Source organism: Myxine glutinosa, chromosome 3 (assembly GCF_964187855.1).
Source record: "Myxine glutinosa chromosome 3, kmMyxGlut1.1, whole genome shotgun sequence".
In the NCBI taxonomy this organism is placed as follows: Eukaryota; Metazoa; Chordata; class Myxini; order Myxiniformes; family Myxinidae; genus Myxine; species Myxine glutinosa.
This window is the reverse complement of record NC_136263.1, coordinates 65,763,392-66,051,749: the sequence shown is the minus strand read 5'-3', so window position 1 is coordinate 66,051,749 and position 288,358 is coordinate 65,763,392. Positions and strand designations below refer to the sequence as shown.

Below are 288,358 nucleotides of genomic sequence, written 5' to 3'. Positions count from 1 at the left end.
TTGGCCCATCAGTGCCTTGATATACCTTGGTATTCTCACTGGTATCTGCTACATCCTCACCTTAAAGGCTCGCAAGCTCAAAATGGCCTTTAATTTGCCAAAGTTTATCAACTTTAGCATGACCATTTGCTTCATGGTTGCCTTGGCCTTCCTTCCAGCTTACAGTAGCACCCAAGGCAGCTTCCAAGACGTCACAGAGATGTTTGCGGTCTTAGCAACAGCGTACACCTTGCTCGGTTGTCTCTTTGTACCGAAGTGTTACGTTGTAATATTCAAAGTACATTGAGAAGTATCACACAGAGCATGAATATCTGTTTTGAAGATATAAAGCAGAAATCTAGTTCAATTCCTTAACGAGCTGCCAAACTCATTCTTGCACTTGATTGGGTGACCAGCTGGATATTTTTGCTGATATACATATGAAGATTTAAGTTTAGCAACAGCACTATCATGTGAACTTCTCAATCCCATTCATTGATTCTTTAAACGAAATAAACTTTTTCGCAATAACAAACTATTGGATGTTTTTTTCTTCGTTTTATCACGGCTGAACCACAATGGAGGCCTAACGAGACATCACAGAACATGATGCACTTATCTTATATTACTGCGAGCCTGAAATAACAGGGGAATCAATTGATCGAGAGTGATGAGGTTTGCAAATCTTTTTTATATACTCGTATATAAATGAAGTTTTGTCTGTCTGTCTGCCAATCTGTCTGTCAATTCATCGATAGAATCGGCCCCATCGCTTGTAACCCCATCATATCCTCTTGGCAAATGGAGATACTAGAAAAAAAACACAAACCTACAGGGTAGAGGGTTCAGGGGAAAGACCCCAATTCTCTCTATGTAAATGTGTATCGCATATCGCCACCCAGTGGTAGCCAGGATTAGAAATCAATCAATCAATCAATCACACACACACACACACACACACACACACACACACACACACACACACACACACACACACACACACACACACACACACACACACACACACACACACACACACACACACACACACTCCATTTTTCCGTTCTCCAACCTATAGCTTTGTCTTTAAAAAACAACGTTTCGGCCAGCAACCCAGCGAGCGCTGAGCCTCCACTAGCCTTCATCAAGAGAAGTTCCCTTGTTCACCTCCTCCTAGATATACCTGGGGGGAGGGGTGGGCCTATTCTATCAACCAATCACAAAGCTGTGTTGCGAGACCTCGTGACCATAGACCCATGCTCGGCTTATGTTGCAAGTGTTTTGTGTGTGTTTGAGCGGTGTATTGTATTTTGTTGTCCGTGTTGCCTGTGTCGGCTATGTCCCACTTTGTCTTTGTCCTCCTCCCAGCATCGGTGTCTCTCTGGTGTATTTATGCACGAGAGGTCCGTATGCCTGTGGTAACGCCACAGTCTCCTCTGTCAATGGTGCCCTCGTTTGACCAGTGTGCCAGGCCTCCAGTATTCGCCTCCTGGCCCGGTTCGGGGATGCCGCCAGCACGTTCACATTGTCCCATAGAGGAACATGGCCCGCCCTTATTCCATGCTTGGCGATAGCAGATCTTTCTGGGTGATTACACTCAAATAGTGGGGCGGCTTAGCCCAAATATTCAAAAGAATTGTGCATTTTGTGATACAAGCACCAAATTTGGCACAAATGTACATTAATATGTTGCGAACATTTTCAGATATTGGGCCACTTGAAATTCCGTAATTTTTTTTTTCAAATTTTTTCAAATTTCGTAATTTCAAATTTTTCGGGTGACACCGTCACAATTTCGGTCTTCGAGGCCGGCCGATAGGCAAAGTGTGACCGGAAGGGACGAGGTTCTCCTGACCACGTGGCCCTCGATCTGGGAAGCGAGAGGCGTTCCATTAGTGGACGCGCCCCTCACGCCCGACTTTTGGGCGGCCCCGGCAGGCCGTTTGTTTTGACGTTCCGTGACAGGCCCCGCACCCCCACCTCCGGGCCGACCGGAAGCTTGTGCTGAGTACATCATACCTGAACAACTCAGTGAGGCAGAACACAGCAGTGCACACCAGGGTGACCCCTTCAGTGCATAAACCAATTAACCTGTCCACTGCAGGGCATATAGAAATGAAGTTATTTTCTGCATATAATAATAATATAAGTTCAGTTCTATATAACAATTTCTGTTATCACCACTACCACTACAACTACCACTACTACAAGCTTTGTCTGGAATTTTGTGGACTAACAGACAAACAGACATACAGACAAGCTGGGATCAAAACATTACCTCCTTCCACCATTGAGTGTAGAGGTAAACATCATGGAAATTATATCATGCCCTAGATTTAATTCATGCTTACCCGTGTATTTGCTTCACTGGTTCACAAGGTCTTTTGCATACATGTAATTCAGACTCTCGTCTTCATTGCTGACCACACAATGTTCGCAACATATTAATGTACATTTGTGCCAAATTTGGTGCTTGTATCACAAAATGCACAATTCTTTTGAATATTTGGGCTAAGCCGCCCCATTATATCGGCCGGCCTCGAAGACCGAAATTGTGACGGTGTCACCCGAAAAATTTGAAATTACGAAATTTGAAAAAAAAAATTACGGAATTTCAAGTGGCCCAATATCTGAAAATGTTCGCAACATATTAATGTACATTTGTGCCAAATTTGGTGCTTGTATCACAAAATGCACAACAGGTTTGCTATGCTGCTACACTAAAAGGCCTTGTGGTGTTCATTAATGCGCTGGCCTAAGGTTCTTCCAGTCTCGCCTATGTATTCTCCACCACAGTCACATGGAATGGTGTATACCACACCTGTGCAATCATTCTTCAGTCTTTTGTCTTTGACGTTGGTCAGTGCACGTCTCAAGGTGTATATAGTTTGGTAGTTAACCCTCACCCCGACCGGTCTCAAAATCCTGCCAATCCTTTGAGATACCCGTGGCACAAATGGTAGCATTACTTTTAATTGTTCCAGATATATATATATATATATATATATATATATATATATATATATATATATATATATATATATATATATATATATATATATATATATATATACATATATACACATATATATATATATATATATATATATATATATATTGTTACAGACACGACTTTGATGTTAAGGTGGGCCGAGCGGAATGGCCGTCGTGTCCGCACAAATTACCCGATTGTACTCGACGTTGACGGAGCCGCGCTACGCTGGATCAATAAAGGAAAAGAAGACACACGGCTGAATTATAATGACAGACACCAATGTTTCGATTCTCAATTATATTCGTACGGAAAGGTTAGATTACAGGGGCTAGAGGTATATCACAGAAAGACAGGCACTTAGACACACTCTTATATTAACCCCGGACAGACGACAGACAAACGGGACAACGGCTGACTCACACGGGGGTTGATGGCAGGAAAGCGGGTATCGATGGCTCAAGGTGCACTCTTGGCTCAAAGCAGGGTACAGTCCGGTCCAAAGATGCGGGGAGGTCACAGCGCTCGGAGGGGACGTTCTTTCTCAGGCGGGTCCTCTTCCTCTCAGCGATCGCAGGCAACGTTCTTTCTCCAGCTGGGGGCGCATCTCACGTCACATCCGGCGCGGGGCCGCGTATATCCGGCGGGGAGTGACACGCCCTCGGCTCGTTAGCGCCGCCCCAGATGGAATCGGTCCGCCCTTCTGATTGGGTGCGGGGGGTTACCAGGCTCCGCCCTTGAGGAGGAGCTGACAGCCAGCCCCTCCGTGGTAACCCCGTGGAGCGCGTGGTCAATGGCGCTAATCGAGCCGGTGTGAGGACGCATCCTCCCCCGCGCCGCCGCCATCTCCTCTGTTGTTGTTGTAATTGTTGGGGAAGAAGATGGAAGGAGGTATGGGAAAGGTCCTAAACTCACTACTGATGCCATATAATCACATTCTGGTGCAACGAAGAGTCAGAATTAATGGAAACGAGTCCTTAACTGACATAGATTAAGAATAACTAGGAAGATGTCCGAAAGTGGTCTACGTGTGGTGCGGTGGACCTGGGCACGACATTTAATGGGGGAATAAGGGGAAGGTCGGCTCTGCTGAGTGTTATTTACATGCAATGGGACTAGGGAATGGGGGATTGGGGAAAGTTGGGGAGTATTGGAGAAATAGGGGAATATTTACAAGCGGATATGGAGGCCAAATTCCATATTCGCAACATTGCACCTTTCTCTACCCTCGGGGCGTCCCGACCCGATAAATTTTTACCTACTTTAGTGTGGCACGCAATGTAGTTCCCTCTACTATTAACTCTACCCTGAGTGCGACAGTTTTACAGATATTCACAAATGAGTAAATATGTCCCCCTGCGACGTTGCACCCTTCTCCTCACAGAAACACACCCACAGGATAACCGAATCCGGAAAGAATTCTCAAACTACACATACAGCCGGTAGGGAGCATTATTTACACGACTACGCTGCTATTTACACTACGATCCAGGACCTGTTTTTGGAGGGACACATGCAGATGTTATGCATAGAGAGAGCGCGCTTGCCAGCATCGATACACCAACCCACGAGTGCTCTGTGGCCGACGGCCTTTAATAACGTGCAGAGCACCCTTCCCGAGCATCAAAAGCACCACCCCACCACCAATCGGTGCAGTCACCATTGTTCATTGGAATAAAAATAAATTCGACAACCCCTAACCCTGCAGGTGTCTCTTGCTCTTCTTGTGGTGCACTTGGTGTTAACTAAAAGTGGTTCACCTGTATGGCATAGGTGCCACGTTGACCCATAGGTCCATCCCCGGGTGGTGCTTGGCCGCAAACGAACTGCGGTCCATTGTGGGTGGCCACAAACATTGCGGTCCATATGGTGTATCGATCCCGGCAGCAAACAGCGAAAGTGCAGGCCCACAACTGCGCAGCCAGCACCTCTCTCTCCTCTCTCTCTACCCCAAAGCCAGATCCTCGGAGGTGGGAGACAAAAGAAGCAGACAAGTGAGTAAGGTGGTAAGGGCGCAAAAGTGCACGCAATGTAAGGTGATGCACACTGGGGGCACATGGGAACCAGGTGAGACAGGTACGTTCCTATCGTACGCCCCCCCCCCCACCAGGTAACCTACATGGCCCCTCCCTTACCCCTTACTGTATCCACAAAACACAACACTACCCATAAACATCTACTTTACAAATCAACAAACATCCCTACTGTCTTCCCCGTTCCTCCCATAAACCAAATTCGTCTTCTCTCCCTCCTAACCAATCAAATTTGCCATTTTCAACTCTCATCAAAATTTGCCATTTTCAACTCAACATCAAAATTTGCCATTACCAATTCATCATCAGTCCCTCCTAGGGAGGGAGAGATGGAATCACCCCAATGTCTCATCCACGTCGTGATGCGTCTCACAAATCCACAGCAATTCTCATTTCTGCAACAAAACCAAGAAAACACAGGTGTGGAGTCATCATCATCACCACAGGTAAGTGGCTGCGTATGGTGCGACAGGTTCATCAATCCTAACTATTTCCTAAATGACTTTAACAACTTTACACTACCCGGGGTCTTCCTCCGGCCAAACCATTGGCCCTCTTACACTATGGGTTCTAAAAACCAATTCCCATTGGCCAAACTGTGGTGCTCTTCAATTTGGGGTCTCACTCCCCCGATTCATCTCCCGGTGCCCTCGCACAATTTCTGGGCTGCGGCGTGTACCTCTCCCAGTGGGTCTACCCACCTGCACACCTCCACCACTGCAGTTGCCTCCGAGCTTACCTGCTCCTTACCCTAACCTAACTACCTGGGGAAGGCCCTCTGGCACTCTCCCCACTCGGTGCCCTCTCTGGCACTGGGCTACCCGGGTCCGTCCTCCGGATCCTCGGGCCCCATCCACAACTCTACCGGCTCCCAGAGCCCACCTGCGGCCTCACCTGGCCGACATCCTCACAGTGGTGGAGTGCTCAACCAACTACACACACTAACAGGCTACACGCCCAGCCATTTCCACAACACTAATGCACCCATTCACAACACCATTCTGCAACCGCACCACAGATGCCAATATCCAACCACAATTTACCTATACCCTCTACCTAACACTTACACTACCCGCCCCGGGTACTCGTGAAAGGGGTCCACTCTTCCCCCATCCACACCTTCGCACCATGCACACCACTCCGTACCACTTACTCCAACTCTCTCCACACACCTGTACCTGCACACCTGTGCTCTCACACCTGGTGCCACCTGCACCCTTCTCTCCCCAAGCGCATTCGCGCTGATCCACAACACTCATTACTCACACACTGTTCCACACACCTGTCCAGTTGCACACCTGTGCAATCACACCTGTTCAATTCTCACACACACGGCATCATCTCAGCTAACTACTCCCTTCTGAAACTTGCGCTTCCCAGTCGTCCCTTCTAAACTATTGCGCTCCCACGTCATTATCATCCACCCTAATCTACCTGCGTCCCCACTACAGGTATCAGTCACTAACTAAACTTAACGTTACCTACTGTCATCTTCTAGGGCCCTATCAATATAACCTAACCCACCCGGGCTAGTTTTCACTGCCATACACCCCATAAACTATTGCTCCTTTGCCCCCACCTGTGAGGGATGGTGGATTTGCCATCCCACCACATCGGGGGTCTCTCACTATCAATTTTGCACGTCAAATTTCAACAAATCAAAAATTTGCCAATCCTACTCATCATCTGCCAATCACTACTGCCAATCCTTTGCCAATCACCAAATTTTGTTTTTCTCCAATTTTGGGTCCAAAACACTAACCTCATCACCCGTCTACTCACTAATACCTCTCGGTGCGCCAATTCCCGTCCAAAGCCCGGCTTCGTAAAGCCAAGCAATGGATGCTGGTTGTTCTGTGCCAGTGGCTGGCTGCATCCTGCCTTCGGTGCAGGGAAGGAGGTTTACCCGGCCAGAGATCCCACGCACCTTCTCGGCACGGAGCCATCCAATGTCCCGATCTCGACCTGCCGGAATTCCTCAACAAAAAGTGGTCGCCATGACGACTCTTTCTATCGGGCCGCCCGCTCCGCCTAGTGGAGCACGGACGTTCAAAGCGAGGCCCAGCACGGATCGCGCACGGCGGTCCTTTTGAACCCGCCGTGGCTCGGATCCCCGCTGGTTCTCGCGGCACGCGAAGCCCGGCACGCACCGAGGGCCCGCTTCGGCTAAAAGTCGACCTGACCTTTAACCCGTGTAACGTCGATGCTTCACCTGCATGCTTACACCCCGCAGCCCGTTCCTTGCTCATACATGCAGCTGTTCCCATTCTCCTTGTACCGTGCCTTACACACCCAGGTACACCCATTCCACTCACAGCCTTGGTCACACACCTGACCACCGAACACTTTGGCACACATTCGTTGGTAGCACACCTCACCAATACACCTCTTCGCGCCCCCTCCTCGGTCACCTCCTCTGTGACAATCACAGGTGTGCCCTCATTCGCACACCCAACCACGTGCCTCACCACCAACTCCAGCGTGCATTCCCACTCACGCTCTACCATTCCAGGTGTGCATCCTTCCATCCCAGGTGTACATCCTCGCTCACCTGTCACAACCAACTCACTCTCCTTGTCACTCTCACTACTCTCACCTCCACTCGTGACAACGCACTCACCCTTACTCCCGACAGCGCACTCTTTCCCCATGCACCTGTCCGTCACACACCTTTCTCGCGCACACTCTCCTGTTACACCCTCTGTAACACTCACCACAGGTGTGCATTCTTCCTTGCCTTTGACAGCGCACTCTTTCCCCATGCACCTGTCCGTCACACACCTTTCTCGCGCACACTCTCCCGTTACACCCTCTGTAACACTCACCACACCGCGCTTCCACGTGCTCCCTCGCACACGCGCTACGACCGACTCACTCTCGCCAGCACCCTCACTCCTTGGCACGCACTTTTTCCTCACACACCCCAGAGTCGGACTTTCTTGCACACCTCCTTTTTCGCACACCAGACCTGTTGCACACTTCACCCACGGCCTCTCACGAACACTCGGGTCCATCTCGACCCCCAAGCTTATTAAATCCCCTGGCGCATCATACGCACGACCATATTGGTCACCACTTACACCGGGTCCTCTTCCTCTTCGCTTCTCCTCCATCACCTGCGAATCCCTCATCCGGTTAATGAGCACATCATCACGATCCGAACACAGACTCTGGACCAATTCTTTTACCTCCTCTTTTATCTCTTTCTTATCCTCTCTCCGTCGCTTTTTAATTTCGCTCACCCCCTCTTCCACTTCTTCTAATTTCTGCTTCACCTCCTTCATCTCCTCGTGCGCCCCTTTAAGTTCTTCCTCCAAGGCTACCTTGACCGTTTCCATGTGCGTCCTCACCTGCCGGTCCTTCGTCTCCATTACCTCTACCACCTCGTCCAACCTCGTTGTCAGTCCCTCTCGTACCATCTGACATTCCCTCTTCGTCGCTATCAAGTCGTTTTTTATGTCGTTTTGTGTCGCTTTTAAACCTCCCAATACCGCAGTGTTCCTTTGAACCTGCTCCGTTAGTCCTTTTTGTCCCTCCGTCAGCTGTTCCACCTCCTGCGTCAGGACCTCTATGCCCCCTTGTAACTTTACAGTCCCCTTTCTCACCTCCTTCTCCATGTGCTCCTTACAATGCCTCACCTCCTCGCGCACTCCTCCGACCTCCTCACTCACTCCTCTTCTGATCTCTTCTCCCATCACTTGCATCTCCTGCCCAGATGCCACCCTCATCTGCTCCATTTCCTCCCTGTGAGCATCCAGTTTGGCTTCTACCCCCATTCTGACCCCCTCTATCTGCTGCCCCATTTGGTTAACTTCCCTTTCCGCTTGGTCCCTCATGTCCCTCAATTTGCCTTCCATGGTGTTTTCTAACCCCTCTAACCCTTTTTGCATCCCTTCCATTTGATTCTCTTGAGCGGCCATTCTGTTTTCTACCCCCGTTAACCCCTCCTGTATTTCCCCTAATCTATCGTCTAATTTCCCAAATTTCATGTCTAATCCCTTAAAATTATTGTCTAATCCCTTAAAATTATTGTCTAATCCCTTAAAATTATTGTCTAATCCCTCACTGGTACCCCTCGCTTCGTCCCTCATTACCCCCATTTGGTTTCCCATTACCCCCAATTGCTCACTCTGAGCATCCATCCGGTTCCCCATTACCCCCATTTGGTTTCCCAACCGCTCACTATCAGCCCTCATTCCCACCATTTGTTCCATAAGGGCCCTCATTTGCAGGAGGAAAAGGTTCGAATCCACCAGGGGCGCTGCCGCGGGCGTGGACGCCGTGGCCACCTCGTGCGTGACAACGCTATTTTGCGACCCTGCCGCCCTCACTGCTTCGCTCTCCTCGCGTCCCTCAATTTGGTCCTGGACCGACCCTGATTCACTCTCCCCTACCGGACCCCAGCCGTCTTGATCCGCCATAGCGCGACTTCCAAAATTCGAGTTTCGTAACACAAATCCAAATTTTGCTGTTATAATTTCGTCGAGCGCAGTAACCGCGGGACCGCGCTCCGGATCGATTTTGTCGAGCGCAGTACGCACTCCGAATCGATTTTCCCTCCCAAAATTTGGGCCTAACTAATTTAGTCCCGGGTCCGAATCTCACTCCTCGACACCAATTGTTACTGTACTAACACAATTGGTGTCCAAAATTTGGGCTAAATAAATTTAGTCCCAGGTTCGAATCCAACTCCTGACAACCAATTGTTACAGACACGACTTTGATGTTAAGGTGGGCCGAGCGGAATGGCCGTCGTGTCCGCACAAATTACCCGATTGTACTCGACGTTGACGGAGCCGCGCTACGCTGGATCAATAAAGGAAAAGAAGACACACGGCTGAATTATAATGACAGACACCAATGTTTCGATTCTCAATTATATTCGTACGGAAAGGTTAGATTACAGGGGCTAGAGGTATATCACAGAAAGACAGGCACTTAGACACACTCTTATATTAACCCCGGACAGACGACAGACAAACGGGACAACGGCTGACTCACACGGGGGTTGATGGCAGGAAAGCGGGTATCGATGGCTCAAGGTGCACTCTTGGCTCAAAGCAGGGTACAGTCCGGTCCAAAGATGCGGGGAGGTCACAGCGCTCGGAGGGGACGTTCTTTCTCAGGCGGGTCCTCTTCCTCTCAGCGATCGCAGGCAACGTTCTTTCTCCAGCTGGGGGCGCATCTCACGTCACATCCGGCGCGGGGCCGCGTATATCCGGCGGGGAGTGATACGCCCTCGGCTCGTTAGCGCCGCCCCAGATGGAATCGGTCCGCCCTTCTGATTGGGTGCGGGGGGTTACCAGGCTCCGCCCTTGAGGAGGAGCTGACAGCCAGCCCCTCCGTGGTAACCCCGTGGAGCGCGTGGTCAATGGCGCTAATCGAGCCGGTGTGAGGACGCATCCTCCCCCGCGCCGCCGCCATCTCCTCTGTTGTTGTTGTAATTGTTGGGGAAGAAGATGGAAGGAGGTATGGGAAAGGTCCTAAACTCACTACTGATGCCATATAATCACATTCTGGTGCAACGAAGAGTCAGAATTAATGGAAACGAGTCCTTAACTGACATAGATTAAGAATAACTAGGAAGATGTCCGAAAGTGGTCTACGTGTGGTGCGGTGGACCTGGGCACGACATTTAATGGGGGAATAAGGGGAAGGTCGGCTCTGCTGAGTGTTATTTACATGCAATGGGACTAGGGAATGGGGGATTGGGGAAAGTTGGGGAGTATTGGAGAAATAGGGGAATATTTACAAGCGGATATGGAGGCCAAATTCCATATTCGCAACAATATATACATATATATATATATATATATATATATATATATATATATATATATATATATATATATATATATATATATATATATATATACATATACATACATATACATATATACATATACATATACATACATACTAGTAAAAGTACCCGGCGTTGCCTGGGTAATAATGTCAATGAGTCATTTCCTGATGGTAATATGAAGAAAGAGGAGGGGAGGAGAGGAGGGAGAGGGAAGGGGAGAGGAGAGGAGGGAGAGAGAGGGGGGGAGGAGAGGAGAGGGAGAGAGAGGGGGGGAGGAGAGGAGAGGGAGAGAGAGGGGGGGAGGAGAGGAGAGAGAGAGAGAGAAGGGGGAGGAGAGGAGAGAGAGAGAGAGAAGGGGGAGGAGAGGAGGGAGAGAGGTGGGGAGGAAAGGATGGAGGGGGAGGAGAAGGAAAGGGGAAGGGGAGGAGGAGTGGGAAGAGGGCACGGAGGTATATAATATGGAGAGCCAATTGGCCACCTCGCAGCATTAGCCGCCGTGAAGCCACTGGAAATAGTCTGGCGGCCATATTGGGAAGCCGATTGTTTTGTAAACAAAGCCTGTCAAAGCAAAGGCGTGGCGCACTGATGATGCAGCTGGAGCGAATTTTAGGACCGCCGACTATTTAATTAATATAGAATACTAATATTTGAACTGATATTCGGGCTCAGAATCCCGTTCTTTAAGGAAATGGTGTTCATTAAGTTTGAAGTTGATTCTAGACGCATTTTTCCTGGGGAATCCAATGGTTTAGAGCTTGTTTGAAAAAAAAGTGCCCAAAATTACCGCTCGGTGTTCTTTATCGTTCTTCTCATGACCCAATCACCCACTAGTAGGAATAAGAATCCTGACATGTTACACCCCTGTTTAACTCCTGTCTTCACCTTGAACCATTCTGTTGTTTCACCTTGGTCGACGACCGCACATTGAAAGTCTTGGTAAAGGGCTTTTACAAGGTTCACTAATTTTCCAGGTATGCTGTATTTCTTCATTATGACCCAGACTTTCTCTGGGCAAGGAGTCGAAAGCTTTCTAGAAATCTATAAAATTGAGGTACATCGTCGTTTGCCATTCTTTGGCTTGTTCTATAATATTCCTCAATATAAAGATCTGATTTGTTGTCATGTTATATGATGTTACTTAATTCAGTCATTATATTGTAACTAAGATGTGTATGTTTCTATTACCGAGATGTTAGAAACCACGCAGATATAATGATAACCAGAGTTTATTCTACACTGACATGGGTCAGCAACACATCAACAGTGAGTCAGTCACATAAATGACATGAAACGCTGTCATGTAGTTAACCCACACAATTCTTGGGTTTCGGAAGTTTTTGCTATTCATAACATACAAGACTTACATGTTGCAATGGAACGTTCAGCAGGACATGGTAATTGTTACATGAATAATGGAGCGGAGATATAGACATCTCATGCAACACATCTTTTACAGTTTAAATATTTACACGAAGTGTTGGTGAACTCGCCATATCAGACAAAGGGCAACTATCCATTAACCATGGAAAATTAAAGATTTGTGTTCACAGATATACCATCAGATAAGATCTGCTTGCCACTGTTCTATGAACTATCTGTGAACACAAATCTTTAATTTTCCATGGTTAATGGTTGACCAAAGTTCACGAGTTTTTGAAAACAATGCAGGACAGTTAATACATGTTTGATCAGTTGTTCTACACAGGCAATTTTGCAGTGAACATAACACCCACAACTTATTCCACATACCTCAAAGCAATTCATCCCATATCAAACAATGATATAAACATGGACATAATGAAAAAGTAATGCCAATTGTACTTAAATACATTGAAAATGCACTTGCATGAACATCATAAATTGCAACCAAAAGTAGGCCTACTGGACCAGGTACTTCATTGCTTTTCAAACAAACGTATCGGTACTCAAGTCACCAAACAAAGTAGAAATACATATTTCTTGAGCTTCCAGCCCGACTTACTCTTCCAGTATTAAAACATAAATCAATAGATATACCTACAGGACTACATCTTCCACAACTAAACACCGATATATATTTATGCACAATTCTGCACAATTCACGCGACTACCATGTAGAGATGAGGTCGCTCTTATATTTCAGCTTGCTCTGGTGTTGCCTCACTGGTGAGCAAACAGGACCAGTTTGCAATATTTTTTCCTGATGCGCTCTTCCTTCATGTCATCATCGAGTGTTCTCACAACATGATGGAAACGTATCTTGCTGTATGATTGTGATACAGAATGTATTAAAGCAAACACATGGTTGCTGTCTGCCTCACAGTCAAACATGTGCCGATCCAAGGAAGCAAATGTAGACGGACCGACCTCAGAAAGGACAGAAGTGGAAATTGCCGCTCTTATCCCACTTTCACGAGGCATTTTGCCATTGGTTACAGCCAGGAGCCTCTTGACACAGCGTTCAGTCGCCTCACAGACACGAACAACACTGTGCGAGGGAACTATGAGGCCACCCCTGTTCTTGGTAACAATCAGGCTGTACATTGGTGTGGTTTGCCATTCTTCGTTGTTACTGGTCAATGCAGAAAGACATTGGCTACACTTCAGAGTCTTCCTCACCATCCTCACCACATAGCCGGCAATATAGCCAACACATGACTCTGTAAAGATGGAAAGTTGCTCAAAATTTGGAATATCCGCATAGTCGTGGTCCTCTTTTGCCGGCGATCTCAGCTCCAGGTCGTATCGTCTGGCCACCAACATGTCGTGACTCTCGTCAGGCACAGCCTGCTTTGCAACGCACTTGAAGGAAGCCGCATTCAGGATTCTGGTTGAGTCCTGTGCAGAACAGTTCCCACTTGCAGACTTGATGTCATGTCGCATCAAGAGGCGCTTATATGCGGCAACAAACTGCCGGGCCGTTGGGTTATTCCCACTTCCACATGCAATGCGGACCGCTCCAAAGAAAAGTTCAATGTGGTCTTGGCTCATTTTGTACGTGAGCAGGTATCGCAGGGGAGATGAGGCAGGTTTGACATATGTGAAATACAAAATTGTGACACTCTCTATGCAGATCATGAAACCTCGATCATGAAATCTCGATACTTCAATCTGAATCAATGAACGAGTCAATCAGACATCAGTCTGACATACTCACATAGCCCTAGTGAATACACAATACAGTTATATTTGAGATCTGTGTCGTATTGCACACCCTGCGCGTGGTCTAACATCATCAAATTCAAACACAGTGTTCAAACTTCATTGAAACTTCATTGAAACTGTAACGTATTATTCTGACTTGTATTTGCATTGTTGTTGTGGTTTATCGGACGCGCTTATTCGTCAGACACGAGTGAATCATCACCGCGTCAATAAACGCGCTTTCCGCTTCCGGCACGATGGAGTCTGCTTGAGTTCGTTACATGGTGTCAGAAGTTCGTTGATATTCACGCCATAAGCCGCCATTCGTCTCCATAAATATGGCATCTCCGAACTTTGATCATCCCTCGATCGACTGGGAGAGTCTGGATCTCTACCAGGAGTTTTGCCGGTTCAGAAATCACGTCAGTTTTGTCTTGTCAGGGCCGCTCGCAGACATAACGAAGCCTCGTCAAGCAGGATGGCTCGGAACGTGGATCGGCGAACAAGGTCGTCAAATCTACCAAACTCTATCTTGGGAGGAAGGAGAGAAAGACGACCCGCAGGAAGTGCTGAACAAATTCCAGAACTATGTGCAGCCCAGAAAGAACAAAAGAGTTGCCAGACACCGACTGAAACAAAGGCGCCAGCGGAGTGGTGAGTCTTTTGATCATTTCATAAAAGATCTGAGGATAATTCTCATGGATTGCGATTACCAAGACCCAGACGACATAATCGTCGATTGCATCATTGATGGCAGCCATGATAAGAGGGTCCAAGAGAAATTACTCGATAGGGGTGAGGAGCTCTCACTAGCTAAAGCTATAGAAATTGGCCAACAGCTAGAGCTCTCGCAGAAACATATGAGAATAGTCCGAGATGAAGATGCTCTCATCTCAGCCCTCAGATCTGAAAACGAACGAACTCAGCACCAGACTCAACGTTGTAAGAGCAAGCCTGATAGGCATACACAAGCCACCGAGCTGTTCAAAGCTGAGAATCGGTTTCGGAATGACGGTCCCTGCAGCAAATGTGGCCAGTCAGTGCACAGGCAAGCCAAGTGTCCAGCAATTAATTCTAGCTGCTCCTACTGCAAGAAGCCTGGTCACTGGTTTGCGGCGTGTCGGAAGAGACCGCGACCTAAAGTCCCTTGATGAGGAGACCAGTCTAGATCATGTAGATCTTCCTCAAGAACTCGTCAAGGAATCTGAAATTTTAAGGATCTCCGCTCTACAACCAAGCATCAATACGGCTACTCATGACAAGTGGGCACAGACCGTCACGTTGCTGGGTCAGCCGACTCGGTTCCGGATTGACACGGGTGCAAGGTGCAACACACTAACACTCAACGACTACCAGTTAGTCCAGCACCTCGCAGGCGATCTACAATCGTCGCATAAAGTTCTTAAAACATACTCGAACCATACTATCCATCCTGTCGGTACCATGACACTCCCTCTCTCTCACAAAAACAAGACCGTTAGAGCCAGTTTTGAGGTCATTGACCTCGATCAGGAGAATGTAATGTCAGGCGCTACCTCGGAAGCCCTAGGCCTCATTGTCAAGCTCGATAAGTTGTCTCTTGTTCAGCCTCTAGTCAATGTGTCTCAGGAAGCAGTAATCTCTGAGTTTCCAGAAGTTGCCAAGACAACTGGAACTCTTCCCGGAACTTATCGGATCAAGCTTGTAGAAGGGTCACAGGGAGTAGTTCACGCTCCTCGCAGACAGCCTGCAGCATTGAGAGAGCAAATAGTTGACAAGCTACAAGAGATGGTCACCGAAGGTCACATCGCGAAGGTAGAACGACCAACTGAGTGGGTGAGTTCCATGGTAGTAGCTCTTCGCAACGGCAAAGTCCGCATCTGTATAGACCCCAAAGACTTAAACAAGTGCACAAAACGTGAGCACTACCCAATGAGAACTGTTCAGGAAGTTTTAGCTCAAATCCCTGGAGCCAAAGTATTTTCTGTGCTTGACGCCCGCAGTGGGTTCATGCAAATTCGCCTTGACGAGCCTTCTTCATTCTTGACCACGTTCAATACACCTGTAGGGAGATACCGCTGGCTGCGTCTCCCTTATGGATTGAGGTGCTCGCCGGAGATATTCCAGCGAATCATGGACCAGATGCTAGAAGGGATAGAATGGGCAACAGCGGTAATGGATGACATTTTAGTTGCTGGTCGTGACATCACCCACCACGACTGTGTACTGAAGCGAGTTATGCAACGAGCTACAAGTTATAACCTGCAACTAAACTTCCGAAAATGCCTCATCCGGCAAACCTCAGTCCCTTATGTAGGCCACCTGCTTACTGCAGAAGGAGTGCTACCAGATCCATTCAAGACGAAGGCAGTTGAGAAAATGCCACGTCCAACAGACAAACAAGGCGTCAAGCGCTTCCTTGGATTCGTTCAGTATTTAGGGAAGTTTATTCCCAACCTAAGTGACACAAGCAAGCCTCTCCGTGATCTCTGCAAGGCGGACGTGGAGTTCTCCTGGCAGTCAGCTCAGGAGCTGTCCTTCAAGAAGCTGAAGCAAGCATGTATTTCGGCCCCGGTCCTTCAGTACTACGATGTAAGTCAGCCAGTTGAAATACAAGCCGATGCCAGCCAAAACGCTGTAGGAGCCTGTTTGCTCCAGAATGGCAACCCTATAGCGTTCACATCACGCAGTATGACCGATACTGAGTGTCGCTACGCTATGATTGAGAAGGAAATGCTCTCAATCGTCCATGCAACAGAAGCATTTCACTACTATATCTTTGGAAAATCAGTAGTGGTATATAATGACCATAAACCCCTTGAGGAAATCTTCAAGAAGCCTCTCCTATCTTCTCCCATGCGTTTACAGCGTATGTTGCTCAAGCTTCAACGGTATGACTTGGAGGTTAACTACTGCCGTGGTTCTGAGATGGTGCTCCCCGACACATTGTCCCGTGCACCTCTACCGGACACCGACTCAGAAGCTGGGAAAGACCTTGAGCCTGTGAACATGTTCCAGTTCCTTGCGATCACGAGTGGGAAATACCTCGAAATCCAGGAAGCTACTCTGAGTCAAATGAGCCTTCTCTGCGGTGTCATTGCAAGTGGATGGCCTGACTCCCGAAAGGAAGTCCCAGCACAGGTCCGTCCGTACTTTGACTCCAGAACGCAATTGGCAGTCTCAGACAGTGTTGTCTACAAAGGCATGCGCCTTGTCATCCCGCCAAGCCTCAGACCCAGAATGCTGAGCTTGATTCATGAATCGCACCTCGGAGTGAACAAGTGTAAGCAGCGTGCTCGCGAGGTCATGTATTGGCCCTCAATGAACTCTGACATCGAAGAAACTGTACGGAATTGTTGCAAGTGTGCAGAGTATCAAAGCGCTCAGCAACGGGAGCCTCTCTTGCCGACTTACACGCCTGATCTTCCATTCATTGAAGTTGGAAGCGACGTTTTTGACTTCGAATCAAAGCAGTATTTGCTCACGGTCGATTATTACTCCAAGTTTGTGGAGGTGGATTGCCTCAAGGACATTACAGCTCGCTCTGTAATCGAAGCTCTCAAGCAGCAGTTTTGTCGACATGGTATTCCAGAGAAGCTGCGAAGCGATTCCGGAAGTCAGTACACGTCAGAGGAATTTTCTCAGTTTTGCAAAGAATATGGCATAACTCACGACATTGTGTCCCCCAAGCACCAACGTGCCAATGGAGAGGCAGAAAGAGCGATCCAGACAGTGAAAAGGCTCTGGAAGAAGTCAGCAGATAAGTACTTAGCCCTGCTAGACTACCACACCACTCCACTTGAAGGAATAAACTTGTCCCCGGCTCAGCTCCTAATGGGAAGACGCCCCAGAAACACACTGCCTTGCAACCGCACTCTTCTCATGCCTGCGCGGTATGACCATCACCTTGTGAGATCACGCCTTGACACACAGAAGGAGAAACAAAAATACTATCATGACAAGCCATCTATGTCAGATTTGCCACCGCTCCAGCCGGGAGACAGTGTTAGGATGTTGCCAAACCCGGAGGCCAGGCATTGGATTCCGGCTGTAGTTGAGGCGCGCCACAACAGCCCCCGGTCATATTTGCTGAGGACCCCAAACAATGTGTACCGGCGTAACAGGCTCCATCTCCGCAGAGTGCCTCATTCAGCCAATGTTGGCCCGGTGGGAAGTCAGCCACTCTCTCGCTTTTACTCTTCCCAGGACATGAGGGACTTCCCTGATCCCACCACTCAACAGGACACCCCAGTGGGGAACTGCTGCAAGTCCCCAAGTCCAAGTGAGCAAGCATCTGAATCCCAAAGTCTCCCAACAGTGTCATCGCCTCGAGCCACTGCATCTCCCAGAAATACCAAGTTCATCACAAGGAGCGGCAGAGCGGTTAACCCTCCCAGACGTCTGGATCTTTAAATTTAAATCAATTGATTCACGTGATCTGAATGTGATGCTGTTTGTTAATGAATTCATTGTAAGTTTTACTTTATAGAGTTATTTGCTTTGCTGGTTTCCTTTAAAGTGGCTTCCTTGAAAGAAAGGAGGATGTAACGTATTATTCTGACTTGTATTTGCATTGTTGTTGTGGTTTATCGGACGCGCTTATTCGTCAGACACGAGTGAATCATCACCGCGTCAATAAACGCGCTTTCCGCTTCCGGCACGATGGAGTCTGCTTGAGTTCGTTACAGAAACTTAATTACCTAGCCCCACCACCGTGACCACGCCAAAAACTGAAAAAGCAGAACACCCGCGATCGCGGTTTGTCACTTACTTGTGAAATGTGCATGTGGAGGCCTTCTCTGAGGTATTTGTGCAGTCAAATGCAACACACTGTGGTATTTTGAAACAGCGCGTTCACAAATAAAACTCCTTACAGTCGGTAAGCATCCAAAATGAATCAGAAATTGTGAGATCAGCTGATTGTGAGATCAAACACGGACGCGGACACAATCGGCTTCCCAATATGGCCGCCAAGCAACTTCCGCTAGCTTCAGCCGACAGCCGTCATTGGCTCTCCAGGTTTATTATATACCTCCGTGGAAGAGGGTGGGTGGAGGGAAGGGGGAGGGAGGGAAGGGTTAGAACATCGCACAAAATTGTTAGTCAATAAAAAAATGGGTACATAAAAACAAAAAGGGAGCTCTCTCTACTGTAACGCCATGGCTTGCAAAAGAAGCCTGAATAAAAACAAAAAGGGAACTCTGTCTACTGTAACGCCATGGCTTGCAAAAGCAGCCTGAATAGCGTTCACCAAGTGGTGGTTGATCACATTCAAAAAGGGTGTTTTTAATATACCTAAACTTTTAACACAGTTGTGACTAATTAATTAAGTACCCTCGCGAAGCGGCTTAAGCACTCCAGCAAGCACTCCAACGAAATGGGTGATAAGGAACGGCTGACAGCTGACTTGGCAAGTGATTGCATGCTGATTGCTTCTGGTTGAAATGGCCGAGGAATTTTAAAAACAGATCGCAGGTACAGTGGAGTGTGTTACACTCATGGGGTGGATTATTTAATGATGGTACACTCGTGGGGCTGGGCTTGCAATGATGAGAAGCTGTGATTGTTAGCCGTTAGGGTGTGTCTTGTGTGAAATACTGGGCCGGCTGTGAAACCAGATTAGCTCATTTCTTTCTTCCTTCCCTTTCGACTTAATTTTTTTATTTTGTTAAAAAAGAAAGATCTTTCTTATCGACCTTCTCCCTCCCACTGGAGCTCTACATAATTGAATAGTGAAAGAACCTCTGGGAGAAAAAGAAAGAAGAGGAGGTGAGCCGTGAGAGGAAGAGTGTCAATTCCAAGAGTGCGTCGGGACAGGGGAAGGAAGGCAAAAATGAACGCAGGGCGCCCGGTCCAAGTTTTGACGAGAAACTTGGCCTGTGTGAGCCTTTTGAGGACTTGATTAATCTCTCTGAGTACTTCGGCAGATAAGACCGAAAAATAGGGCATATCGTTCATTTTTTCAGGAAAGCACCAAATTTGGCACAGATGTAGTATGGACCTATACAATTGTTTTCCTGAGGGGCGACCCAAAAATTCAGAACCCCTGGTGGCCTCCATATAATATTGAATTTCAACATGACCGCCCTCTGTGACCTATTTCCCTCAATAACTTCTATACTATGAGCGATAACACCACAGTTCCAGTGTCTTACCCCATGTTTTCATGGTCTCTGAATCCAATGGGATCAATTGCATAAAGATTGGCATCCATCATCTTTAATTTCAAGATGGCCGCCATGGTGTTGTCATTTTCCTTGAATCTCTCATAGTATTTTAGGTAAAATTTCAATTCCAAGTGATACACATTGTTTTATTGGTCTCTGATAACAAGGGAATGGTATTAATTAATCAAAGTTACACACAGTTGCAGTTTTAACTTAAAATATTGTGGGCACTTGAAAGGTGGAGGCTCTCGCACAGACGCGTAGTACTACAAGCACTGTCCATCGCAGTCACACAGTGATGTGCAGGGCAGATTTGCCCTGGAGCATTTACAGTTGCCTTTACAGGCCGACTTACAATGGCAGCTTGTAAGCTCTGAACATGCCTCCTGTATCAGTGATATTGTGGTCCAAATTGGTGTCCAAGAAGTCCCTGTTTTCATCCAGCCCCAATCAGCTGGTGATGGAAGTTCTGGGTAGGGCACAAGTGCCTGACTCCATACGTGTCCAGCCTGAAAACATGCACGTTTTAGGTGTTGTTCGAAGGCGTCTGCTGTTGGGGGAATGTGATCAATTGTTCTTGCCTTCTTCGTGAACAAGTGTCGGCGCATGTCATTCACTGTCTTTATCTCGGTAGTCCGGTCATATAGGATGGCAACATATCTTTCTATGCTCTGTAGTTCTATAGTAATAGCGTCCACTGATGGCCTATAAGCGAGAGCATGAAAGGTCTGCGTGATGCTGGGGTATGCCTCCCAAGCCTTCCAGGCTGTCTTTTTCCCAATTTGGGCAAAAAATGACACGGTGTCGCAGCCAGTGAAGGCATGAAATAATGGCAAGGACTCGGACTTCCTGCGGCCAAGGCCGGTGGCAATTTTATGGATGGCAAGGCAGCGGTAGCTTTTACCAGTGCCAATGGCAATCCAGAGTTCCTCCACACCATGTGACTGGTAGGTAAAGTAGTGTGCTATTGCCAAGACCACAATACAAGACCAAGACCACTCATAGTATAGAAGTTATTGAGGGAAATAGGTCACAGAGGGCGGTCATGTTGAAATTCAATATGGCGGCCACCAGGCGTTCTGAAATTTTGGGCGCCCTCAGGAAAACAATTGTATAGGTCCATACTACATCTGTGCCAAATTTGGTGCTTTCCTGAAAAAAATGAACAAAGCTTCCTCTTAACTGCTCTGCTAGAGGGCTGCCTGTTGGAGGCACAGTCGGTGCCGGAGAGATTGGGGTGGAGAAGGTTTTTTTTGGTGCACGTGGGATCCTGGGGAAAAGTGGGACAGGGGGCAGAAGCGTTTGCTCCTCGTCAAGTATTGTCTGAGCCGACCGGAGGCAACGTGCGGCTTCATGGTTTTGCAGAAACTGCTCTGGGCAAGTCGTCCGTGGAGTTTGAGGACACCCACTGAGAAAGAGAAGAGAGGAGGTGAGGCGCCATCCTCGGGACACGTGTCTGGGGCAAGGCAGCCGGAACGCCACCTGAAACAGGCCTGAATTTCCCCCCTCCTCTCCCGGTTTTATTTTACCCATTATTTTCTTTTATATCCTGGCAAATATTCCTTTGTTATTTTGCTTTCTCCTCCCTCCCCTTTGGGATTAGCTAGGGATACCGGGTGGATCGTTTAATTGTCTTGTCCGTATTTTCTTGGCCGTATTTTCTTGGCGCCTGTCTGTCCTTCTTTAATTACTTGATCTTTGCCACAGGATTTATTTTCCTTTAGATTTATCTATTCCTTGGTGATATACCCTGTGTTTTTCTTGATCTTGACTAATGGATTTGCATTTAATCCACTGTTTTGAATTTGCCTTGCATTTCTGGATTGGCATACTGTGTGTTGAAGAGTGGGGGGTGGGGGGGGGGGGGCGGTGAAATTGCGTCAGCATTTGGATGGGAATTTCGCACAGTCACTTCTCACCGCTCATTCGGCGCAACCCACCAACGCGGAACGTATTGGCCTCCCGAGCACATCAATTAGGATCTCCGGAGCAATAGGCAGTACCCAGAGCCCTTCACGCAGGGGCCAGGTCATAACAGGGTGACACCTTATCCCATGGAAGTATGAATTAAGTAAAAAAATATTAAGTTAAATAAAAAAAACTAACCTCAGACTGAGAATGACAGCCTCTCTTAAATAAATGCATATATACACTGAGTTATAAAATCGCAAGATATGGTAAATTTTGTCAAATTCACTCCAGATTTGGACATTTATTTAGTCTACAGCATCCAATCCTCATATCCAAATCAGATTTTGATTATATGCTTCAATTATGTAATGATAATTGATCGTGTCTTCAAGGCACGATCATATGTGTTCATTTGTTCATATGTGTTCTGTACCATCCTCCAAATAGTGATAACTCCATTTACATTTCACTGTCTGACAACATGGACCAACTTCTATCCACTCATCCCAACTCTCTCTTCCTCATATGTGGCGACTTCAACTGTCATCATGCCAGCTGGCTGGGTGTGGGTTCATCTCTCACCAGCCATGGCACCTCAGCAAAGCACTTCTGCGACTCACTGGGATTGACACAATCTGTCAATTTCCTGACCCGGATCTCAGCCAATGGTGTATCTTCTCTTCTAGACTTGTTTATGACAAACTTCCCTGCTAATGTCTGCTGCTCTTCTTCTGCCCCAATCGGTTCTTCTGATCATGTGCTTGTTAAAGTGGACATCTCTCTGGCCATTCTCAGAGAGCCTCCTCAGCGTCGCCGAGTCTGGCATTTCACTCAGGCCGACTGGCACGGTCTTCAAGCAGCCATCAATCACCTGGACTGGTCTCCCATCTCCACTGCCTCTGACATCAATTCTTCCTGGGAATTCTTCCAAAGCAAACTGCTCTCTCTCTCATGCACAGATTTATCCCACCTCATCTTCAGTTGTCTTACCCTTCCTCCCGTCCATGGTACACTGAATCTTGTGGTGAGGCAGTTGCCCTGAAACAACTTGCATTTGCCTCTTGGAAGGCGAATCCAACTGAAGGCAATCTCAGTTCCTTCCACCAAGCTCGGAACAAGTGTGTGTCTACCCTCAGGAGTACCAGGAAGCACTATCTCTCCACACTCAAGAATGAACTCTCAAACCTGTCTCCTTCCTCCAAATCCTGGTGGCGTCTGGTCAAATCCGTTTCTGGTGTTTGTTCCCCCTCCATCCCCTCCCTTACCTCAAATGGCTACACATTTGACACCGCACGTGACAAAGCCGAATGCCTCAACTCTGTGTTTGCCTCAAAATCTTGTGTCCCAAACCCATCTCTCTCTGTTTCCACCTTACCCAGTCGAACCCAACTGCTCCTGGACTCTGTGTCCTTCTCTCCTGACAAGGTGGAGGAGTTTTTGTCAAACCTCGACTCTGATTCTGCAACTGGACCAGACGGCATCAGCCCACGGGTCCTAAAATCCTGCTCTGCCGCTCTATCTCACCCTTTCTCTGTTATTTTCACCCTCTCTTTTGCTCAAGGTCATCTGCCAGCATCCTGGAAATCAGCAAACATTACTGCTTTACACAAAAAAGGTGCAAAAACAGATCCTTGCAACTACAGACCAATCAGCCTGCTCCCAATTATCAGCAAAGTCATGGAATCCAACATTGCTTCGGATATCAAATCCTTCCTCTTCTACAATGGCTTGATCTCCGATCATCAATTTGGATTCAGACCAGGTCATTCTACTCTGGACATGCTGCTTCTGCTGTCTCAACAATGGATGGAGGTCCTCAATGCCAAACAGGAAATCAGAGCCGTCTCCCTTGACATATCACGTGCCTTCGATACGGTCTGGCACCCAGCTCTGCTCACCAAACCCTCCTCCTATGGTATGCATGGAAATCTCAATGCATGGCTTGTGGACTTCCTCTCTGGTCGTAGACAACGTGTGGCCCTGAATGGATTTCTCTCATCTCCCCTTCCTGTTCAGGCTTGAGTTCCCCAAGGCAGTGTTCTGGGCCCTGTGCTTTTTCTGGTCTTTAGCAATGATCTCTCCGACTCTCTGGAAAATCCTCTCTATCTCTTTGCTGATGACTCCACTCTCTGCCGCTCCATTCCTCTTCCCTCAGATCAGCAGTCTGCAGCCTCCTCACTCTCTGAAGACCTGGACAAAATCACAGACTGGTCAAACAAGTGGAACATGTCTTTCAAGCCTGACAAATCTCACACTCTTACTATGTCTCTCCGAAAAGATCGACTGGACAACCCTCCCATCTACTTTCTCAATAATCCTCTCCAAGAAGTTCTGTCGCTCAAGCTTTTGGGTCTCACTATCTGCCATGATATTTCTTGGGAAAACCACATTTCCAAGCTGGCCTCCAAAGCCAGTCGCCGACTGGGCATCCTCCGTCGTGCAAAGTCCTTCCTCGGCACACCTGAGCTCCTCACCACATACAAGGCTTTCATCCGCAGCTCAATGGAATAATGTTCTCCCCTATGGGCCGGTGCTCCTGCCTCACAACTAGCTCGGCTTCACGCTGTTGAAACCAAAGCTTTCAGAATCATTGGAATCTCCCGTGATGAAGCTATCTCCGAGGGCCTTTCACTCACTCACAACAGACAGGTAGGTGGTCTTTCTGTCTTCTACCGACTCCTCTCCGGCCTTGCTCCCCCAGCTCTCTCTGTGCTTTGTCCCCCAAATATTCCTACAGGTCGCACAAGATCTGCCAGCATCCCTCTGATGGTTAAACTGCCGAAATCTCGGCTCTCTGCTCACCTTCACTCTTTCATTCCTCTTTTATCCCACCTCTGGAACAAACTCCCGCACTCCCTTCAATCCCACTCCTCCCTCCAGGTCTTTAAAACAGCTGTCCACCAACATCTCTTATCTTACCCCATCCAAAACCTTGATCTTTTCTACCCCCACTAATTCACCCCAGATCCACCTTGTTTGAAATTCCAACTTCTTTCCTGGAAGTCCTGGCAGTGTCCATATGTTTTATACCTCTCCCACCCCTCCCTTCCCATGCCTCCCCCCCCAAAGCCCTCTCCCTCCCACAGATCTCTCGATGTCCCTGCTCTCAGATGTTGTGTTTGTGTTCTTCCCCCTCTTGCCCCATCTTGACTACCGCTCCCCATGTTATATGTTTTATGTGTCGGTTTGTCTTTCTGTGTGATTAATGTTAGCTCTTTCACGAGCCTCGGTCTTGTGTACAAAAAAAAAAAAAAGAAAAAAAAAAGGCAAGGCACGTTTGAGTAGGCTGAAACAAAATGGCGGCTTAAGAACCCAGCAAGTGGCAGTGGGCTGATCAAGATGGCGGGCCACCATATTGGTACACCACAACATCGGGATATTTTCTTATGAGCACCTCGTTAATCATCTTCAAAAAGGGTGTTATAGCACACCCAAACACTGAGCTTTCATCATTGCAATCTGATGGAGGTCCAGGTGTATGCATGCAAAGTTTGAGGCCGCTAGGTTTCATGGCTTTGGAGTTATGGAGGAGACGGACAAACGGATAGATGGACCGGCGGATACTGCCTTTTATTTTATTTACATATGTATATATATATATATATATATATATATATATATATATATATATATATATATATATATATATATATATATACATATATATACATATATATATATATACATATATATACATATATATATATACATATATATACATATATATATATATACATATATATACATATATATATATATACATATATATATATATATATATATATATATATATATATATATATATATATATATATATATATATATATATATATTGTTGCGGATATGGGATTTGCATCCATCCATATCCGCTTGTAAATATTCCCCTATTTCCTCAATACTTCCCAACTATCCCCAATCCCCCATTCCCTAGTCCCATTTTCTGTAAACAACACTCTGTAGACCCGACCTCCCCCTATTTCCCCCATTAAATGTCGTGCCCAGGTTCACCGCATCTCATGTAAGACAACTATAGGACATCTTGCTAGTTATTCTTAGTCTATGTCAGTTAAGGACTCGTTTCCATTAATTCTGACCCTTCGTTGCACCAGAATGTGATTGTATGGCACCGTTAGGAAGTTTAGGACCTCCCAATACCTCCCCGCAGCTCTTCCTCACGGTTCAGCAACAACAACAACAACAACAACAGCAACGGCGGCGGCGTGCACAGGGAGTGCGCGTCCTCACTCCGGCTTGGTTGGTAGGGGGTGTTGGGAGGGCATGAGGCCTTCCCAACGAGCCGCCATCGAACATGTGCTCGACGGGGTTACCAAATAGGGGCTCCCTGTCAGCTCCTCGTCAAGGGCGGAGCCCGGTAACCCCCGCACCCAATGGAAGTGGCGGACCGGTCCCATCTGGGGCGGAGCCAACCAGCCGAGGGCGTGTCACTCCCCGCTGAGCATGCGCAGGAAGAGGGAGGTGACGTCAGATGCGCGCTGAGCTTGGAGAAAGAAAGACGCCACCTCCGAGCGCTGTGAGGCCTCCCTGCATCTCTTGGACCATGCTTGATCCTGTCCCCGAGCCAAGGTGCACCTTGTGCTATCGAACTACCTGTCCTTCCCTGCCATCAATCCCTGTGTAAGTCAGCCTTGTTCCGTTTGTCTGTGGTCTGTCTGGGATAAGATAAGACTGTAATTAAGTGCCTATCTCTTCTGTGTCTTTACCTCACTACCTTGTAATCTACCCCTTTTCTCCACCACTGTAATTATATCCTCCTCCGGAGGTCTTGAGAACTGTACCCCTTGCGTCGTTTCATCTATCCCAGTCGTTGTGTCCTTTCCATCATTGATTTAGCATAGCACGATTTGGTCAACGTCTGGGTGGAATCGGGGTCTAGTCGGGGAATAACTGTTAGGTCACGGTAATACACCACCGCTCGGTCAAAATAACATCTAAACTACGTCCGCAACAATTGGTGTCAGGAGTGGGATCCGAGGCCCGAACCAAATTTAAAAAAAAAAAAAACATCTAGAAAAAAATTTGGTCAAAATTATAAAGTCACCGAAATTTGATTTTGTTTTACAAAAAAACCCCCGAATTTTGAAAGTCGCGCTATGGCAGATCAAGACGGCTGGGTTCCGGTAGAGGAGAGTGAGGCAGGGTCGATCCAGGACCAAATTGAGGGACATGAGGAGAGCGAAGCAGTGAGGGCGGCAGGTTCGCAAAATGGCGTCCTCGCGCACGAGGTTACAGGCGCGCAAAATGGCGCCTCGCACATGGCTACGGCGACCGCGCCCGCGACCGTAGCAGCGCCGTTGGTGGATGTGAACCTTTTTTTTATACAAATGAAGGCCCTTATGGACAAGAATAGCGAAGAAATGGAAAGCAGAATGATGGGGGTAATGGGGAACCGGATGGATGCTCAGAGTGAGCAAATGAGGGCTGATAGTGAGCGATTGGGGGGCAGAATGGGGGGCGAAATGGGGGAACGGTTAGAACAAAGGATGGGGTCCAACAGCGAGAAATTGAGGGATGACATGGGAAACCAGATCGGGGGTTTAAGGAATGACATGGGGGCCCAGATCGGAGGGTTAGGGAGTAGAATAGAGGGATTAGACAATAGATTAGGGGAAATACAGGAGGGGTTAATGGGGGTAGAAAACAGAATGGCCACTCAAGAGAATCAAATGGAAGGGATGAAAAAGGGGTTAGAGGGGTTAGAAAACAGTATGGAAGGCAAATTGAGGGACATGAGGGACCAAGCAGAAAGGGAAGTTAAAAAAATGGGGCAGCAGATAGAGGGGGTCAGAATGGGGGTAGAAACTAAATTGGATGCTCACAGGGAGGAAATGGAGCAGATGAGGGTGGCATCTGGGCAGGAGATGCAAGTGATGGGAGAGGAGATCAGAAGAGGTGTAAGTGAGGAGGTCGGAGGAGTGTGCCAGGAGGTGAGGCACTGTAAGGAGCGCATGGAGAAGGAGGTGAGAAAGGGGACTGTAAAATTGCAAGGTGGTATAGAGGAGTTGACGCTGGGAGTAGAACAACTGACAGTGGGACAAAAGGAGTTGGGGGACCAGGTAAAGAAGAACACAGCGGTAATAGAGGGTTTAAAATCGACACAGAAGGAGATGAAAAAGGACGTAGGGGTAATTAAAAAAGAGTGTCAGACGGTACATGAGGACCTGACGAGGAAAATGAACAAGGTGGTAGAGGTGATGGAGGTTAAAGAGCGGGAGGTGCGGGAGCACATAGAAAAAAATAAGGTGGAGTTAGAGGAAGAACTTAAGGGGGTGCACGAGGAGATGAAGGAGGTGAAGCAGAAATTAGAAGAAGTGGAAGAAGGGGTGAGCGAAATTAAGAAGCGACGGAGAGAGGATAAGAAAGAGATAAAGGAGGAAGTAAAAGAATTGGTCCAAAGTCATTGTTCGGATCGTGATGATGTGCTCATTAACCGGATGAGGGATTCGCAGGTGATGGAGGAGAAGCGAAGAGAAAGAGGACCCGGTGTAAGTGGTGACCAATATGGTCGTGCGTATGATGCGCCAGGTGATTTAATAAGCTTGGGGGTCGAGATGGACCCGGATGTTCGTGAGAGGCCAAGAGTGAGGTGTATGGCTGGTCCGGAGGGTATGGAACGAGGGTGCGAGCGAGAGGGTCCGGTGATGGGAGAGGTGCGAGGTGTGAGTGAGCAAGGTTGTGGTGGTATGGAATGGGTAGCGGGTTGCGGAAGTGTGACCCTTGCATCGATACCAACAGGGGTAGTTTTTAGAGGGACAGGGGAGGCACGAGAGCCCCTTGGGGGTAATGTACTGTGGGGGCCCGGTCGGTTCGGCCCCGCGCTGACCCCACAAGGGGCGACGCACGGGGTCCGGCAGGCGGGCAACGACTCGCATACGAGGTGGTCCCACAAGGTCCCACTCGCGCCGTATGATGGCAAGAGTGATAATAATAATAATAATAATTCATTTATTTTGTATAGCGCTTTTCCAGAAGCCCAAAGGCGCTTTGACAGAGTGGCAAACATAATGCATAACAATACATGAAAACAACAATTTCAAAAAAGACAAGAATCAATAGGGAAATATTTAAAGCAAAAGGAGGGAGAAGGAGAAGAGATAGTCAGGGGTTAAATGCTGTGGGTTGAATGTTGAATGCAGTGTTGAACAGGTGGGTCTTTAGTGATGTTTTGAATGTGGTGAGTGAGGAGGAGTCTCTGATGGTGTGAGGTAGTGAGTTCCAGAGGGTGGGCACAGCGATGGAGAAGGCCCTGTCCCCCCAGGATCTGAATTTGGTCCGGATGGAGGGGGTCAGGAGGTTTGTACCAGCAGAGCGGAGGTTGCGGGTGGGAGTGTGTCTGGAGAGGAGGTCAGCCAGGTAGGATGGGGCCAGGTTATGGAGGGCTTTGTATGTCAAGAGGAGGATTTTGTACTGGATTCTCTGGGGGATGGGGAGCCAGTGAAGCTTGTAAAGGACGGGGGTGATGTGGTCACGGGTCCGGGAATGGGTGAGTAGACGGGCAGCGGAGTTCTGAATGTATTGGAGTTTATTGGTGATTTTTGAGGGTGAACCATAGAGGAGGCTATTGCAGTAGTCCAGACGGGAGGTGATGAAGGCGTGGATGAGGGTTTCTGCAGCCGTGGAGGAGAGGGATGAGCGGAGACGGGCAATGTTTTTCAGGTGAAAGAAGGCTGACTTTGTGATCTGTTTAGTGTATTTGTCGAAGGAAAGGGTTTGGTCAAAGATGACGCCAAGATTCCGGATGTGAGGGGAGGTGGATACTGGGATACCGTCGATGTTGAGGGCAAAGTTATGGGTGGATTTTGTGAGCGTTTTTGGGCCAATGATGATTATTTCAGATTTATCACAGTTAAGCTTGAGGAAGTTGATTTGAAGCCAGGATTTTATTTCAGTGATGCAGTTTGTCAGGATAGAGTGGGTGTCGGTGGAGACGAACTTGGTGGAGATGAAAAGCTGGATGTCATCGGCGAAGCAGTGGAATTGGAGACCATGACGGCGGATTAAGTGACCGAGCGGGGACAGGTAAAGGATGAAGAGGAGGGGGCCAAGAACTGAACCTTGGGGGACACCTTGGGGGAGGGGAGCAGTGGGGGATTTGCAGTTATTGATGGAGATGAACTGGCATCTGTCATAGAGGTATGATTTAATCCAAGAGAGGGCAGTGCCGGTAACGTTAAAGGTGGATTCAAGTCGGGTGAGGAGGATAGTGTGATCGATGGTGTCAAAGGCAGCGCTGAGGTCGAGGAGGACGAGAATGTTGAGGTTGCCAGCGTCAGAGGAGAGGAGAAGGTCGTTGGTGATTTTGAGGAGAGCAGTTTCAGTACTGTGGTTGGACCGGAATCCGGATTGGAATGTTTCATACAGGTTATTGGCAGAGAGATGATGTTTGAGTTGAGTGGCTACAGCGCGTTCCAAAACTTTTGACAGAAAGGGTAGGTTGGAGATGGGTCTGAAGTTGTTTAGGGTGTCAGGGTTTAGACCAGGTTTTTTTAGAATGGGGGTAACAGCAGCAATTTTGAGGGAAGGTGGGACGATGCCTGTAGACAGGGAGGAGTTTATTGTTGCAATGATAAGTGGAGAGAGAGCAGGGAGGGAGGCTTTGACAAAGCTGGAGGGGATGGGGTCAAGAGTGCAGGTGGCAGTTTTCATTCCTATGAGGAGTTCAGAGAGGTCAGTAGGGGAGATTGGGGAGAACCGAGACAGGGGATGGCAGGACAAGGGGGGGCAGGTGGTTGGAGGGGGAGCGGGTGCGGCGGTGGTCAAGCTGTTGTAGATGTTGTCAATTTTGCGTTGGAAGAAAAAGAGGAAGGAGATGCAGTTGTCTACTGTGAATGACTGGGTGGTGGTGTTCAGGGGGCGGAGGAGTTTGTTTATTGTCGAGAAGAGTGCTTTTGGGTTTCCGGAGCCAGAGTGGATAATTTGAGAGTAGTAGGCAGAGCGGGCGCGGGAGAGGGCATCTTTGTAGTGTTGTAGGTGGTCCTTGTAGGCTTGGGAGTGAACTGTGAGACCCGTTTTATTGCGGAGTCTTTCAAGTTGGCGAGCACGAGTTTTCATCAGGTGGAGTTCAGGGGTAAACCAGGGAGCAGAATGGGTGAAAGAAACTGTTTTGGTTTTTACAGGCGCAAGCTGGTCAAGGCAGGAGGAGAGAGTGTGGTTGTAGTAGTCAGTGAGGTCAGAAGGGGTGTGGAGGTCAATGAAGGGAGAAGTGGACATTTTTTCAGAGAGGGTGGATGAGAATGAGGTAGGTGAAAGAGCGTTTAGCTTACGGAAGTTGATTGTGCGATAATGCCTTGGTGTTGGGGCGGGGATGTTGATGGTCAGAGTGATGGCTAAGTGGTCAGAGAGGGTGAGGTCAGAGCCATAGAGATGGTGCAAATTTAATCCAGTGGAGCAGACAAGGTCCAAAATGTGACCACGGATATGGGTAGGAAAGTCGACATGTTGAGTGAGGTTAAAGCAGGTGAGTAAATCAGTGAAGTCAGTGGTTATTGTGGAGTCAGTGGAGTCCATGTGGATATTGAAATCACCAAGGAGGAGGATTGAGGGGGAGAGGGAACATAGCTGGGTCAGAAAGTAGGAGAAGTCAGACAGGAATGATGGGTGTGGTTTGGGAGGGCGGTAGACGACAGCCATGACTGACTGCGTGCGACCAGAGAGTTTTAAAGCCAGGTGTTCAAATGATGGAGCAGATGAGATGGAGATGAGGTTGGTCTTGATGTCTTGACGGTGGATAACGGCAATTCCACCACCTCGGCCCTCCGAGCGTGGTTTATTGACGTAGGAATATCCATTGGGTGTGGTGAGGTTAAGTGTGTAGTAGTCCAGAGGTTGTTGCCAGGTTTCGGTGAGACAGAGAAAGTCCAGTTTGTTATCCAGGATGTATTCGTTCAGGATGAGGCATTTGTTGTTGAGGGACCGGGTGTTGAACAGGGTGAGCTTGATGTTGTTTTGAACAGCAGGGATGAATTCAGGTGATTTAGCCAGGGTTCGTAGGCAGGAGGTGCGATCGTGTGCGTTGCTGTGACCAGGTGCGCTGGGACGAAGAGTGAGAGTGCGCTGAGCCGACCAGAGGACGGGGATGGAGTGACCTGATTGCAAATAAACAAACTTACGACCGGAGCCACGGTGAATGTACCTGGGTCGTCGGAGGAGTCCATTTGATTTGATGGCAGAGATGCATGATGGGGTGGAGCGGGTATTGAGCAGAAGAAGCCTTGCGGCGGAGTACCTCAGAGCCATGCCAGGCAGGAGCGAAGGGACGAGTACGAGGCCAAGGTCGAGGAGGCAAAGCGGCAAACGCAGCGGCAAACGACTGCAGCCGCTAATCAAGACCACAGCGGCAAACAGCCACCGCCGCAAACAACGGGAGCGGGCCTGAGGAAACAGTGGAGGAGCCGGGCAGGCGAAGCCAGGAGCAGAGCCGGGACCGAGCAGAGGGCAGACCCAACGGTCAAAAATCCGCCACGACCACCAGAAAAGCAAACTATGTACAATGGCCCAGTCGGAGAAGCGGCGAACAAGTAACACCAGCGTCCTCTCCAGACCGGACCGGAAGCGGAAGTCGAAGCTTGTCGAAGTCGAACAAGTAACGAAGCTACGCGCGTACCTGGCGCAGTTTGACTGTGTGTGTAAGGGCAACGGTTGGGGTGAGGACGAAGGTGGAGTACACCTGGTGGCCGCATTGCGCGGCGCGGCGGCGGAGGTGCTGACGGCATTACCACCGGGTGCTCTCACCCTGCCAGCCCTCCGCGACGCCCTAATTAATCGATTCGGCATTGAACAGCAGAGCGAGCTTGTTAAAGCTCAGCTCGCGCTGCGAAAACGCAAGCCCCAGGAAGCCATCGGGGAACTTGCCCACGACATTCGCCGCGCAGTGGGGATCGCACATGCTAACATGGCAGCGGATTCCCGGGAAAGCCTGGCGCTGGACCATTTTATCCAGGCCCTCCCGGATATTGAGCTCCGGCAACAGCTCGCCATGTGGCGCCCGCAGACTCTGAGCCAGGCGGCTGACGCTGCAGCCCGTTGGGAAGCAGCGAGGCCCCTGGCCCGGGGAAGCGAGCGTCACGCAATGGCGGTCCGCCAGGTGGGACCCCCGATGGAGGGCGGACCCCTTAGGGGGCCTGCCCCCGACGTGAGTCCTGACCTGGCGGGCATGGTCCGGAGGCTGGTGGACCAGCGCCTGGCGGGACCTGGACCATGGCAGGCGGCCCCGGAGGTGGCCCGCGGTGGACCACGAGCGGGTAATCCAATTCGGACCTTCAGGGGGGGAAATTTGGAATTCCGGAGACAAGCACCTTATCAGGTGAGGTGCTATACTTGCAACCGTCTGGGTCACCTGGCGCGGCACTGTCGAGCCATGCCCGGGGTATGGCCCGGGGATGATCCCCGGCGGTTGAGGTCCTTAACTCCGCCCAGGGGGGAGCGGGTTAGCCGACCCCAGACACCCCCCCGCCAGACCCCGGGAAACTAGAAGGCCTTACACCGGCGAGCAGGCGCCCCCGTGGATTGCCTCGGTTTTAGATGCCGAGGCGGGACCCAGTGCCTCTGAATAAGGGGGGCTTATTAGTGCCAGAGGACTGGGGGATTGATGAGTGATGGGCCCGGTGGGTAAGGGTGGCATCCCTGCCACCCTTCCCATGATGGTGGGGGCAAATGCGCTATAGATTATGGGGTGTATGGCAGTGAAAACTAGCCCGGGTGGGTTAGGATATTGTGTGTAGGGATCTAGCGAAGATGACATTAGGTAACGTTAAGGTTAGTTAGTGACAAGGATACCTGTAGAGGGGACGCAGGTAGATTAGAGTGGATGATAATGACGAGGGAGCGCAATAGTTTAAAGGGACGACTGGGAAGCGCAAGTTTCAGAGGGGAGTAGTTAGATGAGATGATGCTGTGTGAGAACTGGACAGGTGTGTGGAGCAGTGTATGAGTAGTGAGTGTTGTGGATCAGCACGAATGCGCTTGGGGGAGAGAAGGGTGCAGGCGGCACCAAGTATGAGAGCACAGGTGTGCAAGTACAGGTGTGTGGAATATATGGAGCAGAGAATGAGTGGTGTGGAGAGAGTTGGAGTAAGTGGGACGGAGTGGTGTGCGTGGTGCGAAGGTGTGGATGGGGGAAGAGTGGACCCCTTTTCACGAGTACCCGGGGAGGGTAGTTTAAAGAATAGTTAGAAGGTATAGGTAAATTGTGGTTGGATATTGGCATTTGTGGTGCGGTTGCAGAATGGTATTGTGGATGGGTGCATTGGTGTGGTGAAATTGGCTGGTCGTGTAGCCTGTTAGTGTGTGTAGTTGGTTTGGGCACTCCACCACTGTGAGGATGTCGGCCAGGTGAGGCCGCAGGTGGGCTCTGGGAGCCGTTAGTGTCAGTGGGTGCCTGAGGATCCCGGGTGTGGATCGGGCAGCCCGTGCCAGAGAGGGCACTGAGGGGGTGAGAGTGCGAGAGGGCCTTCCCCAGTTAGTTAGGTTAGGGTGAGGAGCAGGTGAGCTCGGTAGGCAACAACAGTGGTGGAGGTGTGCAGGTGGGCGGACCAGCTGGGAGAGCTACACGCCCCAGCCCAGAAATTGTGCAAGGGCACCGGGAGATGAATCGGGGGAGTGAGACCCCAAATTGAGAAGCACCACAGTTTGGTCAATGGGAATTGGTTTTTAGAACCCATAGTGTAAGTTGGCCAATGGATTGGCAGGGAAAGACCCCGGGTAATGTAAAGTTGTTAAAGTCATTTAGGAAATAGTTAGGATTGATGAACCTGTCGCACCATACGCAGCCACTTACGTGAGGTGGTGATGATGACTCCACACCTGTGTTCCTTTGTTCTGTGTTGCAGGAAATGAGAATTGCTGTTTGGATTTGTGAGACGCATCACGACGTGGATGAGACATTGGGGTGATTCCATCTCTCCCTCCTTAGGTGGGACTGATGATGAATTGGTGATGGCAAATTTTGATGTTGAGTTGGAGATGGCAGATTTTGATGAGAGTTGGAAATGGCAAATTTGATTGGTTAGGAGGGAGAGAAGACGAATTTGGTTTATGGGAGGAACGGGGAAGACAGTAGGGACGTTTGTTGATGTGTAAAGTAGATGTTTATGGGTAGTGTTGTGTTTTGTGGATACAGTAAGGGGTAAGGGAGGGGCAATGTAGGTTACCTGGTGGGGGGGGGGGCGTACGGTAGGAACGTACCTGTCTCACCTGGTTCCCATGTGCCCCCAGTGTGCATTACCTTGAATTGCGTGCACTTTTGCGCCCTTACCACCTTATTCACTTGTCTTCTTTTGTCTCCCACCTCCGAGGATCTGGCTTTGGGGCAGAGAGAGAGGAGAGAGAGGTGCTGGCTCCGCAGTTGTGGGCCTGTACTTCCGCTGCTTGCTGCCTGGATCGATACACCATATGGACCGCAATTTTTGTGGCCGCCCACAATGGACCGCAGTTCTTTTGCGGTCAAGCACCACCCGTGGATGGACCTGGGTCAACGTGGCACCTATGCCATACAGGTGAACCACTTTTAGTTGGCCCCCTGACGGCCACAATTAAGAAATGGACGCGGTTGGCGCCTTTCTTTATTTCTAAAGAAGCCAGAAGGCCAAGTGCACTCCAAGAAGGCAAGACCAGCGGCAGAACATCGGCCGGCTGCGACACCACCGGTGACCATGGACACTTGATTGTGCCTTTTTTATTGAACACTTTATTGGTGCACCGGATGGTGCTGACTGTGCGTAATGGGGTGGTGCTTTTGGTGCTTGGACGGGGTGCTCTGCACATTATTAAAGGCCGTAGGGCCACAGAGCACTCGTGGGTTGGTGTATCGATGCTGGCATGCGTGCTCTCCCTATGCATAACATCTGCATGTGTTCCTCAAAGAACAGGTCCTGGATCGTAGTGTAAATATCAGTGTAGTCTTGTATAAATGATGCTCCCTACCGGCTGTATGTTTAGTTTGAGGATGCTTTCCGCGATTCGGTTATCCTGTGGGTGTGTTTCTGTTAGGAGAAGGGTGCAACGTCGCAGGGGGACATATTTACTCATTTGTGAACATCTGTAAAACTGTCGCACTCAGGGTTGAGTTAATAGTAGAGGGAACTACATCTGAGTGCCACACTAAAGTAGGTAAAAATTTATCGGGTCGGGACGCCCCGAGGTAGAGAAGGGTGCAATGTTGCGGATATGGGATTTGCATCCATCCATATCCGCTTGTAAATATTCCCCTATTTCCTCAATACTTCCCAACTATCCCCAATCCCCCATTCCCTAGTCCCATTTTCTGTAAACAACACTCTGTAGACCCGACCTCCCCCTATTTCCCCCATTAAATGTCGTGCCCAGGTTCACCGCATCTCATGTAAGACAACTATAGGACATCTTGCTAGTTATTCTTAGTCTATGTCAGTTAAGGACTCGTTTCCATTAATTCTGACCCTTCGTTGCACCAGAATGTGATTGTATGGCACTGTTAGGAAGTTTAGGATCTCCCAATACCTCCCCGCAGCTCTTCCTCACGGTTCAGCAACAACAACAACAACAACAGCGGCGGCGTGCACAGGGAGTGCGCGTCCTCACTCCGGCTTGGTTGGTAGGGGGTGTTGGGAGGGCATGAGGCCTTCCCAACGAGCCGCCATCGAACATGTGCTCGACGGGGTTACCAAATAGAGGCTCCCTGTCAGCTCCTCGTCAAGGGCGGAGCCCGGTAACCCCCGCACCCAATGGAAGCGGCGGACCGGTCCCATCTGGGGCGGAGCCAACCAGCCGAGGGCGTGTCACTCCCCGCTGAGCATGCGCAGGAAGAGGGAGGTGACGTCAGATGCGCGCTGAGCTTGGAGAAAGAAAGACGCCACCTCCGAGCGCTGTGAGGCCTCCCTGCATCTCTTGGACCGTGCTTGATCCTGTCCCCGAGCCAAGGTGCACCTTGTGCTATCGAACTACCTGTCCTTCCCTGCCATCAATCCCTGTGTAAGTCAGCCTTGTTCCGTTTGTCTGTGGTCTGTCTGGGATAAGATAAGACTGTAATTAAGTGCCTATCTCTTCTGTGTCTTTACCTCACTACCTTGTAATCTACCCCTTTTCTCCACCACTGTAATTATATCCTCCTCTGGAGGTCTTGAGAACTGTACCCCTTGCGTCGTTTCATCTATCCCAGTCGTTGTGTCCTTTCCATCATTGATTTAGCATAGCGCGATTTGGTCAACGTCTGGGTGGAATCGGGGTCTAGTCGGGGAATAACTGTTAGGTCGCGGTAATACACCACCGCTCGGTCAAAATAACATCTAAACCGCGTCCGCAACAATATATATATATATATATATATTGTTACGGATCTCAGACGTCAGCTCTCCCCTTATCAAGAGGGGGTTAATCCCCTTGTCTTTTATCTGGCCGACGTGACCCTGGGGGTTATAACGTTCCTTCCGGTCAGTGGTAAATAGGGTTGTTGGTCGAGTTTTAGTCCTATTACATAAGTACTACCACCGATCGTGAAGCAAGGGAATAACTCCCGCTCAAATCAAGGATATCAGGTGGAAACGCCGAGCGGATAGCGATCTGCGATCCGAGCTGTTAACAATGGCTAGACCCGATTGTAGCAGTTCCTAATCGTGCCACGTTTACCCAATGGAGAAAAGACGAGGACGATCGGATTGAGAGGAAATCAGGAAAATAGGAAGAACAGATTGATTTATTAATTATGTACAAAGAGGAAGAGGAAATGAAAGAATGTACAAGAAAGAAAGAGGAAGGAAAAGTACACAGGGCAGCCTTAGACAGCCTTACTCTATTCCCTGGACACGGGCCCGATCGCTCTCAGATTCGGTCTCAGACTCCAGACTCATACGGGGATGCAGATGGTAGGGTGGAAGGTCTGGCGATGGTGTCCAGGCTCCAGTCCGGTTCCGGTCCAGCAGACGAAACCCGGCAGGCAGCTCTCCACGTAGTGTAACGCGAGCGTACAATTATAATGACGGGGGAAGGTAAGCTTGGCCTATCGGGGTACGCAATTTGTGTACCGGCGCTTTTCTACTGGCGCTACCGGTCTTACTCGCCCCAAGCGCCCCCTCCCCAATGTCCTGCACACTGCGGTTCTTGGCAATGCGTACCGCGCGCTCGCCCTTAGTACAGCGGGTTGCCACAGCGCATCCTTTGTAATACCAATGCTTGGCTTCAGTCTTCGGTAATGAGCGCTGCTCCGTAAGTTCTTATCACGAGCCAACCTCCCAACAAGTCCTTCCAACCACGATAAGTCTTCTGTGCACAGTCCTGCTCAACGAGCGCCGCTGCATAAGTCCTTTTACCAAGCGCGATTCCTTGCAGTCCTCTCGAAGGGCTTTGAGTGCGTGCTTTTAGAACCAAGCCAGCGAACACTCTGGAAGCCCAAAACCACGCCTGTCAGGCGATCCCACTCCAGGCATGGTTGGCTGGTTATGGCTTACTGGCCCCGCCTTGATGGCTGGTTGATGTGGCCGCACCTTCATCTTGGCACTCTGCCCCCTTTTCGGGCCTTACCTCGTGGGTTTCTGGGCTGGTTTGGGCGGAAGCCCAGCGAGGTGGCGATCGCTGCTGGCAACCTAAAGGACGAGGGCGAGTACAGACTGGCAAGCGCTTAATGGCGTCGCTTGGAAGGGAGGCTGCCAAAATGAACGGAAGGGCCTACTCTTATTTGATTGACGCAACGCATATGCAACTATTGGAAAATGGCCTTATCTAAACACAGACTATGAAATAACTGACGTCCTATGGTGACCTACGTGTTGCTTGTGGCCTATCTATGGGGTGCAACCTTTAACCTTTAATGATGTTATACATGTGGGTTCTCAAAACCGCAACACTGCACCCCTCCTTTTGCCAGGCATCTCCCCGAGCCAAAACCTGGGTCAGGACTACTTTTACATCTCCATGTGACACTTAGGTGTGGTTTCCCTCTACATTTAACCTCACCCTGAGTGCGACAGTTTTAACACTAGATATGTCCCACCTGCTGCGTTGTGTCCTACCGAACTGACTCACGCCCACAATTAACCGAATTACGGAATTATTCTCAAACTACACATTTAAGCCGGTGGGGAGCATCATTTACAAGACACTAATTAATTATTTACAAAACTATAACCCAGGACCTGTCTTTTGTGGGAAAAAGAAAAAGGAATTTTGAAAAGAGGAAATACCAATTGCAACGCACTGCACCGATACACCATACACCCATATGTACCACAATAAATGCACCATAATAAAAAAAATGCATGAAAAGCACCATCACCCAACATGCACAAAAACAAACATTTTTTTAAAATCCGTGATGTCTTGTGCTTGGCTTGCTTGTCCGATGGATCTTGGCTTGATCTTCTTACTTGCTGTTCTTCGGTGTGCCCTCGTAAAAGTTGACCATCTTTGTTCGGGCACACCAAAGGTTAATTAATAAAAAGGGCACAAACCGCGTCCGCTTTTTTAGTTGGCCAGCAGGGCCAGCGTAGGTGGTCCGCCTGCATGGCATTGATGCCACTTAAAACACAGTGGTCCATAAGCAAGATGCTGCTGGCAGCAATGGTCTGTCCCAGCAAAGGTGCCAGGCCACAGAACATGTGGTCCATATGGTGTATCAGTGCAGGCAGGCAGGCAGGCAGAAGGGTGCAGGCAGCAAGAGTGCGACCGCACAATTCAGGACACCTGCACACTCCCCTCGCACAAAAGACCATGGTCCATGATTGGGGAAGGAAGACAAAGCAGAGGTTAGCGGGGGAAAAGGGCGCAACTGTACACATCAAAACAAGGCAATGCGACATGAAGGGCACGGGAGAGCGAGCTGAGAAAGCTCGTCCCTACTCGTTCGTCACCCCCCATGTCAGCCTACACTACCCTTGCCCTTCCCCGTATTTACACAATTTACAATTCATCTCTACTGTCTCGTCCCCAATATCTCCCCGAAACCAAATTCGTCTGCCAATCCCCCCCAAGAAGGAAGGGATGGAATTAACACAATGTCTCACCCACGTCAAGATGCGTCTTACATTCCAGGTACTTGCAAAATCCTGGTGTGGAGTCCTATCACCTCGGTGAGTGGATGCGGATGATGCGAAGGGATTTTCCTCCTAACTATCCTTCTAATATGACGTCCTTCTAAATTCTAAATATCCTTCTAAATTAACTCTCTTTACACTACCCGGGTCTTGCCCTGCCAATCCATTGGCCACTTTACACTTTGCGGTTCTAAAAACCAATTCCCATCGACCATACTGTGGTGCTCTCCCAATTTGGGGTCTCACTCTCCCCATTTTTCAATCTATGCCCTCGCACAATTTCGGGGCTGGGTCGTGTGGCTCTCCCAGCACGTCTACTTACCTGCGCACCTCCGCCACTGAACGTCGCCACCCGAACTTGCCTAGCTCCTCACACTACACTAACCGGGGAAGGCCCTCCCTGGCACTTACCCCCTCTATGCCCACCTCGGCATCGGGCAACCCGGGTCCGTCCCATGGATCCTCGGGCCCCACTGAACTCTACACAACTCTACCTGGCTCCCAGAGCCTACCTGCGGCATCACCTGGCCGACAGACTACCAGTGGCGGAGTGCTCAATAACCACATGCACTAACAGGCTCACACGCCCAGCCATTCCACTTCACTTATGCACCCGTCTAAGCACTTCATTGCTACTACACGCACCACAGATGTCAATATCCAACAATTTACCTACTCCCTCTACCTAACTTTAAACTACCCGCCCCGGGTACTCATGAAGGGGTCCATCTTCCCCCCATTCACTCCTTCGCACCATGCACTCCACCCCACTCATTCCACACACCATCTACTCCACACCATTTATTCCATACCACTCATTGTTCTCACTTGCACACTCTTGTGCTCTCATTGCTGTCCTGTGCTTGCACCCCATGCAAGGCAATCACTCAATACACAATTACACACATCCTCGATTCTCCACTCATACACTTTCACACACACACATCATTCACGAGCATTGCCTCATTTCATCACCAGCACTACCAAGACTCATTCCAATTCCTCATTTCAAACCCATGCACATGGTGGTTCCCACAATTACACACACACAGCATCATCTGACAATCTCCTTTCCTCTAATACTGGTGCACTCCCCGTCATCCCTTTACACTAAGCACATCCCCCGTCATTATCAACCACCTAATCTCTCTACGTCCCCACTACATGTACAATGTCACTACCTAACTCTCACGTCACCTATGGTCATTTTTCTAAATTCCTAGCAATATCCTAGCTCGCCCTGGCTAGTTTACACTGCCAAACCCCATAATCCTATAGCTCCCCTGCCCAATAGGGTGCGGGATGGTAGAGCTACCATCCCTCTACATCACTATCGCCATTTGTCCACTATGCTCAAGCCTCTCGGGGTGGAATACATTTTTACAGCTCGGCTTCGAAAAGCCGAGCAATGTATGCGGATGGTCAGTCTCCTGTTGGTTGGGTCCGTCCGGCATTTTCGCTTCTGGGAAGGAGGCATACTCGGGCCGAGGTTCCAGGGTCCATCTTTGCGCGGAGCCCTTCGGTCTCCGGCCCGATGACCCAACCTCCCCCGGTCGGAGCACCACGCCCGCCAGGGGGCGAAGGTCCGACCTGGCCTTTCTCCCCCGGAATCGTGCCGGTCGCCGCTACGACGGGGCACCGACCATACAGGGCGGAGCCCGGGATGAATCGTGCACGGCGCTCCTTGCAAGAGCGCCGCGGCAATGATCCCCACTGGCCCCCGCAGCACACAAAGAACACCACGCCCCGAGAGCTCGCGTCGGCTGTACGTCTACCTAACCGCCGCCCCGGGCAGCGTCGATGCTCGAGTCGCATTCTCCCATCCACACACGACTCTTCCCATACTCACGCATCGAGGCGTCTCCATACACTTCGTTATTGCACTTTCTCTCCGTGCACTCTCTTTACTTACCCACTCTCGTGCACATTCTTGCACACTCATTCTATTTGCACCCTCCATTATCACACACTCCTCTGTTACACACCTTTCTTCCACACACTCCTTTACCACACAACCAGGCACACACGCGCTTTCCACACACTCTGTTGTGCACTCTTCTCACGCACATTCTTGCGCACACCCTGGTGCACTCTCCTCCATTACATACTCCGTAACACTCACGGGTGTGCACTCTTGCAGCCACCCAATCAGCGCACACGTACCCACAGGTGTGCACTCTCCGGCTGCACACCCAATCATGCGCTCTGGTGTGCATCCCCGCACACTCTCCACAACCAACTCTGGTGTGCATTCCTGCACACTCTCTCCATCCATCTCACTCTCTGTGTAGCACTTCGTTACACACTCCGTTTCACACTCCTCCCACTCAGATTCCATCATACACTCGCGCTTCGGCGCCGCACACGCGCGCCATTTCCTTTCATACAACGCACCACGGACCTTCCACAAGCGCCCGGGTGATGCCGGGATCCCAAGCGTGTGAAAAACCCTTTCGCGCCAAACCTTTTCGCGCCATATACAGCCCGGCTTACCTTCGGAATCCTTTTCTCCACACGCACCAACTGCAAACTTTCATTGGGGTTAGGAAGTGCGGCATCATGATGCGAACACAGACTTTGTACAATTTCCATCTCTTCCTCCCGTGATTGCTTTTCTAAGTCCGCCGTTTCCTTAACCCCAATTTCCACTATAATTATTTCATTCTATTTTTCCTCGACGACCGCTGGCGCTAATAAAATTTTCCCCCTCCACTTCGGCGGTCGTCGGCTTTCCCATACCCCGTGTCGCGATTTCTACGCCGGTCCACCCGGCTGTGCTTTGCTCAGGCTCGCTTTCCCCACGCTTCTCAAGTCGCGCTACCCTGTCGCATACCATTGTGCCTTTCCCGCCCGACCTGTGGTCAATGTCCTTCCCATATTCTTTTATGTGTCCCATTCTGTTTTCAAACCCCGCCAACCCCTCGTTTATTTCTCTGGCTTGGCCATTCACGTCCTTCAACTGGCCCCCCAAATTGCTTCCGAATCCCCCCAATTTGCTTCCTAATCCCCCCAATTTGCTGTCTAATCCCCCAAATTTGCTTTCAAATCCCCCCAATTTGCTGGCTGTCTAATCCCTCAAATTTGCTGTCTAATCCCCCAATCTGATTTCCCAATTTATTCATTTCCCTGCTGGATTTGTCAGCCATCTTTCCATATACCCCATCATTTGCGCCATAAATAATTGGAAGTCCCCTGGCCCCGTGGGCTTGGCACTCGCCGCCATGTGCGAGGCGCCGCCATTTTGCTCCTTTGCCACCCCTACCACTGCATCCTCATTAATTTCCTCCTCCATCTCTCCCAATTGTCCCACTTCATCCCGGAGGTCCTGGATTGCCTCTAACCCTTCCTCCTCTTCTACCCCCACCGGCATCCGATCGCCTTGGCTATCCATGGCACGATTTAATTTGGTTTTCGAATAAAATTTCGGCCGCTCGTAATTTTGACCAAATTTTGTCCAGAAAAAAAAAAATTGGTTCGGGTTCAAATCCCACTCCCAGACACCAATTGTTACGGATCTCCGACGTCGGCTCTCCCCTTATCAAGAAGGGGTTAATCCCCTTGTCTTTTATCTGGCCGACGCGACCCTGGGGGTTATAACGTTCCTTCCGGTCGGTGGTAAATAGGGTTGTTGGTCGAGTTTTAGTCCTATTACCTAAGTACTACCACCGACTGTGAAGCAAGGGAATAACTCCCGCTCGAATCACGGATATCAGGTGGAAACGCCGAGCGGATAGCGATCCGCGATCCGAGCTGTTAACAATGGCTAGACCCGATTGTAGCGGTTCCTAATCGTGCCACGTTTACCCAATGGAGAAAAGACTAGGATGATCGGATTGAGAGGAAACCAGGAAAATAGGAAGAACAGATTGATTTATTAATTATGTACAAAGAAGAAGAGGAAACGAAAGAATGTACAAGAAAGAAAGAGGAAGGAAAAGTACACAGGGCAGCCTTAGACAGTCTTACTCTATTCCCTGGACATGGGCCCGATCACTCTCAGATTCGGTCTCAGACTCCAGACTCACACGGGGATGCAGATGGTAGGGTGGAAGGTCCGGCGATGGTGTCCAGGCTCCAGTCCGGCTCCGGTCCAGCAGACGAAACCCGGCAGGCAGCTCTCCACGTAGTGTAACGCGAGCGGACAATTATAATGATGGGGGAAGGTAAGCTTGGGCTATCGGCATACGTAATTTGTGTACCGGCGCTTTTGTACTGGCGCTACCGGTCTTACTCGCCCCAAGCACCCCCTCCCCAATGTCCTGCATGCTGCGGTTCTTGGCAATGCGAGCCGCGCGCTCGCCCTTAGTAGAGCGGGTTGCCACAGCGCGTCCTTTGTAATACCAATGCTTGGCTTCAGTCTTCGGTAATGAGCGCTGCTCCGTAAATTCTTATCACAAGCCAACCTCCCAACAAGTCCTTCCAACCATGATAAGTCTTCTGTGCACAGTCCTGTTCAACGAGCGCTGCTGCACAAGTCCTTTTACCAAGCGCGATTCCTTGCAGTCCTTTATAATCACATCGGCCCTTCCAAGTCCTTCAAATCGCAGCAGTCCTCCTTGCACAGTCCTCTCTGGTAAGTCCTTTGCACAACGATAAGTCTTCTGTGCACAGTCCTGTTCAACGAGCGCCGCTGCATAAGTCCTTTTACCAAGCGTGATTCCTTGCAGTCCTCTCGACGGGCTTTGCGTGCGCGCTTTTATAACCAAGCCAGCGAACGCTCTGGAAGCCCAAAACCACGCCTCTCAGGCGTTCCCACTCCAGACCTGGTTGGCTGGTTATGGCTTACTGGCCCCACCTTGATGGCTGGTTGACGTGGCCGCACCTTCATCCTGGCGCTCCGCCCCCTTTTCGGGCCTTACCTCGTGGGTTTCTGGACTGGTTTGGGCAGAAGCCTAGCGAGGTGGCGAACGCTGCTTGCAACCTAAAGGACAAGGGTGAGTACAGACTGGCTAGCGCTTAATGGCTTCGCTTGGAAGGGAGGCTGCCAAAATGAACAGAAGGGCCTACTCTTATGTGATTGATGCAACGCAGATGCAACTATTGGAAAATGGCCTTATCTAAACACAGACTATGAAATAACTGACGTCCTATGGTGACCTACGTGTTGCTTGTGGCCTATCTATGGGGTGCAACCTTTATAACGATGTTATATGTGTGGGTTCTCAAAACCGCAACAATGTGTGTGTGTGTGTGTGTGTGTGTGTGTGTGTGTGTGTGTGTGTGTGTGTGTGTGTGTGTGTGTGTGTGTGTGTGTGTGTGTGTGTGTGTGTGTGTGTGTGTGTGTGTGTGTGTGTGTGTGTACAGTGCCCGCCATAAGTATTGGAAAGGTGAAGTAAAATTTGTTATTATTGCTCTATATACTTTAGAAATTTGGATTTGAGATCAAAAGATTAATATGAGGCAAGAGGACAGAAGGTCAGCTTTTATTTATTGGTATATATCCATATATACCAATACTTATATATATATATATATATATATATATATATATATATATATATATATATATATATATATACAGTATATATATATATATAATATATTATATATATATATATATATATATATATATATATATATATACATATATATATATATATATATATATGTATATATATATATATGTATATATATATATATATATATATATATATATATACATATATATATATATGTATATGTATATATATATATAATATATATATATATATATATATATGTATATGTATATATATATAATATATATATATATATATATATAATATATATATATATATATATATATATATATATATATAATATATATATATATATATATATATATATATATATATATAATATATATATATATATATATATATATATATATTATATATATAATATATATATATATATATATATTATATATATATATATATAATATATATATATATATATATATATATATATATATATATATATATATATATATATATATATATGTATATATATATATAACTGTGAGAAATAGTAGAAACTCCAAAGTATGAGCAGGGAGTCTCATTTGCATTAAATGAATAATCGGGAGATTAAATCAGATGCGGACGTAGCTTCAGGACCGTCGATCTTTAATTTTCGAGAAGCTTTCGACCAACAAAGCTCTTCTTCTTAGTCGTCCCCAAGTTCAGCGGAAGTCTTCCGTTGATCTTCATTTCAACAATATTGATAGATAAAGGTGATATAATATAACAAATATCATGAAACATTTACATTTTGTTGTCCATTGTATAATTTAAATAAACATAAATGCAAATTTCGTATGTGGAAAAAGTAAGTACACCCCATGAAATGTTTTTTAAAATCTTTATAACATATGTGGACATATCAATATTTGATCTTCATTTAAACAGTATCTATAGATAAAGGTGATATAATTGAACAAAAAACAATGAAAAATTGACTTTTCAATAATTTATTCAACAAAAAATTGAGATGTTTGAGGGGTTTCTTGCATGCACAGTTCGTTTCAAATCCCCCCACAACATCTCGATGGGATTTAGATCCAGGCTTTGACTTGGCCATTCCAGAAACCTCCATTTCTTTCTTTCCAGCCATTCCTTGGTGGATTTACTGGTATGTTTAAGGTCATTGTCATGTTGCAAGGTTCACCTTCGGTTGAGCTTCAACTTTCCAACAGATGGCCTCACATTATGCTCAAGCACCCTCTGGTACAATGAAGAATTCATAGTGGATTCTATGATGGTGAGCTGCCCAGGCCCTGATGCAGCAATGCTGCCCCCAACCATAATATTTCCACCACCATGCTTTACAGTTGGTATCAGGTTCTTGTGGTGAAATGCTGTCTTTGGTTTTCGCCAAACATGTCTTCTGGTACTATGGCCAAATAGCTCTACCTTTAACTCATCTGTCCAGAGCACATTGTTCCAGCAGTGCTGGTCTTTGCCTCGGTGTTCATTGGCAAACTTTAGTCTTGCCCTGATGTTCTTTCTGGACAGAAAAGGTTTCCTCCTGGCACACCTCCCATGTAGATCAAATTTGTGCAGCCTCTTTCTCATGGTAGACTCGTGCACTTTGACATCAACAGTGGCAAGAGCTACCTGTAGGTCCCGTAATGACAATCTGGGGTTCTTCGAGACTTCTTTCAGCATCTTGCGGTCTGCTCTTGGGCTGAACTTGCTGGGGCGGCCTGGCCTGAACAAGTTGGCAGTTGTTTGGAATCTTCTCCACTTGTAGATGGTCTTCTGGACAGTCGAATGATTGATTTCAAATTGTTTGGAGATCTTTTTAAATCCCTTCCCAGACTGGTAGGCATCTATAACCTTCTTTCTGAAGGCCTCAGAGAGCTCTTTTGATCTAGGCATGGTGACGCCGCACACGTCAACAACAAAGAGCAAACCAAACTAAATGTCTGAGGTTTAAATAAGACAGGTTCCTCCAAGATCCACTCTAACGATGTTCTAATCATTTGCACCTGAGCTGGTGCACCTGATTCTTAATATTTGAAGTAGTGATAAATGTAGGGGTGTACTTACTTTTTCCACATTCAAAATTTGCATTTTTTAAATTTAAATTATACAATGGACTACAAAATGTAAATGTTTCATGATATTTGTTATATTATATCAGCTTTATCTATCAATATTGTTGAAATGAAGATCAAATAGCTGTATGTTGAAATATGTTGAAAAAGTCAAAACTTTACATGGGGTGTACTTACTTTTTCACGTGTACTAACAACTCGGGTTCCCTACATGCGTCGCAAGTCCCGGAAGGGTGACACCCTATCACGTGAAGATACGAATTAAGTCGACAGTGCCCATGTCTAAGACTGGAGAGAACCACCTGGTCTCTGCGGGACATCTGAGGTAGCCGAAAGAGGGGTGGGGGGGGGGGGGTCACGGCTGGATTTACCCTGTAACAGAACCTATCCTTCGTGGTGGTATCCCACTGGGATTGCCATTTTTTGACGATCTTGTCCCTGGCCACATTCTCAATTTCAGACGGACCCAAAGGGATTTGGGTGACACATTCGGATGTGATCGCACACTTGGCTGCAACATCGCAGGCCTCGTTCCCTCCGATGCCCACATGAGCGGGGATCCAGCACCACATGAGCGGGGATCCAGCACCACATGAGCGGGGATCCAGCACCACATCAGCGGGGATCCAGCACCACATCAGCGGGGATCCAGCACCACATAAGCGTGGATCCAGCACCACATGAGCCACAGATTGACCACAGATCCTCTCCATCTGGCCATGTTGATCAGGTGCAGTACTTCGAGACCCAGGTCAAATCTGCATCCCTCCTGAAGAGACTCTCATGCCTTCAGTGCAGAGAGGGAATTCATTTATAATGTTTAATAACAATAGTTATAAATCATAATAAGGCATTACCTATAATATCATTATGAATCAGCATTTGAATTCCCGACGTGCGGATGGCACTGATTAAGGGGGCGGGGATATGGAGGTGTCCCGAGGCGGGGCCACCAGGTGTTCAAAAGGTGGAGCGCGCGCGTTACTTCCCGCGGTTTCGCGGCTCACACAGTCCGGGACTGACCACGTGTCCGATCCGGTTCCGGATGGTGTTCCCACGCGGACTCGCTCTCAGTCCGGTACTCTTTGGACTCCGGATCGTTCTCGCCGTCAGCGTTGTCTGCCCGTTCGTCGCCGAGGAGCGTCCGACAGATTCCCAGTCGGGGCTGAGCTCTCCAGGCAGTTCATGGAGCGTGCCGGGACAGGTCGTGCTGGGCGGATTATTCCCCCTGCACGACTCGGCTCCGGACCGAAGATCGCTCCGAGATGGGCGGCCCGAACAGCTCATCTGCACCTCGTACGTCACCTGCACCTTCGCTTTCCAGAACCAACTATAACTTAACGATGAGACCATTGATTGTTTGTAGTAAACCCTCGTGTCATTACATATAATAATGGATGGTTCACGTTTGTCCGTTTATTGTGAGACGGAATAGGTTTGTCCACATTTCGTGTCCAGAATGAGGCTGTCTGGGGTATCGTCCATCCTTGTATGCCACTTGTCCTGATGACGTTCAGCTGTCTCACAAACCTGCAGTTACCTTTGCATCTATTGATATGTATTTTTTAATTTCTAATGGTATTACTTACTAGATTATCACTCGGTGGAGCACGTACCTCCGCCAGGCTGAATTTTTTTTTTTTTTTTTTTTGGATACAGGATCGAGGCTCGTGAAAGAGCTCACGTCTAACGCACAAAAAAAAACCACACAAAACATATAATAGGGTAGACAAGATGGAGAGAGAAGGGGAAGCACACTAACACAACATTTGAGAGCAGGGACATCGGGAGATCTGTGGGAGGGAGAGGAGGGAGGAGGCGTGGGAAGGGGGGGAGGGGTGGGATAAGTATAAAACACAAGGGCACTGCAAGGACTTCCAGGAAGGAAGTTGGTATTTCAATCAAGTTGGTTGGTAGTTTACGGTTTGTATCCCACTGATAGGCCGGATCTGGATTCAGATCTTCACCAAAATTGAATCGATTCGTCCTTGTCAAACAACCAACCTGTCCACCAAGTTTCGTCCGAATTCGTCCACAACTTTTCGAGATATCGTGCTATATATGGGTTTCAGCCCTATCACCCACTGGTGAAGAAGGATCTTTAAACATTCTCAGATCGAGATCCGGATCTTCACCAAAATCTAATAATTTCGTCCGTGTTACATACCCAACCCCTGAACCAAATTTCATCCGAATTTGTCCACAGCTTTTTGAGATATCCTGTTCACAGACAGATAAACGTGAAAACATAACCTCCATCTACCTTTGTTGGCGAAATACTGTTCTCCCCTCTGGGCCGGTGCTCGTGCCTCACACCGAGCTCGGCTTCACGCTGCAGAAACCAAAGCTTTCAGAATCATTGGAATCTCCCGCGATGAAGCTAACTCCGAGGGTCTTTCACTCTCTCACCGCAGGCAGGTTGGTGGTCTTTCTGTTTTCTACCGACTCATCTCCGGCCTAGCTCCCCCAGCTCTGTTTGTGTTCTATCCCCCAAATATTCCCACAGGTTGCACAAGAAAGATCTGCCAGCAACCCTCTTATGGTTAAACTACCAAAATCAAGACTCTCTGCTCACCTTCACTCTTTCATTCCTTTTTCCCGCCTCTGGAACAAACTCCCCCACTCCCTTCAATCCCACTCCCTCCCTCCAGGTCTTTAAACATCTGTTCACCACCATCTCTTATCTTCTCCATCCAAAACCTTGATCTTTCCTACCCCTGTTAATACACCCCAGATCCACCTCTTTCAATCTCCAAATTCAGTCCTGAAATTCCGAGTAGTGTCAATTTGTTTTATACCATGTACCCCTTGCCACGAGCCCCCTAGCCCTCTCCCTCCCACAGATCTCCTGATGTCCCTGTTCTCTACTGTTGTGCTTGTGTGCTTCCCTCTCTCTCCATATTGTCTCCCCCTCCCTTTATTGTTTTATGTGTCCGTTTATGTTTTTTTGTGTTTTATGTGCTAATGTGTGTTTAATGTGCTAGCTCTTACACCAGCCTCGATCTTGTACAGTGCATTCAGAAAGTATTCAGACCCCTTCACTTTTTTCACATTTTGTTATGTTGCAGCCTTATGCTGAAATCGTTTAAATTCATTTTTTCCCCTCATCAATCTACACTCAATACCCCACAATGACAAAGAGAAAACAGGATTTTAGAAAGATTTGCAAATTTATTAAAAAGAAAAAACTGAAATATCACATTGACATAAGTATTCATACCCTTTGCTATGACACTTGAAATTTAGCTCAGGTGCCTCCCGTTTCTCTTGATCATCTTTGAGATGTTTCTACACCTTGATTGGAGTCCACCTGTGGTAAATTCAATTGATTAGACATGATTTGTAAAGGCAGACACCTGTCTATATAAGGTCTCACAGCTGACAATGCATATCAGAGTAAAAACCAAGCCATGAGGTCGAAGGAACTGCCTGCAGAGCTCAGAGACAGGATTGTGTCGAGGCACTGTACAAGGTCTCACATTTGGGGAAGCCTCCAAAAAGATTCTGCTGCATTGAAGGTTCCCAAGAGCACAGTGGCCTCCATAATTCTTAAATGGAAGAAGTTTGGAACAATCAGGACTCTTCCTAGAGCTGGCCGCCCGGCCAAACTGAGCAATCGGGGGAGAAGGGCCTTGGTAATAGAGGTGACCAAGAACCCGATGGTCACTCTGGCTGAGCTCCAGAGATCCTGTGTGGAGATGGGAGAAACTTCCAGAAGGACAACCATCACAGCAACACTCCACCGATCTGGGCTTCATGGCAGAGTGGCCAGACGGAAGCCTCTCCTCAGTGAAAGACACATGAAAGTCTGCTTGGAGTTTGCAAAAAAGCACCTAAAGGACTCTCAGACTGTGAGAAACAAGATTCTGTGGGCTTTCATGTCTTTCACGGAATACTTTCTGAATGCACTGTGTACAAAAAAAATAAAAATAAAAGGTAACTACAACCAACATCTATATTATAAAGGTAGATTCGAATGTCATTTTGACGTCACAAGTTTGAAAAATAAATGATCAAATTGTTTTAATCAACTACGTGACGTAGCTCAAAATCATAGTGGGGACTGGGGAATATGCCTGACTAATTTTAAAACTTTTAGATATACAGTCCGACATTATCTTGCACATGCAGCAAACTTACCTGTGAACTGCCTCGCCTGACTTTTATTCCCGATTTCACTATAAACTGTCGAATTTGTTCTTCGCAGGTGGGGTGTTGCATCACAAGGTACACCGTCACTCAGATGGATGTTAAACTGGGTGTCCAATTGGTTAGCATTGCCTGGTAGACTTGAAATATCCCATGGTGTCTTTGGCGAAAGGTAGACAAGTTATCGGGGCTGATAGGATAACTTAGAGGTATGTGCACTCACCTTTGAGATGTCCAGCCAGTGTTCCCCTGCAAAAAATGTAATATAGAAATTATATGAAAAATAAAATGTAAATTCTAAAGGACTTTCGGACCCCGGGTCCGAAATGACTCCCGGGGCCCGTCCCCACATTTTTAGTTTTAGAGGTTTCCTCCTATCTTTCACCGTTCAGGAGATTAGCGCGCCCAGACAAACAAACAAACAAACAAACAAAAACTTTCTTTTATACATATATAGATAGAAGATGAGCAAGGCGCCTTCTTCCATTGTACCCGTTTGCATTGATTATGTGATTCTGGGAGGGAAGCAACCATTCCTTCACTGAATCCCCCACACCCTAATCCGACATCTTGAGTACACCCTCGGCCTCAAGCACATCGGAACAGTCTGCAATAGAGGATCCCCTGATAATAATGATGTAGTCGTAGTAGTAGTTGTTTTTTATACAAACTGTGGCTGCTGATTGCATCATTTTCTGGAAGTGCTGCTGTGCCGTTGATCCAGTGCCCCTGTCACCAGTAAGCTGATACTCATTTTGCCAACCTCAGAAGGATGACAGGCTGAGTCAACCCACCTGGTGTTATTTATTGGCATGACGGGGCTCAAACTGAAGACCCTCTATCGGGGATGCCTCTTCGTGGTGGTTGTACCCCCCAACGCAAGTCTGGGGCCAAATCTTCCCCATTCTTCCCTGCTGCCCGGATTTGTCAGGGCAGCGCGGGGTCAGAGAGCCGATCGGTCCCCATGGACCGGCCCATTCCCTCTTGTCTGTCTCTTTCCCTTTCTCTCTCCCCCTCTAACTCGGTCGTAGCCATGACTTCCTGAAGGCGGTGTACAACATCCTGGATGTGGGGGATCTCTGGATGGCTCCTGTGAGATCGATCGGCTGTCTCTCCTTGCCACAGGCTTTTTCAATAGAACTGTCCGAGTCTAAACAACAACAACAAGAACAACAACTCAAGAACCTAAGACGTTATGCCTGCGCCACCTTAACTGTTAAGCCAACAACAGGCTTCAATGTAGTAGTAGCAAGACTGCTAATAAGTTGTACAGCTGATACAGTTCAGAAACAAAATATCGCAGATTTATTATTCATTTCAAGTTCAGAATGTTCAGGACCTTGAACAGGTGTCGAGGTGTAGTTGAGTTTTCGTTCAACAAGTTTGGAACGAATTTTCACTCTTGCAAAGAAACTCTCATTTTGTACTTTAAACACTGAAAGTACGGTAAGTGATAAAAAATTTTAAAACGTATTTTTTATTGTGGTATTTTTTCCCATTATTAGATTGAGCAAATCATATCGTGTATATTCGAACAATGTTAAAATCTGGAGACTTGCTAGAAGTGTCATCCCGAAGGAATCGGCTGAATCGAATAGGTCACAATCTTTACCATCCAATTTCACCTTTTTTCCTAATCGGCACGAGTTTTTATTAATGGCTGGGTGTTTCTGCTAAACATGGACATGGTCCGTATAGAAATCATAACTTGGAGAGGACACTTAGGTCATCAAGTCCAACATTAAGTCCAGAAAGAACCGCGTGTGAGAATCACGATTACTTCTTGTTCCAGGGTGATACTTGAAGGTTTCCAGTGGGCAATGACCATGCTGTTTGCAATAAGGGAGATCAATATGAACACCAACATCCTGCCTAATGCCACACTGGGCTATGAAGTCCATGACACCTGCTTCTCAATCCCGCGGACAATCACCATCGGTCTGGGGTTCATGCAGAGCAAGGTCGACCATGTAGCTGGAGCCAAGTCTCAATATTGTCCACATGCAGTGATTGGTCCATACGCTTCAAAAGTTACCGACGTTCTGAGTATGGCATTGGGCCTTTTCTTAATACCGCAGGTGGGAACTTATACCATGTGTCAAACTGTTTTGTTTTTTCCTCTTGCACATTGACTGTGGATGAACAATTTTAAACATAGGTTGGTGAGAATATTCTGCATGAATGTGATAGCAGTGTGTTTGTCTTTCCTGTTTCCTTTCCACAACAAAATATATACAGTGCTTTCAGAAAGTATTCACACCCCTTGACGTTTTTCACATTTTGTTGTGTTAGAGCCTGAATTTAAAATGGATTAAATTGAGATTTGTTCTCACTGATCTACACGTAATAACCCATAATGTCAAAGTGGGATTAAAAAAAATTTATTCCTCCAAAATAATTAAAAATGAAAAGCTGAACTGTCTTGAATCAATAAGTATTCAACCCCTTTGCTAATATAACATTCAAAATTGAGATCACGTGCAACTCATTTCATTTGACCATCCCTGATATATCTCTACAACCTGACTGGAATCTACCTGTGGTCAATTCAATTGATTGGACATCATTTAAAAGAAACACACCTTTCTATATGAGGTCCCACAGTTGCCAGTGCATGTCAGAGCAGAAATTCCACCATGAAGTCTAAGGAACTGCCCGTAGAACTCCGAGATAGAATTGTGAGGCTGCAGAGAGCTGGGGAAAGGTATAAAACAATTTCTAGAGTTGAAAGTTCCCAAGGCACAGTGAGCTCCATCAGGAAATGGAAAGAATATGGAACTACCCAGACTCCTCCTTAAGCTGGTTGTCTGACCAAACTGAGCAACCGGGCAAGAAAGACCATGGTGAGGTAGGTGACCAAGAGCCCAATGACCACCCTGACAGAACTACAGAACTCCTTGGCTGAGATGGGAGAAACTGCAGGAAGAACAACAGTCTCTGTAGCACTTCACATATCTCGGCTTTATGGGAGAGTGGCCAGATGGAACCCACACCTGAGAAAAAGGCACATGACAGCATGCCTGGAGTTTGTAAAAATGAATGTGAAAGACTTTGAGACCATGAGGCAAAATATTCTGTGGTCTGTTGAGATGAAAATTGAACTTTGGCCTGAATGCAAAGCGCTATGTCTTGCAGAATCCGAGCACAGCTCATCACCCATCGAACACCATCCCTACCGTGAAGCATGGTGGTGGCAACATCATGATATTGGAATGCTTTTCTGTGGCAGGGACTGGGAGACTTGTAAGGATAGAGGGAACAATGAATGGAACCAAATACAGGCAAATCCTTGAGGATAATTTGCATCAGAGTGCAAAAGACCTCAGAGTGCAGCGAAGATTTATGTTCCAACAGGACAATGACCCCAAGCAAACAGCCAAAGCAACACTGGAACGGCTTCAGAACAAGAATGTGAAAGTCCTTGAGTGGCCCGGGCCAAAGCCAAAACTTGCATCCGATTGAGAATCCGTGGAAAGACTTGGAAGATTACTGTTCACTGATGCTCTTCATCCAACTTGACAGAGCTTGAGCAAATCTGCAAGGAAGAATGTGAGAACTCCCCAAATCCAGATGTGCGAAGATGATAGACATACTCAAGAAGACTCGAAGTTGTAACCGCTGCCAAAGGTGATTCTACGAAGTATTGTCTCAGGGAGTTGTCAGGGACAACAGATCCCAACATTCCTACACAACCTGCTGAGGGACAAATGGCTTGCACAGCTCCTAATGAGGAACTGATGTTGTGAGCCCCTTGAAAAGTGGAGGTTCAGAGTGACCAAACCCTGACAGCCCTGATACCAGAGTGGTAAGGAAACAAAATGGAGCAACCCAGCAGTGGGGCCAGAGCACAATACAGGGAAATGGTACAACTCCTTTGGATGAATAGAAAGTTTGGCAAAGTGATCTCAGGAGAGATGGGAGAAAGAATGATGATAGCAGCAATGGCAATAAGGGTGTGGGTAGGGCATTGAGAATTGACAGGAGGAAAGCTTAAGTGATGAGGTAAAAATAAATTCACAAGAAATTAACTACAATTGAAAATTGTCCTGTAGGGTTCAGCTACAATAATAAAAAAAGAAACCTTGGAATAAAGATGCAACATGGTAAGGGATTGAGGTCTTCACATAGCACTTCCCATTAGCTGGGGTTGGAAGCCTAAGAGAATGTGTGCGAATTGCCCTTTATTGCCAAAATCTGGCTCACTAGGCCTGAAGCTTTTTGGGTTCATGCTGAAACGGAGACGAAACATCTCGAGCAGCTAAAGGAACCAAAGCCACATTTATGATGGAAATGCAGCAAGGCTTTGCCTATTGTGATGAAATATGATGTAATGTCTCGAGCTGAGTGAAGAGACGATCCGAGCGAAGGGACGACCTTGAGAGAGCTTATATAAACTGTGTCCATTCGGCGCGCTATCGGGTGGCATTATGTATCCCAGTGCTGTAGACTACTGAGATTTAACAGGTACGTTATTGCTTGCTTGCAGGAAACTAGAAGAAGATGTATGCATGATTGCTTTCTTTGTAGAACTAATAATCTGTATTATTTGTGTTGTAGGATGAGTAGAGATATAGTTCAATAAAACCTCATTTCTTGAAAGTTTCTGAATTTTATTTCACAACACCTATCACCACAAAACTGCTCAAGGTCCAACATATATGGAACACCTGAAAAGGTTCCGCTGATATCGAAAACCTCACAATGTGGACTTGACATGTAAACCTAAAAAAAGAAGTGATATTCTGGGGCCTGAGAGGGCCCCATTCTACCTTCTTATAACCAATTGGAGATTAATCTGGACCCCAATGCTCAGCCCATCCAAAGAAAGCTCTGCAATGAAGGAAGTGCTTGACATAAACTACTCGTGAAGGAGTTTGAAATTTGAAGATAACATAATAGTGTCTCTGCTCTGCATCAATGTTACCTTGTGTTACAGGTGAGCTTCGGTGCAGGATGTAACTGCTTCAGTGACAAGAAACGTTTCCCTTCCTTTGTGCATACTTATCACAGCTACGCCACCTTTCCACTGACCTACTCAAACCTTATCCGCCATTTTCATTGGACATTCATTGGTATTATGGCTGTGGAGGACATTTACAACTGGGACCTCATGGCAAATTTACGGACTGAACTAGAGAGCCATGGATATTGTGTTGCATTCATGGAAGTTCTTCCTCAGCACTATGGACCCAAAGAACTGGACAGCTTTGGTGAGCAAAGACATTACATTACCTCTGCCAATTAAGGTGGATGGAGGTTATGATTTCACCCCTGTCTGTCTGTTTGTCTGTCTGTCTGTTTGTGAAAATATATCTCAAAAAGTTGTGGACGGATTCGGATGAAATTTGGCAGAGAGGTAGCATATGTGACACGGACGAAATGATTAGATTTTGGTGAAGATCCGGATTCGGATCCGGCTAGTAGAAGTTTTTAAGTGAATCTTCACCATTGGGAGATAGGGCTAAAACCGATACAAAGCAGGATATCTCAAAAAGTTATGGATGGATTTGGACGAAACTGGGTGGACCAATTTGGTGCATGACAAGGACTAATTGATTCGATTCTGGTGAAGATCTGAATATGGATTGAAAAAAACTAGCCGTGTCTACCTGTCGCTTTGCTGTCCGGTTTATTCAAAAGAGAGCATGTTGAACTTCACAAACATATTGCATATCTATCTGAGGATGTGAAATGAAGTGAAACATGTGAAAAATGGATCTCTAGTTGTTGTTGTTGTTGTTGTTGTGGTAATTTGCTGAGGACTGAGGTTATGCTTTCACCAGTGTCTATCTGTTTGTCTGTTTGTGAACAGGATATCTAAAAAGGTTAGGGTTGGATTCGGCCAAAATTAGGTTGGTTGTGTGACATAGACGAAATTATTAAATTTTGGTGAAGATCCGGAGTCGTATCTGGATCTGAGAATTTTTAAAGCGATTCCTCACCATTGAGAGATGGGACAAAAACAATATATAGCACAATATCTCAATTTTTTTAAAATATGGATTCGGATGAAACTTGGTGCGCAGATTGTATGTGTGTGACAAAGGTGTATCGATATGAATGTCCACACACAAAGAACAATTTTGAATATTTAATTCTCTGGAGAAGATTCACTTCGAATACAACAAGGCAAAGACCAGCACTTCTGGAACAATGTGCTCTGGGTAGATGAGTCAAAGGTAGAGCTATTTGGCCACAGTACCAGAAGACATGTTTGGAGAAAACCAAAGACAGCATTTGACCACAAGAACCTGATACCAACTGTAAAGCATGGTGGTGGAAATATTATGGTTTGGGGCAGCTTTGCTGCATCAGGGCCTGGGCAGCTCACCATCATATAATCCACTATGAATTCTTCATTGCACCAGAGGGTGCTTGAGGATAATGTGAGGCCATCTGTCGGAAAGTTGAAGCTCAACCGAAGGTGGACCTTGCAACATGACAATGACCCTAAACATACCAGTAAATCCACCAAGGAATGGCTGAAAAGAAAGAAATGGAGGGTTCTGGAATGGCCAAGTCAAAGCCCGGATCTAAATCCCATCGAGATGTTGTGGGGGGATTTGAAACGAGCTTTGTATGCAAGAAACCCCTCAAACATCGCACAGCTGAAAGAATTCTGCATGGACGAGTGGGCAAAAAATTCTCCCAGTTGATGTCAGAGACTGGAAGACAGTTATAAGAAACGCCTATTTGAGGTTGTTTCTGCCAAAGGGGGCAATACCACCTATTAGAGCCAAGGGTGTACTTACTTTTTCCAAATGCGAAATTTGCATTTTTTAAATTTAAATTATACAATGGACTACAAAATGTAAATGTTTCATGATATTTGTTATATTATATCACCTTTATCTCGCAAATAGCTCTACCTTTGACTCATCTGTCCAGAGCACATTGTTCCAGAAGTGCTGGACTTTGCCTCGGTGTTCATTGCCAAACTTTAGTCTTGCCCTGATGTTCTTTCTGGACAGCAACGGTTTCCTCCTGGCACACCTCCCATGTAGATCAAATTTGTGCAGCCTCTTTCTAATGGTAGACTCGTGCACTTTGACATCAACAATGGCAAGAGCTACCTGTAGGTCCCGTGATGACATTCTGGGGTTCTTAGAGACTTCTTTCAGCATCTTGCGGTCTGCTCTCCCGCTGAACTTGCTGGGGCGGCCTGGCCTGAACAAGTTGGCAATTGTTTGGAATCTTCTCCACTTGTTGATGATCTTCCGGACAGTTGAATGAGTGATTTTAAATTGTTTGGAGATGTTTTTAAATCCCTTCCCAGACTCGTAGGCATCTATAACCTTCTTTCTGAAGGCCTCAGATAGCTCTTTTGATCTAGGCATGGTGACGCCACACACTTCAACAACAAAGAGCAAACCAAACGAAATGTCTGAGGTTTAAATAAGGCAGGTTCCTCCAAGATCCTCTCTAACGATGTTCTAATCATTTGCACCAGAGCTGGTGCACCTGATTCTAATTTTAGGTATTTGAAGTATTGATAAATGTAGGGGTGTACTTACTTTTTCCACAGGCGAAATTTGCATTTATGTTTATTTAAATTCTACAATGGACTACAAAATGTAAATGTTTCATGGTATTTGTTATATTATATCACCTTTGTCTGTCAATATTGTTGAAATGAAGATCAAATAGCTGTATGTTGAAATATGTTGAAAAAGTCAAAACTTTACATGGGGTGTACTTACTTTTTCACGTGACTGTATATACAGGGTGTCCCAACACCTTAGCCCCCCCCCCCCCTGCCCAGCCCAACGTCGGAGAGGTAGGGAGAAACTACGAATTGGGGGAAAAAGCTTTATTATTCGACATCTCATGTGCACAGTTTCAAAGCTTTGCTTCAATATTTGGTGTGCCCACCGCCCGCCGACCAAACTGCCTCCAAACGCGCGGGGTAGGATTCCAAGAGAGACACAAACAAGTCACGATCGAACTCCATTTCTTTGAGGACGTTAGTCAAAGCAGTGAGAAGCTCTTCCCTGGTGTTCTGGAGGCATTGTTCAACTCTGTCCTTGAGTATCGCCCCCAAATGTTCACAGGCGTTGAGGTCAGGCGATGCTCCCGGCCACTCATCGTTTCCAAAAAAATCGACCTTGTTCGCCTTCAGAAGATTCTGGGTCGCCAGTGCGCTCATGCACGGGGCTCGGTCGTGCAGAAACGTGGTCTCCTTGATGCTGAGGACATTTTCTGGGTTCCGTAAAAACGGAATAACATGGCGGGTCAGCACAACGTCTCGGAGGTATTTGCCGTCCCATGATTGTCCTTGCTCTTTGATGACCCACATCAGCCTTTTCGCTGTGAACATCAAGAAGATGCCAACGCACCGTGCTGTCTTCGATTTCTCTCGAATCTTGAGTTCTTGTGGAATGTCATCATTGTGAAGAGCCCAAATTCTGTCATTCTGGAAGTTGGGACGTCGAGCCTCATAAATGAAAAATTCATCAGAAGGGGCCAGGAAAAGAAAATCATCAGAGGTCCATTCGCTCAAAAACTCATAAAACCACATTCGATCCTCGACGTTCTTCTCCGTCAGCTTCGGTGCTGGAATTTGGTGAAAAGCCTTTGCGCCAATGGACTGAAGGAACCTGTGGATACTTGATAAGCTCTTCTCCTTCCCTCGAACCCGTTCAATCTCCTTTTGGAGCCCTCAAATTCTTTTCTTCTCCTTGGTAAGCGACTCAATGATGATATCCCTGCTTTCCTGAGACAAACATTGTGCTGTCTGTTCGGGCCGGCTGTCCATCTCGCAATCGAAGGGATCACGGTTCCAATTGCATTTGACGAAGTCCTCAGACCTGTTCAGGTACTTGGCAACCAAGGATCAGGATATGGTTCCAGGCGTCTGATCCCTGGCGACTCGGAATGCGATAGCCATGATGCGGCATATCCACCTTTTCTTCTCGGAATCACCCGACCACGACATCACTTCACAAAATCTGCAACAGAACAAGAAAGGCTCATTAGATCATTATGAAATTTGGTATTTGAGATGTCAAATGAATGATCCATCACAATATATGCCCGCCATTGTACAGTGGCGACCCAGTAGAGCTGGGCAGGGGGGGGGGGAGGGGCAAGGTGTTGTATATATATTGTTGCGGTTTTGAGAACCCACACAGATAACATCATTAAAGGTTAACGGTTGCACCCCATAGATAGGCCACAAGCAACACGTAGGTCACCTTAGGACATCAGTTATTTCATAGTATGTGTTTAGATAAGGCCATTCCCAATAGTTGCATCTGCGTTGCGTCAAACAAATAAGAGTAGGCCCCTCGTCTATTTTGCAGCCTCCCTCCAAGCGACGCCATTAAGCGCTATCCAGTCTGCACCCCATGGCCCCTCCCAACTTGTTACGCTCCTTTGCCAGCAGCCTTCGCTGCCCTTGGGCTCGCTCAACCCAGCCAAAAGCCATGAGGTGAGTCCCGAAAAGGGGGCGGAGCGCCAGGATCGAGGTGCGGCCCACGTCAACCAGCCATCAGGGCGGAGCCGGTAAGCCAACAACAGCCAACCAGGGCTGAGGTGAGGTCGCCTGACCGGGCGTGGTTTGGGCTTCGAGAGCGTTCGCTGGCTTGGTTTATAAAAGCGCGCACGCAAAGCCCTTCGACAGGACTCGCTGGGGAAGGTTGAGAGGACTCGAGAGTATATGCGCTTTACCAAGAGAAGGACTGTGCAGAGAGGACTGCCTGAGCGAGCACGCATTAAAGAGGACTTGTTGGAAGGTTGGCTTAAAGAGGACTTGTTGGAAGGTTGGCTTATTGAGGACTTATGAGAAGGACTCGCTGGGGAAGGTTGGGAGGACTCGAGTGTATAACCGTTTTACCAAGAGAAGGCTGATGGTGAGGACTGCCTGAGCGAGCGAGCTTAAAGAGGACTTGTTGGAAGGTTGGCTTATTGAGGACTTATGAGAAGGACTCGCTGGGGGAAAGTTGACATTCATAAAGGACTCGTTGGAGAGCGCGCTAAAGAACTCGCATTATGAGCTTTGATTGAGGCGGCTGCTTTGGGAGGACGTGTGCGAAAAGTGCTACGTATAACCGCCAGTATACCAACCTTTCCCCGTCATGATAATTGTCTGCTACGCGCTTACGCTACGAGGAGAGCTGTCTGCCGTCCACCTTCATCACCTGGTATGGTTCGAGGACCGGAGCTGGACCAGAGCCTGAACGCCATCGCCGGACCTTCCACCCTACCTTCGTCAAACCCCGTGTGAGTGACCCTGAGAGTGAGTGAGAGTGATCAGGCCCGAGTCCAGGGAATAAGTTAAGACTGTGGTTAAGACTGCCTTGTGTACTTTTTCTTCTTCTTTCTTTGTACATTCTTTCTTTTCCTCTTCTTGTACAAATTGTGAATAAATTCCTTGTTCCTCCTAGTTTTCATCTTAATCCGATCGTATCAGTCTTTTCTCATTTGGGTAAGCGTGGCAAGATTAGGAACCGCTATAATCGGGTCTAGTCCTTGTTAACGGCCCGAATCGCGGCATGCTTCACTCGGCGTGTCCACTAAACGCCGTGGTTCGGGCGGGAGTTATTTCCTTGCTTCACGGTCGGTGTTAGTAATTAGATAATATGACTAATTCGACCAACAACCCTAATTAATACCGACCAGAAGGAACGTGATAACTTCAGGATCGCGTCGGCCAGATAAAGGACAAGGGGATTAACCCCCTCTTGATAAGGGGAGAGCCGACGTTTCTGAGATCCGCAACAATATTGTTGCGGTTTTGAGAACCCACACATAAAACATCATTAAAGGTTAAAGGTAGTAGCCCATAGCTAGGCCACAAGCAACACGTAAGTCACCATAGGACGTCAGTTATTTCATAGTCTGTGTTTAGATAAGGCCATTTTCCAATAGTTGCATCTGTGTTGCGTCAATGAAATAAGAGTAGGCCCTTCCGTTCATTTTGGCAGCCTCCCTTCCAAGCGACGCCATTAATCGCACTCCAGTCTGTGCCCCATGGCCCTTCCCAATTTGTTACGCGCCTTTGTCAGCAGCGTTCGCAACCTCGCTGGGCTTCCGCTCAAACCAGCCCAGAAACCCATGAGGTAAGGCCCGAAAAGGGGGCGGAGCGCCAGGATGAAGGTGCGGCCACGTCAACCAGCCGTCAGCGCGGGGCCGGTAAGCCAACACCAGCCAACCAGGGCTGAGGTGAGGTCGCCTGACAGGGCGTGGATTTGGGCTTCAAGAGCGTTCGCTGGCTTATGTTATAAAAGCATGCATGCAAAGCTCATTAAAGAGGACTGCAAGGAATCGCGCTTGGTGAGAGGACTCTCGTAGGAAGCTTGTGCTAAGAGGACTGCGCACAAAAGGACTTGTCATGATTACAAAGGACTGTGCGTAGAGAACTCGCTGGCACTGATTACAAATGACTTGTTGGAAGGTTGGCTTATGAGAAGGACTGACGCAACTGCACCCGTGGAAGGAGGTTGACCTTCAGGTCTGAACAGGGAGAGAGAGGCGCTTGAACTGGGACGTGCGCTTTACGAAAGAACTGAAGCCAGAGATTGGCATTGGAAGGAATTGCGTTTTACGAGAGGGCTGACCGGGCGAGCGCGCGGCACGCATTGCTAAGAATTGCAGCATGCAGGACATTGGGGAGGGGGCGCTTGGGGCGAGTAAGACCGGTAACGCCAGTACAAAAGTGTTGGTACACAAATTACGTATGCCGATAGCCCAAGCTTACCTTCCCCCGTCATTATAATTGTCCGCTCGCGTTACACTATGTGGAGAGCTGCCTGCCGGGTTTCGTCTGCTGGACCGGAGCCGGACTGGAGCCTGGACACCATCGCCGGACCTTCCACCCTACCATCTGCATCCCCGTGTGAGTCTGAAGTCTGAGACCGAATCTGAGAGCGATCGGGTCCGTGTCCAGGGAATAGAATAAGAATGTTTAAGACTGCCCTGTGTACTTTTCCTTCCTCTTTCTTTCTTGTACATTCTTTCTTTTCCTCTTCTTATTTGTACATAATTAATAAACCAATCTGTTCTTCCTATTTTTCTGGTTGCCTCTCAATCCGATCGTATCAGTCTTTTCTCAATTGGGTAAGCGTGGCACGATTAGGAACCGCCATAATCGGGTCTAGTCTTGTTAACAGCTCGGATCGCGGATCGCTATCCACTCGGCGTTAACACCTGATATCCGTGATTCGAGCAGGAGTTATTCCCTTGCTTTACGGTCGGTGGTAGTAATTAGGTAATATAGTCTAGTAGGAAGACTAGGTTCCCCTGCACCCCCCGGAGATATACTTCTAATCAGTGTTTCTAGATTGGAAAAAATGTGTAGAAAATGACTAGCTATGGCCCCAAGCTGAAAATATGTCCCACATACCATTTGTATGCAAATTACTGCTGCCATTATCAAAAAAACGATTTTTGACATATCTCAGCCAATATTGCAGATAATTGAAAAATGAAGGTGTCTAGACCCATGTTTTGAAGGGCATAGATCATGATAGAACTATTCATAACATGATTACATGTGTCTATGGTATACTAGTATGCATATTAATGCTGTAATTACAAAATAATCAGTTTTACAAATGATAAGGATACGTTAATACTGCAGATAACTTAACATGGTACATAAGGGGTCTAAACCCAGGTATTTTCAAGGTTAAATGTCAACAAGATGCTCCTGAGTCTTGCATAGGGGCGGGACATTGGCAGTAACATTGGTACCACTCAACTTTTCTTCCCACCATTGACTTTGTATTGCGAGAGATTTTCACTTGCTTATTTAAAGGTTTCTCACCCAGCCCACGTAAAATCTACCAACTCCTGCTGTTAACTCCCAAACATATTTTTTTATGTTATCCAATCACAGTGCAGAAATGACAGACTAGAGATCCAAATTAGTGCTGCTATAGCTGCCATTTTACATTTCCATCCATGTAACATGCGCGCTCGCGCGCTCGTATCAATTGGTAATGTCGCGCGCTCGTATCAATTGGTAACGTTGATGTTATTGAATACCTCAGTTGAAAGTTCAGTCTTCCATTCCATCTGTGTGTTGTTCTTGGTATTCATCCTCCAATCTAGCCAGGTAAGATGCTAACTATAATGTTACTCACACTCTTGACTTCAGTTTCTGCATGAAATCATAAACAGGCAGAATAACAGCTGAGCCAGCTAGCACCATGTTAGCTAACGTTAAAGCTAGCCTCATCTATGTACAGTATGTTCCTAATGTCGGTGTAACTTAAACTTTTGTTAATGCCAAACATGAGACATATCTGTTGACTTCTGTATATGAATTGAACCAGAAAGAGGCACGACAGCTGAGCTAGCTACAGTAACTTAGCACAATGTTTCATTGGCCTAGATAGCTAACGTTAGTGTGGAAGAATTTAGATGTTTTAGCTATTAGCACTTTTGATGCCACTAAACATGGTTTAGTCAGCTAAAAAGTACCCTAGTGTAGAACATGACTCAGAACCTCTGTTACCTCACTGAAAACTCAGAGCCTCCTTTCACAGGCACTTTTAACATCATTCGTGATTTCTTATTTGTCATTTAACAGTGATGGTAGACATCGAAAGCAAGCATGCCCAAAAGAAAACGGAGTGTAGAACCTGCAGCCCAAAGCTCTCCTCCTACATGCATCCTTCATGTACCATCCATGTCTGATCATGGGGATTTCACGCCCCTCCGTAAAATTAAAGGATCTGCTTCAGAAAAACTGCAACTGCTTCAAAAGATCCGGGATAGACGTCTCAACCAACCGCATGACTCCCCATGTCGTATGCAATCAGTATGTGATCAGATCCCGGCAACTCTTCCTGATGACCTAGAAAGAGTAGGATATCACAGCAAGTGTTATAAGCACTTTGTCCGCCACTTTCATCGTCTGGGAGATGATACAGAACCAGGGCCATCAACCTCATCATGGCATCACTCTCCTCGTAAACCAGGAGGTTCTGCTGAACCCATCTTCCCGCCAGAGTGTATATTTTGTGAGAAAGTTGAGACCAAAGATGCTCATCGCAATACTGAGAGGCCTACAACCTTCCCATCCTTTAAAAACAAAGAAAATGCATGGGAGCAAATCGAAACACGGGCTGAGAAAATGGGTCTCTATCGACTCCATCGAAAGGTGAAAAACAAAGACCTCTTTGCATGTGAGGCCAAACACCATCCGTCATGTTTTAAAGCTTTCCGCACAGCATTCTACAACTATGAGCGTGCGATTCACAGAGCCGAAGCACCAAAGGAGCAGGCTTGCATGTCAGCCGCCCATGAAAAGGCATTCAACTCAGTACTGGAACACATTCAAACCCAGGTCATCCAGCAGAATAAAGTTCTACAGCTTTCTTCCTTGCGCTTGCTCTATGTCGAGGAACTGAAACTGAATGGATATGAGAACTCAAATTATCGGTCAGAGAAACTACTGAAACGCCTACAGAATGACCCAATCAAGGAGCATATCCACTTCACGAAGGTTGATCATGACAAATGTGATGTCATTTCTTTCTGGCTTTTGCACAGCTCAAACATAACAGTTTCCAATCCAGGATGGAATGGCGCTGCTGCATACCCTTGCCAACCTTCCCCCAACATGTGGTGAGATATGCTTGCAGGTGCTTGATCAGATGGTGGCCAAGCAGCACTTTCTGTTCTCCACTGACAGTTACCATCCTGAGTCAATCAAAGCGCAGGAAAGGCTGAGGCGGGGCAGCTCAGAGAAGATCATTCTGGCTGGACCAGCAACCAGGAAGCCATATGACTTCAAAATGTTCCTTGCAAATGACGACAACAAAAAGCAGATGTGCCAGCTTCTGCTGAAAGTGTGGAGTGGACAAGAGGCAGCTACCAGGCTGGAGAGAACAGAGATGGCTGTGCTGATCGTGGAGGGGAAGGCCCACCAACTTGCCTCAACGAATGGCAAGGTAAAATTGAAAGCCCTTCGTGAATGGCGATTCAATTTGTAATTTTTCCTGAAAAAAAGGTGATTACCTGTGATGTTTGTCTAGATCTGAAACTGGCAGTGACTGGTGATTGAAATGCGGTGCCTTTTTGTGTTTCAGGTCGAGGTACGTGAACTCCCCACGATCTACAGCAACCAGGAAGAGACTGATACCAGGGTGGTTCTGTACCTCCATCATGCTGCTACCATCGGATACAAGAACGCTGTAGTCAGAACACCGGACACAGACATCCTCCTGATCCTGCTCCACCATGCCCACAACATCAAGCTGACGGTGTACCTGGATACAGGGTCAGGGAAGCATCGCCAACTTGTCAACGTCTCTGAGCTGGCAGAATCCCTGGGAGAGGACTACTGTGCCACTCTCCTGGGGTACTATGTGTTCAGCGGAGAAGACTGCACCAGTGCCTTCAAAGGGAAGGGAAAAGTTGGGCCCTTGAAAAAGCTGGAGAAGAATCCCAGGTTTCACAGGGCATTCGGTGAACTGGGTGACAACTGGGATGCCAACCCTGAGGTGGAGAGGCAGTTAGAAAAATTCACCTGTGTGATGTACGGCCAGAGTCGCGAGTCATCAGTGGACATTGTCCGTGCCAAGCTGCTACGAAAAATGGTGGGAGAGGACAAGACCCTCACATCCAAGTCCAAGGTTGATCTGGCTCGCCTTCCTCCATGCCAGTCTGCCCTGAAGCCGCACATCCAGCGTGTGAACCACCGCGTAGCATTGTACAAAAGAGCCGATCAACCTATCATCGAAAAGCCAAAACCTTATGAGGAGCAAGGATGGATAAGGACTGATGAAGGACTGTTGAAACCAATGTGGTCCAGTGGTCCCATCCTACCAACCTCACTGGTGGATCTTCTGAACACAGGAGAGCACGAAGAGGAGGAGGAAGAGGAAGGAGAAGAAGAGTTTGACTCTGACGATTTCGATGAAAATGATGATGACTGACTCAGTGTAGAATCACTAATGCTAATGATGTTTATCTAAAACAAGCAAGAGAAGAGTGGTCACATTGAGTGCTAGGACTATTTTGACAGTTGTAATATTTAGAAAAATAAAACTTTGTGTTAACGTCTGTGTAGACGGACCTTAATATGAGTCTATTATTTCGTAAAACTGTGATTATTTTGTAAATAAAGCACTAATTAGCATACTAGTATACCATAGACACATGTAATCATGTTATGAATAGTTCTATCATGATCTATGCCCTTCAAAACATGGGTCTAGACACCTTCATTTTTCAATTATCTGCAATATTGGCTGAGATATGTCAAAAATCGTTTTTTTGATAATGGCAGCAGTAATTTGCATAAAAATGGTATGTGGGACATTTTTCCAGCTTGGGGCCATAGCTAGTCATTTTCTACACATTTTTTGCAATCTAGAAACACTGATTAGAAGTATATCTCCGGGGGGTGCAGGGGGACCTAGTCTTCCTACTAGACTAATAGGACTAAAACTCGACCAACAACCCTATTTACCACCGACCGGAAGGAACGTTATAACCCCCAGGATCGCGTCGGCCAGATAAGAGACAAGGGGATTAACCCCCTCTTGATAAGGGGAGAGCCGACGTTTGAGATCCATAACAAGTGGTCGTCAGGAGTTGGGATTTGGAACCTGGGACTAAATTTTTTAGACCAAATTTTGGACACCAATTGTGCATTTGGCCATAACAATTGGTGTCTGGGAGTGGGATTTGGGACCCGAAGCAAATTTTTTTATCTGTTGGATAAATTTGGTCAAAATTACAAGCGACCCAAATTTAGCATTAACATCTAAATTTTAAATCGTGCCATGGATAGCTAAGGCGATCGGATGCCGGTGGGGTAAATGAGGAGGTGGAGGAGGAAGGGTTAGAGTCATCAACCCAGGACCCCCGGGAAGAAGTGGGACAAGGAGGAGAAATGGGAGAGGAAATTAATGAGGGTGCAGCAGAAGAGGGTGCAGGCGAACAAAATGGCGGCGCCTCACACATGGCGACGAGGGCCGCGCCCGCTGCGCAAATGGGAGGGATGAATATGCAGGACCTCACTGCGCAGCTGCAGGCCGCCATACAAATGGGGTTCGAAACCCAATTTGGGGGATTGCGAAATGATATGGGAAACCAAATTGGGGGATTGCGAAATGATATGGGAAACCAAATTGGGGGATTGAGAGACTGGTTAAGTAATTTGGAAAATAGAATGGGGGAGCAATTGGGAAGTCAAATTGGGGGGTTAGAAAGCAAATTGGGGGGATCAGAAAGCAAATTAGGGGGCAAATTGGAGGACGTGAATGGCCAAGCCCGAGAAATAAATGAGGGGTTAGCGAGGGAGGAAGCCAGGTGTGAAATAAAAGCATTGTGGAAGGACATAGACCGCAGCTCGAGCGGGAAAGGTACAATGGTAAGCGATGGGGTAGCGTGGCTTGAGGAGCGCGGGTTAAGCGGGGTTAAGCGAGGTTGAGCAAAGCACAGCCGGGTGGACCGGGGTAGAAATCGCGACCCGGGGTATGGGGAAGCCGATGACCACCAAAGTAGAAGGGAAAATTTTATTCGTGCCAGCGGTCGTCGAGGAAAAAGGAAATGAATTAATAATAGTTGAAATTGGGGTTAAGAAGATGGCGGACTTAGAAGAGCAATCGCGGGAGGAAAAGATGGAATATGTGCAAAGTCCGTGTTCGCATCATGATGCCGTACTTCCTAACCCAAATGAAAGTTTGCAGCTGCGTGTGGAGAAAAGGATCCCGAAGGTAAGCCGGGCTGTATATGGCGCGAAAAGGTTTGGCGAGAAAGGATTTTTCACGCGCTTGGGATCCCGACATCACCCGGGCGCTCGTAGGAGGTCCGTGGTGCGCTGTATGAAAGAGAATGGCACGCGTGTGCGAACGGCGTCGGAGTGTGAGTATGAAACCGAGAGCGAGGGAGAATGCACAACGGAGGGTATGTGTGAGAGTGAGTGTGATACAGAGAGTGAGATGGATGGAGAGGGTGTGCGAGGATGCACACCGGGGATGGATGAGGAGCGTGTGCGGGGATGCACACCAGAGCCCGTGATTGGGTGTGCAGCAGGAGATTGCACACCCGTGGGTAGGTGTGCGCTGAGTGGGTGGATGCAAGAGTGCACACCCGTGGTGGTTACGGAGTACGTAACGAGGGAGAGTGCACGGGAGGAGTGCGTGGAAGAAAGGTGTGTAACAGAGGAGTGTGCGATAACGGAGTGTATGGGATGTGCGAGTGAGAAAAGGGTCGCGTGTGAAGGTGAGAATGTGACTCGAGCATCGACGCTGACCGGGGCAGCGCTTAGGCCGAAGTATAGCCGACGCGAGCTCTTGGGGCTTGGTGTTCTTTGTGTGCTGCTGGGGCCGGCGGGGATCGTTGCTGCGGCGCTCTTGCAAGGAGCGCCGTGCACGATTCGGGCCGTGTCCCGCCCTGTATGGTCGGTGCCGCGCCGTAGCGGCGACCGGCACGATTCCGGGGGAGAAAGGCCGGGTCGGACCTTCGCGCCCTGGCAGGCGCGGTGTTCCGACTGGGGAGGTTGGGTCATCGGGCCGGAGACCGCAAGGCTCCGTGCCGAGATGGACCCTGGAACCTCGGCCCGAGTATGCCTCCTCCCCAGAATGGAAAATGCCGGACGGACCCAACCTACAGGAGACTGACCATCTGCACGCATTGCTCGATTTTTCTAAGCCGAGCAGTAAAAATACTTTCCCGCATGAGAGACTCATAGTTCAGAGGACTGGACAGTTAGTAATGGCAGTAGTGATGGCGAATGATAGTTTTACCATTCACCTCGCATCCATTTGTGCAAAGGAGCAGTAGTTTTATGGGGATTGGCAGTATAAGCTCGCCGAGGGCGGGTTAGGATAATCGTTAGGGACCTAGAAATGACTTTAGGAGACTTGAGGTTTAAGTAGTGACATTTGTACATGTAGAGGGGACGTAGAGAGATTAGATGGATGATAATGACGAGGGAGTGCTTCGTATAAGGGATGACGGGAAGCACTAGTATTAGAAGGGAGTAGATAGCTAGATGGTGCTGTGTGTATGAGCTTGAGGTTTAGGCGGAAATGAGACATTGTGAATGGAAGTCCTTGTAGTGCTGGTGAGCAAATGAGGCAATGCTCGAGAGGGATGTGTGTGTGTGCGAAAGTGTATGAGTGGAGTATTGAGGTTGTGTGTCATTGTGTTGAGTGATTGACTTGCATGGTGTGCAAGTGGAGAATGGTTGTGTGGAATAAATGGTGTGGAGTGAGTGGTGTGGAATGAGTAGTGTGGAGTGCATGGTGCGAAGGAGTGAATGGGGGAAGGATGGACCCTTTCACGAATACCTGGGGAGGGTAGTTTAAAAGTAGGTAGAGTGAGTAGGTAAATTGGTTGGATATTGACATCTGTGGTGCGTGTAGTAGCAATGAAGTGCTTAGAGGGGTGCATAAGTGTGTGGAATGGCTGAGCGTGTGAGCCTGTTAGTGCGTGTGGTTATTGAGCACTCCGCCACTGGTAGTCTGTCAGCCAGGTGAGGCCGCAGGTAGGCTCTGGTAGCCAGGTAGTGTTGTGTAGAGTTCAGCAGGACCCGAGGATCCCCGGAGAGGACCCGGGTAGCGCAATGCCAGAGAGGACATCGAGGGGGTAAGTGCCAGGGAGGGCCTTCCCCAGGTAGATTAGGGTGAGGAGGCAGGCAAGCTCGGGTGGCGACGTTCAGTGGCGGAGGTGCGCAGGTAAGTAGACCTGCTGGGAGAGCCACACGACCCAGCCCCGAAATTGTGCGAGGGCACAGATTGAAAAATGGGGGGAGTGAGACCCCAAATTGGGAGAGCACCACAGTATGGGCAATGGGAATTGGTTTTTAGAACCACATAGTGTAAGATGGCCAATGGATTGGCAGGGCGAGACCCCAGGTAGAGTAAAGACTTAATGTCAATTAGAGTATAGTTAGGAGAAAATCTCTTTGCACCATCCGCATCCACTCACCGAGGTGATAGGACTCCACACCAGGTTTTGGCAAATGATTTGGGAATGTAAGACGCATCTTGACGTGGGTGAGAAATTGTATGTAATATTCCATCCCTTCCTTCTTGGGAGGGATTGGGAACGAATTTGGAATCAGAGGGGATGGGAAAGACAAAACGTCGTGACGAATTTGTAAATTGTATAAATACGGGGAAGGGCAAGGGTAGTGTAGGCTGACATGGGGGGTGACGTACGAGTAGGGACAAGCTTTCTCAGCTCGCTCTCCAGCGCCCCTCATGTCGCATGACCTTGTATTGATGTGTACCCTTGCGCTCTTGCACCCCGCTAACCTCTGCTTTGTCTTCCTCCCCCACTCATAGACCTATGGTATTTTGTGCGAGGGGAGTGTGCAGGTGCCCTGAGCGGTGCGGCCGCACTCTTGCTGCCTGCAACCTGCTGCCTGCCTGCCTGCATTGATACACCATATGGACCACATGTTCTGTGGCCTGGCACCTTTGCTGGGACAGACCATTGCTGCCAGCAGCATCTTACTTGTGGACCACTGTGTTTTAAGTGGCATCAATGCCATGCAGGCGGACCACCTACGCTGGCCCTGCTGGCCAAATAAAAAAGCGGACGTAGTTTGTGCCCTTTTTATTAATTAACCTTTGGTGTGCCCGAACAAAGATGGTAAACTTTTACGAGGGCACACCGAAGAACAGCAAGTAAGAAGATCAAGCCAAGATCCATCGGACAAGCAAGCCAAGCACAAGACGTCATCATTTATTAATTTTTGAAATATTTTTGTGCATTTTTTTTGGTGCTGGTGCTTTTTGTGCATTTTGTTTATTTGTGGTACATATGGGTGTATGGTGTATCGGTGCAGTGCATTGCAATTGGCATTTCCTCTTCTCAAAATCTCTCTTCTTTTTCCCACAAAAGACAGGTCCTGGGTTGTAGTTGTAAATAATTAATTAGTAGTGTCTTGTAAATAACATGCTCCCCACCGGCTTTATGTTTAGTTTGCAAATAATTCTGTAATCCGGTTAATTGTGGGCGTGAGTCAGTTAGGTAGGAGACAACGCAGCAGGTGGGACATCCCTAGTGTTAAAACTGTCGCACTCAGGGTGAGGTTAAAAGTAGAGGGTAACCACACCTAAGTGTCACATGTAGTTGTAAAAGTAGTCCTGACCCAGGTTTTGGCTCGGGACTAGCCTGGCAAAAGGAGGGGTGCAGTGTTGTGGTTTGGAGAACCCACACATATAACATCATTAAAGTTTAAAGGTAGCACCCCAGAGGTAGGCCACAAGCAACACGTAGTTCACCATAGGACATCAGTTATTTCATAGTCTGTGTTTAGATAAGGCCATTTTCCAATAGTTGCATCTGCGTTGCGTCAATCAAATAAGAGTAGGCCCTTCCGTTCATTTTGGCAGCCTCCCTTCCAAGCGACGCCATTGAGCGCGCTCCAGTCTGTGCCCCATGGCACTTCCCAATTTGTTACGCGCCTTTGTCAGCAGCGATCGCAACCTCGCTGGGCTTCTGCTCAAACCAGCCCAGAAACCCACGAGGTAAGGCCCAAAAAGGGGGCGGAGCGCCAGGATGAAGGTGCGGCCACGTCAACCAACCGTCAGCGCGGGGCCGGTAAGCCAACACCAGCCAACCAGGGCTGAGGTGAGGTCACCTGACAGGGCGTGGTTTTGGGCTTCGAGAGCGTTCGCTGGCTTATGTTATAAAAGCGCGCACGCAAAGCTCATTAAAGAGGACTGCAAGGAATCGCGCTTGGTGAGAGGACTCTCGTAGGAGGCTTGTGCTAAGAGGACTGTGCACAAAAGGACTTGTCGTGATTACAAAGGACTGTGCGGAGAGAACTCGTTGGCGCTGATTACAAAGGATGTGTTGTAAGGTTGGCTTATGAGAAGGACTGACGCAACTGCACCCGTGGAAGGAGGTTGACCTTCAGGTCTGAGCGGGGAGAGAGGCGCTTGACCTGGGACATGCGCTTTATGAAAGAACTGAAGCCAGAGATAGGCATTGGAAGGAATTGCGCTTTACGAGAGGGCTGACCAGGCGAGCGCGCGGCACGCATTGCTAAGAACCGCAGCGTGCAGGACATTGGGGAGGGGGCGCTTGGGGCGGGTAAGACCAGTAGCGCCAGTACAAAAGCGCCGGTACACAAATTACGTATGCCGATAGCCCAAGCTTACCTTCCCCCGTCATTATAATTGTCCGCTCGCGTTACACTACGTGGAGAGCTGCCTGCCGGGTTTCATCTGCTGCACCGGAGCCGGACTGGAGCCTGGACACCATCGCCGGACCTTCCACCCTACCATCTGCATCCCCGTGTGAGTCTGAAGTCTGAGACCGAATCTGAGAGCGATCGGGCCCATGTCCAGGGAATAGAATAAGACTGTTTAAGACTGCCCTGTGTACTTTTCCTTCCTCTTTCTTTCTTGTGCATTCTTTCGTTTCCTCTTCTACTTGTACAAAGTGTAATAAATTGCCCTGTTATTTCTGGTTTCTCCTTCATCCGATCGTCCTAGTCTTTTCTCCATTGGGTAAACGCGGCTCGATTCGGAACCGCTATAATCGGGTTAGCCATTGTTAACAGCTCGGATCGCGGATCGCTATCCGCTCGGCGCTTCCACCTGATATCCGTGATTCGAGTGTGAGTTATTCCCTCGTTTCCAATCGGCGTTAGTACTTAGGTAGTAGTGAATCCCTAGGCCTTAAAACCCTACCTAACGCTGCCCGGGAAGGACATTATAACTTCCAGGATTGCGTCGGCCAGATCAAAGACAAGGGGATTAACCCCTTCTTCATAAGGGGAGAGCCGACGTCGGAGATCCGCAACGATATACAGACTTGGCATTTAATATGGAATATTTTTTTTGTGGGGGTGAACTTACTTTTCAAGATGTCTTAGAACCAAAAGTTCATTGGAATTATGTTGAAATTATTCTAGATTTTGTTAATGTGACCTTTAAAAGAAACAAAAACCACATTTGACATTTCGAAACAAATAAATTGATCCTTGAAAGTGATGTAAACTGATATCGAACTCAATTCATGGACAGTACTGTGTTAAACTTCTGTACGTTTTCCAGAAGTATCTCTTTATTTTGGACATTAGGCAAAAATTTTTTTAACAAAAGCAAAAGTTAAATTACGACTGGGATTACGGACAGTAAAATTACAGTTCAGTACTTCGTGTAACCCCCACGAGCATTCAGGAGAGCACGTACACGTTGAGGCATGCTGTCCACGAGATTTGCCAAGGTTTGGACAGGAATCGCTTGCCATGCAGTGACAATAGCCTGCTGCAATTCTAGCACAGAGGTCGGCTGCTGGTCCAAGTGGTCGATTTGACGCATTAATTCTGCCCACAAGTTCTCTTTCGGATTCATATCCAGGGACATGGCAGGTCACTCCATATCCTCTACACCACTGTCAGCAAGAAAGTGTTGGATCATGTGAGCACGATGAGGCCATGCATTGTCATCTTGGAAGACAAAGTTTCCTCGAAAGGCTGCACGAGCAAATGGAAGCAATGTTTCTTCCAGAATGGCCCTGCACTTGAACTGGTTCAGGTTTCCATTCAGAACAACCAGGTCAGTTTTGCCCCCTGCATGAAAAGCAGCCCAAACGGTCACCCCACCACCTCCAGTTTGGCCTCTTGGCACTATACAATCTTTGTTGTAGGATTCATGCACTTGTCTGTGCACTCGGACGCGGCCATCTGGACGATAGACCAGAAATCTAGACTCGTCACTGAAGATCACGTGATTCCAGTGTCCTGGCTACCATTGACGGTGCTATCTGGCCCACTGCAATCGGCACTGGCGGTGTTGTCTGGTCAGGCGTGGCTTTCTCAGGGGACGCCTGGCACGATAGCCTGGTTGAACCAGTCGTTGGTTGACTCGCCTTCTCGATACAGGCACATTTGTCAGTTGCTGCCACTCAGCCCGAAGCCGATTAGCTGACTTGGTACGGCCATTGCGGACTAACCGGTGCAGCTGGCGATCAACCCTCCTTGTGGTTCTGCGGGGACGTCCTGGCCTCGGTATTGGAGTGGGGACACCCCTCTGAGCATTTCGTTTCAGGATCTTTGACACCTGACCATGAGTGATGCCATACTGCCGAGCAACAGCACGCTGCTTCATGCCGTAATTTCGTAAAGCCACCACTCCATGACAAACAGCATTGTCAAGTTGACGGACCATCTCCAGAGGAAGCGGCAATAACTTTTGTATATATATATATATATATATATATATATATATATATATATATATATATATATATATATATATATATATATATATATATATGTATATATATATATATATATATGTTGGAACCCATCTGTGGATCGGTCCCATCGGCGGATGGGTCTGACCCATTTGCGGATCCGCAGATGGGCGACCCATCTGTGGATCCGCAAACGGGTCAGACCCATCGCTGAGGGCCTCATAGAATCACATAGGGCCTCATAGAATCACACTGAGGGCCTCATAGAATCACATGATGCGTTATTGTGTTTATATAATTGACAATGCCCCGATTACGAAGCCACACCTTCATCTTTAGCTTCGGGGTGATTAAGGCATGCCAGAAATTGCTATATAAACAATGGAGAGCTGAGTCTGCCAGTGCCACCAGCGAAGTAGACCAGCGTTTTTAAATGGAGCGACATTATCTTATTTTTATCTTATCGACAAACGGTTATCGACAAACCACATGTCACGGACTGCTTTATAAACATTTATGACATCAATTGCTTATTTTTAGGTTCAAATAAACATACTCATCCACCATTGATGCATACACATTCCTTCAAGGTGAACAACACATCCGCAGATGGCGCAGACCCATCGGCCGATGGGTCTGCATTGTCATTTCTCGTGCATCCACAGATGGGTCGCCCATCTGCGGATCCGCAAACAGGTCAGACCCATCGGCCGATGGGACCGATCCACAGATGGGTTCCAACATATATATATATATATATATATGTATATATATATATATATATATATATATATATATATATATATATATATATATATATATATATATATATATATATATATATATATATATATATATATATATATCCAGACTTGGCATTTAATATGGAATATTTTTTTTTTCTTAATAATAATAATAATAATAATAATTCATTTATTTTGTATAGCGCTTTTCAAGAAGCCCAAAGGCGCTTAAAACAACCAGGTGTGGGTTTATTTTCTGAACTCAGTATATCAATCTGGTGAGTTTCTTTTACCCTTCGGTGATGTCTTTGTTGAAAGAACCAGGTCACTGATTGTCTTTCGCAGCAAGAAGTCAATAACAGGATTATATCACAGGTGGCGTGACAAAATGTAAGGACAGGTACATTTGACGATTGGCTTCACAATCGGGTATATAAGGGTTGTTGCGTTCTGTATTAGTGTAAAACAACTGCTGCACGTCTACAAAATTTATTGCCGCTTCCTCTGGAGATGGTCCGTCAACTTGACAATGCTGTTTGTCATGGAGTGGTGGCTTTACGAAATTCTGGCATGAAACAGCGTGCTATTGCTCGGCAGTATGGCATCACTCAAGGTCAGGTGTCAAAGATCCTGAAACAAAATGCTCAGAGGGGTGTCTCTACTCCAATACCAAGGACAGGACGTCCACGCAGAACCACAAGGAGAGATGATCGCCAGCTGCACCGGTTAGTCTGCAATGGCCGTACCAAGTCAGCTAATCGGCTTAGGGCTGAGTGGCAGCAACTGACAAATGTGCCTGTATCCAGAAGGCTAGTCAACCAACGACTGGTTCCAGCAGGCTATCGTGCCAGGTGTCCCCTGAGAAAGCCACGCCTGACCAGACAACACAGCCAGCGCCGATTGCATTGGGCCAGAGAGCACCGTCAATGGCAGCCAGGACACTGGAATCACGTGACCTTCAGTGACGAGTCTAGATTTCTGGTCTATCATCAAGATGGCCGCGTCCGAGTGTGCAGACAAGTGCATGAAGCCCCAAACAAAGATTGTATAGTGCCAAGAGTCCAAGCTGGAGGTGGTGGGGTGACCGTTTGGGCTGCTTTTCATGCAGGGGGCAAAACTGACCTGGTTTTTTTTTTTTTTTTTTTTTTTTTTTGTATACAAGATCGAGGCTCGTGAAAGAGCGAACATTAATCACACAGAAAGACAAACAGACACATAAAACAAATAACATCGGGAGCGGTAGACAAGATGGGGAGAGAGGGGGAAGGACACAAACACAACATTTGAGAGCAGGGACCGAGAGACATGGAGACATCGAGAGATCTGTGGGAGGGAGAGGGCTTTGGGGGGGGGGCATGTGAAGGGGGGGGAGGCATGTGAAGGGGGGGGGGGGGTGGGAGAGGTATAAACATATGGACACTGCCAGGATTTCCAGGAAAGAAGTTGGAATTTCAAACAAGGTGGATCTGGGGTGAATTAGTGGGGGTAGAAAAGATCAAGGTTATGGATGGGGGAAGATAAGAGATGGTGGTGAACAGCTGTTTTAAAGACCTGGAGGGAGGAGAGGGATTGAGGGGAGTGTGGGAGTTTGTTCCACAGGCGGGAGAAAAGAGGAATGAAAGAGTGAAGGTGAGCAGAGAGCCGAGATTTCGGCAGTTTAACCATCAGAGGGTTGCTGGCAGATCTTGTGCGACCTGTAGGAATATTTGGGGGACAGAGCACAGAGAGAGCTGGGGGAGCAAGGCCGGAGAGGAGTCAGTAGAAGACAGAAAGGCCACCTACCTGCCTGCGGTGAGTGAGTGAAAGGCCCTCAGAGATAGCTTCATCACGGGAGATTCCAATGATTTTGAAAGCTTTGGATTCAACAGCGTGAAGCCGAGCCAGGTGTGAGGCAGGAGCACCAGCCCATAGGGGAGAACAGTATTCCATTGAGCTGCGAATGAAAGCCTTGTATGTGGTGAGGAGCTCAGGTGTGCCGAGGAAGGACTTCGCACGACGGAGGATGCCCAGTCGGCGACTGGCTTTGGAGGCCAGCTTGGAAATGTGGTTTTCCCAAGAAAGATCATGGCAGATAGTGAGACCCAAAAAGCTTGAGTGACAGAACTTCTTGGAGAGGATTGTTGAGAAAGTAGATGGGAGGGTTGTCCAGTCGATCTTTTCGGAGAGTCATAGTAAGAGAGTGAGATTTGTCAGGATTGAAAGACATGTTCCACTTGTTTGACCAGTCTGTGATTTTGTCCAGGTCTTCAGAGAGTGAGGAGGCTGCAGACTGCCGATCTGAGGGAAGAGGAATGGAGCGGCAGAGAGTGGAGTCATCAGCAAAGAGATAGAGAGGATTTTCCAGAGAGTCAGAGAGATCATTGATAAAGACCAGAAAAAGCACAGGGCCCAGCACACTTCCTTGGGGAACTCCAGCCTGAACAGGAAGGGGAGATGAGAGAAATCCATTCAGGGCCACACGTTGACTACGACCAGAGAGGAAGTCCGCAAGCCATGCATGGAGATTTCCATGGATACCATAGGAGGAGAGTTTGGTGAGCAGAGCTGGGTGCCAGACCGTATCAAAGGCCCTTGATATGTCAAGGGAGACAGCTCTGATTTCCTGTTTGGCATTGAGGACCTCCATCCATTGTTGAGACAGCAGAAGCAGCATGTCCAGAGTAGAGTGACCTGGTCTGAAACCAAATTGATGATCAGAGATCAAGCCATTGGAGAAGTGGAAAGATTTCATATCCGAAGCAATGATGGATTCCATGACTTTGCTGATAATTGGGAGCAGGCTGATTGGTCTGTAGTTGCAAGGATCTGTTTTTGCACCTTTTTTGTGTAAAGCGGTAATGTTAGCTGATTTCCAGGATGCTGGCAGATGACCTTGAGCAAAAGATAGGGTGAAAAGAACAGAGAGAGGGTGAGATAGAGCGGCAGAGCAGGATTTTAGGACCCGTGGGCTGATGCCGTCTGGTCCAGTTGCAGAATCAGAGTCGAGGTTTGACAAAAACTCCTCCACCTTGTCAGGAGAGAAGGACACAGAGTCCAGGAGCAGTTGGGTTCGACTGGGAAAGGTGGGAACAGAGAGAGATGGGTTTGGGACTAAGGATTTTGAGGCGAACACAGAGTTGAGGCATTCGGCTTTGTCACGTGCGATGTCAACTGTGTGGCCATTTGAGGTAAGGGAGGGGATGGAGGGGGAACAAACACCAGAAACGGATTTGACCAGACGCCACCAGGATTTGGAGGAAGGAGACAGGTTTGAGAGTTCATTCTTGAGTGAGGAGAGATAGTGCTTCCTGGCACTCCTGAGGGTAGACACACACTTGTTCCGAGCTTGGTGGAAGGAACTGAGATTTCCTTCAGTTGGATTAGCCTTCCAAGAGGCAAAGGCAAGTTGTTTCAGGGCAACTGCCTCACCACAAGATTCAGTGTACCATGGACGGGAGGAAGGGTAAGACAATTGAAGGCGAGATGGGATAAATCTGTGCATGAGAGAGATCAGTTTGCTTTGGAAGAATTCCCAGGAAGAATTGATGTCAGAGGCAGTGGAGATGGGAGACCAATCCAGACGATTGATGGCTGCTTGAAGACCGTCCCAGTCGGCCTGAGTGAAATGCCAGACTCGTCGACGCTGAGGAGGCTCTCTGAGAATGGCCAGAGAGATGTCCACTTTGACAAGCACATGATCAGAAGAACCGATTGGAGCAGAAGAAGAGCAGCAGACATTAGCAGGGAAGTTTGTCATAACCAAGTCTAGAAGAGAAGATACTCCATTGGCTGAGATCCGGGTCGGGAAATTGACAGATTGTGTCAATCCCAGTGAGTCACAGAAGTCCTTTGCTGAGGTGCCATGACTAGTGAGAGAGGAACCCACACCCATCCAGGTGGCATGATGACAGTTGAAGTCACCACATATGAGGAAGAGAGAGTTGGGATGAGTGGATAGAAGTTGGTCCATGTTGTCAGACATTGAAATGTAGATGGAGTCATCACTGTTTGGGGGACGGTACAGAACACATATGAACAAAAGGTGGGAGCGGAGAGGAAGCCGTAACCAGAGGTACTCCTGCGGGTGAGGAGGAAAGAGAGCAGTGCAAGGAGAGTGAGGAAGAGAGTTTTTGACAAAGATAGCCACCCCACCACCAGGCCGAGGCTCAGGTCTATCATACCGGAGGAGGGAGTAACCAGGAAGAGATATTAAGGAATCAGAGACATCTTGAAGGAGGAAAGTCTCTGTTAAGCAGATCAAGTCTGGATTGTCAGAAGCAACCTGTATGGAGAGATCAGTCAGGTTTGAGCGAAGGCCCCGGATGTTTGAGGTCCATACCGTTAATGAAGAGAGAGGGGGAGCATCGGGTACAGGACAGGGGAGGGGAGGAGTAGGGTAAGATGAAGGATGAGAGGGGGAGGTAGGGAGAGCAGTTGATAGTGTTTCAGATGTTGCAGAAGAGTTCCAAGAAAGGGAAGGATGAGGAGGATGAAAGGTTTGATGGTGAAGGGATGCGGCACAGTGAGGGGTTGTTTGAGGGGGGGCCGAGGAAAGTAGAAGGTTTGGGGGGGTGGAGGTATGAGATAGAAGGGAGACGAAGTGGGGAGGAGGCAGCTTGGAGGAGGAGGGGGGAGGAGAGAGAATTGGAGAGGAATGGTATGGGGGGAGAATTGAAAGGGAGGGATTGGGGGGGAGTTTTGAAGGGGAGGAGTGAGGGGGGAGTTTAGGAGGGGAGGGGCAAGGGGGGAGTTTTGGAGGGAAGGGGAAAGGGGGGAGATCAGGAGTGGAGGGGCAAGGGGGGGGGATTAGGAGGGGAGGGGCAAAGGGGAAGTTTAGGAGGGGAAGGGCAAGGGGGGAGTTCAGGAGTGGAGGGGCAAGGGGGGAGTTTAAGAGTGGAGGGGCAAGGGGGAAGTTTCGGAGTGTAGGTGCAAGGGGGGGGATTTGGATGGGAGGGGCAAGAGGGAGTTTAGAAAGTGGATGATTAATGAAAGACGAACATTGATAACAAATTGGGTTTGTTGTGATTTTCAAGTTAGCAATCCGATTCAGAACGATGGAGGAGGGATGGAATGAATGTGAATTTAGACCATGTAGTGAGGGAGACGTATAAGATATTGAATTTCTTTTTTTTGAAGTGGAATGAGTTGGAGAGGAAATTGAGAAAAGCCTTTTAAATAGGAAGAAAAACAGCGTGTTGTAATATACCACTGAATAAAAAACAGAAGGGGAAAGGTTAAACATATTTAAATAATATTTAAACAGAACTATGAACAATCTTATATGCACAAAAATACCAACGGGGGGAGAGCCGAGAGGGACACCACGAGTCACGTGAACAGGGCAAACGGTGGATGGCAAGGAGATAATGGGGGTGGGGCGAACAGCACACCTGGACAGAAAATACAGGATGAGACAACAGTACACGTGGAGAAAATAAAATAAATGTTTTTGGTTTTTTTGTTTTTTTTGGGGGGGGGGGGGGGTGGGGATTTAGAACGTTAGACAGTATTATGTTCGGGGTAGAAGGGAAAAAACCAAGAGCCAAGCAAAACACGCTTGAGTTAATAAAACACCGACGGGGGTACAACTACAAGGCCACACACGAGGAGCAGAACACGATTAATTAAATACGAGTTACAGGAAATTCAAACCAAAACTAACTATAATCAAACAATATCGCATGGACGATAAAATAACGAGTTGAAATTTGACAATCTATCTGGGGAAATGGGGGAGAAACACGTGGTCGAAGAACGAACGAACGAATAAGAATGAATAAACGAATGAGCACAGAGAAGGTAATGTCTTTTTTTTTTGTTTTTTTGAGTTGAGATTTACATAAGGAAGTAGGCTTTGGGGTGGAAAGACTGCGAAAACAGAGAACGAAAGTTATTGGATCACAAACGACAGGCGCTGAGAGAAAAACAAAGCCTCAAGGTTGTACAGTGTACACTGTACAAGACCTCAAGACGACACGAATTAACACGATTTTCAATACAGGTATGAAAGATTTGCACCGAAAATCTTTGACGGGACAATATACGTACATACACCATAAAAGAAATACAGTTATAACGAAAATACAAATTGGAACAATTACTTAACTTCGAATGGCCAATTACTTATGAATGGAAACCTGAACCAGTTCAAGCACAGGGCCATTCTGGAAGAAACATTGCTTCCATTTGTTCTTGCAGCCTTTCGAGGAAACTTTGCCTTCCAAGATGACAATGCATGGCCTCATCGTGCTCGCGTGATCCAACACTTTCTTGCTGACCGTGGTGTAGAGCATATGGAGTGGCCTGCCATGTCCCCGGATATGAATCCGATAGAGAACTTGTCGGCAGAATTAACGCGTCAAATCGACAACTTGGACCAGCAGCCTGCCTCTGTGCGTGAATTGCAGCAGGCTATTGTAACTGCATGGCAAGCGATTCCTGTCCAAACCTGGGCAAATCTCATGAACAGCATGCCTCAACGTGTACGTGCTCTCCTGAATGCTCGTGGGGGTTACACAAAGTACTGAACTGTAATTTTACTGTCCGTAATCCCAGTCGTAATTTAACTTTTGTTTTTGTTAAAAAATTTTTTGGCTAATGTGCAAAATAAAGAGATACTTCTGGAAAACGCACAGAAGTTTAACACAGTACTGTCCGTGAATTGAGTTCGATATCAGTTTACATCACTTTCAAGGATCAATTTATTTGCTTCGAAATGTCAAATGTGGTTTTTGTTTCTTTTCAAGGTCACATTAACAAAATCTAGAATAATTTCAACATAATTCCAATGCACTTTTGGTTCTAAGTCATCTTGAAAAGTAAGGTCACCCCCACAAAAATAAGATTCCATATTAAATGCCAAGTCTGTATATATATATATATATATATATATATATATATATATATATATATATATATATATATATATATATATATATATATATATATACTGTATATATATATATATATATATATATACTGTATATATATATATATATATATATATATATATATATATATATATATATATATATATATATATATATATATATATATATATATATTGTTACGGACACGGTTTTTGGATGTTATTTTACCGAGCGGTGGTGTATTTAACCGCGTCCGAACAGTTACTCCCCGATTAGAACCCGATTCCAACCGAACGTTGACTAATCGCGCTACAGATATTCAATTGGGAAACCTCTAAGCGACCGAAAGAGAAGAAGAGAGAAGAAAGACAGAGTTTGGAGGAAGAACAGATTTATTATACACACACAAGCAATATTTTAGAGCGACCAATATTATTTACAGCAATAGATGGAAAAGAGCAGTCACACAGTGCATTGTTAACTTATTCTATTTCATTTACTTAATCCCCAAGACAAACGAGTAGGACAGGACGTTCACACTCACACGGTGGATATTGCAGGCAGGTAATGGCTCGAGGTTGATTGCTTGAGAGGAAGGCAAGGTCGGAGGCAGCAGCTTTCAACCCCTCGCGGTTTTGGCGGGAAAACCTCCGTCGCGTATCCGCGGCCGTCACGCGCTGGCTCGGCACACCTGCTCCTCTTCCTGGGGTGGAGCCGTCTCCCTCCGTTCAGCGCGTCTCTCCAACGACAGGGGATATTGCAGGCAGGTAGGTAGGGCTTGCGGTGGATTGCGCTCCTCTTCCAGGTCATCCCCCAGCGTATCTCTCAAGGCCTCTCCTTGGTGCAGCCTCGTTGCTCCTCTCCAGCTCATCTCCAGTCATCTCGCAAAGCAGTCCCTTACAGTCGCTTTTATCACCTCCGGCGGAATTAAGCCGCCGGCTCCGAGGGCACGCCTACCGGGTCACTCACCGCGGTGTTGATTGGCTGTTAGGGCCGGTTCACTCCTGCCCTCTTCTGACGAGGTGGAGACACGCCTTTCTTCTCCAACCTTACCTCGTGGCCAATGGTGGTTGAAGAGAAAAACCGACCAAAATGCGGAAGGCAAATGGAAGGGAGGTTTTTTGGGGAAATTGGAAGGGCCTACGCTTATTTTGTTTGATACAATGCAAAGTCAATCTAGTGGAAAACACATACTTAGCCTACATGGAATAAGGAAATACACTATTTAAAAGATATATCGTGACCTGCGTGTATGTTCTATGAAATTAATTAGGAGGACGGCTGCGACCATTATTTACATTACCAGGATGTTACCATACCAAAACCATACTCTTCACATCCGTTACCCTTCCTCCAAAATTGTTACACTCCTCAAAACCCGTTACACTTCTCAAAACCCGTTACACTTCTCAAAATCGTTACACTGCACCCTCCTTTCTTCAGGCACGTCCTCGGGCCTACTAGACTTAACTGAGTGTGACATGTAGGTGTAATTCCCTCTACAATTAACCTGACCCTGAGTGTGACAATTTTAAAACACAAATAAGTATGTCCCCCTATTGCATTGCATCCTGTCTAACAGACTCAAGCCCACAGCTAACCGAATTACGGAATTATTCTGAAACTATACATTTACGGTGGGGAGCATTATTTACAATGACGTGATTTCTTATTTACAACGCAACCCAGGACCTGTGTGTTTTTTCTTTTCTTTTTAGGGAACAAGAGAAAGAAATTCCTGTTGGGAGGGAGGAGACAGCACGCATTGCATCGATGCACCAGTACCAATACCACCAAAGCACCCAAAAGCACCACAAGCACCACAAAGCACCACTCGGTGCGCAGTCACCATGGTTCATAATAAACACAACCAAACAACTGGTGGTGGTCTTCCCCTTGTCTGCTGGGCCGATGTTCTTCCTGACGTCTTCTGGCTTCATGCGGCCTATTTGGACATAATAAAAAGCACAACTTGTGTTCGTTTTTTATTATTATTTAGGGCCTCAGGGGCCAACTAAGGGTGGTCCACCTGTTTGGCATAGGTGCCACCTTACCGAGGTCCGCAAGCAAGATTCCCTGGCCACTATGGCCGGTCTCCAACAGAGGTGCTCTGCCCCAGAACCTGGGGTCCATCAAGTGGTACTTGGCCGCCGAACAGCGGTCCATAAAGTGGTACATCAACGCAATGCGTGCTGGTTCTGGGAATCTCGGGCGCACAATGGCCACCTCACGCACGCTCCCCTCGGCACCCAATGGCGCACAGGTCATGTGGGAGACAAAAGAAAGACAATTGAGCGAGGGGTAAGGTCACAAGGGTACACGTCAAACAAGGCAATGCAAGGTGAAATGCGTACGGAGGGCGAAGTGAGAAAGCTCGTCCCTACCGTACGTCACCCCCCTGTCACCTACACTACCCTTGCTCTTACCCCATATTTACAAAATCTACCCATTTACAAATTCGTCACTACTGTCACGTCTTCCCCATATTTCCCTTATACCAAATTCGTCACCACAATCCCTCTACTTCAAAATTTGCCATCATCAAATTCATCATCAATCCTCATAAGGAGGCAGAGATGGAACATCAAAGCACAATGTCACACCCACGTCATGATGCGTCTCACAATCCAAACATTTGCATCATAAAAAATAATCAAAACATGGCATGGTGTGGAGTACCTGTCACCTCAGGTGAGTGGATGCAGATGGTGCGAGGAGATCCTTCATCCTAACTATCCTCTAAATGACTTTAACACACTTTACACTACCCGGGGTCTTTCCCTGCCAATTCATTGGCCAACTTACACTATGGGTTCTAATAACCAATTCCCATTGGCCAAACTGTGGTGCTCCTCAATTTGGGGTCTCACTCCCCCGATTCATCTCCCGGTGCTCTAGCACAATTTCTGGGCTGCGACGTGTACCTCTCCCAACAGGTCTACCCACCTGCACACCTCCACCACTGTAGTTGCCACCCGAGCTTACCTAGCTCCTCACCCTAACCTAACTACCTGGGGACAGCCCCTCTCCTGGCTCTGTCACCCCATGGTGCCCTCTGGCACTGGGCTACCCGGGTCCGTCCTCCGGATCCTCGGGCCCCATCCACAACAACTACTACCGGCTCCCAGAGCCCACCTGCGGCCTCACCTGGCCGACATCCTTACAGTGGTGGAGTGCCCAAACCAACTACACACACTAACAGGCTACACGCCCAGCCATTTCCACAACACCACCGCACCCATCCACATACCATTCTGTCACCCGCACCACAGATGCCAATATCCAACCACAATTTACCTGTACCCTCTACCTAACACTTCACTACCCGCCCCGGGTATCCGTGATGGGGGTCCACTCTTCCCCCATTCACACCTTCGCACCATCCACTCCACTCCACAATTTCCACCATACCCACTCCACGACCATCCATTGGCCAATACTCCATACCATTTATTCCATACACCTGTCCTCCATTCACCTGTCGTTGCACACCTGTGCAATCTCACCTGGTGCCACCTGCACCCTCCTTTCTTCCTGGACCATTTGGTCAACACAACACGCAATCACCACTACTCCCTCATACACTGCTCCACACACCTGTTCAGTTGCACACCTGTGCAATCACACCTGTTCCATTCTCACCTGTTCAATCCTCACACACACGGCATCATCTCAGCTAACTACTCCCCTCTGAAACTTGCGCTTCCCAGTCGTCCCTTTAAACTATTGCGCTCCCACGTCATTATAATCCACACTAATCTACCTGCGTCCCCACTACAGGTATCAGTCACTAACTAACCTTAACGTCACCTAATGTCATCTTCTAGGGCCCTATCAATATAACCTAACCCACCCGGGCTAGTTTTCACTGCCATAAACCCCATAAGCTATTGCTCCTTTGCCCCCACGTCTGTGAGGGATGGTGGATTTGCCATCCCACCACATCGGGGGTCTCTCACTATAAATTTTGCTCGTCCAAATGCCAACCAATTCAAAAAATTTTCATTTACTGCCAATTCTACTCACTTTTCGAAATTTCGTATCAATTCACTATCACGATCACCATCATCACAGTCCGCTATATCCTAGCCTCGGTGCGTCATGACATCATTAAACTCGGCTTCGTAAAGCCGAGCAATGAATTCGGGTGGTTTGGTTGCCTGCAGGTTGAATCCGTCCGGCTTTCGGTTCAAGGGAGGTGGTTTGGTTGGACCGAGGCTCCACGCACCATCTCGGCGCGGCACCTTGCGGTCCCGGGCCCGATGGCTCAATCTCCCCCGGTCGGAACCCCGTCCCCACGAGGGGGCACCGTTCCGCCTCCTCCCACTCGCCCTCGAACCGGACCGGTCGCCTCGCCCGGCAAAGCCCGGACTCGACCGTGCGGGGCGGGGCCAAGCCCGAATCGGCAACGACGCTTCGAAGAGAAGCGACGCAGCATCGACCCGCGCCGGGCCTCGCACCCAACAAAGCACCCCCCCTCGCACCGAGCGCTCGCATCGGCTATCCGTCGCCCTAACCGCTAACCTGGTTACCGTCGATGCTTTACTAAGTTTACTTGCATGCTTACAAGCATACGCTACCCCTTTCACCCTCACAAAACCTGGCGTTCCAACGCCGTTCGTACATTCCACCAACGCTCTCCCTGTTACACACCATACCTCTCGCGCACACTCTCCCGTTACACCCTCTGTAACACTCACCACAGACGTACACTTTCTCGTTACATCCTCTGTAACACTCACCACAGGTGTACACTCTCTCGTTACTTCCTCCGTAACACTCACCACAGGTGTACACTCTCGTTACTTCCTCCGTAACACTCACCACAGGTGTACACTCTCTCGTTACTTCCTTCGTAACACTCACCACAGGTGTACACTCTCTCGTTACTTCCTCTGTAACACTCACCACAGACGTACACTTTCTCGTTACATCCTCTGTAACACTCACCACAGGTGTACACTCTCTCGTTACTTCCTCCGTAACACTCACCACAGGTGTACACTCTCTCGTTACTTCCTCCGTAACACTCACCACAGACGTACACTTCCTCGTTACATCCTCTGTAACACTCACCACAGGTGTACACTCTCTCGTTACTTCCTCCGTAACACTCACCACAGGTGTACACTCTCTCGTTACTTCCTCCGTAACACTCACCACACCGCGCTTCCATGTACCCCCTCGCACACGCGCTTCAACCGGCTCACTCCTGACGGCACACTCACTCCTCGGCGTGCACTTTTTCCTCACACACCCCATGGTCGGACATTCTCGCACACCTCTTTTTTCGCACACCTGACCTGTCACACACTTCACCAACGGCCTTTCACGAACACCCGGATCCAAACCAATCCCCAAGCCGACTGAAGCTTTCCTCACATCATATACATTGCCACTCACCTCCGTACTTCGTCTCCGCCCCTCCTTTGCCACCTGCAAACTCTTTATTTGGTTAGTGAGCATCACATCATGATTTGAACACAGACCTTGTACATAATCCATTTCTCCCTGCAATTCCCGGGCTACCTCCGTCATCTCTTCAATTTTAATTATTCCCGCTACTGCTTTTTCTTTATTAACCTCGGCGACCGCTGGCTCTAACAAAACACCCTCCTCTACCTCAGCGGTCGCCGGCTTTTCTAAACCCCGTGTCGCGATTTCTACCCCCGTCATTGTACCCGTGCTTTCCTCCGCTTCGCTCAACCAGCGCTTTTCGACCCGCTTTACCTCGTCGTGCACCGATGTGCCTCTCCCGCCTCCCATGCCATCTACGAACTCCCCCATTTTTTTTATGCTGTCGTTTATTTGCTCCCGATATCCCTCCGGGTTGTCCTTTGCTTCCTTCCTCCTTTTTTTCATGTCGATTCCCTGGGTAGCCATCATTGCATCCAATCCCCTACTGTCACCCTTCATAGATGCCATGAAATGCGTCATAAATAGGCAAAAGTCCATTGGCACTGCGGGCTCGACTGCCGCGACTAAATTTGGTGCCGCAACAACCATGTGCGCGAGGACGCCATCTTGTGCACCTGATACCCCCTCAACCACACCTTCTTTACTCTCCTCCACCATTTTCCCCACTTACATTTCCCCGAGGTCCTGGGTCGATTCTACCCCGTCTATTTCCCCCACCGACATCCGATCGCCTTGATTGTCCATGGCGCGATCTCAAAATTCGGGTTTTATAAAACAACACAATTTCGGCAGCTCGTAATTTTGACCAAAAATTTTTTTTAAACTTTGGGCCTAACAAATTTAGTCCCAGGTTCGAATCCAACTCCTCGACACCAATTGTTACGGACTAACACAATTGGTGTCCAAAATTTGGGCTAAATAAATTTAGTCCCAGGTTCGAATCCCACCTCCTGACAACCAATTGTTACGGACACGGTTTTTGGATGTTATTTTACCGAGCGGTGGTGTATTTAACCGCGTCCGAACAGTTACTCCCCGATTAGAACCCGATTCCAACCGAACGTTGACTAATCGCGCTACAGATATTCAATTGGGAAACCTCTAAAGCGACCGAAAGAGAAGAAGAGAGAAGAAAGACAGAGTTTGGAGGAAGAACAGATTTATTATACACACACAAGCAATATTTTAGAGCGACCAATATTATTTACAGCAATAGATGGAAAAGAGCAGTCACACAGTGCATTGTTAACTTATTCTATTTCATTTACTTAATCCCCAAGACAAACGAGTAGGACAGGACGTTCACACTCACACGGTGGATATTGCAGGCAGGTAATGGCTCGAGGTTGATTGCTTGAGAGGAAGGCAAGGTCGGAGGCAGCAGCTTTCAACCCCTCGCGGTTTTGGCGGGAAAACCTCCGTCGCGTATCCGCGGCCGTCACGCGCTGGCTCGGCACACCTGCTCCTCTTCCTGGGGTGGAGCCGTCTCCCTCCGTTCAGCGCGTCTCTCCAACGACAGGGGATATTGCAGGCAGGTAGGTAGGGCTTGCGGTGGATTGCGCTCCTCTTCCAGGTCATCCCCCAGCGTATCTCTCAAGGCCTCTCCTTGGTGCAGCCTCGTTGCTCCTCTCCAGCTCATCTCCAGTCATCTCGCAAAGCAGTCCCTTACAGTCGCTTTTATCACCTCCGGCGGAATTAAGCCGCCGGCTCCGAGGGCACGCCTACCGGGTCACTCACCGCGGTGTTGATTGGCTGTTAGGGCCGGTTCACTCCTGCCCTCTTCTGACGAGGTGGAGACACGCCTTTCTTCTCCAACCTTACCTCGTGGCCAATGGTGGTTGAAGAGAAAAACCGACCAAAATGCGGAAGGCAAATGGAAGGGAGGTTTTTTGGGGAAATTGGAAGGGCCTACGCTTATTTTGTTTGATACAATGCAAAGTCAATCTAGTGGAAAACACATACTTAGCCTACATGGAATAAGGAAATACACTATTTAAAAGATATATCGTGACCTGCGTGTATGTTCTATGAAATTAATTAGGAGGACGGCTGCGACCATTATTTACATTACCAGGATGTTACCATACCAAAACCATACTCTTCACATCCGTTACCCTTCCTCCAAAATTGTTACACTCCTCAAAACCCGTTACACTTCTCAAAACCCGTTACACTTCTCAAAATCGTTACAATATATATACTATATATATGTATATTGTTACGGACTTCGCCTTAATGATTGTTGTTATGAGTAATGAGTATTGTTGCTGGTTCGAAGTATTCTAAATATTATGCTTATTGTGACTTAAGGGAAAGGGTTGTTGTGAGTAAAAGATTTAAAAGCGCTCCTGGTAAAATGTGGCCGGAAATCCGGATCGAGACCGGAAGAGGTGGAGCGAAGAAAAGGAAGTGGGAGGAGATCGGAAAAAGAGGTGGTGGTGGAGGCTCCGGGCCGAGCGCTCGACGTACAGTGTGAGGGAACCTTGCGTCCTTGAAAGGAAGTTCGGTCGATAAGAAATATCGCCGGAGTGCGGGGAGCCTGTGTCGCCGGGTACTCTCATTGAGGTCCCGGAGGATCCAGGCCTTGAGAACCCGGGTTGGAGTGAAAGCCGTCCGCCATTTTGGCCATGCGAGCACCCTGCAGGGAACAGGCTTTCGTCGTGTCGGCTGAGCATTATTCCCTGGCTGGATTGCCGGGAACGGCTGTGCCAGAAAGGGACACGTGAGAATTATACGGAGGCTCGCGGGTTGAACCGCAACATGTACGTCGGAGCGCAGCTTTGTGAGGTTCCTCGCCACCGCTGTGCTGCTGGGGGCTGAGCCCGTGACCTCGGGGTCGTCTCGCTCGTCCACGCCTCAATTGACCACCGGGCCTCGACTCCCTGATCGCGGGAGCGCACAGAGACATTGGGACTTCGCCTTGGAGGGGAGCAGAGACATTGGGGGAGGTGCCGTGAGTGGGGTTAAGGGGGCTTGACAAGGATATTATCGTAAGATTTGAAAGTAGGGGTGATTGCCCCATTGCTGTATGGCTCTTTGTGTGTGATTTATAATATTGACTGGTTTGCTTTTAACTTGGTGTGGTTGCATCATTGGTTCGGCTGTTTCATTTGCTGGTTCCATTGAGGGACGTTATTTGCTGGGTTTCAACCAGGGATAACACATCTTTCTGCCGGGGACCCTCTCGGGGTTCGGAGGTCCACCGAGACCAGAGGTAAGGGGGGGGGGGGCGTAACAATATATATATATATATATATATATTGTAACGGATTTGAGAAGTGTAACGGATTTGAGAAGTGTAACAATTTTGAGAAAGTGTAACGAATGTGAAAAGTATGGTTTTGTTGTGTGTAACACCCTCGTAATGTAAAGAATGGTCGCAGCTCGTCCTCTTAGTTAATTCCATAAACCTACACACAGGACACGATATATCCTTTTAAATAGTTAGTCCCTTATTCTCTGTGTAGGCTAAGGATGTGTTTCCCACTAGTTTGACTCTTCATTGCACCGAATTAAATAAGAGTAGGCCCTCCGACGCCCCATGGCAGCTTCCAAGTGCCAGGTTTGCACTTTGCTGCATTTTCATCTGCCGTCCACTTTGCAGCAGTTGATTCCATTACGCACGAGGTAACGCCGAAGAAGAAAGGCGGGTCTCCACCTCGTCATAGAGGGGAGGAGTAAGTCGGCCCCGCTCATCCAACCCAGAACGAGGGGTTTGGCTTGAGGGGGCGGAGAGAGAACGTTTGGGGAAGGTTCGAAAAGGGTGAAGGGCGGGGCCTATATAACCCGCTGCGGGATGCTCCCAAAAAGGAGATAAGGAGAGAAGGGATGAGTTCTGGGTCCAGGAGATGCGCTGGAGACGAGCAGGTGTGACCGAGCCGCCGTGAGACGTGCCGCGCTGCAGGAGAAACGGACCGGGGCAACGCAAGGAGCGCACGAGGCAGCAGTACAGAGAAAGGAACTTCGCCCGCGCAGTTTGGGACCAAAGCTCGGCTTCTGGACGGCGGTGCCTTCTGGCCCGACCGTGCCCAGCACCCGCTGAACCTTCCTTGCCTCTGAAAGCCACCCATCTCCAAGCCATTCCTTCCTGCCTGCATTTCCCCGTGTAAGTGTGATCGTCCGTCTGTCTTTAATGTTGTCCTGGGGTTTATTAATTAAGCTTGAATAGGTAAGCTAATGATTTCACTGTGTGTCTACTCCTTCCATTTTCTGTATATAACCGACTGCTCTCGTTGCTTTGGCTTGTGAAAATACTTAATAAATCCTGTTATTCCTCCGTACTTCTTCTTCTTCTTCATTCTCGTTCGGTCGCTTTAGAGGTTTCCATATTGAGTAGCTGCGGCGCGATACGGCCAAAGTTTGGGGTGAATCGGGTTTTAGTCAGGGAAGCACTGTTCGGTCGCGGAGCCTCCGCTCGGCAAACATACCATCTTTAACCGCGTACCGTAACAATATATATATATATATATATATATATATATATATATATATATATATATATATATATGTATATATATATATATGTAGGAAGTCCATTTAGACTTCCATATGTGACAAGGAAGAATTGATTCGATTTTGTTGAAGATCCGAATTCCGGATACGAGAGTAAGTTATTCTTCACTATTAAGAGATGGGGCCAAAAACAATATATAGCACGATACTTCAAAACTTTGTGGATGACTTGTAACAAAACTAGGTGGATGAATTGGTTCGGTGACAAGAACAATTTTATGAGATTTTGGTTAAAGGTCTGGATGCAGATCCGGCCTATCAGTGGGATATAAAACGTAAACTGTTCAGCCTGGTGGAGATATGTACTCTACGAGTGCCGTTCTTTGCTTGTGTACTCCTTCTGTGCACTATTATATATTTTTCTATTGATGAGAGAATTGTTACTATATATAATTTTGTGTTCTCCTTTCATGTCTATCACATTTTATTCCGCTGCGCTCGCAAAGTGAAAAGCAGGGTTAGGCATTTGTTGGTGTACGTGTGGCATGTCTGAATTTTTAAAATTCATTTTCTCAGCAACCGTTGGTCCGATTGACACGAAATTGTACCATCGGAGCTCCTCCACCTGGTATAATTTTTTTATTCATAATTATGACGTCATAGGTCACGTGGAATGGACGCCGTCTTGGAAATACGTTACACCTCTATATCTCCCAAACCTCTCAATGGAAAAAGTTGAAACGAGGCTCATTGTGTGAAGAACTCCCTATGGGGAATAAGATATGTTTAAATTTATATGAGAGAATATAAATTATATTAGAGAATATAAATGTATGATTTAATCGCTCACGTGGTCTGGCAGCCATATGGGATCGCAATAAATAAATAAATAAATAAAACATTCAAAAACAGAAGAGTTGCCTCACACCAACTTGACTGCGCAGGTTAAGTATTCTGTGAATAACATCTATTTCTATAGGATTCCTGGTCTCATACCTTTGGAACAGCTACATTACAGTTCCAAGTCCTGCTTCTTTTTCCATCCCGGAAAAATGGGCTTTGAAAACGGGCATTTTTATGAATAAACAGACACTAATTTTTGTTCCAAGCAAATTGATTTCGTATTCCAACCAAGTAAATCAATTACTAGCTTTCCAATGGTATCATTTTTTAAATTTTATTCTACGATAGCAAGACCCCTTTGGAATAAAGCATCATGGACAGACGCGTCACCTTTTAGTAATAGCTTGTGCAACTCCCCATTCCCCCCCCCGCCCTTCCCATGCCCCATCCCCCCTAGCCCTCTCCCTCCCACAGATCTCCCGATGTCCCTGTTCTCTACTGTTGTACTTGTGTGCTTCCCTCTCTCTCCCCATCTTGTCTCCCGCTCCCTTTATCATATGTTTTATGTCTCAGTTTGTTTTTATGTGATTAATGTTAGCTCATACACGAGCCTCGATCTTGTATAAAAATAAAAGGGTAATCACAGTTCGAGATACAAATAGAAAAGCAACGCAACATTCTGGCAGTGACTTCTCCTATCAGATGCATGGGCTCAGAAATTTCTTGGAAAGTCTAGACTCTAGATGACATCACGTATCTCTGAAGGCCACAAGACGAGCTTTAATATTTACACTGAATGATTCATATAAAGTCATTTTCAAAGTCATAACAATATCGAAGTTGAAATATTTTTAAAACGCATTTTCTATCACTCTACTATATTTCTGTTGTCCTTTTGCAGGACAAATTCTCTTGGAAACGAAAGCTCGAGTGATTATACTTCTGTGGCATTATAAGGATGTAATCCCTTTTGGTGAGATGTATTTGAGGCACAATCTGACCCTCAGGACATGGCTGGGTTTCATTGACACTCCCTTCATTAAAATGCCCCGCTATGCATCGGTCTACCAGGGGGCTCTGGGATTTGAGATGAAAACAGGTTTTGTGCCAGATCTGAAAGAGTTCTTGAGCAGCCTTTTACCGAGGCAACTACCATTGACCGAAATAATGGCTACGGTGCATCAATTCAATGGAAGTCTACTGGAGAGGTTGGAAACCCCAAGTGCGGTGCAATAATAATGTGGCAATAATAGCGATACACCTGATGATGCTTTTGCTGATTAAAAAAATTGTTTTTCCTGAACAGCAAACATGACTTGAAAGGAAATAATCAGGAATGTGATCTCCATGGCTCGAGTGCAATTACTCACACCATTCCATCTCTGGAGGTCACCGCATGTCTTGCCTCCAGTAACAAATCTCATTCTCTTGATCAATTGCCCACCCTGAAGGCAATTACAAGTGAGCTCGGTGCAGAAGGAGGTCAACCTTTAACGGACAGTAAGATTATTCCTCAATCATTAACTCAAAGGAACTTCTCACATGGAAAGATTCTCACCACGGAAAAGGACTCGCAGCGACTCCTTCCACTAGATGCCTGGGCTGAGATCTTCAATTGTACATGGGGTGCCATCGGTGAGGATCGAGCCCCTTGTACTGGGGCCGAAAGCCTGCGAGAGACCACCAACTCGTTCACAGACGTGTCTCGATTCCAATATGGATTCACAACGTACCTGGCTGTCTACACGGTAGCCTATGCCCTACGAGACATGCGTGCTTGTAGTCATGGACAGGGACCTTTTGAAAATGGTTCCTGTGCTTTGCCTTATGGATTTGAGCCCTGGCAGGTACATCACATACAGCATCTGGATTTTCCTTGTATAACTAATGCATCGTCTCCAATCTGCTTAAATAATCCAAACGACTATTGTACGATTCGACGTTCTTTATCAAATGTGCTGGCTGTAAAAATAATAATCATGCTTAATTCATAGGTGAGTTGTGATGAGTACATTGGTGTATACTCCTTTTATGTGTCTTGCTGTGAAAGCCTGGACATTTGCAAAAAACAAATCAGTACAGGATGAAGATGGTGGGAGTGGGTGATAGAAAGTTGAGTAAGGTCCGCAAACTTAGGCCACTGGTGTGTGTGTGTGTGTGTGTGTGTGTGTGTGTGTGTGTGTGTGTGTGTGTGTGTGTGTGTGTGTGTGTGTGTGTGCAAACTTGAAGCCTCCATCCTGAATATGTTTGAAACTGCCATCTTTCAGTGAAGACGTGTACTCACGTGCATATGTTTGTATGTGATATACAGTGCCTTCAGAAAGTATTCACACCTCTTGACTTTTTCACATTTTGTTGTGTTACAGCGTGAATTTCAAATGGGTTAAATTGATGTTTTTTTGTCATTGATCCACAAATAATACCCCGTAATGTCAAAGTGTAATTTTACTTTTAGAAATTTATCTATAATAATTAAACGTACAATACAGAAATATCTAATTTAGAGAATTATTCAACTCCTTCAACCCGCTGAGTCAATACTTCGTAGAAGTGCCTTTGGCAGCGATTTGAGCTTCGAGCCTTCTTGGGTATGTCTATCAGCTTTGCACATCTGTATTTGGGCAGTTTCTCCCATTCTTGTACATTTGCTCAAGCTCTGTCAAGTTGGATGGGGTTGGCATCGGTTCAAAACGAGTCAAAACAGAAATCTTCGTCTTTCCACAGATTCTCAATGGGATTCAAGTCTGGGCTTTGGCCGGGCCACTCAAGGACTTTCACGTTTTTGTTCTGAAGCCTACCGAGTGTTTCTTTGGCTGTATGCTTGGGTTATTGTCCTGTTGGAACGAAAATCTTTGCTGCAGTCTGAGGTCTTTTGTACTCTGAAGCAGACTTTCCTCAAAGATTTGCCTGTATTTGGCTCCATTCATTATTCCCTCCATCCTTACAAGTCTCCCAGTCCCTGCCACTGAAAAGCATCTCCATAGCATGATGCTGCTACCAGCATACTTCATGGTCGGGATGGTGTTAAATGGGTGATCAGCTGTGCCCCGTTTCCGCCAGACATAGTGCTTTGTATTCAGGCCAAAGTGGCCAATTTTGTCTCACACCACATAATATTTTGCCTCATGCTCAGAGTCTTTCAGATGCATTTTTGCAAACTCTAGGTGTGCTGTCATGGGCCTTTTTCTCAGAAGTGACTTCCATCTGGCCACTCTCCCATAAAGCATATATTTGTGAAGTGTTGCAGAGACTGTTGTCCTTCCGGCAAGATCTCCCACCGCAGCCAAAGAATGCTGTAGTTCTGTCAGTGATTATTGGGTTCTTGTTCACCTCCCTAACAAAGGTGCTTGCTCTGTTGCTCAATTTGTTCAGACCGCCAGTACCAGGAAGAGTTTGTGTAGTTCCATATTCTCTCCATTTTCTAACGATGGAGCTCACCGTGCTATTGGGAACTTTCAACACTCTATAAATTGTTTTATACCCTTCCCTAGATCTATGCCTCCTCACAATTCTATCTCAGAGTTATACGGCCAGTTCCTTGGACTTCCTGGTAGAGTTTCTGCTCTGACATGCACTGTCAGCTGTGGGACCTTATAGAGAAAGGTGTGTTTCTTTCTAAACCATGTCCAATCAATTGAATTGGTCACAGGTGGGCTCCAATCAGGTTGTAGAGACATCTCAAGGATGATCAAAGGAGGATGCACCTGAGCTCAATTTGGAGTATCATTGCAAAGGGGTTGAATACTTATTGACTCTAGGCGTTTCAGCTCTTCATTTTTCATTAACCTGTTAAAATTTCTCGATAAAAAATTCCACGTTGACATTGCGGGGTATTGTGTTGATCGGTGACAAAACATTTAAATTTAATCCAATTTAAATTCGGGCTGTAACACAACAAAATGTGAAAAAGTCAAGGGGTGTGAATACTTTCTGAAGGTAATGCAATTACATATTCAATGTTACATGCCATTTCCTGTAATTGGTCGAATTTCCATTGTACTGTACTCACAAAAGTTTTCTGTCATACCAAGCACAATAGTAATGAGTCGATTTGCCTCTTGCCTGCAGCTTCTGTTGTACATTAGAAATGTGAGGTTTACAAACAGCTTGGGAGAAGAGCAGTGGTTCGATGAGAATGGAGACCCTCCACCCAGATACGAACTTGTGAATGTGAAAATAGACAACAGGACTTCTGTGCTCAATGTGGTAGGGTCGTTTGACTTAAACAAAGGCCTACAAGTGGACCTTCCCCAAGTGTGGTGGAACAGCGAGTGTCAGGAGGTGTGAAAGTTATTTTATTTTATATTTTTGGTTGTCCATTCTGGTTGTCCATTGTTCTGTTTATTTCACTGTTTGTACATTTATTAAAAGCTTTCTTGTTCCATATCAGCCTTCCTTTCACTCTGGTGAATAAGTGAACTTGAAACCTCTATCATGAATGTGTCTGAACCTATAACCATCATTCAGTGACAACAACATTTTGATTGTCTTTTAGCCTCTGTTGGACTTAGTCTGTAACGAGGGCTTATGGATTGGGTTTCGGCCGTCCGTCTGTCTGTGAGTGCGTCTGCAAACATATATCGGACATGTATGGACCAATTTCGTTCATCCTTTACACAAAGACAATACATGATGGTACACATATGCACATCATTTGTTTTCCAGATCAGGTCCAAGATGGCCGAATGGTGGCCATTTCTTTAGTTAAACGTGTCCCCAACCATTTCTCGGACATGCGTCGTCTGATTTTGTTCAAACTTGGCAAAAGCACAGTACAATATGGCATACATGTGCATCTCACCTTATTTTACAATTCATCAAAGATGGCCGACCGGTAGGCTGGCGGCCATTTTAGTTGTAAAAATCCCAATATTGAACATGTCCTCAACAATTGATTGGACATGCATGGACCGATTTTGTTAAAATTTGACGGTCGGATATCAGGTGGAAACGACATTTTATATCTTTTTTTCCTTATTCAGTGTCCTTTCATTATTGCACAAATAAGCATTTCACCCTTTCGTTGAGGTGGACTTTCATGCGTCAGTGTTACGGATTCGTCACTTCCGTTGTTGTGGTTTTCATCCACTGTAAACATTTTTGATTCCATGTACTATTATTGTTGTCGTTTAAGGGAGATAGAGATTACTATTTTCAAAAGGTAAAAAAGTTAATGTTTTAAATGAAACCAGAACCGGACGACGACGAAGAGGAGGAGGAGGAAAAAAAGGCGGAGCGAGTGAGTCGGACAAGAAGCCTAGCTGCTTCGAGGTCTGGAGCGAACAATTGACGAACGAGGGTCAAGAGTGAACTTTGGGTTTCCCGGGAAAGGGATTCCTGCGACAGAGTTGTCATCGCTGTGACAGATAAACCTGCGTGACAGGTTTTGCGGTTGATTCCGGAGAGAATCATGAGAGTGCCGTTACGCCACGAGAACGGGCCGTCGGCCATTTTTACCTCGCGCAGGACTTGCGCTTCACTCAAGGTTTTTCATCTTGCTTCAACCATTTTCACCACATTCAGACATTAATCTGGTGTGTGTGTGTAACGTGGCTTTTGAGTGGGAAATCTACGGTTCGCCGATTTGGAGCCGTGGAACCTCCATACCCGAGGGTGTGATTTCCCGGTCGCCTTGAGGGCGCCTTTGCGCAGCTTTGGCAGCGGGACTGTGACTGTCATCCGAACGGGATTCTGGTCTCGATACGACATCGTTCTGACGATCGCTGGAGCGGATCGACTTTGGCTTGATGCCAGAATAGAGACATTGGGGAATGTTCTTCTTTTCGCTCACTTGGAGCACAGTGAATTATATTGTACGAACCTATAGGAAATATATATTGGTTATACAATTGATTACTATTGTTGTTGTACTGTTATTCTTGTGTGATCTTAATACAATACTGGTTGGTTGGTAACAATTGGTGTGGTTTCACCATTGCTCTTTGACATACAGAATAACACATCTTTCTGCCGTGACTCCTCTCGGGGCCCGGAGGTACACCGTGACCGGGGTTTGGGGAGGAGCACGTAACAGAAATTGGGGGCTCGTCCAGGATAGAATTCCCTAACATTCCCAAACTTCCCAAATTTGGAATTTTTCTAACATTCCCAAATTTTTCAAAAAAAAAAAAATTACAATTTTTTGTGTGAAGGTTAACAGGTGTTAACTGATAGTCACCATAGTGTTTGACCCAGAAAAGTTTGCGGCGTCCCCTAATGAGGCACAGTTCCAAGCGTTAAAAAGATCGGAACTCTTGATATTGGCCAAATATTTTAACTTGGAGGTCCGAGTTAATATGAAGAAAGCAGAGATGCAGACATTGGTGGTAGAATCTCTGGTGGGACAAGGAACATGGAAAGAGGTAGCCTTGGATTGGTTACCCGAGGAAAAAGAAAATGTGGAGCTCCGGAAAATGGAGATGCAATTGCAGAGCCAGAAAAGGTTAAAAGCAGCGGAAAGGAGAGCTAAAAAAGAACACGAGGAGAGAAGAGCAGAGGAAAGGAGAGCTGAAAAGGAACTCGAGGAAAGAAAAGCGGAACAGGAACGAGAACTCGAGGAGAGAAGAGCAGAGGAAAGGAGAGCTGAAGAAGAAAGAAGAGCAGAGGAAAGAGCAGAGGAAAGGAGAGCCGAAAGGGAGTTAAAGGAATGTGACATGGAGTATCAGAAGGAACTTAAACTCAAGGAGCTGGAATTAATGGGAGAACGGAGAGAAGTAGTATCCATGCCGGTTAGTTCAACAACTAGTCAGAACACTTGGGATGTTGGTAGGCATGTGAGGCTGGTTCCACCCTTCAATGAAAAGGAGGTAGCCAAGTTTTTTTTACACTTTGAGAAAGTGGCTCAAATGCTAAAATGGCCTGTGGGGACCTGGACTATGTTAGTGCAAAGTGTTTTGGTGCGTAAAGCTCAAGATATCTATTCGGCTTTACCGATTGACCAATGTGCAGATTATGAGATAGTGAAGAAAACAATTCTCAAAGCCTATGAATTGGTCCCTGAAGCTTACCGGCAAAAATTCAGGAATGCCAGGAAGAGGAAGAGTGAGACCCATGTGGAGTTTGCCAGAATGAAGGAAACCATGTTTGATAGGTGGTGTGACTCGAAGGAGATTGGGAAAGACTTAAACCTGTTACGACAATTTATCTTGGTGGAGGAATTCAAACAGTGTGTCCACGCGGACATTAAAGTACATCTGGATGAAAAGAAAATACCAGAGTTGTATGAGGCAGCAACCGTGGCAGATGACTATGCCTTGACACACAGGATGGGGTTCCACAAACCTAACTTCCTACCTAGAGTTAGCCAGGGGAGTTATGGTAAATCAGGGGCGGAGAACAAATATTCATGGAGGCGGCCGAGAGATGACTATGGGGACAAATCTGATACCACGAATTTTAGGGATCAGAAGACTACAGTTCCAAGACAGACTTATCTTCCGGGGGGCCCGAGGCAGACCACGAGTTTTTCCTCCGGGCCTACTTGCGCCTTTTGCAAGAAACCTGGGCATTTGATGTCCCAATGTTACGCCCTGAAAAGGAAAAATCAGGAGCGGAGTCAGACTAGTACAACTCCGAATGCATTGGCCAATGCGAGAAATCGTCCTTGGAGGACAGTGCCTTGTGAAGGTTCCCATGCCAAAGTTACGGCATCACAGAACGACCTTGTTCAAGAGGGTTACAAACCTTTTATCTCAGAGGGGTTTGTGTCACTGGATGGAGACTTAACGAACCAGAGACCTGTTAGGGTATTGAGGGACACAGGAGCACATCAATCTTTGATGCTTGAGGGCATTTTGCCATTGTCAGAGAAGACGGCAACTGGTGTTAGTGTTCTTTTACAGGGGGTTGGTGGCTGTGTTAAAGCTCCACTTCATGCCATCCATTTGAAGTCTGATTTGGTGTCAGGACCGGTCACCGTAGGTTTACAAGCCACTCTTCCTGTAGAGGGCATCTCTTTCATTATCGGGAATGATTTGGCCAGTGGTCGAGTTTCGGGTAATCCAATGTTGGTGGAAAAGCCCAGTATGGAAAATAACACCGCACAGTTAGGGCAGGACCCTGGTGTTGGGCTAGCGGCTAGGGTGCCGGCTTAGGATCCTAGGATCCTGGGTTCGAATCCCGGTCGATCGCTGAATTAACGCCAGGGGGGTTGACTCAGCCTGTCATCCTTCCGAGGTCGGCTAATTGAGTACCAGTTCACTGGTAATTCCCTGTTTGTCGTTAAAGGCGGCAAAAAGGGTTGGCGTCAGGAAGGGCATCCGGCCGTAAAACATTGCTTCAAAAAGGGGACCAAAAAACAACAACAACCATGGTTCCCGAAAAAGGCCAACCCCCGCTTTGCGGGGAAAAATGGCCTCTAAAGGTGGTTTTTTTTTTTTTTTTTTAAAGTTAGGGCAGGAGATTCCGGGTATCTTTCCGTCCTGTGCAGTGACACGTGCTATGGGTAGGAAGCGCTCTGAAGAGAAGGAGAAGGTACTGACGTCACGCTTTGCACAGTCACTTCTTGTCGAGTACCCTGAAACTAAGTGTCAGCACACACAAGTCATGGATGGAGGCAATGTTGGCAAGCTCTTTGTAGGTGGACTGAACTTTGACACAAGTGAAGATGTTCTGGACTCTATCTTTGGCAAATATGGACCACTCTTGGAAGTGCTGCTGATAAAAGACAGGGAGACGCAAAAGTCGAGAGGGTTTGGCTTTGTCACGTTTGAAAACACAAAGGACGCCAAAGATGCAGAAAAGGATTTGAATGGCAAGGATTTGGATGGCCGGACCATAACAGTAGAGAAGGCAGGCCATGGGCGTCGAGGGGGCTACAGAGGAGGAAAACGTGGAGGTAGTTTCAGGGGTGGCTATGACTCCTGGGGTGGGAGTAGTAGTTTTGGTGGCGGCCGCAGTCGTGATTACTACGGAGGCTCCCAGCAGCAGCAGCGCAGTTTTGGCAACTCTCGACGGGATGACTATTACGGTGGTAGCCGAGATGGGGACCGCTACTCACGTGACTACAGCACCCGACTCTACAACCGTGATTATGATTTTTATGATCAAGAGAAGAGTTGGAAGCACTGAGTGCTCAGGAGCACCCGAGCCAAGATTCCTACACGGATTAACCCGTGAACTCCACGTTCCCAAATGCGTCCATGCAGTGAATACTACAAGGTCTCACCACCCAACCACCATGAAACCTGGCTCTCAGCTCGGCCTCCTTCAAAAAGTGCTATAGATTTGCTTTGCTTTGGATTCACTGATCACAACCTCTTAACCTTCATTCAAAAAATGAAAAATAAAAATCAGAGGTTGATGAGATGGAGTTTGGCTTTGCAGGAATTCAACTTGGAAATTGAGCATGTAAAGGGCAGGGACAATGTCGTTGCTGGTGCTTTGTCCAGAGTGAACTAACTTTGGAAATTTTTGTAGGTTGTTTGAAGTTTTGTTGCTTTATTTTGGGGAATATTAATTATTGTGACTCACGTGAATTGATCATTTGGGTGTGAGTTTTACTTTTGTTTGTTAAAAGAGTTTTTGCCTGCAAAGAAAGTTTTCACTATGTTCAAACTTTCTTTCTTGAGGGGGGGAAGTGTTACGGATTCGTCATTTCTGTTGTTGTGGTTTTCATCCACTGTAAACATTTTAAAATCCATGTACTATTATTGCTGTCATTTAAGGGAGATAGAGATTACTATTTTCAAAAGGTAAAAAAGTTAATGTTTTAAATGAAACCGGAACCGGACGACGACGAAGAGGAAGAGGAGGAAAAACAGGCGGAGCGAGTGAGTCGGACAAGAAGCCTAGCTGCTTCGAGGTCTGGAGCGAACGATTGGCGAACGAGGGTCACGAGTGAACTTTGGGTTTCCTGGGAAAGGGATTCCTGCGATAGAGTTGTCATTGCTGTGACAGATAAACCTGCGTGACAGGTTTTGCGGTTGATTCCGGAGAGAATCATCAGAGTGCCGTTACGCCATGAGAACGGGCCATCGGCCATTTTTACCTCGCGCAGGACTTGCGCTTCGCTCAAGGTTTTTCATCTCGCTTCAACCATTTTCACCACATTCGGACGTTAATCTGGTGTGCATGTGTAACGTGGCTTTTGAGTGGGAAATCTGCGGTTCGCCGATTTGGAGCCGTGGAACCTCCATACCCGAGAGTGTGATTTCCCGGTCGCCTTGAGGGCGCCTTTGTGCAGCTTTGGCAGCGGGACTGTGACTGTCATCCGAACAGGATTCTGGTCTCGATACGACATCGTTCTGACGATCGCTGGAGCGGATCGACTTTGGCTTGATGCTGGAATAGAGACATTGGGGAATGTTCTTCTTTTTGCTCACTTGGAGCACAGTGGGTTATATTGTACGAAACTGATGGTACCATCATAGGAAATATATATTGGTTGTACGTACAATTGATTACTGTTGTTGTTGTACTGTTATTCTTGTGTGATCTTAATACAATACTGGTTGGTTGGTAACAATTGGTGTGGTTTCACCATTGATCTTTGACATACAGAATAATACATCTTTCTGCCGTGACTCCTCTCGGGGCTCGGAGGTACACCGTGACCAGGGTTTGGGGAGGAGCACATAACAGTCAGTATAAACCAGAAACCAGACAGATTCTGTGGTGTTTGTTCTCGAGCTGGTTAATTGATGTTCCAAGATGTCCCACAGACTTTGCCATCAGATTTGAACAATGAATAATTGGAGGCATTTGCTCTACCTTTGCTCTACTTGTATTCTGTGTTAATCTGATCGATGAATTACAATTATCAGCCTCTCAAGGGTTCTCCATATTTGTTGGTTCATGTGAGTAACTGGAGTATTGTGTTAAAAACGACAATTGTTCACATCAAAATTCTTATTCCATCTGTCCTTGTATGCATCTTTGGTGTGAAGCATCCGACAATCACTGTGTGCAAACATAAAGATGTCTTTATTACCCTCGCCAGGGGAGAGGGTATTGCATTTGGTCCATTTTTGTCTGTCTGTCTGTTTGTTTGTCCACACAGAACAAACTTGCCACTTACGAGTATGCTTTTCTCTGCAACCGGCGGTCCGAATTGCCAATAAATTTTCACCATAGGAGCTCATTCTCCTGTAGAATATTTAATGATAATTATGATGTCATTGATCACGTGATATGGGCACCATCTTGAAAATGCCGAAAAACATTGCACCTCTATCTCCACAACCGGTCCACGGAAAAAATCGAAACATGGCTCATTGTCAAGCTGTACGCCCCATGGGGAACAACAAATATTGATGATGATGTCATTGGTGCCTTCATTATGGCATCATAATTGGACAAGTAGAACGCTTGATCTGATAAGTTTGAAATTTATTCGGCATGATATACACAAAAATTGTATCAAAATAAAGACCAATTACTGTACTGTCATCCCAAGATGGAAGCAGGACATTAACAATATACTGAACAGCAATAGAACGACACTTCATAAAAAGAGTTCCTGAACATTTCCCATAGAAATATCAATGCATTTAGTTTTGATATCTCGTTATTTACATTAGTCTGTATCTAAATTTAATCATAACTACTGACAGTGGTGCACACGTGGATAAAAACAGGTCACCAAAACGCAGGCCAAAAAACGACCATGGTACAAAGTCGTGCATGATTCCCATGGAAATCAAAATGCACGTGCGTCTCCTTGTGACTTTCCCTATAAAAGGCACCCCAAAACGTGTGTTCATCATTCGTGTTTCGATGCCAGCACCATGCCCAGACCTACGAGGGTTCAGAGAGACCAGGCTATTGGAAGATTGCATGCTGGACAGACTGCACGAATGGTTGCCAATGCTTTCCATGTCAACGTGAGAACCATCTACAGGTTACAGGAACGATACCAGGCCACCAACAGCACCGATGACCGCCCACGCAGTGGCAGACCGAGGGTAACAACACCGCGACGGGATCGACAGATTGTGCGTCATCACATCCAAGATCGCTTTACCAGAGCTACAGAAACTGCAAGACAAACAGTTGGAACCCACCAGAGACACATTAGTGGTGATACAGTCCGTCGACGTTTGAAGAACAGGGATGTCCGTTGTCACAGGCCGTATCGTGGCCCCATTCTTTCAGCTCGACACTGCCGTGACCGACTACAGTGGGCCACACAGCATCAAAATTGGCGTTACCAGCAGCGGGGAACCATTCTTTTCTCAGACGAAAGCCGATACTGTGTTTCCACGGCAGATGGCAGAGTGAGAGTTTGGCGTAGACGTGGGGAACGCTACTCAGATGACTGTGTGATGGAAAGAGACTCGTGGGGTGGTCCAAACATCATGGTATGGGGTGCTCTTGCTCTCAATCACAAAATCGGTCCTTTGGTGTTCCAGAATATTGGTCCAAGAAGAGGCAATGGTGTCACAGCTGCTCGCTACATCGATCAAGTCCTCAGACCTCACGTTGTGCCACATTTTGGACGTCACAGAAATCATGTCTTCCAGCAGGACAACGCCCGTGCCCACACTGCCAGAGCAACAAGGGACTTCCTGCAACAGAATGGCATCCAAACCATGCACTGGCCTGCGCTCAGCCCCGCTTTAAACCCGATAGAGCACTTGTGGGACGAGGTTCAAAGAAGACTGAATGACGTTCGACCAAGGCCGACAACTGCAGCTCAACTCAGTCAGGCGTTTCTCAGAGTGTGGGCCCAAGTGACAAATGTCTTCATCAACCGATTAATCCACTCCATGTACAAACGATGTATGGCTGTCATCAACGCTCACGGGGGTCACACAAGATACTGATTTTGACCTCCCTTGTTCTCACCTGGTCTTGTGTTTTTCTTATTCAGAACATTTCACATTATTGTTTGAACTGTGGTGACCATACCTGTAATGTTTCATGTTGATCCTAAATCTCAATTCGTGTTGATCATGACTTGAAAATAAAGACTCCAAAATATTGATCCTGACTGACGTTTCTTTTGCTGTTCAGTATACATATGCACACATGCACACCTGCATACACACACACACATACATATTATATATATATATATATATATATATATATATATATATATATATATATATATATATATATATATATATATATATATATATATATATATATATATATATATATATATATATATATATATATATATAACCAGGATTATAACTAACTAATTGACATATGTGGGAAAATTACACACCCAGACCAGGAATCGAACCCAGAGGAACGCCAGAGGAGCTGGGTTAGGTTCCTGGCATGGGTTGTAATTTTCCCACATATGTCAATAATGTATGTATGTATTGTTATGTCGGTGGGGTAGAGATACTTTAGACCAGGTAGATTTGTGTAGGTAACATGCTCCGACTCCTGTGAAGAAGAAGAACCACCACCATGTAATAAGTAGAGGACCTGTTTAGCCCGGATGTCGGATTAAGGTGTATCTTCGTGCCCATTACGAGGAATGGGGCGTGTTACCTAGTTATAGGGATTATGTTAACTACTTCCCTGTTCGTCGTTCCCTATGTGATTGATCCTTTGTCCCTTATGGCACCGCAATAGACACAAGTGAGAATGGCAATTAAACCACACTAAATAATAAAACCAACCGGAAGCCAGTTCTGAGCACTGCCGATGGGTTGGCAACCAGCTACACCAAGACTAAGCTACATCACCAAGAAGGCCGAAGACATGCCCCGATGAGCAGTGATTGGCCAGAGCGGAACAGGAAGGCACTCACTGATTGGTGGAGAGCTGGACAATGTAGTGGTGGCCTGCGGGGATTGGTGGAGAGGGACAGATGCCGTCATGAGACAGTCAATAAAAGAACTGTCTGACTGGCATTTTCACTCTTGCTCCATGGTTGTTCTTGCACTCTGGTCTTCTTCTGCTGTTCTCCTGATCATCTTGTGCCTGCTCGCGTTCTGGATGATGGTGGACGGCTGTGCGCTGACGATTCTCCTCCCTTGTGTTCACGTTCGGGACCTCGCGAGCGATTGCACATGGACTAGGGCGGCTTGACTGGAACACCATGAGGCCGGGGTGAGCAAGACGCCTGGCGAGGCCTAGCAGCACGCGAGCGAGGCGAACTGAGGCCTACTTCCCACCAAGGCATGAACCGCGTCTGGATTCGCGCACAGGAACGGGGGCCTGAGACGGGTCTTGACGAGGTGCCGGGACAGCCAATTGAGCAAAGTGCATGATAACCCCACATATTTATTTTCATTTACTCTTCCCTTCGTCTGTGTTTAAGTCTGGTGTGGGGGACGTCTCATTTAGGAATCTAGTTTACCGTCGCGTTTCTTGTTATCGGCATTCCGTTTTAATAAACCTGTTTATTTTTGTACATTTTAAATCTTTTTTTTCGTTTGAGTTATTTTCTTTGCAGGCTTTTGGGACTGCCGGCGGACAACAGGTAAGACCCTTCGTGTTCCCCTCCCCTTTCTTCCTCCGGCGCATATATAAAATCTGTATTTGATCAGTCGCCTCAGAGTTAAAAGCTTGCTTTGGCTCTCCGTGATCCCTGTGGTGTTCACCTTGGGAAACACGAGACTGTATGTATATATTTATGTTCAATCCAATATGACAGCTGAACCATAAATAAATATGTATGTATATATTTATGTTCAATCCAATATGACAGCTGAACCATAAATAAGTATGTATGTACAGTGCATTCAGAAAGTATTCAGACCCCTTCACTTTTTTCACATTTTGTTATGTTGCAGCCTTATGCTGAAATCGTTTAAATTCATTTTTTCCCTCATCAATCTACACTCAATACCCCATAATGACAAAGAGAAAACAGGATTTTAGAAAGTTTTGCAAATTTATTAAAAATAAAAAACTGAAATATCACATTGACATAAGTATTCAGACCCTTTGCTATGACACTTGAAATTTAGCTCAGGTGCCTCCCATTTCTCTTGATCCTCTTTGAGATGTTTCTACACCTTGATTGGAGTCCACCTATGGTAAATTCAATTGATTGGACATGATTTGGACAGGCACACACCTGTCTATATAAGGTCTCACAGCTGACAATGCATATCAGAGCAAAAACCAAGCCATGAGGTCGAAGGAACTGCCTGCAGAGCTCAGAGACAGGATTGTGTCGAGGCACAGATCTGGGGAAGCCTACAAAAAAAATTCTGCTGCATTGAAGGTTCCCAAGAGCACAGTGGCCTCCATAATTCTTAAATGGAGGAAGTTTGGAACAACCAGGACTCTTCCTAGAGCTGGCCGCCTGGCCAAACTGAGCAATTAGGGGAAGAAGAGCCTTGGTAAGAGAGGTGACCAAGAACCCGATGGTCGCTCTGGCTGAGCTCCAGAGATCCTGTGTGGAGATGGGAGAAACTTCCAGAAGGACAACCAAAACTGCAACACTCCACCGATCTGGGCTTTATGGCAGAGTGGCCAGACGGAAGCCTCTCCTCAGTGAAAGACACATGAAAGCCCGCTTGGAGTTTGCAAAAAAGCACCTAAAGGACTCTCAGATTGAGAAACAAGATTCTGTGGGCTTTCATGTGTCTTTCACTGAGGAGAGGCTTCCGTCTGGCCACTCTGCCATAAAGCCCAGATCGGTGGAGTGTTGCAGTTTTGGTTGTCCTTCTGGAAGTTTCTCCCATCTCCACACAGGTTCTCGGTAGCTCAGCCAGAGCGACCATCGGGTTCTTGGTCACCTCTCTTACCAAGGCTCTTCTTCCCCCAATTGCTCAGTTTGGCCGGGTGGCCAGCTCTAGGAAGAGTCCTGGTTGTTCCAAACTTCCTCCATTTAAGAATTATGGAGGCCACTGTGCTCTTGGGAGCCTTCAATGCAGCAGAGATTTTTTTTGTAGGCTTCCCCAGATCTGTGCCTCGACACAATCCTGTCTCTGAGCTCTGCAGGCAGTTCCTTCGACCTCATGGCTTGGTTTTTGCTCTGATATGCATTGTCAGCTGTGAGACCTTGTATAGACAGGTGTGTGCCTTTCCAAATCATGTCCAATCAATTGAATTTTCCACAGGTGGACTCCAATCAAGGTGTAGAAACATCTCGAAGATGATCAAGAGAAATGTGAGGCACCTGAGCGAAATTTCAAGTGTCATAGCAAAGGGTCTGAATACTTATGTAAATGTGATATTTCAGTTTTTTATTTTAAATAAATTTGCAAAACTTTCTAAAATCCTGTTTTCTCTTTGTCATTATGGGGTGTTGAGTGTAGATTGATGAGGGAAAAAATGAATTTGAACGATTTCAGTATAAGGCTGCAACATAACAAAATGTAAAAAACGTGAAGGGGTCTGAATACTTTCTGAATGCACTGTATGTATGTATGTCTGTATGTATGTATGGGGCCGGGGTGAGCTATTAGCTATGTATGTATACATACATATTTATTTATGGTTCAGCTGTCATATTGGATTGAACATAAATCGACTTCGTCAATAATCCACATAAACACAGCAGCTAATAAACACCACACAAACACGTCCTAGCGAGGGTCTGCCATCTCTGATTACTCTTTCTTGTTCACGGTATTGCTTCTCCATGCTTCTGTCTAAACTCTTTCCTCTTTGGTCTGACACCATAGATACCTCGCTCCATCTGCAGCAAACCCTGCATGCCAGGAACCAGAATCGTCTCGTTACGAAGCCAACCTTCCTGTTGCTTTGAGTGTGTTCCGTGCACATCGGGTGAAGTCTCAAACATCACAGGTGAGTAGCTACATCCAGTGCACAAAACTCCTACACTTCCTCTGTTGGATGGGTGCACACAATATTATGAGAATTGAAAAAAAAAAAACCCCCAATTGGAAATCTTGTTTTCCTAATGGTGAGATTTTGTAATTTGCATATTAAGAAACTGTTTCTGTTTGACTTCACCCACTTAGTTGTCTTCCAAACTATTTTGGTGCTCCAGACTCTCAGAAATGCTATCCATGTCCAGAAGGCTTATGGTCCAATGACAAACAGGACACCTGCATTCCCATGCATCAGGAGTTCCTGTCCTTTACTGAGCCTTTGGCAATCATCATGCTCACATTTGCCCTAATGGGAATGCTGATGACCATGGCTTTCATAGGCCTGCTTTATTGGACCCACTTGCGGCGTGATGTGTGGATGGGAAATCCTGCATTGAGTGGCACCCTTCTAGTCTTGCTTGCTTCCTGCTTTGTCATCACGATCCTATATGTGGGGAAACCGACAGACGCAATCTGCTTGGTGCGGGAACCACTGACGATTGCTTTCCTCGCCTTGTTTCTGGCCTGCCTGCTTGCTCTAGTTACGACTCAGGGTGAGATAACCGTATGTCAAGGGCATTTACATCGCACATCTGTCGTTGTCTTCATGTGATTGAACAAAGAGGTTGTGAAGTGTTCTATACTACTGGGGTTTCATTGGAATTATCGATAACATGTGCTCCCAGTTACAAACAGCTGTGATCAAATAAATGAGAGTTAATGGCTACATCTGCCATCTTTGATTGCCAAAGAATTTATACCTTGATAGCTTGTCCAGTGCGTAGCACGAGACTGGGTTTTGCAATCACTTCTGTGTGTCTGTCTGTGTATGTCTGTCTGTCTCTGTCTGTCTCTGTCTGTGTGCCTATGTGTGTGTGTGTGTGTGTGTGTGTGTGTGTGTGTGTGTGTGTGTGTGTGTGCGTGCGTGTGTGTGTGTGTGTGTCTATGTGTATATGTGTCTGTCTGGGCCGTAACGTTTTTACAATTTGAGCTATTGTCATAAAATTTTTACCCAAGCTTTATTATGATAATTATCGTGAAGACAAATTAATAATTTTGTCAAAAGGTCAAAAGGTTGAAGGTCAGAATCACCTAAAATCATCAATTTTCATCCAATTGACCTGAAATTTGAATTTATCATATGAGTTTTTTTCATAAAATTTCAACAAAGCTTTATTATGAGAATAGGGAGAAGGCAAATTCATAATTTGGTTTAAAGGTCAAAGGTCATCATCATATAGATTCGTTTGTACGTTTGTAATTTTCACTCTATTGACCTGAAATTTAAAGAATTTGCATATCGGGTTACTGAATTGGTTCACTAATCAAAAGGTAGGAGTCTATTGTTTTGTTTTGTTTTAGATCAAAAGGTCAAAGGTCAAGGTTGCATAAAATCTTATTTTCATCCAATTGACCTGAAATTTTAAGAATTTGCATATTGGGTCACATAATCGGTTCACAAAACAAAAAAAAAGCTCAAAAGGTCAAGACTGCATAACATTATCAATTTCCATTTTGAGTTTTTTAAAAACTGTTTTAGTTATTTTTGAGCATCAAAAGGTCAAGGCTGCGTAACATTATCAATTTCCATTTTGTGTTTTTTAAAAACCGTTTTAGTTATTTTTGAGCATCAAAAGGTCAAGGCTGCGTAACATTATCAATTTCCATTTTGTGTTTTTTTAAAACTGTTTTAGTTATTTTTGAGCATCAGTCAAGGCTGCGTAACATTATCAATTTCCATTTTGTGTTCTTTAAAACTGTTTTAGTTATTTTGAGCATCAAAAGGTCAAGGCTGCATAACATTATCAATTTCCATTTTGTGTTTTTTTAAACTGTTTTAGTTATTTTGAGCATCAAAAGGTCAAGGCTGCATAACATCATCAATTTCCATTTTGTGTTTTTTTAAACTGTTTTAGTTATTTTGAGCATCAAAAGGTCAAGGCTGCGTAACATTATCAATTTCCATTTTTTTTTTAAACTGTTTTAGTTATTTTTGAGCATCAAAAGGTCAAGGCTGCGTAACATTATCAATTTCCATTTTGTGTTTAAAAAAAAACTGTTTTAGTTATTTTTGAGCATCAAAAGGTCAAGGCTGCATAACATTATCAATTTCCATTTTGTGTTTTTTTTAACTGTTTTAGTTATTTTGAGCATCAAAAGGTCAAGGCTGCATAACATCATCAATTTCCATTTTGTGTTTTTTAAAACTGTTTTAGTTATTTTGAGCATCAAAAGGTCAAGGCTGCATAACATCATCAATTTCTATTTTGTGTTTTTTAAAAACTGTTTTAGTTATTTTGACCATCAAAAGGTCAAGGCTGCGTAACATTATCAATTTCCATTTTGTGTTTTTAAAAAACTTTTAGTTATTTTGAGCATCAAAAGGTCAAGGCTGCGTAACATCATCAATTTCCATTTTGTGTTTTTTAAAACTGTTTTAGTTATTTTTCACCATCAAAAGGTCAATGCTGCATAACATCATCAATTTCCATTTTGTGTTTTTTAAAACTGTTTTAGTTATTTTGACCATCCAAAGGTCAAGGCTGCGTAACATCATCAATTTCCATTTTGTGTTTTTTTTAATTGTTTTAGTTATTTTGACCATCAAAAGGTCAAGGCTGCATAACATCATCAATTTCCATTTTGTGTTTTTTTAAAATTGTTTTAGTTATTTTGACCATCAAAAGGTCAAGGCTGCATAACATCATCAATTTCCATATTGTGTTTTTTTTAAACTTTTAGTTATTTTGACCATCAAAAGGTCAAGGCTGCATAACATCATCAATTTCCATTTTGTGTTTCTTAAAAAACTGTTTTAGTTATTTTGAGCATCAAAAGGTCAAGGCTGCATAACATCATCAATTTCCATTTTGTGTTTTAAAAAACTTTTCGTTATTTTGAGCATCAAAAGGTCAAGGCTGCATAACATCATCAATTTCCATTTTGTGTTTTTTAAAACTTTTAGTTATTTTGAGCATTAAAAGGTCAAGGCTGCATAACATCATCAATTTCCATTTTGTGTGTTTTTAAAATTGTTTTAGTTATTTTGAGCATTAAAAGGTCAAGGCTGCATAACATCATCAATTTCATTTTGTGTTTTTTTAAAACTTTGTTATTTTGAGCATCAAAAGGTCAAGGCTGCATAATATCATCAATTTCCATATTGTGTTTTTTTTTAACTTTTAGTTATTTTGACCATCAAAAGGTCAAGGCTGCATAACCATCAATTTCCATATTGTGTTTTTTTAAACTGTTTTAGTTATTTTGAGCATCAAAAGGTCAAGGCTACATAACATCATCCATTTCCATTTTTTGTTTTTTAAAACTGTTTTAGTTCTTTTGAGCATCAAAAGGTCAAGGCTGCATAACATCATCAATTTCCATTTTGTGTTTAAAAAAAAACTGTTTTAGTTCTTTTGAGCATGCGGAAGAAAAATAAGACGTCTGAATACAAACGGACGTGGACAGGCTTTGCATTTTCAGATGCTTTCTAGTTATTATTTGATATGTTTACTCACTTTTCCATTGTTTTAATATAACCCCTGAAAACTATGTTACACTCTTCGCCATAAAAACAGAACACTTTAATGTTGTTGAAAGGACTTAGTTTTCCGACATCATGGGACACAGATGAGGTACAAACCTCTGACAGAGATAAATGCTGAATAATCAAATGTCCAATTTAATGTGACCCAATCACTCAATGCTGCGTTGTTGTGAATGTTTTTGCAATGGGATCCAATGTAGAAGTAACAGTCTTAATATCAGGTATGCCCACCTCTAGCAGCAATCACTGCATCACCATCATCACATCGACTGTGTGGGCATTTGAACCTGAGCCTGGGGAATGGAATTCCACACCCGACTCAGCTCCTGTTCCAGCTCATCGAGGGTCTTTCACTGGCTTAGCCAGCTTCGAGTGCATTGATCAATGATATCCCAGAGATGTTCAAATGGATTTAAATCTGGCAATATGGCAGGCAGGGAGTCATAATATTAACATTGTCATTGACAAGAATGTTTCTTGTTCAAATGGCCTTGTGATCAGGAGCAGTATTATGCATAAATATGATTCCTGGACCATGTTGTTGAAGGGAAGGCAATAGTAAGGGAAACATATGAAAATCTGTTAACTAAATTGTTACCAAAAAATTTCTTCACCAATATGTTTGTAAAGGTGTGTAATAACATGTGTTAAAATGTTGAAGGTCAACTCCCGTGGGAAACCCAGAAAAAAAGCTGTTGAATTCGGGTACCGAAAAATTATTTTCGAGAATTTTTATTTTTTTAAATCGGCCCTTAAGTAACTTATGAGGGGTCAAATAAGGGTTTTTCATGATTCTGAGTTGATTGTTAACATTTATATTTCACCACAGACACTCCTTTGTGGAAAAATAATTTCTAAATATATCTCATTTTCTACTTTGCAGGACATGGGGTCTAGCAATATGGATGAAGACGTTACTCCACCTGTGCTCAATTGCTTCATCTGTGCACGCTCGGATACACCAGCTGAAAGGCTCATACAGGCAACTCCAAAGGGATACTCAACTTTATTGAAACAAGCAGAAACTGTCGAAAATGTTACTGTTGTGGAACGTATGAAGGAGGCTCAAAAGGAAGGAAAACTGAGGTACCACCAGAAGTGTAAAAATGATCTGTACAACAACTTTGTTGCAACCACCAAGAAGTCAGCTCAAGCATCAAAGGCAGAGAAAGAGTCATCAAAGTTGAAGAGAAGACGCACTACTTGTGAGTTCAGTTCATCAACTGGCTGCAGTTCTAGAAGATCACAGTCAGTTGACCTCCTGTATAAGGATGTATGCATTCTTTGCAACCAACCAGCCCAGCTCTACAAAAATAATCCAGCACAAGCTAGAAAGAAATACAGAGGGCCAGATAATTTGACTGCAGATACACTGAAGGCAAGCTTGCTGAAGACAGCACGGAGTCACGGGGATGACTGGGGCACTGAAGTCACTGGACGCCTGGAAGGGATCAACGACTTGGTAGCAGAAGAAACACTGTACCATTTGCGATGCAAACTTATGTTTGCGAGAGGTGACAGTTTGTCCAAGACTGATGAGGAAGGAAAAAGGAAGAGAGGACAGAGGAGTATTGATGAGGAGCGAGAGGCAGTTTTTATTGAATTCTGCGAATGGTTAGACTCAGAATTAGAGCATGGGGTAATGAACATGGACCAAGTCCATGAAAAGCTGCAGGAGTTTGATCAGTCACCAGAGAAGAGCCTTTCTTATTCAAAGCATTGGCTAAAGATAAAACTTCTAGAGAAATACGAAGACACCTTGTATTTCACAACACAGGAAAGAAGGGCAGATGTACTCTGTCTCAAAGATGGCACCGACAATATTCTGCGAGGGCATCATGCTAATCTTGACCATGGAGATGAGAAGACTCAGATCATAAAGACGGCACTCAAGTTCATATCCAATGATATTGCCTTGATTGATTTAGGTCCAAAGTCATACCCCACCACACACAGTATGACTGACATCGATAGTCAGCTGACACTTGTTCCTGCAAGCCTTCAGATGTTCTTGAGACCGATTGTCAAGACAGACGAAAGAGTTGCCGTTTGGGGGCAGAATTTTATTAAGGCCTGTCGACCTCGGTCTGGAGTATTGCCACACCAAATGGGGCTTGCCATACAACTTGATCATAGATTTGGATCAAAATGGATGCTCAACAAGTTCCACCGGCTGGGATACACTGAGTCTTACACGGAGACACAAAACTACAAATACTGCTTCCTTAATAGTAGGAGTGGAGATGATGTTCCAGATACTTCTGGCACTCTTGACACCATTGTGGAGGAAACCGATGAACAGATCAATGATGAGGTTGCGGTTGATGCTGCGCTTGAGGATCAATCAGTGATGACAGCCAAAGTGCCAGCCAGTGAAAGTGAATTGTCAAGTAATGATCAGGTGGTCTTTATGGAGGTTGGGGAAACAAACAATGCAGTCACTCAGTTTGTTGGAGACAATATAGATTTAAACATTGTCTCTATTCACGGAAACACTCCCTTTCACTCAATGGGTTGGATCGAAGTCACCTCTCCGGCACCACCTTTGCCAGATCCACAGACAACAGCAGCTTTCCCCCGGGTGAAGTTGAAGGCACTCGACAAAGCTAAGATCCTGAGAGGAACTGAAGTAAAGATTATTCCATTTACGAACAGGAAACATATAGGAACGAACGCGATCATGTTTCTCCCCCTCGCTGAGCTTTCCTCCTCCCTGGCTCATGATCAGCCACTCCTCACTCCAGGTGACACACTCTGGGCAGCGGGGTGGGTGATCAAAGCCAACGATCCTGAGTTCCCACACTCCAACTGGAATGGCTGGGTGAAGAGAATCCATGCTAATGATGCAAAGCAGAGCACACAGATCGAGTTCCTCCCAGTTATTGAAGGAGACCCTAATGACCTCAACACCATCTTCACCACTCTGAAAGAGTGCATACGGCGCGCTGGTCGCTATAGGTCGCTATATTCGGTACAACATGTTCTCAAGGAAGGCAGCGGCAGGAGTGATCAAACCAGAGACTCTACCTCCAACAGAGGGTGCAGCTGCACAACATTCACTCCGTGCCTACCTGCAGACCCGGGACTGGATCCTTCTACAGAGCATGTCTCTGAACCCCAGTGACTATGGATGGACAATAGGTGTGCATGGGTATGAGCCAGTTCCAACACTGGACCCCACGGCTCCTGAGGAGCTATTGCAGTTCAAGAGCTGTAATTGTCATGGAGATTGCAGCAACCGGCGATGCAGCTGCAAGAAGAATGGGGTCACGTGCATCTCGGCCTGTGGAGTCTGTAATGGCATTACATGCAGAAACTGCAGTCATGATGTTGTTGAGTCTGAAGAAGACATAGACAATGACTATTGAAACTTCTGACATTGTGAATGAGAAATAACTCTTGAGTATTATATATGTATGTGAAATAAAAGCTACTTTGTGTGTAAATGTAAAAGTGAAAATATAAATGTTAACAATCAACTCAGAATCATGAAAAACCCTTATTTGACCCCTCATAAGTTACTTAAGGGCCGATTTAAAAAAAAAAAATTTTTCTCGAAAATAATTTTTCGGTACCCGAATTCAACAGCTTTTTTTCTGGGTTTCCCACGGGAGTTGAACTTCAACATTTTAACACATGTTATTACACACCTTTACAAACATATTGGTGAAGAAATTTTTTGGTAACAATTTAGTTAACAGATTTGTGAAATATCTCATAAAATGCCCTTACAACAACAGATGCTGCTGTAAGATCTCAATAATGTATCCATCTGTCTTCAGGTTGCTATGGATATGGATCAAGTTGGTACAATAGGTTTCAGAAATAGCAAGCCGCAACATGGCACTTACACGTCCACGGTTTGCCACTTCCTGGATGCCAGACTGGGGCATATCGCTCTTTTCTTCGTGTGTGTGTGTGTGTGTGTGTGTGTGTGTGTGTGTGTGTGTGTGTGTGTGTGTGTGTGTGTGTGTGTGTGTGTGTGTGTGTGTGTGTGTGTGTGTGTGTGTGTGTGTGTGTGTGTGTGTGTGTGTGTGTGTGTGTGTGTGTGTGTCCTTCGTGCTTTTCAAGGAGAAACCTGGATTAGTCACTTATCATAAACTTTCCCATTGCTTCTTTGTCAATCGGATGTGCTGATTTGACCACTGTAAGCATGCTTGGATGTGTCACGATGCAAATATTGGATGGAGCATGGATCACTGCATCACGGAGTGCCTTAAGACAGCCTTAAGACACACTTATCCTATGAGGTCCAGGGAGTGTGTTTGCAGTACTCCAGCATGTTTGAAACTGATTGCGTAGATGGGTTGTGTAAATGTATTGGTCCTCAGCAGGAGTTGTTATTCTGGGATGTCCACTTCTTCGTATATCTCTGTTGATCCAGTGACTTGATAATGTCTTCTGAAGTCATAACAGTTCCTTTCTTCACGTTAGTCTTGCAACATGGCTAATGGCAGACCCTTCTTGAAGGTGTCCAAATATTTGAATAGTTTCATTTTCTAACAGACGATGGCATTGCAATGGATTGTTAAAGAATGTTATCAGTGTTTTTTTGGATGATCAAAACGCTCATTTATTGGAAAGTCTATTTCAAATTTGCTCAGAATGCCTCGTGTCACCTCTAAAAACCTAATGGTACATACATTGCATGTGCTGAACATTTATTGCATGAGGCAATTACGTTATGCTGTAACCCCAACACAAAATAACCCCAGAGCTAGTGCAGAAGAAGCTCTGCTGAATGGTAATGAATCAGCGGAGCAGATGGTATACACCCTGAGTTTTGAATGAAACAGCAGAAACCATCACCATTCCCCTAGCTATGGTCTTCCAGAAGTCTCTTATTGAAGAGGTTGTGGTGCTGCGCACACACGACTCGATTGCCAGAGAGGTAGGCCACAACGCGTTGGTATAACAAAAAGTCTTTATTCAAAGCTCGCACTTCAGCATTGGGCGGGCTCGAGCTTAGAGCCCGCATATATGTCTAGAGGCCACGCCTAGTCCCCGGGCATGGCCGATCGGTCGAAAGGCGGGGCATGTGCTTTCGTTCCCCGCCTGGACGCTCGCGCCACCCACTGGTGCGCGGAATTATTGCCCCTTGTGCCCGCCACATGCGCCCCCCCAGAATTCCCGCGCACCTGAAGGGTGAGTTTGCGGGGAAGCCGGATGACCCGGCCGAAACGCCCCCTGGCGATGGGTGCAGGGCTGGGGGGTAGCGGGACGGCGGGGCTGGGGGGTGCCGGGGGTCCGACAGCCGGGGGGTGGCCTCGACACGGAGGCAGAGCTGCTTGCGGGGGGTGGTCCGGATCGAGGTGGGAGGGCTTGAGGTGGTCCACGGAGATGCGATCCAGGGCACCGCCGATGTCGATGGTGAAAAATTTGTCCCCGGTCTTCAGCACGCGGAAGGGCCCGTCGTACGGGGGCCGTCACGGTGCCCAGTGGGCGTCGTGCCGGACGAAGATGTACTTCGCCGTGCGAAGCTCCGGGGTGACATGGGAAGGCGGGCAACCGTGGTGTGCCGTCGGCACCGGGGCGAACCTCCGGGCGGTCTCCTGAAGGGCGGAGCGCTGTTGCGCCGCGGACCAAGGAGCCGTGGAGTCGGGATAAATTCACCCAGTACCCGCAGTGGTTGCCCGAAGACCAGCTCCGCCGAGGACGCGAATAGGTCGTCCTTGGGCGCCGTCCTGAGGCCCAGCAGGACCCAGGGGAGTCTGTCGACCCAGCCGCCGTCGCGGAGGCTGGCCCGGGGCGCGGCCTTCATTGAGCGATGAAAGTGCTCGCACAGGCCATTGGCCTGGGGGTGGTAGGCCGTGGTGCGGTGTAGTTTCACCCGAGCCCTTGCGCCACCGTGGTCCAGAGCTCCGAGGTGAACTGGGGGCCGCGGTCGGACGAGATGTCCGAGGGGGCACCGAACCGGGCAACCCAAGTGGCGATGAAGGCTTGCGCCACATCAGCCGCAGACGTCGCCGCCAATGGGACGGCCTCCGGCCACCGTGTGGTGCGGTCCACCATGGTGAGGAGGGGGGTGAACCCCCGCGAGGGGGCAGAGGTCCCACCAAGTCGACGTGCACGTGGTCGAACCGACGCTCGGGCACCGCAAACGGGGCCAACGGGGCCTGGGTGTGGCGGTGGACCTTTGCATGCTGACACGCGAGGCACGTCCTGGCCCAGTCACGGACGTCCTTCCGGAGGCCATGCCAGACGAACTTCGCCGCGACGAGCTTCTGGGATGCCTTCGTGCCTGGGTGGGACAGGCTGTGGATGGCGTCGAAAACTGGGCGCCGCCAGCCACCGGGCACGATGGGGTGAGGCCGGCCGAGGGAGACGTCGCATAGGAGGGCCACGCCGGCAGCGTCGAACGGCACCTCAGTGACGCGGAGGCCCGTGACGGCGGTCCGCAAGGCCTGGACGCCGGGGTCGGCGGTCTGGTCCTCTGCCATCCGGGTATAGTCGACCCCGAGGTGGACCGCATGCACGACGGACCGGGAAAGGCAATCCGCCACCAAGTTGGCTTTACCCGCCACGTGACGGATGTCCGTCGTGTACTCGGACACGGCAGAGAGGTGACGCTGCTGCCGTGCGGACCATGGCTCGGCGACCTTGGCCATCGTGAACACAAGGGGCTTGTGGTCGATGAAAGCCATGAACGGGCGGCCCTCCAGCAGATGGTGGAAGTGTCGGACCGCCAGGTGGAGCCCGAGCAGCTCGCGGTCAAAGGTGCTATAGCGGCGTTTGTGCGGGCGAAGCTGCCGGCTAAAAAACGCCAGCGGTTGCCAAGCACCACGCACCCACTGCTCGTGCACCGCGCCCACCGCGTAGTCCGACGCGTCGGTGGTGAGGGCGATCGGTGCATCGGGTGCCAGGTGCGCCAGCATGGTGACGTCGGCCAGGGCCAGCTTTGCGCCCACAAACGCCGCGGCCATCATCTCCGACCAGGCGATGTCACCTTTGCCCGGCTTGCCCCGGAGGGCCTCGTGCAAGGGGCGGAGGAGCTGGGCGACGTGGGGCACGAAGCGGTGGTAAAAATTTACCATGCCCAGGAACTCCTGGAGCCCCTTGATCGTGCAGGGCCGTGGGAAATCCCTGACCGCCTCCACCTTGGCGGGTAAAGCGACGGCGCCGTGCCTGGTGATGCGGTGCCCCAAGAAGTCGATGGTGGCGACGCTGAAACGGCACTTGGCGGGGTTGATGATTAAGCCATGCTGGCCCAGGCGTTCGAAAAGCGTGCGGAGGTGGAGCAGGTGCTCCTCCCGGGACGCGCTCGCGACTAGGATGTCGTCCAGGTAGACAAAGAGGAAAGGTAAGTCGCGCAAGACACTGTCCATAAGCCGTTGGAATGCCTGGGCCGCATTCTTCAACCCGAAAGGCATTCTCAGGAACTCGAAGAGGCCGAAAGGGGTGATGACGGCCATCTTCGGGACATCGTCCGGTTGGACGGGGACCTGGTGGTAGCCCCGGATGAGGTCCACCTTGGAAAACACGGTCGCGTTTGCCAACCGGGCGGAAAAGTCCTGGATATGCGGGACCGGGTAGCGGTCGGGGGTGGTGGCATCATTGAGCCGGCGGTAGTCCCCGCATGGCCGCCATCCCTCCGCCGGGCTTTGGCACAATGTGCAGAGGAGAAGCCCAAGCGCTGTTGGAGCGCCGTACGATCCCCAGCCGCTCCAGCATGGCGAACTCCGCTTTCGCCACGGCGAGCTTCGTGGGTTCGAGTCGGCGTGCCCGGGCATAGACCGGCGGCCTGACCGTGGGTATATCGTGCTCCACCCCATGTTTAACGGCCACCGCTGAGAAGGTGGGCCACGTGAGGGCCGGGAAACTGGCGAGGAGGTGGGTAAAGTCGTCCACTGCCGGAAGTGTGCAAACTAAACTCGCCGGGGACGGAACCTTCCAGCAAGCCGCTTGGCAAGCCGCTCGGTGAGCTGCTCAGTGAGCCGCTTAACGAGCCGTTCAGCGAACAAGCAAGCGAGCTGAAGGTTTCGGCCTGGATGAGCCGTCTGCGCTTCACGTCGACCAACAGCCCATTCGTGCATAGGAAGTCCGCACCGAGCAGTGCCATTGGCATGCTGGCGGTCACGAACGACCATTGAAAGCGCTGCCCTCCGAACCGCAGTGAGAGGCAACGCTTGCCGAATGTGTGGATGGGTGTACCGTTGGCAGCATGCAAAGCGGGGCCCCGGCTCGCGGTTTGCTTGTCGGACGTGGAGGCGGGGAGGACACTTACCTGCGCTCCTGTGTCGCAAAGAAAACGGTGCCCGGACAAGGTGTCCGTGATGAAAAGGAGGCTGCCAGAATGGCCGACGCTCATGGCCGCAAGTGAGCGCCGATCGTTTCCCGACCCGTCAAAAGAGCACGGCGGGCGACACGTTTTAGCCTGGCGGCCGAACCTGGCATGGTAGTAGCACCAGGTTTGCGGCGGTAACGGCCGCGGCGGCCGTGCCGGCGGTAGTGGACGGGCGTAGCAGTGGCCACGAGGGAAACCGGGGGCGCTGGAGCCTCCGCATCGGGATCCACTACGGCAGCACCGTACACTGACCGCGTGTCGCAGGCCGCGAAATATTTGTCGGCCTCTACGGCCAGGGCGTGGGGTTCCTTTATTTTGGAACCGGCCAGTGCGAGGCGTACCTGTGCACTGTGCAGGTAGCTGGCGTAGGAAAACCTCCCGGAATAAGAAATCCGGGGGCTGGTCTCCAAGCAGGGACAGCATGGAATCCATCCGGACGGATGGTCGTGTGTCGCCGAGGGCGGGAAGGCCCAGGAGGCGGTCGGCCGTTCGATCTCCGTGAGCCCGAACATGGCGATGAGGAGACGTTTGAGCGCCTCATACTTGTTATTGCCCGGTGGGCGCCGAAGGATGGACACGACTCGGGCGGCAGTGCCGGGCCCGAGGGCGGCGACCACGTGGTAGTACCGGGTCTCGTCCACCGTTATGCCTCGGGGTTGTAATTGAGCTTTGGCCTGCAAAAACCAAACGTCGGTTTGCGCTTCCCCAAACTCCGGGAGTTTGACTGCGATGGCGTTCGTAGCCATGGCGCGTTCGGTGGTCAGCAATGGCTGAACCAATCGGGGTCACCAGTGTGGTGCTGCGCACACACGACTCGATTGCCAGAGAGGTAGGCCACAACGCGTTGGTATAACAAAGAGTCTTTATTCAAAGCTTGTACTTCAGCACTGGGCGGGCTCGAGCTTAGAGCCCGCATATATGTCCCGAGGCCACGCCCAGTCCCCGGGCGTGGCCGATCGGTCGAAAGGCGGGGCATGTGCTTTCGTTCCCCGCCTGGACGCTCGCGCCACCCACTGGTGCGTGGAATTATTGCCCATTGTCCCCACCACAAGGTGATACTACTCATGTGGAAGAGGAGAAACTTAACTGCCATTCACAAAACGCGCAGCAAAAAATCACCAGGGAACAACCAATCGATCAGTCTCACGTCCATTGTGAGTACGGCTCTTGAGCCAATCATGAGACATGTCATCATGGACCACATGATCGACTTAGAACTCTTCAAGGATGCCGAACATAGCTTCGCAAAGGACCACTCTTGTGCCACACCATTTTCTCTGAGAGCTGGAAGATGTATGGCAATGCTGGAAAAGGGCAAGGCAGTTTCTTGACTTATGCATGGCCTTTCAACCCCACAAAAGGTTTATGAAGATTTTTTTGCTGCAGGAATCCGAGACCCTCTCCTGAAATAGATTAAAGCTTTCTTGTTTAATCGAGTGCAGCATGCAGTCGTAAACAACTCGATGTCAGTCTGGACAAAAGTACAAAGTACAATCCTGCAAGGCAGCATGCTCTGGCCTACTCAGCTTTTCCTGTTGTTTATCAATGATCTACTTACCAGGATCATCAACAAAGTACAGATCTATTTCGATGGTACTAAAATCGGACTCATGGAAATATCTCTCAGGTACCTTTCCAAGTATATTTCGCTTCTTTCAGAAGCTTTGTGAGCCATTTTAGGTAACAATCCTTATCTCGCTCATGCAATATACTTTATAGTGTCCCGGAGATCGCTACTTCCTGGGGTTTCTGTGCATCCACAACGACCATTCTGGGGTGCATTATGTCATTTCAAAAGTCCCTTATTGGAGAAGGTACAGAGAAAGGCAACCAAATTAGTCCCTACCATATGTCTCCGCTATCAAGAGAGACTGAGGCCAATTAATCTAAAGTCTCTAAGTTACAGACGCAGGCGAGGTTACATGATACGGGTTTTCTGGATCTTAAAGGGACTGGACTGTATCAACCCCCACTACCTCTTCACTCCTGCAATTACCAACTCCACCAGAAGTCATCCCATGAAGGTGTTTCCCAGGAAAACACAATTCTTGAATTATAAATTTAAATCACTCAGAAAAGGAAGACATCAAACCCAAAGATAAACAAGAAAGAGCAATCAGATTGCAGACCCTCACCAGGATGTGCTTTGGTGGTTTTAAGGCTTTTAGGTTAAAACAAATATGGCGGCCACACCACGTGACCGATGACGTCATCATTAATTATTTTTTCTCCACCAATTTATCCCTAGATGACGCTCAAGAAACTTCATCTTTATCGGATGAAGTTTTGTACTTGTCGAATTGTGACGTCATAATAAAGGCACCTATGACATCATCATTAACATATGTAATTATTTAATTCTCCATGGAGAGTTCTTTACAATGACCAATGTCTAAATTTTTTCTATGCAGCACTTTCGGAGATATAGAGGTGCAAAATTTCGGGATTTCCAAGATGGCGCCCGTACCACGTGACCTATGACGTCATAATTATCATTAAAACATTCTACAGGAGGAGGTGCCCCCATGGTGAAAATTTCGTCGATCAGACCAATGGTTGCAGAGAAAGGCATATTTATTCTGTGTGGACAAACAAACAAACAAACGGACTCCAATGCCATACCCTCTCTGGTGAAGTTAATGATGAACAGAGACATTCTACACAAGTGCAGGGAGTCATGGGTGGTGTGGTTATGTTTAACTTAACTGTGTGGCAATTCCAGCACACACACCTGTATGGTTTTACCTGGGTGTTTGATTCCACTGGATGACGGGATCACGGCTCAAAATACACAAGAAATAGATTTTAAAAACAACAGGTTTAATAAATAATGGGGATTGGGGCACAGGAATCAAATGGCAGTACAAATACAAAGACAACCGGTGCATTTAATGGGGCTTTACCAGTGAAGTGCAATTCATAGAGCTATGCTTAGCATGGCCAGACTCAGTCAGGAACCCAGGATGCATGGAGAAATGGACAAACGTGTAGCGTGTGGTCTTTCAGAAACACCAGGAGTTGTGCGCAGGCTAGTCTTGATACGCCAAAGTGGTGGCATGGTTTCGGACCCCTCTCCCACTCCAGTCTCACCCTTGGATCTCCACTTGGCGAGAGTTTCCACAGCTGGCTCTCTGTGGCTGTGTGGCTCACTCTTTGTGGGTCCTGCACTGTGTGTACCTATGGATGTGGTCCCCCAGGCCGAATTTCCATGGCGTGATCTAGCACATGCACTCTCGCAGCGCTGAACTAGCACACAATGCTATTCCATTTGTAAAACCCACATGAGAGGATCCTGGGGGTTCTCCCTGTTGAGGTCGAATGAAAGGACAACATGTGTGATTTTTGAATTACTTCTCTGCCATCCATTCGTTCATACTGTTGAACTCTCCTCATATATTTACCTTTTGTGCATTATACCTCAATAGTGAGGGATCATCCACATCTCTCTATGTACCCGATGATGATGTGCTCAACAGGTTTGATTATCCTCCTTCTCATGGACTCTGTATTTTTGTAAAGGCCTCCTTGCCACTTGGTCGTGTCATCGAGAGGGAACTATACAAGCTCTTGTCCCTCCACCTCTCTTTACTATATTCCACTAAGTACATTTCTGGTGTTGTCAAAAGAGTGTTCCAGCGACTTGGCTACTTGTAACAGGTTTACCGATACTTCCCACTTGAGGCCTCACTCCACCTGTGCAAGACCACCATATGTCCAGTCATGAAATACTGTAGTCACAACTGGGTGAGTGCTCCAACCCATCTTCGTTTCTGTTTCTTCTTGACAGAATTCAAGGACAAGTTGGTAACCTGGTAGGCCATGATCTGGCGTAATCTCAGGAACCTCTCTCGCTGCGATGCTCTGTGGCCTCTTTGTCTCTTCTACAGATACTACAAATGAAGATGCTCAAAGGCTCTTTCACTACGTGCCCCTCCTTTACATGCTTTCATGTGCCCAACATGTTTCTCCCAATCTGCGATGAACTTTCCTGGGAAAACTACATTTCCAAGATGGCCTCCAAAGCCAGTCGCCGACTGGGCATCCTCCGTCGTGCGAAGTCCTTCCTTGGCACACCTGAGCTCCTCACCACATACAAGGCTTTCATCCGCAGCTCAATAAAATATATTGTTCTCCCCTCTGGACCGGTGCTCCTGCCTCACACCTAGCTCGTCTTCACGCTGTTGAAGCCAAAGCTTTCAGAATCAATGGAATCTCCCGCGATGAAGCTAACTCCGAGGGCCTTTCACTTACTCACCGCAGGCAGGTTGGTGGTCTTTCCATCTTCTACCGACTCCTCTCCGGCCTTGCTCCCCCAGCTCTCTGTGCTCTGTCCCCCAAATATTCCTACAGGTCGCACAAGATCTGCCTGCAACCCTCTTATGGTTAAACTGCCAAAATCAAGACTCTCTGCTCACCTTCACTCCTTCATTCCCCTTTTCTCCTCCCTCTGGAACAAACTCCCCCACTCTCTTCAATCCATCTCCTTCTTCCAGGTCTTTAAAACAGCTGTTTACCACCATCTCTTATCTTCCCCCATCCAAAACCTTGATCTTTTCTGCCCCCGCTAATTTCACCCCAGATCCACTTTTTTGAAATACCGACTTCTTTCCTTGAAGTCCTAGCAGTGTCCATGTGTTTTATACCTCACTTCCCATACATCTCCCCCCCCCCCCCCAAGCCCTCTAACTGCCCTCTCCCTTTGAACAGATCTGATGTCCGTGTTCTCTACTGTTGTGTCCGTGTGCTTCCCTCTCTCTCTCCATCTTGTCTCCCCCTCCCCTTATTGTTTTACGTGTCCGTTTATGTTTTTGTGTTTTATGTGCTAATATGTATTTGATGTTCGAGCTCTTAAACGACCTCGATCCTGTATACAAAAAAACAAACAACAGCCTCTGCACACTCCCACAGCATGTGTATCTCAGGTTAACGCAATACGATATTCCTCCAGTTCTTTTCCCAAAGTACGCACTGCCAAACTCTGAAATTCCCTACCTGCATCCTGTTTCCCAGCAACATCCAACCTTTCCAATTTAAGAGAGATGGGAATAGGTATATCTCCTCTCCCAGTAATTCCCCTTCACGCAATTTATTTTTGTTGATCCCACCTTTGAGTGACCTCCATGGGCTTGCAATGGGTGAACTCCCCACAAAAAAGTGTGCAGCTTCAATACACCTGAAGTTGAACTTTCCCCACGATATACCAAAAATATATAAACAAATCTAATAATAAGCACCTAAAAAACCTTTATTTGCTGCTTAGCTGGATCTGAAAGAAGTACCCAAATAGCTACCAAGGCCCAGGTAGTTTGATAACTGATTACAGTAACATTATATAGCTTGAGAGGAAAAGCTGGAATCACTTGTAACCTTTACAAAGATGAGATAGGTAGTGGCTTTCAGCATTCAAATTCTGGTCGGCTTGAGTGCGAGTGGTAATTGTGCTGAGCTAATCACAGTGGAAAGTTGCTGATAAATTGCTTTCGCCATCATAAAGCTCTTTCAATCAGTTTGTTTTGTGCTCTTAACGTCTGGATTTTGAACTTCTCAGTGAATGCAGAAGTTCAACCCAATTTGCTTTGTTTACCTTTACAGACAGAAGAACCTCGACTCCACTTACCATATGTTATGTATCTCTCACACTGCTTGAGATTATGCTTTGTGTTGCCTGGGCCTGGCTGGGAAAGCCTCATGTCATGAGGAACTTGAAGGCCCAAGTCAGTGTGATGCTTGTGTGTTCGAGAGCGGCCAGCTTTGTGGCCTGCTCACTGGTCCTGCTTACTTTCATGGCCTGTCTGTGCCTTGGCATGTGTATCAAGATCAACCACAACCAACAATTTAATGATTTCACGTTTATCTCCTTTGGTCTCATGTTTTATCTTGTTGCAAGTTTGGCTTTCATTTCTGCTTATGCAAGCACGCAGGGGAAGTTTGCTGTTGCTACAGAAATAGTGGCCATTTTAGCAATGTCTTATGGCTTCTTGGGTAGTATCTTTATGCCCAAGTTTTACATGGTGTTTCACAAGAAAAGGTAAAAAGGAATTGCATTAAATAGATTTGCAAAGGCTTTCCTGGTCCTGCCCAAAAAAATTAATGATTAACTGGTAAAGGAAGTGATGTGGGTAATCAATAAATTCCAAAGTAACAATTTTATTTCAAACCTGTCCAACAACTGAAGATCTGCTGGGTTGTGCCCACAGACTGGTGGGTATTATGGTGTGTGCAGTTTGAGGATTACATGCTGAGATACCTGCTGAGAGTCTTGCATTAGATGATTAGAAAATTATAGTATCCGGATCCGATCCAGATCTTCACCAAAATCTAATCAATTTGTCCTTGTCACACCCCCCAACCTGTCCACCAAATTTCGTCTGAATCGGTCAATAGTTTTTTGAGATATCCTGCTCACAGAAAGACAGACAAACACGGGTGAATACATAACCACCAACCACCTTTGGTAGCAGAGGCAAAATGAAAACTGAAAGAACTTTAAAACCTTCAAGTTATTACTACTGCGACTGCGTGAACATCTGAAGCGGAATGGAAGTGTTTCTCTGACAGAATTTATAGCTTATCTGGAATTGGATTTCCCGATACACCGTCTGTCATCGTGCACCATCTGTCCGTCTGTATCCTATTTAGACTTCTCTGGCCAAACCTCTGGGCTGATCTGGCTGAACTTTGGCAGCAAGGTTCTGCTCCTGACTGGTAACGGGGATTGTAAAGCTCGTTCTGGTCACATGGCTTCATGTTGGTCAAAATGGCGGATTTAATAAATTCCTTCAAAAATCTTCTTCTGCAGACCCACCAGTCAGGATGCTAAATTTGGATTACAATATTAGACCAGGGTAGGGATGTTTAATTGAGGAAGTCTTGCTGATCACGTGACCAGAAGTGTGTTAAAATGGCTGGCGTATTCAACTTTTGGGAAAACTGTAAAAGGTCCTTCAAAAATCTTCTTCTCCAGACCCACCAGTCAGAATGCTACCTAATTTAAACATTAGGCCAGGACCCAGCTAAGCTACACGTCCAGTGGTCCTATTTTTAAGATTCCTCTGTCTCTCTCCCTGGTTATTCTCGCCCCTCCCCTGTCCTAAAGGTGGCATTTCTGTCTATGTAAGGAACTCCCTTCATTTGTATCCATTACCCATACTAACCCTCCGAGCCCAATTAACTATCTGTGGCTCCATATACCTCCACAACCACATAATATTCCTCTGTGTGAGGTACCTTCCACTCAACAATGACTCCAACTATATAAAAGTATTGGAAGTAATTTTTGAAACAAAGAAAAACTGGGTTTAAAATGCAAATAACAAATGATACTGTCGAATCCCATCTTACATGTAAAAATCAAATGCTCCATTGTACACTGAAGTGGTGAAAGAGTCACAAGGAATAACAAGGAAATTAGACACAGGAAGAGGCCATTTGGTCAATGATGCCTGCGCACTGCACGACACCATCACCGGATTAAACAAGAAGAAAAAGAAGTAAAATGTCATCGTCCCCAGCCTCGGTAATTTTGCTCGACGGAGTTAAAGGCCATCAGTCGGCCATCTTTGGCTGAATTACAAAATAAAAAAATCTTCTGCATATGTATACTCATGTATTGTCTTTGCGCCAAGTTTGAACAAAATCGGTCCATGTATGTTGGAGAAATGGTTGGCACACGTTTAAGTAACCTAATGGTCACCAGTCGGCCATCTTGGATCTGGTCTCCAAAAAATATTACGTGCATATGCAATCCATCATTCATTATCTGTTTGCCAAGTTTGAACAAGGCCAGTAAATGCATATCCAAGAAATGGTTGAGGACATGGTCAATATCGGGTTTTTGACAACTACAATGGCCACCAGTCTACCAGTAGACCATCTTTAATCAGATCACAAATAAAGTGAGGCGCATTTGTATGCCATCATGTACAGTGTTTGTGCAAAATTTGAACAAAATTGCATCATGCATGTTGAATAAATGTTTGGGGACACATTTAAGTAACAAAATGGCCGCAAGGCGGCCATCTTGGATCTGATATGTAAAATAAATGACGTGCATATGACAGCCAACATTCTTTATCTGTGTGCCAAATTTGAACAACATCAGCCAATGCATACCCGGGAAATGGTTGGGGATGTATTCAATATCGAGTTTTTCACAAATAAATGGCTGCCATTCTACCAGTCGGCCATCTTTGATCAATCGCAAAATAAAGTGATGTGCACGTGTATGCCATCATGTAATGTGCTTGTGCCAAGTTTGAACAAAATCTGACCATGCATGTTCAAGAAATGGTTGGGACACGTTTAAGTAACAAAATGGCCGCCAGGCGGCTCATGGAAGAGCTATAACACTGAATGAATCAAGTTACAATAGAACAAAAGGAAAAAAGAAAGAGGGGGAAAACACCAAGCTTGAAGGACAAAATAGAGGGAAAGGGAGACCTGGACAAACAAGGGATGTGGGGAGGAAAGAGGGGTAGGAGAGGACGCATGTGGTGAACAACATGGATGTGGAAACAAACTTTCTGGAAGGAAAAACTGGAAATTTGGAAGGAGGTGGGCTTGGAGGTGAAGGAAGGGTGGAGGGGGATGGGAGGGGGAGGGGTATGCGGGGCACCAGGGGTGGAAGCAATCATTGTTTTGGATGTGGGACGATCAGAGATGGTGGTGAACAGCTGTCTTTAAGGCCTGGAGGGAAGAATGAGATTGAAGAGAGTGAGGGAGTTTGTTCCAGAGGCGGTAAAAAAGAGGAATGAAAGAGTGAAGGTGAGCAGAGAGTCTTGATTTTGGCAGTTTAACCATAAGCGGGTTGCAGGCAGATCTTGTGCGACCTGTAGGAATATTTGGGGGACGGAGCCCAGAGAGAGCTGGGGGGGGGGGGGGGGGGCAAGGCCAGAGAGGAGTCGGTAGAAGACAGAGAGGGCACCGACCTGTCTGTGATTGAGAAGTGATGGGCCTATAGACCCAGCTTCATTGCTGCAGGTTCCAATGACATTGAAGGCCTCGGTTTTCATGGTGTCAAGGTGAGCAAGGTATGCAAGGTATGAGGCAGGAGTACCAGTCTAGAAAGAAGAGCATGATATATCATCGTATATCCTCGACTATAAAAGTATAAGTGGTCATTTTTAATGTGTTTTTTTTCGGGTTATAAACAAGGCGTACAATGTGATTGTATTGTTTTGTGCCATAATATACACCACACTACAATTGTGGAGGCACAATTGTAGAGTGGTGTATATTATGGTTCCTAAGAAGGCAGCAGATTGCAGCAGATTACATCTCAACTTTGTTTCAGGACCAGCTGTGAGCAAAACTGAGGATCCTTGTAACGAGTCCTGCTGACAATAGAATTGATCAAGAAAGGCAGGCCAAACTTTCAAAAAGTGATGGTCAACACCTCATTATGTTGTCTACATGATAGAGGATGCTCCAGTAGAGACCTTGTGATGATCTAGCTGAATGGATGGGTGTTAACATTTCTTCATTAACAATAAGGTGCCACATTAACACAAAGTGATCTCAGTAGACGTGTAGCTGACATCTCCATAAATTGCATCATTCTATCAACACAAAATCATTTAAAATGAGTTCATCGGAAAATCCTAAACAAATGTTATCTGTTTAGAAATTCTGTGAACGCTTAAACCCATTAACAGAAAGGAGGTTCACAGGTAAATGAGTACTGTATAGTGTATTAGTAAAGGGTGATTAATGAAACCTTAAACGGCTCTTAACGTCTATTCTTATGCAAACAGCTCTTCATGAAAGATGAGAAATGACGTCATATTCGGTCATCTCGCCAGGCACGGAAATTCCCTGCTCGCACTCTGTACAGGGTGGGTGGAATGTGGGTGGAGACAGAGGTCAGAGAAGAGACTGCGGACTTCCACAGGACTCACACTAGTCCGTGTGCTTCATATACCGAGTCCATGGAGCTGCGCTCACGATGCCTCGTCTTATTCGGCGTTCTTATCTACACTCACCTGTCAGCTGGTACTTTCTCACCTTGCTCCTTATACCTATCACTCACCTGCCAGCTGGTAATATTTATCTCCTTGCCTCTCACCTGTCTGCAACTACTCATTATCATCTCCCTTCGTCCCTCTCATTCACCTGCAAGCTGTTAATCTTTCTCATCTTCCTTCTCCATTGTAACTCACCTGTAAGCTGTTAATCTTTCTCATGTTCCTTCTCCATTGTAACTCACCTGTAAGCTGTTAATCTTTCTCATCTTCCTTCTCCATTGTAACTCACTTGTAAGCTGTTAATCTTTCTCATCTTCCTTCTCCATTGTAACTCACCTGTAAGCTGTTAATCTTTCTTATCTTCCTTCTCCATTGTAACTCACCTGTAAGCTGTTAATCTTTCGCATCTTCCTTCTCCATTGTAACTCACCTGTAAGCTGTTAATCTTTCTCATCTTCCTTCTCCATTGTAACTCACATGTAAGCTGTTAATCTTTCTCATCTTCCTTCTCCATTGTAACTCACCTGTAAGCTGTTAATCTTTCTCATCTTCCTTCTCCATTGTAACTCACCTGTAAGCTGTTAATCTTTCTCATCTTCCTTCTCCATTGTAACTCACCTGTAAGCTGTTAATCTTTCTCATCTTCCTTCTCCATTGTAACTCACCTGTAAGCTGTTAATCTTTCTCATCTTCCTTCTCCATTGTAACTCACCTGTAAGTTGTTAATCTTTCTCATCTTCCTTCTCCATTGTAACTCACCTGTAAGCTGTTAATATTTCTCATCTTCCTTCTCCATTGTAACTCACCTATAAGTTGTTAATCTTTCTCATCTTCCTTCTCCATTGTAACTCACCTGTAAGCTGTTAATCTTTATCATGTTCCTTCTCCATTGTAACTCACCTGTAAGCTGTTAATCTTTATCATCTTCCTTCTCCATTGTCACTCACCTGTAAGCTGTTAATCTTTCTCATCTTCCTTCTCCATTGTAACTCACCGGTAAGCTGTTAATCTTTCTCATCTTCCTTCTCCATTGTAACTCACCTGTAAGCTGTTCATCTTTATCATCTTCCTTCTCCATTGTAACTCACCTGTAAGCTGTTAATCTTTCTCATCTTCCTTCTCCATTGTAACTCACCTGTAAGCTGTTGATCCTTCTCATCTTCCTTCTCCATTGTAACTCATCTGTAAGCTGTTAATCTTTCTCATCTTCCTTCTTCATTGTAACTCACATGTAAGCTGTTAATCTTTCTCATCTTCCTTCTTCATTGTAACTCACCTGTAAGCTGTTAATCTTTCTCATCTTCCTTCTCCACTGTAACTCACCTGTAAGCTGTTAATCTTTCTCATCTTCCTTCTTCATTGTAACTCACCTGTAAGCTGTTAATCTTTCTCATCTTCCTTCTTCATTGTAACTCACCTGTAAGCTGTTAATCTTTCTCATCTTCCTTCTCCATTGACCATTGCAACTCACCTGTAAGCTGTTAATCTTTCTCATCTTCCTTCTCCATTGACCATTGCAACTCACCTGTAAGCTGTTAATCTTTCTCATCTTCCTTCTCCATTGTAACTCACCTGTAAGCTGTTAATCTTTCTCATCTTCCTTCTCCATTGACCATTGCAACTCACCTGTAAGCTGTTAATCTTTCTCATCTTCCTTCTCCATTGCAACTCACCTGTAAGCTGTTAATCTTTCTCATCTTCCTTCTCCAATATAACTGATCTGTAAGCTGTTAATCTTTCTCATCTTCCTTCTCCAATATAACTGATCTGTCAGCTATGAATCTTTTTTGCCTTATCTCTGGAATTTGAAAGTGATGTGAGCATTTTTAGGACCAGAAAATACCACCCGTCGCTTCACTGACAGGAATACCAAGGGAGGAAGGTGAGAGAGAAAGATGGGAGAGAGAGGTGGGAAAAAAAGATGGGAAAGAGAGAGAGAGGGTGAGGGTGAGGGGGTGGAAGGTGGAGATAAAGATGGGAGAGAGAAGAGAAGAGGTGGGATGGGGAGGAGCTAGGAAGGAGGGGAGCTAGGAAGGAGGGGAGCTAGGAAGGAGAGGAGCTAGAAGGAGGGGAGCTAGAAAGGAGGGGAGCTAGAAAGGAGGGGAGCTAGAAAGGAGGGGAGCTAGAAAGGAGGGGAGCTAGAAAGGAGGGGAGCTAGAAAGGAGGGGAGCTAGAAAGGAGGGGAGCTAGAAAGGAGGGGAGAGATGGGTGAGAGAGGAGGAGTGAGAAAGGAGGGGAGAGATGGGTGAGAGAGGAGGAGTGAGAAAGAAGGGGGAGGGGAGAATTATGAGGAGGGGAAGACAGTGAGGATGAGCCCCATCCAGATGACATCGTTTAAGAAACAAATCCGCATCCAGGAATAAGTGAATAACATCCCAATTTCCCTCATGTATTTCTGACGATGAAAATAGGGAAACCTAAGTTTTGGTTGTTTAAAAAAGATATTTTTTAAAGGGGGCTCAGATGAAGGGGGCCGACCCTTATTATTGCCCTTGGGCCCATTCTGGGTCTCGGGGGAACTGCCTGCTCTATACCAACACCAGATTAAATAAATCCACAATCCCGGATGTAGCCGCATCAAGCGTCTATCACACCGTTTATAAGCTTATTATCTTCTCCTTATTTCCCAATTACCTCGCTCCCTTTACCCTGTTTCCCAACCATCTTTCCAAATGAATTCACCACTCGACTCAAGTGGCGAACAAATAGCGCAATGTGATTAGTTGTCATGCAAGCAATCAATATGCCACACCTGCAAAATGACTTTTTGTATACAAAGTTAAGGCTCATGGAAGAGCTAGAACACCGAATGGATTAGGATGCAACAGAACAAAAGAACAATAGAAAGAGGGGGAAAACACCAACAGCAAGGTTGAAGAACAAAATAGAGGGAGAGGGAGATGCAGGGCCGGCGCCAGACTATTTTGCGCCCTAGGCAAGGCCAGCTACTTGCATCCCCTCCCCCCCCCCCTAATTTTTTTTTTGCCAACTTCGATTATTAAAAAGATGTTTTGTAGAAAAAATAAAAAGCAGAAAACTTGAAACTGCTAAATTTATTTTAAATTGCAAGAATAAGTACCGTAAGATGCCAACAGCACCAATATTAAAGGCGCAAACTCCATAAATATGGCAGTGGCCCTGTTACCCCACGCTTTGGGGCAAATGGGCTTTCACTCAAAAAAATATGACACCACATGTGGTTTGCAATGCAAAATAAAGAAAGTGGTCCCTTTATGAGTGTGTGAATGGATATTACAGATAAACAAAACAGTTTTTGGTTTGAGCAATAAGTTTTAGATATGCAAAATCAAAATTTAAAATCATCAATCTTTGATTATCTTTCGCAAATACAAAATAAAATATTTTGGCACACAAATCATTTTGAACTAAAGGGCACTCGGTATAATGCAAACCTCAGCCATTGGCAACACAACATTCAAACCTTTTACTTCACACACCTTTAAGTATATATTAAAGCGCGGCGTTACGCGCGCTGCTTGCGAGCAAGGAGGAAGCGGACAAGCGGTAACTTATAAGCGTCTTTATTTCAGGAGCTCACTGTAACACTGGCCCGCTCCGGGCTGCGCACCCGGTGTATATCATGAGGCCACACCTACCCCTCGGGCGTGGCCACCGCCCACTTGGTGCGCGGAATGATGTCACCACGCCAGTGGGCTTTTGTGTCCGCCACACGCGCCCCCCCAGAATTCCTGCGCACCTGGAGGGCCAGTTTGCGGGGCAGACGAATGACCCGGCCGAAGCGCCCCCTGGCGATCGGCGGCGTCCGGGGTGCAGGGATGCCAGGTGGGATGCCCCTGGCTGCCCCTGGGATGGGTGCAGGACCGGGGGGCGGCGTGGCGGCGGGGCTGGGCGGTGCCGGGGGTCCGCCCGCAGGGGGGCAGCCCCGACGGGGGGGGTCGGGCCACTGGCGGTGGATGGTCCACGTCGAGGTGGGCCGGCTTGAGGCGGTCTACCGAAACACGGTCAGGAGTACCGCCGATGTCCAGGGTGAAGTGCTTCGCCCCGGTCTCCAGCACGCGGAAAGGCCCGTCGTACGGGGGCCGCAGTGGTGTCCGGTGGGCATCGTGGCAGACGAAGACGTACTCCGCCGTGCGAAGCTCCGGGGCGACGTGCATCGGTGGGTGCCCGTGGCATGCCGTTGGCACCGGGGCGAACCTCTGGGCGGTCTCTTGCAGAGCGGAGCGCTGCTGTGCCGCGGACCATGGTGCCGTGGAGTCGGGGAGCAACTCGCCCGGCACCCGCAGCGGTTGTCCGAAGACCAACTCCGCCGCGGATGCGCGCAGGTCCTCCTTGGGCGCCGTCCGGAGGCCCAGCAGGACCCAGGGGAGCCTGTCGACCCAGCCGCCGTCACGGAGGGTGGCACGGAGCGCGGCCTTCAATGAGTGGTGAAATCGCTCACACAGGCCATTAGCCTGGGGGTGGTAGGCCGTGGTTCGGTGCAGGCAGACCCCGAGCCCCTGCGCGACCGCCCCCCAGAGCTCCGAGGTGAACTGGGGGCCGCGGTCGGACGAGATGTCTGAGGGGGCACCGAACCGGGCGACCCAGGTGGCGATGAAAGCCTGCGCGACATCGGCCGCCATTGTCGACGCCAAGGGCACAGCCTCCGGCCACCGGGTGGTGCGGTCCACCATGGTGAGGACGTAGGTGAAACCCCGCGAGGGGGGCAGAGGTCCCACCAGGTCCACGTGGACGTGGTCAAACCGGCGTTCCGGCACCGTGAACGGGGCCAACGGGGCCTGGGTGTGCCGGTGCACCTTGGCGCGCTGGCACGCGAGGCACGTCCTGGCCCAGCCGCGGACGGCCTTCCGGAGGCCATGCCAGACGAACTTGTCGGCGATCAGCCTTTGGGAGGCCCTCGCGCCCGGGTGGGACAGGCCGTGGATGGCGTCAAACACCTGGCGCTGCCAGCCCGTGGGCACGATGGGGTGAGGACGCCCGAGGGAGACGTCGCACAAGAGGGCCGCGCCCGCGCCGTCGAACGGCACCTCGGTGACGCGGAGGCCCGTGACGGCGGTCCGCAAGGCCTGGACGTCGGGGTCAGCGGCCTGGTCCGCTGCCATCCGGGCATAGTCGATGCCGAGGTGGACTGCGTGGGCGACGGCCCGGGAAAGGCAATCCACCACAGGGTTGCCCTTCCCCGCGACGTGCTGGATGTCCGTCGTGTACTCGGACACGGCCGAGAGGTGATGCTGCTGCCGGGCCGACCACGGCTCGGTGACCTTGCCCATCGCGAAGATCAGCGGCTTGTGGTCGACGAAGGCAGTGAACGCACAGCCCTCGAGCAGATGGCGGAAGTGCCTGACCGCCAAGTGAAGCCCGAGCAACTCGCGGTCGAAGGTACTGTAACGGCGTTCGGGCGGGTGAAGCTGCCGGCTAAAGAACGCCAGTGGTTGCCAAGCTCCACGCACCCATTGCTCGTGCACCGCGCCCACCGCGTAGTCCGAGGCATCGGTGGTGAGGGCGATCGGTGCATCGGGCGCCGGGTGCGCGAGCATGGTGGCGTTAGCCAAGGCGAGCTTCGCGCCCGTGAACGCCGTGTCCATCTGCTCGGTCCAGGTAACGTCACCTTTGCCCGGCTTACCTCGGAGAGCTTCGTGCAGGGGGCGCAGGAGCTGGGCGATACGGGGCAGGAACCGATGGTAAAAGTTCACCATGCCCAGGAACTCCTGCAGCCCTCTGATCGTGCGGGGGCGCGGAAACCCCTTCACCGCCTCCACCTTGGCCGGCAGGGGGACGGCTCCGTGCCTGGTGACACGGTGCCCCAGAAAATCGATTATGGCGGCGCCGAACCGGCACTTTGCGGGGTTCACAATCAGGCCATGCTGGCCCAGGCGTTCGAAGAGCGTGCGGAGGTGGCGTAGGTGCTCTTCGCGGGACGCGCTGGCGACGAGGATATCGTCCAGGTAGACGTAGACAAAATCCAAGTCGCGCAGGATGCTGTCCATCAGTCGCTGGAACGCCTGAGCCACATTCTTCAGACCGAAGGGCATGCGCAGGAACTCGAAGAGTCCGAATGGCATGATGACCACCGTCTTCGGGACGTCCTCCGGCCTGACGGGGACCTGATGGTAGCCGCGTATGAGGTCCACCTTCGAGAAGAAGGACCTGCCCGCCAAACGGGCAGAAAAGTCCTGAATGTGGGGGACGGGGTAGCGGTCGGGAGTCGTGGCGTCATTGAGACGGCGATAGTCCCCGCACGGTCGCCATCCCCCGCCGGGCTTCGGCACGATGTGCAGCGGCGACGCCCAAGCGCTCTCTGAGCGCCGAACGATGCCGAGTCGCTCCAGGGTAGCGAACCCTGCTTTTGCCACCGCCAGCTTCGTCGGCTCGAGGCGGCGTGCCCGGGCGTAGACCGGTGGCCCGACGGTGGGGATGTGATGGGCCACCCCGTGCTTGACGGCCCCCGCCGAGAAGGTGGGCCGCGTGAGGGCCGGGAAGCCGGCAAGGAGGCGGGTGAATGCGTCCGCTGCCGGAAGCGTACAGACCAACGTGGCCGGAACCGAACCGTTCGGCAAGCCGCTTGGCAAGCTGCTCGTTGAGCTGGGCAACGCACAAGCGAGCGAGCTGAACGTCTCGGCCTGGACAAGACGTCTGCGCTTGACGTCGACCAGGAGCCCATTAGCGCACAGGAAGTCCGCGCCAAGCAGTGCCATGGGCACGTCGGCGGTGACGAACGTCCATCGGAAAACCTGCCCTCCGAACCGCAGAGAGAGGCAGCGTTTTCCGTACATACGGATGGGTGTCCCGTTCGCGGCAAGCAGCGCGGGGCCCCCACCCGCGGCGTGCTTGTCTGACGTGCCGGCGGGAACGACACTCACCTGCGCTCCCGTGTCGCACAGGTAACGGCGCCCGGAGAAGGTGTCCGTTATGAACAGCAGGCTGCTCAAACGGCCAGCGCTCATCGCCACTATTGAGCGCCGGCCCGGGCGTTTTCCGACCTGTTGAAGGAGCATGGCGGATGACACTGCCGAGCTTCGTGGCCGAACTTGGCGTGGAACCAGCACCAGGTGGTGGAGCTGGAGGAGTGCGGCTGGCTCTGCCAGGCCGGTGGAGTTGGCGGGTTTCCCCGCGGTGGCGGTTTTCGCCGCGGTGGTGGGCGGGGCGTGGCGGCGGTCACGAGGTGCGTATCAGCATGCTGCGTATGCTGTATAAGCTGATGCTGTGGAACAGCAGCATCAGCAGCATCAGCAGCATCAGCCTCGAGGGCCGTGACGGCCACGCCGACTCTCGCCCGCGTGTCCGAAGCGGCGGAGTACCTGTCCGCCTCGGCTGCCAATGCTCGGGGTTCCGTCAGCCCGGTCCCGGCCAACGCGAGGCGAACCTGCGCTGGAAGTTGGTGACGGAAAAGCGCCCGGAATAGAGAACCGGGGGCTTCGTCGCCCAACAGTGACAGCATATGGTCCATTCGGACCGACGGGCGCGTGTCACCGAGCTCGGGGAGATCCAGGAGGCGGTCGGCCCATGCGTCGTCCGTGAGGCCGAACGTGGCTAGGAGTAGCCGCTTGAGTGCCTCGTACTTGTGGCCGTCCGGTGGGTGGCGAAGGACGGACACAACTCGAGCGGCCGTGCCGGGCCCGAGGGAGGCGACGACGTGGCAATAGCGCGTGTCATCGCCGGTGAGGTGCCGAAGCCGAAATTGGGCTTCGGCCTGGACGAACCAGACTTCGGCCTGAGCCTCCCAAAATTCGGGAAGTTTGATGAGGTTGGCCATGGCAATGGCGTCGCGTGTGGAAGGATCGCTCCGGCAGATCCAACGTCGAGGGGGTCACCAGTAAAGCGCGGCGTTACGCGCGCTGCTTGCGAGCAAGGAGGAAGCGGACAAGCGGTAACTTATAAGCGTCTTTATTTCAGGAGCTCACTGTAACACTGGCCCGCTCCGGGCTGCGCGCCCGGTGTATATCATGAGGCCACGCCTACCCCTCGGGCGTGGCCACCGCCCACTTGGTGCGCGGAATGATGTCACCACGCCAGTGGGCTTTTGTGTCCGCCACAATATACCATTTAAGGATACTTGGCGTAACCAACCCGTCATGTCACCACAATATTTCGCTTACAGTCAGACAGAGAAACAAACAAAAAAACAGACAAACAGAGTTAAAAATGTCTCATAAAAGTTTCCATTTCAGACACATCAACATCGCACTTTGCGTGCCTTTTCCTTTGCAAATTTTGTCACAAATTCAACCAGATCAAGTGCTGATGCCTGGGCATGTTCAATTGATATAGTTGCCAAGCCAACTCGTCTCTTTTCCAACATTGTGGAGTGTATGTAAGTTTTTATAACTTTGAGCTTTGAGAAACTACGTTCACCACTTGCCACTGATACTGGAAGTGTGAGAAGGATCCTTAAAGCAACGGAAACATTAGGCACATTATCCAGGAGTTTTTGTTGTAGTATGAAGAGAAGTACTTCTTGTGGCAGCATAAACTTTGGAAGTCTTCGAGCTATTGCTACAAGTTCAGTAATGCGCCCCTCTGATGTCTGCGCCCTAGGCGGCTGCCTAGTTGGCCTAATGGTAGCGCCGGCCCTGGGGAGATGGAGACTTGGACAAACAAGAGATGTTGTGAGGAAAGAGGGGTAGGAGATGATGCACGGGGGGATAAGATGGATATGGAAGCAAACTCTCAGGAAGGAAAAACTGAAAATTTGGAAGGAGGTAGACTTGGGGGTGAGGGGAGGGAGGAGCGGTTGGGGTTTAATGGGGGTCGAAAAAATCATGGTTTTGGAAGGGAGGGATAATCTGAGATGGTGGTAACCAGCTGTTTGAAGACCTGGAGAGAAAATGAGATTGAAGAGAATGTGTAAGGTGTTTCCACAGGCAGGAAGAAAGAGGAACGACTGAGTGGAGGTGAGTAGTGATCCTGGATTTTGGGAGTTTCACCAGAAGGGGGTTGATGGTGGACCATGTACACCCTGTGGCAACGTTGTGGGTGGAAGGGGAGGGTGGGGAGGAGGGAGGGGGACGAAGCACAGAAAGGAGGCGATAAAAGACAGAGACCACCGACTTCTCTGCGATGGGGAAGTGAGAGGCCCATGGACTCAGCTTTATTGCAGGAGATCAATAATGATCTTGATTCCAATGATCTTGAAGGGCTTGGTCTTCAAAGTATCAATCTGAGCAAGGTATGAGGCAGGAGAGATTCTTGCAGATGTGACGCATTTGCGTACATTACAATGCTCTACGAACAAGCTGTCTTTGAGACATTCATTATGGAATTGATAGATAAATTTTTCAAATCAAAAAGTGCTGTTAGTTTGTTTGAGGAATGGAAGTGAAGTTCTACCGACTCCTCTCCGGCCTTGCTCCCCCAGCTCTGTCTGTGCTCTGTCCCCCAAATATTCCTTCAGGATGCACAAGATCTGCCAGAAACCCTCTTCTGGTGAAACTGCCAAAATCAAGACTCTCTGCTCACCTTCATTCTTTCGTTGGTCTTTTTTCCCATCTCTGGAACAAACGCCCACTCTCTCTTCAATCCCACTCCTCCCTCCAGGTCTTCAAAACAGCTGCTCACCACCATCTCTTATATTCCCCCATCCAAAACCTTGATCTTTTCTACCTCCGTTAATACACCCCAAATCCACCTCTTTCAATCTCCAACTTCATTCCTGAAATTCCTAGTAATGTCCACTTGTTCTATACCATGTACCTTAGGGTCCCGAGCCCACCACCCTAACCATTAGGCCACCACCAGGGTTCACAGGATGGCAGAGTTCACAGGAAACAGATTAGCTGAGCAAGCTTTAACTCCGAAGGCGTTCAGTTCAAATATGGCAGAGTTCATACACGCGGGGAGGGAGGAGGTTAAGGAGGAGGAGGGTGAGGATGCTGAAACTCACTTACCTCACGGATCCCGACCACAGCCTTCATTCCTGTTGAAATTCATTAGGCCACCACTCAATACTTACTACTTACCGATATGTCTTCTAATATTATCATCATTATCACACTATTTTGTTTAAATAATTGACACAATGGCATTTCGGCACTGAAGAGGTGGCCATATCGAAGACATCCAAACTCTTGTTAAATTCACGGTGATGAAGGCGTAAAATGCATGGAAAATCCAAAAATATATTGTTTTAATTCTTCCTAACACTTGTCTCATCCATCGTCGCATGAGAACTGTTTGGCGATGGGTGTCATTTGATCTGGGAGGAAAAACGAATGTACACAGTGTTGTTTGTAAGAAATCAGATCCGGACCACAGGGGTACAACAAACGGGCTAGAATAAGCATGGGCGCCATTTTGTTTCCATCGATCATTCATTGAATGAGCACACGGTAGTCGATATCTCATCGTTCTTTTTGAAATGATAGGATGCTGGGCCATTGAATGATCCTATTGATCAGAGAAAGGTTTCAAAATGTACAGATTCCCAACAGAAAATAAAATTTGTCTACTGAGATATGGAACCGACGACTTTGGGGTCGTTTCAGTGTCAGGTAAGTTTAGTCCCATGTGTGTACATTTATGTGTAGTGCTGCATTCGTATTGTAGTTGACAGTTGGATATAACTCATAACCAGACATAAATAAGAATGGAAACATCTATATATAGTTTATAACATATCAAGAACATCCGGGCAAAGTTGCGTATAAGTAAACACATCAGTTGTGTGTCTGTCGCACATAAGCTTGTTTATTCGAAATCGGTGTAAGTGTTGCAGTTAACATTGGTTAACAACATGCCATGGCCCATCATGACATGGAAATGAGAGATATAATGGGAATGGAAAATAATGAAGGATTACTCTATACGTGCTCATTCAGGTTTTCAGTGGCAGAATACTGTACTTGTATTAAAATAAATGAAGAGTTGGAAAAAATAACATCTTCACTTATGGCGTATCTCCATTTCAACGCAGCCCTCTTTATTCCTTCTTTGTTCTTTCTAAACCTCTTCTTTCCAGTTCCCTTTGATTGCAAAAAAAACTTTTCCCATACATACCTTCTCAAGGGGCTGGCAGTATGGCCTACAGGTCCATATATTCGTCTTTTGGCTGTTTAGCCTGATGTTGAATGCTGACCCAGCTACAAACCGTCACCATGGTGTTTATCAGTTATGGTGATTCATCAATGTGTGTTCCATCCCTCACATGGACGTTAAACCCAACAAGCTGCAAGGCCAGGCTAGGTCCCAAATGCATGTCAATCAACGCGACTCCAGGAGGCACGTTCTAAGCCTCACCAAAGCTGCCATGCACGGCTCGGTTCTCACTCCCATCAAAGTCGTTGTACTTGGCGTGGTCCTTGATCCCACATAAACTCGGTCTCTCTCGTCCTCAATGGGTGGGATTTTGCAAGAGGCAACACTGGGTCAACAAATCTCATCAAGCTGCAGGGCCAGGCCACGTTACAAACACATGTCGATTGGCGTGATACTGTGCGCCTCGTGTGTATCTCATCCCATCGAAGCTGACGTGATTGGCTCGGTCTTCACTGCTCTCGAAACGGATGTTTTTGACGAGTCCCTCAGGCCTCTCTGTCCCAGGCGAGAGGGAGGTGGGAAATCACGCTGCCTCCCCCTCTTCACTATAGTGTGTGTGTGTGTGTGTGTGTGTGTGTGTGTGTGTGTGTGTGTGTGTGTGTGTGTGTGTGTGTGTGTGTGTGTGTTAGAGAGAGAGAGAGAGACTTGACTTTACACCACATGTAAAGTTTTGACTTTTTCAACATATTTCAACATACAGCTATTTGATCTTCATTTCAACAATATTGATAGATAAAGGTGTTAAAATATAACAAATATCATGAAACATTTACATTTTGTAGTCCATTGTATAATTAAAATAAACATAAATGCAAATTTCGCATGTGGAAAAAGTAAGTACACCCCTACATTTATCACTACTTCAAATACCTAAAATTAGAATCAGGTGCACCAGCTCAGGTGCAAATGATAAGAACATCGTTAGAGAGAATCTTGGAGGACCCTGTCTTATTTAAACTCAGACATTTAGTTTGGTTTGCTATTTGTTGTTGAAGTGTGCGGCGTCACCATGCCGAGATCAAAAGAGCTCTCTGAGACTTCAGAAAAAGGTTATAGATGCCTACGAGTCTGGGAAGGGATTTAAAAAGATCTCCAAACAATTTGAAATCAATCATTCGACTGTCCCGAAGATCATCTACAAGTGGAGAAGATTCCAAACAACTGCCAACTTGTTCAGGCCAGGCCGCCCCAGCAAGTTCAGCCAGAGAACAGACCGCAAGATGCTGAAAGAAGTCTCTAAGAACCCCAGAATGTCATCACGGCACCTACAGGTAGCTCTTGCCACTGTTTTTGTCAAAGTGCATGAGTCTACCATTAGAAAGAGGCTGCACAAATTTGATCGACATGGGAGCTGTGCCAGGAGGAAACCTTTGCTGTCCAGAAAGAACATCAGGGCAAGCCTAAAGTTTGCCAATGAACACCTAGGCAAAGACCAGCACTTCTGGAACAATGTGCTCTGGACAGATGAGTCAAAGGTAGAGCTATTTGGCCACAGTACCAGAAGACATGTTTGGCGAAAACCAAAGACAGCATTTGACCACAAGAACCTGATACCAACTCTAAAGCATGGTGGTGGAAATATTATGGTTTGGGGCAGCTTTGCTGCATCAGGGCCTGGGCAGCTCACCATCATAGAATCCACGATGAATTCTTCAATGTACCAGAGGGTGCTTGAGGATAATGTGAGGCCATTTGTCGGAGAAGTTGAAGCTCATCCGAAGGTGGACCTTGCAACATGCCAATGACCCTAAACATACCAGTAAATCCACCAAGGAATGCCTGAAAAGAAAGAAATGGAGGGTTCTGGAATGGCCAAGTCAAAGACCGGATCTAAATCCCATCGTGATGTTGTGGGGGGATTTGAAACGAGCTGTGCAGGCAAGAAATCCCTCAAACATCGCACAGCTGAAATAATTCTGCATGGAGGAGTGGGCAAAAATTTCTCCCAGTCGATGTCAGAGACTGGTAGACAGTTATAAGAAACACCTACTTGAGGTTGTTTCTGCCAAAGGGGGAAATATCACCTATTAGAGCCAAGGGTGTACTTACTTTTTCCACATGCGAAATTTGCATTTATGTTTATTTAAATCATACAATGGACTTCAAAATGTAAATGTTTCATGATATTTGTTATATTATATTACCTTTGTCTATCAATATTGTTGAAATGAAGATCAAATAACTGTATGTTGAAATATGTTGAAAAAGTCAAAACTTTACATGGGGTGTACTTACTTTTTCACGTGACTGTATAAGTCCAGCATACATTGTATCCCATAAAGGCTCAGAGGGGGGACCGGGAGGCAAGAGTCCTTTCCACCGGGTAACCCCAGCTAGAGGTGGGTCCCCAAGAAGTAGTTTCACACAAGGCCTATAAATGCTCTTGCTGCTCATTGCATGGAAGGGGGGATGACCCTGTACTCATGGGGGACAGATCATTTGGGGTAAAAGACACAATTAATTTTGGAACTGTGGGCTCAACCTCTGCGTCCTGGGTCCAATGTAGGCCTAGCTGGTGGCCTCTTTGGATCACCACGCTTAGTATGTTCCCGATTAACCTCCTGGACCGAACACCTGTTAGGTCCGCCAGCTCGTTCGCAGGTATCCATCCATGTCCAGAGTCATGCCGGAGATGACACACTTTTAAAATGTTGGCCACAATAAAATGTTGGCAGAAATCGCGACTCCTCGGGATATCGGGGAAAAGTGGATTGAAAAATAAAGGCTCATGCGCAAACATGTTAATGCCATACGAGTCTGTTTGACGACTTATCGAAATGCCCTGCCAGGCATTCAAGAGGCTCTGATAAAAGACTGGAAGCAGAGATGCATCAACGTGTTGTAGGTTGGTCAAAAACAGTTCCTGACCGTAACCGAGCCTCCCAGCTCGTTGAAGAATAGAGCAGGCCAAGGGCTTGCCTGGTGAGTGTTCTGCATAAAGCTAGTGTTGGATGGAGCGGAGCCGGAAGGCCAACAGGTGGCATTTCATGTCAACAAGACCATGACCACCCTCGGCCGAGGGACAACATATGGTGCTGGGTCGAAGCCAGTGGTAGCCTCCCCAAAAAAAATCCACCAGTTTTCTCTGAATAGCTTGAAGCAAAACCTCTGGTGGTTGCAGGCAGATGAAACGGTGCCACAAAAGGGTAGTGACGAGGTTGTTGACAACCAGCACACGACCTTTATAGGAAAGGTGGGGTAGAGCTCTTTTCCATCGGCTCAAACGCTTAGCCATCTGGTCAATGATCCTCTCCCAATTGTTTTGGACATACTGAGGAGGACCGAGGAAGACGCCCAAATACTTGATGCCATCGCTTGCCCACACTAGCTCTGCAGGAAGAAGGGGTGGTGGTAATAAGGGTGGCACAGGTAAGTCATTGTTGGGAAAAGGGAACGATAGAGCCTTGCTTTTCCCCCAATTGCATCTTAATGATGAGGCAAGGTTGAAGTCCAACAAACACTTTGCCAAGGCGTCACTGTCACATTTTCTTTTTATGATGACACAGGTCGTCGGCATAAGCAGACAGGGTCAAAGGTGGGTGTCCTGGAGAAAGAACAAGTCCAGGGATATCTTTTCTGAGAGCGATTAAGAGAGGTTCCAAGGCGAGGGCAAATAATAGACCTGAAAGTGGACAACCTTGCCTTACCCCTCTCTGAACCTTTATGGGTGGGCAAAATTCGTTGTTAACTTTGATCAAGCTGGAGATGTTTGAATATAACAAAGATATGTAGGCTCTAAAATTAGCACCGAGCCTGCAAGCTTGTAACACATGACACAAAAACTTATGATCAATGCTATCAAAGGCCTTTGCAAGGTCAAGAAACACCAATCCAAAATCCTCTTTGACACATTTACCGGTTAACAAATCTCTGATTAGGAATATGTTGTCGTAGATGGATCTGCCATGGATGCTGCAACTTTGATCAGGTGACACCAGATCACCAATAACTGTCTTCAACCGGTTCGCAAGGACCTTGGAAAACAGTTTGTAATCCGTGCACAACAAAGAGATCGGACGCCAGTTTGACAGGTGTCGGAGATCGCCAGTATTGGGTAGCAGGCAGAGTACTGCTCTTCTAAAACGCAGCGGTAATTCTCTGGATAAAAGAGACGCATCCAGAACGTTGAGCAGCTCTGGGCCCAAAATGTCCCAGAATGCCAAAAAAAATTCGGCGGGTAGGCCATCGATGCCTGGGGCCTTTCCCGACTCCATCTCAGCAAGTGCACCGGTTAATTCTGGGAGGGTAATTGGAGCATCCAGTTCCAAACGTTGGGCCTCAGTCACAGGAGGAAGATGAGAGGTCAAAACATTCATCGTTTCATGAGAAACCGTTTTGGCTTTGAAAAGTTCAGAAAAGAAATCGATTATATTTAATCTTATATCACTTGGATTAGTGAGGATGTTCCCCCCTGGGTCCAAAACCGAAGATATAAGTCGTGCTGGTTTCTCTACAGTTTCTAGATGAAAAAAAGACTTAGTTGGGGTATCTGAAACCTTGATATTCTGTATTCTTAGCCTAACCTGTGTGACCGCTGCTTTTTCATGGATCAAATCCCTTAATTGGGCCTTCTTCTCGAGTAGCAACCGATAGTTCACTGCGTTGCTCTCATTGGCCAGCTTGCCCTCTAACCTTAAGATATCTGCTTCTAAGCAAGCCATCGTGATATGTTTTACATTGGTACAGTGTGAATTAAATTGTTGGTAAAATACTCGAATCTGGGCCTTTAGGTTGTCCCACCATAGACTAATTGAGGAGAAAGAAGATTTTTTTGAGCTCATTTCAGTCCAGAAATCACGAAAGGAATCTGTAAATAAACGATCTTCTAACAGTTTAATGTTAAACTTCCAGTAACTATTTTTGCATGTGGGTCGAGGAAAAGAAAGATCTAAGGTTGCCATATGGTAGTCTGAAAACAATGAAAGAAAACAACCTGAAGAGATCGCGACGTTCCTAAAGGGTACATTAATGTACCAGCGGTCGAGTCTAGCCGACGACACCCGACCATTGGCACATCGACACCAGGTATACTGGGCTACGTTGGGGTGATGCAATCGCCAAACATCAAGTCGACCGGCCGTCTTAAAGAAACGGGATAGATCCGCATGGGACTCGGGGTGAGGTTCTGCAGAATTTCTGTCCTTCGAAGGATCAAAGGTGCAATTAAAGTCACCACCGATGCACACACATTGGTCAAGATCAACTGATTTCAGGTGATTTATCATGGAGGTGAAAAAAGACTTTCGATCCCTGCTCTCACTGGGTGCGTACACATTGAAAATGGTGCAGCGGAAGTTTTGATGTACAAGCTGAAGGGAAATAAGCCAGCCTTTTATGACTTCATGAAAATAGCAAGACTCGAAAGCTAGACCTGGCTTTAGAAAAAAACCAACCCCAGCAGATGAGGCTGACAGATTGCTAAAATAGCATTGTCCTTTAAAAGTTTGGCACCAGTCATGGTCCACGTTAGGTGTGATGTGGGTCTCTTGCAGTAAAATAACATTTGCCTTTTTACGATCAAACAAGTTTTTAACTTGGGCCTGATGGAGGTGACTTGCACCCCCACCATTCATATTTAAGGTCGCAAAGGAAATATTTTGCATTCCGTGTTAATGAAATTGACCTGTGCTTGGGAACACTCTGTACCTGCTCGAGTAACAAACTTTCTTAATCTGTGGAATTGGGATCGTCAGGTCAAAATCCTCATGTACTTTGATTATTGACTTTGCGGTGCAAATGAATGCTGCCAAGTCAGGGAAATAGTCTTTAATTACGATGTCACGGTGACGATACGTTTCGTTAAAGGGGCTGTCACACCTTGACGATTTAGCCAGCGTATGCCGACGTATCAAAATTTATCTAAAACGCTGGCGTTCGCTGAACTATCGATGTTTTTTTCCAGTTTTGGGCATATAATAGCGTATTCATAACGAGTTGGACGTATGCATAACGTATTAGTAACGTACACAGAACGTTTCGATAACTTATAGATAACTTATACCAACGAATGCTTAGCGTGTTGTCGGCGTTCACAACTTTTGCCCAACGATAGTCTAACTTATGCATAGCGCGCGGCAGCATATCGCCGACGATCACGTGGCGTAGCCTATTAAAAGGCTGGCGCTCGACGATTCAAATCATAACCGCACTAGACATCGAAGTGTCAACAAAAAAGAACATTTTTTATTTGTTGAATTGTACATGTATATTGCAAAGTGCATAATTGAAAAAAAAGCTTTTTATACGATGTTCATTTAAAGAGGATTCTTACTGTCTCTGAGGTCCTTTATTGCCTGAACAATGCAGTAATACAAATATCTAAATCATCCTATCTTGCCACGGAACTGCGCCAGCTGGGGAGTTAACCCAGTGCTTGAGGAGATTCCTCTGTTTCTTTCCGTCCTTGGAGGCAGTGTTGGGGCCAGTTGCTGTCTGTGTATCCTCCAAGTGTTGTCCCTCTCGCCATGCTCCTGGAACAAGGTCGCGGTTCTCATTCTCCGCCCGGTCAAGCTGCTGGTTCTGTAGTCCTGGGTACCTGGAATTTGAATTTGATTTTATTTACTTATAAAGCGCACCTATAATAAAAACATATATTCTAATGCGCTGTACAATAAAAAGTAATATAATGATACATATAACATTTAAGGTAAATCATATAATGTTTGTAAGCATAGGCTAAAAGTTAAATTGCATTGTATACTGTATAATATATGCTATGTAAACATGAATTACCTGGTCCTCATGAGGTTGTGCAGGATCAAGCATGCTTTGACAATGAGCTTGACAGTGGAGGGGTGATGCTGCATGCTGCATGGATGCTGCTCGTCCTCATTACGGAGTTCCACCATGAGCTGGTCATACATGCCAAACTGCCGTCGCCTCCCGATCCATGGTCTCACCCAGTTCCTTCTCCGTTCACCTCTTCTTCTCCTGGCTCTATTGGCACGCAACTGGTACAGTGTCAAATCGATGAGGTCATGTTGATGTTGGAGGACAGCTAGTAGGTATTCTCGTCTCAGCCTTGCCGGATCCTCCATCTCTCGGATGACATGGACATCTGCGCACCATGGAGTCTGGATCACTGACGGGTTCCTCCTGTGAACCCCATTTATACCAATTCCCCTAAACGCTGCCAATACGCCATTATATGGTAGCTGTAAGTTAGAAACACGTTCAGTAAGTTCTGTGGTTGTCCGGAAGACGTCAAATACGTCTACATACGTCAATATGCGTTGGAGATACGTTACACATAGGTTCAAAGCACGTTACCCATAGGTTAGAAATAAGTTTTGGGTACGCTAGATATTATCTCGACGTATTTCGACTTACAAGTAACGTGTGTTGACATGTGTCAACGATCGCCTAACGTGCCTACAACGTATGGCCAGCATATGCGGAACGTGTGAGACATACGCTGGCATACGTCGAGAAATTTTGTGCAACTACGACGTATGCCAGCGTGCTTCAGCGTGCTCTTAACGTATACAAAACTTACCCATAACGTATTCGACGTGTGCCAGCGTATTCGCCAAATTTTTCATATGTCGGCATACGCTGGCTAAAACGTCAAGGTGTGACAGCCCGAGTTGAGGGGATACCTGTGAGTGACCTGTCACCGATTGTGACAGCTCGGTTGCCTCAATGTCATCCTCAGACTCAGACACATCAGATAACATGTCGTCAGGTTCTGGGGGTATTACCTGCTGTCCCGCGATCCTATCCGGTGGCACCTTCACAAGTTTCCCAAGGTGTTCCCGTGAGCACTCGTTAACACTGGTGGATATTTTTTGTATCTGGGATTGGAGCTTCGGTTTGAGATCCCAGCAAACTTAGATTTACTGGCCCCGTTTGTAAAGTGGGAACGTTTATTGAATCCTTAGTCTGCTCGGTATTTAAAGGGGAACAAGCGGAAAACCATTCCCCAGCTCGGAACTGGTAGTAATTTTACTGGAGGTTTCGCACTCGGAAACTTCCAGGTGAGAGGTACAAATTATATTTTTAGGCTCATTTACATAATGAGACTCGTTAGTATCGTTGGCAACGGTATTCATATACTCAGTTAGTGAGGGAATGTCGGAGGGACACTCGAACACTTGTGCACCGGGAATGGTGCCGCCCATGACTGCCTTCTTTGCAGCACCAGCGAAATTGCTTAGCACTGGTGCTCTTCGCTTTTTAGAATACACTATGGATTCTTCATTCATGGGTTCGGGAAAGGGGGCAATGCTAGTTGTGTCAGTCACATCGGTGGGTGTCATCACATTGGAATCGGAGAGCACCGGTGTGTCAGACAACTCAGTCGGGGTGTCAAAAGGTACGGTCGGGATGTCAGAAGGTACGGTCCGGGTGTCAGAAGGTACGGTCGGGGGGTCAGAAGGTACGGTCGGGATGTCAGAAGGTACGGTCGGGGTGTCAGAAGGTACGGTCGGGGTATCAGAAGGTATGGTCGGGGTGTCCGAAGGTGCGGTCGGGGTGTCAGAGCGTACGGTCCGGGTGACAGAAGGTACGGTAGGGGTGACGGGAGATACGGTCCGGGTGTCAGAGAGCACGGTCTGGGTGTCAGAAGGCGCGGTGGAAGGATTGGCATTTTTACAATCTCTTTCGTTATGTCCCGATTCACCACACTTTGGACAAGAGGTCTTAGGACAAAACCTTTTAACGTGTCCGAATTCTCCACAATTAAAGCATGTTAAGGAGGCTGAGGAAGCATACATGTGGTATTCCCGATCGTCCAATGATACTTTGAAGGATATATTTAAACCCGTATTGGCTCCGCGATCCGGTAGAATCATGTACACTTGCCTCCTAAAGCTCATTACGTGTTTGACACGATCGCTGCAACACCCGAGTGGAATCATTGAGATTCGTGAAACAATTTTGCCACAACGAGACAGAACGAATAGGACTTTCTCGCCTGGCATGAACGGTGGAACGTTGGATATTGTTATCTTGGTCGCCGGCGTATCCATAGGGGATACCGTAATATAATGACCCCCTTTTATGGTTAGACCGGTACGAACGACGTCATGAACGAACTTTTCTTCTGACACGAAGACGACAAATTTCTGGTTCATTCGTGATTCCGCTCAAACATTACCGTCTCCTATGATGGATCCCACGGCAAGGATAATGTCCTCAATAGGAGCTCCTTCAGGCGGAACACATGGGAATGCATGCTTACGTGTTAAATTTTCGAACGCCTCGTAACGAGAGCGTGTATTCGCCATACCAGCGAATTTCCCCCCCCCCCCCCCTCCCCCCACTTGTCCGAACCGGACAAGAAGGTATCAAACCTAAATAATCGAACTAAAGTAAATAATAAACGCACATTATAAGCACAAAAATGGCTTACAAAGTACCGTCAAAGCCAGTAGGCCGCACCCCAAAATGGGCCCGCTCTCAATCCTCTCTCTCTCGAAGACAAAGGTGTGGAACGGATGAAAACAAAATGCCAAAGCACACAGGATGGAAAAGCAGAGGGAGGGGGGGGGGGGCAGGGGAGGGCAGGAGAGGAGGAAATCTCACAACGGACTCACCACAACACAGAGCAGTTGCTCACAGCCGCCTTGACGCCACGCTCAACACAAAACGGCCTGCAGGGGGCGAGAGAGAGAGAGAGAGAGAGAGAGAGAGAGAGAATGTGTGTGTGTGTGTGTGTGTGTGTGTGTGTGAGAGAGAGAGAGATAGTGTGTGTGTGTGTCTGTTTGTGTGTGTGTGTGTGTGTGTGTGTTTGAGAGAGAGAGAATGTGTGTGTGTGTTTTTTTTTAAAGAAAGAGAAGAGAGAGAGAGAGAGAGAGAGAGAGAGAGAGAGAGAGAGAGAGAAAGAGAAAGAGAAAGAGAAAGAGTAAGAGTAAGTGTGTGTGTGTGTGTAAGAAAGAGAGATAGAAAGAGAGAGAGAGAGTGTGTGTGTGTCAACCAGCCAAAAGGCAGGGGATATCCTATATCAGATCCTTCGTTATTATAGTTAATATTGTCGTGTTCCTGGCGATTAAAATCTTTACCAGGAAAAAGATTAGCCGAGCAAGCTTTAACTCCGAAGGTGTTTAGTTCAAATATGGCAGTGTTCATACATGCCTGGAGGGAGGAGGGTAAGGAGGAGGAGGGTGAGGATGAGGAGGGTGAGGATGCTGAAACTCACTTACCTCATGGATCCCGACGGCAGCCTTCAATCCTGTGGAAATTAACTCAAGCGGGAATGGGTTTAAAATGTAAAAATAAAATAACTGGTTTATTTAACGGAACCCGATAACAAGGAAATGCGCCAGTTACTAAATAATGTTCCTAAAATGGAGCGCTCCTACACCAGACTTGCACACAGACACAGGAAGGAATAAACTGGAAAAATAATGGTGTGGGATTATCGTGCACTTAGCTGCAAGCGACTTGAACCTTGTCCAAAATCGTCCAGGCCCCCCGTCCCCACGCGGGGAGAAGGCCGCAGTCTACTCGGTTCCATGCGCCGCTAGGCCTCACCGGTGTCTCGCCCAACCCGGCCTCGTCACGCTCCAGGGACAAGCAGCGCTCATCCACCCGTCGTTTCTGACTGGAAAAACTGCCGCTCTCCGTCTATAAAACTTAGAACGTCTCCCGGTGGCGTCTCCGATCGCTGCCTGGGGCCCGCTGTCCTGGTATCGTTTTCTTGCGAGGTCCGAAATGTGGGCCGCCTGTCGGCCTTTTACCGCCCGTCGTCCGACGTCATCGATCCTCCCTTCCAATCAGTCTGGCGCCTCTCGACCTCTAGAATGTTCTTCTGGCGTCAGTCCCTCACCATTGGCCAAGCGCTTTGCGTTCTCCTTCTTCGCGTTCTCGGCACTCTGCTTCCCCCTCGGCCTTCCTTCCACCAATCAGCGGCCAGCTTCTTGCCCCTGGCTTGACCAATCACGAGTCCTTCCCTACTCTGCTAATCGGCGGCCTTCGTCCTACCTCGTGTCTTCCTATTGGTGGTGTCTTGTCCAATCGCTGCCCCTCTGGGTGTGTCCATTGCCTGTCTGCTCGATGTTCCATCACCATGCCGGCGCAATGCATGGGTGCGGAATTTAATTAGTATGTGTGTATGTAGCTATTGGGCCTTTCCTGCTCTACATATCTAGTGCATTGCCATACGGGACAAAGGATAGATCACCAGGTCTCACACACAGGGGAATTAGCATAATCCCTACTCTATTTAACACAAGGCCATCCTCGTAGGATACACTTCCGCGAACAAACCGCCTAAACAAACTTATTACATGTGGGGTTCCTTATCACGACAATCGGAACATGATAACTGCACAGATCTACCTGATATATATACCACTCCACCCCAAAATTCATAACAATATTGACTGACAATTGGTCTTAACAGAATAAATGAAAGTTGAATACATTTGAGAGAAGATAAGATGTGTGTGGGGGGTTTAAAAGAAAGAATTTTAAACTTCATTTCCTTATACCCTCTCGTGCGACGTTGTGGACGTTACATTGGGGATAAATAAAGTTTTCCTAAATTCATGGAATGAGTGGTCCTGCATTAGTGAAACCCATCACATATTCGTCCTTTTGTATTTTTCTTTCGGCCGGTGTGACACATTCCTAACCAGGCATAGGTGGGTTGACTTTTCTGATGCCTTTGGAAGAGAAATTATATTTTCCACTCTAAATTTTTTGAAAAATGAAAAACGATTACAATCCCTCTTGTACATTTTTCCCTCAAAGTTCGACATAAATAATTTACTCACTGATCTGTTGATTATTATAGCCATGTGTTGTCAATATTTACCTTTACGAGGAATGTCTAGCTCTGTCCAACTGGTTAAGTATTTTCGATAACAGCTAGTTACTGTTGACGATGTTTTTGGGTGTGTGTGTGTGTGTGTGTGAGTGTGTTTGTGTGGGTGCGTGTGTGTATGTGTGTGTATGTGTGTGTGTGTGTGTGTGTGTGTGTGTGTGTGTGTGTGTGTGTGTGTGTGTGTGTGCGCGCGTGCTCTAATAAGGCTCTTTATTGTGAATGGACCTTTATTTTCGGTCTGTTTCTTATTAAGCTTTCTTTTGTATGGGTCTGGATGGTTTGTTTAGTTCTTTGTTTTGTACAGCTTTTGTACATTTCCATGTTTTTTTCTGGGTTTTCGTTTTTTTAAATATGTTTTTAATTTTTGTCTTCTTGTCAACTGGACATACATGTATTGCATCTCCTCTCTCTGCTGGGGAACATGGGTCGTACTTTATGATAGAGCACATGCTTGTCATGATGATGACACGGACAGCATGGACTCAAAATAAGAAAACTGCCTCTGGGGCTAGTTTTGCAGTCCATGATGATAGTTTGTAATTTTATTTATTTATTAACAGTCATGTTGCTTGTAATATATTGTCAAAGTGAATAATTTTTTTTGCTGTTATGTCCTGATGGGATTCTAATTCCTCCAGTATGTGGATGTCAGCAATGTTCCATGCACTGTACACAAACTAAATGTGCATATTACAAGCGAGGAACTCTTGGTATGGTATTAGGATGGCTGCCCTTGGAAAACTGTTGAATCACTAGGGCATGTGCTTGTGGGAAAATGAATTTTACTCGTACAAATGAAGAAATTGTTTGGTTTTCTGTGTGTGATTTTGAACCTAAATAAGTACATGGTGAGTAAATACTGTTGTTGATGTGTGAATTTTGTTTAAATTGCAAACTGGCTTACAATGTATGAGGACTGCACATCTCATCAAGGCCTGAACACTTTATCCACATGCTTTTCTATTACTTCGGTCATATCAGCCAATCGGCCCAGATGCACCAAGCTGGATTGAGGGCCTATTTGCACCTTTACCTAGCTTGATTTTCTTCGTCCGAGGTCGAACGAGCACTCCAGATTCCTCCACCCACTGAGCCACTCAATGGTGACTTAGAGCAGTTGATTGTGCTCAATGGGGGTGGGGTTTGTCCATGAACGCTAATGTCTCGCCATGTCTATCCTTTGTAGGGCTCATGAGCCCATACGGCTTATTGATTGTGGTGAGCAACTCGAAAAATTCAAAAGAGACCCAGTTCATTTGTGTATTCAAGGAAGAGTCGAGGGTGTACTGTGAGCATGCAAACATTTTATATACAAACTTGTTCACTGATGCCGAAATATGCGTCTCGTGTTTCGTATGTACGGAAAACTACAGGCAGTTCCTGGTTTACCAACAACCGGTTTGCGACCATCCGTTCTTACGAACATGATACTTTATAATCATGTTTCCGTCTTTCGAACGTTCGATCCATTCATACGAATGGCTTTTTGAACATACCCATGAGCTCAGTGCTAAATGCAGGAAATCGAACCTAGAGTGTTAATTATCCAGTCACACCATAATTATACCTCATTCACATGGGCTAACACTCTTCTGCCATTTCACACGTCATCCTCTCCACGGGTTTCCTTGCCACACAACATAAAGCATTCTCCCCACGGGGTTCTTTACCTGCACAAGAGACACCGATGCTCACTCTGCTTCACCATAAACCACTCCAGCTTGTTATCCCTCATCATCCCTTATACTACACACATTCAATGTACCCAAATGTATTCATTTTTTATTTTAAAAGTACATTTAATAACATTTTAATGTAAATAAAATAGGGTTTTTTGAACATATAGGAAATCGGAAGCTCAAATGTGAGAAAACAAACAATGCATGGGCAGCACGCTGAACAGCGGAATGCAGGGATTCATTGATGTCCCATGATGCATCTGGCGTTTTTGGCTGCATCATACTGTACTGTACAGTATTTGTACACGTTGACATCCCCCAGCTGTTTTGCTGGTGTCGATTGATTGCCCAAAACAGATTTGCATGTACATGTTTTTAGGCTTTATTATTATTAGGCTTCCAGTGAGGATCCCACTGGAAGCCTATTGTTCTTGTAAGGATTATTATTATTCTCATACATTTTGTGGAGACGATTCTGAGAAAACCGTTATAGCTTGCTCAATGAAACTTTAGCTCGTTATAGATGGCTCGTTAGAGATACCAATGTAACTTAGTGCATCATGAATTTTGTTTTTGCAGTTTTGACCTATATTGGCTGCCATTGCCTATGATATAAACTTTAAACATCTTCTTTTGCAGAACCGCTGAACGGATCAATGTAAAATTTTACAAATATGATCACCTCGCCATGGGGATAAAATTTAGCGAAAGAAGTAGTCATCAGTCATGTGGTTTGGCAGCCATATTGGATTTAAAAAAAACTTTAAACATCTACTTCCCCGAAACCGCTTATCTGATCTATACAAAATTTTAAACACATGTTTACATTGCGATGGGGGAAAATATTTGCAAACTATGACATCATCAGTCATGTGGTTTGACCTTCATCTTGAATTTAAGCAAAAAAAAAAAAAAAATCCCCCAGAGTACCTCTTAATGGATTAATGTAAAATGTCATACATATAATCAACTACTGATGTAGGAAAAATATTTGTAAACTATGACGTCATCAGTCGCGTGCTATGGCGGCCATCTTGGATTTAAGGGAAACCATTAAACATCTTTTTTTTCCAGAACTGCTGAATGGATCAATGTGAAATTTTGTATGGATGATTAACTCCCTATTAGGAACAACGTTTCTGAACTGTGGCATAATCAGTCACGTAGTATGGCGGCCATCTTGGATTTAAGGGAAAATAGATTGAAAATCCATATCTCCAGAACCACTGAATGGATCAATCCGAAACTTCATACGTATGATTGACTAAACATGAGGATTTTTTTTTTTGCAAACGATGGCATCATCAGTCACATGGTATGAGGTTGTCTTGGATTTAAGGGGAAAAAATTGAAAATCTATATCTCCATAACCACTTAACCGATCCAAACCAAAATTTACAGATATGATCGACTACCCATGAGGAAAATTTGTTGAAAATGATGATGTCATCAGTGACATGGTATGGCGGCCATTTTGCCTCGTAGCCTATCATCACTGCTTGCAGTTGTAGTTATTATTATTACTATATTACAGTATGTATTTATTGCATCACTTTATTCATTTTTTTTTAGGTGCATGTAATAACGTGTTTATGTTATAAATAGGGTTTCATTTGCGTTTGGGAGCCAATTAATCACTTATTACGTGTATTTAAAGGGGATGTATTGTTCCTGTTTACGAACGTCAGGCATACGAACAAATTTTCAAGAACACATTGTGCTTGGAAACCGGGGGACTGCTTGTATTCCTTAACAGGCTGCTAAGAACACCACAGTAGATGGACTAGGAGAAGCACAGGCCAGAAATACCAGCTACGGCTGGTATTTGCGCAGGCCCATGCAGGCACTGTGATGCTCTTTATAGAGTAAACGGCTCTGCAACCCGGCTGGGGTGGATGGGGTGAGGGTAGAGGGTTGGTGAGGGGGGATGGGTGGAGAGGAGGAGTGCGAGAGCACGCCACACCAATGGGTTGCCCTGTTCTTGAACAGGAGAGAGGTGGAAGAAGCGATTTAAGCAGGTCCTGCAGCTTGGCTCAACGTGCCGCACATACTGGATTTGATTCACACTACGCTCTAACGTGACCTTTGGACAACCGGACTGGTGCCTCCACCGTGGAAATGCAGCCCTTATATGGGCACCCAAGATGTCCCACCTTGTGACGTCACCCAACCCTGTCTGTCCTGCACCAATTGGTGGTTTGGCCTAAAGTCATTGGCAAATTCCTCCCTTGAGCATCACGACTTTCTGAATGTTCGAGGCTCAGGCCTTGGCGCCAAAACGAATGCCTCTTTGGCATTGCAAGGACCGATTCCTCCATAAAGCACATCTAGGACTGATTACAAAGGATAGAGGGTTTCAAGGGAGAAGCGGTTTTTGACCCAAATATTAGGAAGTGAAGACGACAACTTGTTATACAAATATTGATGTATAATCCTTTATCACAACTACATTTCCTCACTATTGTGCTAATAAATTTACTAAGGGAATAACTATTTCTAAGTTATACAATCTTAACCCCGAGAAGCCATTTCCATATCAATACCTTTTTCATTTTTGACATTTTCCTTTTTTTAATAGTAATTCTAAATTTTATATGTCTTCCCATTTCTTTTAGAACTGCTGATAAGAGGTAATTCTTATCGTGATATACAACCACAAGCTATACAACAACCACTGGATCACTTTGACTTCAACTGTGACAAGACAATTCCACAGGTGTGGTGTCCAATCAAGCTTGTTTTTATCCCACATTCAATAACAATCTCCTGTGAGCTCTCCTTCCTCACACTTTCTCTCTTTTGAATCTCAAACCTGCTTTTCTCTAACCCCTTCCAACATTTTCATCTCTGATTCATCTTCCTTCCTCGTAATGTTGTTTGAGGGTTTGTCAAGCACTGTGCTTCATTCCTCAATTATAAGAATGAAACAGTGTTTCAGCATTATTGTTGTTTGGAAGAGGTAGAAAATTCTGAAATCAACTTTGTAGATATACATAAATGAGTACATGTTGCAACAGGTCAAATTGATAGCAGACCAACAAAACTTGCACGAATTTCATCCAATGCATATGGTAGCATATTGATAAGGTAGCAGGGTAACTGCTTTTCAGATACCTCTGGGAGTGACACCCCTGCCCTATGTGAGTCCCGGTCATATCTGGCTCTGGCTGATAGTACATGGTATTAAACTTGTCCAGGGTAACGGATCCCGAGTGCCTTGTGGGGGAAGCCTCTTCAGGCTAAGGCTATGAGAAGGACACTCAGATATCAAACCACACCTGCAGGTCAGCCTGGGCAGCGCTACATCGTGGATAAATGTGCCCATGAAAATCAGTGGTGGCACCGATTTAGGCATCACTGCACAGCATCTGCAGGCAGCTGTGTCCACTTTGGACATCACGAAAGCCGTCATCATACCGACGAATTGGCCAGTCTGCTGTGCCTATGTGCATCAGACTTCACATTGCATTTACTGCACCTGCAGCCAACGATGCTCAAAGGAATAGAGAGTGGGAGAGGGATAGCACACACCTCCATCACTTTAATCGCTTCTCTGTGCAGGTTTTCCCCTTCATTGGTTCCTGCTCACCTGCTCAACACCCATCTTTACCGAAGTCCTGCTGCGAGGGAGGAGTGATGTGGAGGATAGGCAGAGGATGCTGCTGGGTGTCCCTAGTCACGAGTCCACACAGATGGCGGTCCAAGTGTGATGGTCGTTTTGTCATTGACCAGGAGCAACAGTGACATTCGTATCCTGCTTGAGCGTCAGAGCAGCCCTCTCCAGGGGTAGCACTGTTCTCTCCACATGGAGGAGATAGAAGGCAACGTCTCAAGCCTGCTACAAAGCTCAACACTCAACAGCTTAAATGCAGCAATGTGCAATCATAGCTTCAGCATCATCGCAATGCCACTGGAGAACAATTGGATCTACCTACTACCAATGCTGGAGTGGGATCGGCTATTTTAAAAGACATCACCTTCAGGGCAGCTTCTGACATTCTCCGTTTCGTTAAACATATTTACAAAGACTAGTTTGATGAGACATATTAAGACTAGACTAGTTTGACGCCGACATCCCCTCCCCCCAGATCAACAGCTTACTTAACTCCATGTATGCGGCTCTTTGCTGGATTGACAACAGAGGCTTAGTGAGCAAACGCTCTTCTCACCTGCACCTTAGGAGACTCGCTCAGTCAAGACTACATTCCATAAAAGACAGCTGGTGGGCAGCAAGAGTGGAATAAATTAATGAGGCAGCCGACACAAAGAATTTCAAGCACTTCTATGCTGGTTTAGAGGCAGTCTATGGACCGTCCTCTTGCGGTTATAACCTCACTCCGTACCTCAGATGGCCAGTACCTCATCACAAATCCAAACAAGAACCTGGAGTGCTATGCTGAACACTTTAATGGTGTCCTCAATTGCCGCTCCTTCATCTCGGATGCGGCCATTGACTCTCTTCCCCAACGGCTTATAGTAGAAGATCCCTCCCACTTTCCAACTAAAATAGAGACCACCAGAGCTATCAAGGAGATGTCTTTCTGGAAAGGCCCCTGGTGATGATGGTATCCCCTCCGAGGCTTTTAGGTTTGGTGGTACCAACCTCCTCACCCAAATGACCCAACTCTACAATGTCATCTGAATTGAGAAGTCAGTACCCCAGGTCTTCAAAGATGCCACGATTCTTCCCCTGTACAAATGCAAAGGTGATAGGTCGTGTGTCATCAACTACCGTGGCGTGACCCTACTATCTATTGCCGGGAAAATACTTGCCTGCATCATTCTTAATCGCATGTCACCAACAATTGTCAACAGCATCACCCCAGGAAGGCAATGCGGCTTCCTTGCTGGACGTGGCATGACCGATATAATGTTCCCCATTCGTCAACTTCAGGAAACATTACAATCTATACAGGGTCTTCGGTGACCTTACGAAAGTGTTTGATCTGGTCAGTAGAGAAGGCCTGTGGAAGCTACTGTACAAGGTTGGCTGTCCCATTAAGTTGATCAACTTCATCAAATCCTTCCACGATGGTGTGGTTGCTCGTGTGAGGGACAGTGGATGCACTTCTGAGTCATTTCCTTTTACCAATGGCACAAAGCAAGGCTGTGTCCTAGCTCCACTACCATTTAGCATTGTGATTTCCTCTATGCTTCATGATATTTTTAAAAATTGCACCCATGGAATGATGGTCCAGGCATGTGCATCACTCCCTTAGGTAGCTGAAAAACAGCTAACCTGCTACCATATCAATATATACAACAATGATAAAGTGAAATACAATCTTGTTTAGTGTTTTATTTTCTTTGTCTCCGTCTCTGTCTCCATCTCCGTCTCCGTCTCCGTCTCTGTCTCTATCACTATCACGGTATTGCGTTGACATTTTATATTGCATACCAATTTTGTGAGTTGTCAGTATCTTTTTCACTGTGCATTTGCAGAGATTTTGGGTGAACACTAACTTCTGGAATCAACGATGTGGACCTGTATTTTTATACATTGGGGGAGAATCCAAAGTCAGTCACCTAAATGCCCTCTATGGTAAGTTCTTTTTTTCCTCCTGTAGGGGTTTTAATGGGGTTGGGAGGAACTTGATTGTTTTGTGCATTTTCGTAAAGACGGAGTCTATAAACAAGACGGCATTTAACAATGCAGAGCCTAGAATAGAGAGAACGTAGAGAGAAGAGTAAATCAGAGAACATCCTGGAGTCTACAATCTGTCATCCTGATGTCTTGCAGGCAGGGCGAGGCATCAATGCATGTGCCGTTCCTTTGGTGGATGTTAAATCAGGCATCCCATCTGCCAGCATTAGTTGGTGGACATTAAAGATCCATCGATGTCCTTTGCGAAGAACCCTGAAGAGTAATTAAGCTAGCACTGCCACCAAGAACAAATTCCAAATCCCTGTCCTAACCTACAAGAGGGTATTGCATCAGTAACAAAGCCGTGCCAACATCCATTGCTGCTACTCATAGCCAAGCGCTGCATATGGGGAAGATCGAAGAAGATCATCATACTGAAACCGAAGGATAAGGAATGCTTCAGGGCGAGGCTCAATGTACATTTTTTAAAAATCCCTTAGGACAGTGGTTCGCAATTCTTTTTTAGTCTCAGTGATTTCTTTCACAAAAGGCACTGAATTAAAATTTTATATTCGATTAAAACACGTTTTTATAATTCAGAGACTTCACTTACACGACCGGTCAAAAGTTTTGGAACACCTCAATTTTTCCAGTTTTTATTGAAATTTACGCAGTTTAATGTCTCAATGTACTCTGAAATTAAGCATATAACAAATAAACGATTGGAGATAAAAAAGAAATCATATAATTATTTTGTTTAACAAAATTTAATTTAAATTTTTGACTCAGCAAAGTAGCCACCTTTTGCAGATACAACCGCCGAACACACTTGTGGCATTCTTTCTACAATGGAAATCAAATATTGTTCGGGAAGTTCTTCCCAACACTGTTGCAAAAGTTCCCACAAATGTGTTGCACTTGTAGGTTGCTTTGCTTTCACCCTTCTGTCCAGTTCATCCCAAACCAGCTCGATGGGGTTTAAGTCTGGAGACTGTGCTGGCCATTCCATGATTTGAAGCCGACCGTCTTGTTCTTTTCCTCGAAGGTAGTTTTGACATAGCCTGGAGGTGTGTTTAGGGTCATTATCTTGCTGTTGGGTGAACCCCTGACCAACTAGGCGTATACCAGAGGGTATTGCATGGCGCTGCAAAATGCTGTGGTAGCCCTTTTGGTTCAGGGTGCCAGTCACTCTGTGCAAGTCACCGACTCTGGATCCAGCAAAAGAGCCCCAGACCATCACGCTTCCTCCTGTATGTTTGACAGTTGGTGTCACACACTGAGGAACCATCCTTTCGCCTACTCGACGGCGTACAAAAACCCTGCGTGATGAACCAAAGATTTCAAATTTTGATTAATCGGTCCATAAGACCTTCTTCCAGTCTTCAGTCGTCCACTGGTGGTGCTTCATGGCCCAAGCAAGCCTCTTTTTCTTATTTTGCCATCTTAGCAATGGCTTTCTTACTGCCACTCGACCTGTCAAACCTGCAGCTCGAAGTCTTCTCTTCACAGTTGAAACTGAGACTTGCTTACATCGACCAGTGTTAAGCTGTGCTTGAAGCTGTTGTCCTGTGAGCCACCTATCACGCAAGCTGTTGACTCTCAGAACCTTGTCTTCTGATTCTGTCGTGGCTTTGGGTCTGCCAGACCTCTTCCTGTCAGAGTTTCCTCCAGTTTCCAATATACTACTTCCTGCAGTGCAATATTGTCCAAATAATGCTTCAGATGGTATAATAACAGTCTGTTCCAATACTGCTTTTATACAGACAGGGGGTTTGTAATCAAGTAATCAGCAGAGGTTGGGACACCTGTAGGAATTGTTTGCATCAACTTTCAAGGCTTAATTTACTTACATTGCTGCAGAACAGCTGAAAAATTGTTAACCCATTACTTGTTCCCGGAAGAAGGCCTTATTTTTTTTTACAATATAACTGCAATTTGCATTATTTTCCCGTTTTTGCTAACCTAAACTTTTTTTTTAACCTCGAGCAGTTTACTGCTTACCTTTGTACCATTTCAGGTTATTCACTGGACATTAAACTGCATAAATTTCAATAAAAACTGGAAAAATTGAGATGTTCTAAAACTTTTGACTGGTAGTGTAAATTGATCAGCCTATTTAGTCAGTGCCAGGATGAAGGCCTCCAGAGCAACCTCGTCCGTTCTGTTCTATCAATGTAATTTTCGGTCATTGAATATTCCAGTAAATTTTTCGATTTAATCTCCCTATCTGACCTTTGCTTCTTTCAATTTTTTGGATTTAGTCTAGACTTAATCTCTCTACATCTGTCTCCTTCAGGGCCTTCTCAAGGTTGCCAGTTTTTAATTATTGGTGTCCACTGGTTATTCGTTTTTGCTAAGTTTCCAGCCTAGTTCCATTTCATGTTTGGGTTGTGACCAGAATGTAAAGGAATGTTTTCTGTATGATCCTATAATTTTTCTTCTTGCGCCTTTTGGTTATGCCGAGACAGTATCTTTCCATGGCTCTTTACGTGGTGATCAATGTTTGCTCCATCTCCATTGTTAGAGACCATGTTTTGGTGCCCGAAGTCATTACTGGAAGAGTACAGTGATTGTAATCATCTTTCTATATTTACAGGACCGAGGCTCATGGAAGAGCAATGTAGAACTGACAGTGAGGCAAACATCATGGCCATGAATGAAGAAGAAGAGTAGAGGTAGGAGGCAAGGAAACACTGAAACTAGCAAGGAAGATGGTTGCGTTAGGAAAGGTTAATGAATGTAATATAAATCACGAGTCAAAATTGGGGATGACAAAAGATGGCGGCGCAATGCTTGTTTGATGGCCTAGATATTGAGGGAAGAGTGAGACAGAATAACCTCTGGAAGGTGGTTACATAGATGGGAGACGATAGGATTAAACAGTAGAGGCGAGCAGTCAGCTTGAATTTTGGAAATTTAACCATAAGGGTGTTCCTGGAAGAATGTGTGCATCCTGGAGGTTTCACGGTTTCACCATCATGTCTAAAAGGCAAAAAAAAAAACAAAAAAAAAAAACATCGAACTCGAGGCAGGAATACCACCTGATAAGAGACAGTAGAAAAACAGAAACACCACCGAACTGCCTGTGATGTGGAAGCAATAGAGCTTGTGCTTCAGCCTTGTCGTTGGGCATTCTGATAATGTTGAGAGCTTTTGATTCCATATAATCCAGCAAGGACTTATGAGATTATTGGGCAACAGTTTATAAGGAAGAGCAGTACTCCTTTGAGCTACACAAAAGCCTGGTAAACTGAGTAACTTTAATTTTCCAAGGAAAAAGTTGGATCGTCGGAGGATGTGCAGTCTGTTGTTGTTAACTGTTGTTGTTTTGTCTTGGGGTCAGGTGGTCAAGTAGAACTGGCGAGGAAGATGGGTGCCATGGTGGTTGTGTCGGAACATCGTTTTTACGGAAAGAGCAAGAATCCTGAGGGCACCACTGATTCAGACCTCAAGTTCCTTACCGTGAAGCAGTCGTGAGTTCAGATACTCTTTCTGTTTTAATACAATTCCTTATCAATCTGGATTTCTCTTGGTGTTACCATCATGTCTAAAGGCACAAAAATAAGCGGAGACCACCATTCTGGCAGACAAGGACTATATCCTGGGAAATTGCTGGGCATTGTGATTGAGAATACATTATAGTAAAGAATAAATATCAGGTGCATCAGTGGATTGCAACATTGAGGAGAAATGACAAGGCATCATCCATGATTGAAACTTATTGTTGTAGCATTATTGGAATGCCATTTAGCAAGTTACCCTTCGAGGTCTGATTTTTGGATAGCTACCCTTATATATATATATATATATATATATATATATATATATATATATATATATATATATATATATATATATATATATATATATATATATATATATATTGTTATGGAACCGGAGTACGGCACTCCCCTTAGGGGGGGGGGGGGGGGGGTTAATCCCCCCTTCTATTTTCACTGGCCGTCTCCGCTCCTGACGCTACCCAGCTACCTCCGGAAAGGCAGGTGCACAGCCCCGTTTGTACCGCGGACAGATGTTAATTGCCGAGCGGTTTTTAGCAACCGTGGCACGAACTATTAACAAGGACTAGACCCGATTCTTGAACGTTGGCCAAATCGTGCCACAGGTATTCAATTGGGAAATCACTAAAGCGACACGGATGTGAAGAAGAAGCAGAACAAAGGTAGGAAATACAAATATGATTTATTTACGAATTACTATTTACACAATCAAGGAAACCAAGGAAGAAGGAAGAATAAGAAAATAATTGCAGAAAGAGGGACGGCCCAGAAGGACACAGTGCAACGCTAGCTTACCTATGGCAGTCTTACTTACAAACCCAGGACAGAACAAACAAAGACAGACTCACACGAATGGGGAATTCTCAGGCAGGAATGGCGGGAAGGATGCGAAGGTGGGACCACAGGGCACCACAAGCGGGTCCGCTCCGGGCGGGAAGCGAAGAGCCGGCAGTTCCTCGTATTCGGCCTTACACCGCACACCGGCAGGGTCACTCGCTGCCCCGTCAGGGCTTCACGCAGCTGGTTGAAACGGGGCTGGTTGAAGCGGCTCTCTGCAGAAATCTCTCTTGTGCAGAACTCAGCTGGGTCACGCATCTGCCGTCTCTCTCACGCATCTGCCGACTCTCTCACGCATCTGCCGACTCTTTCACGCATCTGCCGACCCTTCAAAAGGCTTGCGCGCGCGCTTTTATTGCCCTGGGGCGATCAAGCTGCCGGCCTCCAGGACACGCCCATCGGTGAGCTCGCCTCGGCCTTGATTGGTCGCGAGGGCTCACCGATCCCGCCCCTAGAGGAGGCGTTGGCAAGGCCACGCCTTGTTCCTGGCGCTGGGCTGACTCCTCCCACCTTCTGCTCCGAGATGACCTCGTGCTCAATGGAGTCTTGTGGCGAAAAACACGGTCCCAAAGCAGCAGCGACGAATGCAGAAAACCGCACGCAGAAAACCACCCAATGCAGTTGGCAATGGCTGACAAAAGGGGAATTGGAAGGGAATCTACCTTATTTGAATTCGGTGCAATGGAGTGTCAATTAATGGAAGACAAAGCCTTAAACTAATACACATAATAAGGCGATAACTACTGAACAGGGAGATCTATGATTTTCTCCGTGATTGTATGTGGAATAACTAAGGGGACGACCTTTGACCTTTATACACAACCCGGAGGGTGATATTTTACAACAATTCATTACACTACAACAATACAAAAAAAACACAACACAATTCTCAAATCCACAACACTGCACCCTCCTCCTCTTAGGCACATCCCGGGCCTATTAAACTTTTACCTTTAGTGTGGCACGTAGGTGTAGTTCCCTCTACATTTAACCTGACCCTGAGTGTGACAGTTTTAAAACACAAATAAATATGTCCCGCTGCTGCATTGCACCCTATCTAACAGATTTACGCCCACAGCTAACCGAATTGCGGAATTGTCTTCAAACTACAACATGAACGATGGGGGAGCATTCTTTTTCAGTTAACGCTGGTATTTACAAAACTAACCCCAGGACCTGTGATTGTTCTTTTGGGGGGGGGGGGGGGGGGGGGACAGCCTGCTCTGCATCGCCGCACCATAAAGCACCAAAAACGCACCAAAACACCATACCAGTGCACAGTCATTGCAGTTCAAACAAAAATAACCAAACAAACCCTGCTGGTGGTCTTGCTCTTTGGCTCCCTCTGCTGGCTAATGCTCTTCCAGATGTTGTCAACTTGTTCTTCTTACTGGCGGCCTATTTGGACATAATAAAAAGGCACACAATGCGTCCATTTTTAATTTATTTATGGCCCACGGGGCCGACTATAAGTGGTTCACCTGTGTGGCATAGGTGCCATGCTACCAAGGTCTGCCAGCAAGATCTCGGGCCATCATGGCCGGTTACAGCAGAGGGGCCATGCCCCAACCCGTGGGGTCCATGAGTGGTGCTCAGCCACAGACATGTGGTCCATAAGTGGTGCATCGATGCAGGCAGCTGTGGTTGCGAGAGTTCTGGCACACAATGGCGGACTCCCGCACGCTCCCCTCGGCGCCCAGTGGCGCACAGTCCTCGGGTGGGAGACGGGGGGGGGGGGGGGTGGGGTGGGGGGGTGGGTAGAAGACAGTTGAGTGAGGGGTAAGGTCACAAGGGTACACATCAAAACAAGGCGATGCAAGACGAGGTGCGTACGGAGAGCGAAGTGAGTAAGCTCGTCCCTACCGTACGTTACCTACTCTACCCTTGCCCTTACCCCATATGTACACAAAAATCTACACATTTACAAATTCGTCACTACCGTCACGTCTTCCCAATATCTCCCCTATACCAAATTCGTCCCCACAATCACTCTAACCAAAATTTGCCATCCCCAATTCATCATCAATCCTCATAAGGAGGGAGAGATGGAACATCACACAATGTCACACCCACGTCATGATGCGTCTCACAATCCAAATAATAATCCAAATAAATGCACAACAAAAATAATAAAAAACATGGCATGGTGTGGAGTTACGTCATCTCCTCAGGTGAGTGGATGTCGATGGTGCAAGGAGATTTCAAACCTAACTACTTCCTAAATGACATTAACACACCTTACACTACCCAGGGTCTTTCCCTGCAAAACCATTGGCCAACTTACTCTATGCGGTTTTAAGAACCAATTTCCCATTGACCAAACTGTGGTGCTTCATCAATTTGGGGTCTCACTCCCCCGATTCAACTTCCTGTGCCTTTGCACAATTTCCGGGCTGAGTCGTGTAGCTCTCCCAGCAGGTCTACCCACCTGCACACCTCCACCACTGTAGTTGCCTCCGAGCTTACCTGCTCCTCACCCTACCTATCTAACTGGGGAAGGCCCTCTGGTGCTCTCCCCACTCAGTGCCCTCTCTGGCACTGGGCTACCCGGGTCCGTCCTCCGGGTCCTCGGGCCCCAACCACAACTCTAACGGCTCCCAGAGCCCACCTGTGGCCTCACCTGGCCGACATCCTAACAGTGGCGGAGTGCCCATTTAACTACACACACTAACAGGCCACACGCCCAGCCATTTCCACGTCACTAATGCACCTATCCAAACACCATTCTTCCACACGCACCACAGATGCCAATATCCAACCACAATTTACCTGTACCCTCTACCTAACTCTTAAACTACCCTCCCTGGGTATTCGTGATGGGGTCCATCCTCCCCATACACACCTTCGCACCATCCACTCCACTCCACAGTTTCCACCATACTCACTCCACACCATACATTCCATACTCCATGTATTCCATACAACCATTCTCCATTCACCTGTATTTGCACACCTGTGCCATCACTCTTGGTGCTACCTGCACCCTCCTTCCTCCCAGGACCATTTGGTCAACCCAACACACAATCACCACGACTCAGTCATACACTGATCCATACACTTTCGATCCTCAAACACTCGGCATCATCTGATCTAACTACTCCCCTCTGAAACTCGGGCTTCCCAGTCGCCCCTCTACATTATTGCGCTCCCTCATCATTAATCATCCAACTACCCTCTCTATGTCCCCACTACCTGTCCAATGTTGCTACTTACCTTACCGTTACCTATGGTCATCTCTAGGTCCTTACACATTTTATCCTAACCCTCCCGGGCTAGTTTTCACTGCCAAACCCCATAAAACTATAGCTCCTTTGCCCCCTTATTGTGAGGGATGGCAGAGTTGCCATCCCACCACATCGGGTATCTTCTACTATCATTATCAATTTTGTCATAAAATTTCAATCACAAATTTTGCTTTTCCATCCACAAATTTCCTATCCCTACCAAATGTCCTTTAACTCGCCCTCGGTGCCTCTTCACATGCTCAGAACTTGGCTTCGCCAAGTCGAGCAATGAACGCGGGTGGTTCGTTGCTGGCGGTTGGATCCGTCCGGCATTCGGTGCAGGGAAGGGGGTTCACTCAGGCCGAGATCCCAAGGTCCACCTCGGCACGGAGCCTTTCGGTCTCCCGCCTGATGACCTGATTTCGCCCTGCCGGAACGCCGCAACCACAAGGGGTCGCCATCCCGACCCTTCTTACCGGGCACTTGAGTTAGTCCACCGGGCACTTGAGTTCCACCTAGCGGAGCACGGACGCGGCCATTCAGAGCACGGCCCGGCGTGGATCCCGTACGGCGGTTCCTTTGAAACCGCCGCGGTTACGATCCCCACTTGTTCCCGCTGCACACGAAGCCTGGCACGAACCGAGGGCTCGCTTCGGCTATAAGTCGATCTAACCGCTATCCCGTTTAACGTCGATGTTTCACCTGCAGGCTCACACGCATACGCGACCCCTTTCATCCTCACCGAGCTCGGTGCTCCAACGCTGCCCGTACACCCCGCGTACTTCGTTATTGCACTTGTTCTTGTTCCGCTCACCGACTTCGTCACACACCTGACTACCGCACACCTTAGCACACACTCGTCATTCACACACCTCACCAACACACCTCTTCGCGCCCCCTCCTCGGTCACATCCCCGGTGACAACCACGGGTGTGCACTCACTTGCACACCCAATCACGTGCTTTACTACTAACTCAAGTGTGCATTCCCACACGCGCTCGACCATTCCAGGTGTGCATCCTTCCATTCCAGGTGTACATTCTTGCTCACCTGCCACAACCAACTCACGCTCCGTGTCACTCTCACTACTTTCACCACCACACCCGGTCGCGCATTCACCCTCACTCTTGACAGCGCACTCTGTTATCATGCACTCCTCTGTTACACACCTTTTTTGTGCATCCTCCTGCGCGCACACTCTCCCGTTACACCCTCCGTAACACTCACCACAGGTGTGCATTCTTCCGTTACATCCCCTGTAACACTCCCCATCACGCGCTTCCATGTGCCCCCCGACACACGCGCTACGACCAACTCACTCTTGACAGCACACTCACTCCTCGGCGCGCACTTTTTCCTCACACACCCCATAGTCGGACATCCTCGCACACCTCCTCCTTCACACTCTATACCTGTCGCACACTTTACCAGCGGCCTCTCACGAACACCCGGGTCTACACCAACACCCAAGCCGACTGCATCTCCCCTCACACCATATACATTCCCGAGTATATCGCCACTCACCTTGGCACCTGGTCTCCGCTTCTCCTCCGCCACCTGCAAACTCTTTATTTGGGTACTGAGCACATCATCATTTTTTGAACACAGACCTTGCACATATTCCATGACTTCCTCCTTTATCTCCCTCTTAGTTTCCCTCCGTCTCTTCTTAATTTCACTCACCCCCTCTTCCACATCCTCGAAAATCTCCTTTACCTCCCTCATTTCCCAGTGCGCCTCCTCAATTTCGTCCTCTAAGGCCACCTTGACCGTTTCTATATGCGTCCTCACCTCCCGGTCCTTCGTCTCCATTGCCTCTGTCACCTCGTCCAAATGCTTTGTCAACCCCTCACGTACCATCTTACATTTCCTCTTCGTCGCTATAAGTTCCTTCTTGATGTCTTTCTGCGTCGCCTTTAACCCCCCGATTATCGCAGTGTTCTTCTCCACTTGATCCACTAATTCCCTCTGTCCCACCATCAGCTGTTCCACTCCCCTCGTTAGATCTTCCATTCCCCCTGTAACCTAGCCGTACTAGTTCTCACCTCTTTCTCCATATGCTCCTCACCTCGCTTTACCTCCTCGCGTACCCCCGCGAACTCCTCGCTCACACCTCGTCTGATCTCCTCCCCCATTTCTCCCATCTCTTTGGTAGATGCTACCCTCATCTGCTCTAAATCATTCCTCTGAGCATCCAATTTACCTTCCAACCCGATTTTCACCTCCCCTATCTGGTTCCCCATCTGTTTGATTTCCCGGGCGGATTGCTCCCCTATTTCCCGCAATTTGTCTTCCATCTTGTCTTCTAGCCCCGTTAACCCATTCTTCACCCCTTTTATCCCGTTGTCTAACCCCTCAAATGTATTGTCCAACCCCTCAAATTTATTGTCTAACCCCTCAAATTTATTGTCTAAACCCTCGATTTTATTTCCCATATTACTTAACCCGTCTCTGATTTCCACCCTTGATTTGTCCCCCTGCAGGTTGAGGGACGCCTGCATTTGTGCCATAAATTGCTCCATGAGGGCCTGCATCTGGACCGCCCCCATTGGCGCAGCGGGCACGGCTACCGCGCGCTCGTGCGAGGAGCCATTTTGTGCGCCTGAAACCTCGTGCGCGAGGGCACCATCTTGCGCGCCTGATACCCCCGCAACAACTTCACCATTGCTCTCTTCCTCCATTTCCTCCCTGTGGTCCTGGGTTACCCCTAACCCCTCTTCTAATTCCCACACCGGCATCCCGTCGCCTTGACCATCCATGGCACGATTTTTAAATTTAGGATGTTAAAAATAAATTCTCGGGCCACTCAAAATTTTGAGCGCGCTATTCGCGCTTCAGGTCCGAATCCATCCCACTTCTGACACCAATTGTTACGGAACCGGAGTACGGCACTCCCCTTAGGGGGGGGGGTTTAATCCCCCCTTCTATTTTCACTGGCCGTCTCTGCTCCTGACGCTACCCAGCTACCTCCGGAAAGGCAGGTGCGCAGCCCCGTTCGTACCGCGGACAGATGTTAATTGCCGAGCGGTTTTTAGCAACCGCGGCACGAACTATTAACAAGGACTAGACCCGATTCTTGAACGTTGGCCAAATCATGCCATAGGTATTCAATTGGGAAATCACTAAAGCGACACGGATGTGAAGAAGAAGCAGAACAAAGGTAGGAAATACAAATATGGTTTATTTACGAATTACTATTTACACAATCAAAGAAACCAAGGAAGAAGTAAGAATAAGAAAAGAATTGCAGAAAGAGGGACGGACCAGAAGGACACAGTGCAACGCTAGCATACCTATGGCAGTCTTACTTACAAACCCAGGACAGAACAAACAAAGACAGACTCACACGAATGGGGAATTCTCAGGCAGGAATGGTGGGAAGGATGCGAAGGTGGGACCACAGGGCACCACAAGCGGGTCCGCTCCGGGCGGGAAGCGAAGAGCCGGCAGTTCCTTGTATTCGGCTTTACACCGCACACCGGCAGGGTCACTCGCTGCCCCGTCAGGGCTTCACGCGGCTGGTTGAAACGGGGCTGGTTGAAGCGGCTCTCTGCAGAAATCTCTCTTGTGCAGAACTCAGCTGGGTCACGCATCTGCTGTCTCTCTCACGCATCTGCCGACTCTCTCACGCATCTGCCGACTCTCTCACGCATCTGCCGACCCTTCAAAAGGCTTGCGCGCGCACTTTTATTGCCCTGGGGCGATCAAGCCGCCGGCCTCCATGACACGCCCATTGGTGAGCTCGCCTCGGCCTTGATTGGTCGCGAGGGCTCACCGATCCCGCCCCTAGAGGAGGCGTTGGCAAGGCCACGCCTTGTTCCTGGCGCTGGGCTGACTCCTCGGACCTTCTGCTCCGAGATGACCTCGTGCTCAATGGAGTCTTGCGGCGAAAAAGCAGCAGCGGCGAATGCAGAAAACCGTACGCAGAAAACCGCCCAATGCAGTTGGCAATGGCTGACAAAAGGGGAATTGGAAGGGAATCTACCTTATTTGAATTCGGTGCAATGGAGTGTCAATTAATGGAAGACAAAGCCTTAAACTAATACACATAATAAGGCGATAACTACTGAACAGGGAGATCTATGATTTTCTACGTGATTGTATGTGGAATAACTAAGGGGACGACCTTTGACCTTTATACACAACCCGGAGGGTGATATTTTACAACAATTCATTACACTACAACAATACAAAAAAAACACAACACAATTCTCAAATCCACAACAATATATTATATATATGTATATGCAGCTAAGTGCTGAAAAGGGATTTCTTTTTATTTTCTTAGCTGTCTTTGTGTTGGTGAATGAATCGAAGGTCCACCACGTTTGAAGAAGAAGAGTAACAAAATTTATTGAAAAATCAAGCACGATCGTGGAGATTCTTAGAGGAAAGAGAAGGACTCAACGAAGCCTTCAGGATCCCCAAACATCGGACTCCACCATGCCAAGAGTAGAGTTTAAATACAAAAACCGAATCAGATTATTCCCCAGCGAGACAAAGGCAGTTTCAAAGGAATGAAGGGTTTGAAATGGCCCCATCCTGTCCTTATCGGCCCGAATTGTTAATGAAGACCAGACTCAAGTCTTATCCCCTATCCTATCGGCCCGAATTGCTAATGAAGCCCTGGCTCCAGACTTTATCACAAGAAGAGCTGTTCTCAGCTGATCCTGGATAATTATTTTGTTTTCAATACAAAGTGAAACTAACTACTAAAGCAAATCGCCATCATTAATGGCACAATCCCCCACAATTCCCTCCTTTTGGCTCTATTGAGACAATGTATCAAAGAGACAATTTAGGGTCAGCAGGTCGGCATTTCTTCATACTCCGTAGTCCTGGCTCTGTATGCCTGTGAGCGCCCAAGGAAATCTCCAGCTCACCCTTGGCCCAGCGTAGGAATCTTGCCTTCGACAAACCCAATCGTTGGACTGAGAACGCAAGATTTAGGAAAACCGAGACAAAGCTACACCTGCAATGCTTAATCTAACGGTGGTTAATTGTCACCAATCAGCCCCTCGTGGCAGGCCTCTGTCTTCTTTGCATCTCCACGTCGTGGTCGTACATGTTGTAATTGTAACGGCTCTCCAAAGGCAGTCAGACCCGAAGCTAAGTCAACGGGTATTAGACTCACACCGAGAGCTTGCAATACATATAGCGAAACAGGAGTCGACAAGGCCTGCACCGCAGGGGATTTTGTAAAAAAATCATCACAATCATCATATTCCTCAATATCACATTCATTTGGGACAAGGGAAAACATACGTGGGGAATTAGCCGATACTAATTGGGAGAGGTTTGGGGAAGAGCAATCATTGCTATCTAACGACACGTCGTCCATGTACTCGTTCGGATCGGCGGAAAGAACCATAGTCTTTGCCAGCGCTTTCTTCGACGTCCATCCTGAAAAGTATTTCTTTACACACCTAAGCACAAAGGCTTTTATTAGTGCCCCCAAAATTACTACCCCAATTACCACGGCAAGTGCGGTCAACAACCATTTAACAATCGTGCCTGTCCATCCTTTGAACCAATCTGCAATCCATCCGACATTCCAAATCGCTCTCTTGCTTTGCCTATTCAGAGGCCTTGAATCTAAATTGAATTTAGAGGCCTTGAATCTAAATTGAATTTCGAGGCCTTGAATCTTGAATCTAAATCTAAATCTAAATTTCATGCATGACCAGCACTGAGTCTTGTTCTAAATTGTTGCCACCTCTCTTGCTACCTTCCAATATGTGTTCTCATCATTTCTCACTTGAGCTTCGTCTCGGGGGTATGGTTTGAGTATGATTTCGAAGTTTGCTTTTAATCAGCCATCCCTCATTCCCGATTTCCACCATCCTTTACACCTCAGCTTCATGAACATGCCTTCTTCCAAGTGTGTGTGTCTGTAGCCTTAAATCGGGTGACCCCCATTTGTATCCCAGCTGTTCTTCCACCTGGAGAGTGGCTACCCCCCAATATGATTGTGCCTGAATTTTTTTTTTAAATACCTGTTTGAACCTACTTCCATTCAATGACACTTCCCAAGTCACGGTTCTCCACATACTATGTAGGTCGCTTATGATTGTTTCATGAAAATATGGTAGTGATATTTCCTGCCCCATTACTATGGTGAGATTTCGTGTTTCCCAGATACCCCCTTGTGCGCTACCAATAGATGGTCCGTCGCCCCTGACGCATGTCACCATTGCTATCAGAAGCATAATTCCTGTGGCTGACAACGTCATTACTGTGTTGTGGTGTCTGATGCTAGGATGGTCAACTTACAATGCGTTGCGTGGATCCAGGAGGGTTTATCTTTGCAGAAGTCTGCGGTAGTCAACAATACCTGGAATGGCCCCGCTCACCTTGGTCCCAGGGCGTTCTTGCGGGTGAAGTGCTTCACAAGCACCTGGTCTTCAGTTGGTCTTCAGCTTCTTCACAAGCACCTGGTCTCAATCAATTCCATGAAATTGTTGCATCCAACAGAAACCATTATTCCAACGATTATTTTAAACAAACAAATTTTCTCTAATCCACCCGGCCCCTGCCCGGGTCCCACTTTCAGCATATCATGCACCTGTTCCCTGCACCTGTTTCGGCCTCTGGCCCAATATTGTCTTACATTGTGTAGGGATCCATGGCGTTTCTCACCAATCGGAAAATGAGTTGTTCCAAAAATTGTAATTAAGTCCAATCCTGGGTCTCTCCACTTCAATCCTCCAGAGTTGCCCAATATCTACTATGAATCCCAATATCTATCTATAGATATTATCCCAATAATTATATAATAGTAACCCAATATTCCAATATCCAAAAAATATCAATATCCCAATATCTACTATGACCTAGAATGGCACTTGGTGGTTGGCCACATCACTCAATGGTGAAGAATCAATTAAATAATTCTCAGATCCAAATCCAATCGTCTGTCCCTGCAAAACACTTGCCACATTCCCAGCCAAAAGCCTGTTCAAAAAACCCTATCCTGTGTCCAATCACCTCCCTTTTTTAATTTCTTTATTTCATTGCAAATAAAACAAATAAAAAATATCAAAAACAAAAATAGTTCTAATATGTATTACTGTCGTCAAGACTCAGTGTGGGTGGAGGTGCCCTCTGTTGACAATGTGATGTATGTATCAGGTGGTTTTACCTCCATATCTCACTGCAGTGTGCGGTCAACAGCACCTGTTTGGTGACCACCTGGTAGCCCAGCCCACCTTGGTTGGAGGCGGTGCTTCCTCCTGAAACTCCTGATCAGAACCAAGTTACCTGTAAATGGACACTTTTGATAGTTTTCATTAGTGTTGCACATAAAGGCAACACGTTATCATTCAGGTGGTAAACATTTACCCAGCATGCCTATGGACTGTTGGTTGCACCACCACCAGCTGCCAACCACCATGACGTCCCTTTTGTTATTACCCAGCAGCCACGATGCCTCCAAACCTCCAAAAAAAAAAAGAACCAGACCAAGCGCTGTCCCCATCGAACGGCGACACCACAACCACAACCCTAATGACATCATTGCCAACAACCAGGCCACAACATAAAACAGAGATCCACAATATCCTGGCCGATTAACATCTCCACACTCGCCACCCGGCGTTCTCCACAATGACATTGCACACCACAACACCATAACACAACTGCCTGGCGCAATCAGCACCACCACCCTTTAAGGTCAAATTCCATCCACTACTCACACCACCGGATCTTCTTTCAGACTCGTCCTCACCCCTCCTTTTGTTCCAAAAAGGTGACCCAAAATGCCCAGTTCAATCAAACAGATAGACAGACAAACAGAGAGGTTCCATATTACAAAATGCAAATATTTGATAAAAATAATTTCATATTTCCCCCAATTCACTCATAGTCGAAAATTAATAACGACCATCGACACCTAGATTTACACAGGAATTCCTGCTACCACAAGCCACCGATATCTATCGAAATGCGAAACGCTTGCTCCCATCTCACCATTTCACAGCCCTTCTTGGGGGGCAGCCCAACCTCTACTTGGTGCGCACCTCCTGCACCTCACACCTCACACATCACTCCAACACGGCCCCCAAATGCCACATGACCAAAAAACCTCAACCTCCGACACTGTCCACAACGCAAGCTGCTGCGCCCCGCAACAGCACCTCACAAAGCACCTCACAACTGGAAGATGGGTCATGGCTCTTTCTACACAGTGAAGTTAAAGCAGAATATCGCAAAGCATAATTTGAATAAAAGATTGAAGCAAATTACAAGCAAGCATAATCCCCACAAAGCACCTCCTGTTGTATTAAAGCACGGCTCTCCCATTCAAAACCACATTTCCAGCGAAGATCACATCACCATATTTCACACCTTACCTCCCTGGAACAGCCGGTGGTCCTCCTAGAGATGCATTCCGATGTTAAATCGCTTCAGCACCTGAGCGCTCAATTTTGGCCCTCCATGGAATTGCACCATGGACTTCACAATCGGACAGACAGACAGGGGTAAAACGATAACCACAATTACCTTCCCCCAAGCAGGAGACCAGAGCATTCCCATTCCATCTGCGTTCTGCTCAAGTCCGGTCACAACCCTCTGAGATGTTTTACTCACAGACAGACAGACAGACAGACAACAGAAGCGAGCCACAAGCCCCAGAACCCAACCAGACTCAAACTCACTTCCAAAGGACACCACTTCTCCAGACTGGCACAGTCTCATCCACAGTCTCTTTGCCAGCTCATTTATTAAACGAAAAGCAAACAAAAATCGTTTGCCAACAAAGGGCAAATTCTGCCAACCTCATGCAGAAATCAGCACCCCACCTCTCCAATTACCTTCTGACATTGGAAGGGATCCAATGTAATGACATCATCTTCCTTTGAACTCGGAGCACACTGACGTCATCTTACATTTCCCCCCGTCCCATATGCACTGGACTATAGGAATTAAAATCATTTTTACCCTACTTGTCAACCCACGGAAATATTAGCAATTAGATAATCATTTTAGGAAATACAGAAAAATCAATGCAGCAAAAATCAGCGCAACTTAAAAATTGATATCCAAAATCAACATAAAACCAGGCAGTTTCTCACCAGCCCAGGCACCGTCCTCGTTCGCTCTCCCTCCGTGAAATCTGCAAACCAACTTCTATCGGGGGGCCTCACAAAGCATTCTGTCATTTTCAAAATCACACAGGTGCCAGTCGCATTTCAATCATGTCGACAGCTCACACAACCAACCTCTATTTACAGGCACAGGTACCAACTCCATTACATCTGACAACAATTCCAGCCAGCCAATCAAACCACAGGTCAATCAAACCACAGGCATATGGGACGGGGGAAACAACTCCCTTGCAGGTATACCTGAAGGTATACCTTGCAGGTATTTCACACCTTTTATGGCACGTCACGTGCACCTCCCACGCGACCCTATACCACTTCATTTATTTCATTCATCTCATCATCTAATCGGCAGCCATCGTTGTGAATTTTAACCCTTCTCATTACACAAGGCTGCAAAGCAAGTCTCCATAATCCCGATTCATATGAAATCCACATTAATCAGATTCTCTGCACCTGTACCAGGCCTCCGCACACGGTTTCTTAAATGAAAACAACATAAATGTTTTGGGACTCTTAGTTATTTCCGTCCTTCCCGACTCGAAATCTTCTTCTTCCACAAAGAAATCAACTCCATTTCAAACAAATAAATTTTATTTATTCAACCCCAGTCTCGTTTACTTCCATCTCCTCCGCACCCCAGACCGAGTGCAGTGCACCTTTCGCACACCTGTATGTGCATGTTTCCCCAATCTGCCAATCTTCTGCTCCTCTCGAATGTCCCAACCAATCCACCTGAACAGTGAGCGAGCCCTTGCCGGCATTCTCCATGCTTTGTTCCACCACGGCACAATGCCAGCTTGCATGTCTCCTCCTAGCGTGGCGGCTCCACGCGCCGTACAATCTCTCCACTCTGATCCCTTCATTTTGGCTGTACATGAAGGTGCAGCCATTCGACGGCTCGTTGCATCATTTACCCGAACGCTGGTTGGTTACTGGTCGCTCCGATTCCCAAAGCTTATTATATCATACTTAATTATACTAATCATATTAATCATATTAATCATATTTCCGCTCCGACCACTCGATCATTTCCGATTTAAACATACATTAACGAATTTGCAGCCCTTTATCCAACGCATTCCGTGATCCCCCGCGGGCTCACGCAGTCACAATTTGCATGTACGGTGCATGACGTCACACGGCACACATGACTCGAAGCTCGCTCAGCTCCCGCCAGAATGCGCAATGCCGGTGAATGACATTTATTTAATTATCCCAATTGATGATCGCTCGCCCCGGAGTTTTAGCCTGCCCCCAAATTTTTTTTTTGTCCCAGTTCAAGCCCCTGAACACACAGTTAAGTCCCATATCTGCCTCTCCCTTAACCAATCGTTAACTCTCAGAAGTCATTTTCAATGTGGAGTCTCCAACCCATGTGACGCCTCCAGCCAATCATTTTCACATCACAAAGATGGACGTTTGGGTGTCCCATTTCCTATAATTAGTTGGTATCTTTCACGAAGTTGGTATCCCATCCCTCGGATAGACGTTAAAATCGGCATATCCGGCACGGATTCCCCCACGTCAAGCAGGCGAATCACAATCATTTGGCCGGCCGATACGCCGCATCCTGGAGCACACCACAACCTATGTTCTCCATCCAAAATGCAATCCAATGGACACCACATGACCTAACATCGTCATTTTCAAACTCCATGCCACGGTGCTGTGAGATGACAATACACAATACAATACAAGAAGTCCTTGATCAATCATACATGATAATCAGACATGATGACAATATGATGATACACGATACATGACACACATCTCACAGGAAGACTAAATACACACGTCCATAAGTCGGCCAAGCATACACGTCAATGACACACATCATTGCAAGCACACACCCATCCACACCAGGTGTGCAGCACATCTTCCCTACCATCTCTTTCATTTGACATCATTTTAACATCACATCATCTCTCCATTTAACCAAGAATTCAATTCAAATTCAAATTCAAAATCGCCAATCAGCCTGACGCAAGCAATTCAAAGCGATGACGTCATGCCGTCTTCAATTCAGAGCGCACGTTCGCGCTTCCACATAATATACTTTGGCCCAAGTTCCAAGTGAATTTAGCTCATCTACATACCACGTACGTTCGCAGGCGAATGATAGCTCCAATTTGACATGTTCCCATCCAAAAGGGGTAACGCATCAGCGGCACTGCCACGCCCTTAGCCAACGATGTCATATATACTCCGTACCCATCAATGGTACATGCTACCATACCATCATATACCAATATGCTATAGCATTTATTTATTTATCAGAAAACCATTCGCACTCTGGTTAAGTCCGGCCGTAACCTTATCCTTCCAGACTCCCGTGTCTTTCGTTCCACACAAAACATTCATACCACGTGACCATTGGCACCTCGTACCGCTCGCACTTTCACACACCACACACACCCAGCAGTGTCAACACTCGCATTACTCGCACACAGTCGCACTCGCAAAACTCACAGCACAACGACACATGCCCCTTCAACTCAGCAGCGCGCCTCACCAACCCGCCGCAAACAGTGTGTTCGGGCCAACAATCCTCATCCATTCGTTCCTCCCACACCAAAAAAATCCATTCATGCTGGGGAGGGGTGTTAGGGATGTGAATGGGGTATGGAATGGGGGGTGGGGGTGGGTGGCGGGGATCCTTCCTACCTGTGCTTCTACCTGGCCCCCTGCTGTGTACCCACCTTTTCTCTTCAGGATCACCTGTCCTGTTGTTCTCTTGGATTCTGTTTTCCTGTGCTTTTATCTCAATGGAGCTTCAGCTCTATTTGACCCTGGTCTCTGACTTGACCTTGTAGTTGCCACTACTATTCCTGCTAGGCTAGCCTGTTTCGCCACTGCCTGCCTCTTCATCCTCTTTCCACCACCCATATACCTTCCAATAGTCGGATGGGAAATGTCTCTTCTCTTTCTCCAGCTTGTCTAGAGCTTCCTGACTTGACCTTGTAGTTGCCACTACTCTTCCTGCCAAGCCTACCTGGTACCTGCGCTTTGTTCTTCTTTCTGGCCATTTCCCTTGGGTCTCTCCATTAGCTCAGCCTATGCTTTCCCTGGTAATGCATACCCCATCATGTCTCTAGGCTGTCCATCCTGGGATGTTCATGGTCTACAGGTGTCGTCCCGCGTCCACCTGGCCTCACGCTCCCCCCTTCCTGCTAACTCACCCTGCCCTTGGTAAATCAATAAACTCGTTACTCTGGGTCAATGGTCCATACTTACAATTTGTCTGTGGCCCAAGCTCAGACGATGAAGGAGGAACGGACCAAAACCAGGGAGGAAGCGGAGTACGTAATTTTGGATAATTTTCAGCACAAGGGCTCACTTTAATCAAATCGGTTGCCGGCCGGCCTCTCCTCTCGATCTCTCCAGGGTCCATCCTCCTCTCCGACTCCAAGATGGAACCCCACTCCTGGTACCAATTGTTGGTGAATGAATCGAAGGTCCACCAAGTTTGAAGAAGAAGAGCAACAAAATTTATTGAAAAACCAAGCACAATCGTGGAGATACTTAGAGGAAAGAGAAGGACTCAACGAAGCCTTCAGGATCCCCAAACATCTGACTCCACCATGCTAAGAGTAGAGTTTAAATACAAAAACAGAATCAGATTATTCCCCAGCGAGACAAAGGCAGTTTCAAAGGAATAAAGGGTTTGAAATGGCCCCATCCTGTCCTTATCGGCCCAAATTGCTAATGAAGCCCTGGCTCCAGACTTTATCACAAGAAGAGCTGTTCTCAGCTGATCCTGGATAATTATTTCGTTTTCAATACAAAGTGAAACTAACTACTAAAGCAAACGCCATCATTAATGGCACAATCCCCCACATTTGTGTCCGTCTGGTGGTACCTCACTGTAGAATTTTACCTCAGTATTTCTTTCCATTATTTTTATTCATTGCTTTATTTTTTAATTAAATCCTTATTGTTGAATTTTTATTTGTCGTGTTTCTTTGTTCGTGGGTTCGGGAATAAACCCGTGTTTCTTTATGTCAGATAAACGTCTTGCAGCCTTCCATCTTGCGTGCGCGAAACCCACCATATTGTTGTGGATATGAGGACTGTATATTTTTTGATTGTGTGCTGTACTATTGTGATTATTGTTTATTCTGTGCCTCCTGCCTCCGGAGCTGTGTAAAGACCAAAAGGGCGTCCCATAGTCCACAAGCATACACGTCAGCCAAGTAATAGAATATACCTGTTGATAGTTATCTCTTATTCTGTGTTTTAGGGTAAGGCTGTGTCTCCCATTAATTGAAGTACTCCATTGCACCAGTGAAAGAGATAGATTCCCTTCCATTCCCATCACCAATTACCTCCGATCCAATTGCCGCCATTGGCCACGAGGCAGGGTTGGGGAAGAAAGGCGTGTCTCCACCTCGTCATAGAGGGGGAGGAGTGAACCAGCCCCGCTCGACCAACCATGAGCCAGGGGTTTGGCTACAGAGGGCGGAGGAAGAGCGGTCGGGGAGGTTCGCAAAGGTTGAGGGGCGGGGGCCTATATAACCCAAGGCAGGGGTGTGGCCAAAGGAGATGAGTTTTTACCGGCAGACACAAGGGAGCCCAAGCCGTGGAGAGGAGTCAGAGAGATTCGCTTTTACAAGAGACTGGAAGAGTTGAGCTTCTACCAGAGACAAGACGGTTGAGCTTTTACAGAGAAGAGAGAACCCGTCACACCAAGGCTCCACCAAGCTCCGTGTTGGCTCCACCAAGCTCCGTGTTGGCTCCACCAAGCTCCGTGTTGGCTCCACCAAGCGTGCACCTCCAGCCGTCCACCTTCTGCCATTCCTGGCATTCCCCGCGTGAGTCAGTGTTCTGTTTGTTCTGTCCTGGGTTAATTAAGACTGTTAGATAAGCTAGTATTTTCCCTGTGTCACCTGCGTCTTATGTGCTTGTAAATAAACGTGACTGCTTTCTTTTTGCTTATGTGTGTAAATAGTAAATAAATTTAGTAGTATTTCCAACCTTTTTGTCTTCGTTTTCCTCTTTGCATTGCGTCGTTTTCGTCTTTTCCCTCATTGAGCAGCTGGGGTGCGATACGGCCAAAGTCTGGGTGAATCGGGTGAGTTTTGTTAGGTCGCGGTCTTACACCACCGCTCGGTCTATAACATCTAACCGCGATCTGTAACAATATATTTGGGTGCCGCCTCAGGAGTTAAAGCTGGTTCGGTTATCCGTCATCGCCGGTGACGCAACAACATATGTATTGTTATGAATTTTGGGGTAGTGACATATATAGATTCAGGTAGATCTGCATAGGTATCGTGCTCCGGTTGTCGTGATAGGGAATCCCACATGTAATAAGTTCTGTCTAGCCCGGATGTTGGATTAAGTGTGTATTTGTGGTCATACAAGGATGGCCTTGTGATAAGTAGAATAGGGATTATGCTAATTCCCCTGTGTAAGAAACTTGTGATCATTCCATTCTCCCATATGGCAACACACATAGACACTAGTTAGGAATCCATCCCCATTAGCGCACAAACTAATACAATTCTCCTCTCACAATAAAACTTACTGGAAGAACAGGCAGGAAGCACCCGCGCATTGCGCCCGCATGGCGATGAAATATTGAGCAAGGTAGGCTGAGGCCATGCCCACTTCATGACGGATTGGTCAAAGGGTTTGATGGGGAGATCACACCACTGGTATGGAGGGCCAATCGGCACGCAGCTGAAGCCCAGAGACAAGAAGGAACCAACTGATTGGCCAAGGGGGATCAATAAAAGTGGAGAGAAGCCGACATTTTGTCTTCTCGTTTTGGATGCCATAGCGAATGGTCATGGACTGACATAATCTCTCTCCCCCTTTTGTGCTCTCGGGTTGGACTGCTCGTTTGTGCTTAGACCTTCTGCCTGCCCTGGATTTTCCTTACGTTTTGTTAAATTGTCGTGCCTTCGGACTTTGGTGGAGAGACGGTTGAGCGAGCACGAAGAGTTGGGTTCTCAGTACAAGCGACTGGCGTACCAGCACGGCTTGCCACTGCAGCGAGGAGAAGCAGGGGCGAGGGAGACGTCCGGTGAGGCCTAGCAGCGCGGAGCGAGAGGTTCTCGCCAGCGGAGGCCTGCTTCGTGCCAATGACCAGGCAGTTCCCGCCAACACTAGTGCCGTGTCCGGACTGCATGCTCGAGTTTGGCGACATTGACGAGGACACACCGCAGCCAGACAAGATAAGTCCCCACGATAAAACACAACAGTTCTTTTAATTTATATCCTCTCTTGTCTGTTTTGGAAGTCTGGTGTGTGGGATCCCAAATTAGATTTTCGTTACTTCGTCGCGTTTCTTTGTCCCTGCATTCCGTTTAATAAATATTATTTTTTGTACATTCTAATTCCGTTTTCGTTTGAGTTAAATTTCCACAGGGTTGAAGACTGCGCGCGGGACCGTCAGGTAAAAGCTCCCCACTTCTTCTTCCTCTCTCTTTCTCCCACACTTGTATAGTGAGTCCGTATTTGAACTGAACGCCTCTAAGTAAGCTCAATTGGTCATCCGTGGTGTGCTCCGTTTTAATAGAGCCGTCCACAGGACAGTATGTACATATATATATATATATATATATATATATATATATATATATATATATATATATATATATATATATATATATATACATATATTACATATATACATATATTACATATATACATATATACATATATATATACCTTGGTTTAAGCAGGTTTAAGCAATTAGATCACTCTGTCTGTCTGTCAGTCTATCTCTTTGATCGATGAACTACTTGATTTAAATCGAATTTTATATTTTGAACAATGTAGAAGATGAACACATGTAGTTTAGCTGTACTTTGGCTCTGAATTTGGCAAATTGTATGGTGCCTCATCCTGAGGGAGCATGCACGCAGCGCAGTAAAGCAATTTATTCAGTCTGTTTGTCTCTCTGTCTGACAGGCAAACAAAATTGGAAATAATTCCAAACAGGAAACTTACTGTTTCAGAGAAGTAATGAACAACAGGCAGGCAGAACTAATTTAACATGTTAAATTAGGTGGTGTATAAGAGGGTGCATCAATGGCAGTGAGCTTCCGATTCAAAGGTACAGTCTTTAAAACTTTTAAATTTGACTTCAATTGAATTATATATTTGAACACTATAGAACACAAATCGCCTTGTTTTCACTTCCAAAAACCCTAAGTTTAACAGTACTTGGACAAAACATTATGCCGTCTTGGGTTTTTTCCCGTCTCTCAACCCCTCTTGTCTCCCGCTCCCTTCATTGTATGTTTTATGAATATGGGTCTGTGCCTATTCTCGTGTGTAATTTGTTAGCTCTTACATGAGTCTTGACTCTGTTTCCAAAAAAAAAAAAAAAAAAATTTTTTTTTTGCTGCGCACCGCAAGGGCAGTGTAACAGCGAGTTCAGACAAAATGGTGGCGCCCAGTGATGCAATGACAGAGCTAACCAAAATATCTGTTTGTGTAGTGCATCTTTTTCTTCAAGATCGTTCCAAAATCTTCAGTTTCTCCAACAATAGTTGGCAGCCGGTTCAGCTCTGGACTATTCGGTTTGTCGCGTTGGCTTCGTATGGTTGCCATTTTGCCTGTTATTCACAGCTTACAAACAAACCTAGCATAGATCATGCTCAGAAACGCAAAGCAAGATTTGACAATATCTCTCCCCTGTCCTTTTATCAAGACTGTATGGGGTAAGGAATTCTATGAACTCTTGAGTGAAGCATATATTTTTTCAACTTCATAACTTACGTACTCTTCCCATCTCTTCCTTGAATATTATCCCCAACCCCATAGCCTACAAGACTTGTTGCTGCTTCAGAAACACATTATTCAAACCTACAGGTTGAGCAGTAACAACCCATGGGTTACATTTGGAGTATCTTATGCTGGGTCTCTCTCTGCTTGGCTACGACAGAAGGTAATTCTGCACATTTCAACTCTTCTTTTTGTTATATGTTATTTATTTGAAAAGCAACTTCCATAATACTTCCTCTCCCATTGTCTCCCCTCCTCCATTCTCTTATAAACATCCTCCTTCTTTCTCTCACCCTCCTCATCATTTTCCTCATCCTCTGAATTATTACTGTCCTCTTCGCAGTTCCCTTCACATATATTTGCAGCCGTGGCCTCCTCAGCTCCCGTCAAAGCCCAACTTACCTATGATCAATATCAGGTAAAAAGACTTCCAAACTAATTTCTCACTCAGTCAAAAATCATCTTCCACTTGATCTGCTGTACTGAATCTCTCCCATCTCTACCACTTCAACAATTCTCTTACCTAATAATAAATAACCCCTACACCCGACTACAATTCTAGCCTAACTGAGATTGATTGCTGTAGTAAAAAAAAAAAAAATGTATATACGTATATATACAGTCACGTGAAAAAGTAAGTACACCCCATGTAAAGTTTTGACTTTTTCAACATATTTCAACATACAGCTATTTGATCTTCATTTCAACAATATTGATAGATAAAGGTGATATAATATAACAAATATCATGAAACATTTACATTTTGTAGTCCATTGTATAATTCAAATAAACATAAATGCAAATTTCACATGTGGAAAAAGTAAGTCCACCCTTGGCTCTAATCGGTGGTATTGCCCCCTTTGGCAGAAACAACCTCAAGGAGGCCTTTCTTATAACTGTCTACCAGTCTCTGACATCGACTGGGAGAAATTTTTGCCCACTCCTCCATGCAGAATTCTTTCAGCTACGTGGTGTTTGAGGGGTTTCTTGCATGCACAACTCGTTTCAAATCCCCCCACAACATCTCGATGGGATTTAGATCCGGGCTTTGACTTGACCATTCCAGAACCCTCCATTTCTTTCTTTTCAGCCATTCCTTGGTGGATTTACTGGTATGTTTAGGGTCATTGTCATGTTGCAAGGTCCACCTTCGGTTGAGCTTCCACTTTCCGATTGATGGCCTCACATTATCCTCAAGCACCCTCTGGTACAATGAAGAATTCATAGTGGATTCTATGATGGTGAGCTGCCCAGGCCCTGATGCAGCAAAGCTGCCCCAAACCATAATATTTCCACCACCATGCTTTTCAGTTGGTATCAGGGTCTTGTGGTCAAATGCTGTCTTTGGTTTTCGCCAAACACGTCTTCTGGTACTGTGGGCAAATAGCTCTACCTTTGACTCATCTGTCCAGAGCACATTGTTCCTGAAGTGCTGGTCGTTGCCTAGGTGTTCATTGGCAAACTTTAGTCTTGCCCTGATGTTCTTTCTGGACAGCAAAGGTTTCCTCCTGGCACACCTCCCATGTAGATCAAATTTGTGCAGCCTCTATCTAATGGTAGTGTAGAATAATAAATTTAACTTCTTTTCTACTTCAGAAACTTCCAGAAACTTCCAGAAACTTCGTTATAGCAAAATCAATGTTTTATTCACTTTTGAGAGATTTGCTGTATTTCACTAAATGCACGAATTAGATATTAATGACGTTGTTCTGCCGGTCGTGGCTGCAGCTCCTTTCTCTTGGTCTTCATTGAACCTCGTTCAGTTGTTGACCAGTCTCCAGTTGTTCACTCCTCTTCATTCACTCTCCCCGTCCACTCTGCTTCTTACTCGCAACTTTCTCTTGGTTTTAAAGCCCCAAACTCCTTTGATGTTGCGGAGTATGCAGGGTCACCCCCGAGGTTAAATCCCCTTGGGACATGAGAGCCTGCAAGCGTCTCTGGTTCTCTTGTTCAAAACCCTTATTTGGCTCTTGCTTGGCCAGCTAGTACTTCTTTCTGTTCAAGAGGTCAAATACTCTGACCTGCTGAGGAAGAATTTGCAGCCTGTGCGCAGTGAACTGAACATAGGCTATTTTTCTACACAGATGGCGGTCCACGAGCATTACACATTTTGTCTGAAATTAACTCTCCCACCCACCTGTTAACTCTAGTTCTATGCTCTTTACTCATTCGTAAAGTAAAACATATACCACTTTACACACGATCACATTGAGATATGTATTCTAGCAATACTGTCAATATGAATATTTATTCCCTGACAGTAGACTCGTGCACTTTGACATCAACAGTGTCAAGAGCTACCTGTAGGTCCCGTGATGACATTCTGGGGTTCTTAGAGACTTCTTTCAGCATCTTGTGGTCTGCTCTCGGGCTGAACTTGCTGGGGCGGCCTGGCCTGAACAAGTTGGCAGTTGTTTGGAATCTTCTCCACTTGTAGATGATCTTCCGGACAGTTGAATGATTGATTTCAAATTGTTTGGAGATCTTTTTACATCCCTTCCCAGACTCGTAGGCATCAATAACCTTCTTTCTGAAGGCCTCAGGGAGCTCTTTTGATCTAGGCATGGTGACGTCGCACACTTCAACAACAAAGAGCAAACCAAACTAAATGTCTGAGGTTTAAATAAGACAGGTTCCTCCAAGATCCTCTCTAACGATGTTCTAATCATTTGCACCTGAGCTGGTGCACCTGATTCTAATTTAGGTATTTGAAGTAGTGATAAATGTAGGGGTGTTCTTACTTTTTCCACATGCGAAATTTGCATTTGTTTATTTAAATTATACAATGGACTACAAAATGTAAATATTTCATGATATTTGTTATATTATATCACCTTTATCTATCAATATTGTTGAAATGAAGATCAAATAGCTGTATGCTGAAATATGTTGAAAAAGTCAACACTTTACATGGGGTGTACTTACTTTTTCATGTGACTGTCTATATATATATATATATATATATATATATATATATATATATATATATATATATATATATATATATATATACTGTATATGTAATATACAGTGCATTCAGAAAGTATTCGGACCCCTTCACTTTTTTCACATTTTGTTATGTTGCAGCCTTATGCTGAAATCGTTTAAATTCATTTTTTCCCCTCATCAATCTACACTCAATACCCCATAATGACAAAGAGAAAACAGGATTTTAGAAAGTTTTGCAAATTTATTAAAAAGAAAAAACTGAAATATCACATTGACGTAAGTATTCATACCCTTTGCTATGACACTTTAAATTTTGCTCAGGTACATCCCATTTCTCTTGATCATCTTTGAGATGTTTCTACACCTTGATTGGAGTCCACCTTTGGTAAATTCAATTGATTGGACATGATTTGGAAAGGCACATACCTGTGTATATAAGGTCTCACAGCTGACAATGCATATCAGAGCAAAAACAAAGCCATGAGGTCGAAGGAACTGCCTGCAGAGCCCAGAGACAGGATTGTGTCGAGGCACCGATCTGGGGAAGCCTCCAAAAAAAATTCTGCTCTGTTGAAGGTTCCCAAGAGCACAGTGGCCTCCATAATTCTTAAATGGAAGAAGTTTGGAACAACCAGGACTCTTCCTCGAGCTGGCCGCCCGGCAAAACTGAGCAATCGGGGGAGAAGGGCCTTGGTAAAAGAGGTGACCAAGAACCCGATGGTCACTCTGGCTGAGCTCCAGAGAACCTGTGTGGAGATGGGAGAAACTTCCAGAAGGAAAACCATCACTGCAACACTCCACCGATCTGGACTTCATGGCAGAGTGGCCAGACGGAAGCCTCTCCTCAGTGAAAGACACATGAAAGCCCACTTGGAGTTTGCAAAAAAAGCACCTCAAGGACTCTCACACTGTGAGAAACAAGATTCTGTGGTCTGATGAAACCAAGATTGAACTGTTTGGCCTCAATTCTAAGCGTCATGTCTGGAGGAAACCAGGCACCGCTCATCACCTGCCCAATACCATCCCAACGGTGAAGCATGGTGGTGGCAGCATCATGCTGTGGGGTGTTTTTCAGCAGCAGGGACTGGAGGACTGGTCAGGGTTGAGGGAACAATGAACGGAGCAAAGTACAGAGATATCCTTAATGAAAACCTGAAACAGAACGCTCAGGACCTCAGACTGGGCCGAAGGTTCACCTTCCAACAGGACAATTACCTTAACCACACAGCCAAGACAATGCAGGAGTGGCTTAGGGACAACTCTGTGAAGATCCTTGAGTTGCCCAGCCAGAGCCCTGACTTGAACCCAATCCAACATCTCTGGAGAGACCTGAAAATGGCTGTCCACTGACGGTCCCCATCCAACCTGACAGAGCTTGAGAGGATCTGCAGAGAAGAATGGCAGAAAATCCCCAAATCCAGGTGTGCAAAGCTTGTCGCATCATACCCAAGAAGACTCGAGGCTGTAATCGCTGCCAAAGGTGCTTCAACTAAGTACTGAGTTAAGGGTCTGAATACTTATGTCAATGTGATATTTCAGTTTTTTCTTTTTAATAAATTTGCAAATCTTTCTAAAATCCTGTTTTCTCTTTGTCTATATGGAGTATTGAGTGTAGATTGATGAGGGAAAAAATGAATTTAAATGATTTCAGCATAAGGCTGCAACATAACAAAATGTGGAAAAAGTGAAGGGGTCTGAATACTCTCTGAATGCACTGTATATGAGGGGCAGTCAATAAGTAACCTTAAAATATTTTTTACAACTTGTTCATTGCATGTACAGTACATGTGTAACAACTGTTATTTTCTCCATTGCGTTCAACATAATCTCCATTGTGTTCAATGCATTTTTTCCAGCGCTTTACTAATGCCTGGATTCTTTTAGGAAAAAAATAATAATCTTTTGGCTGCTTGTGTAGCCATTCCTGCACCGCCTTTTGGACCCATTCGTCGGATCTGAAAGTGGTTCCACCAAGGGCTTCGATGAAGTTGAATGGGCTCACTCTTTGCTTTTCCTCTTCGTTTCTGGCTGAAAATAGTGGACCCAGGTTTCATCCCTAGTCACAACACGCTGTAAGAAAGCGTCTCCTTCTGTTTCGTAACGTCGCAGAAGTTCTTCACATGCGTCCACTCGCCGTTCTTCCTGTTTGGGTGTGAGTTGTCTAGGCACCCACCTTGCAGACACTTTGCGGAACCCCAGCATGTTATGAATGATATGGTGTGCTGAACCATTGCTAATGTTCAATTCGGAGACCACTTCATCCAGTGTAATGCGACGGTTTTTCCTTAGCACACGCTCAACTCCTACAACCATTTCTTGTGTGTCGGCTATGTGAGGCCAGCCCGGGCGCGTCTGCCACACTGGACACTCCACTTTTAAACTTCCTGTCCCAGTCGTACACCTGCTGCAGCAATAAACATGCTTCACCATATTGCATCTTCATTCTGCGATAGATTTCACTGGGATTCACACCCTCACTTCTCAAGAAACGGCTGACAGAACCTTGCTCCTCCCTGGTGCATGCTTCTAAGGGAGCCGCCATCCTGGAACTGCTCTACTGACATCATGCGCTCAATGTTGCCAGATCTAAAACAGGAAAAACATGACTCTTACCCATAGATATAACATACTGTATGTCGTCTACAACTACACACATTACATTCTCGAATTTATATCGCCATTTTAAGGTTACGTATTGACTGGCTCTCGTATTGCGATGTGTGTATATATATATATATGACAATTACATGTGTATGTGTATGTGTATATATATATATATATATATATATATATATATATATATATAATATATATATGATGACAATTACATATAGATATATATATATATAATTATATAATTTTTCTGCCGCTGTGTTGGTAATATAATTTGCATAGGAAGTCTCTGACTGCAGAGGATGGTTCTTAAAAGGATTCAGCAGGATACGTACCCAGTTAGAGGTTACAAGTGTACAGCATAAAGCAATTATGCTCTTCCAGCTTGTGCCATCTTCATATAAACATGAGAACACGTGCACGTCTACCCATGAGAACAGAATTAACACATCACTGATGACAATTACACCAACAACACAAAAAGATGGGTGGCAACTAACTGTCTGTGTGCACACAACATGTTTCTGCAATAGACATTTCAACAGCATAATCACCGTTTTAGACCTTGCCATGGTCCCCATATTTATACATCTTAAAATGTGACGTGCTTCCTCAATAACTGCCTGACACTTGTATGTTCAAAATAACGCTGAAACAAATAAATGATCTGCCGTGTATTTCAGCTGTACATACCACCCATTAACACTTTGTTTCTCTTTAGATGGTGGGGAGAGCTTTTTCTGATTTTCACATTGGAGGCTCCAGTGAGGTGAAGACATTTTAAATTCTCAAATGAACATTCACAGTTTAATGCATTATTACTTTCTGATGAGACATTTCCTTCGGCCGTAGTGCGCAAACAGCGTGTCACAGGCGTTTGCTACGGTGGACAACATGATTGAGAAGAATGAGTTTCAAGCACTGAAGGACACCTTTGAGTGGTGCATTTACACCGATAATCAGGATGATCTTGCGAGCTTCGTGATGAACCTTGCCACGCCGTTTATCACAGCGGCAACATACAACAACGAGGGCAGAGATCGTACTGTTGCAGAGCTATGTGAAGTTATGACTAACAGAAGTCTGGGCAACAGCTACCAGCGACTTGCTGCCATTATCAAGGTGGGGACCTCTTCGCTATGTATGGCTTGTGTTATTTGTTTATTTTTCGTACAAGAGAAACAATGCAAAGCAAGGTTTTTTTTTTGGTTTTTTTTTGGTTTTTTTTTTGTATACTGAATCGAGGCTCGTGATTCCACTTCACAAACATCCACAAACATCCACGAGGCTGACATCCACTTCACAAACAAATCAACCAGACAAACAAAATACACAAAAAGAGGGAGCGGAAGACAAGAGAATGGGAAGCACACAAACACTTGAGAGCACACAACATTTAAGAGCAGGGAGATGTGTGGGAGGGAGAGGGCTTGGGGGCAGGAGGCGTGGGAAGGGGGGGGGGGGGGTGGGAGAAGTATAAAACACAAGGACACCAAGGACTTCCAGGACAGAAGTTGGTATTTCAAGAAGTGGAATTGGGGTGAAATTATCGGGGATAGAAAAGATATCAAGGTTTTGGATGGGGGAAGATAAGAGATGGTGGTGAACAGCTGTTTTAAAGACCTGGAGGGTGGAGTGGGATTGAAGAGAGTGAGGGAGTTTGTTCCAGAGGCGAGAGAAAAGAGGAATGAAGGAGCGAACTGAGAACGGAGGTGAGCAGAGAGTCTTGATTTTGGCAGTTTAACCATAAGAGGGTTGCAGGCAGATCTTGTGCGACCTGTAGGAATATTTGCGGGACAGAGCCCAGAGAGAGCTGGGGGGGGGGGCAAGGCCAGAAAGGAGTCGGTAGAAGACGGAAAGACCACCAACCTGTCTGCGGTGAGTGAGTGAGAGGCCCTTGGAATTTGCTTCATCGCAGGAGATTCCAATGATTCTGAATGCTTTGCTTTCAACAGCGTGAAGACGAGCTAGGTGTGAGGCAGGAGCACCAGCCCAGAGGGGAGAGCAGTATTCCATTGAGCTGCGGATGAAAGCCTTGTACGTGGTGAGGAGCTCAGGTGTGCCAAGGAAGGACTTCGCACGACGGAGGATGCCCAGGCGGCGACTGGCCTTGGAGGCCAGATTTGAAATGTGGTTTTCCCAGGAAAGATCGTGGCAGATAGTGAGACCCAAAAGTTTGAGTGACAGAACTTCTTGGAGAGGATTATTCAGAAAGTAGATGGGAGGGTTGTCCAGTCGGTCTTTTCGGAGAGACATCGTAAGAGTGTGAGATTTGTCAGGATTGAAAGACATGTTCCACTTGTTTGCCCAGTCTGTGATTTTGTCCAGGTCTGCAGAGAGTGAGGAGGCTGCAGACTGCCGATCTGAGGGATGAAGAATGGAGCGACAGAGAGTAGAGTCATCAGCAAAGAGATAGAGAGGATTTTCAAAGAGTCGGAAAGATCATTGATGAAGACCAGAAAAAGCACAGGGCCCAGAACACTGCCTTGGGGAACTCCAGCCTGAACAGGAAGAGGAGATGAGAGAAACCCATTCACGGCCACACGTTGACTACGACTAGAGAGGAAGTCCACCAGCCATGCGTGGAGATTTCCATGGATACCAACAGAGGAGAGTTTGGTGAGCAGAGCGGGGTGCCAGACCGTATCGAAGGCACGTGATATGTCAAGGGAGACATCTCTAATTTCCTGTTTGGCATTGAGGACCTCCATCCATTGCTGAGAAAGCAGTAGCAGCATGTCCAGAGTAGAGTGACCAGGTCTGAAACCAAATTGATGATCAGAGATCAAGCCATTGGAGAAGAGGAAAGATTTCATATCCGAAGCAATGATGGCATCCATGACTTTGCTGATAATTGAGAGAAGGCTGATTGGTCTGTAGTTGCTGGGATCTGTTTTTGCACCTTTTTGTGCAAAGCGGTGATGTTGGCAGATTTCCAAGCAGATGGCAGATGACCTTGAGCAAAAGAGAGTGTGAAGAGAACAGAGAGAGGGAGTGAAAGAGCTGAAGAACAAGATTTTAGGACCAGTGGGCTGATGCCGTCAGGTCCAGTTGCAGAATCAGAGTCGAGGGTTGACAGAAACTTTTCCACCTTGTCAGGAGGAAAGGACACAGAGTCCAGGAGCAGCTGGGTACGACTAGGTACGGTGGGTACAGAGAGGGATGGGTTTGGGACACAAGATTTAGAGGCAAACACAGAGTTGAGGCATTCAGCTTTTTCACGCGCGGAGTCAGCCGTGTGGCCGTTTGAGGTGAGGGAGGGGATGGAGGGGGAACAAACGCCAGAAACAGATTTGACCAGACGCCACCAGGATTTGGAAGAGGGAGACAGATAAGAGAGTTCTGTCCTGAGAACGGAGAGATATTGTTTCCTGGCTCTCCTAAGGGTGGACACACAGTTGTTTCGGGCTTTGTGAAAGGAAATGAGATTTCCTTCCATTGGATTTGCTTTCCAGGAGACGAAAGCAAGTTGTTTCTGGGCAATAGCCTCACCACAAGATTCCGTGTACCATGGACGGGAGGAAGGGTATGACAACTGAAAACGAGATGGGATAAATCTGTGCATGAGAGAGAGAGCAGTTTACTTTGGAAGAATTCCCAGGATGAGTTGATGTCAGAGGCGGTAGAGATGGGAGACCAGTCCAGATGATTGATGGCTGCTTGAAGACCATGCCAGTTGGCCTGAGTGAAATGCCAGACTCGACGACGCTGAGGAGGCTCTCTGAGAATGGTCAGAGAGATGTCCACTTTAACAAGCACATGATCAGATGAGCCGATTGGAGCAGAAGAAGAGCAGCAGACATTTTCAGGGAAGTTAGTCATAACCAAGCCCAGAAGAGAAGATGCTCCATTGATTGAGATCCGGGTCGGGAAATTGACAGATTGTGACAGTCACAGTGAGTCACAGAAGTCCTTTGCTGAAGAGCCATGGCTGGTGAGAGAGGTACCCACACCCAGCCAACTGGCATGGTGACAATTGAAATCACCACATATGAGGAAGAGAGAGTTGGGATGGGTAGATAGAAGTTGGTCCATGTTATCAGACAGCGAGATGTAGATGGAGTCATCACTGTTTGGTGGACGGTACAACACACATATGAACAAAAGGTGGGAGCGAAGGGGAAGCCGTAGCCAAAGGTATTCCTGGGGGTGAGGTGGAGAGAGGGCAGTGCAGGGCGAGTGAGGAAGAGTTTTTTATAAAGATAGCAACCCCCCCCCCCCCCTCCAGGACGAGGCTCAGGTCTATCATACCGGAGGAGGGAGTAACCTGGGAGAGATACCAAGGAATCAGAGACATCATGAAGGAGGAAAGTTTCTGTTAAGCAGATCACGTCCGGTTTGTCAGAAGCAACCTGTATGGAGAGATCAGTCAAGTTTGAGCGAAGGCCCCGGATGTTTGAGGTCCATACTGTTAAAGAAGAGGAAGGGGGAGCATCGGATACAGAACAGGGGGGGGGGGGAGCGTTAGGGTATGATGTGGAAGAGGAGGAAGAGGTAGGGAGAGCTGTTGAAGGTGTGTCAGAGATTTCAGAACAGCTTGGAGAAAGGGAAGAATGGGGCGGACAAAAGGTTTGATGGTGATTGGGTGAGGCGCAGTGAGGTGTTGTTTGAGGAGGGGGAAGAGTGAGGCAGAAGGTTGAGGGAGATGAAGGTGAGAGTTGGAAGGGGGAAGAAGCGGGGAGGACGCTTTGAGGAGGAGGTGGGGTGAGAGGGGAGTCTAGGAGGGGAGGAGTGAGGGAGGGTCTCAGAGGGGAGGGGTGTGGGGGGAGTTTAGGAGGGAAGGGGCAAGGGGGGAGATCTGAAAGGGATGGGTGATGGGGAAAATTTGGAGGGGAGGGGTGAGATTGGATTTTGAAAAATGTACGATTAATGGGAAACGAACATTTCTTGCAAAATGAGTTTCTTGCGACCTTCGAGTCAAAAATACGTTTGAGGACGCTGAAGGATGGGTGGAGTTCTGGAGAGTTTAGGGAATGAATGAAAGAGGCACTGTAGCTGTAAGAGATGGAATTTTTTTTGGAATGAATAGATTTGGTGAGCAAGTCGAAAGCATCCTTTTATAGAACAAGAAGAAAAAGGTGTTATAGAATAAGACAGAATACCATTCTTCAGGGGACAGATGAAACATTTTTTAATGACGTGAACACATGATCACGAACAACGTGGTCAAAGAACGAACGAACAAATAAGAACGAAACGGATAAGAACAGAGAAGGGAATATATTTTTTTGGGGTTTTTTTTTTTTTTGAGTTGGGATGAAAACAGAGACAGAGACCGAATGTAGAACGTGAAAAATAGAGACCGAAAGGAATTGCGAGCGCAATCGAAGAAACCGCTGAGACAGAAACAAAGCCTCAAGCCAAGGTCAGACACGGTAGCCTCCTACTACTACACGAGGCATCAGAATATGCGACACGAACTGTACGGGTACCGACGATTCTGTACACAGGTATGAAAAACCAACACCAAGAATACTATTACTATTAGAGACACACCAATAGTTACATACACACCGAAAGAAAGATAAAGTTTCGACCTGTGGTAAAGCCGGTATTACGACAAAAACACAATTGTGAAAAGTTACTTATTAACTTCGAAAGCGTGCGCGCATGCACAGCTTTGAAGAGACGTGACGTCACGTGACTTCCCGAGACGAGAAGAGACGTGAAGAGACTTTGAAGAGATTTAAAACGTTAGACAAGTGGTCGATGTTCGGGGAAGTTAGGGGGAGAAGAGAAAATCTAAGAAATAAGCAATACAGCGAAGGAAAGAACTTAAATTCGCAGAACACCTATGAACACTGATGGGCCGAGATAAACTAGGCCGCGCACGCGGTGGGACAGAAAAGGGTTAAATTATACAAAAGTTTGCAGGAATTGCGAATCAACAGCAACTGGAAAACACCCTGCAACACATGCACAATAAAAAACGAGTAGAAATTGACGAATACACGAATGGAAAAAATACTTTAACTTTTGCTGCCGTCCAGAGGTCGAACACGCTTCCTTGCTCCAGGGACCGGAAACGGAAGTCCAAGGTGATGGCAAACCAGCAATTACTCTGTTTTTCAGTAACTGTAGTCCCTCAGAGTCGCTTTAATACAGCTCCCCAACAACCACAACCCTGTGCCTCCATATATGCTCTCCACTAGATCCTGATACAAAGTAAGATAACTTGCTTTCAATGATTTTGTCAAGTAAAGGACCCCAAGTTTGACATTTTATCGCAAAGTAACGATTTATTGAAATTGGACACGAAACACTCCGCAGGGATTATTGAAATGACTGTAATTTCAGTGGTGTGGAAATTAGAAACCTGAGGCAGAGATCTCCATAGGGCAATACGTTAACACCAGTATGCTTGTGGTCTTGTGCCTGTTGGACATTGTTTCATGGGTCACGTTGAGCATTCCAACATTTTAGATGTTCCATTATAACATTTACAGTTTTTTTGAAGTGCTCTGCTGACTAATGATAAATCCGTGACCTGACCCTGAACTCTGGCTCATATGATAGCTTTGCTATTTTGTATTGGAGAAACCCAATCGATGCACATCCATGTAGTCTTTGAGTAAATGATAAGAAGTTAGAACTTTTACCGATCATGTGCTGCAACTCAAGTTCAGCACAAAATTACTTTGTGAGGATTTAAACATTACAATGGAGATTTGAGTATTTTAACAAAACTTTTTTTTTTTGTTTGATGTTGTGCATGATTTTACGAGTATCTCTGCAGACTCACCTTCCATCACGATTGCCATGCATGATGAACAGTGCTAACGCAGACCGGTTTATCTACAGTAACCATCAGAGTGAGCTTCGAGCTTGGCTCTACCAAAAGTGCTCACAGCTTGGATTTTGTACGTCAACATGAACGGTGGATGTTCTTACTTTACGCTTTTGTGTGTAAATGTTTTAGTTTGCTTGTGTATCAGATTGTGAGTCTTTACTTATTCACCACTTTTCTGTCGAGCTTAAGGAGGATAGAGGGGAGTTTTTTTTTATTTGAAGTTTTTTTTATTTATAAATAACATTGTTCAGAATTTCGTAAATAACTAAGAATTCATAAATAACATTATTTAATTTCATAGAAATATAAATATTTTTTAATTCACTAAGATTATTTTATATACCAAATGCTTTGTGCCACAACTCCAAAAGTCGTTTTACAATATGATCTCTTCTCCATCTACCATATAAAACACAATGTCAGTTTCTGTGTTTGTGACAGACTGATGTCTGTCCCTCTTTATACGGACGATTTGAGTTGGGTTTTAAACGCCAATCTTTTAACACAAATGTGTGTTCACTATTGTATATTTTTTGAGGATAAAACAAACTAGAAAACCATTTTCCATAAAAACAATAATTATGGCTTGCAAATGAAGCCTCAAGGGCGGTGTACAGTAGTGTTTTTAAAAAATAACAATAAATACAAGGCGCAGGGAGGTGATATTCGCTGCATGTGATGTGGAACGTGCGCAGAGTAAGACGAGTGTTCATTTACGTCCATATGATGTCTAATAAATAAAGAAGATATACGCAAACCTGACACTCGGCTGAGGCTTCAGACCTTAGCACGATCACGAGGCTGCACCATCAAATAAACTGTTCCAATCCGTCATTTTTGACAGGCTTTTATACTGGTGCTTGTATAATTGCCTTGAAAGAGTGTCCTCTACTCCTGTTGTAGTTTAAAGATATGAACGGTGTGATACATGTTTATCAGCAAGTTCTCGAGATAAATGTGTGTGTGTGTGTGTGTGTGTGTGTGTGTGTGTATTATTGTGTGTCTGTGTGTGTGTGTGTGTGTGTGTGTGATTGCATGTGTGTGTGATTGTGTGTGACAGAATAATTTGAAAACTAGACGTTATGACAAAAAAAATTAACCAAACTCCTGGAAGTTGAAGAAATCATTCTAAAATGCACCAATTGTCTTTGTTATTGTATAATTTAAATGTTGGAACCCATCTGTGGATCGGTCCCATCGGCCGATGGGTCTGCGCCATCTGCGGATGTGTTGTTCACCTTGAAGGAATGTGTTGACAGAATGGTGCTCTTCAATCAGGTACACAGTCATTGGAATTACATGTGGTAGGAATTTAACAGAGATGATTTTTAAATGTTTATTATCTATTTCTACCCATCTATTTATACATTTTGTCAATACATTTTGTAATTAACAGATACATGGCAGTTTTAGTAAAGCTTTACATAACATACTCAACATTCATACAAAACATTAGGTGTTCTTCTGATAATGGCGGAGGGGAATGGTGGCAGGGTAGAGAGTGACAGGTGCTGATGATTAGGGTTAGGGTTAGGGTTAGGTTAACTCATCCACCATTGATGCATACACATTCCTTCAAGGTGAACAACACATCCGCAGATGGCGCAGACCCATCGGCCGATGGATCTGCATTGTCATTTCTCGTGCATCCACAGATGGGTCAGACCCATCGGCCGATGGGACCGATCCACAGATGGGTTCCAACATAAACACATCCACGTCAACATAATGCCAATAGTAAATACACATAGTTGCCAACTCTACCACTTTTGGAGGTGCTCTGTCACTGCTTGTATACTTGAACAGCCTACCGATTTTATTGCCCAATAATAGCGAAAAATAACGCTTTCACAAAATAATGTCATCAAGGTTTTTGATAGATTTCGATGTGACATGGTTTCTGTCAGCCTTCGTGTGGTTTCCCTCGATGCTGCATGAAAAATCATATCAATAATCTCATTGCATTTGATTGGCGATAGCCACTATTCAAAGTACGCGGCAGGAAATGACTAGTACTGTCCCATTTTACCAGCATTATTGACCTGTGAAACGTGGCATGTTTCTTATTGTTTGACTGGCATGATGTCGCACAGAGCAAAACATTGTACCAATGAGAATGGGCCTGTGCTGCGTTAGCCGTATGCATGATGTCGCACGCACACTATATGCACACATGCACATGATATAGCCTCGTTGGCCTGCCACGAGGTCATTGCAGTAGATCGATATAAATTCTAAAGTCTTTATAAGAGAGTAGGGCATGGCCAAGTCTGAGTTGATATTAAAGTTTCCTGAGTTTGAGCCCCTATTGTGCCGTTAAATGAACACCAGGTTTGTTGACTCAGCCTGCTACCCTTCTGAGGTCAGCAAAATGAGTACCAGCTTACTGGGAAGATTGAGCCATTCGGGTATCCTGCGTTGGAGTGGCGACTGTCGTAGAAGGGTGTACACTAAATAGAATGTCCACACCTCAAGAACAATGTCAAGATTTAATTCAAAAGAGAAGCCTCACTCGAATATAATAAAGATTACAACACAGTTGAACAGTACTATGCCGGCATACTCAAACAGGACTCCAAACAACATATCGAGCAGGTCTTCTGCCAATTCGGTCTGTATCTTGTCTTTTATAGTGTTTTGTTGAGACAAGTAAATTCTTCTGGGCTTTGGGGTGTCCGAATGAGTGATTGGGGTTCAAACAAGAGGTCAGGGATTCAGATAAGCAAGCACAAAAAAGCATCTGGTTTCCATCTCAGCATAAGCCATAAAGATAAGCATTTTAGGACAAAGAATTCAGACATTCCATTTGTCTGGAAGGAACAGTTTCAACATTTCATGGAAGTAATATGGTATAACAATTATAACATTGTTGCACAGATTAATCAATGTAAGCTTTATTCCTTTTAAGTACATCTAAGCACATCACATAATTTCTATAATTCATAATGCTGATTACTCAAGGAGTTATCACTAAGTATATGTTTTTCATTTTATTAGCATTCCATGTTCTAAAGATTATATAATACTGATGTGCATCACAATTCGTATTACAAAACAACACCCATGTTTGTGTTTTCCTGTAACGAGAAGAGTACGAACAGGTTAGAACAGAATGCAAGTAATAACTCACAAAGAAAGAGGGACATTTCAATAAACTCAGAAGTCCATGCACACTTCTACATGACCCATCTGGATTTGGACCTGAACCAAAATCAAATCGGCTTGTTCTTGTCACCTAACCAACTCGTCAACCTAGTTTAGTCATAACTCGTCCATAACTTTTTAAAATATCATGTTACATATCACTTTTAGCCCAATCTCTCAATGGTGAAGAATTACTTAAAAATTAAATTACTCTCGTATCCGAATCCATAATCAGATCCTCACCAAAATCAAATCGATTTGTTCTTGTCACACACACAACCGCTCCACCAAGTTTAGTCCAAATCCGTCCACATTTTGAGATATTGTACTATTAATCATTTTTGGCCATATCTCCCAATGGTGAAGAATCACTTAAAAAATTCTACTAGCCGGATCCGAATCCGGATCTTCGCCAAAGTCGAATCATTTCGTCCTTGTCACATACCCTACCTCTGCCAAATTTCGTCCGAATCTATCCACAACGTTTTGAGATATCTCGTTCACAGACAGACAAACAAACAAACAGACAGACAGGGGTGAAAACAACCTCCATCCACCATCCATCGGTGGTGGAGGTAATCATTAGGTTAACAGCATCAGTCTGGAGCCATCCTGGTTATTCAATATGTAGTAAGCACTCTGTATTGCTAGTATGTATATCCGAGAAGTAGGGTAACCAGGTCACCGGACTATTCTACATCAGTACCATTGCGTTAAAGTTTGCGCTCATCGTTGTTAAATACAAACATTAGTGACTGAAGTTTTTTTTAATGCAATAATTTCCTTCTATCTTTTGTTTCAGTTCAAGAATGTAACAGGACTTTGGATTGTCCATTCTCCAAGCTGTTGACCCTTGATGTTAATATGCAACCGTGCGAACTCTTTGGTCTGAATAAGGAACAGCTGCAAGCTGGTATAGATGAAATCAACATGGAGTTTGGAGGAAAGAATCCTCCGGCCTCAAGAATTATCTTTGTCAATGGTAAGTTGAGGCACAGCAGCTATCATCATGGTTATATCACTCACCATAATGGTTAACCATCGTAGCCAAAGCTAACCGTTCACATCTGATTACTGAACGAAGTGGGAGCCTGAATTTGTTTGTTCTGTGGGAGCTGCTGAACCAGAAAACAACTGCACTCGAGGATATTAAGCAGTGTAAACTAGTGTAACGGTGTCCCAGAAGAACAGATCACCTTTTACTCAGTTTCGGCAGGAATATGGAATTCTACCGGGGTGCGGGTTGCTGGTGCCAACTCGCCTCTTCTTCGTTAAAGACACCATGTGATTTTTCCCATCCACCAACAAAAGGCGTGGGCAGATGGGTCGTCTGGCTTAACTTCATTCTGATGGACTGCATACACATTGATGTATCACCCTGCATACAAAACTCCAGGGCGAACAGTTTATAATGGTTTTTTCAAACAGGAGTTTAAAAAGCATAAGCATACCATCATGAGAAACTAGGTGAGGCTGAGGTTTTGGACATGATCGTTGGTCAGATCAAAAGAAAAGTTTGTAGTTTAAAATTGGCCCAAGATTAAAACCAATTCCAGACAGTTGGGAATGTGAAAATGTGAAAAACAACCCTGATTTAAGATTTTACGTAAGTTTGGCAAAGAAGGAGTCACGTGACTTCTCAAATGCGCTAATCATACTAAAATACGCAATTTGTGTCTGTCTGTCTTTCTGATGATTTTTTGACGCCAATACATTCCATCCTTACTTAGCCAACCTCAACCAAACTTGACAGGATGACCGAGGGTTACATAATGAAGGTTGTAGCGCATTCATTTGCCCCCCTCCCCGAGCGGGTTTTCCCCGCCATTGCCGTCAATGAGTTGCGTGTTGAGGTGTATAGCCGTATTAAGTTAGCTTTATCGTGGCGTTTTTTCAAAGAAGAAGATTTATCGTTGCGTTTTTCCAAAGACGCTTTGAATAACAAAATTAATGATAATCGCATATTATTAATGTTATAACAAAACAATATTAATACTAATAATGTCCCACTTCCCCAAGCCGTTTTTCCTGCAGTGACAACGTGTTTAAATAGCTTATCATTATAATGGCGTTTCCGTGTGAGCAACAGCTTCTATAGGAAGAAAAAATATTATAAACCACAAACATGTATGATTTGCTTTTAAAACAGTCGCTAATGCTGGTTATAACACTGAATGAAGAAATTTGGAGGAATCCCGACATCCATGAACTAAGGTTTACTTACAGAACTGAGCGAAGATGTATGGTACTATATATAATCCACAAATGTTGAGTTCATAACATGGCCCTTTCTGCCGCTACTGTGGCATTTTTCGTAACGAACTTTTGAAACTCGCCCCCACTGTTTAATACGAAACAAAGGGAGGAAGACCGAGATGTGCTCATTTACCAAGCAGCTAGCAAGCACTTGCCAAGCCAGCCATTCCTTAACGGTTTTGAATTGAGTGCTTGCTCGAATGCTTAAACAACTTGGCGATCTCTCCACAAGAAACTTGGTAAATGAACACACACCCAATGTTCTTGAGATCCGATCATAGATCGACTATAATCTATATACCCCAAAGAGAAATGACCCTTTCTGCAGCTCCCGTAGTGTGCGGGTGTACTAGTTATTCAAAAACCGAAAATGGCATGTGGATGTGTGGGGCATCATCATAAACGAGAGTACATCCGTATATACAATATCTGCCGCATAACCCAGGTGCCGCCATTTACAAACCGCTACATGCCAACGGGTGAACCTCCAACTATCACCTCAACCTCACAATAAGGTGAGTTGTTTTGCTGTTTGTTTGTGACCTTACTACTTTTAGCTCCCAAGGTTAATCACAAAGAACTTTCTATGATCAGATTTTAAAACATGATGTACCTGAATAGGGTTAAAAAAAAAAAACAGCCATGAGAAGGTCATTTGGCCTGTTATTGCCGTGTTGCACTCCCAAGTTAAATTAATTTCTAACCTGCGGTGATTTCTTTACTATAGCCTCACTCCTTTATATAACACCCTTTAGACCCTTTACACCCCTTAGACCCTTTACACCCTTTACATCCCTTAGACCCTTTACATCCCTTAGACCCTTTACATCCCTTAGACCTCTTTAGACCCTTTCCACCCCTTAAGACCATTTAGACCCTTTACACCCCTCAGACCTTTACACCCTTTAGACTCCTTCATACCCATGTCGACCCTTTTTAGACATATACATCTTCAATACTTTTCAAACCTATAAGCTTTTTAAGACCCTTTAAAAACTTAAGACCATTTGGACACTTTTGACCCCTTTTGCTCTTTCACCCTTCGACCCATTTAGACCCCTTTAGGCCCTTTTTAAAGCCTTAGTCTCTTTAAATACGTAAGAGCCCTTTATGACCCTTAAAACACTTTAGACCCCTCAGAAAATCTGAAACAAATTCCCCACAAAATCGGTTTTGACGACCTTTTCCGTGCACTATTCATGTCGCAGCACAAGTTGCAATGATGGATCGAAACTAATATATTGTTGTAGGTGACGGGTCGCGCCTCCCGGCACGGCCGTCCCACGGGTGCAACGCCGGCTTGTTCGACACAGATCTCGGGTTACGCGCCTCTATCGCGATACCAAATTACACCTGTGCCTTGCCAGTTGGGGAGACACCCGTCGCTACAGGTTGGGTTTTGTCAGAGACCGAGCGAAGTCTGCCGCAACCTGTAGCCAGCTTGGTTTTAATTACAAATCGAGCGGATTGCTCTTCAATGCGACACAGATGAATGCAGTGCGGCAACTTCCATACGAATCAACCAGATTTAATGGGGGAACATTAGGGTACACAAAACAAGCAAGGCGTTCACGATAACATTATAATTCAACTATGAGTAATAACCCGCTCTTATCTAGGGAGCTACGATTAAGGGTTTCGCGGGGTGACCCTAACGAGATAAACCTTAGGCCTGGACAACATTCATACAAGACAGGGGGTACTTGGTGGTGTTGATGGACGAGAGGTGAAGATGTGAAAAGGGCGAATGCAGCTTGTAACAAGCCGATGTCGCCGGATTCGAAGGCCCCGCTTGGGCCTGCAGTCTGCCAAATGGCGGCCCGCCCTCTTATCGGCCACGCATCAAGCGTCGCGAAATGGCGACCACCCGCTCTCCTTATCGGCCACGCGATCAGCACGATTGTCGAACTCCCTTCTTCCGAGAGAGAGAGAGCTCCGTTATTCTCCGGGAGAGCTCCGGAGAGAACCCGCCGCGAAGGCCTGTCCACACGCCATTCGCGCATGCGTATTCTTCCACCTCCTCCCTCGCACGTGCTCAGCCCCTCGAAGCGCCGCTTCCGGTTTTTGACGGCGCTTGTCGTTTTTGCCCGCTCAATCGCGCTTTCTCACGTCAATCCATTGCCTCGATCATGGCATTGCAACCGAGGCCGGTCTTAATGGAACTTGCACCTTGTTTGATTGTCAAGATGTAATTAAAAGGGAACCGTCTCTTGTACACCACCAATGCACCACACAAAACAGCCTGCTACACCTTCCGACCCAAAACTACCATCCCAGTACAGACGATCTATGGTAAACATACATCTAAGAGGGGACCTGAACTAATTCTATATTTAATAAACCACTAAGGGCCATTTCCGCAACACTACCCCCACCTTTCTCCCGAGGCTCTCCCGAGCCTCCACTAGGGGCAGCCCGCGGGAATGGCCCTGTCTAACGTACAGCACAAATCTCCCATTTACTCTAACCGCGGGAATGATCATCTTTATCAATGATCTCTCTGACTCTCTGGAAAATCCTCTCTATCTCTTTGCTGATGACTCCACTCTCTGCCGCTCCATTCCTCTTCCCTCAGATCGGCAGTCTGCAGCCTCCTCACTCTCTGAAGACCTGGACAAAATCACAGACTGGTCAAACAAGTGGAACATGTCTTTCAATCCTGCCAAATCTCACTCTCTTACTATGTCTCTCCGAAAAGATCGACTGGACAACCCTCCCATCTACTTTCTCAACAATCCTCTCCAAGAAGTTCTGTCACTCAAGCTTTTGGGTCTCACTATCTGCCATGATCTTTCTTGGGAAAACCACATTTCCAAGCTGGCCTCCAAAGCCAGTCGCCGACTGGGCATCCTCCGTCGTGCGAAGTCCTTCCTCGGCACACCTGAGCTCCTCACCACTTACAAGGCTTTCATCCGCAGCTCAATGGAATACTGTTCTCCCCTATGGGCTGGTGCTCCTGCCTCACACCTGGCTCGGCTTCACGCTGTTGAATCCAAAGCTTTCAAAATCATTGGAATCTCCCGCGATGAAGCTATCTCTGAGGGCCTTTCACTCACTCACCGCAGGCAGGTAGGTGGTCTTTCTGTCTTCTACCGACTCCTCTCCGGCCTTGCTCCCCCAGCTCTCTCTGTGCTCTGTCCCCCAAATATTCCTACAGGTCGCACAAGATCTGCCAGCAACCCTCTGATGGTTAAACTGCCGAAATCTCAGCTCTCTGCTCACCTTCACTCTTTCATTCCTCTTTTCTCCCGCCTGTGGAACAAACTCCCACACTCCCTTCAATCCCTCTCCTCCCTCCAGGTCTTTAAAACAGCTGTTCACCACCATCTCTTATCTTCCCCCATCCATAACCTTGATCTTTTCTACCCCCACTAATTCACCCCAGATCCACCTTGTTTGAAATTCCAACTTATTTCCTGGAAATCCTGGCAGTGTCCATATGTTTATACCTCTCCCACCCCCCCCCCCTTCACATGCCTCCCCCCCTTCACATGCCTCCCCCCCTTCACATGCCTCCCCCCCAAAGCCCTCTCCCTCCCACAGATCTTTCGATGTCTCCATGTCTCTCGGTCCCTGCTCTCAAATGTTGTGTTTGTGTCCTTCCCCCTCTCTCCCCATCTTGTCTACCGCTCCCGATGTTATTTGTTTTTTTTTGTATACAAGATCTGTGTCTGTTTGTCTTTCTGTGTGATTAATGTTCGCTCTTTCACGAGCCTCGATCTTGTATACAAAAAAAAAAAAAAAAAAAAAAAAAAAAAACCCCACAACATTGCAAGCACTTAACTCCAAGAAGCAAAGTATCAGTAAGATTGGCATGTCCCTATCCTAGTGTGTCGGATCACTAATCTAACAAACACATCCACACTCTATGCACAATACTTAACATTCTAATTATGCATTTGCGCAGGAGGGCATTCAATGTTACTTTCAACACCAATATTCACATCGGAGCAAGACATTCAGAGTTTCAAAGCTTCTTGACGTGTTTGCTCCTTCACGCCTCCTCCCGACAGTGTTGTGTCTTCACCCCAGAGGGGTTTCCTTACTTCGTGGCCTTATTGGCCTCTCACCAGGTGAGTTCAGTCGGCCCAGTGGCCTAATCTCACAAAGAGTCCTTCGGCCCACTGAGCCCACAAGACGGCATGAATCTTCGGCTGCAACAGCCCGCAAAAGCACTTTGGCCTCCATGGCCCACAAAAATGCTTCGGCCCACATGGCACACAAAAATGATCCGGCCACATGGCCTACAAAATGCTCCGGTCACATGGCCCACAACCGAGCAGCAGCAGGCAACAAGCCCTGCCTTGGACAGCAGGTGGCACAGTTCTATCGATGGTAAGCAACTGCAGTCTGGAGGCATTCTTGAGGGTGCAAGTGGGGGTGATGACCTCAGCCCAGGCAAAATGAAGAGTACCCTTAACCTTCCTTGCCTGACTTATCTTGGTACGACTTGTTTTAGTATGGTCTTTTAAAAAAAAGTCCTTTCACTTTTTAGCTGACAGGATGGTGTGCTTCTTAATCAATTGTTATCTGTGTGCTCATGACACACTGGTGGCTTCTCTGGCACTTGGAGAGGGCGACCGAACCTGGCCCTTGTTCACAACTTTCCCATCAACACGACTCGTACCAGGTGTCACACATGAATGGTGCGGAGGAGAGTTCATCGAACCTAACCTTTTACTTGAAGCTCTAACCAATGGCACAAACCCTGCCATTGCCACAATGATCCTAATGACCCATTTTTTCCAACCTGGCACACTGTTCCATTCTTTTAAACCTGGGCAAGGCCCTTATTTGTCTCTTTTTCTTCACTTGGTGGTGCCAGGCATAACTCATTGGCTGGGGAGTGTGACTACAACTAGGCCTCTTTGCCTGCTTCCAATAGGTGGTGGGGGACACCCAGCGACCTCGGGGTTCACCTGAGCGCGCCTCTGGCGCTCCTAAATAAGGGGTGGCTCTCTAGCCCCCACACTGTGCTCTCCAAGCACTCTAACCGGGTGGCTCTCTAGCCCCCGCACTGTGCTCTCTTAGCACTCTAAACCCTACTGTCTGGTGTCCCCTCCCGACTCACCAACTTCCAATACCATGTCACACTCCCAGCCAGTACCACCATACCTTGGCTGCACCTACCCCTAGCAGTCCGCCTGCACAATGGAACAGCAGCCAGAATCCACGTCAAATCCACTAAGTCCCCCTAACCTACACTCACTTGGTTAGGAGACTCCTACCAACAGGGTACATTGTTCGCACTCACTCTCCTCATTCACACAATCACGCCATTCATCCCAAACACCTTCGTCATTCATTCCACAGTTCCACACACCCAGTCCACAACACCATCCAACACCTTCCACTTTTTGCAGGGGTGTTTAACGCCCTGTCTGTCATGTCCCCACTATTTCTCTCACTTTTTTTTTTCTTTTTTTTTTTTAAATAGTCACGCACATCCACTTGTGCCACTCTTGTCTCTTCTGTCAGTCTCTCAATTTGCAATCTCTCTCGATATTATTTTCAGTCAAGAATTCCCCCTTTTTTTTTTTCTTTTTTTTTCTTTCCAATCTGGCCTGCTTCTGTGGCTCATTGGAAAGGGAGTGAGGGAAGGAATCCCTCATTACCCCTTACATGGCCCCGCCGCCTTTCCGCCACGGCTCATAAGGGTCACGTCTCAATTGGGGTCGTGGTCCACCCCCTCCTTTTCTCCAGGGTTCGCGGAAGTCAGGTAGACCCCACTTGGGGGAGCGGCCTCCCCCTCTTCTCTTTAATTCCCTGAAGACAGGTAAATCCCATTTAGCTAGCCGAACCCCTCGTGTCCTCAGAGAGGTCCGATGACCAAGGGACACCTGGCGGTGTCGTTGCTGGGCCCCTCTTGTTCGAAAATGGGTCCAGGGAGTATGTGACGCATGCCAACGCCGCCTGCTACGCATCTGCGCTCTACCTCGAAGTTCCTGTGAAGCTGAGGGAGAAATTACAATCCCCTTTCTAAAGCCTGCTCCTGGTGGAATTTCTATTTCCCCTTGCACCTCGAACCTATTTCCTACGTCACCACTCATTCCATGCTCCGCACTCACACACGTTTCGGCCTTGACAGCACACCCCGGTGCTGTAAACTGGACTATGGGCTCACAGCATTCATCCACAGGCATTCCATCCACACATTCAGGTGTCACGCATACGTGCACCCCATCGGACAGAGTCTCTTGATTAACATCAAATCCAATTGCGAACTTAAGCTCATCGTCCGCACCATGTATGCAGATGCCCACGTACCTGCTTCGTTCCAAAGTCACATCGGTCCGGTCGCTCATCATTGGTTCGCCACACTCCTCTGGGGCTGTCAGCTTCACTTGCTGGACCTGCTCAAAATGTGTTTCATGAGTCAACAACCCCGTATACTCCCTCCATGTCTCCATCACCAGGGTTTGCTCCAATTGTTGTTTCATTCGACGAGTGATGCCAATCAAGTCCTGCACCACTAACATTCCTCCCTGTGATGACGTCACACATCCCACATTATTGTGCTGCCCTACTTCCTGGCTCCATTTTCTTTCCCAGTTGAGTCGTTCTTCCTCTCTGAGCCTTTTTAGTTGTTCGTTACCTTTCCGGAGTCTTTCCATCTCTGCGGACTCCACCCTTGCTTTCTCCTTTACTTGGTCAATTTCCGATTCATATTCCTCTTGTTTCTTATGCCACCGTCCCTCTTGTGCTTCATTCTCCAATCTCGTCGTTTCTCTCAATTGATTGATTTCCTTTTCCTGCTTCATTCGTTGTTCTTTCATTACACGTTCATCCATCTCATTCTTTGACCTTGCTTTGGCTTCTGCCTGTTCGATCTGCACAGTGTAGTTCCTTTTTAGTTGATCAATTTCAAATTCATATTCTTTTTGTTTCGTATCCCATCGTCTCTTTTGTTCTTCATTCTCCAATCTCGTCGTTTCTCTCAATTGATTGATTTCCTTCTCCTGCTTCATTCGTTGTTCTTTCATTACCCTTTCATCCATGTCATTCTTTGACCTTGCTTTGGCTTCTGCCTGTTCGATCTGCACAGTGTAGTTCCTTTTTAGTTGATCAATTTCAAATTCATATTCTTTTTGTTTCGTATCCCATCGTCTCTTTTGTTCTTCATTCTCCAATCTCGTCGTTTCTCTCAATTGATTGATTTCCTTCTCCTGCTTCATTCGTTGTTCTTTCATTACCCTTTCATCCATGTCATTCTTTGACCTTGCTTTGGCTTCTGCCTGTTCGATCTGCACAGTGTAGTTCCTTTTTAGTTGATCAATTTCAAATTCATATTCTTTTTGTTTCGTATCCCATCGTCTCTTTTGTTCTTCATTCTCCAATCTCGTCGTTTCTCTCAATTGATTGATTTCCTTCTCCTGCTTCATTCGTTGTTCTTTCATTACCCTTTCATCCATGTCATTCTTTAACCTGGCTTTGGCTTCCATCTGTTCAATCTGCACAGTGTGTTTCCTTAACATTTCACTCTCCATCCTCTCTTTTTCCTCACTTATCTCCTCTACTCTTTCGCATGCTTCCTCTCTCCTTTTGTCCATCCTCTTCCCGTATTCCTTGCTACTTTCCATTTGACGTGCCAGTTCATTTCCTCTGTACTCTGATTCCCGAAACTGGCTTGATTTCTCAGACAATTCTCCCTTCAGTTGTTCCAATTCCAATTCGAGAATCCGTGCTCGTTCCCATCTGGAATCTGTGTTGTCTCGCAATGCACCGGCCAAGGCCATTTCCGTCCAGTGAATTCGTTCCTGTGCATCGACCAATTGTTGTGACTCCCTTTGCTCCTCATGTTCCTGAACCTCACTTGCCTGCTGTAGTGCCTCATGCAATTTCGTGTGTAACTCCCCAATATAATCCTCCTTACACTCCACCTGCTCCCAGGCATCGTCCAATCGTGCATGAAGCTCGTTAATGTACGCATTGTCGTCCTGCTTATTTTGCCATGACGCATGCTGTGACCACGTGGTTTGGATCAGTGGGTGGGAGCGTTTTCTTCGTGATGTGCGGCTCGTTGCACTCTTAATACCGATTCTCTCCCACCTCGTGTCACGCTGCTGAGCCGCGCAGCCATTTTGCGACTCCATCTTCCTTTATAAATTACGAAGTTTGACACCCAATCCACTCAAAATAAAAATGAAACCAAATTTGGAATTTGCGAGCGACGTGTTTTTTTTTCTTTTTTTTTCTTTACGCGCCTCTCACAATCGATGTTCGGGGTGCGAAATGCACCCCAGGTCCAAATCCCACTCCTGACACCAGTGTTGTAGGTGACGGGTCGCGCCTCCCGGCACGGCCGTCCCACGGGTGCAACGCCGGCTGGTTCGACACAGATCTCGGGTTACGCGCCTCTATCGCGATACCAAATTACACCTGTGCCTTGCCAGTTGGGGAGACACCCGTCGCTACAGGTTGGGTTTTGTCAGAGACCGAGCGAAGTCTGCCGCAACCTGTAGCCAGCTTGGTTTTAATTACAAATCGAGCGGATTGCTCTTCAATGCGACACAGATGAATGCAGTGCGGCAACTTCCATACGAATCAACCAGATTTAATGGGGGAACATTAGGGTACACAAAACAAGCAAGGCGTTCACGATAACATTATAATTCAACTATGAGTAATAACCCGCTCTTATCTAGGGAGCTACGATTAAGGGTTTCGCGGGGTGACCCTAACGAGATAAACCTTAGGCCTGGACAACATTCATACAAGACAGGGGGTACTTGGTGGTGTTGATGGACGAGAGGTGAAGATGTGAAAAGGGCGAATGCAGCTCGTAACAAGCCGATGTCGCCGGATTCGAAGGCCCCGCTTGGGCCTGCAGTCTGCCAAATGGCGGCCCGCCCTCTTATCGGCCACGCATCAAGCGTCGCGAAATGGCGGCCACCCGCTCTCCTTATCGGCCACGCGATCAGCACGATTGTTGAACTCCCTTCTTCCGAGAGAGAGAGAGCTCCGTTATTCTCCGGGAGAGCTCCGGAGAGAACCCGCCGCGAAGGCCTGTCCACACGCCATTCGCGCATGCGTATTCTTCCACCTCCTCCCTCGCACGTGCTCAGCCCCCTCGAAGCGCCGCTTCCGGTTTTTGACGGCGCTTGTCGTTTTTGCCCGCTCAATCGCGCTTTCTCACGTCAATCCATTGCCTCGGTCATGGCATTGCAACCGAGGCCGGTCTTAATGGAACTTGCATCTTGTTTGATTGTCAAGATGTAATTAAAAGGGAACCGTCTCTTGTACACCACCAATGCACCACACAAAACAGCCTGCTACACCTTCCGACACAAAACTACCATCCCAGTACAGACGATCTATGGTAAACATACATCTAAGAGGGGACCTGAACTAATTCTATATTTAATAAACCACTAAGGGCCATTTCCGCAACAATATCAAAGCGAAACTGATGTTGAAAAGTGAAACTGAAACTACAGATCTATGGATCATCGAATGGGAAACCAGAATGAAATGCTGTGAGAAATTGCTGAAAGCAAAGCTATGGGGAATATAGAGAGAAGGGGGAGGTCAGGAACTGAATAATTGATGTGGAGAGGGAGAGGTGCCTGGAGGTGGTCTGTGGTTGGTATGGAAAGAACTTGTGTGATCTTCCGTCAGATGGTAGGCCCAAAACATACCTAAATCCATTTTGCAGGTGAGATTTCATAATATCACCCTTACTCCCAAGCAGTATTTCGGAGGTACAACAATCATGGATTGGAAATCTTAGCTGGTAGAATGGAACGAGGTTGGCGAGGTTACCAGCTGCATCCATTGTGATATCTGTTCACTGAATATTTACAGTGAATTCCCGTTTATACCAATACACACACCAAAAAAATTGCTCATTTCGGGTGAGACATCTACGAACCCCCGTCATTGACGACTACCTTTGCTAGTACATTTATATATACCATACATAGATATATAGATACATATATATATATATTGTTGAGGTTTTGAGTTTGTGCAGTGAGTTTAATAAAGGTTAAAATTTCCCCCTCATAGTTAGTCACACAAGCAACATGTAGCCTCGCGATGGTATAGTTATTTCTTAGTATTTGTGAGCTTAGTCCTTTTCCATTGTTAGTTCTGCGTTGAGTAGAGTCAGGAGAATAGGCCCTACTTCTACCGACCTTCCAGCTACCCTAACCTCATGCCCCTTTGCGCTAACTTTGGTTCATTTTGGGTGAATTAACACGAGGCAGGCTAGGAGGGTCGGGGCGGAGCTGAAGGCGGAGTGGCAGAAGCGCTGACGGCAAGCACGAGCCGCAATCAGGGCTCAGAGGTGGTGGCGGCGGCGCTGCATCACAGGGCGTGGTAAGAAGGTTCGAGAGGGTTCCAGAAGGTTTGGGGGCGTAGCTATATAACCCATTGCGCAAAGCCCTCGAGAGGACTGGAGGACTCTCGCCGATGAACAAAGGACTTGCCCAGGGAGAACTCATGCGCACTGACAAAGCCAAGAGGATCGTTGAAGAGGAGTTGTGAGCATCAGAGAACTGTGCAAGATACGCGGACGAACCCAGACGCGCATGAACCGAAATACGCGCTATTAATAAGTGATGCTCGGTTGAGTTTGAGGTCGATCCATATACGGTGCATTGAGTCGTGCGAGTGAGAACGGCTGTGTAATCGCCAGCTGCGCTGAAAGTCCCGCATTTGCCATTCCACCTCATCATCTGCCTTTGTTCGGGAGACGCGCTACGAGATTCCTTCCATCGCCTGCTGCCATCTTCGCGGGATGTGCTCGGACCGTGGAGAGCTGGACGGGGCCGTTCCTGGACGACCACATCGACGCGTTGGCTGAACATCAACCCATCTGCAATTCCCTATGTGAGTGTGATGGGCCTGAGTCCGGGGGATAAGATAAGACTGATTAAGTGCTGCCCTGTGTCTCTGCGTCCCTGATCATTGTACATACGTGTGGGAATAATTAAACCTGTGTTCTTCCTTTCTTCCATTCGATCGTTCCTGTGGTTTCTTCATTGGCGAAGCATGGTACGAATAGAACCGCTCGAATCGGGTTTCACTAACTAAGACTGCACGGACCACGTGGTACTCAATCTGCTCGGCGTACCCAAACCACACGTGGCTCGTGCGAGGCTTGCTTCCTCGCTTCTGTGGCGGCGCAGGTATTTAGGTACGTGCGAGACTTGGTCCCGAAACCCTACCTTGCCTTTGCCAGGAAGGGACATCTCAAGTCTCGGTTCCGTCAAGCCCAGAAAGAACAAGGGGATTAATCCCCCCTTGGTAAGGGGAAGAAGGGTGGCGTAGAACCGTAGCAATATATATATATATATATATATATATATATATATATATATATATATATATATATATATGTTAGGGTGGTCCTTATTCCTCAATATTCGGATTTTCTAAGCTCCAACCCCCGGGATTCATTGGAATAGTCGAGAAAACTCTCCTGGTGAACTTTTTTTCCAATCGGACAACATTTACCCCTCCCTCATCGACCTTGAAGTTTCAACCTGAGGAATAAAAACAACAATCCTTGAAAAAAAATTTTTGTGCCATTTATTCCCAAAATGTTAGCTTATAACACACAACATACAGTATTTTATAAATGGTTACCTCAGTACACAGTTAAATGTATTAAACTATAACAAAAATCTTAAGCAAAATGTCCCACAAGGCTCCTAGGCCCGTCCGACTTAGTGCTCCTGCTCCTGCTGGGCCGCCACACCAGCAGCCACGGTCTTCTTTCTGGAGTCCGGGAACTCCACGCGATGACGAGAGCCAACTTGGAGGAGAAATTGCAGTTGCTCATCAGCCTGAGTTAGCATTCGGTTGTATTCCTGGATGAGGGCAACTCCTCGCTCCGCGTTGTCGTTGATGACTGCTATCCCCTGCACGAAGGCCGCCGCTGTCCGGAAGTCTTCCCGCTGCAGCCAGGTCGCGGGATCGGTGTCGAGGAAGCCGTCTTCCAGGCGCAGCTTCTGGAAGAACCGTCACGTGTTGGTTGATGCCATGTCTTGCAGTTGGAGTCCTGAGACGTCTTGGCTGGGCAGCTTTGGGCGCTTCGCTGGAGATTCATCTCCCACCGTAGTGTGAAGTGAGGTGAGTATTTGCCTCTTCTCCTCCACCGTGAACAGGGGGTCAAAGAGCGCCAGAGCGACAAGCTCCTCCGAGATGTACCACAGGTGCCCTTGCAGCTTGGTCAGAGCTGCCTTGCCCACGTCCCGGTTGACGTCCATGTAGGTCGTCAAATCCTTCAGCAGTTGCAGGTCGTGTCGAGGGGCAGCTGCGGCCTCTGGAGCCAGTGTCCAGGCTTTCGCGTACAGGCGACTGTTGCCCTCATCCAGGAATACAACCGAATGCTAACTCAGGATGATGAGCAACTGCAATTTCTCCTCCAAGTTGTCTCTCGTCATCGCGCCGAGTTCCCGGACTCCAGAAAGAAGACCGTGGCTGCTGGTGTGGCGGCCCAGCAGGAGCAGGAGCACTAAGTCGGACGGGCCTAGGAGCCTTGTGGGACATTTTGCTTAAGATTTTTGTTATAGTTTAATACATTTAACTGTGTAATGAGGTAACCATTTATAAAATACTGTATGTCGTGTGTTATAAGCTAACATTTTGGGAATAAATGGCACAAAATTTTTTTTTCAAGGATTGTTGTTTTTATTCCTCAGGGTGAAACTTCAAGGTCGATGAGGGAGGGGTAAATGTTGTCCGATTGGAAAAAGAAGTTCACCAGGAGAGTTTTCTCGACTATTCCAATGAATCCCGGGGGTTGGAGCTTAGAAAATCCGAAGTTGAGGAATAAGGACCACCCTAATATACAGGGTGATTGAAAAGTAAGTCCCTATTTTAAAATACTTGTAATTTATTTCTTAGCTAAAATTTTTACAAGAAATGGATATAAGAAGAAAGCGTATAGCATGAAGTTGTATTTAAAATTCGATATGGGCACCAGAATTCGCCACCAGCTTCTCAAGCCGCCCGGGAACCGCGTCAACTGATTTCACCAGGAACTCTTGTGGGATGGAAGACATAACTTCTCGTATTCGCCCTTCAAGTTCTTCCAAAGTCGTTGGTTTGGAACAGTAGACTTGCTCTTTTACCCAACCCCAAATAAAAAAGTCACATGGTGTTAAGTCAGGGCTCCTGGCTGGCCACTCATACGGACCACGACGACCCATCCATCTCACAGGGAAGTGGGCATTCAGCCATTCACGAACAACAATAGCAAAATGTGGAGGAGCGCCATCTTGCATGAAAATCAAATCTTCAACATTCTCCGAAGCACTGATAATTGGCCAGATTTCGTCTTGCAGCATGGTGAGGTAACTTTTGGCATTCATGGTATCGCGAAGAATGAAGGGACCTGCAATCCTTTCCGAAGTCATTCCACACCACACCGTTACCTTGGGCCGATATTGCGTTTTTTCAGAAATAACACGAGGATCTTCTCCTGCCCAGTAATAGCAGTTGTGACGTTTCACAAACCCACCGATGTGAAATACCGCTTCATCAGACCAGAGGATATTTTTAAAAGAGATCAGACCAATCTTCATACCAAGCCAGCATCACCTCCCCAAACTCCATGCGAATGTCGGTCTTCAGCAGAGAGTGCTTGACAGTAGTGCGGTTTCCAAGCATGCTATTTAAGCTCCTTTTTGAGCACAGTTCGCACTGTGTGAAAGGAGAGCCCGAATTTCAAACAAAAAATAATCTGAAAAAAAACCAAGATCGATTAAATTCTCATACATTAAGGAAGAAACACTAAAAATTTGAGAAAAATATTACAATAAATAAATAATTTCTAAATATTTTAAAATAGGGAGTTACTTTTCAATCACCCTGTATGTATGTATGTATGTATGTATATATATATATGTCGGTCGAAGACCTCAAGGGAAGGAAGAAGAAGAAGAATCAGAGCAACAATGTTTAATGGAATCGATTACAAACACACAGTGTGGAGCAAGGCTCGAGAATGCACCGCCTAACACGCAGCGGGCAATTTCTCAAGACACTCGCTGCAAAATAAGTAAAAAGGCATTTCATTTATAGCAAAATATCAGACAAGAATCTGCGCTAAAGACATAGCAAAACTGGGCCATAACGACCCACCTCCCATTGTCCCTTCCTACAGAAGGCCAAACTTAGACAAAAAGATGTAAGCATAGGATAGGCTGAGCCTTTTTGGCTCTTTATCTAAACATATCAGACCCGAGCGCAGGCCGAAGAAAATATTCTCATACACTAGGCTAAATGGTAGATTAATGATTGGATACACATGCTGAATACAATAACAATCAAGGATATGTAATGTCTATATTTCTCCCGAGGTTGGTTACGTCCTTGATTTAGGAGACATACTGGAAACTACAAAGATATATAATTAATTATTCCCTTCGTGAAGATGGCGTTTGGCAACATGTTTTCCCTGTACGTGGGTCGCGAGCATTTTATCTACTGTCTGGCACATACATTCAAGGACTTGTTTACTGGGCTAAGGATCCACCCTGCACCTCGAGCCTCGAAACCACATTTTGTCCACTCGCCTCTGCCTGCAGCTGAGTTCAAATCAGTTTTCAGAAGCACGATATATAATTTCAGATGTTATGATCAATTGAGTCATGGGGTTTAAACCCTAATGGCTAACAGTTCCTTCCTTTGTCTTTACAAGACAACTCCTTGGAAAGACACCGTATACCCCAGTGGTCAGCATCCCAATTAGTCACATGCCAGGCACGACATAGCGTCACGTATGCTCAAAGAGAGAGATACCGGCCCTAACTGGCCGTCTAACATTCAACGCATAAATTGTTAGCCATAATTCGCGACGACGGCGCCTGGTTAGGAGATTGCTGCCGCCCGGCCAGATTCCGAATCCACCCTCGTCACGGCGTAGGTGCGACCCAGTTGCCAGCCAGATTTGGGGCCCTCCTTATGCAGGCGTGGTCCTCGCGAATCAGGGCAAACAATCGACGTCCAATGCCATCAAGCCTTGTACATGTGATTGCTCTGCGAAAGAAAAGGAGGCACATTCGTCATCACCAATATCCATCTCCTCATAATCACAAATCTCCATCTCCACATAGTCTGTATCCACGTCAGTATTCAAAGTGTTGGGTGTCCTAAGCTGAGACGATCCCAAAGTAGTTGTTACGGGTGGTGTAAGTGGTGGTGAAGGTGGTTCTCCTGGATATCCCGGATACATGTTTGCCATCCGCTCCTCACTGCTGGCATAATAGCAATAGCTTTTAAAAGAACCTACACTTTCTAAATCACAGGTTAAATCATCCCAACTAAAATCATAATCATTATCAGAATCCCAAGCATCAATAGGTTCATCGATTACCCCACATACTCCTTCCTTTTCTGCCAACAACATATCCAAAGCCACTCGATTCTGCATCACCATCGTTCGCATATGCACTAATTCGTCTTCCAATTGTAGTTCTGCGATTCGGGTTTCGTTTCCAATTCGTTCCATTACTAATGCGAGACTATCTATTCGCCAATCATTCATAATACATAAGAGGCGTTAGCCAGTGCACGCAAGGGGTTTACCACACAAGTATCACAGTCATCACAAACATCAATACAGGCATCAGCCAGTTCCCACAAGGGATTTTCAACACAAGTATCACAGTCATCACAAAAATAAATACAATCTTCTGAAGCGCCGGTCACATCTGCCTTGTTGAAGGACCCATTCAGGTCGACGGCCTCCGTGGTCAAGATCATGGTCTTCCGACGGCGGTTTCTTCATCGTCCATCCTGAAAAATACTTTCTTACACACACCATGATCAAATTCCTAGCCCCCCCGTCCCACCAATTGGCATTTAGTTATCTTATCTCTCAGATGGTTGGCTTATTCATAGCCGCATTTCCTGTGTCGTGTCTGGAAATTCGAATGCCATATTTACTTTCACCAATTTCCGAAAATACCTTCCTTTTAATCATCTTCCCTACATCTAATAATACATGATTTACCAACCATTTCCCCCCCAGTGCAAGCCAACCCCTTGTATCACCTTCTTATCACGAAACAACAGTCCATAACTAACCACTTTCCTTTATTTCCTGCCTTTTCCATTAACTTTTTATAACCTTTTCCTCCACTTTCTCATCAATTCCTGCAGTCACCTGTCATTGACAAATAATCCATCTGATTCGACTTTCCAATCCAATCATCTTTGCACTTTCCACGACCTTCTTCACACTTCCTTTTAAACCTTTTCTTCAGACACAACCCACATGAGTTATGAATACAATTTCCCCTTTCAGGCACGTGTCTAGCCACTCACAAAGTGTCCATAAGACAACGTCATCATATTTCACACCTCAGCTCTCGAGACCACCCAGGGGTCCCTTGAGAGATGCATCCTAATGTTAATCAGCTCTCGAGAGCTCAATTTTGAACAGGGGTAAAATCAGCAATACTCAATTCTGCCAAGCAAGAGGCCAGAGCAGTATCACTCCCTCTTCCCTCTGCCCACCATAACTGGCAGACAGACAATGGCGAGCCATAAGCCCCAAAATGACATTGCACGAACCCTTTCAATATCTGTCTAAACCTACTGCCATTTAATGACGCTTCCCAGATGACGGCTCCCATACACTATTCTGGCACAAAATTGTTGCATCCCACAGATGCCACGATTATTTGAACAAATTCATTTTCCTAATCCACCCTTTCAATTTTCATTTCAATTTAAAGTCAATCCAATGTCCTCTAATACCTCTCTTAGCATCCCATGCACCTGTTGCAGACACCTGTTTTAGCCTCTGGCCCCAGATAACTCTCTGCCGGTAGACTTTAATGGTTTGGTCGCCATATGCATATGTCTCCGTGTTCGCCCATGCCCTCATGTCCCCAGTGCTGGCAAAGCGGTATATTAAACTAAGTGTGATTGCCACCCCTAACAGGCGGTGGTGCAGCATCCTCGATCTGTGGTGGTGCATTTGAGGTGTCTGTGTTTGTGGGTATGGCCAACTTACAATGTGTGGCATGTACCCAGGACGACTTGCCCTCACAAAACACCGCTGTTGGTGTGATCAGAAGAACTTGGTATGGCCCCGTCCACCTTGGTTCGAGCGCAGTCTTACGGGTGAAATGCTTCACCAGCACGTAATCTCCTGCCTCGAAGGTGTGGATAGGCTTGCTTGCTGGCTCCGGCAGGGCCTCCCAAACACGTTCATGTATGCTGCGCGCCACATGGGAGAGACCTATGCAAAACTTTAAAAGCATGTCATCCATGATAGGTAATTCAAGTGCTGCCATATCCACTGGCGCCGATGCCGTTGACATATAGCGCACGAGCGACAGACCATGGTAACCACAGTCGAAAGGCCTGGTGCTGCCCAGGTGGAAGTGACCTGCCTCATCACCCCCCTATGGCACACATGGCCATTTTGATGCGCCATGCGTGCCAACCATGGTAATAAAGCTCGCGGTGCCACGGGTTTGTCATTAATCGTCCACATTTGTCCTTCTGCGGGGCGCTGAGCTCCCAATTTAATCCAATCTTGATGTTCTACGTTTGAGGCCGCGGCTTGTAATTGTATTACATCGAACTCTGTAGGTGCGGATGTCGGAACGTCTGTCTGGGCAGTCGCTTTAGCGCCCTGTTTGCGCGTAACTACTGGCATATTATACCCAACCTGTTGGTTTGCCGCTTGTGCTGCTGCTTCGTCGGCTCGGGCGTTTCCATGGGCCACAGCGTCGTCTGTACGCTGGTGACCTCGGCATTTAACTACAGCTATTTCACGTGGAAGCATAATACTATGAAGCAGATTTCGCACTAAGTCCCCATTTTTGATGAGTGCTCCCGCTGAAGTGAGGAACCCTCTCATTTTCCATATGGCCCCTTTGTCGTGGACCACTCCGTGTGCGTATGCCGAGTCTGTATAAATTGTCACTGCCTTTTCCTCGCTTACTTCGCACGCTCTCGTGAGTGCGTACAGTTCAGCTTGTTGTGCTGACCAGGTGGGCGGGAGGCGGCCGCTTTCGACCGTCTCTGTATCCGAGCATACTGCGTACCCAGATAACAGGGATCCGTCCCATGCCCGTTTGGCTGAACCATCGACGTAATAGGTGTGATCGGCTTCCTGTAGCGGTGTGTCCTGTAAGTCAGGCCTTACTGTTGATATTAACTGCACCACGTCCGTACAAACGTGCGGGACTCCCTCCTCCTTTGTTGGCAAAAGTGTCGCTGGGTTAAGAACGGTACACCGCATCACCGTCACGTTGGGTGCCATAATTAATGCCGTTTCGTATTGCATCAGTCGAGTGGCTGTGAGATGCTGTGTGTTTCGCTGTTGTAGTAGTGTATGGACGCAATGCGGTACCTGTAAAAGGACCGCATGTCCCATTACTCTATCGGCCGTCCGCTCAACTGCGTATCGGGCAGCCGCCACGGCTTGTAAACACAGCGGAAAGCCTTGTTCTACCGCATCAAGCTTTTTGCTGAAATAGGCTACCGGACGTTCCTTATCTCCATGAGTCTGAGTTAACACGGATTGCGTGAATCCCCCTACTGCATGGGTGAAAAGTGTGAAGGCCTTTTTATAGTCGGGAAGGCCCAAGGTTGGGGCCGTTACCAGGGCTCGTTTGAGTCCTTCGTAGCAGCGTATTCGATTGTCCGTCCAGTTCACCATCCGTGGCTGGTCGTTTTTCGTCGCCTCATACAGAGGTTTTGCTAGTAACGCATAGTCAATTATCCATGTACGACAATACCCTGCCATTCCCAAAAATCGCAACGAACACACTAACACTTCACTGTTATCCTTCACTTCACTTCAAAATTTCACTGTTATCCTATCAATACCTGGACATTTTTTCCCTTCCTTCCTAGATACGCGAATTTCACACCAGTATAAACCCACTGGAAAAATTATCTGAAAAATAACGAAATCGTCTCCAAGTTCTCTAGCTAATCTCCATCCGCAATCACCAACTTTACCCTCCTATGCATTTTGCCTTAGGTTTTTGAACCTAGAGTCTACTAAAACAACAACAACTAGCCTCCCAGAGCCATTTCCCTGCAAGAGCGGGGTTAGCCTTGCGGTCCCCATGACAATCTTCTTCATTTTGCTCTATCACCTCCCTTTGAGCAATAATTCAATTGATGTGATTCCCATATACCTGGTGGAGTTCTGTTCACCTGGTCTGCAGAGCCGTGATCCAATCTTCACCAGCCCCCAATCACCTCCTCGATTGGGGTCATTCTGCATGTAGCAATCTAACACAACGTTTTTAAACGAAATACACAACTTTACATTCATTGTTCCCCCCCCAATCTGGCTCTCCCCAAGAGCTCCGTGTCCGGACAGACAGACAGATAAACAGACCGGGTGAAACCATAACCATCCATCCTTCCGATTGGACTCACGTCAGCATCACATGTCATTCTTGCCTTCATTCAACGCATTCTGCCATCCCAAGTCGGCCAAATACAAGCCCCGGCCATGCCGTTGAATAAACACCCAGTCGGTTGACAGCCTATCATTTTTGACTTTCACTCCCATTCTCCCTTGCTACATTTGGAGAGCCGTTAATGTGGGGATGTAATTGAACACTTGTTTTAAAGCCCTGTCTACACATGCTCTCCATAACATACTCATTATTCCCTGCCAATTTTACTCATCCGGATTGCCCAACGCCTGTAGGCAATTTGGGGAACCCCTTGTCAATCAATGACACACATCAATGACTCACACAATAAACACAAATACACGCTGCAATGACAGATCATTCATTCCCTTATACACAAATACCATGTGACTGACCCTTTATTCTCCAAAAATCACATAAACATTTTCTATTTCCACATATAAGAAATAACCAATATCTCCCTTGAGATACAAAACAAAAACGCTTCCAACTCTAGCATCCCAAAGTCTTCCTTGGAAGCATGCTCGACAATGCAGCACTGCTTCCACTCAGCACACAACATACCTGTGCTCACTCCAACACATCCAGTGCGTAGCTTAACTTAAAATACTCATCGTCCTACCTTTCTTGGGCTAGTCCCTCCTGGTAGTCCTAAGATCGGGTCGCCCCCCGATCCCTAACCTTAAACGCAGTTCTCACGCCGGAGTAACTTAACACCTATTATCTATCACCCACATATGGGTCTACCTGCTTCCCACGCAGGAAGCTTACCTGAGGGATATCCCTCCTTATCTCGGGCGCCCTGTATAATCGATTCGTTACCCACTGCTGCTCTGGTTTAAACTAAATATGGTTCGGAATGCAAGCCAGGTAGTACAGCCGACAGAGGTCCACACGTCCAAAGTAAGGCAGGAGGCTTCAATTTCGATGTGCAAAAATGCTTACCCAAATTAGATGCCGGCAGGCCTCCTTCCCGACCTGGAACGTGAGGGTCCACCTCGTCTGCACACCTGGATGATCCCACTTCTGACACCAAAATTGTCGGTCGAAGACCTCAAGGGAAGGAAGAAGAAGAAGAATCAGAGCAACAATGTTTAATGGAATCGATTACAAACACACAGTGTGGAGCAAGGCTCGAGAATGCACCGCCTAACACGCAGCGGGCAATTTCTCAAGACACTCGCTGCAAAATAAGTAAAAAGGCATTTCATTTATAGCAAAATATCAGACAAGAATCTGCGCTAAAGACATAGCAAAACTGGGCCATAACGACCCACCTCCCATTGTCCCTTCCTACAGAAGGCCAAACTTAGACAAAAAGATGTAAGCATAGGATAGGCTGAGCCTTTTTGGCTCTTTATCTAAACATATCAGACCCGAGCGCAGGCCGAAGAAAATATTCTCATACACTAGGCTAAATGGTAGATTAATGATTGGATACACATGCTGAATACAATAACAATCAAGGATATGTAATGTCTATATTTCTCCCGAGGTTGGTTACGTCCTTGATTTAGGAGACATACTGGAAACTACAAAGATATATAATTAATTATTCCCTTCGTGAAGATGGCGTTTGGCAACATGTTTTCCCTGTACGTGGGTCGCGAGCATTTTATCTACTGTCTGGCACATACATTCAAGGACTTGTTTACTGGGCTAAGGATCCACCCTGCACCTCGAGCCTCGAAACCACATTTTGTCCACTCGCCTCTGCCTGCAGCTGAGTTCAAATCAGTTTTCAGAAGCACGATATATAATTTCAGATGTTATGATCAATTGAGTCATGGGGTTTAAACCCTAATGGCTAACATATATATATATATATATATATATATATATATATATATATATATATATATATATATATATATATATATATTGTAACGAATTTGAGAAGTGTAACGAATTTGAGAAAATGTAAAGAATGTGAGAATTATGGTTTTGTTGTGTGTAAATGGCACCCTCCATAATGTAAAGAAAGGTCGAAGCTCGTCCTCTTAGTTAATTCCATAAACCTACACACAGGACACCATATATCCTTTTAAATAGTTAGTCCCTTATTCTATGTAGGTTAAGGATGTGTTTCCCAATAGTTTGACTCTTCATTGCACCGAATTAAATAAGAGTAGGTCCCTCCGACGCCCCATGGCATCTTCCAAGTGCCAGGTTTGCCAGGTTTGCCAGGTTTGCTGCATTTGACTCCATTACGCACGAGGTAACCACGAAGAAGAAAGGCGGGTCTCCACCTCGTCATAGAGGGGAGGAGTGAGTCGGCCCGCTCAACCAACCCAGAACGAGGGGTTTGGCTTGAGAGGGCGGAGGGAGAACACTTGGGGGAGGTTCGCAAAGGTTGAAGGGCGGGGCCTATATAATCCGCAGCGGGACGCTCCCCACAGCAGATGAGCTGAGAGATGAGTTCTGAGTCTAGAAGATGAGCTGAGAGGAGAGATGAGTTCTGAGTCCAGGAGATGCGCTGGAGATGAGCAGGTGTGACCAAGCCGCCGTGAGACGTGCCGCGCTGCAGGAAAAACGGACCGAGGCAACGCAAGGAGTGTGCGACGCAGCAGGCGGAGAAAGCAACTTCGCCCGCGCAGTTTGGGACCAATGGCCGCGGCTCGGCTTCTTGACGGCGGTGCCTTCTGGCCCGACCGTGCCCAGGCCTCGCTGAATCTTCCTTGCCTCTCAAAGCCATCCATCTCCAAGCCATTCATTCCTGCCTGCATTTCCCGTGTAAGTGTGAATGTTCGTCCGTCTTCCACGTTGTCCTGGGGTTTATTAATTAAGCTTGTATAGGTAAGCTAATGATTTCACTGTGTCTCCTGCTCCTTCCATTTTCTGTATATAACCTTGACTGCTCCCTTTGCTTTGGCTTGTGTAAATAATTAATAAATCCTGTTATTCCTCCGTACTTCTTCTTCTTCATTCTCGTTCGGTCACTTTAGTGGTTTCAATATTGAGTGTACGTGGTGCGATTCGGCCAACGTTCAGGATCGCGTTAGTCTTGGTAACAGTTCGTGCTGCAGTTGCTAAACACCGCTCGGCAATCAAGTAACATCTTATCCGCGGTACGAATGGGGCTGTGCACCGGCCTTTCCGGAGGCCGCGGTGCAGCTTCAGGGACCACGTCGGTCAGCAATAATCGAGGAGACTAATCCCCCCTCAAGGGGGAACCATAGGCCGACGTTGGGTTCCGTAACAATTGGTGTCTGCAAGTGAGATTCGAGTCTGGGAGTGAGAACCAAATTTTTTATAACATAAAAAAAAAAAATTTGGTCGAAATTACGAGCGGCCCAAATTTGGTTTAACATCCCAAATTGAGTCGTGCCATGGACAATCAAGGCGATCGGATGCAGGTGGGCGAACTAGAAGAGGGGTTTAGGGGTAACCCAGGACCAGGGGGAAGAAATGGAGGAGGAGAACAATGGCAATGTGGTTGAGGGAGTTTCAGGTGCACAAAATGGCACCCTCGCGCACGTGGTTGGAGAGGCGCAAAATGGTGCCTCGCACAAACGCGCGGTAGCCGAGCCCGCTGTACCAGCGGGCTTTAACATGCAGCAGTTTAACATGCAGCAGTTCATGACACAATGCCTGGCGTACATGGCCGAGCAGAGTGAAGAAAGGAAAAAAAGAAGCAGGGAAATGGAAAAAATGGAAAACAGAATAAGGGCTGATAGTGAGAAAATGGAAAACAGAATGGGGGAGCGACTAGGAGACCAAATTGGAGGTTTGAAAAACAGTATGGGGGCAATGAGGGACGAAGCGAGGGGTACCAGTGCCCAAATTGGGAAAATAGACAGCAAATTTGAGGGGTTAGACAATAAATTTGAGAGGTTCGACAATAAATTTGAGGGGTTAGACAACGGGATGGAAGGAATGAAGAATGGGTTAATGGGGTTGGAAAATACAATGGACGACAAATTGCGGGAAGTAGGGGAGCAATCCGCCCGGGAAATCAAACGGATGGGGAACCAGATAGAGGAGGTGAAAATCGGGTTGGAAGGTAAACTGGATGCTCAGAGGGATGAGAATTGGGACAGATGAGGGCGGCATCTACTAAAGAAAGGGAGGAGATGAAGGAGGAAATAAGATGAGGTGTAAGCGAGGAGGTCTCGGGGGTACGCGAGGAGGTAAAGCGAGGTGAGAAGCGTATGGAGAAAGAGGTGAGAAATGGGACGGCAAAGTTGCAAGGGGGCATAGAGGACCTGACGCAGGAGGTGGAACAGCTGACAGTGGGACAGACGGAATTAGTGGAGTAGGTACAAAAGAACACTGCGGTACTAGGAGGGTTAAAGGCGACACAAAAAGAACTCAAAAATGACTTGATAGCGACGAAGAGGGAATGTCAGATGGTACGTGAGGGACTGACAAAGAGGGTGGACGAGGTGACGGAGGCAATGGAGACGAAGGACCGGGAGGTGAGGACGCATATAGAAACGGTCAAGGTGGCCTTAGAGGATGAAATCGAGGAGACGCACCGGGAAATAAAAGAGGTGAAGCAAAAGTTAGAGGAAGTGGAAGAGGGGGTGAGTGAAATTAAGAAGAGACGGAGGGAAACTAAGAAGGAGATAAGGGAGGAGGTGATGGAATATGTGCAAGGTCGGTGCTTAAATCGTGATGGTGTGCTCGCTAACCAAATAAAGAGTTTGCAGGTGGCGAAGGAGGTGCGGACACGAGGTGCCGAGGTGAGTGGCGATATACGTGGAAATGTATATGGTGTGAGGGGAGCTTCAGTCGGCTTGGGGGTCGGTTTGAACCCGGGTGTTCGTGAGAGGCCGCTGGTGAAATGTGCGACAGGTACGGAGTGTATGGACAGAGGAGGTGTGCGAGAATGTCCGACTATGGGGTGTGTTGTGGAAAACCAATCAGGTCCACACAACTTTAGTCCAACTTGTGGTTTAATTCCATTTAGATCATGACATCATCCTGTAAAGCAGGAAATGCAATAAGTATACGATGTGGCATCACATGGGACCATTCATAACATTCAATGCAAGCAAGCTGAATATTCTATGCTGGCGTACCGTTAGCGAGTCTACCAGATGTAACGTGTCACAGGAGAAGTCTCGGAGCACCGTCCGCAGCAGCGGGTCTTATAGTCACGCCCCTAGCGGTGTCAACGAGCAGCGAGCATCACCCCAGGTTCAGTACGAATACGATTTCACTACATTCTCCCCCCCCCCCCCCCCCCCGTCAGAATTATACGGCGGTGCGGCTAGAAGCGAGCGAGCGTCAGCACGAACATGGTGCGGAACATCAGTCGACCCAACCGTATCGGGCCGGGCGGCGAATTTCTCTGCCAGCACGCGTCCAAAATTCCCCGGGTACGGCATCACGTATCCCTGTGTCCCCGGCGTCGGAGGCGCCATCAGGGTCGGGTGACGAAGGGGGTAACTCCAAGTCGTCGGGCCCAGGTAGACCTGGCGAGGGGAGGGTCGGTAGACTTTCGGCGATGGGAGCGTCGGGAGAGGCCATAGTCTCATAGATGGGTTCGATCGGTCCGTCCGATTCCCTACTCAGGTCGGCGACCCCGCAAGGGGCAAGGTGACGGACGGAGACAGTAGTCTCACGGCCATCAGCCGTCATCACACGAGCATGCTCAGGATTAGCCTGGAGAATCTGCACTTTGTCCACTAGGGGGTCGTACTTGCTCGCGCGAACCGCCCGTTTAAGGTAGGCCGGCCCAGGCCCAGCGAGCCAACTGGGCAAAGACCGTATACACCCCGTGCTCCTGGGGTGGTGGAAAAGTCGCTCGTGGGGAGTTTGGTTGGTTGCCGTACACAGGAGAGCCCTGATCGAGTTCAACGCCGCAGGTAGCGACCAAGCCCATTTATCGAGGCCCCGGCCGAGGGTCCGGAGGTTGAGCATGACGGCCCTCCAGATAATCCCGTTGAAGCGTTCGATCTGCCCATTAGCCTGGGGTCTGTACGGCATGGTGTAACTAGAAGCAATGTTATTTTGGAGCAGATAGCCGCGCACCTCCTGAGACAAGAAGACCACACCCCGGTCGGTATGGACATAGGCCGGGTACCCGAACATTGAGAACAAGTTCTGTAAGCATCGCATCACCGTGGCAGCAGTCATGTCCACGCACGTATAAGCAAAGGGGAATCGCGAGTACTTATCGACGATAGTGAGCAGATAGCGAGAGCTGCTCGACACCGGCAATGGGCCCTTGAAATCCATCGCCAAGCGTTCCCATGGCCGCGTAGCCTTAACCAGAGTCCCCATGGGAGGGTTATAGAAACGCGGTTTGATTTCCGCGCAGATAGCGCAGTCGCGACAGATACGGCGGATATCGTCAATCGAGTATGGGAGTTTGCCACGCCGCACAAAATGAGCGAAACGCGTTACGCCGGGATGGCCCGCAGTGGCATGCAGCACACGTAGGCCCTCCAAAGAGGTGATACCCGCACATGTAGCCGGTCGTGATAAGGCATCGGCGGCCCGGTTATCCTTCCCCGGGCGATATTTGATGGTGTAACAGAAGTCGGCGAGTTCGATACGCCAGCGAGTGATTTTCTCATTCTTAATGCGCTGGGCGTGTAAGGTGTCGTACATGAACGCAACGCTTTGCTGGTCCGTGATGATTTGGAAGCACCGCCCGAGTAAGTACGGGCGCCATCGCCGAATAGACTCGACGATCGCATACGCTTCCTTTTCGACGGACGAGTGTCTCCGCTCAGCGATGGTAAGAGTCCGTGAAAAGAAAGCCACGGGACGCCCCCCTTGGGAGAGGGTCGCCGCGATGGCCTGATCCGAGGCGTCACTTTCGAGGACGAAAGATCCGCTCTCGTCGATTGTCGCCACGGCGGCTCGGGCGATGTCGGCCTTAAGGCCTTCAAAGGCCGCCAATGCGGCCGGACTCAGTGGGAAGGTGTCGCAGGCCACGAGGGGGCGAAGTTTCGCGGAGAAATTTTGCACCCATTTGGAGTAATGGGCGAATAGCCCGAGGTCGCGCTTCAGGGACGCCCGATCACAGGGAGGGGCCATGTCGAGCAAAGGTCGCAGACGCTCCTTATCCGGAGCGACAGAGCCATGGGTCACGGTGTACCCCAGAAGATCTATCGTGCGTAGGGAGTATTGGCACTTATCCTCGTTCATAGTTAAGTGATACCTCTGCGCGACCTCAAGGAAGCGCTTCAGATTAGCATCATGGTGCCCTTGGTCATATCCACAAACCGTAAGATTATCGAGGTAGACGAAAACATCGGTTAAGTGCTCCCGCGCAATGTCATCCATGGCCCTCTGGAAACAAGTGACCCCGTTCGTTACCCCAAAAGGCAATCGAGTAAATTGGTACAACCGCTGCCCCGACTCAAAAGCGGTATAGATACGATCCGCCCTAGAGATAGGGATCTGGTGGTACGCACTACGGAGATCGAGAGTGCTATAGACCGAATACTGGGACACCTGTTGCACCAGCGCGTCCATCCCCGGAAGGGGGTAGGCATCCAGCTGTGTAAAGCGGTTAATCGTTTGGGAATAGTTGATTACCATGCATCTGCGGTGGGCCTCGCTGCGCACCACCAATACCTGGGCGCGCCACGGCGACCTGCTAGGTTCTATGATGCCATCTTTCAAGAGCTGAGCCGTTTCGTCCGCAATGAATTGCATGTCTGCGCGAGAGTAGCGCCGTGATTTCACCGCGACAGGGGTACAGTCGGAGGTTAGATTGGGGAACAGCGAAAGCGGCTGGATGTCCATTTTCGCTAGGGCGCACACCGCTAGCGCGTCGTCCGCCCCCACAACAAACGTGTCAGGCCCACCAAACTCCATTACCAGACGTCCATGCAGTTTAAGAAAATCGTGTCCTAACAGAATATCAGCACATAAAGCGGGTAAAACCATAAGGTGTACATCAGGAAAAACCCGTCCCTTTAGCACGAGTTTCAATCGGCATTCCCCCATCGTCCTGAGTCGAAGCCCCTGGGAAGCCATGAAGATCCGTCTCGTAGACCTCCAGATCCGCCATCCATGCCTGAGCACAAGTCGCTGGTCGATAAAACTATCCGTAGACCCTGTATCCACCAAGGCCCGAACACAATGGCCTTCGACCATGAGGGGAATAAGGGCTTGAGCCAGGCCGGACGAGGCTGCGGGGAGTGGAACTGAACCCCCCGAATGGGTCGGACAAGCCTCGCGGGTGGATCCTATGCCAGCAGCAGTTTTGCGGTCGTGGCCTGAGTATGCGTTGTCCATGGGGAATCCATTAATGCCATCAGAGGGCTTTCCCAAGCATTCCGGTGTTTCACGATTCAAAATCGGACAATTCTGATGGGAAAAGGCCTCCGTAGTATTTGAAAACGCCTTTTGACACTTTTGGCAGGAAAAGGCCTCCGTAGTATTCGAAATCGCCTTTTCCGGGGTGAGGGCCACCGTTAGCTCGTGGACGACACGAGGAGAACGTTCCGCTGGGGCTTGGCGAGGCTTCAAAGCCCCTTGCGTGGCCCGGAGTTTGGTCAAGGACACGTACTTCGTGCCCGATTGAGGATGAGACTGTGGTGGCTGTCCGGTGACGCCCGCCAAGGACGTCTGAGCGCCCAGGGGCCCGCAGAGAGGGGCCCTCCCCTTCGAAGACGGGTAAGGCACCGGGTTTCGGGCTCGGCTCGCAGGCTCCGCAATGAGCCCATTCAAGGTCGCCGCGACCGCGCGACCGCGACCGCGCGATTCAATGAGCCACGAGCCACGTGCCGTTTTCCTGCACACTTTCGCGTAATGTCCCTTTTGCGAGCACAAATGGCATATAGCGTCTCGTGCCGGACACACGGGCCGGGCATGACGTGGCCCCCCACAGAAAAAGCATGTGGCCCCGCGTAAGGCCTTGGGTCTGGCCGTAACAGCAGCCGTCAGGACTGGGTCTTCCTCCGGAGCATCCCGGAGTTCCGTGAGCAGGTCCACGTCCTCGGCGGTAGCACTCTCCGGCCGGGCGTGTAGTGTAGTGCCCGCCAAGAGGCGCGTGCGATCATAGGTGTTCGATTGCATCCGCGCTTCGGTGTATACTTTCCCTTGCTCGAGTGCCGTAGCGAAGGTCAGGTCGGTCTTCTCTAGGAGCTTGAGCCTTAGTTCCTGGGAGGAGACCCCTGCAATAAAGGCATCTAAAAGAAGATCATCCTGAGACTGCGCGGGAGTCCGTGGCTCCTTGATGCTGTCCAGCAAGAGCTGCCGGAGCTCCTGGGCGTAGTGGTCCATCGCCTCGTTGGGTTGCTGACGTCGCGTTAGCAGCAAATATCGTGCATACACCGGGCCTTTTTCCTTTATGTACAGCCGTTTGAGCTCCGCGATCGAGAGGTCATACGTCGCGAATTGAGCGATGGAATTGTACACCTTGTAGTCGATTTTTGAATGAAGCGTTGCTAGCTTCGCGGCAGCCGTCGGCGCGGTCTCAGGCTCCTCGAAATGATTCTCCAATGTTCTGAGCCAGTGCTTCAGTTGCAAGCCACCATCCGGGGCTTGCTTGCGGGTCGGCGCAGAATATGGCAACCGCCAGCGTCTTGTTGCCAGCCATGTCGGTAGATATAAATGGAATTAAGTGTTGTGGAAAACCAATCAGGTCCACACAACTTTAGTCCAACTTGTGGTTTAATTCCATTTAGATCATGACATCATCCTGTAAAGCAGGAAATGCAATAAGTATACGATGTGGCATCACATGGGACCATTCATAACATTCAATGCAAGCAAGCTGAATATTCTATGCTGGCGTACCGTTAGTGAGTCTACCAGATGTAACGTGTCACAGGAGAAGTCTCGGAGCACCGTCCGCAGCAGCGGGTCTTATAGTCACGCCCCTAGCGGTGTCAATGAGCAGCAAGCATCACCCCGGGTTCAGTACGAATACGATTTCACTACAGGGTGTGTGAGGAAAAAGGCGCGCCGAGGAGTGAGTGTGCTGTCGAGAGTGAGTTGGTCGTAGCGCGTGTGCGAGGGGGCACATGGAAGCGCATAGTGGGGAGTGTTACAGGGGATGTGACGGGAGAATGCACACCTGTGGTGAGTGTTACGGAGGGTGTAACGGGACAGTGTGCGCAAGAGGATGCGCGAGAAAGGTGTGTAAAGGACGGGTGCATGAGGAAAGAGTGCGCTGTCGAGAGTAAGGGTGAATGCGCGACCGAGAGTGGTGGTGAAAGTAGTAAGAGTGACACTGAGCGTGAGTTGGTTGTGGCAGGTGAGAGAGGATGTACACCTGGAATGGAAGGAAGCACACCTGAGATGGTCGAGCGCGTGTGGGAATGCACACTGGAGTTGGTAGTGAGGCATGTAGTTGGGTGTACAGAGGAGAGCACACCTGTGGTTGTCACCGAGGGGGTGACCGAGGAGGGAGCGCGAAGAGGTGTGTTGGTGAGGTGTGCGAGCGACGAGTGTGTGCAAAGGTGTGCGGTGGTCAGGTGTGTGACCAAGTCTGTGAGCGGAATGAGTGTACCTGGGTGTGTAAGAGAAGGTGCAATGACGAGGAGCATGGGAACGGCTGGATGTCTGAGCAAGGAACGGGCTGCGGGGTGTAAGCATGCGAGTGGAGCATCGACGCTAACCGGTTAGCGGTTAGAGCGACTTCTCGCCGAAGCGGGCCTTCGGTGCGTGCCGGGCTTTGTGTGCCGCGGGGACCCGCGTGGATTGTGACCGCGGCGGTTTCGAAAGAACCGCCGTGCGGGGTCCACACCGGGCCTCGCTCTGAACGGCCGCGTCCGTGCTCCGCTAGGCGGAACGGGCGGCCCGGTAAGAAGGGTCGTCATGGTGACCCCTTTTTGTTGAGGCGTTCCGGCAGGGCGAGATCGGGCCATTGGACCGCTCCGTGCCGAGATGGTGCGTGGGATCTCGGCCCGGGTAAGCGTCCTTCCCTGCACCGAGTGCCGGACGCATCCAGCCGCCGGCACCAAGCAACCCGCATTCATTGCTCGGCTTTGCGAAGCCGGGCTTTAGAGATGAATTGGCGCACCGAGAGGCTCAAGTGAGTGGACGTGTGATGAGGATAGTGTTTTTGATCCGAAATTTAGAAAAGTGAATAGAATTGGCAGTACTTGGAAAATTTTTCATTGGTTGCAATTTGGTGAGCAAAATTTATAGTGAGAGATGCCCGATGTGGTGGGATGGCAACTTTGCCATCCCTCACAACGGGGGCAAAGGAGCACTAGTTATGGGGTTTATGGCAGTGAAAACTAGCCCGGGAGGGTTAGGATATCGTGTGTAGGGACCTAGAGAGTGACCATAGGTAACGCTAAGGTTAGGTAGTGACAATTGAACCGGTAGTGGGGACATAGAGAGGGTAGTTGGATGATAATGACGAGGGAGCGCGAGTTTTAGCAGGGCACCAGGTAGAACAGATGATGCCGTGTGTGTGTTTAAAGGACTGTGATTGCACAGGTGTGCAACTAAACAGGTGTATGGAGCAGTGTATGAGTGAGTGATGGTGATGTGTGCTGTGTTGACCAAATGGTCCAGGAAGGAAGGAGGGTGCAGGTGGCACCAGGTGATTGCACAGGTGTGCAACTGCAGGTGTATGGAGAATGGTTGTGTGAAATACATGGAGTGTGGAATATATGGAGAGTGGAATGGATGGTCATGGAGTGAGTATGGTGGAAACTGTGGAGTGGAGTGGATGGTGCGAAGGTGTGGATGGGGGAAAGGAGGATGGACCCCCATCACGAATACCCGGGGAGGGTAGTTTAAGTGTTAGGTAGAGGGTATAGGTAAATTGTGGTTGGATATTGGAATCTGTGGTGCGTGGTGGAAGAATGATGGTTGAACGGGTGCATTAGTGTCGTGGAAATGGCTGGGCGTGTAGCCTGTTAGTGCGTGTAGTCGGATGGGCACTCCACCACTGTGAGGATGTCGGCCAGGTGAGGCCGCAGGTGGGCTCTGGGAGCCGGTAGAGTTGTTGTGGATGGGGCCCGAGGATCCGGAGGACGGACCCGGGTAGCCCAGTGCCAGAGGGCACCGAGGGGTGACAGAGCCAGGAAAAGGGCCTTCCCCAGTTAGATAGGTTAGGGTGAGGAGCTAGGTAAGCTCGGGTGGCAACTACAGTGGTGGAGGTGTGCAGGTGGGCAGACCTGCTGGAAGAGCTACACGACTCAGCCCGGAAATTGTGCAAGGGCACAGGGAGTTGAACAGGGGGAGTGAGACCCCAAATTGAGAAGCACCACAGTTTGGTCAATGGGAATTGGTTTTTAGAACCCATAGTGTAAGTTGGCCAATGGATTGGCAGGGAAAGACCCCGGGTAGTGTAAAGTGTGTTAATGTCATTTAGAAGATAGTTAGGATTAAGAATCTCCTCGCACCATCTGCATCCACTCACTTGAGATGACGTACCTTCACACCATGCCAGGTGGTTTTTATTATTTTTATTGTGCAAATGTTTGGAATGTGAGACGCATCATGACGTGGGTGTGACATTGTGCTTTGTTGTTCCATCTCTCCCTCCTTATGAGGATTGATGATGAATTGGTGATGGCAAATTTGGTTAGAGGGATTGTGGTGACGAATTTGGTATAGGGGAAATATGGGGGAGACGTGACAGTCGTGACGAATTTGTAAATGTGTAGATTGTTGTAAATATGGGGTAAGGGCAAGGGTAGAGTAGGTGACAAGGGGGGTGACGTACGGTAGGGACGAGCTTTTCTCCGCTCCGTCTCCATACGCACCTCGCCTTGCATTGCCTTCATTGATGTGTATCCTTGTACCCTTACCCCTCGCTCACCTGTCTTCCCCCCCCCCTTGTCTCCCACCCGAGGACTGTGCGCCACTGGGCGTTGAGGGGAGCGTGCGGAGGTCGCCTTGTGTGCCAGGACCCTCGCAACCAGCATGCATTGCATTGATGTACCACTTTATGGACCGCTGTTCTGCGGCCAAGTACCACTTGATGGACCCCAGGTTCTGGGGCAGGGCACCTCTGTTGGAGACCGGCCATAGTGGCCAGGGAATCTTGCTTGCGGACCTCGGTAAGGTGGCACCTATGCCAAACAGGTGGTCCACCCTTAGTTGGCCCCTGTGGCCCTAAATAAAAATGGACACGGTTTGTGCTTTTTATATTTCCAAGTAGGCCGCATGAAGCAAGAAGACATCGGGAAGAACATCGGCCCAGCAGAGAAGGAGAAGACCACTGTGGAAGTGTAACTCAGTGTAACGTATTGATTGGCCCTGGTAACTCATTGATTAAATCTGGTAACGAAGCAGAATGTGCATGAACATGATAATCTCTTGAAACACCTGGTCAAGGCCCCAGGCTAGAGCACCCTCCTACTGTGTAAATGGAAATCACAGCAGGAGGGGAGCGAGTTGATGCCAGGATTTGGTGCAATGCATGACCTCGGGGCATCAGCGGAGAAAGGATTAACGTTTCAGCGGACAGAGGATTAAGTCCAGTTCGTCCATATAAACTAGAGCAAACGTGGAGTCGACAGGACTTGCTACGTGAAGCGCTGACCGAACGGGAGTGTCGGATGAACGAGAAGGACCAGCGAAAAGAGTTAACCTGATCCATTATATTATGCGGTATCATTTTGGTAATTGGAATGAAGTAAATACAGTTAATAAACCAGACCTTTTGTAAACCTGTGTCCGGTCATTGGAGTCCTGTGAGTCTCTCAGCTACAAATTCCCCTACAATCTGGAGGCACCGCTGAGATCAATTGTACAAGCAAGTAAAAGGTGAGTGTGTCTTGTTTTGTCCAATATGATTTACGAACTTGGAAGTTATGTGTACATACATGGGGGAGCAGGTGGTCTGGGGCTTCTTTGCGCACCGATGCCGCGATATAGGTGGCGTGAGCCATCACGAATGGGATTTCGATAAACGACTGTAGCAATTTATTCGTTTTTTTTTCTAAATGATTTCTGTAAATACGTATTTTTGCGCTGGTTATTAAAGGGCCTTACTGTGACCTGGAAGCAAACGGAGCAAGTGTGCACCTTGCGACCGCTTGCTTCCAGGACGTGTAAGGCCGGTACACTCGTTTACCCACCCGCACACGACACGTATAAAGTACTTCTTTTTTTGCACTTGTTCAAAGCACTCGGCGCTCGGCGAGCGACAGGGAACCGGGAAAGGGAATTATATTTATATATATATATATTTCCAATATGGTATTGCGACAAAAAGGCTTATATCTTTGGAAACGACTGGTCGGATTTAGACAAATTAAAACTCGTTCGATCAACAAATAAATTCATGACAGACAATCCCACCTAATGCCGGTCCAGAATTACTATGAAAGATGGCGATTGGATCAAAATTGCATACCAACACTCCCTCACTGTCCCTCATTGTCCCTCATGTCCATTCCGGCACCGTGTCTCTTGCTCCCGTTTTTTTCCCTCCCTTTACTTCCCATTGGCGGACGTTTTGCGAGAAGCAAAGCGTTTTGCAGGAAGATAAATAGCATGGGTGAAACAAAACCAGTGCTGTTGTGTTTTTTTGACGAAATTTGCCAGATAAATAGCATGGGTGAAACAAAACCAGTGCTGTTGTGTTTTTTTTTGACGAAATTTGCCAGATAAATAGCATGGGTGACACGACGAAATGATTGGATTTTGGTTCAGGTCCGAATCCAGATCCGGCCTATCAGTGGGATACAAAACATAAACTGTTCACCAAGGCGGAGATATAATAATAATAATAATTCTGTATTATTTAGTTAACCAGTTTGTGTGAAACCTCAACCTAAATATAAAAATTGATCTGCTTGGTGTTAGTTTAAGGGCTGTTCCAAATTTATCCTGATTATGAGAGATAATTACAGGAAATGGTGTTTGTGAGTAACAACCACCCTCTGGTCGAGGCTCATAGAAGGGGTGATGCTTACTGATTCGGCACGCTTACAATAGGTGTTAATGGTGGGATGTCAGAGGTTTTGGTGTGGGTTAATGTTCACACTGTTTTGGAAAATAATGCTCGATGCAACATGATCCTAAAAAAAGAACCCAGCCCTACATCGAGAGATCAGGAAGGGAAGGAATGGGAAATTTGTCAAGGTTTGAAATTAATCGGACAAGGGGGTCCCAAGGTATGGTCACCGTACTCGCAAGCCGTTCGCTTAGGCTCGGCGAATGGACCAAACCATTTGATGTAAATAGGAGGGGGGTTCTGTGGTCGTTACTGCCACGTGGTTTCAAAGTTTTTGTTGTTGCTTGCACGTGTGTTTTTTTTTGCAAGCACGTACGGGCAAGCGCGTACGTGCGGGCACGCCCTAGTATATATAAATAGAGGTAATATTGAGTTACGGAATTAATTACTTTCAACAATGCAAAGGGTGACAAGATATGAGATTTAATGGGATTTTAATAAGATTTTAATGGGATAAATTGGGAACAGACAGAGAGAGAAACATAGAGAGAGACATAGACACATAGAGAGAGACGGACAGAGAGAGATAGACAGAGTGAGACAAAGTGAGAAAGAGAGACAGACAGAGAGAGAGAGAGAGACAGAAAAGAAAGAGAGAGAGACATAGAGACAAACAGAGATAAAGATGATAGTCAGACACATAGAGAGAAACAGACAGACAGACAGAGAGAGAAACACAGAGAGAGACAGAAAGAGAGACAAACAGACAGACAGAGAGAGAGAGACAGAAAAGAAAGAGAGAGACATAGAGACAAACAGAGATAAAGATGATAGTCAGACACATAGAGAGAGACAGACAGACAGACAGAGAGAGATAGACAGAGTGAGACAAAGTGAGAAAGAGAGACAGACAGAGAGAGAGAGAGAGACAGAAAAGAAAGAGAGAGAGACATAGAGACAAACAGAGATAAAGATGATAGTCAGACACATAGAGAGAAACAGACAGACAGACAGAGAGATAAACACAGAGAGAGACAGAAAGAGAGACAAACAGACAGACAGAGAGAGAGAGACAGAAAAGAAAGAGAGAGACATAGAGACAAACAGAGATAAAGATGATAGTCAGACACATAGAGAGAGACAGACAGACAGACAGAGAGAGATAGACAGAGTGAGACAGAAAGTGAGAAAGAGAGACAGACAGAGAGAGATAGACAGAGAGAGAAAAAGAGAGAGACATAGAGACAAACAGAGATAAAGATGATAGTCAGACACATAGAGAGAGACAGACAGACAGACAGAGAGAGATAGACAGAGGGAGACAGAAAGTGAGAGAGAGACACAGACAGACAGAAAGAGAGACAGAAAAAGCGAGAACATTTTTGGGAACGTTTTTCACATTACTTTCCTGCAACATTGAAATAATGTTGTTGTAAAACGTTTCCACAACGTCGCCACAACGTTTCACTTTCGTTGTTGCAACGTTTTGCTCCAACGTTTTGTGAACATTTAAATGTTGGGTTTTGCTGACGTTTCCACAACGTCGCCACAACGTTTCACTTTCGTTGTTGCAACGTTTTGCTCCAACGTTTTGTGAACATTTAAATGTTGGGTTTTGCTGACGTTTCCACAACGTCGCCACAACGTTTCACTTTCGTTGTTGCAACGTTTTGCTCCAACGTTTTGTGAACATTTAAATGTTGGGTTTTGCTGACGTTTCCACAACGTCGCCACAACGTTTCACTTTCGTTGTTGCAACGTTTTGCTCCAACGTTTTGTGAACATTTAAATGTTGGGTTTTGCTGACGTTTCCACAACGTCGCTACAACGTTTTACTTTCGTTGTTGCAACGTTTTGCTCCAACGTTTTGGGGACACTCAAATGTTAAATAAACCGGATAAGAATTCACGAGTTATTTAATTATGAGCGATTATAGAAGTACTTATATAATTAATTACATTTCTTATTAAATTACAGTAATTACATTACAGTAATTACCTGAGGTAATTACAGTAATTACAGTTCCGGTAATTACAGTAATTACAGTAATCATTACAGTAATTGCAGTAATCTTATTACAGTAATTACATTACATTAACTCAGGCACCTTTTGAGTAAGGAAGCTGATATTTGGACATGACACTGACCAAGTGATGTGGCTGTCAAGGAAAATTTTGATTTATTGATTAATCATTTAATAAATTAACTCGTTGATTTATAAATGACTTGTTTAATTAAAAGTCCTCAGAGATACATCTTCGGATGAAATACTTGCAGATTGGTTATGCTATGAGCCAATTGATTAAGGAAAATATTTTGTGATGGCCATATTGGCAATTTCGTGGCCATATTCGTGGCAACTCAGTTAGTGCCACTGCACCTTTAAAATGCATCCCTGCGTTCATTTTTCGATCGATTGAGTTGAAATTTTGAACAATCGGATCTGGACTGTCGTTGTTAACGACTCTAGCACGCACTCGTCCAATCAGGATGGAGCGGGATGGTCCCCGGATTATCACTGCCCGCAGTTTTAATTAATTTTACTTTTTCTCTTGGGCATATAATTTTGAAGACATGCATGTCATGATAGAGGAAATGTTTGTTCTGTTAAACGGAATAAATGTTGTTTATTTGTGTGGGTGTGTATTTTTGTGTATTTGGATATATTTTCACGACTAAATTCCAGTTATCGTCCTGCAAAAGGTCTGCTCGTTCTTTTCCTTTGAGTCGTAAATTCCTGTTGAACTCTCATTAAAATGCGGAATTAAGTACGCTGTGTGATGATGGAGATCCTTGATGACGAATCAGGAATAGTGAATGAGCAAACAAATATCACGGATGGTACACCGGATAGGGAAAATGTAGATGAAACCCCTTTTGCTCAGGTGCTGTGTAGCGCTGCACAAAGATCCATATGAGCGGGGCCTGGGTGCTGTGTAATTAGTACACAAAGAACCAATTACTAGGGTGCTGAATAAACACAAAGATCCATTTTTGGAGCTGGTTCTCCCGGTGCTGTGATTTATTCAAAGAACCAAAATCTTGTAAGAATTAAGATATGATTTGTCGACATCATAAATACTTTAATATATTGTTGCGAATATGGAATTTGGCCTCCATATCCGCTTGTAAATATTCCCCTATTTTCTCCAATACTCCCCAACTTTCCCCAATCCCCCATTCCCTAGTCCCATTGCATGTAAATAACAATCAGTAGAGCCGACCTTCCCCTTATTCCCCCATTAAATGTCGTGCCCAGGTCCACCGCACCACACGTAGACAACTTTCGGACATCTTCCTAGTTATTCTTATTCTATGTCAGTTAAGGCCTCGTCTCCATTAATTATGACTCTTCGTTGCACCAGAATGTGATTATATGGCATCAGTAGTGAGTTTAGGACCTTTCCCATACCTCCTTCCATCTTCTTCCCCAACAATTACAACAACAACAGAGGAGATGGCGGCGGAGCGGGGGAGGATGCGTCCTCACACCGGCTCGATTAGCGCCATAGACCATGCGCTCCACGGGGTTACCACGAAGGGGCTCCTTGTCAGCTCCTCGTCAAGGGCGGAGCCTGGTAAACCCCCCGCACGCACCCAATGAGAAGCAACGTGCCGATTCCACGAGGCGGAGCTAACGAGCCGAGGGCGTGTCACTCCCCGCCGGATATACGCGGCCCCGCGCCGGATGTGACGTGAGATGCGCACCCAGCTTGGAGAAGGAAAGCCACCTGCGAGCGCTGAGTCAGATGCGCCCCCAGCCTGGAGAGAGAAGTCGCCACCCCTCGAGCGCTGCAATACCTCCACCGCATCTCTTAAACTGGACCGTACGTGATCCTGCCCTGAGCCCAGGTGCACCTGGAGCGATCGCTACCCGCCTGTCCTTTGCATCAAACCCCGTGTGAGTGAGCCTTGTCCCGTTTATCTGTCGTCCGTTGGGGTTAATATAAGTGTGTTTAAGTGCCCACCTTCCTATGTTTCCCTCTTGTCCCTGTAATCTAAACCTTCCGCATTATTGTAATAACAACCTTTGAGAACCGTATCCCTGGTGTCGTGTCGTATTAATTCCAGCCGTGTGTCTTCTTTTTCCTTCATTGGTCTAGCATAGCGCGATTAGTCAACGTTCGGGCACAATCGGGTAACTTGTGCAGACGTGGTCATACCATAAAACCGCTCGGTAAATAACATCCAAGCCACGTCAGTAACAATTGGTGTCGAGGAGTGGAATTCGAACCCGGGACTAAATTAGTTAGGCCCAAATTTTGGGAGGGAAAATCGAGCCGGAGCGCGTACGGCGCTCGACCGAATCGATTCGGAGCGCGTTTCCCGCGCGAAATTATAACGGCGAAATTTGAATTTGTTTTACGAAAATAAAAAATAAAAACCGAATTTTGAAAGTCGCGCTATGGCGGATCAAGACAGCTGGGGTCCGGTAAAGGAGAGTGAGGTAGGGTCGATCCAGGACCAAAATGAGGGACAGGAGGAGAGCGAAGCAGTGAGGGCGGCAGGTTCGCAAAATAGCGCCGTCACGCACGAAGAAGCGGGCGCGCAAAATGGCGCCTCGCTGATCACCGCGCCAGCGACCGTGGCAGCGCCCCCGATGGATTGGGGCCTTTTTTTTATACAAATGAAGGCCCTTATGGCCCAGAATAATGAAGAAATGGCAAACAGAATGGGGAACCGGATGGATGCTCAGGGTGAGCGATTGGAGGGCCAAATGGGGGCCAATAGCCAACGGTTAGAACAAAGAATGGGGTCCAATAGCGAGAAATTGAGGGAGGACATGGGGGCGCAGATCGGAGGGTTAGGGAGTAGAATAGAGGGATTAGACAATAATTTTAAGGGATTAGACATGAAATTTGGGAAATTAGACGATAGATTAGGGGAAATACAGGAGGGGTTAACGGGGGTAGAAAACAGAATGGCCGCTCAAGAGAATCAGATAGAGGGAGTGAAACATGGGTTAACGGGGGTAGAAAACAGAATGGCCGCTCAAGAGAATCAGATAGAGGGAGTGAAACATGGGTTAACGGGGGTAGAAAACAGAATGGCCGCTCAAGAGAATCAAATGGAAGGGATGCAAAAAGGGTTAGAGGGGTTGGAAAACACCATGGAAGGCAAATTGAGGGACATGAGGGCCCAAGCGGAAAGGGAAGTTAACCAAATGGGGCAGCAGATAGAGGGGGTCAGAATGGGGGTAGAAACCAAACTGGATGCTCACAGGGAGGAAATGGAGCAGATGAGGGTGGCATCTGGGCAGGAGATGCAAGTGATGGGAGAGGAGATCAGAAGAGGAGTGAGTGAGGAGGTCGGAGGAGTGCGCGAGGAGGTGAGGCACTGTAAGGAGCGCATGGAGAAAGAGGTGAGAAAGGGGACTGTAAAATTGCAAGGTGGTATAGAGGAGTTGACGCTGGGAGTAGAACAACTGACAGTGGGACAAAAGGAGTTGGGGGACCAGGTAAAGAAGAACACAGCGGTAATAGAGGGTTTAAAATCGACACAGAAGGAGATGAAAAAGGACGTAGGGGTAATTAAAAAAGAGTGCCAGACGGTACATGAGGACCTGACGAGGAAAATGGACAAGGTGGTAGAGGTAATGGAGGTTAAAGAGCGGGAGGTGCGGGAGCACATAGAAAAAAATAAAGTGGAGTTAGAGGAAGAACTTAAAGGGGCGCACGAAGAGATGAAGGAGATGAAGCAAAAATTAGAAGAAGTGGAAGAAGGGGTGAGCGAAATTAAGAAGCGACGGAGAGAGGATAAGAAAGAGATAAAGGAGGAAGTAAAAGAATTGGTCCAAAGTCTGTGTTCGGATCGTGATGATGTGCTCATTAACCGGATGAGGGATTCGCAGGTGATGGAGGAGAAGCGAAGAGAAAGAGGACCCGGTGTAAGTGGTGACCAATATGGTCGTGCGTATGATGCGCCAGGTGATTTAATAAGCTTGGGGGTCGAGATAGACCCGGATGTTCGTGAGAGGCCAAGAGTGAGGTGTATGGCTGGTCCGGAGGGTATGGAACGAGAGGTGCGAAGCGGTGTATTGGTGAGGTGTGCTACCAACGAATGTGTGCCAAAGTGTTCGGTGGTCAGGTGTGTGACCAAGGCTGTGAGTGGAATGGGTGTACCTGGGTGTGTAAGGAACGGTACAAGGAGCATGGAAACGGCTGGAGGTGTGAGCAAGGAACGGGCTGCGGGGTGTAAGCAAGCAGGTGAAGCATCGACGGTGACCGGGTTAAAGGTTAGGTCGACTTTTAGCCGAAGCGGGCCCTCGGTGCGTGCCGGGCTTCGCGTGCCGCGAGAACCAGCGGGGATCCGAACCACGGCGGTTTCGAAAGAACCGCCGTGCGCGATCCACGCTGGGCCTCGCGTGGAACGGCCGCGTCCGGGCTCCACTAGGCGGAGCGGGCAGCTCGATAGGAAGGGTCGTCATGGCGACCACTTTCTATTGAGACGTGCCGGCAGGTCGAGATCGGGACATTGGATGGCTCCACGCCGAAGTGGTGCGTGGGATCTCGGCCCGGGTAAGCCCCCGTCCCTGCCCCGAATGCGGGACGTATCCAGCCGCTGGCACAAAACGACCCGCATTCATTGCTCGGCTGTACGAAGCCGGGCTGTAGATGTGAATTGGCGCACCGAGAGGATGTAATAAGTAGACGGGTAATGGTGATAGTGATAGTAGTGATTTGATACAAAATTTAGAAAAGTGAATAGAATTGGCAGTAAATAGAAAATTTTTGAATTGTTGGATTTGGACGAGCGAAATTGGTAGTGAGAGACCCCCGATGTGGTGGGATGGCAAATCCACCATCCTTCCCATGGTGGGGCAAAGGAGCAATAGTTTATGGGGTGTATGGCAGTGAAAACTAGCCCGGGTGGGTTAGGATATTGATAGGGATCTAGCGAAGATGACAGTAGGTAACGTTAAGTTTAGTTAGTGACTGATACCTGTAGTGGGGACGCAGGTAGATTAGTGTGGATGATAATGACGTGGGAGCGCAATAGTTTAAAGGGACGACTGGGAAGCGCAAGTTTCAGAGGGGAGTAGTTAGATGAGATGATGCTGTGTGAGAATTGAACAGGTGTGATTGCACAGGTGTGCAACTGGACAGGTGTGTGGAGCAGTGTGTGAGTAGTGAGTGTGTGGATCAGCGCAAATGCGCTTGGGGAGAGAAGGGTGCAGGTGGCACCAGGTGTGAGAGCACAGGTGTGCAAGTACAGGTGTGTGGAGAGAGTTGGAGTAAGTGGTACGGAGTGGTGTGCATGGTGCGAAGGTGTGAATGGGGGAAGAGTGGACCCCCATCACGGATACCCGGGGCGGGTAGTGTAAGTGTTAGGTAGAGGGTACAGGTAAATTGTGGATGGATATTGGCATTTGTGGTGCGGTTGCAGAATGGTGTTGTGGATGGGTGCATTAGTGTCGTGGAAATGGCTGGGCGTGTAGCCTGTTAGTGTGTGTAGTTGGTTGGGCACTCCACCACTGTGAGGATGTCGGCCAGGTGAGGCCGCAGGTGGGCTCTGGGAGCCGGTAGAGTTGTGGATGGGGCCCGAGGATCCGGAGGATGGACTCGGGCAGCCCAGTGCCAGAGAGGGCACCGAGTGGGGAGAGTGCCAGAGGGCCTTCCCCTGGTAGTTAGGTTAGGATAAGGAGCAGGTAAGCTCGGAGGCAACTGCAGTGGTGGAGGTGTGCAGGTGGGTAGACCCACTGGGAGAGGTACACGTCGCAGCCCAGAAATTGTACGAGGGCACCGGGAGATGAATCGGGGGAGTGAGACCCCAAATTGAAGAGCACCACAGTTTGGCCAATGGGAATTGGTTTTTAGAACCCATAGTGTAAGAGGGCCAATGGTTTGGCCGGAGAAAGACCCCGGGTAGTGTAAAGTTGTTAAAGTCATTTAGGAAATAGTTAGGATTGAAGAACCTGTCGCACCATACGCAGCCACTTACCTGTGGTGATGATGATGACTCCACACCTGTGTTTTCTTTGTTTGTGTTGCAGAAATGAGAATTGCTGTTGGATTTGTGAGACGCATCACGACGTGGATGAGACATTGGGGTGATTCCATCTCTCCCTCCCTAGGAGGGACTGATGATGAATTGGTGATGGCAAATTTTGATGTTGAGTTGGAGATGGCAAATTTTGATGAGAGTTGAAAATGGCAAATGTGATTGGTTAGGAGGGAGAGAAGACGAATTTGGTATATGGGAGGAACGGGGAAGACAGTAGGGATGTTTGTTGATTTGTAAAGTAGATGTTTATGGGTAGTGTTGTGTTGTGTGGATACAGTAAGGGGTAAGGGAGGGGCCATGTAGGTTACCTGGTGGGGGGGGGGGGGCGTACGGTAGGAACGTACCTGTCTCACCTGGTTCCCATGTGCCCCCAGTGTGCATCACCTTACATTGCGTGCACTTTTGCGCCCTTACCACCTTACTCACTTGTTTCTTCTTTTGTCTCCCACCTCCGAGGATCTGGCTTTGGGGTAGAGAGAGAGGAGAGAGAGGTGCTGGCTGCGCAGTTGTGGGCCTGCACTTTCGCTGTTTGCTGCCGGGATCGATACACCATATGGACCGCAATGTTTGTGGCCACCCACAATGGACCGCAGTTCGTTTGCGGCCAAGCACCACCCGGGGATGGACCTATGGGTCAACGTGGCACCTATGCCATACAGGTGAACCACTTTTAGTTACCACCAAGTGCACCACAAGAAGAGCAAGAGACACCTGCAGGGTTAGGGGTTGTCGAATTTATTTTTATACCAATGAACAATGGTGACTGCACCGATTGGTGGTGGGGTGGTGCTTTTGATGCTGGGAAAGGGTGCTCTGCACGTTATTAAAGGCCGTCGGCCACAGAGCACTCGTGGGTTGGTGTATCGATGTTGGCAAGCACGCTCTCTCTATGCATAACATCTGCATGTGTTCCTCCAAAAACAGGTCCTGGATCGTAGTGTAAATAGCAGCGTAGTCTTGTAAATAATGCTCCCTACCGGCTGTATGTTTAGTTTGAGGATTCTTTCCGGATTCGGTTATCCTGTGGGTGTGTTTCTGTGAGGAGAAGGGTGCAACGTCGCAGGGGGACATATTTACTCATTTGTGAATATCTGTAAAACTGTCGCACTCAGGGTAGAGTTAATAGTAGAGGGAACTACATTGCGTGCCACACTAAAGTAGGTAAAAATTTATCGGGTCGGGACGCCCCGAGGGTAGAGAAGGGTGCAATGTTGCGAATATGGAATTTGGCCTCCATATCCGCTTGTAAATATTCCCCTATTTTCTCCAATACTCCCCAACTTTCCCCAATCCCCCATTCCCTAGTCCCATTGCATGTAAATAACAATCAGTAGAGCCGACCTTCCCCTTATTCCCCCATTAAATGTCGTGCCCAGGTCCACCGCACCACACGTAGACAACTTTCGGACATCTTCCTAGTTATTCTTATTCTATGTCAGTTAAGGCCTCGTCTCCATTAATTATGACTCTTCGTTGCACCAGAATGTGATTATATGGCATCAGTAGTGAGTTTAGGACCTTTCCCATACCTCCTTCCATCTTCTTCCCCAACAATTACAACAACAACAGAGGAGATGGCGGCGGAGCGGGGGAGGATGCGTCCTCACACCGGCTCGATTAGCGCCATAGACCATGCGCTCCACGGGGTTACCACGAAGGGGCTCCTTGTCAGCTCCTCGTCAAGGGCGGAGCCTGGTAAACCCCCCGCACGCACCCAATGAGAAGCAACGTGCCGATTCCACGAGGCGGAGCTAACGAGCCGAGGGCGTGTCACTCCCCGCCGGATATACGCGGCCCCGCGCCGGATGTGACGTGAGATGCGCACCCAGCTTGGAGAAGGAAAGCCACCTGCGAGCGCTGAGTCAGATGCGCCCCCAGCCTGGAGAGAGAAGTCGCCACCCCTCGAGCGCTGCAATACCTCCACCGCATCTCTTAAACTGGACCGTACGTGATCCTGCCCTGAGCCCAGGTGCACCTGGAGCGATCGCTACCCGCCTGTCCTTTGCATCAAACCCCGTGTGAGTGAGCCTTGTCCCGTTTATCTGTCGTCCGTTGGGGTTAATATAAGTGTGTTTAAGTGCCCACCTTCCTATGTTTCCCTCTTGTCCCTGTAATCTAAACCTTCCGCATTATTGTAATAACAACCTTTGAGAACCGTATCCCTGGTGTCGTGTCGTATTAATTCCAGCCGTGTGTCTTCTTTTTCCTTCATTGGTCTAGCATAGCGCGATTAGTCAACGTTCGGGCACAATCGGGTAACTTGTGCAGACGTGGTCATACCATAAAACCGCTCGGTAAATAACATCCAAGCCACGTCTGTAACAATATGTAACGATTTTTGTAACGATCATCCTGCAAAAGGTCTGCTCGTTCTTTTCCTTTGAGTCGTAAATTCCTGTTGAATTCTCATTAGAATGCGGAATTAAGTACGCTGTGTGATGATGGAGATCCTTGATGACGAATCAGGAATAGTGAATGAGCAAACAAATATCACGGATGCTGCGGCTGGAGCAGGGGAAGCGATTTTTGAATTGTTCAATGATTATTCGATATTGTTATGACTTATTGTCAATAGGTATACTAAGTGGCCATGAGGTAGCCTGTTGCTATGTACAGTTTTATTCTATTGTTGATTATACCACATAGCTGTGGTGATAAAGGAAATGTTCATTTTAAATAGATGATTTATGATAGGACCATGACTATAAAATCATGATGATTATTATGAATGATATCATAGGGTTCAAATGCAGAATGATTGCATGAACTTGGGAAAGAACTTTCAAGCCCTATGGGATAAATCGGGTGTTACAAGCGATGGAGTTTCAAAATTTAGCATGATTGAAGGAATTTTACAGTCTTATTTCAGGAGTTTTACGAAATTTAAATTGCCAAGAGATTTTGGGTACTATTAAAGGAAAAAATGATGAGATATTTTTTCCAATGAACTTTAATATCTGCCATCCATTTTGGCTGTCTCACGAATGAAGGATGAGTTGCCTTTAGTGGTTGCAAAGAAAATTTGTGGAGACCAGGCAAAATGGGGAAATATGTCAGATATGACCCTAGGACAGGACGGTGATTCATCAATTGACATGAGGTACGAACCCGAGGTGACGACCGATGAAATTCGATCTCAGTCAATGGATGGACCTGTCCTGACATCATTGGGGAAAGGGCTTATGCAAGGAGACATCCAAAATGATTAATTTGATTTATTGATGAATATTGATGAATTAATTGAAATTGAATAATTGATTGAATTGTTGATTGATTGAATCTAATTGATTGAATTTAATTGAATAAATTTAACTGAATAAAGTGAACTGAATAAATTGAATTGAATATATTGATTGTTTGATTGATGAAAATGCGGTCTCAAGAAAGAAGCTTTGATATCTTTGCGAGATATTATCAATGTGGAGACAACCTGGGAAAATTGAGCAAGGTGGTGAGTTTATATACAGATATATATGTGCGGTTACCATTGTGTGATTTCCCCGTCAACAGAGCGGACACCTGAGGATTCACCCATTTCATACTGACCCTCCGGCTCATCTGCAAATACTGATCTGTGAGATTGGATTGTGCAAAAGCCACAGCTGAGGGAGATTCTCTGGAAATCACCGTGTGAACAGGTGGAGAGATCCTTCCTGGAGGTACGAGTGAAGCTTTAGAGGAACAAACTACAACACATCCAACGCTACTTTGATAAAAGGCAGAATGGGAAATGGAGCCTGCAAGAATACACAAGGACAACCAGAGATTCCACAAAAAGGTACTTGTACACATCATATGTACGACCGTTATGGTGCCGAAGCTATAAGGCAGGTCGAGAATTGGTATTTGTGGACAAAGGGACATGATGAGGAGTTTCCAAGAGATGGTACATTTGAGCGAAGTCGATTGGAAAGATTGGAACAAAGATTGAAAGCCAGGAAGAGACAGAATCTAACGGTAGACTGGCTTGCATTCCATCTTTGGGATGGTGAATCCAGACAACGGGAACAGCAAGAACGGATAACGGATCTAGAACTTAAAATAAAAAGGATACAGGATACAGTGGAGGAGACAAATGCACAACTGCCCTCGAAATTAGGAATGAAAGTGACGGTTGTCCCATCTGATTTCCAGTTGTCTCCCCAAAAAGGACAGTACAGAGAATTTTTTCGTGTTTCAGGAGACAACGAGAGATTGCAGTGGCAACTCAGGGATGTAGAGATGCAGCCCAGCAATACAAATGCACAGGTGCACAGACCAGAAAACGACAGAAACCGGTGTTTCGAGTGTGGAAAGATGGGACATTGGAGAAGAAGATGTCCGTACGTCAACAGGAGGACAAGGTCATGGGGCAAACCAAGATCAAGGGTACCAGTGCGTACCGGTACCTCAGACAATGATTAGGCCTTCATTGCTGCAAATCCCAAATGATGATTGGCCTCAACAGATTCGATTACTGGACAAACATGAATAACTGTCGATGATTCTTGGGTCTGAAAAGTTTTCGGAGCAAGAATTATTCATTCTTTCTTTTGCTTGTAAACAAATTAGTAATAATTGACCAAATGCCGAAATTGGATCTTTTATGTTGGGCACACAATTTTAAATTTACAAAGTTGGAACAATTGCTTTGCAAATTTTTGAAACTAAGTGACAAGAGTCACATGATGATCAGGTGGGAATTTCGGACTAGTGTTCCGCATGATTGATAGGTCAGTGGTCGACTGACATGCAAATGGGTGTGTAGTCAAATTAGGATAAATTATGGTGGGAACTGAAAGGGTAATTTCAATGTGACATTATAGGGGTTTTTCTAAGAATAAACTTTTTGGTCTATTTGTGTATTAGCATTTATAAAATTGAAGGACAAATTTTATGAAATTGAAATAAAATTGACACCCATCTTGATCTGTAAATAATGGTTCCAACGCAAACAAATACGCATAATGCATGTGTGTGTGTGTTTATGTGTGTCAATGTTAGTGTTTTTTGTTTTTGTTGTTTTGTATATCAATCTTACAAGATTGTTGACACCGACAGTGTGCCTGTCTGGAAATGGATAGTTTTATGTGGATGGGATTGGGATATGTGGATGGGATTGAATATCCAGAGAATCCGTAAAATAAAATAGAAATATAATTTCATTATGAACATTATCTCTTTTGTCAAGGGAAATGGAATATAAAAATTTGATGTGCTGGGTTATGAGCAGCCATTAATTAATAGTAAAATTGTGAGTAATTTTGGGATTCCATTTTTGATAGAATGTATATGAGAATAACATCTATTTATGGATATGAGCTTCATAAAAGGAAATGAGGAAGTACAAAATCATCCAAATTTGGGTGAGGTCTTACACTGACTTCCCAGAATACTCTGCTCATGGATTTTATAGATATAAACTTGAATTTTATCAGCATATAAATTGTGCTGTATGTATGGATGTGTTTTAGGCATAGATGATATGGGAAAATAGTAAAGAAAATTTTGCTGGTTTGAACTATTGTGGGTTTTCAGTTCTGGAGTTTAAACAAAGTCACTGGTTAACAGATGAGAAAGGATAGTAAATAAATTATTCTCTGCTGGGCAAATTAAGTACGATATTACTAAGACTTATGAGAGCTATTGTTCTTCCTTACAGCAGTGGAAAATTATTGGAAAAAATTAGATCCAACATAATGAATCTATAAAAGAATGTGATAGGGATAATATCCTCAATTTGTACTAATTATTTGATTGTGGGTAAAGGAATTAAGTCATCGTAGTGGATTGTTAACAGCAGCCTGAAAATGTCCTGAGAGTGTGCATCCATGTAATCAGAAATCCCAGATTTGTTTTTTACAAACAACATTTTGGTAGAGGTCTTGTGTGGAACACTTCCTTGGTAGATAAAAAACGGTACTGCATGCTGGCAGCCACTTTTGCGGCCAGTTAGGCCAAACAAATTGAGAGGAAATTGTAGTTAAATACGTAAGTTACACATGGCTATTTGTAAAAAAGGAAATTTGTTGAGATGGGAAACATTTTTTCGAAGGTTTATTAAGGTGTTATAATATGACATGTGGCAAGGCAAACTATTGGATGGGAAAATTAGATCTGGCTATAGAATAAATTTATTGACCCCTTGAAGTTAATTCTTCGAATCATTGTTTCACTGGCATTTTTGTTCAAATTGGAAATAGTTTGGTAGAGCTTTGGTTAAAACCTTTGGTTGCGGTATCTTGGAACGAAATGATAAACCATAGGAGATTGAGAAGAATAAAAAAAAAAAAAAGATGGACCCAAAATAGAAAGTTGGATTCATGCCCCTCATTGCAAACAAGCACATGGGGCTAAGGTGGACGATCCCACAGAAAATGAGGCTGCATCTAGCAACCCAGCAGAACATTCAGTGGTAGATAAATGATAGTCGTGATTTACAGTCATTTGAATTACATTTTAACACCCCTTGCATTGATAAACATTACATTTTCAACATGTGATATTCCTACTTGGAATAGTGACATTTATTTGCCTACATGACATACAATTACCTGCTGATATTAATACAGCATGAGTGAAAAATGTATCACAACTACACTCATGATCAGGGGATTGAGTTCAACCCCGGGAGATAGGGGGATCAGGGTAAGACAAATAATCTGATTATGTTACATATTAAGGGATTTTCTTTATTTACCTTTTAGGGAGCTTGTTAGTTTGGTATATAATGTTAAATGTCATCGACATATAACTATGTCATAGGTATGAATATATACAAGGAGTAGCAGACTTGTTTGTTGGTTTAGTAGTTATATTGGCAATTGTTTTAGTGGTGGCTTGCTTGAAAGCCTTAGTGACGGTGTGTTTGAATAAGGTAACCAACAACACGATGATAACGCATGAAGTGACAAATGAGGAAAGAAATGTGGAACCAGAAAAGGAAGACTTTTATGGCGACATAAACAGTAGAATTAAGATAATGGCATAACGACAATGTTATGAGTTGTGTCAATTACAATATCAATGAACTCATATCACCACGAGTGACACACTGTTAGGAAAAAAAAAAGAGGGAAAAGAAAAAGTGGAGAGGAATTATGGTAATAATACATTATGCTTAATTTGTTGGTTTGGGAAAATTGTTGTTGGGAATTAGGTATTCCCGTTTGTGATTGTAATCATATACAATGCTATTCTTAGTTAGTAATAAAATACATACCTGATTGAATATTATTTGTGTGACGCATATAAATGAATATAACTTTTTGTGTTAAGAAAAAACAACAAATTGTTGAATGTGAAACTGTCGGAAGATATACATGATTATGCTGATTTCATGGTAAGATGTACCCTATCTGATCCAGTGTGTGCGGAAAGCAGATTCAGATGTGACTGAGCATAAAGATAAGACGAGATCACATTTTGGAGGGATTGCTAACGGAATTGGGAAGAAGTTCGAGAAAGAAAATTTGTGGCTAAAAAATGAAGTTAATCATGGCATACACCCTCTTTCTCAAAGAATGATGAAGACATTCTCCCATGTAACTTGGAGATGAATGCTTACCTTCACCAAGGAAATTTATGTGACCATTTGCCTGGATCACACTGCAACATATGAAAGAAAGGCGATCACTTACTCTTGTTCGAAGGCTTCGAACATTCATCACATCAGAAGTTGCAGGACAACGACATTTTACCTGCAACCTCTGTGAAATGCGGGGACATATGTTATTACTTCACCAACTTCCGGGGAGCCAGCATGAAGCTGCAAACCAATGGCTGTGCCTTTTCACAACAGCTGTGCGCGATTCTGCGGGCCACGCCTGGTATGGACCATGGATGACCTGAACACCATGGTCCCAACATCATTGTGGATGCATCCGGCATCCCTGTTCCACATCTTGCTGGCCAATCAACGTCACACCAATACTTGCTGCCCACTCATAATGAGGGAGGAGGCAAGTTGACTACAACTGGGCGAAGGCCTTGTTCAAGGAATCATTATGGTTCACAGCAAAAAAGTGGCAAGAATGCTACATGGAGAGAAGGGTCAGTCTATGACTCCGCAGTGTTACCACAACAGCGAAATCCTACACGAAGTAGTGCAGGAGCTATGAAGACATTAGGAGAAAATGTTTCATACCTGGATTCAAACACAAGTGATCAGCCCTTCCTTTCAAACAAAGTCAACATGTGTGTGGAGGCAAACGTTTTTTCCAGATGGTGCAGATGCTTTACAAAACTTGAAAATGAAGCGAAATTGTTGTATCTTGGTGATGGTGAAGTGTTGTTTGGAAAATATATTTGTGATGCAAATGCAATAGATTGAACAATATGGAAGGAGTCAATGACCAACGAAATGTTTTGTGATTCTTGCAGGATGACGGTGTATGCCTAAGGGAATTTGATTACCAAAGTGATTGATTATTTACTTATACTTGTAATGATGTTTACTAGTAGTGATTGATTGTTTACTTATATTGATGTTTAGATTAATGGTTAATATAAACAAAAACAAAAAGATGAGGGAATTGTGGAAGTGTAACTCAGTGTAACGTATTGATTGGCCCTGGTAACTCATTGATTAAATCTGGTAACGAAGCAGAATGTGCATGAACATGATAATCTCTTGAAACACCTGGTCAAGGCCCCAGGCTAGAGCACCCTCCTACTGTGTAAATGGAAATCACAGCAGGAGGGGAGCGAGTTGATGCCAGGATTTGGTGCAATGCATGACCTCGGGGCATCAGCGGAGAAAGGATTAACGTTTCAGCGGACAGAGGATTAAGTCCAGTTCGTCCATATAAACTAGAGCAAACGTGGAGTCGACAGGACTTGCTACGTGAAGCGCTGACCGAACGGGAGTGTCGGATGAACGAGAAGGACCAGCGAAAAGAGTTAACCTGATCCATTATATTATGCGGTATCATTTTGGTAATTGGAATGAAGTAAATACAGTTAATAAACCAGACCTTTTGTAAACCTGTGTCCGGTCATTGGAGTCCTGTGAGTCTCTCAGCTACAAATTCCCCTACACCACCACCAGTTTTTTTTTTTGTGTGTTTATTACAAACAGTAATGACTGTGCACTGGTTGGTGCGTTTGGTGGTTGGTGCTTTTGGGTGCTTTTGGGTGCTTTGGTGTTACTGGTACATCGATGCAATGCGTGCTGTCTCCTCCCTCCCAACAAGAATTTCCTTCTCTTTGTTTCCCTAAAAAGAAAAAGAAAAAACACAGGTCCTGGGTTGCGTTGTAAATAAGAAATAACGTCACTGTAAATAATGCTCCCCACCGTAAATGTATAGTTTGAAAACAATTCCGTAATTCGGTTATCCTGTGGGCGCAAATCTGTTAGGCAGGGTGCAATGCAGCAGGGGGACATATTTATTTGTGTTTTAAAATTGTCGCACTCAGGGTCAGGTTAATTGTAAAGGGAATTACACCTACGTGTCACACTAAAAGTAAAGTTTTATAGGCCCGAGGACGGGCCTGAAGGAAGGCGGGTGCAGTGTAACGAATTTGAGAAGTGTAACGAATTTGAGAAAATGTAAAGAATGTGATAATTATGGTTTTGTTGTGTGTAAATGGCACCCTCCGTAATGTAAAGAAAGGTCGAAGCTCGTCCTCTTAGTTAATTCCATAAACCTACACACAGGACACCATATATCCTTTTAAATAGTTAGTCCCTTATTCTATGTAGGTTAAGGATGTGTTTCCCAATAGTTTGACTCTTCATTGCACCGAATTAAATAAGAGTAGGTCCCTCCGACGCCCCATGGCATCTTCCAAGTGCCAGGTTTGCCAGGTTTGCCAGGTTTGCTGCATTTGACTCCATTACGCACGAGGTAACCACGAAGAAGAAAGGCGGGTCTCCACCTCGTCATAGAGGGGAGGAGTGAGTCGGCCCCGCTCAACCAACCCAGAACGAGGGGTTTGGCTTGAGAGGGTGGAGAGAGAACACTTGGGGGAGGTTCGCAAAGGTTGAAGGGCGGGGCCTATATAACCCGCAGTGGGACGCTCCCCACGGCAGATGAGCTGAGAGGAGAGATGAGTTCTGAGTCCAGGAGATGCGCTGGAGATGAGCAGGTGTGACCAAGCCGCCGTGAGACGTGTCGCGCTGCAGGAAAAACAGACCGAGGCAACGCAAGGAGTGTGCGACGCAGCAGGCGGAGAAAGGAACTTCGCCCGCGCAGTTTGCGACCAACGGCCGCGGCTCGGCTTCTTGACGGCGGTGCCTTCTGGCCCAACCGTGCCCAGGCCTCGCTGAATCTTCCTTGCCTCTCAAAGCCATCCATCTCCAAGCCATTCATTCCTGCCTGCATTTCCTGTGTAAGTGTGAATGTTCGTCCGTCTTCCACATTGTGCTGGGGTTTATTAATTAAGCTTGTATAGGTAAGCTAATGATTTCACTGTGTCTCCTGCTCCTTCCATTTTCTGTATATAACCTTGACTGCTCCCTTTGCTTTGGCTTGTGTAAATAATTAATAAATCCTGTTATTCCTCCGTACTTCTTCTTCTTCTTTCTCGTTCGGTCGCTTTAGTGGTTTCAATATTGAGTGTACGTGGTGCGATTCGGCCAACGTTCAGGATCGGGTTAGTCTTGGTAACAGTTCGTGCTGCGGTTGCTAAACACCGCTCAGCAATCAAGTAACATCTTATCCGCGGTACGAACGGGGCTGTGCACCAGCCTTTCCGGAGGCCGCGGTGCAGCTTCAGGGACCACGTCAGTCAGCAATAATCGAGGGGACTAATCCCCCCTCAAGGGGGAACCATAGGCCGACGTTGGGTTCCGTAACAATATATATATATATACAGACTTGGCATTTAATATGGAATATTTTTTTTTTTCTTGACTTGGGTTTACTTTCTGAACTCAGTATATCAATCTGGTGAGTTTCTTTTATGCTTCGGTGATTTCTTTGTTAAAAGAACCATGTCACTGATTGTCTTTCGCAGCAATAAGTCAATAACAGGATTATATCACACGTCGCGTGACAAAATGTACGGACAGGTACATTTGACAAATGGCTTCACAATCGGGTATATAAGGGATGTTGCGTTCTGTATTAGTGGAAAACAACTGCTGCACATCTACAAAAGTTATTGCCGCTTCCCCTGTAGATGGTCCGTCAACTCGACAATGCTGTTTGTCATTTAGTGGTGGCTTTACGAAATTCCGGCATGAAACAGCGTGCTATTGCTCGGCAGTATGGCATCACTCAAGGTCAGGTGTCAAAGATCCTGAAACGAAATGCTCAGAGGGGTGTCCCTACTCCAATACCGAGATCAGGATGTCCCCGCAGAACCACAAGGAGGGATGATCGCCAGCTGCACCGGTTAGTCCGCAATGGCCGTACCAAGTCAGCTAATCGGCTTAGGGCTGAGTGGCAGCAACTGACAAATGTGCCTGTATCCAGAAGGCTAGTCAACCAACGACTGGTTCAAGCAGGCTATCGTGCCAGGCGTCCCCTGAGAAAGCCACGTCTGACCAGACAACACCGCCAGTGCCGATAGCAGTGGGCCAGAGAGCACCGTCAATGGCAGCCAGGACACTGGAATCACGTGATCTTCAGTGACAAGTCTAGATTTCTGGTCTATCGTCAATATGGCTGCGTCCGAGTGCGCAGACAAGTGCATGATATAAAGTCTGGTAAAAGGTCTCCTTTGCTTCTGCCGTTGCCTTTATCGACATAATCGACAAGACTGCCACTTATCGACAAGATAATCGACAAGTGGAGAAGATTCCAAACAACTGCCAACTTGTTCAGGCCAGGCCACCCCTGCAAGATCAGCCCAAGAGCAGACCGCAAGATGCTGAAAGAAGTCTCAAAGAACCCCAGAATGTCATCACGGGACCTACAGGTAGCTCTTGCCACTGTTGATGTCAAAGTGCACGAGTCTACCATTAGAAAGAGGCTGCACAAATTTGATCTACATGGGAGGTGTGCCAGGAGGAAACCTTTGCTGTCCAGAAAGAACATCAGGGCAAGACTAAAGTTTGCCAATGAACACCTAGGCAAAGACCAACACATCTGGAACAATGCGCTCTGGACAGATGAGTCAAAGATAGAGCTATTTGGCCACAGTGTCAGAAGACATGTTTGGCGAAAACCAAAGACAGCATTTGACCACAAGAACCTGATACCAACTGTAAAGCATGGTGGTGGAAATATTATGGTTTGGGGCAGCTTTGCTGCATCAGGGCCTGGGCAGCTCACCATCATAGAATCCACGATGAATTCTTCAATGTACCAGAGGGTGCTTGAGGATAATGTGAGGCCATTTGTCGGAGAAGTTGAAGCTCATCCGAAGGTGGACCTTGCAACATGACAATGACCCTAAACATACCAGTAAATCCACCAAGGAATGGCTGAAAAGAAAGAAATGGAGGGTTCTGGAATGGCCAAGTCAAAGCCTGGATCTAAATCCCATCGAGATGTTGTGGGGGAATTTGAAACGAGCTGTGCATGCAAGAAACCCTCAAACATCGCACAGCTGAAAGAATTCTGCATGGAGGAGTGGGCAAAAATTTCTCCCAGTCGATGTCAGAGACTGGTAGACAGTTACAAGAAACGCCTACTTGAGGTTGTTTCTGCCAAAGGGGGCAAGACCACCTATGAGAGCCAAGGGTGTACTTACTAGTTCCACATGCGAAATTTGCATTTATGTTTATTTAAATTATACAATGGACGACAAAATGTAAATGTTTCATGATATTTGTTACATTATATCACCTTAATCTATCAGTATTGTTGAAATGAAGATCAAATAGCTGTATGTTGAAACATGTTGAAAAAGTCAAAACTTTACATGGGGTGTACTTACTTTTTCACGTGACTGTATGTGTATATATATATATATATATATATATATATATATCTTATATATATATATATATATATCTTATATATATATATATATATATCTTATATATATATATATATATATCTTATATATATATATATATATCTTATATATATATATATATATCTTATATATATATATATATCTTATATATATATATATACTGAAACGCAAAAGAAACTTACCACCTTTGAAACCTTTAAATATCAACAATAACACTGCGTGTAGTAAATGTGTGAACTTATTTGTGGACAATAGTGTCCTCACTGTCAGACAAAACGGTCACGGATGGTCACTTGAACCTTCAATGGTCACTTCATAGCACAGCTGTTGAACAGCCGTTTTGACTGTCAGTGATTAGCCAAGGGGTACGGGATGATTTTAATGAGCTGCACGTGATGTCTTGATATTGGCTTTAAAAAGGCCAGTGCAAAATGGGCATTTCAATCAACATGCCACGATTGTCAAGGGATAAACGGCAGCGTGCCCTGGGCATGCTGCAAGGCGGACTGAGCTACCGTGAGGTGGCACGTCGCCTTGGCTGTTCACACCAGACGATATCGGCCCTGGTGGACAGAGACACCCTCCACAACTCTGCAGATGACAGACCTCGATCAGGGAGGCCAAGAGTCACCACTGCAAGGCAGGACAGGCAGATGGTCCGAAGTCACCTGCGGGATCGATTCCGTCCAGCATCCCGCACTGCGGCAGAAACTCCGGGGCATGCAAACCATGGATCTCCAATGATACTGCACGAAGACGACTGCATGACTATGGTCTGACTGCCAGAAGACCATACAGAGGCCCTGTGATGATGGCTGCCCATCGCCGCAACCGACAGAGATGGTGCCAGCAGCATCAGCCGTGGACCTTGGCGCAGTGGAACGAGGTCGCTTTCAGCGATGAGTCAAGGTTCTGTGTGGACAGTCCTGATGGGCGTGAGCGTGTCTGGAGAAGAACTGGCGAGCGATATGCCGATTGTTGCGTGCTTCAAGCCAACAGGTGGGGTGGCCCAAGTGTGATGGTGTGGGCCGCCATATCAGGCCGGTACAGGACGCCACTGGTGGTTGTGGATGGGAATCTCAACACGCAGCGGTATGTGGATAACATCCTGCGACCTCATCTGCTGCCATTCCTGCTAGACCACCCAGAACTGAGAACCCTTCAGCATGACAACGCTCGTCCCCATGCTGCTCGCTTTACCACTGCATTTCTCCAAGGCGAGAACATCAACACCATGCAGTGGCCTGCGTTCTCCCCTGACCTGAATCCCATAGAGCACCTGTGGGATGAGCTTGGGAGACGCGTAGTTGGCAGGGCCAGGACATGGGCAGAGCTGCTTCAGACATTGAGGACTGAGTGGGACAGAATCCAGCAGCAATCCATCCAAAGACTGGTAGGCAGTATACGCCGACGATGCACTGCCTGTATCCAAAACAATGGTGGCCACACACGCTATTGAAAGGGGACTGACATTGCACCCTGTGCTGTTCTGTACTGTAGAACAAACTGATGAGATGGTGTATCTTGGTCAAAAACTTGACATGTCATCAATAAAATGCCAATGTTTCAATTATCAATTGTTGGTTTGTTTTATTTTGAACTGTTACAATTTTATTACATTTCAAACAAGTGATGTTTCTTTTGCGTTTTCGGTCTTTTTGAAGTTGGTCAAAATGGTCAAATTTTTTGGTCAAAATGCCCATTTTGCACTGGCCTTTTTAAAGCCAATATCAAGACATCACGTGCAGCTCATTAAAATCATCCCGTACCCCTTGGCTAATCACTGACAGTCAAAACGGCTGTTCAACAGCTGTGCTATGAAGTGACCATTGAAGGTTCAAGTGACCATCCATGACCGTTTTGTCTGACAGTGAGGACACTATTGTCCACAAATAAGTTCACACATTTACTACACGCAGTGTTATTGTTGATATTTAAAGGTTTCAAAGGTGGTAAGTTTCTTTTGCGTTTCAGTATATATATCATATATATATATATATATATATATATATATATATATATATATATATATATATATATATATATATACACACAGACTTGGCATTTAATATGGAATTTTTTTTTTCTGGGGGTGAACTTACTTTTCAAGACGTCTTAGAACCAAAAGTTCATTGGAATTATGTTGAAATTATTCTATATTTTGTTAATGTGACCTCTAAAAGAAACAAAAACCACATTTGACATTTCGAAACAAATAAATTGATCCTTGAAAGTGATGCAAACTGATATCGAACTCAATTCATGGACAGTACTGTGTTAAACTTCTGTACGTTTCCCAGAAGTATCTCTTTATTTTGCACATTAGCCAAATTTTTTTTTAACAAAAACAAAAGTTAAATTACGACTGGGATTACGGACAGTAAAATTACAGTTCAGTACTTCGTGTAACCCCCACGAGCATTCAGGAGAGCACGTACACATTGAGGCATGCTGTTCACGAGATTTGCCAAGGTTTGGACAGGAATCGCTTGCCATGCAGTGACAATAGCCTGCTGCAATTCACGCATAGAGGTCGGCTGCTGCTCCAAGTGGTCGATTTAACGCGTTAATTCTGCCCACAAGTTCTCTATCGGATTCATATCCGGGGACATGGCAGGCCACTCCATATGCTCTACACCACGGTCAGAAAGAAAGTGTTGGATCATGCGAGCACGATGAGGCAATGCATTGCCATCTTGGAAGACAACGTTTCCTCGAAAGGCTGCACGAGCAAGTGGAAGCAATGTTTCTTTGAGAATGGCCCTGTACTTGAACTGATTCAGGTTTCCATTCAGAACAACCAGGTCAGTTTTGCCCCCTGCATGAAAAGCAGCCCAAACGGTCACCCCACCACCTCCAGCTTGGACTCTTGGCACTATACAATCTTTGTTGTAGGCTTCATGCACTTGTCTGTGCACTCGTACGCGGCCATCTTGACGATAGACCAGAAATCTAGACTCGTCACTGAAGATCACGTGATTTCAGTGTCCTGGCTGCCATTGACGGTGCTCTCTGGCCCACTGCAATCGGCGCTGGCGGTGTTGTCTGGTCAGGCGTGGCTTTCTCAGGGGATGCCTGGCACGAAAGCCTGCTTGAACCAGTCGTTGGTTGAATAGCCTTCTGGATACATGCACATTTGCCAGTTGCTGCCACTCAGCCCCAAGCCGATTAGCTGACTTGGTATGGCCATTGCGGACTAACCGGTGCAGCTGGCGATCATCCCTCCTTGTGGTTCTGCGGGGACGTCCTGGCCTCGGTATTGGAGTAGATACACCCCTCTGAGCATTTCGTTTCAGGATCTTTGACACCTGACCTTGAGTGATGCCATACTGCCGAGCAATAGCATGCTGTTTCATGCCGTAATTTCGTAAAGCCACCACTCCATGACAAACAGCATTGTCGAGTTGACGGACCATCTCCAGAGGAAGCGGCAATAACCTTTGGAGATGTGCAGCAGTTGTTTTCCACTAATACAGAACGCAACAACCCTTGTATACCCGACTGTGAAGCCAATCATCAAATGCACCTGTCCGTACATTTTGCCACGCCACCTGTGATATAATCCTGTTGTTGACTTCTTGCTGCGACAGACAATCAGTGACATGGTTCTTTTAACAAATAAATCACCAAAGTGTAAAAGAAACTCACCAGATTGATATACTGAGTTAAGAAAGTAAACCCAAGTCAAGAAAAAAAAAAATATTCCATATTAAATGCCAAGTCTGTATATACATATATATATATATATATATATATATCTATATATATATATATATATATATCTATATATATATATATATATATATATATATATATATATATATATATATATATATATATATACATATATATATATTGTTACGGTTCTCCACCACCCATTTTCCCCTTACCAAGGGGGGATTAATCCCCTTGTTCTTTCTGGGCTTGACGGAACCGAGACTTGAAACGTCCCTTCCGGGCAAACGCAAAGTAGGGTTTCTGGACCAACTCTCGCTCGTACCTAATTCCCTGCGCCGCCACGGAAGCGAGGAAGCAAGCCTCGCACGAGCCACGTGTGGTTTGGGTACGCCGAGCAGATTGAGTACCACGTGGTCCGTGCAGTTTAGTAGTGGAACCCGATTCGAGCGGTTCTATTCGTAACATGCTTATCCAATGAGGAAACCACAGGAACGATCGAATGGAAAAAGGAAGAACACAGGTTTAATGATTCCCACATGTATATACAATGATCGGGGACGCAGAGACACAGAGCAGCACTTAGTCAATCTTATCTTATTCCCCAGACTCGGGCCCATCACACTCACAGGGAATTGCAGATGGATTGATGTCCCAGCCATACGCGTCGACATGGTCGTCCAGGAACGGCCCCATCCGGCTCTCCACGGTCCCAGCACGTCCCGCGAAGATGGCAGCAGGCGGTGGAAGGATCCTCGTAGCGTGTCTCCCGAAGAAAAGCAGCCGATGAGGTGGAACGGCAAATGCGGGACTCTCAGCGCGGCTGGCTATTACACAGCCGTTATCACTCTCGTGACTTAATGCACTGTATATGGATCGGCCTCCAACTCAACCGAGCGTCACTTATAATAGCGCGTATTCCGGTTCATGCGCGTCTTTCTTCACCCGCGTATCTCTCACAGTTCTTTGACGCTCTTAACTCCTGCTCGTCAACGATCCCTCCGGGTTGGTCAGTGCGCGCGAGTTCTCCCTGGGTGGCAGTCCTCTCAGGCAGTAGTTATTTTGCTGCAAGTCCTTCAAGTCCTCTTGGGGGCTTTGCGTGATGGGTTATATAGCTACGCCCCCGAGCCTTCTGGAACCCTCTCAAACCTTCTTACCACGCCCTGTGACGCAGCGCCGCCGCCACCACCTCTGAGCCCTGATTGGCAGGTCGTGCTTACCATCAGCTCTTCTGCCGCTCCTCATTCGGCTCCGCCCCGACCCTCCTAGGCCTGCCTCGTGTTAATTCGCCCAAAATGAACCAAAGTCAGCACAAAGGGGCATGAGGCTAGGGAGGCTGGAAAGTCGGTAGAAGTAGGGCCTATTCTCCTGACTCTACTCAATGCAGAACTAACATAGGAAAAGGTCTAGGCTCACAAATACTAAGAAATAACTACACTATCGCGAGGCTACATGTTGCTTGTGTGACTAACTATGAGGGGGAAATTTTAACCTTTATTATACTCACTGTACAAACTCAAAACCGCAACAATATACATATATATGTATGTATATATATATATATATATATATATATATATATATATATATATGCTACTATTAGTGTTGGAATGATCTGGATGACTTTCTTGATATTTCTATGTTGGATGTGGTTCCGTATTGCAGGTGATGTCGATCCCTGGCGTGTCCTTAGTGTGACCCATGAGATTGCACCTCTACTGCCCAGCATCATGATCCCTGCTTCTGCCCATGGCGTAGACCTGAACCCCAGCACAATAAATGACCCACAAAGCCTCACTTCCGCTAGAAAGGTGTCTGGTTATCTTTCGTTCAAAACTCTTTCGAGAAAACCTGCCCTTTTGTGCTCGTCGTACAGTATTCATATTTTCAATGTGTTGGTCCGCAGTATATGGATAAGCAGTGTACAGAAATAGACAGGTGCAATACCAGAAAGGAAAACATTAAAGTAATCTTTAATACTGAGCTTTATGATTGCAATTCTACGTTGTAATTGTAGATCAATGTCTTTAATTTAACTGACATCTTACCACATCTACACTCACAATCTCGTATATGCTGTGCTGCCAATATGCCCATTGTAGCAATCTGAAATTCTCACGTTATTCACCAATAACAAGGCACTAAACCCGAATCTGCTGACGTTTTTCCTCCAGAAAACCAAGAGAATACTGGAGGGGTGGCTTAAGCAACTTTCCTGTTCAAGATGGTGACGTCACAGTTCTGGAGAGGCTGCACATGAATTTCAACAGAGCTTGCTTTTCACTTTCTACACGATAATCTCTCGTCCATTATGCATTTTGCCCAATGTAATGCAGTTTGTTTGATTCCTAGGTTTATCTAACCTCATGTTGGATGAGGAATTCTACTTAAAACTAGAAATGACTACCTTTGATGGCTTGAAGCTCACACAGCGTCGTGGTGACACAGTAGACCAGCCGTGCTATGGATGAGAATGATTTTTTTTGTGAGAGACACCCTGAAACCTAAACAAGTGACAAATTCCTGCTCTAACCTACACGGGCCACTGCATAAGTGCTCCCAGCACATTTTGGCAAAGTGCAGCCATGTGCTGCTTACAAAAGAAGAAGAAGCAGCAAGCCTCACCACAATTGTGTGGGTGTTCGTCCCACTGTAAATCCTCCACAAATTGCAGTCCTCTACACTGGCCCAGAAACACATTCTTACCTATCAAGGTCTCACATCTGCCTCTTTTTCATTACCTTGTTCCCTTCACCTCAAAAAAACAACAAATCCCCACTTCGTTTTTCTCCCACACTTTCACCTTCACTTATAACCCTTTTGCTGACTAGTTTTTCTTTTAAATTCTTCTCATTCTTCCTGTGGCATTCAAAAATAGCACGTGCTGTTTGTTGTATCACGTGGCGAGTGTTATCCTTGCTATCCACGAGCTGGTTCTTGGAGGGATGATAAACGTGTGGGCTGTGATGATTGGATGGCCAAAAGCTACAGGAATTTGTATGGTATTAAGAAGAGCCACAATGGCAGAGTTTATAAACTGAAAGAGTGAATTCTCTTAAATCGTGGTTAATTCTTAAAATGAATTTCAATAAAATCATAACCTATATGCTCTGATTCTGACTGTTTAAAAAAAGTTACATTAAAGCACAATTTGTCTGTGGTTGTAATTCTTATTAACATAATTGCAAAACCGAGCGAACCACTGAAACTTTGATGTGGGATTTGGGAGTGGCGAGGAGGCTTGGAGTGGAAAAGGGGAGAAATGGCGAAGGGAGGAGAGTGTAAATATAGGCTAATGGTGATGGGTACGGGGTGGGGTTTCTTTTTGTATACAAAGTCGAGGGTTGGGTAAGAGCTAACACATTAAACACAAAAAACACGACATATAACAAAGATATAATAACATGTAATAAAGACATAACATATTGTTATGAATTTTGGGGTAGTGATATATAGATTCATGTAGATCTGCATAGGTAGGTGCTCCGATGATCGTGGGTAGAAAGAACCACTTCGAAGTACATAAGTCAGGGACCTGTTTAGCCAGAATGTCGGATTAAGTGTATATATTCGTCCCCGTTATGAGGAATGGGGAGTGTTAACTAGTGTAGGAATTATGTTAATTCCCCTGTGCGTGAGACCTTGTGATTTATCCGTTGTCCCATATGGCACTGCACATAGACACTATAGTCAGGCCCATTAGTACACTAATTAAACATCAACGCATTAATAACGATAAAACCACCAAGAAGCCAGACATCAACACCAGGGCTAACACCGCCTGGTTGAACACACATCGCTCAAGCAGGCCGAAGAACGCCCCGGAGACTCGTGATTGGCCAGGGTGGACCAAGAAGCGACTCGCTATTGGGTGGGAGTTGAGCAATGGTAAGAACGGAGTAAGGAAGGACTTGTGATTGGCCAGGGGCGGGGCAAGAAGCTTCCCACGGATTGGTGAAAGGAAGGCTGACAGGGAAGCAGAGGACTGATTGGCAGGGCCCGCCGATGACATCAAAGGGTGGCCTGCAGGCATTGGTGGAGAGTGAAAGACAGTAGTGGTGGCATGCGGGCATTGGTAGAGAGAGGCAGATGACGTCACGGGGGATTGATAAAAAGAGTTGGGAGACCGACATTCTCTATCTGCCCTCTTGCGCTGGACCCTCTCTTGCTTTGGACCTTCTCGCTCTTGTGCCTGCTTGACATTCTGGACCATGGTGCAAGCGTTTGTGTGCTGGCATCGGCCCCTCATTCCCCTGTTCGTTTGGGTGTAAGGAGGAAGAGCGCAGACAGGGCTGGGTTCTCCGTGCAAGCGACGAGCGTACAAGCGCGGCTTGCCACTGGAGCGTGACGAGCCAGGGGCGAGTGAGTTGTCCGTGAGGCCTGCTTCGTGCCAACAAGCGTGTTTCCCACGCAGCGACGCCAGGGACTCGGACGGTAGTTGGATGAGCCCTGACGAGACCCCGAGCTGGTTGAGCTATGTTACACACGACACACACGGTTATTTTCAGTTATATTCTCCTGTGTCTGTGTCATACGTCTAGTGAGGGAGCACTCCATTTAGTTTTTAGTTTAATCGTCGCGTTTTCCTTGTTATCGGATTCCGTAAATAAATCCTTTTATTATTTTTCCCTGTACAGTTTAACCCGTATTCCCGTTTGAGTTACTTTTAGCAGGTTGAAGACTGCCCGGCGAGATCCCACCAGGTAAGGCTTTCCAGCTTGTTCTTCTTTGTTCTTCCTCCCGCATGTAGATATAAAATCCGCTATTGAATTGAACGCGTCCATTAACACTCGCTTTGGCTATTCATGATTTCCCGGTCTTCACCAAGGGGAATCACAGGACAATATAATAAAGCGAGCGGGAGACAAGAGGGGAAGAGAGAGGGAAGCACACAAGCACAACAGTAGAGAACAGGGACATTGGTAGATCTGTGTAAGGCAGAGGGTTGGAGGGGGGGGGGGGGGGAGGGAGAACAGGGAGGGCTACATGTTAGAAAGCAAATGAACACCACCAGAAATTTTATGAAAAAGTTGATTTGAAAGGAAAAAATTCAGGAAAAATTTTCAGGAGATTGAAGAGATGGATTTGGGGTGTTTTAACGGGGTTAGAAAAGATCAAGGTTTTGGATGGGGATGAGGGGGTAAGATAAGAGATGGTGGTGTACAGATGTTTTAAAGACCTGGAGGGAGGGGTGGGATTGAAGAGAGTGCGGGAGTTTGTTCCAGAGGCGGGAAAAAAGAGGAATGAAAGAGTGAAGGTGAGAGCAGAGAGTCTTGATTTTGACAGTTTCACCAGAAGAGGGTTGCTGACAGACCTTGTGCGTTCTGAAGGAATATTAGGGGGACAGAGCACAGACAAAGCTGGGGGTGCAAGGCCCGAGAGGAGTCGGTGGAAGACAGCCCACCAACCTGCCTGCGGTAAGTGAAAGGCCCTCGGAGTTAGCTACTTCGTGGAAGATTCCAATGATACTGAAAGCTTTGGTTTCAACAGCGTGAAGCCGTGATAGGTGTGAGGAAAGAGCACCAGCCCAGAGGGGAGAGCAGTATTCCATTGAGCTGCGGATGAAAGCCTTGTATGTGGTGAGAAGCTCTGAAGTGCCCAGGAAGAACTTCGCATGACGGAGGATGCCCAGTCAGCGACTGGCTTTGGAGGCCAGCTTGGAAATGTGGTTTTCCGATGAAAAATCATGGCAGATAGTGAGACCCAAAAGCTTGAGTGACAGAACTTCTTCGAGGGGATTGTTGAGAAAGTGGTTGGGAGGGTTGTTCAGACGGTCTTTATAGAGAGACAATGTGAGAGTGTGAGATTTGTCAGGATTGAAAGACATGTTCCACTTGTTTGACTAGTTTGTGATGTTATCCAGGTCTGCAGAGAGTGAAGAGGCTGCAGACTGCCGATCTGAGGGTGGAGATATGGAGTGGTAGAGAGTGGAGTCATCAGCAAAGAGATAGAAAAGATTTTCCACAGAGTTGGAGAGATCATTAATGAAGACCAGAAAAAGCATAGGGCCCAGAATACTGCCTTTAGGAATTCCAGCCTGAACAGGAAGGGGAGATGAGAAAATTCCATTCAGGGCAACACGTTGACTGGGACCAGAAAGGAAGACAGCAAGCCATGTGTGGAGGTTTCCATGGATACCATACGAGGAGAGTTTGGTGAGCAGAGCGGGGTGCCATACCGTATCGAAGGCACGAGATATGTCAAGGGAGACAGCTCTAATTTCCTGTTTGACATTGAGGACCTCCATCCATTGCTGAGACAACAGAAGCAGCATGTCCAGAGTAGAGTGACTTAGTCTGAATCCAAATTGATGATCCGAGATCAAGTCATTGGAGAAGAGGAAGAGTTTGATATCCGAAGCAATGATGGATTCCATGACCTTGCCGATGATTGGGATTGGGAGCAGGCTGATTGGTCTATAGTTGCAACGATCTGTTTTTGCACCTTTCTTCGGAAAAGCAGTAATGTTGGCTGATTTCCAAGCAGATGTAAGATGGCCTTGAGCAAATCAGAGGGTGAAGAGAACAGAGAGAGGGTGAGATAGAGTTGCAGAGCAGGGTTTTGGGAACCGTGGGCTGATGCCGTCTGGTCCAGTTGCAGAATCAGAGTCGAGGATTGACAAACTTCTCCACCTTGTCGGGAAAGAAGGACACAGAGTCCAGGAGCATGTTCGATTGGATAAGGTGGGTACAGAGAGAGATGGGTTTGGGACACACGATTTGGAGGCACACACAAATCTCTGCAGGTATTCATACTTCACCTGTAATGATCATCTCTACTGGAATACTTACTTCACCTGTAATGATCATATCTACACATGTTCTTTCTTCACCTATCATGGTCGTCTCTACTGGTATTCTTTCTTCACCTGTAATGTTCATATACAATTATATATATATATATATATATATATATATACAATTATATATATATATATTGTTACAGACGCGGCTTTTAGATGTTATATTGACCGAGCGGTGGTGTATTTAACCGCGTCCGAACAGTTACTCCCCGATTAAAACCCGATTCCACCCGACGTTGACCAGATCGCCCCACAGATATTCAATCGGGAAATCTCTAAAGCGACCGAAAGAGAATGAAAAAGAAGAAGAAGAATACGGAGGAAGAACAGATTTTATTATACACACACAAGCAATGGATGGAAGAAGCAGTAACACAGCGAATCGTTAACTTACACTACTCATTTTTACTTAGCCCCAAGACAACGAGTAGGACAGGACGTTCACACTTACACAGGGGATATTGCAGGCAGGTAGGGCTTGAGATGGATTGCTTGAGAGGGAGGCAAGGTTGGGAGGCCGCAGCTCACAATTCCTCGCGGTTTTGGCGGGAAACCCTCCGTCGTGTATCCACTGCGGTAGACGTCACGCGCTGGTTCGGCACACCTGCTCCTCTTCTTGGGGTGGGGCCGTCTCCCTCCTTTCAGCGCGTCTCTCCAAAGCTGGTTTCCTTGCCGAGTACCTCTCCTCTTTGGCTTGGAGCGTTTCGCATCTCACCGCCTCTTGGTGCAGTCTCTTTGCTCATCTCCCAAGGCCTCTCTCAAGTCATCTCTTAAAGCAGTCCCTTACAGTCGCTTTTATCACCTCGGGCGAAATCAAGCCGCCGGCTCCGAGGGCACGCCTACCGGGTCGCTCACCGCGGTGTTGATTGGCTGTTAGAGCTGGTTCACTCCTTCCCTCTTATGACGAGGTGGAGACACGCCTTTCTTCCCCAACCCTACCTCGTGGCCAATGGTGGTTTGAAGAAAACCGCCCAAAATGCAGAAGGCAATTGGAAGGGAGGTTTTGGGGAAATTGGAAGGGCCTACGCTTATTTTGTTTGATACAATGCAAAGTCAATCTAGTGGGAAACACATATTTAGCCTACATGGAATAAGGAAATACACTATTTAAAAGATATATCGTGACCTGCGTGTAAGTTTCATGGAATTAACTAGGAGGCCGACTGCGACCATTATTTACATTAACAGGGTGTTACCATACCTTTTGTAACGTTCACATTGTAACGTTTTCACATTCGTTACACTTCCTCCAAAATTGTTACACTTCTCAAAAACCGTTACACTTCTCAAATTCGTTACACACTTCTCAAAATCGTTACACACTTCTCAAAATCGTTACACTGCACCCGCCTTTCTTCAGGCCCGTGCTCGGGCCTATTAAACTTTAACTTAGTGTGACACGTAGGTGTAATTCCCTCTACAATTAACCTGACCCTGAGTGTGACAATTTTAAAACACAAATAAGTATGTCCCCCTATTGCATTGCACCCTGTCTAACAGACTCAAGCCCACAGCTAACCGAATTACGGAATTATTCTCAAACTATACATTTACGGTGGGGAGCATTATTTACAATGACGTGATTTCTTATTTACAACGCAACCCAGGACCTGTGTTTTTTTTTTTTTTCTTTTTAGGGAACAAGAGAAAGAAATTCCTGTTGGGAGGGAGGAGACAGCACGCATTGCATCGATGCACCAGTACCAGTACCACCAAAGCACCCAAAAGCACCAAACACCACAAAGCACCCAAAAGCACCCAAAAGCACCATCCGGTGCGCAGTCACCGTGGTTCATAATAAACACAACAAAACAACTGGTGGTGGTCTTCTCTTTCTCTGCTGGGCCGATGTTCTTCCCGACGTCTTCTGGCTTCATGCGGCCTAGTTGGAAATAATAAAAAGCACAACTTGTGTCTATTTTTATTTAGGGCCTCAGGGGCCAACTAAGGGTGGTCCACCTGTTTGGCATAGGTGCCACCTTACCGAGGTCCGCAAGCAAGATTCCCTGGCCACTATGGCCTGTCTCCAACAGAGGTGCCCTGCCCCAGAACCTGGGGTCCATCAAGTGGTACTTGGCCGCAGAACAGCGGTCCATACAGTGGTACATCAACGCAATGCATGCTGGTTCTGGGAATCTCGGGCGCACAATGGCCACCTCACGCACGCTCCCATCGGCACCCAATGGCGCACAGGTCATGTGGGAGACAAAAGAAAGACAATTGAGCGAGGGGTAAGGTCACAAGGGTACACGTCAATAAGGCAATGCAAGGTGAAATGCGTACGGAGGGCGAAGTGAGAAAGCTCGTCCCTACCGTACGTCACCCCCCCTGTCACCTACCCTACCCTTACCCCATATGTACAAAAATCTACCCATTTACAAATTCGTCACTACTGTCACGTCTTCCCCATATTTCCCCTATACCAAATTCGTCTCCACAATCCCTTTACTTCAAAATTTGCCATCACCAATTCATCATCAATCCTCATAAGGAGGGCGAGATGGAATTACGCACAATGTCACACCCACGTCATGATGCGTCTCACAATCCAAACATTTGCATCATAAAAAATAATCAAAACATGGCATGGTGTGGAGTACCTGTCACCCCAGGTGAGTGGATGCAGATGGTGCGAGGAGATCCTTCATCCTAACTATTCTCTAAATGACTTTAACACACTTTACACTACCCGGGGTCTTTCCCTGCCAATCCATTGGCCAACTTACACTATGGGTTCTAATAACCAATTCCCATTGACCAAACTGTGGTGCTTCTCAATTTGGGGTCTCACTCCCCCGATTCATCTCCCGGTGCTCTCGCACAATTTCTGGGCTGCGACGTCTAGCTCTCCCAACAGGTCTACCCACCTGCACACCTCCACCACTGTAGTTGCCACCCGAGCTTACCTAGCTCCTCACCCTAACCTAACTAACTGGGGACAGCCCCTCTCCTGGCTCTGTCACCCCATGGTGCCCTCTGGCACTGGGCTACCCGGGTCCGTCCTCCGGATCCTCGGGCCCCATCCACAACAACTACTACCGGCTCCCAGAGCCCACCTGCGGCCTCACCTGGCCGACATCCTCACAGTGGTGGAGTGCCCAAACCAACTACACACACTAACAGGCTACACGCCCAGCCATTTCCACAACACTAATGCACCCATCCACATACCATTCTGCCACCCGCACCACAGATGCCAATATCCAACCACAATTTACCTGTACCCTCTACCTAACACTTACACTACCCGCCCCGGGTATCCGTGATGGGGGTCCACTCTTCCCCCATTCACACCTTCGCACCATCCACTCCACTCCACAATTTCCACCATTCTCACTCCATGACCATCCATTCCACTACTCCAGATATTCCACACTACCATTTATTCCACACAGCCACATACACCTGTTGTTGCACACCTGTGCCCTCACACCTGGTGCCACCTGCACCCTCCTTTCTTCCTGGACCATTTGGTCAACACAACACGCAATCACCACTACTCCCTCATACACTGCTCCACACACCTGTTCAGTTGCACACCTGTGCAATCACACCTGTTCCATTCTCACCTGTTCAATCTTCACACACACGGCATCATCTCAGCTAACTACTCCCCTCTGAAACTTGCGCTTCCCAGTCGTCCCTTTAAACTATTGCGCTCCCACGTCATTATAATCCACACTAATCTACCTGCGTCCCCACTACAGGTATCAGTCACTAACTAAACTTAACGTTACCTAATGTCATCTTCGCTAGATCCCTACAATTATCCAAGCCCTCCCTGGCTCGGTTGTCATAGCCACCCCATAAACTATTGCGCATTTGCCCCACTTCTGTGAGGGATGACAGCGTTGCCATCCCACCACAGCGGGGCATCTCACTACCATCCCCCCAGTCCTCTGACGCTACGAGCCCCCGTCGCAAGAGGTACTGGGCCCTGCCTCGGCATCTAGAGCCGAGGCGATCCATGAGGGCGCCTGCTCGCCGGCATAAGGTCTTATCCGGTCGGCATGGACGATCCGAGGGGGGGTCCGTGGCCCCATTTTGATCTTAATGACCACGTCACAGATTTGCGACAGGACGACTCCCGGGCCTTGCCAGGGGGAGGTGAGTTTTGGGCACCTTCCCTTCCGCCTCCGGGGATTAAAGAACCAAATCTTCATCCCCGGAGCGTATTGACTCCCCTGGCTCCGGTCGTCGTACCTGCGCTTCATCTTGGCCCCCGCCAGATGGAGCTGGCGGCGGGCGAAGGCATGGACCCGCTCCATGCCTTCCTCCAGGTGACGTGCGTAACCCTCCCTCGGCGGTGTGTCCGTGGTGTCTGGCACGGGACCGCATAGCAAGTCGGCGGGAGCCCGTAACTCCCGCCCATACATAAGCAACGCTGGACTGCATGCGGTGGCCCCGTGCTGGCTAGTTCGGTAGGCCATCAACAGGTACGGGAGATGTTCGTCCCAGTCATCCTGACGGGTGGTGGTGAACAATGCCAGTTGTTGGATCAATGTTCGATTGAACCTTTCCACCATCCCGTCAGATTGTGGCCGCAAGGGCGTGGTCCTGGTTTTTCGAATTGACAGGAGTCTGCACACATCTTTTAGTAATTGGCTCTCAAAATTTCGACCCTGATCGGTGTGCAGCTCCTGTGGAATCCCGTGCCGACATACAAATCCTTCTACGAAGGCCTGTGCTACCACCCCTGCTTCTTGGTTGGGGAGGGCATAGGCCTCCGGCCACTTGGTGAAATAGTCCATTACAACGAGGATATACTTATTACCTTGGCGGGTGCGGGGCAGCGGTCCTAGAATATCCATAGCCACCCGCTCAAGGGGGGCCCCCACCTGATGTAATTGAAGGGGGGCCCTCTTCCTCCGTGCTGGTCCCTTTTTGGCAGAACAGGCGTCGCATCTCCGACACCAGTCCTGTATGTCGCGCCCCATATTCACCCAATAGAACCTCCGGCGGACCCGAGATATTGTCTTTGTCCTGCCCAAATGGCCGCCGGAGCGGGTACCATGCACCTGTTGCAATATGACGTTCTTGAATTTGTCAGGGACTATCACCAGCCAGGAAGTTCTATCAGAGGGAACCTCCACCCATTTGCGATACAAGATGTTGCCTTTCAATTCCAGGGTCTGCCACTGAGCCCAATACGCCTTTGTTTGCGCCCCGAGGGGGGTGACCTCTTCCCCCTTTGGTCTTTGCCCCAATTTGACCCATTGGAACACCGGCCCCAGAACAGGATCTTCCTGCTGGGCCGTGCTCCAAGCCAACTCTCCAAATTCCTCGTCCGCGGTTAGTGGCAAAATTGGCCCTCTCACCCGGGTTGCCCGGACGACGAGAATCGGGGCGGAATCGCCCAATTGCTCCCTCTCCTCGTGTCTCGCACAAAATTTACAGTTTTCCCCCAGACAAGGACGCCGAGAGAGTGCGTCCGCATTACCATGGGCCTTCCCGGCCCTATGGGCCACATCAAAATCGTACTGCTGCAACTTTTCCAACCACCTTGCAATTTGGCCCTCCGGTTCCTTGAACCGAAGGAGCCATTGCAAGGAGGAATGGTCAGTTCTAACCAAAAATTTCCGCCCGTACAGGTACGGGTGGAAATGGTTCATGGCAGCCAGCATGGCCAATAACTCTTTGCGAGTGACGCAATAATTTCGCTCGGGCCTACTTAAGGCCCGACTATAGTAACCAATCACTCTCTCCACGCCCTCCTGTGTCTGAGACAAAACTGCGCCCAATCCTTCCTGGCTCGCATCCGTGTCCAGGGTAAATGTCCCGTCACTAGTGGGGTAAGCTAGAAGGGGTGCGGATGTTAGACACCCCTTCAATTTTTGGAAGGCCTCGTGGCACTCCCGTGTCCAATTAAATCGCGTCCCCTTCTCCGTAAGCCGGTGGAGGGGACGGGCCAACTCTGCAAATTTCGCCACAAAGCGCCGGTAGTAGGAGCAGAGTCCCAAAAATCCCCGCACCTCCTTGATGGTACGTGGTGCGGGCCACTCCTCTACCGCTTTGATTTTGTCTGGGTCCGTTTTTACCCCCTCGCGGCCGATCACGTGACCTAGATAGGCCACCTCTCTTGCAAACAAAGTGCACTTACTCGGGTTCAGCTTCAACCCTGCCTGTCTGAGGCACCCGAACACCTGGTCCAAATTAGCTACTGCCTGGGGGAACGTTTTGGCATGTACTAGGACGTCATCCAGGTACACCAGGCATGATTGCCATGGCATGCCGCCTAGTACATGCTCCATCAATCTCTCAAAGGTGGCGGGGGCGTTACACAAACCAAACGGCATCACAGTAAACTGATACAGTCCCTTACCTGTGGAAAATGCCGTTTTCTCCTTCCCTGCCCTATCCATCTCCACCTGCCAATACCCACTCTTGAGGTCCAAAGTCGAGAACCAATTTGAGCCCGCAACGGCATCGAGGGTATCGTCAATTCTTGGCAGGGGATACGAGTCCTTGAGTGTCACGTTGTTTAGCTGGCGATAGTCCACGCAGAACCGCGTGGTCCCATCCTTCTTTTTGACCAGCACAACAGGTGACATCCAAGGACTTCCCGAGGGCTCGATCACACCTGCGTTGAGCATTTTTTCAACCTGCTCGTCAGCTTCCGCCCTCTTGCTCCAAGGGAGCCGTCGGGCGGCCTGACGAATAGGCCGGGCCTCACCGGTGTGGATCTGATGTTTCACCAGGCCCGTACGTCCAATATCCTCGGTGGACAGGGAGAAGAGGTCCAAATGGGACCCCACCAGTTTGTGTAAGGCCTCCCTCTGGGTACCTCCCAACTCTACACTACTACGATTTACCATCTCGCAAATGGGATCGGGCCAATTCCTACTACTTATTGAAGGCTCCCCCTGGGGCCGGCTCGGCTGGACGTTCTCGCCCCTCACTGACGCGACTTCTCTAACTGGGGTGCAGCCAGCTACCTTCGTGCCCCTTACTATAGTGCGTGGTTCTGTGCTACTATTAATTACTCGGACGGCCACCACCGGCCCGTCCATTTTTACAAGGGTACGGCCCACGATTAAACCCGGTATGGATAGCGCTGCCACCGGTTCGACCAGGCCGCAGGATTCCTGCCATGTCGGGCGAGCTGACCATCGGGCCGGCACGATGGCCTCGGCCCCCGGAGGGATGGTCACGGCCTCAGGAGCCTCCAGCTCCACCATCTCGGCCGTGCTCACCCCCTCCAATGGTAGCTCTTCCACTCCCCATCGCAGGATCCCCCGACTCAAGTCGATTTTACAACCGCTGGCAGTCAACAAATCCAACCCTATTAAGCACGGGTCGCACACCTCCGCCACCCAAACCTCTATCTCTTCCTTTACCGATCCCAACTTGAGGGTCACAAAACCACGCCCTATGATCGGAGCCGTTGCCCCGGTAGCCAACTGCAAACTATGATTTTCCAGACGCTGGATTTTACCCCAGCCGTCTGCACTCGAATTAAGGACCACGGGGCTGATGATCGTGGCGCTGGCTCCCGTGTCCACCACGGCGTCCACCCCCACGCCGGCAATTTTGCACCGAATTGTCAAACTACCCGTCCCAATTCGGCCACAATGAATGACCTGTCGCGTCAACGAGGGCTTCTCCCCATCCCCTACTGCCGAACACCGCCCTGCATGCCCGGCACGGTCTAGTTTCCCGGGTTCTGGCGGGGGGGTGTCTGAGGTCGGCTAGGCCGATCTATACGGGGCGGAGTTGAGGGCATCGGTTGGCGGGAAACGTCCCGGCGCGGAGCTCGAAACTCCCATGCACGGTGACCCATCCGAGCACAATTATAGCACCTCACCTGGTAAGGTGCTTGCCTCCGGTATTCCAAATTCCCCCCCCTGTATGTCCGAATTGGGGTACTCTGTCGGGGACTACCGGGTGCCACCGCTGGGGCCGCCTGCCATGGTCCAGGTCCCGCCAGGCGCCGATCCACTAACCTCCGGACCATGCTTTCCAGGTCAGGGCCCCCGTCGGGGGCGGGCCCCATCTGACGCACCGCCACTGCGTGGCGCTCGCCTCCCCGGGCCAGGGGCCTCGCTGCTTCCCAACGGGCTGCAGCGTCGGCCGCCTGACTCATGGTTTGCGGGCGCCACATGGCGAGCTGTTGCCGGAGCTCCAGATCCGGAAGGGCCTGAATAAAGTGATCCAGCGCCAGGCTTTCCTGGGAACTCGCTGCCATGTCCGCGTGTGCAATCCCGACCGCGCGGCGAATATCGTGAGCAAGTTCCCCGATGGTCTCCTGGGGCTTGCGTTTTCGCTGCGCAAGTTGGGCTTTAACAAGCTCGCATTGCTGCTCAATGCCGAACCGATTAATTAATGCCGCACGGAGAGCTGGCAGGGTGAGAGCACCCGGTGGTAAAGCCGTCAGCACCTCCGCCGCCGCACCGCGCAGTGCCCCCACCAGGTGTACTCCACCTTCGTCCGGATTCCAACCGTTGCCTTTACATACGTACTCAAACTGCGCCAGGTACGCCCTCAAATCACTCTTGCCGTCATACGGCGCGAGTGGGACCTTGTGGGCGCCCGAAGGTCGGACCCCGCGCGTCACTCCTTGCGGGATCAACGCGGGACCAACCCGTTCGGGCTCCCACAGTACGTTATTCCCGGGGGGCTCCCGCCCGTCCCCCGTCCCTCCAAACACTACCCCTCCTGGTGTCGATGCCTGGGTCGCCCCTCCGCAACCCGCTACCCACGCCATACCCCCACACCCTTGCTCACCAGCACCCCCCTCACTCCCCATAGCCAAACCTCCTTGCGCACCTCCCCTGTCCATCCACTCCGGACCAGTCATACATCTTACCATTGGTCCCTCACGAACACCCGGGTCTACACCACCCCCCAAGCCGACTGAATCTCCCCTCACATCATATACATTGCCACTCACCTCCGTACTTCGTCGTCGCACCTCCTCTGCCACCTGCAAACTTTTTATTTGGTTAGTGAGCACCTCATCATGATTTGAACACAGACCTTGTATTGTACATATTCCATGACTTCCTCCTTTATCTCCCTTTTAGTTTCCCTCCGTCTCTTCTTAATTTCACTCACCCCCTCTTCCACCTCCTCTAATTTTTCCTTTACCTCCTTCATCTCCCGGTGCGCCCCATCTATTTCTTCCTCTAACGCCACCTTAACCGTTTCGATGTGCGTCCTCACCTCTCGGTCCTTCGTCTCCATCACTTCTGTCACCTCCTCCAACTTCTTCGTCAACCCCTCATGTACCATCTGACATTCCTTTTGTGTTGCTATTAATTCGTTTTTAATGTCCTTTTGTGTCGCTTTCAAACCCCCGATGATTGCAGTGTTCTTTTCTACTTGGTCCGCTAGTTCCCTTTGTCCGACTGTCAGCTGTTCTACTCCCTTCGTCAGATCTTCTATTCCCCCTTGTAACTTAGCCGTATTATTTCTCACCTCTTTCTCCATACGCTTCTCACCTCGCTTTACCTCCTCGCGCAGCCCCGAAACCTCCTCACTTACCCCTCGTCGTATTTCCTCCATCTCTTTTGTAGATGCCACCCTCATCTATCCCAATTCATCCCTCTGAGCATCCAGTTTGGTTTCTACCCCGATTTTCACCTCCTCTATTTGCTCTCCCATTTGTTTGATTTCCCTGGCAGATTGTTCCCCTATTTCCCGCAATTTGCCTTCCATCCTATTTTCTAACCCCATTAACCCATTTTGCACCTCTTTTATCCCATTGTCTAACCCCTCAAATTTCTTGTCTAATCCCTCACCGGTACCCCTCGCTTCGTCCCTCATTACCCCCATTTGGTTTCCCATTACCCCCATTTGGCCCTCCAATCGCTCACCCTGAGCATCCATCTGGTTCCCCAACCGCTCACTATCAGCCCTCATTCCCACAATTTGGTCTCCCATTCGTTCCATAAGGGCCCTCGTTTGCAACATAAAAAGGTTCGAATCCACCAGGGGCGCTGCCACGGTCGCGGCAGAATTTGGTGCCGCTTCACCCACGTGCGTGAGGACGCCACTTTGCGCGTCTGATACTCCCGCAACCACATTGCTATTTTTCTCCTCCTCCCTATCCTCCCCTAAGTCCTGGGTTACCCCTAACCCGTCTATTTCCCCCACCGACATCCGATCGCCTTGATTGTCCATGGCGCGATCTCAAAATTCGGGTTTTATATTTTCGTAAAACAAAATCAAATTTCGCCGTTATAATTTCGAGCGCGTGAAACGCGCTCCGGATCGAATTCTACTTCCCAACACCAATTGTTACCCTAATGGTACAATTGGTGTTCCAAAATTTGGGCCTAACAAATTTAGTCCCAGGTCCGAATCCAACTCCTCGACACCAATTGTTACAGACGCGGCTTTTAGATGTTATATTGACCGAGCGGTGGTGTATTTAACCGCGTCCGAACAGTTACTCCCCGATTAAAACCCGATTCCACCCGACGTTGACCAGATCGCCCCACAGATATTCAATCGGGAAATCTCTAAAGCGACCGAAAGAGAATGAAAAAGAAGAAGAAGAATATGGAGGAAGAACAGATTTTATTATACACACACAAGCAATGGATGGAAGAAGCAGTAACACAGCGAATCGTTAACTTACACTACTCATTTTTACTTAGCCCCAAGACAACGAGTAGGACAGGACGTTCACACTTACACAGGGGATATTGCAGGCAGGTAGGGCTTGAGATGGATTGCTTGAGAGGGAGGCAAGGTCGGGAGGCCGCAGCTCACAATTCCTCGCGGTTTTGGCGGGAAACCCTCCGTCGTGTATCCACTGCGGTAGACGTCACGCGCTGGTTCGGCACACCTGCTCCTCTTCTTGGGGTGGGGCCGTCTCCCTCCTTTCAGCGCGTCTCTCCAAAGCTGGTTTCCTTGCCGAGTACCTCTCCTCTTTGGCTTGGAGCGTTTCGCATCTCACCGCCTCTTGGTGCAGTCTCTTTGCTCATCTCCCAAGGCCTCTCTCAAGTCATCTCTTAAAGCAGTCCCTTACAGTCGCTTTTATCACCTCGGGCGAAATCAAGCCGCCGGCTCCGAGGGCACGCCTACCGGGTCGCTCACCGCGGTGTTGATTGGCTGTTAGAGCTGGTTCACTCCTTCCCTCTTATGACGAGGTGGAGACACGCCTTTCTTCCCCAACCCTACCTCGTGGCCAATGGTGGTTTGAAGAAAACCGCCCAAAATGCAGAAGGCAATTGGAAGGGAGGTTTTGGGGAAATTGGAAGGGCCTACGCTTATTTTGTTTGATACAATGCAAAGTCAATCTAGTGGGAAACACATATTTAGCCTACATGGAATAAGGAAATACACTATTTAAAAGATATATCGTGACCTGCGTGTAAGTTTCATGGAATTAACTAGGAGGCCGACTGCGACCATTATTTACATTAACAGGGTGTTACCGTACCTTTTGTAACGTTCACATTGTAACGTTTTCACATTCGTTACACTTCCTCCAAAATTGTTACACTTCTCAAAAACCGTTACACTTCTCAAATTCGTTACACACTTCTCAAAATCGTTACACACTTCTCAAAATCGTTACAATATATATATATATATATATTGTCCTGTGCTTCCCCTCAGTGAAAAACGGAAAATCACGGATTAGTCAGGTTCACTATGTTAACAAATATAATTTCGGTCAAAAATTTGGGAGATTAGCAAACCTGTACAATTTTTGGAATCATCAGAGCATGGAGAATCCGAAAATCAATGTTGGCATTTGCACAGACACCTGCATGGCCGCCATTTTGGATTTTCAAAATGGCCGCCCTAAAATACATATTTTGCGCTATCTCGGCTTCTAGTCAACCTAGAAACTTAATTAAATATGCCAATCCTATGTTTTCTGGGTCAAGGAATCCAAAAAAGGCCTCAAAATATTGCTCAGAATCATAGAAAAGCAACAAACAAAGGTAATTGAAAACCATTGCCTTTATATTTGTGATATAACTGTATTACATAATACATGATATTGCAAGTCCTTTGAAGTTATAGGTACCAGCAATGGTACCCGCCCTATGGGCGGGGCTTCAATTGGGAGGCCCAAATGAAAAGGCTAAATATCAGAAATTGAAGGCTTTTTTTCTTTTAAACGATTTATATAAACATCCGTTAAATCTCGATCGGTGCAGCCGTTTGTGCGGCACCCGGGAAAATAACGTCATGCGGGAGCAAGTATCAGCAGGATGTGGCAGTATGGGAGTCGACGTTTCTGATCCTCCTTCATGCCGAAGTAGCCCACCACTTCTCCAAGCATTCCACTTCAGATCCGCCATGAGAGATTTAAGCTTGATACTGAAGACATGTGCAGTTATGTCGTATGTACTCCCGATACGTGTTTCCTTCATTGTAAAAACTTCCAAATTAACAGTTAAAAGGATTTTGAGCCGATAGCTGTTACGGCCTTGGCAAGATCGATGGAGACAGCGATCTGTTGGCATATTCACCACCCAAATAGCTATGTGGAATTCTCTCATGTGGAGATTAAACTAATCGTGTTCACAATCGCTATGTCGTATGTACTCCCGATACGTGTTTCCTTCAGTTGATATGGGTTAGAATTCTCTCAAGCAGGGATTCAACCCATGTCCTTATAAAAGGTCTTTGTCCGAGGTCACCGAGTTCGATCGGTGCAGCTGTGCAGCGTTCGGTGCAGCTGTTGGTGCGGCACCCAGGAAAACAACATCGTCACAATGAGAACAATGAACGTTATGTGAACGCGAATGTTATGCGGGAGTCCAAACCTGAGAATGCTGGAGAATAAAGCTGAAATTGGGAAAACTAAATAGCCTATTTTACTCCTGGAGATCCCAGGATTATCCACCCAAAATATCGTTGAGATCGGTTCAGCAGTTTTTACGGTACCTTCGAACAGACAGACGGATGGACATTTGGTGAATTATAGTAAAATGGGTTTATGAAGCAAGAAAGCAGCCTTGTTAGTTACCTATTGAACTATAAATCCTATACACAGGATCGACTCGGTCTATACCGTTCAGGAATATGCTGAATATGCGGAATATTTTTTGTATCACTAACATCTGGAAAGTCCTAAAAGTGAAGCAAGTGTGAGGATTAGAAGTCTAATGATCCCACCAATGGTTTTCTTGACCCAGAAAACATAGGATTAGCATATTTAAATAAGATTCTACGTTGACTAGAAGCCGAGATAGCGCAAATTATGTATTTTATGGCGTCCATTTTGAAAATCCAAAATGGCGGCCATGCAGGTGTCTTCGCAAATGCCAACATTAATTTTTGGATTACTCATGCTCTGAATATTCCAAAAATGTATAGTGTTGCTAATCTCCAAAAATTTTGAATGAAAAAACATAGTGAACCCGACTCGATAACAAATCGAGCGTTAATGGAGGTGTTCAATTCAATAGCGGATTTTATATCTATACACATTTATATATATATATATATATATATATATATATATATATATATATATATATATATATATATATATAAAACACAGTTTGTGTGTGTGTGTGTGTGTGTGTGTGTGTGTGTGTGTGTAATGTTACCGATAGACTCCTAAACGGAGAGGCTCACGTACTTGCTATTTGGCACAAACATGGCCATTGAGCCTGGGAAGAACATGGCTGACCTAAAAATTTATTTCATAATATTTTTTTACCATATTTTTACCTCAGCGCATTTCAGCGAGGAATATTATGACCGGAATGGCAGAGCAGCGCACTGATTCGCTCAGAGCGATCACGTGATGTTCCTTGCCGCCATTAACTCAGTTACGCGTTCGCACGTATTTCATATCGAAAAGTGATTGCGTTTTTTCACATTTCAGCGAAGAACATTGCCATTCACACCACATAGGTTTTTTTTTCTTTCATCTTTAGATCCATATTTTTTGCCATAATGTAGCGCATTATGGCTCTCTCGAGCTCGAGTTAGCCAATCACCTGGGAGCATGAGGCCACGTTGGCCATGCCCACGACACGACGCAGAGTTGCAATCGATCGCTCAGAGCGATCACGTGATGTTCCTTGCTGCGCGATTGCGTTTTTTCACATTTCAGCGAGGAACATTGCCATTCACACCACATAGGTTTTTTTTTTTTCATCTTTAGATCCATATTTTTTGCCATAACGTAGCGCATTATGGCTCTCTCGAGCTCGAGTTAGCCAATCACCTGGGAGCATGAGGCCACGTTGGCCATGCCCACGACACGACGCAGAGTTGCAATCGATCGCTCAGAGCGATCACGTGATGTTCCTTGCTGCGCGATTGCCTTTTTCACATTTCAGCGAGGAACATTGCCATTCACACCACATAGGTTTTTTTTTCTTTCATCTTTAGATCCATATTTTTTTTCAGTGAGGAATATTATACACGGAATCTGAATCGGTGGCAGAGCAGCGCGCTGATTCGACGATTCGCACGCCCCCCCCCCCACCCCCTCCCCCCATCCCCCTCTCCTCTCCCATCCCTCCTCTCCTCCTCTCCTCCCCTCCTCCTCCTCTCCTCCCCTCCCCCCTCTCCTCCCCTCCCCCCTCCCCCTCTTCCTCTTCTCCCTCACGCTTATACACGGAATGCCGGGTACTTCCCCCCCTCTTCTCCACTCACCCCCTCTCCTCCCCTCCCCCCCTCTCCTCTCCCCCGTTCCCCTCCCCTCCTCTTCCCCTACCCCTCCCCTCCCCTGCCCGGCAATGCCGGGTACTTCCCCCCCCTCTTCTCCCCTCCCCCCCTTCCCCCTCTCCTCCCCTCCCCCCTGTTCTCCTCCCCAGTCGTACCCTGCTGCTGCTCACCGCAGGCAGGTTGGTGGTCTTTCTGTCTTCTACCGACTCCTCTCCGGCCTTGCTCCCCCAGCTCGCTCTGTGCTCTGTCCCCCCAATATTCCTTCAGGTCGCACAAGATCTGCCTGCAACCCTCTTCTGGTTAAACTGCCAAAATCAAGACTCTCTGCTCACCTTCACTCTTTCATTCCCCTTTTCTCCCGCCTCTGGAACAAACTCCCCCACTCCCTTCAATCCCACTCCTCCCTCCAGGTCTTTAAAACAGCTGTTCACCACCATCTCTTATCTTCCCCCATCGAAAACCTTGATCTTTTCTACCCCCGGTAATTCACCCCAGAGTCCTTGCAGTGTTCATATGTTTTAATCCTCTCCCACCTCCCCCCAAGTCCTCCCGATGTCCCTGCTCTCAAATGTTGTGTTTGTGTCCTTCCCCCTCTCTTTTGTGTCCTTCCCCCTCTCTCCCCATCTTGTCTACCGCTCCCCTTGTTTTTTGTGTTTTGTGTGTCGGTTTGTCTTTTTGTGTGATTAATGTTAGCTCTTTCACGAGCCTCGATCTTGTCTACAAAAAAAAAAAAAAAAAAAAAAAAGGATGGAGGGGGAGGAGAAGGAAAGGGGAAGGGGAGGAGGAGTGGGAAGAGGGCACGGAGGTATATAATATGGAGAGCCAATTGGCCACCTCGCAGCATTAGCCGCCGTGAAGCCACCGGAAATAGTCTGGCGGCCATATTGGGAAGCCGATTGTTTTGTAAACAAAGCCTGTCAAAGCAAAGGCGTGGCGCACTGATGATGCAGCTGGAGCGAATTTTAGGACCGCCGACTATTTAATTAATATAGAATACTAATATTTGAACTGATATTCGGGCTCAGAATCCCGTTCTTTAAGGAAATGGTGTGCATTAAGTTTGAAGTTGATGCTAGACGCATTTTTCCTGGGGAATCCAATGGTTTAGAGCTTGTTTGAAAAAAAAGTGCCCAAAATTACCGCTCGGTGTTCTTTATCGTTCTTCTCATGACCCAATCACCCACTAGTAGGAATAAGAATCCTGACATGTTACACCCCTGTTTAACTCCTGTCTTCACCTTGAACCATTCTGTTGTTTCACCTTGGTCGACGACCGCACATTAAAAGTCTTGGTAAAGGGCTTTTACAAGGTTCACTAATTTTCCAGGTATGCTGTATTTCTTCATTATGACCCAGACTTTCTCTGGGCAAGGAGTCGAAAGCTTTCTAGAAATCTATAAAATTGAGGTACATCATCGTTTGCCATTCTTTGGCTTGTTCTATAATATTCCTCAATATAAAGATCTGATTTGTTGTCATGTTATATGATGTTACTTAATTCAGTCATTATATTGTAACTAAGATGTGTATGTTTCTATTACCGAGATGTTAGAAACCACGCAGATATAATGATAACCAGAGTTTATTCTACACTGACATGGGTCAGCAACACATCAACAGTGAGTCAGTCACATAAATGACATGAAACGCTGTCATGTAGTTAACCCACACAATTCTTGGGTTTCGGAAGTTTTTGCTATTCATAACATACAAGACTTACATGTTGCAATGGAACGTTCAGCAGGACATGGTAATTGTTACATGAATAATGGAGCGGAGATATAGACATCTCATGCAACACATCTTTTACAGTTTAAATATTTACATGAAGTGTTGGTGAACTCGCCATATCAGACAAAGGGCAACTATCCATTAACCATGGAAAATTAAAGATTTGTGTTCACAGATATACCATCAGATCAGATCTGCTTGCCACTGTTCTATGAACTATCTGTGAACACAAATCTTTAATTTTCCATGGTTAATGGTTGACCAAAGTTCACGAGTTTTTGAAAACAATGCAGGACAGTTAATACATGTTTGATCAGTTGTTCTACACAGGCAATTTTGCAGTGAACATAACACCCACAACTTATTCCACATACCTCAAAGCAATTCATCCCATATCAAACAATGATATAAACATGGACATAATGAAAAAGTAATGCCAATTGTACTTAAATACATTGAAAATGCACTTGCATGAACATCATAAATTGCAACCAAAAGTAGGCCTACTGGACCAGGTACTTCATTGCTTTTCAAACAAACGTATCGGTACTCAAGTCACCAAACAAAGTAGAAATACATATTTCTCGAGCTTCCAGCCCGACTTACTCTTCCAGTATTAAAACATAAATCAATAGATATACCTACAGGACTACATCTTCCACAACTAAACACCGATATATATTTATGCACAATTCTGCACAATTCACGCGACTACCATGTAGAGATGAGGTCGCTCTTATATTTCAGCTTGCTCTGGTGTTGCCTCACTGGTGAGCAAACAGGACCAGTTTGCAATATTTTTTCCTGATGCGCTCTTCCTTCATGTCATCATCGAGTGTTCTCACAACATGATGGAAACGTATCTTGCTGTATGATTGTGATACAGAATGTATTAAAGCAAACACATGGTTGCTGTCTGCCTCACAGTCAAACATGTGCCGATCCAAGGAAGCAAATGTAGACGGACCGACCTCAGAAAGGACAGAAGTGGAAATTGCCACTCTTATCCCACTTTCACGAGGCATTTTGCCATTGGTTACAGCCAGGAGCCTCTTGACACAGCGTTCAGTCGCCTCACAGACACGAACAACACTGTGCGAGGGAACTATGAGGCCACCCCTGTTCTTGGTAACAATCAGGCTGTACATTGGTGTGGTTTGCCATTCTTCGTTGTTACTGGTCAATGCAGAAAGACATTGGCTACACTTCAGAGTCTTCCTCACCATCCTCACCACATAGCCGGCAATATAGCCAACACATGACTCTGTAAAGATGGAAAGTTGCTCAAAATTTGGAATATCCGCATAGTCGTGGTCCTCTTTTGCCGGCGATCTCAGCTCCAGGTCGTATCGTCTGGCCACCAACATGTCGTGACTCTCGTCAGGCACAGCCTGCTTTGCAACGCACTTGAAGGAAGCCGCATTCAGGATTCTGGTTGAGTCCTGTGCAGAACAGTTCCCACTTGCAGACTTGATGTCATGTCGCATCAAGAGGCGCTTATATGCGGCAACAAACTGCCGGGCCGTTGGGTTATTCCCACTTCCACATGCAATGCGGACCGCTCCAAAGAAAAGTTCAATGTGGTCTTGGCTCATTTTGTACGTGAGCAGGTATCGCAGGGGAGATGAGGCAGGTTTAACATATGTGAAATACAAAATTGTGACACTCTCTATGCAGATCATGAAACCTCGATCATGAAATCTCGATACTTCAATCTGAATCAATGAA

At 46.9% G+C, this 288,358-nt stretch overlaps 4 protein-coding genes and 1 long non-coding RNA gene across 10 annotated transcripts in view; 4 read left to right on the top strand and 1 right to left on the bottom strand.

The window, feature by feature from the left end:
* The window catches only part of LOC137423492 (extracellular calcium-sensing receptor-like), an 89,075-nt gene extending 88,561 nt beyond the window's left edge, over positions 1-514 (top strand). Inside the window, exon 9 of the mRNA XM_078774151.1 lies at positions 1-514. This exon is cut by the window's left edge and continues 190 nt beyond it. Within this exon, the coding sequence (XP_078630277.1) occupies positions 1-286 (286 nt within the window). The 3' untranslated portion in view covers positions 287-514.
* Positions 1-48,809, bottom strand: part of LOC137423495 (uncharacterized) — a 76,798-nt gene extending 27,989 nt beyond the window's left edge. The window contains exon 1 of one of the 2 annotated variants that reach the window (XR_010983722.2): positions 48,571-48,809. This is a non-coding gene — a long non-coding RNA (uncharacterized LOC137423495). The remainder of the gene's footprint in view (positions 1-48,570) is intronic. The other variant, XR_010983723.2, reaches the window with a different exon arrangement.
* On the top strand, positions 48,541-114,521 carry LOC137423493 (extracellular calcium-sensing receptor-like). Of its 4 annotated transcripts, none has more exons than XM_068110727.2 (5): positions 48,541-48,843; positions 53,489-53,774; positions 98,192-98,404; positions 110,668-110,791; positions 111,285-114,521. In XM_068110727.2, exons 1-5 carry the CDS (start codon positions 48,593-48,595, stop codon positions 111,428-111,430), a joined length of 1,020 nt encoding a protein of 339 aa, XP_067966828.2. In that variant the 5' UTR covers positions 48,541-48,592; the 3' UTR covers positions 111,431-114,521. The 4 variants fall into 4 exon arrangements, with proteins under 4 accessions (XP_067966828.2, XP_078630279.1, XP_067966827.2 ...); XM_078774153.1 differs by having other exon boundaries at positions 111,159-114,521; XM_068110726.2 differs by having other exon boundaries at positions 110,997-114,521.
* LOC144891126 (uncharacterized) lies at positions 66,224-67,728 on the top strand. The gene is made up of 2 exons (XM_078773509.1): positions 66,224-66,596; positions 66,735-67,728. Exons 1-2 carry the CDS (start codon positions 66,228-66,230, stop codon positions 67,581-67,583), a joined length of 1,218 nt encoding a protein of 405 aa, XP_078629635.1. The 5' UTR covers positions 66,224-66,227; the 3' UTR covers positions 67,584-67,728.
* Positions 114,522-132,454: 17,933 nt separating the features above from the next.
* LOC137424230 (thymus-specific serine protease-like) lies at positions 132,455-266,611 on the top strand. 2 transcript variants are annotated; one of them, XM_078774149.1, is made up of 12 exons: positions 132,455-132,638; positions 159,682-159,782; positions 162,509-162,608; positions 165,994-166,123; positions 187,116-187,239; positions 187,420-187,494; positions 193,360-193,407; positions 193,491-193,760; positions 199,375-199,498; positions 203,375-203,554; positions 265,171-265,316; positions 265,680-266,611. In XM_078774149.1, exons 1-12 carry the CDS (start codon positions 132,491-132,493, stop codon positions 265,734-265,736), a joined length of 1,503 nt encoding a protein of 500 aa, XP_078630275.1. In that variant the 5' UTR covers positions 132,455-132,490; the 3' UTR covers positions 265,737-266,611. The 2 variants fall into 2 exon arrangements, with proteins under 2 accessions (XP_078630275.1, XP_078630276.1); XM_078774150.1 differs by lacking the exon at positions 132,455-132,638 and adding an exon at positions 150,367-150,573.
* Positions 266,612-288,358: the final 21,747 nt, after the last annotated feature.

What these genes read in the sequence shown, in the direction of transcription:
- LOC144891126 (XM_078773509.1), top strand. Translation starts at nt 66,228, where the DNA reads ATGGCGCTGCTGCATACCCTTGCCAACCTTCCCCCAACATGTGGTGAG. An exon ending in TTGCCTCAACGAATGGCAAG is followed by an intron (nt 66,597 to 66,734) that starts GTAAAATTGAAA and finishes TTTGTGTTTCAG; the next exon opens with GTCGAGGTACGTGAACTCCC.
- LOC137423493 (XM_068110726.2), top strand. Translation starts at nt 48,593, where the DNA reads ATGGTGTTCCCACGCGGACTCGCTCTCAGTCCGGTACTCTTTGGACTC. An exon ending in GCCTTTTCTTAATACCGCAG is followed by an intron (nt 53,775 to 98,191) that starts GTGGGAACTTAT and finishes TCTTGCCTGCAG; the next exon opens with CTTCTGTTGTACATTAGAAA. An exon ending in GGAACAGCGAGTGTCAGGAG is followed by an intron (nt 98,405 to 110,667) that starts GTGTGAAAGTTA and finishes CTGACACCATAG; the next exon opens with ATACCTCGCTCCATCTGCAG.
- LOC137424230 (XM_078774149.1), top strand. Translation starts at nt 132,491, where the DNA reads ATGTGGGTGGAGACAGAGGTCAGAGAAGAGACTGCGGACTTCCACAGG. An exon ending in GTGACAAGACAATTCCACAG is followed by an intron (nt 159,783 to 162,508) that starts GTGTGGTGTCCA and finishes GTGCATTTGCAG; the next exon opens with AGATTTTGGGTGAACACTAA. An exon ending in TTCCTTACCGTGAAGCAGTC is followed by an intron (nt 166,124 to 187,115) that starts GTGAGTTCAGAT and finishes CCAACCCCATAG; the next exon opens with CCTACAAGACTTGTTGCTGC.